The sequence below is a fragment of the Calypte anna genome, chromosome 4A (genome assembly GCF_003957555.1).
Source record: "Calypte anna isolate BGI_N300 chromosome 4A, bCalAnn1_v1.p, whole genome shotgun sequence".
Classification (NCBI taxonomy): domain Eukaryota; kingdom Metazoa; phylum Chordata; class Aves; order Apodiformes; family Trochilidae; genus Calypte; species Calypte anna.
The window spans coordinates 31,611,875-31,900,232 of NC_044248.1; the positions used below are offsets into that span (position 1 = coordinate 31,611,875).

At 38.2% G+C, this 288,358-nt stretch overlaps 7 protein-coding genes across 14 annotated transcripts; 3 read left to right on the forward strand and 4 right to left on the reverse strand.

Annotated features, from left to right (window-relative positions):
• Positions 1-3,024: 3,024 nt before the first annotated feature.
• On the reverse strand, positions 3,025-51,607 carry FNIP2 (folliculin interacting protein 2). Of its 5 annotated transcripts, none has more exons than XM_030449614.1 (18): positions 51,154-51,319; positions 29,881-30,007; positions 26,547-26,681; positions 25,948-26,048; positions 25,793-25,864; positions 25,045-25,145; positions 24,826-24,915; positions 23,700-23,771; positions 22,962-23,091; positions 19,491-19,692; positions 18,826-18,914; positions 18,124-18,270; positions 17,827-17,996; positions 13,111-14,413; positions 12,187-12,343; positions 10,837-11,037; positions 8,133-8,248; positions 3,025-6,846 (listed from the first exon to the last, which is right to left on the reverse strand). In XM_030449614.1, the coding sequence occupies exons 1-18, from the start codon at positions 51,246-51,248 to the stop codon at positions 6,768-6,770; spliced, it is 3,387 nt and encodes a 1,128-aa protein (XP_030305474.1). In that variant the 5' UTR covers positions 51,249-51,319; the 3' UTR covers positions 3,025-6,767. The 5 variants fall into 5 exon arrangements, 4 of the variants coding, with proteins under 4 accessions (XP_030305474.1, XP_030305473.1, XP_030305476.1 ...); XM_030449613.1 differs by lacking the exon at positions 51,154-51,319 and adding an exon at positions 36,211-36,746; XR_003987516.1 differs by lacking the exons at positions 3,025-6,846; positions 51,154-51,319 and adding exons at positions 9,052-9,249; positions 36,211-36,746 and having other exon boundaries at positions 8,201-8,248.
• A 7,595-nt stretch (positions 51,608-59,202) lies between these two features.
• PPID (peptidylprolyl isomerase D) lies at positions 59,203-74,394 on the forward strand. Its single transcript, XM_030450230.1, has 10 exons — positions 59,203-59,385; positions 61,300-61,440; positions 61,874-61,980; positions 66,822-67,010; positions 67,707-67,829; positions 69,390-69,496; positions 71,141-71,282; positions 73,435-73,521; positions 73,600-73,642; positions 74,161-74,394. Exons 1-10 carry the CDS (start codon positions 59,301-59,303, stop codon positions 74,247-74,249), a joined length of 1,113 nt encoding a protein of 370 aa, XP_030306090.1. The 5' UTR covers positions 59,203-59,300; the 3' UTR covers positions 74,250-74,394.
• A 234-nt stretch (positions 74,395-74,628) lies between these two features.
• ETFDH (electron transfer flavoprotein dehydrogenase) lies at positions 74,629-91,454 on the reverse strand. The gene is made up of 13 exons (XM_030450228.1): positions 91,343-91,454; positions 89,328-89,474; positions 88,310-88,539; positions 87,313-87,394; positions 86,939-87,057; positions 86,547-86,624; positions 84,547-84,693; positions 82,647-82,787; positions 80,597-80,740; positions 76,707-76,875; positions 76,124-76,306; positions 75,593-75,814; positions 74,629-75,304 (listed from the first exon to the last, which is right to left on the reverse strand). The coding sequence occupies exons 1-13, from the start codon at positions 91,374-91,376 to the stop codon at positions 75,141-75,143; spliced, it is 1,860 nt and encodes a 619-aa protein (XP_030306088.1). The 5' UTR covers positions 91,377-91,454; the 3' UTR covers positions 74,629-75,140.
• A 239-nt stretch (positions 91,455-91,693) lies between these two features.
• C4AH4orf46 (chromosome 4A C4orf46 homolog) lies at positions 91,694-93,027 on the forward strand. Its single transcript, XM_030450231.1, has 2 exons — positions 91,694-91,872; positions 91,990-93,027. Exons 1-2 carry the CDS (start codon positions 91,711-91,713, stop codon positions 92,143-92,145), a joined length of 318 nt encoding a protein of 105 aa, XP_030306091.1. The 5' UTR covers positions 91,694-91,710; the 3' UTR covers positions 92,146-93,027.
• A 1,578-nt stretch (positions 93,028-94,605) lies between these two features.
• On the reverse strand, positions 94,606-128,370 carry RXFP1 (relaxin family peptide receptor 1). The gene is made up of 17 exons (XM_030450229.1): positions 128,231-128,370; positions 111,292-111,396; positions 110,505-110,610; positions 109,179-109,250; positions 107,556-107,627; positions 106,364-106,435; positions 105,482-105,553; positions 104,687-104,761; positions 104,333-104,404; positions 103,379-103,450; positions 102,612-102,683; positions 101,322-101,393; positions 99,795-99,863; positions 98,879-99,108; positions 97,627-98,037; positions 96,856-97,074; positions 94,606-94,924 (listed from the first exon to the last, which is right to left on the reverse strand). Coding segments are annotated over exons 3-17 (1,884 nt in total). The 5' UTR covers positions 110,507-110,610; positions 111,292-111,396; positions 128,231-128,370; the 3' UTR covers positions 94,606-94,622.
• Positions 128,371-212,322: 83,952 nt separating this feature from the next.
• TMEM144 (transmembrane protein 144) lies at positions 212,323-228,865 on the reverse strand. 4 transcript variants are annotated; one of them, XM_030449791.1, is made up of 12 exons: positions 228,648-228,865; positions 224,436-224,632; positions 223,658-223,780; positions 223,098-223,197; positions 222,505-222,585; positions 220,519-220,600; positions 219,273-219,346; positions 218,311-218,429; positions 216,792-216,911; positions 216,221-216,318; positions 214,201-214,254; positions 212,323-212,948 (listed from the first exon to the last, which is right to left on the reverse strand). In XM_030449791.1, exons 1-12 carry the CDS (start codon positions 228,809-228,811, stop codon positions 212,865-212,867), a joined length of 1,296 nt encoding a protein of 431 aa, XP_030305651.1. In that variant the 5' UTR covers positions 228,812-228,865; the 3' UTR covers positions 212,323-212,864. The 4 variants fall into 4 exon arrangements, with proteins under 4 accessions (XP_030305651.1, XP_030305653.1, XP_030305654.1 ...); XM_030449793.1 differs by lacking the exon at positions 228,648-228,865 and adding an exon at positions 228,275-228,323; XM_030449794.1 differs by lacking the exon at positions 228,648-228,865 and adding an exon at positions 227,773-228,078.
• Positions 228,866-236,686: 7,821 nt separating this feature from the next.
• Positions 236,687-250,063, forward strand: GASK1B (golgi associated kinase 1B). Its single transcript, XM_030449868.1, is given in 6 exon segments — positions 236,687-237,325; positions 237,372-237,435; positions 237,438-237,789; positions 244,743-244,957; positions 248,418-248,644; positions 248,928-250,063. Coding segments are annotated over 6 exon segments (1,587 nt in total). The 5' UTR covers positions 236,687-236,804; the 3' UTR covers positions 249,136-250,063.
• The last annotated feature ends 38,295 nt before the right edge of the window (positions 250,064-288,358 follow it).

A 288,358-nucleotide genomic window follows, 5' to 3' on the forward strand; every position in this document is an offset into this window, starting at 1 on the left:
CTGAGTTTTCAACAGTAAGACAGGTTGTCCTGAGGACAGATGGCTTCTGGGCGGTGGAAATAGGAATCTGAACAGCACCCCTGTAATCCTAGAGGGAACAGTTTGTGACCTTGGTGAGCCACTTGGATTCTCACAAGTCCAGACAGGATCCATCCCAGGGTGATGAGGGAGCTGGTGAAGAGCTCACCAACCGTTCTCCATCATTTACCAACAGTCCTGGCTCACTGGGGAGGTCCCAGGTGATTGGAAGTTGGGGAATGTCACAGCAATCCACAAAAAGGGATGAAAGGAGGACCCAGGAAGCTCCAGGCCTGTCAGCCTGACCTCAGTGCCTGGCAAGGTCATGGAACAGATCATCCTGGGGGCACTCACACAGCACCTACAGGACGGACAGGGGATCAGACCCACCAGCATGGGTTTAGGAAGGGCAGGTCCTGTCTGACCAACCTGATCTCCTTTTATGATCGGGTGACCCGCCTGGTGGATGAGGGGAAGGTTGGGTATGGAGTCTGCCTAGACTTCAGCAAGGCCTTTGACACCATCTCCCACAGCATCTCCTGGAAAAGCTGTCAGCCCAGGGCTCAGACAGGAGCACTCTATGCTGGGTTAGAAACTGCTGGAGGCCCCCAGAGAGTGGTGCTGAACGGTTGCTCATCCATCGGTGCCACTCACCAGTGGTGTCCCCCAGGGATCAATGCTGGGCCCAGTTCTGTTTAGTATCTTCATTGGTGATTTAGATGAGGGATTGAGTCCATCATCAGCAAATTTGCAGGTGACCACTAACCTGGGGAGAGTGTGGATCAGCTGGAAGGCAGGAGGCTCTGCAGAGGGACCTGGACAGCCCTGAGAGTCAGGCTGATTCTAACAGGATGAGGCTTAACACAGCCAAGGGCCGGGTCCTGCTCTTTGGCCACAACCAACCGCCATGGGGAGCTCCAGGATGGGCACAGAGTGGCTGAGAGCAGCCAGGCAGAAAGGGACCCTGGGAGTCTGGATTGACAGGAAGCTGAACATGAGCCAGCAGTGTGCCCAGGCAGCCAAGAAGGCCAATGCATCCTGGCCTGGATCAGGAACAGTGTGGTAAACAGGTCCAGGGAAGGGATTCTTCCCCTGTACTCAGCCCTGGTGAGGCCACAGCTTGAGTTCTGTGTCCAGTTCTGGGCCCCTCAGTTCAGGAAGGAGATTGAGGTGCTGGAGCAGCTCCAGAGAAGAGCAAGGAGGTTGTGAAGGGATCCAGCACAAGTCCTGTGAGGAAGGGCTGAGGGAGAGAGGAGGCTCAGGGGAGACCTCATCACTCTCTACAACTCCCTGAAAGGAGGTGGGAGCCAGTGGGGGGTCGGTCTCTTCTCCCAGGCAGCCATCAGTAAGACAAGAGGGCATGGACTTAAGCTCTATCAGGGGAGGTTTAGGCTGGATACTAGGAAGAAATTCTTTCCAGAGAGAGTGATCAGACATTGGAATGGGCTGGGCCAGGGAAGTGGTGGATTCTCCATCCCTGGAGGTTTTTAAGAGGAGACTGATGTGGCACTCAGTACCATGGTCTGGGAACCACAGTGGTAGTGGATTGAGGGTTGGACTTGATGATCTCAGAGGTCCTTTCCAACCTTGATGATTCCATGATTCTATGAAAAATTCGTCACCAGTAATATTTGTATTATTTCCATGTCACGTCATTTGAGCAAATCATGGAATTTAACGGCAAAATTCATTAGTTTTTCAATCTATGGGTATTAATTTATCTTTTGTAGCTGTCAATTCTAAAAGCTCCTTGGCAGCCCCTCCCAGCCATTAGTGCAGGTCTCCACCCTTCCCCAGTGCTCGGCCATTTTATATTGGTGCACCAGCCTTGGGTCTGCCTCTTGCTCACTTGCCACAGTCACAATTATATTATTTGGCTCAGTGTTTTTTAGAAGAAAAGCTAAAGCAGTTGATATGCCCAAAAAGCTCAACTACAATTTTTTACAAGTAGTGAAGAGCAGAGGGTTTCCTGAGTCTTACAAAGCTGGGTAACGAGCCCAGGTTGCTGCCCCATACAAATCGCTGAGCCAGTGGCTCACAGCCTCAAAGACATCAGGAGTTGCCGTAATACCATTGCTTTTCTCTCTTGCTCCCAGCTGAGGAGGTCCATCTCTTCCCTTGCCCTCAGTTGCAGCCATATTCAACTTGTTAGCCCAGACCACAACCATGCTGCAACTTTTTTTCTTGCAAACATATTGTACCTGTACAATGAGCAATAGAGCAAGCCCAGAGCATAAGCAACTTGAATATGCAACTAATATGACAGATGGAAAAATTAAGGAGGGGAAGTGGGGGTTAAACCCTTGCTATAGGGGTTAGCTGCTAAATTGTCTGAAGCCTCCTCACGACAGCACAGACTTCAAAAAAAGGAAGGCAGCTACACAGTTTAGCAAGAAGACAGCTGGGAGTGGGGTTACAGGCTCCCCACAGCACCATCACTTCAGTACACTTCTCACACTGAAAAAAACCTTTTCATAGCATAAACACCAAATTTAGTTCACCTCTAGGACAGGTCACCATTAGTACAGAAGCACTAACAGGACCACAAAATAAACAGGAGCCTGTAGTAGACAACACCAGCCAGAAATTTCTTATTTCGGGCATTTAGCACCTTTGAGCCATGATAAAACAGTTCTTTCCAAATGCTCCAGATTGATAATTATCAGCACGCCAGGTCTGAGCGCTAGAAGCTCGTGATAACTATCAGAGCACTGAGAAAGACCTTAATGCCAAAGTTTCTGGGGTTTAGTTTGATTTCTAATCCTGCTGGCCTGACCAACAAGAAAACTCAAAATTTCAGTCAAGAGGCAAGAAAATATCCTCCATAGTCTAACAGTGTTCAATCAGGGTTCAAATTTCTGTGATGCCTTTACTGTTACACATTTCTTAAAAACATCTGCTTACTCCACTAGTGGGTTATCAGATGTATATGCACTGTTAGATCTCAGCTACAACAATCATTTCAGAAGGCAATTTTAAGAAGGAAGATACCAAATACCACTTAAGTTCATTTCAGAAAGTTTATTGCACCAAATGCCGCAAAGAAATAGACCAAAATTATAGCACACATAAACAACTATAAGGAAAAAAAACCCTGTAGCTTAACATTGGTATTCAGCCATTCCTAAAAAAAAGCCTATGCTCTCCAAACATGCAATAGCAACACACATCTTTTTCTATGGAAAGCCTGCAATGTATGTCAAATTAGTCCACTTGACCTCAAAAATAAAAAAAATTAAAAAAAAAGAAAAAGTGTCGAATATATTCAGCAGTTCAGACAATTTTTATTTGGATCCTTTTAATTCAAGTTATACTTGAGATAAGTGATATTTTGTGTAAACTTTATATACAAGTGTTTGGTGTGTCTAAAAAGGGTTTTTTTACTTTGACAGTAAAGATGCACATAAAGAGAGTAGGGATGATAAATATGTAACTCTGGAGGATGCCATTAGAAATGTGAATGATAGCATTACAGAATCAGTGCCTATTCATTTCTTTAGGGCAGAAGAAAGATGTATATACTAGTTCAAAGAGTACCTACTTAAATTAAAATGCTTGGATCTTTGGTATTTTGGGGGGGGTTTAAAGAGACTCATTGATATTTAAACACCAGAGCTTAGTAGTTCATTCCTCCCCTCCTGTGTATAAAGGTTTTGTCCTGCCTGAAAAAAACAAAGCATACATTCTTTAAATTGCACTGTGTAAACTGCATTATGTGGGATTTCAGAAAGACTGTGCACTCCCACTTAACCAAGAAAGTATGTATTAAGTTTACAAAAAACCTACGTAATACTGATAAACCAACTTTGGAATATTTGAAAATTAAGCTACATTATCAATTCTAGAGACATCTGTACATTCATATCACTTTTCATCCCATTAAAATAAAAACAGAAACATGCCCCAAAGATCTTCTAACAACACATCTGTAAATACTGCCCTGTCATGCCACACTGATTTACATAAACAGCAAGATGCTACCAAAAACAAGTTAAAGACCTAGAGTCAGAAAAAGCCCCTAGAAGTTGGAATCCTGCTAACTGAGGTAGTACATTTGGTGGAGGGGAAAACATGCATTTATCTTTCTTTAGTCTAAAGCCTTTTAAAGTAATAAACAACTTTTCAGGTTGGATTTTCTTTCCCAAGACTAAAACGGAGAAAAATATAGTTCATCATGTAATTTTTGAAGAGCAGCAAAATGTTAGAGAAAGCAGCAAGAACTACAAAAACTATAAAATTTTAGCTTGGGCTGAAAATTCCAAGTGCTTTTGACCACCGGCTGCCCTGCCACCCCTAGGTTAATCTGATGTCTTCCAAGAAGGCAGGTTTTTAAATTTTTTTTTTTTTTTTTTAATAGCTGAAGTAGCAAAATCAGGTGTTACTTATCACAGTATTAGTGTTGAAATCACTGCATGTTGGCTGACCTTTGACTTCCTTTGTACACTCTGTGGCAACAAAAGCACAGATTTCTATACTAGCACATATTTCTTTGAAGAATCAGTCTGTTCAGATAAAATCCCAACTAATACTTTAAGAGAACTGGATTCTAACTTTTTAATGAACTCGGCTTACTATTTAAGAGTGACATGAAGTAGAGAAAGGAACATGAGGATTGCTATACACACTCAGGGAAGTGGTTTCCTAGTCCTACACGTGAACATGCACAAATTCTCCACCATAGGGGTAGTTTAGGAAAATGAGACTTGCTTTGTATTTCTTACTTTTGTCTTGAACTTGTTGGACAGAGCAATATCTACTATATGCAGCAGTGTTTACTTTCCAGTAGATAGAAGGAGTCACAAACAGAAGATATGAAAAGTTTGCCTAAAGTGTAAGCAGTAGTAGAACCCCTAAACTACAGAAAGATTTTAGCCTTTTTAGGCAGAATACTAGGGATAAGTATGAAAAACGCAGTAAAAGAAACATCTGGAATGTTAGGTCTAAAACCCAGCATATAAAGAAACAGCTTTAGAAGTACTGTATCAGAATTTTAAGTATCCCCCTGGACATGGATACAACCCCTTTTCACAGTAGGTCAGTCTACCAATTTCCCTCAAAAAGCAACTACAAGGTTAATTAAGACCCCCATCACATTTAAACAACTCACATATGCACATTTCATTGTTTCAAATAATTGAAAGTTTACTGTAGAAAAGTCCAAACATCAAGGTAGTAGGAAATAAAAACACTTTTTAATAAAAGTGTGTCCTTTCAGTGTTAAAAAACTGTAATCATCAATGAGAAGAATTCATAACCAGTGACCAGGAGGTTCTCATTAGAATCCACTATTCCCAAGCAACTGTGCTGCTAGCACTTCACTTGCAAGCTGACAATTTCTGACACCTTATTCATGGTGGCTCACAACTGAATGGTCCAACATTGAGTTTTCCACTTCTTTAAGAAGATTTGTTTTGATCCTTTGTTCTTTCCTCAATCTGGTCCATAGTTTCATATCCAGCTTAACAGGGCTTTATGCAAAAAAGTTTTTTTTTTCATTTTTTACATTCATGTTATCAAGCACGTGAGAACAGTAAAGTACAAAATTTTATTTTGCTTTCTAGAAACACAAAAGGCCAATATCAGCTCGTGGAGGAGAAATATCTGGTCTCAGAGTAGTTAACCTATTAAGGAAAGGCACCCGGATAATAGTTTAAGATTTCTGTAAAAATCAAAAAGGGTAACTGGTAAACATTCATAGTAATATCAAATATTGATTTTTGCCCCCTACATTTCATTTTACTTCAAACAATGTTCCTCTTTTATTCCTACTTAGAGTGACAACTCAAAGCTGGAGAGAAAAAGTAATACTTTTGACTAAAGGTTTGGTGGGGGGGTTGGTTGTTGTCTTTTCTTTCCCCAGAGAGACTGTCCACTTTGTGCCAGCTGCTTTGTCAAAATCATACTCCTCAGAGACAGCAATGCTTGATGATACCAAGACCTGGGTTTAGTTCCCAGGACTACAGTCATATAGAAACTCAAGAGTTATTTAAGTTGCATCAGCAACAATGTAAACTTGTAGCAGAAATTCCATAAGGCTTTCCCACAAAGTATCTCAGAAGTCCATTCCATTTCTAGCAATGGGCTGATTTGAACACCTCCTCATTAAAACAGAAGCAGCCACAGCTTTCTTACCCACTTGTCCTTTAAAGGAAAAGTTGCACATCACCATTCCCACATAATATTTAGCTGCTGAATCCAGGTTCCTTCTTCCAAGCCCATCACTTCTACTATACAAAAACATGCTCTGCGAGAAGATCATGTCCCATCCAATATACTTGTGTATAGGAATGCTATATACATAGTTTACAGTTCTTCCTCCTCCCCAGCAAATAAACATACACCACATCACAGTCAAGAGTAGTGTTACCAAATCCATTTTAACCCACTTGTTCTTTTAACTGTTACTTCATGGTTTTGAGCAGCGTTTTGGATGGCAGCTCCTGGTCTGCCACATAGTGTTAACTTTTGTCCTTTGAATAAAAATAAAATGCAAGTATGCAGTCAGTGTCTTGATTTAAGTCAGAAGTGAGATTGTAAGAAAAACCTGAATGCCTTTTATGTGATGTAAACGGAAGTTGTCCAATAAAACATCTGGCTGAAATCAGAATTGGAAAGTGGTAGAATTGTACAGTTATCACCTGGTTTCCTCGGTGTTCCCCTTTACCAGTGTTTGGCACGTCTGTTCTTCATTCAACATTCCCATTTTCTTCACTTTACTTCACAGGAATGACTATCCTGAGATTCAAATTTTATAAGAGTATTTGAGCAACATATGGGGAATGAGTACTTGCTATAGCAGCCAACAAAGGCAAGTCATTGGATTCAATCCTAGAAATTAAAAGAGACAGACTAGAGTCACCTTCACAAAAGAAGAAAAATACAAGATATTTTCCATCCACTTTAGGCAAACTGGAAGTGTATTGTTCAATGTAATCAATGTAATGTAATCAAATGTAATGTAATCAATTACTAAGTTCATTGATTAATTATTATTTATTGCCATTACTCAAGACATACCAGAAAAGCTAGCTAATAATGTTTAAAACTAAGAAGTACACTACCATTTAAGTAAAAAAGAGCATTATTACATTTTGTGGTATATAACCTTTTGTTTGTCTCTTTGTTTAAATAAAAACTTGTACTTATCTGCTAAGCGATAAATCTTAGCTTGTAGTCTTACCAGTCAGTAGGCACTAATAACCCCAGTTTCAGAAAGTACTAAACATCAGCTTATGGAAGACTCTGCATTTCATGTTTTTGAATATAACTCAGCTCACTATACAGCAGCACTTCCTTATTAAAAAATGACCAAAATCTGTAATTATTTATTATTACACAATAACAGTAACCACGAATGCCTCTCAAATGCAGTTCAGTTGCCAACCGCTTCCAGTGTAAAGCTTCTCAGAGACCAGAATATATTCATATATATTTTTGTATACTTATATAGGTAAATATATATTTATATGCATGTACATACACTGATAAAAGTTCTTATTTCAGGGTTTTGCTACCTACAGCTACGTTTCTCAGTATGAAATCTTGAACAGTCTGGATAAAAGATAAATTTTTACCCACAGTTCTAAAACCCATGTTTTTGGGAATGTGTATTCACTTCTCCCTTGACACTCTTCTGCTGCCAGCTGCTGCATCCACAAAGGTTGTAAGCCAATCAAGTGCTATTATTAGGAGACAGCTGCAAACAGGACACCTGCCTATTTTCCTACACCTGCTTTTTGAGCACTCCTCTTCCCTCAAGACACAACTGCAGTACACCAAAGCTTCCAAATATTCTCAAGAATTTGTTAGGATAAGTTTTGCATTAGTGAGCTTGAGACATCAAGCGTACATGTGACTAAGTGGATAACCTCCTAATAACCAAAATCCAAACTTTCTTCATACTGAAGATTTAAGAATGAAAAAGAATTTGTTCTTGCTGTTGAAACTGTTTCTTCCTCATGGCTCAATGTAACCCATTTTTACACCTTTTTAGGCACGTGGAAGAGAAGAGTGCTAAATATGAAGTGAAAAGCAAGTCCTCATGGGAATAAAAACTAAGAAAATAACTGTCCCAAGTTTTGCCATTCATGGAGACCAATATCTGCCATACTCACCCCAACACAACTCCTAGTTCTTTTACATGCACCCTCGTATGTCCTCGCAGATATTCTGAAAGCATTTTGCTTTTGAGATACATTTCCTGTAGTCTGTCCTCAAGATGCATTATGCACTGTAAACACAGACCAAAAAGCTCAGAACAGCTGAAGCAATCATATGCATTTTACAGAATGTAAGTATACAATTTCAGCTTCTACCTTAGCTAGAACATCTTTCAAACTAAATCTCCACTCCAAAAACCAGGAGACAATTGGTGTTGTTACAGCAGTGCTAGCAACATAAAAAAGTTACGCTACCCCCTTAGAAGAGAACCCACTCATACATTTGGGGGTCTCCAATTTTCTTGGGCAGCAACTCTGTTGCACAAGCTGTGTATCCCACTCAAGCCAGCCAGTGTTTCTGCCCACTGAAATAGTTTTACCCAAGTCCAAAGACACTCAAGACACCTTACTCAGAATTAAATCACAGTACTTGGATCAAGTTGTTTTTGTTATCAGTTTTGTTATTTCCTAAAATTAGCCCTCTTCAGGTCTAGGTATCTGCAATTTGAGAAACTATGACTCAAGAAGTAGAAGACGCCATTATCTTATTTGTTATAAGATTACACCTCTTTTGCTCACTACTGTCCTGGAGAAGCTAGGTTACAAATCCTTTTTAGGCATTTGTTTTTAATAGCCTTAGGTACTTCTAAGTTTAAAATTGCTTTAACATTTGATGCTCTTTGCAAAAAAGTAATAGTTCAAGTTGAAATAGTAATTTAATCACTCTCCTATTTGGGCAGCAGTATGCTATAACTGCATTTTATTTTTAAATACATTCATGTGACACATGGTAATTTCTCATGCACCAACTGCAGGAGAGCAGGTTAATCTTAGCTTCAAAGAGAGAGTTTATTTGGCAAGACAAGGTCAGTACATAGGATGTCTTCACAAGGTGAGCAGGTAGGATGTTTTATCAGGTACTTCGTTCTAGGACAAAACTCAGTTTGATACATTCCTTCTTCCCACAGGGATGACCACTTCAAAAAAGTTAAATTAGTTCAGCTCTCCAAACTCCAGGAGATGAAAGCAGGAAGCACATGCAGAACCTCACATTATGAAATGTATAATCATCCTAATCATCCTGCAGGGGTAGACAGCAATTAGAAACAGTAGCAGCGAATAGCTCTGGGTCATCATCCAATGTACTTTTTAACTTGAATGAAAACCCTAAGTATTAGAAATGAAATCCTGTGAAACCAGTTTTACTAATTGAAAAATGAGAGGAAAAAAAAAAAAAAGGAAAAGAAAAAAGAGACTCACGCTTGTATGTAGTAGACCAGGTATTTTTCTGGTGGTGTGGAGCAAGATAAAGAATTTTAATGATTCTCTGAGCCTATATCAGGTCTTAACTAATAATTCCTTGAGGAACTTTAAAAAACGTGTTATATAGTAGTAGAGTAAGATAACTGCAACTGGCGGAGAAAAGGCAAAAGTTTTCTGCTACTACTTTGATCTATTTGCTTCAAAAAAGTTTTCACTCAAGTCAGCATAAACGTAATACTTTTAATACTAGCAGAAAAGGAAATTTCCTTTTCCATTATCAGTAAGACTAATAATGCAAGTCTTCTAAAAACAAAGAAGCAGCTTAAAATTAGTTTAAAGGTGCAGGAAAAATATGACATATTGCTGACATGCAGCAGCTGCAAGCATCACTTCCCTCTCACCTGGTACACTGTGGAGTTCTCTGCAGCATGGTCACCAGTCTGAAGTGCCACAACAAAGATATCACCACTTGCCTTTCATCTGGTCTCAAGTTTGGTTTCAGTTTTTTGTTGTACTACAAAAACCTAAAACCTTACTCATCTGAACAATAACTGCATGTAAAGAAATATACACTCCTAAAGTGAACTTCAAACATACCACATTATGCTCATCTCTGATCAATATTCATACATATGTTTTAGACAAATTTAAATCAGTAGAATCACTACATAAAAATCATACTTCTCCATGGAGTTTGGTGAAACACTCAACTTCCATGCACCGATGGTTCTGTTCTAAGAGAAGGTATAAAATCCACCAATGGAAGGATCAAAGTGTCTCTAACATGGCTTGTAGAAAATTTAGAACTGTCACTATACTGACAGAGTAACATCCTCTACTGCAACCCACCCGCTCACAGGTATTTTCAGGTTTCAGTCTCCTCAGCAATTCTATCAAATAGCAAAGCTACTTGAGAAAACACTTGCTGACAGGGGTGGCTAAAATATGCCTCAAATAGAAGTCACACACAGGCACTATTATTTGGAGAGGAGAGAAGAGGCATCCACTGCACAGGGTCAGACAGGAAGCCCAGGAACAGAAAATTCTATGCTAGAAGCAGTCTTGGGTAGATAGAAGCTTTAAAACATAAAGAGTAGAGAAGTGTGGAAATTATAAAATTGCCTAAAGAACTTTAGTTTTGGCATTTGTATTTTGGAATAGATAATTTTAATATGGTCCACTTGATGTAAATTATAAATAAACCAGTATCTGTTACTCAACTGAAGCACACATTCTTTTAAATATGTTTATGTTATTTAAAATACATTTTAAATAATATCTGCATTATTTCAGGTATTAGTTCATTGATACAGCAACACAGTGTACAAAACTCCGTATCTCCTATCTAAGCTAAGCTATTTTCCTTAGCTTCAGTTTTCAGCAAAGAAATACTTACAAAGTCAGCTGGGACGTTGAGTTTGTAAAGCTGTAAAATTGACTGCAACAAACTGGATACTTGACTAGAAACCAAAACATCCTTGCCTAACTTCATATTGTCCATCATCTTTCTCTGGCTTGTAGCTACTTGTACATTCCATTTATCGGTGTCTGCAATAATGCAGACAGCTTCAGCTATGGGCTCATCTAGCACTGGATGCTGCAAGAGAAAAAAAATTAACATCACACTACACTTTCACATGTATTTCCACAACTTAGTTTGACCTTCCACTTTTATTCACACTGAGACAGGGAATAAGTGAACCAATTAATGTTTTTGTCTAATAGGAAACCAAAGGTATCTCCAAAATGAGGAGTACCAACTTCAGTGACGGAGTTCACACATTCAGCAGTATGGGGTTGGTTAAGACTTTACTGTCAATTTGATCAAGACATTTAATTTTGTTTGTGTAGTGCTTCAAAATCATTACTCCAATTGTTTTTCTTCAAGTATTCCAGCTTTCCTGAAAAGGTAAGGTTCTTATAGCAATAGCTATACTGATCCAGTAAAGGTGCAAGTATATGCAGTGTTTCAGAGACATATGAAGGATTTCACTATGCACAATCAGGCAGGGTATGCATAAACATTATCATATTAGATCAACCTGATGCTGTTTAAAGAAGTTACATACACACTCATCACTTGGATAGTACAAACTCATTCCAGCATGATGATCCTCAATTGCTATAGAGAAGCTGTTGACTATTACAAGCCTAGATAAATATTTGAAATTGCATACTAAAGTCACACTTACTTTAGTGAAAGGTTATTCATAAATTATTTATGTAATTTAGGAGCACCAAAAGTAGAGTAAGAACATGGCAAAAGTTGTTACCTATAGACAATTACTTTCTGTAGTCAGTCATTGCTGCTACAGTTTAGTATACTATAGGCCTCCACAAGATTCATTTCCCTTGCAACACATGCCCCTAAGTGGCAAAATAAGATGCTTCAACCTGCACATAATTCTCATGAAATATAGGTAATTCTACCTGCTCTTGTTACTGAAAAGAGAAGCAGCTTGAGGTTTAATTTCCCTGTTTGTAACTTGAAGTTGCAAACAGTATTATTTGTGTTTATCTTTGAAGAGAAGCCTTAAGAGAGTATAAAGGAAAGCACATGTAATTTGTATGTGAACAGACTTTGTACACAATGAATTAAAGGCTTACACATTTCAGGAAGGATGATGTCTCAGGTGAGGCTGTTAAGAACAGGTAAACAGAAAGAAATCTATTCAAAGGACCTGCTTCTATGTATCTGGGTAATATCACAAATCCTACTATGATTCAGAAGAGTGCTGTAACTCACATGCATTGCATGAAATAGGTCTGCTAGTAGACACTGTTTGAGTTTTTCATCGTTATTTATTCCATGCAGCACTAGATCAGGTACATATGTATGACAATAGCCACCTAGAAGTGATCTTCCAAAATTTTTCACACATTGACTGCTGATTGTATTTGACCTGAAACACAGAAATACAAACCAGGTAAGAGTCTTGGCTTGAGAAACTGCATTCAGATTTTATATGAATGCAAAGTTTGGTTTATCACCACTGCCTCTACTGCAAATATTAATCAACAGAACACCTGTACTCAAAATACAGTAAATTAATTAATGGTGCTCTTTGAAACAAGGATTTTAGAAGATGAACTTTTAGCAATTTATTGATTCTTTCAAATTTCTGAAAGGGCAAATCTATATGTATTAGAGCTTGTGTATGTACAAGCTCCCTATTCTGCAGTTACCATTTGATAAACCTGTTTTCTCAAACTCAGCCCAAAAAGCAAAATCTTTCCAGGTACCTACCTTAAGCATGTGCACCTGTAGAGCTCAAAAGTTTTCAAATAGGATGTCCTTATTTATATCAAATATTTCTTTATCACATATCTAAGATCTAAATGGTTATCAGTTTAAACAAAGCTGAAGTTGTGCTTGTCCTCAGATGTTCTGTCTACACATCTACATTAAAGATTTCGGCAGCTTATATAAAAAGCTTCGGTGAGTTTTTATTAGACATCTGAAGAACACCATTCTCACAAAATTTCACTACCTGCTCTGTCTTGGTTTTCTTTTTGCAAAGTCTGTTCACAAGAATTCTAGCCACATCATACTTGTTTACAAGGCACTTAGTCACATCCCAGAGGATTTCAGACTTGAAACTCTGAACAACTTTAAAGGAGCAATAGCTTTTTACTCCATTTAGATGTAAATTAATTTACAATTCTTTACCTTGGTAACGGAAGTTCCACTTCTGAAAACTCTAATCTTTTGCTGACATTATCATGATGTGCTTCATCAGGGATACAACAATCCCCTTCCTCATCACTGGCTCCAAGAGCACTGTCTGAACTCTCATTTCTTGGAATGTCCCCTTCAACTCTGAAGATTTTCCTTCCAGCATCCCCACAGGGGACATCTTTAGAACCTACTTTAAGGGAATCCTGTTTGATAGCAGAAGCTACTTCTACATAGCCAGGAGAATAGTTCTCCAGACTGCCAGAGCATAAAGTTCTATTTTCTTTCAGGCTTGCCAATTTTACAGTTTCTATGCTACCTGTGGGCAAAAGAGTGTCACTAGATACTGTGTTCACTAAAGTTCCTTTACTTTCCATATGTTGGTTAAGTACACTCTCCCTCCCCTCGCAAGGTGGGATTTGAGCATAACAAACACTATGTTTACTGAAGGGTATAAAGGCAGCTTCACAACTTTCTTTTTGATTCTGGGAAGCATCCACAGTCAGATTTGTGGAACTTGAGGCACAATTTATCATCTCTGGACTTTTTCTGTATGCCTTCAGATTTTCTTCCATTTCTTTTCTTTGAGTTTCTAAATCTGACTCAGGTGATGCAGAACTTCCAATCTGAAAGGTGACCTTCTCTAAGTGGGAACTTCTGTGACCAGACCTTTCAGGACAAGGTAAGGCAGATGACCTATTAGACAGTTGCTTTTCCACTTTTCTCTCATTCTGGTTCTTGGTGTTCTTGACATCCATTAAACCCTCCAGTTTAGATGGTTCTTCAAAATGGTACGTTATGATTCCTGTATCAGTGATAGCTCTTTTCCTGCCATCAGCTGCTCCTTTACAGGAACTGCTTGTTAGAGAGCCCACAGATGCTTCTGAGTTCTGACTAGCCTTTCCTATTGCTTCTCTCTTTTCTTTTGAAGAGACCGGGACACCATGAGTGCTTTCTGGGTCATGTACCCACCCTGCAATACTATTGTTCTTACTTCCATTATTCTTTGGAGGTAGGATTGGAGGCACAAGAGCAGGTTCATTTTTAACAGTGACAACCACATAATCAGACTCCTCTACTTCTCCCTTTTCTAGTGCAGTTGTGATGTTGCTTCCATTTAGCACTTGTTCTCCTTCTACAGCCTTCTCACTCCATGTCAGCTGATTTTCCTGCAGCTCAGAGCACCGAATGAAGTAAGTCAGAACATAGAGCAAGCGCTGCACCAATTCCTTGCGTTTTCCAACAATAACAGTTCGAGTCAGTCTAACTGGAGAACCTATGGCACCATAGAGATCACCTACACAGGAAAACAAAAATTATTCAACACACTTTGAGCCAGCATTTACCATGGACACAAGTTAGGAAGTTAATTTATTTCACAGTAAGTTCATAAAGCAAAGAAAAACAAAGAAGTCCCCTAGCCTACTTACAAGATACTTTAATTTAGAAAAAGGCGGTGAGATGAAGACCAATATAGATCCAGCTGAACTCTGAAGCCAACTATACTATTTTCTACTTTTCTACTAATTTTCTTTTACATCAAAGTTTATACTGTTTTAGAATCACAGAATCTTTATGGTTGGAAAAGACCTCTAAGATTACCAAGTCCAAGAGCCAACTCAACACCATCATGCCAACTAAACCATGTCGCAAAGTGCCACATTTACACATTTTTTTAATGCTTCCAGAGATGGTAACTCCACCACTTTCCTGGGCAGCCTGTTCCAATGCTTGACAACCCTTGACAAGAAATTTTTCCTACTATCCAATCAAAACCTTCCCTGGCACAACTTGAGGCTGTTTCCTCTTACCATTATCATCAGATCCTTGAGAGAAGAAACCAACACTCATCTCCATTTAAGTAGCCACAGAGAGTGACAAGGTCTCCCCCCCTCAGCCTCCTAGTGTCCAGGCTAAACAACTCAGTTCCCTCAGTATCCTCTTAAGATTTGTGCTCTAGAAACTTCCTTAGCTTCATTGCCATTCTCTGGATACACTTCAGCAGTTCAATGTCCTTCTTTTGTAGTGAGGGGCCCAGAACTAAACACAGTACTCAAAGTGCAGCCTCACCAGTGCCAAGTATACAAGGACAATTACTGCCCTAGTCCTGCTGGCCACACTATTTCTGATACAAGCCAGGAGGGCCACTTGGGCACCTAGGTCATATTTAAACAGCTGTGAACCAGAACCCACAGGTCCTTTTATGCTTGACAGCTTTCCAGCCACTCTTCCCCAAACCTGTAGCATTGCCTGGGGTTGTTGTAACTGAAATGAAGGACCCAGCACATGGCCTTGTTGAACCTGATACACTGGCCTCAGAGCCCATCAGTCCAGCCTGTCCAGATCCCTTTGCAAAACCTTCCCACCCTCAAGCACATCAACACTACCACACAATTTGGTGGCATCTGCAAACATACTAAGGGTGCACCCAATTCCCTCATCCAAATAACTGATGAAGATATTGAACAAGACTGGCTCAAAACTGAGCCTTGGGGGACATCACTTGTGACTGGATGCTAACTGGATTTAACTCCATTGATCACAACTCCCTGGGCCCAGCCATCCAGTTAGTTTTTTAAGAGCGTATCTGTCTAAGCCATGAGCCACCAGCTTCTCTAGGTGGCTTTACTTAAGTGCAAGCAGACAACATGCACAGCCTTTCTCCAAAACACTAGGGCAGGTCACCTGGTCATAGAAGACCAGGTTGGTCAACCAGCACTTGCTTTTCCTGAATCCATGGTGGCTGGGCCTGATCCCCTTGCCTGTCCTGCACCTGCTGTGTGAGCACACTCAAGTGAACCACTCCATAACCTCCCCAGGTACCAAGGTCAGGCTGACAGCCCTGTACTTCCCTGGATCCTCCCTCTGGCCCTTCTTGTTGGTGGGTATCACACTGGGAAGCCTTCAGTCATCTGGGACTTAACTTGTAAACCAGGACTGCCCATAAATGACAAAGAGTGGCTTGGCAAGCTCCAAATTCAGCAAATTCATTCTTCAGGAATGGAAAGTGGGCTTCAGAGTACTCAGCTGGAAACAGCCTCAGTGCCTGCTGGCCACAAGGACTAGTGATCTGGAAAGGATGTGGGAATGTATCTTTTTATATCAAGTTGAGCTATGGAAATTGAGTTCCTATGGAAATCAGATTCAGGCTTCATATTCATTTGCACTTGACTTTTATATTACATTAATATATGACTGATACTAATGAGACAGTACAAAAAGTCAGAATTGTGGTCTTCAAAACATACTGTCTACTGTTAACACTGTTGGACTGCAGCTGCTGTTTAAGAGACAGTATTATGTCTTCCTGATAGAGGCACTCAGAGTTGTATTTGGAATAGTAACTGATATGTAAAATGTAATGAAAACACAGGTCTGAAGGTGGAAAGACAGGTATGTCAAAATCCTTTTTTTAACAAAAAATTGTTTCTATTTTAAAGCAACAAGACCTGTGACTTTCTTTTCCCCAACTCCCTGCCCCCAATCTTTTTAAAGAAGATGACCAGCAGAGGGCAACATCTTCCTTTCATTAGCAGTTACTGCATCCACCTGATAATGGCTTTTGGGCTTTGTAAGAATCAAACAAAACCAGAAATAATTTTGACTTTGAGCACTATGAACTTGGCTAGGCCAATGCTGGTAGCAACATACAGCCTGGGAAGGTGAGAAGAGAAACTGATTTTTGACTAGGCACCAATGGAGGCTCCTGGGACTGACAAGAGCTATTGCCAATCTTGAGCCCCCAGGCCAGCTCTTTTATTATAACCTCAGGCTTGGCTCCATCCTCAACACCCTGACCAAGCTTCTATTTTTCCTTCCAAGTCTAATCCACTACTCCTCTGCATAGCATCTTAAACCAGGAGACACTGCTACTACAACTACATGGCCATGGTAGTGATTCTTAGTTTCATCAAGACAGCTGAGAATAACAAACATAACTGAGATAACTAGCAAGTTACACAACCAATAGCATAGCACAAAAGTTGTATTATTGTTTTATGTGCATGTGTGTTATTTTACAAGGCAACATAGTATATCAGAGTTAAAGTTCAGGGTCATCTGATGCCAGACTCATAGTGGCTGCCATGAAGAGGAGGAATTTTCAGGGATTTACCACTGGCACTTATTCTCTCAGGTTTCGCTCACCTACCCATCTGCCAGCAGTTATTTAATCCTCTGTATCAAGATAGCTTATAAGCTGCAAAATATTTGTCAGAAAACAGCCTGAGGATCTGGGCACAGACAGAAAATCTTGGCCCAAGCCCACACAAGTAACTGTGAATGAATGGAAGGTACTGCGAGCTGCCAGACTGCTATTCTGTTGGTGTCCATTCTAGTCCTGTGAGAAAGAGAGAAAATGAAGTAGCCAGGGCAATTTCAATTACAAAGGGCCTTCAAGGCCCAGGGAACTCCCTTCAATCCAAACCCAAACTGCTTGGATGGTTCATAGCACTTGTACAGTCTTAATTCTTCAATACTAAGTTCCTTAACCAGGCAGTGTAACAGAGGATGACAAAAAGGGTCCAAAGGAAAAAGCAGAGCACTCAGCCTATGCAAATAGGCCTCCAAATGCTCTGTTTAATCAGATGTTGGTAGCTCTGCCCAGCTTACAGCCAGGCAAATCAGCAAATATGATCTGGATCACAAGCAGATAAGAGGAAGAGGCAGGAAAGTGCTAGTTATAAAGAAGTGTAAGGCTGTCCTACTGACCAAGCTGTGCCCAGAGAGGGTTGTATGGATGGGATTTTGCCAGCATGTTGACAGACTGTGATGTGCGCTTCTCAGAGAAGGCCTTTATGGGAGGATGGTCAACTGGCATTACTGTGGGGACCCAGGCCAGGTGGTATGTCAGCACTGCAGTTAACAAAGCAGCAAAGAACCTAGGAAAAAGAATATGACCAAAGAAACATCAGTAACAGAATACCACATTATGTGCTTCAATATATCTGCATGCACTGGGAAGAACACAAGCTTTTTTTAAAAAATCAGGGAGTGAGGGAAGCTTACTGATTTTTGTTGATCTGTTCAATAAGAAATGTAAATTCTTTAAGAAAACGCTGACATAGCTGATTCTTTTCCAGGGTGCTGGACATCATATTAAGCCACACAGGCTCTGCAATCCTTGGAACAGAATACAGGTTCCAGATGGTAACTCTGCTCAAAGAAAACGCCCAAAAAGTAAGTGTTGACATTCACATTTCAATCTTGTATATACAAGTAGCCCCTTTCCTCTTCTATTGTGCATTGATTTTTATTTATTTCTGTTTCCTAAGATCTAGGAAATCCTAACAAACTGGAAGAATTATGCAGACACACTAATTACTAGTGTCCCAGAACACTGTTCAGCATCTGTGGCAAACAATCCACCTGCCTTAATACACCCATCAATCCACACCTCTATATGGGCAATGGCAGAAAACAACTCTTGATGAGATCTTGATGAGATCTTAACTGATTTTAACTGACAGTCACAGGTACAGGTGAATGCAACAGAACTGCTGTTACTCTCATTCTGAAAACAGCTTAGCTGTTTAATGCTAAAATCTTCTAAAAATCTTTACCCAATACTCAACACAAAATTCATTCGCACTGACTTCAAGACTGGATAAATTACAAGATCCTGCATTCAGTTGCTTACTGGAAGTGACAAATATCATTACAGGGGTATGAGAAGAGCTCTCCTTGTAATTCAAGATTCCATCAACTCACCTGAATTCTCCCAGGGCATCCATGACACGGCTGATATAAATCTGCACTCTTTGGCTGGATTCTGCTATTTTTCTACATGAGATCATGGCCTTGATTAAGAGTTAAAGACACAAAACAGCTTCTTAAAGGATTCACATTCTTCACCTTTTTACTCTTCATTAACATGTAAAATAATTAAGATCTAGCCCCAGTGCTATACAGCCACTCAAGATAGCAAGAGCTGCCAGCCTCCCTCTACCTCACAAGAGACCAATCCCTGAGACTGGACATGGAAGGAGAAGAGAGTATTTTTGAGAGTAAGGGGAAAACAGCAAGAAACATTGTGTGTGTTTCTTTTAGTGACTGCATGAAAGGATACAATATCATTATTTCTACAGTTTCCAGGGACTAACGAAAACCTCACAGTGAAATACTGTGAGAAATAAAGAAAGAAAAATAAAAACCACCCATAGCATAAAACTCTCTGTTCTCATTCTGACTAGAAAGAAACAACAAATGTTTCAGTAAAAGCTAAATGCCTACACTGGCTGAGCTCAGGCTCAAAACTACAAGTGTGAGGAAGGAGGGAGGTTTGAAACCAAGCACCTTTCCCCACTCTTCATCTAAAACACTTCATTCTGCTTGACACTTGTTTTTCCACATAAGACCACACTAGTATTCTGTACCTTTTCTATTGCATATTTCAGCTTGTTCATGTGAGATTCAAGAAGAGGAAAGTGAGAAAAAAAGAAATCCTGGAAGTTTCTCTGTGCTTCTTCTTTTTCAGGCAGAGAGAAGATAATGCTGATTGCAATTTTTTTCCTCCGAACTACTGCAGGATTGGAACTGCAGCTTTCATCAGCCATACTAAACATTTCTTCAGTGGACCTGTAAAACAGATTTGTAAGGACAGTTACCTGTGGTACTGAGAGGTAATTCTTCTTCTAGTCTTCTCTCTATCTAGTAAAAGGTAATTCATTCTTACATCTCCTTTGACTATGTACGACTTTATTGCCACCTGTTTCTGACCAGAGGATGCCCAACATTTTGATGAATAAAAGATCTATCTTTGCTAGGAGGAAGGCAACTCCTAAAGAAGACCATTCCTAAAGTGGTGAAATATTTCCTCTGAAACAGAACTACAAAATCTCTCCTTCTGTATTTACATTAAAGGAAGAATATGGAATGGAGGCACAACACACTAAATCATTTGCAAAAATGGTTAAAGATAATTTCAGATCTGTGAACTGCATCTGCTCCTGCCTAGGTGCAATATGTCCAGCTCTGCAATATGTCCAGCTCTTGAATACTTAGTGCTGCTCATGAGAAAAGTCAGGAAACATGCTACCTATACTATTCCAGCATCTTGCAAAGTTAAACTTTCTATTTTAATTGAAAACAAAATGTCACCACTTCATAATTTCTTTGAAAACACAAACTTCTACAAATACATCTGTGTCTATCGCAAAGTTGGATATACTTCAGTTTAAAATGCTTTGCTTTCTGCTAAAAAATTCCAAACAGTGGCTATTTTACAACTATTATTATTTCTCCAGGTTCTGTTTACTCACTTGCTGGTTGTCACATTTTTTTCAGTCTTCAATATTACACATGGGCTGATACTGAGATCAATACTGCTCAGTATCTTCATTATCAGCCTGTAGCTCAAAATACACCTTTGGTGAATTTGCAGAAAATGCCAAATGGAGTGAAATCAGTTAATACACCTGTGGGCACTGTCCAGACCGGCTGTGGAATATCCATCCTTGGAGACTCTCAAGAGTCAGTTAGACAAATTCCACAACAACCTGATGTAAACTGCAAGCTGGTCCTTTGCACAGGCAGCAATTTGGGTGGTATCCCCAAGTCTCTGCTCAGCGTAAGTTCTTCTGCAGTTATACAAAAGGGTGGCAATACCTTCACCCTATTCCTCCTTTATGGAGGCATTGCAGTGCTAGGTATTGATGTTGCTGGATTTACAGAGCTATTATGCTTTCTTGGTTGAAGTTTCTTGACCAATTTCACTGGAAAAAACATCGTCAGAAAGCATATACACAAATGATTAAGATAGTATTGTTAAAATGTCTTTTGAAAGGAACTTGAGTTGAATAAGGGTTTTTAACCCACTGAGAAGTTATGGCAGGAAAAAGGCAAGAACAAACAAGAAAACCATTAGAGCACAAATTTAGAGCAGCACTTCATATGGAAACAGCTTGGGTTTAGAGTTTCTTTGTAAGTTTAGACTGCAATATCAGTTAGTGGTAATTAAAAGCTTGAAGGCTTTTCATATCAGCTTAATCTTGAAATGGAGCCTATGGCATTTACAGACCACTATGAAGCAATTAACAAGAGGAAAGTTTGAATGCTAAGCATTCATTCTAAGCTGATTCTAAAAATAAGTGGTTTACAGTTTAATTGGTTTGACAAAGTTAAATATACAAAAGTTTCTCATCATAGAGGTATGACTTCAGGAATACAGGAAAACACACACAATGAAACACCAACAAAAAAAAAAACAGCTTGTGGGAAACCAGAGTTCAAGACAAAACCATAACCTCATTTGAACTTCAGGAACTTGCATGCAGAGACAGAAATTCCCAAGGAAGCTGTGACAGGATGGCCAGTCAGCATCTAAGAAACATCACAAGCTTTTTTTACTGCTTCCTAGGAACAGAAATTGACAAATTTAAGCCTGTAAAAGAAGGCTTTTCAATAAACCTACTAATGTAGCTTGCCTGCCAATTCACTAGATGGAGTTCCAGCAAGACATCTCATTTTCTTTGAGGTACTAGCCTAAAACATCAGTCACAGAGACTGTAGAATCTTGGCTGTGCAAACTGAAGCACAAACTCTGCTATCATTGAAGTATTTAACCAGAAGCTTACTCTTTGTCTAGCAAGTAATAAAAAAAAGTATCTTAAGAGGTTTTTTGGCTTAGAAAGAATCCCAAATCAAGAGTAGTTCTAGAGAGTGGAACTAATAATGTCCTGTTTCCAGCATCCTTCCCCCACATAGATTCTCCAAGGTGAAAGAAGCACAGCTTTCTCTCTGCAGTGAACAATCAGCCCAAAAAGACTAGTTCCCTCTAAACAATATTATTTTTGTAACACTTGAGAGAAATTTCTATTTATGAAACTTTGGCTACTTCTTAAATGGGCTGAAATTATCTTTTTCTCCTCAAGTGTTTTAACTTTTTTGCATGCACTGCTCTCAGCCTTATTTCTTTAGGAAGCCAGACGAAAAAGCACTTCAATATACTGAAAGCAAAGCACTTACTAGCTTATTTTCAACTGATTTAGAAAGTATGACTGCTACACTGGCACTACTACATGTTTCTTCATGTTAAAAATAATTCCCTAAGAATATCCAGGAAAATGCTTCAAGAGTTGACCCAAGGGGAAAAAGTATTTTCAAAAAGGTTTTGGTTTTGTATTTTTGCTGACCACTATTTCAACTGGCAGCTTTTAAGCTTCTCCTAACTGAAAAATACTGAAGAGAGAGAGAAGTCAAACAGTAAGAACTCTAATTCTATGCTGTCTATAGGTGCAGGTAGATGAGTACATACAAGCAGATAATCAAGAACCAGTTGCTATTTTGCAACTTACAAGGGAACAATTTGCTCATTAGCTACTAAAGGTCTGCTGCATTTCATAGTTTGTTATGCCACTGAATGACAGAAGCTAATAAAATTCCAAAACAGAAGCCAAGCTTTTTGATCACAGCTCTTCTTTTTCTTCCTGTTTTGGCAGAAGTCACATCAGGAACATCCTGTACCAGCCAAGAGAGTTGTCATGGGCTATTACTCCAAAATTTCAGTAACTGCTCACTAGTCAGACTTCATCATAGCATAATGCAATTAGGGCAGCAGAGCTGTTAACACTCTTTCATCTCAACACTGTAATTTGATTTTCAGAAAGTGGCTTCAGAAATAGTCTATATACTCAATGAATATAAGTAAATTTCAAATCAGGCCTTGCAGTTCATATTCAGCCAAAACGTGATCTTCCTATTATCAATCTTACGTAACATGCACAGAAGTTAGATGAAACAGAGCATTTAATAACAAGGTTTGTCCTTTTAAAGAAAGGAGGCATAAGAATGATGTAGATTAAATTACTGCTAAACAGCTGCTGTAAGAAGAAAAGTGTTGCACTCACCACCTTGGAATAATTCCATTTTCTAAACTCGTTGTCTGACTTCGGAGCCAACGACGTTGGTAGCTGCTAGAAGATGATGATGAAGAGCTTGGAGATGGAAAAGGGGTGACCAGAAGACTGCTCAGAGACGCTACGAAGAAAGCAGAAAACGCCACATTTATAGAATTATAAAGAGTGCTGGTTAAATATTTTTCATCATAGTCAACTGGGAACAAATGCTCACAAATACCACTCTTGCTAGCTGACATTCATATAGCACACTTGTAACAGGACAAGTATTTTAAATAAATCTTGTATCCTGAGGACATGCTTTTCTTACAAAGTCAGAAATCCTCCCTACTTGAGCATACTAGAAGTCATCTTATTCTCATCATAAGCATTCTGTGCTAAGAGGTGTTGCCCTCCCATTACAGTACACAGATCTCCTGTTCTCCTGGCTTTTTTTTCTATTCAGTGAAGAAAAACATTATCTCTTTCCTTGATGTAGTAAGGGCTCTACCTAGTTCTTTCTCCAAATTATAAGTTGGCTAAAACCCCAGAAAACTATGGCTGTAAACAAATATATCACTACAAATATTCTTGCATTAAGGCTTGAAGCAAAAAACAAAGGAAAACTGCTTAGCAGATCCAAAAAACTTTGGATTAATAGGCCATAAGGTGCTTCTATTTCAGGTGAAACACTCAACCAAGGAACTGTAACAAGTACAAAAGCAGGCAAACAAGACAGACAGCAGATACCTGACCGAGCAATGCCGCTGTCTCTGTCCTCATTTTGTCCTCTGCTTGGCATGTCAACAGGTGTGCTGTGTGCTGAAACAAACACATCAGATCAGCAGAAAATATTGCATAACTCATCACACTATTTGCATGAGGAGAGGTGGCAGCAAACAGTATTCCCATACTGGGAATTATGTTACTACATGAAGCTGGTTACTTGCCCTAATCTTAAAACATTTCTAAGAAGCTGAAGAATGTGAATACAGTCTACTTCATCAGAAACCAGATATGCACTGAAAATGAGGGCTGGTGGTACTTCCTGTTTGTCAGTCTTGACATTTTTTTGTGTGCGCACAAGACTGTCATTTTATACAGGTTAACATCATACTGAAGCAGTCAAATTCGAGGTCCGTTAAGCTTCTGATTCACTCCCAAGCAGAGATTTCTTATCCACAAAGCTTCACAGTAAGAAACATTCAGCCTATCTTGTATTACACTGAACTGTTAGCAATGCAGAGTCACTTAAATTGTAGAACATGCAAGATTTGCAAAGGCCATAAAGAAACTGTATTGGTATTCCATTTCACATTTTTGCAATTAACAGAATGAGTTAGGCTTAAGATCTACCCACCTGCATAGGTCATCAGTATGCCTTCATGTAATTTAAGGTTTTGAAAATTAAATAAATTGATACTGTTAAAGAAAATCCCTTAAAGCCTCTCCCAAACTTAGCTCAATAATTAATTTTGAATGTCTGCAATCAAATTTTTTAAAAAAAGGATCAAGAGGTAAGAAAAGGCTGTATATCAGCAAGACACCCGTACATTAGCAAGAAACCAGCTATAAGCCAGGAAACATAAGTTCTCTAAGTAACATAAGGGCTCAGTTATTATTAAAAACATTGCATAAAATACCTTTAAAATTTAACATAGGAATTAGAAAGAAATCTGAAAAAAAAACCAATTAATTTAACCGTTATTTTTAAAAATATGTATTTTTAACTAGAAGCTAGATACATCTGTTTTCATTATTTGAACCCTTTCTGTTTCTAGAGAGTAATTATGTATGTCCTGCCAGAATTCACTAGGGGTTGAATTTGTGTGTGCACTATGGATGGGTCACACTGTGGCTGGCATTCCACACAAACCTGCAAAGAAAGAAGCACTGCGGATGAGCCGGAGGGGACCTCCTTCAGACACACCCTGCAGCAGTTTGCTGCTACACAGCTGTAACACACCTAGGAAACAAAAGCAATGTAGAGAAAATGCAATGGAAAAAAAAAAAAGTGATACACATGGAAAAAACCAAACAAAATGAACAGATGGCCTCATTTTGTCAGAAAGACACTGAACTTGGAAATATTTACCTAAATTATTTCCACTGCGACCAGTTCCCAAACCATTCTGATTTGAGCTCAGCTTTCCCAGGCTGGGATCTTGGTTGATGTACTCAAAGCTATCTTGTAAGCTAAAAAAAGGGAAAAAGAAAGAATAGTGCTCCTAACAACGTGATGGATAGGCACATCCATCCATTACCTTAAGAATTTTACGGGGAAAAAATGCTGAAGATTAACTTTACATGGAAACTGAAGGACCAGTAGGTTTTCTGAAACTGTAAGGAAACAGACATCTATTGTCTAAATAAGCAACCTCTTTGAATTATTGCAAGTTTCTATATGTCACATTTGGGATTCCTTATGTTCACATTTGTCTATTTTTGGAACAAGGAAAGAGTGAACAGGTGAAAAACAATGTATCTTTGTCTATTGCTGAAGGGAACAGAAGTGTAAAAATATACCCCTTCTTCATCCTTCCAGCAGTAGGTACAGAGGCTTTGATTGTCCAAAGCATCTAACCTCAGAAGTTTATTGCATGCCCTGGTCAAATGAAGAAGCACAAGGTCAAAAAGAATTTATTTTTTAAACTTGGGTGCCCTAGCTGGAAGAACCCTTCTCCACAGCTTCCATTTCTGATTTTCTACTAGACTTTTCCACTTCAGCTACATCAAGTGTAGAAACATTGTCAGAAGGACTACATAAGAAAAAAGAAGAAAAGCCAACTGCCCTGGATAAGGAAGAAAAAAGTTTTTAAATAAATAAATAAATAAATTCTTACTTATTGTTGCTTCCACTGAAGCTTCCTACCCTTGCTGAGAAGACTTTGCTTATCATCAGCTGTGGGGGAGAGCTGAAAGGATAAACCATCATTTCAGTGAGTCACCAGTTCCAGAGCACCTGACAAGAGAGTGCATCTCATAAAAACAAACTCACCGTATATAGTGAATTTTCAAGGTGGAGCCTTTGTAACTCATTGCAACTGAGCCAAACATCATTTCTCCCAGCATGTTGACATCAGACGCTGGTCTGGTGTACTACACAGACAAGAAGATGGGAAGAGCAAACTCACTAAAGAAATCACTAACTTTCTAGATAAATACCTTTTTTTCCTACTTTAATCTACATTTTTCTAGATAAAATGCTTCACTAAATGTTTATGCTTTTATTGAGAAACTGCCGGAGTACCTAAAAAATAGTTCTCTCAAAAGTCTCATGTTACTGACAGGTAGATATCTTTCAAAACAAAGAAAATCTCCAAAACAGTATGTTTCTAAGACCTTCACAAATAATAATCCTATTAAAATTTTTTTGTAACTCTTCCAAAGACAAAACACAGAGAGACCAAAAAAAATATACCCACATGTTCTTACTCTACAACATTTTAAAGATAGGGTAGATAATATCAAGGTTCAGATTAATCTGCAATATAGTAGAAGCATAACTAGTCATTCAATGCACATAAGTTAGAGTTTTTATATAAAAAACTTCTTCATAAAATGGAAAGTACAAGAAAGAAAAGCAAGGAACATTACCTGATACTTCGGTATCTGCTCTTTGATATTTTGCATATAGTTTACTGAGGGATTATGAGAAGAAATACTGTTGTTCCCATTGCTTGTTTGGCAGCTCTTGGCAGAAGTCTTTATAGAAGCATCCTCTGCCATTTTCTGTGTCAAAACAGAGCAATATGATGAAAACAATACAAGCAAGCATGAGAAGTCCCATCTGTAAAAATACCACAGCAAGGTTTTTCTTAAAATACAAGCAATAGGAATTGAAAAATGCTCTTATTTGGATGAAGAAGTATGTATCAGTTTAAGGTGGTTTTTTTAAGAGGTGAGCAACAGAGAAAGTACAGAACTACTCTCACATTTATGTTGTCAGAAAATTTTTCATAGTATCACACAATTAGTCAAAGTTGCACTGGAACATAATTCCCATTTGTTATGAATTGCTCTGTGTAACATTTGCCAAAGTTTATATGAACAAAATCTCAAATGTATAGCTTGCTTACAAAGAGATTTCTGTAATCATTTGCAGAATTAACCACTCAAACTTTTGCTCCCCAATCAACTTTAGAATTACCAGATTATAAAATCTATTTATTAAATCTATAAAGGAGATGACTATCTTATTCAAAGTTTACTCTCAAGTCACTATGTTTCAACATCTTAAAGCTGAAAGGTGTAAAGGAAGTCTCAGATACCAATTACATTAATACTGTTCACATATGCTCCTAGGAAAAGCTGCATTTATTTCACTGGAATTTGCTTAATACAGTTTTCATGAACAAAACACAATAATTTTGTTTTCTTTAACGGTCCCTTTTTTTCCCCAATTAGAATGGTCATTAGATGTCAGTTAAAAGAACCACATTACTTTGAACATACTTCTCACATGCAAGTTGCAACTGAAATGACTTATATGAAATGACTGTAACCTTGCATCAATGAAAACCATGAAGTCTTTATCTCAAACTCTTAAGCTTTTTATATACTTAAGAAATTAAAAATCTGTTAATGGAGATATATAGATAATATGTACTAATGAAAACATTCATTCATTTGGCACACGTATGAATGAAGTAATAGGTATAATTTCATACCAGTATGGTTTATTGCACTGGAAATCAGGATTGGCAGGAACCAACTAATTAATTTTTTTTAATGTCAACAAGGTATACAGATAGTTTACAGAAAAAAACCAAAAACAAGCAAGAAGGCAAAACCAAATAGCAATCACCTAGGTGAAAATAAAAAAGCAGTCACAGCTAAATTCACATCATGTATTTTTGGTTCAGCAAAGTAAGAACGGATCAATAGCAGGAAATTAAATAGAAATAAAAGTAGGTTCCAATATTCCACAAGAAAGAGACTGATTTTAAGGCAATGGCATTTCTTACTACAGTGCATTAACTGTAGTAAGTTTTATTAAACTCAAGCCATGCTGACAAGCTGATGAAATGGACAAAAGGAATGATACAGAAGAAAAAGGGGAAAAGCAAGCCAAAAAAAAAGTAGAGGATCTGCCATTTTTTAAAAAGTTGAGTTTAAACTACAGTTCCTTCACCTTTTTCAAAATAAACCTATTAGCATGTTAAAGTAAAATCGTGGACTTCAATTTTTTTTATCTTGTTTTTGCACTCCTTTTATGCAGGTTTTCCTGGAATATTATTTATGTGCTTATCTAATCTCAATGTGACTGTCATTGGGGGTTTAGAAATGCACCAGTGAGAGTAGTCACATTTAATGAGCTATTGACAAAGAAATGCTTAATAAAAGTAGACTGATATAAACCATCTGCAAAAAGAACTGGAGATCAGACTAACAGCACTGAAAAGAAATGTAGTATATTAAAGAAACTACGGTTAAACAGAATACAGTTCTGCTAGATACTGCTAGATCCCACATACTTCAAAAAACAATGTATTTGAATATTCAATGTAAATAACCTTTACTGTATTTAAGGAAAATGGATAAATGCACAGTAGACACACACACTTTTTTTTAATTTAGTTTAAATGAGACTGAGCTTGAGAGTAATTCTGCCACCACTTCGACTCAATCAAATTTTAGGCTTGCTGTTTGACAACATAGCTAAAAAAAGACCAAACACTGAAAATCACCTTTACCATCCATGTGTTTGCATGCCAAAGTCCTTTGGCTGTTTTAAAAGGATGCCTGGATTACTGTCTGGCTAGAAAAGAGATAATAGCCTGTATCATGTGTTATAAAGGCAGTTATAATCTGGTTTATGTCAGTGTTGCACAGAGTTTCTCATAGGACATTTTGCAGTTAACTTTTAGTTTGAAGTATTGAAGTAGATGTTAATATTTAAATGAATCCAGTAATATAATTCTTCCTCACACACTGTGTATTGTAAGCCAACTTCAAGATACAAAGTAATGACCACAGAGCAGGTGGGAGAGGAATAATACTAACAGGCCAGTTTGACCCATTTACTCTCTTAAGTAGATGACCAGTTATCAGCTGATGGTGCTTATCAGTATAATTGATTTAGAACAATGGCATATTTGCAGTGACTGAAATATATAATATATATAATCCTATATAGCTAGTGATTCTATGATAAACCATGTTTTTTCTGAAGCAGCTGATTGTAACAAGAGCTTCAACAGAAACAAAACATGGAAATAATTTAATAGAGGAGAGAAACACAGAACTATCAGAAAAACATACAAACAAATAAAAAGCAACCAAAACCCAGAAAGCAATATTGTTTAACTTGTTCTAAAATCACCTCGATTTCCTGGAAATATTAATCAACAATTTGTGTGCCCAGAGAGCAGCACAAAGAAATTTGCATCTTGACAGCATTAGTTCTTGCTTCTCTGTATATCACCAAAACTTATGTGGTCATATATTGCTGTGTGTCAGTCTTGCACATTACAGCCTGGTTAGCCAAAGTGGAGTTGTTTTAAATCACATGAAGCCAACAATTTTACTAATTCAAACACCAAAGGAAGACAAACACACTTAGAGACATACTAGACATCACTGGAATAATGGGACTGCACAACCAGGGCTAACAAAAAAACCAATCCCAGTCAATATTAAAAAGGTTAAGGAAATAGCCAGTTTAAAGAGGTACAGAACTCTTTGCTTGAAAGCAAATCAGGTCTGAATTGTTAAGTTTCAATATTTACATTATCAATACCAAATACCAGATATGTGTTCATAGGTTTTTTGGAATGTAACACACTCTTGTTGCAGCTATCACAGAACTGAGATCAAGTGAAAGATCACAAGTAAGATTAAGTAGCTGACACTGTCATATTAAAAATTCTTGCTTTGGGGATGAGAAACAAAAGAGCAGGAGGACAAAAGCAAAATTAGCATTTCATACCTGAACCACAGCTTCATTAATTTTGCGGACTGCTTTGGAATCAAATAAGACCTGTCTGCCTCTCCTCTCACAGTCTTGGTAAACTATCAGGCGGATTTCATTCAAGTCAAACTCTGAAGAAGACCAGCTGCAGATTATAAACAGAACATGTTAAAATAGTGTGCTTAGTTTGCGGGCTTACTTGTAGCAGTGTAGAAGTGTAGAAACTTGTACTTGGCAAATACATCTTTTACTTAGCATCTGCAAGAATCAGGTAGTGATCACAGAACTCTTGACCAAAACAGGACTCCAAGGAGCACCTAAGCCATGTCACTGGTACACAGGCAAGCAGAGCCGGACTCATTTTTATCTAACCTTTCTTAAAAATTTTCCAGAAAAGAAACATAGAAGTTTGACTCAGTTATCTTCTTCAGGGCTTAATTTACTCCCTTCTCCAAACACAGTCTGGATCATCCTTTTTGCAAGGTAGGTGTGGCATTTTGTGCAATTTTTTCAGTGGCAATGAAAAACAATGGATTAACAACATGCTCAAGGCTTACACCTTCCCTTATCTTTCCCTCCTCCAAACAACACAAACCCAACTCCTTTTGATCCAATATGTCAACAGAAGTTATAATTTTTTCCAAAAATGAATTCCTGTAACTGAAAGACAAAGTTTATGTTGTTACATTACTTTTCTCCTTACTCTACTGAGATGCTTCAGGGTTTAAAGAGCAACTACAGATTACCAAGATTCAATCTCTTAACTACAATGAAAGCAAGATAGCACTGAGATTCAACCTGAGAAAAAAAACCTCTCTCAAGACAGCACCTGACTGTTCCTCAGATGGCACATGAGTTGCCTCCTTGCACTGCCACAGGAAGCTGAGGAGCATAACTTAATATGGCTGAGTTCCTAACAGACTGCACATCCAAGCATAGTGCTTTGCTTGTCCTCAGGTTCAGCTACATGAAATGCTTTTCATGTTATGTAGCTGGTAAGCAGGAATTAATGGAAAAAACCTACTACTGCATAAAGTGCTACACAGCACACTTGCTCAGTCATATCGCCTCATCCCTGACCTGGACGGATCACATCCGGGGGGCAAGAGTACAACTGTTATTAACAGCTGTTGGTTTAAAAAACTGCATGACTGACTTCAGTCAAGGCCACTCTGATCTCCCACCCTGAATGATGTTTCATTTAGGAATTTTCCCAAATTATGCCCTATAGAGAAGGAAGGTAGAGAATTGAGGGAAGAGGACAAAAACTCTATAGAGCTGAAAGACAAGAATTTCTGAAGTGGTTTCATTTATTCCATGCTCTCTTAACAGCCACAAATCAATACTGATATAAACCCTATCAGCTTCTGCTAGTCAGTAAGGTAACCATAGGCAACTGCTTTAGGAACACTCAGAGACTTGCAAATTTAAAGTCATTCTAAGTAAAGAGAGATTAATTTCTTCTTTGTGCTTCATCTTGCATTCCAGAGATCAACTCTCCTTTCCATGTAGCTAGGAATCAAAATAAGCCTAAATACGCAGCTTTTTCAAAGCTTATAAATCTGGAAGGTTTTATTCTATTTTTAAATACATTAGAAGAGAGTAAGCCAGATACTTCATGACAAGGTATCCTGATACAAGGATACTTTATGTACACAATAAGCAAGAGTCCAGTACATATCAAAACCAGATCATGGAACAACGCTAAAGGCTGTTTTGCCATCAACAGTGAGGAAACTTGATGTGTTTATAACTTGTTGCCTCCAAAATGCAAGGAGTGCCAGGCAGTTTCTTTTCAAGTCTTCCCTTCCAAAGGGAGTCACAACACGAAGTTAACCTGCGTGAGATCAGACCTGATACCATTGTTGATGGTTGCCCAACAAAGATCCTACACATATCGTATATAGAGAGCTGCAACTACACCATCTGTTTTAAAAGCCTGTTAAGAGCTTCTCAGCCCACTGCCTGTGCAGTGGGATTACAAAATCCACTTGTATAGGATGCCAGAGGAGTCACAGTCACCAGCAGATAGCTGTAGTCTGCCACATGAACCTGATGTACCAGATACTCTGAAACCTCTTCAGTTATACAGCTACCCAATTCTTTACACTTTCTGCATGAACAACACTAGGCTGCCTCCTAAAGAAGGCTGCAGGTCTCCTGCCCTTTAACAAAGAAAATGTGTATATTTAGGCCCTTAATTTAAGTTGTATGCAAGAGCAAAATCTTATTTGTCTCCAGGACTGGCCCAGCAGGATCTATCATTCAGACCACAGGACTCACTTCAGGCACTGACTGGGCCAACCCAGCCCTACAACTGCCCATTGATGCTAAAAGCATGCTCAGTACTTATGCTGCATGAATTCAGGTTTCCTCCTGAACAAGTGAGCTCCCACATTCTGCACTAAAGCAAACCTCACATTATTTGTGCAGTGCCAACTTCCATATAAGCTGTGAACTGGGATTTATAACAAATGCTGAACTAGAAGCCAACTTAACTGCTTGCTGAAGTGACTTTTCCACACAGCACTCTAGAATTAAAAATTGCTGCAATCTTTCAGAACTTCAACGGGATTCTAGTGCCAGACAGTGACAAGATACAAGTCACAAGTTTGTGATTAATAGGGCAAATCTAGGGAAGTAATTTCAGATAATGCTTCTTAAAGTACTAACCAAATATCAAACTTACATTTCAATGAAGTCCTTGCTTTCAGTCCTTAAATGACTGGGAACACACATGCAGTTCCTGCAGCAGTCCTACCCATTACAGAAGAGAGACATCCTACTAAAACTTCACTTGATAAGATCAAGCATATCTGTAGGGAAGTTACACACACATATAAACCCATAGCCTTGATATTTCCACATGGAATGTAGCACCAAGCCCAAGACGAGTCAGCTGCCTGGGATGTATTTCCTGGTCACTAAAGCTGATGAGCAGACCGCTTACAGTACTTCCACCCTTTATTATTTAAGCCAGCTCATATAACATACAGCCCTCAAAACAGGGACAGAGGGAGTATGCAATCTTCTCCTAAAAACAGTGCTGGAGAATACAGATGGTACAGAGACTCATTAAACAGCTGTTTTCACATACATAAAAAACAATCCCCCGAACTGTTACTTGTCTCTGTATTGGCTTTTTACTTATTTAGCAATGCTGGAAGGCATGTGCTTCTTTTTGTTTCTTCACATACAGATTTTGAAAAAGATGTTATTCTCTTGCGCAAAATATAAATTCAGAAAAAAAGCCCTCAACACCAACAAACCCATTTCTGCACTGCTTATCATTTGTTTAGAAGTTAGAAAGTTAAAACTCAATGGTTTCACTAAGAAAAAAGCCTTTCAGTCTCCTACAATTTTTTTCTAAAAAATCAGTTTCAGAAAAAAAATCTAAAAAAGACCAAAATATCTGAAATAGGCATAAGAAATATTTTAGACTTTTTTCTGTAAAGGAAAAAGGATCCTATGCTAGCAGGCAACCCGTATGTATACATGTTCATCTTGCCCAATTGTTTGTTAATTCCCTAAAGCCACTTATTTTCCAGCTGTACCATATTATGATTCTAACAGTCTACTCCATGTTCAATTATAACAAATATTGGTGTTTATTCTCATCAGAAATGCCTTTTAGCTCTTTACCACCATTCCTGACAATCTTCCCCTTCATGTTTCAAGACTCAGTTGTTTTCCTTATGCTGGTTTGGTCAAATCTAAACTGGTACACTGTTGATTGTTTCCTTTTTTTGTCTGTGTCTAACTCAGCTTGCCCAACCATATGCAAGTACTGAAGGAATCTATGTGAGAATTATATAACATGAGTGGTTTTGCATATGTACCTACTGCTGAAAAGTATTACTTTTGATAACAAAAACTATTAAATCCCAGGTTATGCTTTGTATTTCTTATGATTGTTTAGCAAGAGTAAATGTGCTACAATGACTACTTTTTGGATAACAACTGTTTCTTGTCTCAGCCAGCTTAAAAAAAGCCTTAAAAAAAAGTTTGGCTAAACACTAACATGTCATTTGCCTTGGTCATGTTTATATAAAATTTTTCTCATTCCACTTATACCAGAAATATCTCATGTTCAATTCCCATTTAAGAACTCCTTAATAAATAGAATGATGTAGCAGTGCCAAAGGAACACTTATCAATTAAGTATCTCGTAAAAAAAATGCTGTAAGTAAAATTATAGCATGTTTTTTTCAGCCTGACCTGAGTGTCAAGGTACTGCAAAATGACAAGACCAACTTCTGATAACATTACACCCTAGAAAGGTAAGGAAGAGACTGACTGCTAACTGAAACGTGTCACTTTGGCTTAAAGACAATGCATTATGGAAGGTCCTGCGTATTCTTAAAAATTAGCTGAATTAAATTAACATGAGCTTGTATGGATGTTCATATTCCAGGCTAGATGTGGCTATTTTGACTAAACATGTTTTCTTATTTGACTAGAAAAATAAAAGCCCTACATACCCTTTCTCCTCTTTTTGAACCTACATGACACTTCTTATTACTCATGCTGGTTCTGGGAATAATTCTGTAAAACAACTGAATTATCTGCAGCAGCAGCAGTCTGCCTCAGCACATGAGAGATCAGAAAGGCAGCTGGAAAAAGGAAGGAAGAAGTACAAGTCAATGGAACCTCCACCTCTTGGTGGCAGCATTTGTTGTTGTACTAACTCACTTTATCGATGGTGCCATTGTACCTTTAGGAAAGCACACAAAGAAAACGTTCCCTGTGCGTTGCCAAATAAGTATTGAGGTCAGTTAGAATATCAACTGAGTTCGCTTGTTCCCGAGTCAGTTTTCCACCTATTAGTGAGCTCAACCAGCTCCCTAAGGAGAGCCAGTTCCAGAAGGACTGGAAAGGCCAAGGCCAGCACAAGGGGAGAAAGGACAAGAGCATGATGCCAGCAAGCAAAGGAAGAAGCAGCGATGTGATTCCTCCCTTCAGCATCAGCAGTCTGAACAGCTCAGCTTATCTATCCTCACCTTCAGAGTTAATCTTCCCTGCATGTGGAAGATGCTGGAACTAATAAACATCACCTTCAAGTCAAAATAAATAAATAAAACCAAACTGCCTACACTCATAGAACAGGAAAACCAGGCCTACTATAGATAATACAACACTCTGAAAAAAAACTAAAAATCACAAAGCGAGCCACAAGTTTGGAACATCTTGTAGATATCCTGGCAAGTTTAGTCCCCACATTCCATATGAATCCTAAATGTGTGCTTTATTTTTCTCTTAAATTGGCATGAGCTACTTTTCCTTGGCTTTTTCAACGTTTCTCCCATTACAGATACGAGACCTAGAGGCAAGGAGATTTCTCTGATGTAGAGGAAAACAGACTCATTTGTTTCATCTGTTTCTTGAAAAATAAGTCACAAGATTCTTAGCCCATTCTGCACCGAAACAGAATCTAGATCTCCAAACCCTGATCATTATAAAGGGGAACCAAAAGCTTTCTTTATAACAACCAGCATGCATGCAATAACTGAAAAGTGACCTACTAATTTATATTCAAAAACTACTTCAGCTGACCTTAAAATGTTTTTGAAAGTTAATAACTACCCATTACTTCAGTGCAACATCCATAGGCTAGAGAAACAAAAAGGTTGAAATATATATATATATATATATATATACATCTATCTATATTATTCTGCCCTGTAGACCAGCAATCCTGAATGTATATTATTTACTCTTTTACCCTCAAGTGTTAGAATTTGGAAAAAGCTGCCCTGAACCGTATTTTCAACACCATAATATAGCAGCAGAGACTCAGACATTGCAGACATGCTGGCACACATCTGGAAAAGGCACCATAAAGTAGTAAAGGAAACACTATTCATACTCCAGATTTCTTTGATGTCATGCTTGATCTAGAGGGTGTTTACAAGTAAAGCAGAGTGTTCCTTTCCCCCCTGCTTCACACCATTCTCTCCTGTCACCTCTGCAATGTTACTACTTGACTCACTAACACAGAAGGTTGCAAAAAAAAAAAAAAAAAAAAGGGGGGGGGGGAAACCAATTTGAAAACTAGAAAGAGTAGGTACAATTATTTAACCTTAACAGAAAAGAAAGGCAATTATCATTCATGCCTCAGTTTGCATATACATAAATGTTACACATCAGAGTCAAGTATGTAGATTCAGTTTCTAACAATAGGGAAAACTTTCTGGAATATAATTCACCATCATCAGTAAGAATAAGCTTCTCATAAACCTTATCCAGTTATTTACAAAATAGCCTTTCAGGCACATGACTATAAATTCAATATCAACTAAAAACCTCCATTCTGATAGAAGTCATATATATCAAAAAAGTTATTCATACCTGTTTTGCAGTAGTCTAGTCACTCTGCTGACACAGCTGACACTTTGGTCTCTCAATGATTTTCTAATCCTTTCATCCAATTTGGTACAAGAGAAATCATTTCCAAGTGGTACATCACTGTTGTTTCTCACCCTTTCAATTTGTCCCCCTGTGCCATTTGTAGCTTTTGGTGTACCCCCACACATTTTCCTTTTCTAAAAATCCTCCTGTAAAGCTCCCTCAAAGAAATTAAATACCTGCTGAAGAGATGCAGCCTCAAGTGGATTTCTTTATTACAGATCAACCATTAACAGTGCTAATTTACCATCAGCTTTTTCCCCTATACAGGAACACAGCTTGCTGAATTTCCTGATAGGGGGAAAAAAGCCAAAGAGATCTGATATTCTGTAAGACATTTATGCAGAAAGATAGCTGTAGCTAATGTAGCTCCAATTATTCCAGACAGAAGAGTAGACATGACTTTCCAGTTTCAGAAACCATCATAGAGCCGCTCTTGGTGCTAGGAGTTTTTCCTACCAAGCCTGGAACAAAGCTGTAGCAGAAACAACAGCTAATATTGACTTTAACTATGTTTGTTTCCTGGTATGTGATTAGGTAGCTTGCAATTATGTAGTCACAAGACTGAACCATATGGCCTCCTAAAAAAAAAAAAAAAAAAAAAAAAAAAAAAACATGGTTGCTTTTGCAGTGACTCGCCCTTAGTTGCAAGGTTGTTCTAACACTGGCTACAACACCCTGTTAATGGCTCTCATGTGAGCAAGTGTCATCTGACAACCCCTAGCAACCTCATGGAGCTTAGAAGCAAATAAGAATGGCACCGTTGCCATATGGTTATCAGTTAAAAAGAGACCAAAACCAAGAAACACACTAGATATTCTGCAATGTAAGGCTTTTAAAGAGAAATAGGAGTTTCAGATTTAAATGTAAATACTATTCTGAATTTTTTTTTAAAGTAGAAGAGAAAGCATTGTGTTTGTCACAGACAAGTTGGTTCATGAGAATTTATAGTCATGTGCCTATTAAAACAATTTAATGGCAGATATGATGACAAAAATACCTACATTAAAATTTTTCTGACTAATAAAATTTAAGCTTTTAAACAAAATGAAGGAATCTGACTTTTTATTCAGGCTCAGGTAATTCCATTGCAGAAGAAAGTCCTTTTCCTCATCCTTGCTTAAAAAAAAAAAAAGTTATCCAAACATGTCTGCTCAGAATTTTTGTCTTTCATGGCTTCTTCCCACATCAGTAACATTTTATATATTTTATAAGGTAACAGCCACAGGACTAGTTCCCTTCCAGATTAAAAAGGGAAAGTAAATTCCCTAATGGTCCCGCAGAAATACGAGTTAGAAAACACAGAAAATTTCAAAACGCAGAGCTACTTGCTATACAGCCCTTCTTAAAGGGCTTAAATCCTTAAAAGGATTTTGTAATCTCAGGAAACCCCAAGCTCTAAACACTGGGCAAAAGTCAAGCAGAAACCTAGAGCAAGGTTAGGTTGAACAAGGTGCAGAGGGAAGCCCTAGTTTTAATTCCCAGAGTAGTGACAAGTAAGAGATGACAATTACTCTCTCTTTCTCCCTAGAGAGGGAAACAAGTGAAAAGCTTTGTTCTGTTCTCAAGTTATCTGAAGTATATTTAAGAGAAGGCAAGTGCTAGCCCTTGCCCCATTGAGGAGGACTATTTCAATCATCAGTGTTCCTAGTCAAGTGCAAATAAAACACCCAGCGGATGATCAGCTTCCTACATTTGGACTAAAATCAACAACTAATAACATTCACTTCCATCTCTTCCTCAAATAGAAACCCAAACAATATTCTGAAACATTCACTTAAATGACCAAAATATTGGATTTACATCAGACTAGAACTAGGAACTAAACAGATGTGCTTCACAACACTACCCCATCTGTAGATTAAGTCTGCATGAATGCTATAAATCTCATAATACCTAGAAAGTTACCATCAAAAATCTACAAAATGGTTTCTTGGGATGGGGGGAACAAAAAAAAAAAACCCAACCCCTCCCCCCCCCCAAAAAAAACAAAACCAAAAAAACACAAAATCCAAAAAAAACCCCAACAAACAAACAAACAAACAAAACCAACACCCAACAACAACAACCCCCCCCTTCCAAAGAACCCAAAGCCTCTCCCCCCCAAAAAAGAAAAAAAAACAAACCAAAACAAACCCACCACACATGGAAACCCACCACACATGGAAAACAACCTGAGTCCAGTGAGTAGATAATACAGAAAATAGAAGAAAATGTCCTTCTCTCCAGTACAATACTCTGGGAAGAGGAATTTAATCACTCATTCTAGGCTATGTGACAGCATGTCACCTGCTGTGTTTGTATGCCATTTCCTGTCCTTCATCCCCACTGCAAGACAATTGCCTAAATGATTTCAACTCAAGGTAATACTTTAGCAAGAAAATTTGAGGGACGGGAAAGAGGAAATACATATGATGGAGTTACTGAATTAACAATTATTTTCTGTGAAACGTACAGCTGTCTACTAAAACTTCAGAATGATTTCAAATCTAACAGAATATTTGCAGAGCCCCATGTAAGGATTTTTTTTCCTAAACAGCTTTTGGAAGCAAGTGGGAGAAGTTTAGGAAACATTCAAATCATACCTGCTGTTTCAGTGAGCACTTGTTTTTGCAAAACATGTTCTTAGCAAAATTGATACACAAAAAGGCCTTCAACCTAGACATTCAGGATGAGTGCCCAAACGCATGTTTAAAGGTGAAGTGGAATCTATTCTGGATAGCTTAATGATGAATTTCCTACTTTTAGACTGTTCAATAGCTTATGTAGAAGATGTAGATTCCCTTCCTCCCTCCCATTTCGAAGTATTTACCCGGCACTGCTCCTCCACTTTTTAATACCTTGGTTATGGAAGAGTTCTGCTGATGCCAGACCACACCACATTCTTTTTCCATTGATTTAAAGCAGTCCTAATGTGGTAAAGCACTATTAACCTCATATGAACTACCTTGTTCAAACATGATACATAGTTACTAGTTCCACACAAGCTAGGCAGGATACATTGCAGATTAGTCATGCAACAAGTGAGGGAACATGTTATTTGCAGCATATTTCTCTCTCCCTCTCTGTTTAGGTCTTCTGTAGAAAGAGTTCCAGTGGACAAAAATGAAGTTCTCCATTTCAGATCTCTGTACAGAAACATTACTTTTAAAAAAAGATAATTGCATATTCAAGACAACACTGGATATAGTTACTTGCTGAAAAGTCAGAATTCCATGGACTCCCTCTTTAGGGGAGGAGAACATACTGCATTTTTGCATGGTTGGAAGCATTTTTTCATCATCTGTGTTGCTAGAAAGCAATACCATCACACACACACACAATGATCACAAAAAAACCACACCAGATAGAGACTAAGAAACAGATCTATACAACTCACCATAAATGTCACAGATCAGCTTTCCACAAACATGAAGAACAGCCTCCTAACAGCGTTTCATAGAAGCTGGCTGGGTTATAAGTTTGGATTTGCTGTTTGTTGGCTTATCTACGAGTCCAAAGTTTGGGGTTTAGGTTTCATACAGTGCCTCAGTGATAATGCAAAAAAACCCCAATCGTAACCAAACAAAAAACCAAAAAAGAACAGTGTGTTTGAAGTAGTATCATAAAGAGCACAGAGACAGTACTCTCAGTTGCTAGGCCCAGAAACGGAATTCCTCATTAGCAAAGAGAAGAGCTCAAGACTTGTAACTGCACGAAAAAGTGCAAAACTCTAATTGTTTTACCATTAGGAAAAGCGTGTTTATTTTTGTTAAGCTAGGACTTTAAACAAAGAAAGCTAAACTATGCAGCAAGTTTGGCAATGTACATTCATCACCTAGTCCTTTCCTCAGTCCTAATCAACTTTCCCCCTTCCATCCCACTTTCCCCCTTAACTCCCACAGTTTCTAAAAGCTAGGGAAGTCCAGTTGATGTAAATTAAATCAAATATTTTGCTGAAGTTACTTCACAGTAAGGACTATTGTCCTTATCATATCAAAGTACTGAACGTTTATTTGTTAATTTTCTTCAGGGTTGGTTTGGTTGGTTTGTTTGTTTTCCTCCATTTTTCTTTTTAAAGGCACCTCCAGCAACCAACTTCTATCTGTCACTGGAAACAAACAGGTTCAGCCAAACACCAGAAGCTGGATGGGAGCAAGGGGTGCCCAGCCCAGCGTCTCTGCTGAGCACCAGGGCCACCCAGCCACCAGGGCCACCCCACCTCCTCCTGCATGCAATGCCAGGTCTCAGCTGGGGCATCACTCCCATGTCACTTGTTCCAGTGGCACCATGCGACTGGGCCAGCATCCAGGAACACAGCTACTAAATACAGACACTGCCAAGGCACGTCTCAGCACTGCCTCTGCCAGAACATGAGATGAATAGAAATCTCTTATCCTACCAGCTTTACTGCCTCTGCCTCTCCCAATCTTGAACAGAAGGAAGAACAACACATGGCACATCCAAAGAAGATTTTTGAGCAATAATGCAAGACATAATCTGGTATTTATAATACTGTACTGCTGTATGAAAGTATTAATGGATCTCAGATCTTAACATCTTCTAGGTAAATGAGCAGGTCAGCACTAACATCATCACCACACCTTAGGGAAGATATCCCAAGGCACGGGTTTGGTTGCCTGCTCTTCACTGTTCCTTCTCCCTCTTCTTTAAAGCCCCATTTATTTTTATTAAATAAGTCTGTATGCACATTTCAAGCCTCTGTTCAGAGGAGAAGTTTTAGAACATGAAAGTAAAATCACAACTGTAACAGTATTATTTATAAACATAAGTAAATACATATTAATGCCAGCTGATGCAGAGATATGAACCAAGATGTTTGGTGTTCAACATCCCCCCCCTGATTTTTGCTAGTTAGCTAAAAATACTTTTGCTAGAACACAAATGCTTTCACTCAAAGTAACTAAAAACACCTATATATTCAAAGAAACAATTTCTTCACAAGTTTCTTCCACTCCTGCTATGTAAAGGCTATGTTCACAAGAGGGCTTTGTAAACTTCAGAGGACTTGACATTCTATCCCCAACTTCCCAGCCAAGTAAGTTTAGGATACTCTCTCCAGGGGTACAGAAAGCCCTCTCTAAATAGCTATATTAAACTGTGGTAAGAGCAGGATGGGATTTGCTTCTTTCAAAATAGCTATTGTAACTGAAAAGTTAGCCTACAATAATGAGGGAAGGAACGAAGCAAAACTAAGTATGCTGAATATTTATGAAAATTGATGGATTTACCCATCTGGCAAGAATATGGGAAAGAACATACACAAGAAGCCATGTTTGATCACCCAAAAGTTGCTATAGCTCGAACAGCAAAGTCCATTGCCTTTGTCTAGATGAATGCCAGGAAATCCTGACTTAGATTGAATGAAGCGATAACATAGACGGATATAACGTCAGCTCCGGCACTTTTCACTGGTTATAGCCAAAAATATATTTTGCTCCTCTTGTTGTTATGATAATTCATCTATTCTGTCCAAAACAAAACACTTTCCTTATCCCTCTCCTATAGACAGCATGAAGGTAGCTTTCCAGTACTCGCACTAGATCTTGAATGCTTACACAGATTTATTTTCAAGTTTCACTGGAAAGGGAAGGAGGAGCCATGTCTTGGGAGCTGGAAAAGAAGATCAGGATAATTAAATTACTCATTACATAATACCTTGTCAATGGAAAAGACTACACACAAAACCAACCAAACAAACCACAGTCCTGCATCTGACTGGTATGGGCAATCCTCACCTTCCTGTAACACACTATACAAGAAAGTTATGTTCTGTTTACCACCAATTGCGCAGGACGTTGGATGTATAAATAGTCATTAAGTTGTGAAACAACCTCCTCCTTAAAGCAGGCCAACCGCTCTAACTACTCACATAGGAGTCTAAACATTTTCTCAAAAACATTGGTATTATACAAGAATTAAAAGTTTATACAGCCAGGTTTACACATAATTACAGTTGACCACACCCAGTAACATAAGATTTGGCTGCCAAATAGAAGTCTATCAGTTGTTAAATATCTCGACAAAAGAATAAAAATCACAGAGTTGCAACTTTGCCATGCGATAGGAAAACACTTCACACAGGGAAGATACAGTGATAGAAAACCCCTACAATTTCAATCAGCAAGCTCATGTAGCAATTATCTCTTTCAGCAAATTAGAAATCTTTCTCCTCATGATAAGTTAAGACTTGGTCTAGCTCCTTCAGTGTTCCCTAGCAATACACTGTGTAAGAAAGTCTTTTATAAGACCTTTCTGTTATATGGACCTAACTTTCTGCCAAGTAGAAGTCTACCACAGCAGATTCACTAAGTGCCTTCCTAACAATTACAAGATAACTTCATTAAAAAACAAATACAACTTGCTCTCTTTCCCAGTCAAAATAGGGCCCAAGGACACAACTCTAATGAAGTCTTTACTGTAGCCAATTTTCAGTGCTCCAGTAACACAAATGAAGAGCCACTGCTTCAATCAGGTTTCTAGTTCACCTGCCAACGCCACATTTCAATACAAATATGCAATTATTACTTTAATAACAAAGTTTAGTTTAGAAGTTCAAGTAATCTTTTACATTCTACCCTGTCACATTTTGCTTAAAAACAAAGAAATCAGGCAGATGTATCATCAATGTGTACACAGGTTCACTGAGTTGACTGATTGTTTTGAAAAATCCAAAATTTTGTCCACTACAAAATACAATGTTCTGTTTTCATCTTCCTCTCCCTCACATACCTACCCCTGGACCCATTACCCAGCCCAGGTATACATACGTGTTTCACAGTTACCAAGAGCCACTATAAAGTGACAAGCAGAAAAATAGTTTTCAAATACGTTGTTTTCCTAGTTGACTTCAAAAGCATTACCAAACATATTTCTGTCTGAAAGACTACACACTTTGGAACACAGAAGTTTACTACTTGAGCTGTTTCTGAATCAAACTGTACTCTAATCAATCCACAGCTGAGGACTGACTCCTAACCTCAAGTCTCCCAAATACTGGTCCTCAGGTGTTACCCACCCAATTCCAGAATTTGGAATCATATGTGAAATTCTTTCAGCTCTTAGTAACCATGTTATATATCCACAGTCAGGTGTCTCAACCATCTTTAAAATCAGAGAAGGGTAATTTTTCCAACTTCTTAATTCGATGTAATTTAGAAACAGTTGACAAGGCAGAGGTTGGCACTCCTGAAACTGTTGCAGCTTGCCACCATGTGAGAGCAACCTTCCTCCAATCTAAAAGCCAAGATGAAGAGTTCAGATGCCTGTCAACTACAGTCATCAGCCAAGTGAACTCAAGTGGTTACCAACTCCCAGCTCTTTATTCCAGCCTTCTCAGCACAGCTGAGGACTAGAACATAGGAGCTCTCCATAACCACTTCTGCATGGGTCTCACAACAGTACAAACTACTGCAAGAGCTGGTTGTTTCTCTGACCTTTACACAAGCATGACTGAGGATTGCTCCAAAGCTCTCCATTCTATCAGTACTACCATGAAAGTGACAAGTGACCAAATAATTTCAGCACAGCATGGAAGAAGACAACAGCATCTTGTACCACTGTAGCCATTTGCCGAGACCAGAGTTTTAATGCAGATGGACTAACCTTGCTGCTGTACAGCTGGGCAAAGTGGTTTCTGTACGTAATTCACTTCTTCCTTGTGACACCAACCCTCCTTTTCAGCAGCTTAACAAGTCTCTGCCCAGCTTGTTTAACACCATCATGTAAAATAAGCCAGGACTTTGGAAACAAAAAGCCCATGACCTCCCCTATAGCTGGATTTCTCTTAAAAAGCATAATCCATTTTAGAGTGCAAGTTAGAAACCACACTGTTAAATGTGAAGATTTTAGAAGCTGATTTTGTAGGAACATGAAAGGAAAGGCAAGGAAATATGACGGATAGAAGCACTCAACTGATCAGCAATAGTTGGACAAGAATATGTGCCTACACAGAAAAAGAGAAGACAGACACAGAAATGTGTTTGAACATAAGCTAACTGAGGTGAGAACATGCTGCAGAGAAAGCTCTGTAGGGACTGGGTGATGACATCACACACAGCTCGAATTTCACTTCAGCACAGTCTGTGCAATGAAACTGATGAGTCAGTTTTAACACCAGCAAGTGTGATGTAAAGCCGTCATGCCCATTTATCAGCACAAGTATAAGAATCTCACCAATATTCAGGAAGTGTGCTGACTGACAAAACAGATTTTTTGCTCTTGGTCACGTAAAAGCCTCTCTATTCACTCTAATTTTAGGTGCTATTCCTGAGGCTATTCCTCTTGGTGCCTCAGAAGAATGCTTTGCCTTGCAGCCTGCACAGGAGCTTCTCATGACCTCAACCTTGCACATAAAACCAATACATCGCTATGGTATATTCGAGGGAAAAACAAGGCAATACAAAAAGTGGAAATGGAGTAAGGCAAGAAAGGCAACAAGCACTGTCCAGGTGAGGAGAAAGCAGAATGGAGAGAGAAGAACCTGCACCTGAAGATTAACAAGCAGAACACACACAAGGAGATGATTCATGACAGGCAAAGGTGAACAACCATGTTTATGCCTGTTAGTCAGATGAGCAATAATCTGACACTGTCACAGCTACTGCATGCAAAGGTGCAGGCACATTTGCCATCTTCACACAAGAAATACCCAAAGTCCTCCTTGCTTATTCTCTCTAGCAAGCCTGTTAATCACCATCCTACAGAATTGCATTTCTTCATCTTTTGTCTAACAAGTGTACCCATGGAAACCTTCACATAGCAAATACTGATAATTAGGATAGCATTAGAACATTCTTCTCGCAACACTTTAGCTAAGTGTGCTCTTAATCAAGGGTGTACTTAGCAGAAACAACTGTTGACAAACATAAAACACAACACAATGCTCTAAAACTGAGTCTTTCTTCAGAAGCCATCCCTGAACGTCAGTCACCAAGATGCAAGTAGCTTAAAGATGCAAGTACATGACTGTTGGCATCAGAAGGGGTATCTAAAGAAACAGATATATCACTTAGGTTTGTAGCACACGTAGTCAGTATTAATCCAAAGAACTCTTTGCAAAAGAAGTCCCCTTAGCAGCTTCAGTATTACTGAAATGTCAGAACAAGAAATACATGGCTTTTATGAAAGTTACTCCACTTTCTAGGTCCTTTGACTCCAGCTATTGCGTCAGATCTACTCCCTCTGGCCTTCCAGTTTGCTCTTAGTCACTGCTCAGACTAAAGCTACAAGTAAAGGCCACCACACCATGCACTAGAACACCTAGATCCAACAATGTCAAAGTGAGATGACATGGTGACTAATGATTACAACAATTTTGTCAAACCTCTTCCCATCTCCCTCTCAGCTCCAGTTCTAATAAAGCAATTCTGCTATTTCAACTCAGTTTTCATATGTAAAGTTATTAAGTTTACATGAAGCCTGATGCTACTGGCAAAAAATATTCTCTATGAGTCTAATTTTTATGAATGAATTTTGACATTTTTCAGACCCAAGCATCTCTATTTTATCACTCATATCAATTAATCTATGTCAACTGACAAGTATTCCCCTCTTGCATTAGCATCATTGCTTTACATTGTAGTGTATTCTGCTTTAAGTTGTCCTGCTAATAAGGGAAGGTAGCTCCAAGGCTTTTAGTTGCTACTTTTCTCCAAATGACTTCCTACTGAGCACAGTATGTGTCTGAGTACCCACCTAGACAGTATGGACATCCAAACAGCAAAAGTACCCTAAGAATAAGGCATTATACAGCTACTATCCAACTGTGCAACAACTGAAGAGTCAGGCAATATAGGAAATACACTACTAGCTGGTTATGCCACATTGATAAGCTGTAAATCAGAAATAAGACACCCTACTGGCAAAAGCAATTTGATTAGCCAAGTAAGAATGCATCTTTTAATGGAATTAAACTAAGTAAAGTACCTCCATCTCTCTCAGAACATCACTAGCTTAGGCATTTCCAGTTTCTTAGCCATCTAAGGCAAAGAATAAGAAAGAAAAAAGAGGGGGGTATCCTGTAGCTTCAAGAGAGAATTAGAATTAGAATTAAAATTAGAATTAGTCTCAGAGAAAAGCTAGAGGAAACCAAGAGGTTGTTCAGCGACAGAAGTGTGTAGGGGAAGTAAAATCCAAACAATTTACAAAGGAGAATGGCCTTGGTTGCTCTAAAGCTCAAGAGCTGGTGGACTTGGGATTTGTTTTCCTTCAAAAGAGCCCCAGGCTGTAAGTGTGGTTTCCATGTCAGAAGACCATACTTTCAATGACTTCCTCTCTAATCTGTTTTCTTGAGTGAGACTGTAATAAATCTCTCTCTGCAGAACTCACTCTTTAGCTCTCACGACTGAGGAAAGGTTAATGCCAGAGCAGAAGTGTAATATTGCACCTTAAGGCTCACCTTCAGCTGTCAGTGAAGAGATCTGTAATGTGGCTTACACCTATAGCTTAACTTTCCCTTCTCTCATTCTCAGATCTGACCCTGATCTGCATTGCCCTTCTTACAGCATATGAAATAATGGTTTTCCTTCACTTTTTGAAAACTTTACAGGCAGGTGTTTAATGGTATTTCCATGTATGAATATGTACATGGATGCTCAGTAGTATTATTGTTGTATGAAACTCAAAAGAAACCCAATTAGGCTACAAGAATTTACTGAGGAGTGTTTTGTTTTAACAAAGAAAAAAACTGATATGCAAGCAGACTCAGAGCACACTACTGCTTTTTCCTTCCTTTCTCAGAAGGTGGAACACTGCCAGGATGGTAATAAATGCTGTGAAACAGTGCTTGGCAAGTGGGATCTCACCAAGCATTTCAGTGCTATGACCAAAGGAATCACTAATATCAGCTGCCAAACAAACGATCTCCTATACCAAAGCTAACAAACGGTTACCAGACAGATATCCTGCAGTTACAACATGACATCAGCTCCATTATAGGCACCAGAGGAGCAGCTGATGCAAATGAGCTGTTTCTTCAGCTTTAAGCAAGTTTCAGAGACAACTGAAATAACACAAACTCTCTTTTTTTACAGAATCCACATAAAATGACATTGTTTTACAACATTCCTTCACTAAACATACTGATATCAAAGAAATTTCATCACATCTTGCAATGCAGATATAACAGTCAGCAGCAGGAGCACAGCTTTCAAAAAACTCCAAGGCTTTTCTTCTCTCACACTGCTAGATATAGGTACCTATTAAAAAAAAAAAAATCAACCTAACAAACACACACAAAAAACCCCAAGGAAAAAGCCCAACAACTATTAAAAACTGAAAGTAGTGTGAAAGCTTAGCTCACAGTTTAAGGATAGTAACGCCATTTCATGTTGAAAAGTACAGAAAAGCAATATGTGAAATCTCATTCTAGAATCATGTAAACACAATCAGAGAAACTGTTATAAATTTAAGATCAATCTATCTGCAACTGATCATTTCCAATGCTTAGTACTTGAGACATCCTAGTCGAGATACTACGTGCTTATGAAGTATGCAATCCCTAAAATGTATAATAAATGGTGAATAGAATGCTTTGGTTTTGCAGTAATAGCTACCATTCTGTTGAGCTCATGACCGTGGTAGCACTCCAAAAACTCCAGTAAGGGAAGACACATCTGATAAGGATATAAGAAACATTAGGGGAATTTAGCCACATATATACACATTTCTGACACACAAAGTAATTAGATTTCCTAAGAATGTTAGAGGCTAAAAAGAAATATACTGAACTACAGTCACTGCAATGTGTCTGCTGAAAGATATATGTGTATATACACATACCTTTTTATGTATGCATTATACACATATATACACATACATAGTCTAGCAACTGCAATGGTGGTTCAAGGGTTGGACTCGACCTCTGAGGTCCCTTCCAACCCAGCCAATTCTATGATTCTATGATTGTTCATTAAGGGAAGCAAAAAGAATAATATCAGAATCCTGAAGCTGGAGATCTGTGTACAAAACTGCTTAGAACAAATACAATACCATGTCACTACTACCCATCCGCTCTCCACCTGGTTTACAGTTTCTCTTCTTTTAAATTCTACAATTTTAACTACAACTCTTCTGCCACTTCATTCATACTTCCATTATTTAAGGGAGGTGTGGGCTAGTAGAAAGTCTTACTTTACTAATAGCTCTGTATCAATGTTTATTTTCTCCTCACCCAGATTGTGTTTACATGAACATTTAATGCAGCCCAACAGGACCTGATCCATAGAGTGAATTAACTGGTGCTAAGAACCTGACACCCACGCTATATGTGTTCTGGTGTTTTACTTTTTACCAGCTGCAGCCTGGTCCTAGGGAGAGGAATGCCAACTAGTGGCTGGAGCACTTTCTAATTTCATTCATTCCAACAGGAATCCAGTTTACACACCAAAGCCACTTGGCTACATGAGCAAAAGTGCAATAAGGGGAGACAATTGAGAGGTTTTCTTTAAAAGAGCGTTCCTGATCCAAATTAAAATGTTAATGCTCAGGCACCCAAGAAAACATTTCCTGTGGCTCCACATTCAGTGGCAGGCACCATGTCTCCATGTCTCTACCACTCTCGGAGGATGTGCCAGCTCATCCTGGTAAGCAACATGGACCTCATAGCTTGCTGCTTTCTTCAGCAACAAAGAGAGAAAGCAGCATAGATATTTGATCAAGATTTAGCAATTTAGCTCCTCTTAAAGGAGAAAAGGCAATAGAACAAGCACATACATACTTGTTACAGGCAAACCTCAAGCCTGGTTGATGGCCTTCTGCAAAGTAACTTCTGCTGTGCCTGGGAAGACTAGAAAATTCAAAGCTTCCTACAATTGTCCTTGAAAAAAATTGTCAAGTCAACTTGAGGAGGTACTATCTACTAAAGAGATTTTTGATGATTTGGCTATTGTCTTGGATAAGGAGGGTGCACGAATACACTTACATTTTGAAAGCTTTCATAATAATTCAAAGTTCAAGGATACAGATTGCTACTGGTCTTAAAGGGCTGCTTAAGAGCAACACATATTAAATTCAAAGAGACATCACTAACCAAAATATGAAGAGGGATTAAAACTAACTAATATCCTTAAAAATATAGGCTTGTTGTTAGAACGGATGATTCTGTCACTTTATTTCTAATGGTGGCCAGCAGTATGTGCTTAATACAGAAGCTACCAAAGGACTATGTCTTCCCTTTTACTTAGGACCTAACACATCTCTCCATTCAAGCAGAGGTTACTGCTCAGTAAAAGTAAATAAAAAATGTTGTAATATAGCTTCTAATACCTATTAAGTACCTATATGGGCCTGTAGGTATCCATAGGAGTATTTTAATAAAAGATTTTGTTTGAAGTGTTACATCATTTAAATGCTATTCAAAGTGAAAACTGGAATATTTTAACTAGGAAATAGAAAGCAGAAGAAAAAAGATAGTCCCTAACCTCACAAAATACTCCAGAAGGAGCAATCTTAGTAAATTTATTGGAGGACATACTGTGCAAGCCATCTGCCTTCATGAATATCCTTGAATCCAATAACCTCAGAGCTTGAACTAGGCTTTGGTCTCCAGTACAGAGTACTTGGGGTTTGAGATTTAGGCAAATAACAGAGTCAGGAATTGTCCCTCAGCTTAAATGTGGAAAATACATTTGTTTCCTTTCAGTTTAAAGGAGATATTTAATTCACATAGTGAACAGGTGCTACAACAAGTAACTAGCAAGTATATATATAAACTTTACAGACTGGAAATTCACCAGCCCTTCTCTGGTGAGAACGCAGCACCAGCAAGATGTCCTACTATTTTCAAAGGTATTGCCTTATATCTGAAATATCCTAATGCCATTTTGATCTCACTCAATTTTTCACTGTAATATTGCAACTTTGGCCACACATATGGCACGGCCCACACAAGCTGCCTTTGAAATCACAATGGCTCTGAGACTGTGACCTTTCATAGCTGGCACTATGGCACTTGCTTGATCATGATATTTTTCATCTCTCTCTTACCATTCTTAATAGTTTCAGCAGTGAAAGCCCAGTTTCCAATTCAGTTCTGTATACTATCTGATCACAAGACAGAACATAAAAAATGACACAGAGGTTACTGGACACAGGCATGTGACAGTCACTGTGCTCACCAGGACCGGTTTGGTCTTGTGAGAAGAACCGATGCTCAAAGTAGCAAAGCTCTAAACGACCATCCTGTGCTGCCCACGAGGGTTTAGAGAACAGTGATAACTCAGTATTATATAAAGATTACATATTCAAGCCCTGAGGTAGCAATAGCTACTAAATCTCACCTTTAGGGATCTGTAATACCTACCACGAGCAGAGAGCGCACGGAAAGGCACCTAATGCTGAGTGGGTCACCAGACTATGCATGTGTATTTAGGTCACAACAATTAAGCCATTTTTTTTTATTTTCCTGAGTTGATGAGACCTGAACACGAGTTCCCACACATCACGTACAAAGGCGAAGAAAGAAGCGGCTTGGCGCCTCTCCCCCGGTGCTGCCGAGAGGACGGGCGGTGTGCGCCCCACGGCTCCCCAGGCTGCCACTTCCAACTGGGATGTAAAATGGCTGAGCCATCCAACGAGATGGGAAAGGCGGAGTAAGAACCACCCGGCGCGGAGAAGTCTCCCACCGCCGCCCGGCCCTCCCGGCAGCGCCCCCCCCCCCCCGCCGCGCGCGGAAACTTGGCGCAGGGGCACCCGAGGGGAGCTGCGGAACACCTGCGCTGCGGCCCCTTAGCCCCTCCGGCAGCCGGCGGCAGCGATGTCCTCGCTCCCTCACCGCCGGCCTCTCCGCCACCTGCGCCGCCGCCTCGCCACCGCCCCCCGCAGCCCGGGCGGCCCCCTTGGAGCCATCCCCGGCGAGGCCGGTCCCGCCCTGCCGCTGCCGCTCACCTGAAGGCGGGCCCCTCCCCCGGTGCTCGGCCGTTGGGGGCCGCCGCGCCGCCGCTCCTTTTGTTGAAGAGCTTCTGGAGCAGGGTGGGAGCCATGCCGCCGCCCTGCCCCTGCCGCCGCCGCCCACGCAGCGTCTCTCACAGCTGCTCAGCGGGCGGCGAGCGGCGGCGGCCGCGGCAGCAGCATCTCCGCCGCCGCGGAGCCGCCCAGCATTGCGCAGAGGCGAAGGGAACGCCGAACCGTTCAGCCGCGCCGCTCCCGGCGACCGCGCGTCACCTGACCGAGGGGCCGAGCCCGCCCGCTCGGCGATGCTGACGCTGACACCGGCACCCCTTCTACCCTCCCCTCCCTCTCTCTCTCGCCCGCAGGACGGGGGCACGGCACGATACGGCGCGCGACAGGAACGGGGACGCTAGCGCTCCGCGCCTCCCTCCGGGGCTCCCCATTGGCTGCGCAGGGCTCCCGGCCACGCCCCCAGCACGTGGTAAAGAGGCGGCGCCGGGCGGTGGCGGTTGGGGATGCTGGCGGGGGCGGGGGCGGGGCGTTATATGACGCGTAGTAAGTCGTGTCGAGTCGTCACGTCGTGACGTGACGCAAGTGTATGTTTAAGCTTTTACAGCACCCTTTGTAACGTCTGCTTCCCAATCCACGTCTCCATATGAGTGCAAATACACATCCGTGCCCGTGCAGGGTGGAACTAGCTGATCTCCTAAGGCCCTTTTTAAACCCAAACCATCTCTGATGTCACTCGTACACACGTGTCCCCTGTATCTGCGCACGTGGGGGGCACAAGCTTGTGTTTCACGGCAAATTCTTGCCACGATGAAGGGTGCCTGAACAAACCACCACCATCCCATCCCCGCCTCCCCCCATCCCAGCTGACGGGAGCACTGTGGCCACTGCCAGCCCTGCCTGTAGGTTCCCTCCCGTCATCCCAGCTGAGCCCATGGCTCCAGGGAAGTCTGCCTGGTTTCTGAGAAGCTCATGGCCCTCAATTTACTCTGTTTGCACCATACACAAATTCCAATCACCAGTCCAAAAAGAGTTCTGATTTTAATTTTTTTTTCTAGTCCCGGACACTGTAACGGAGAGAGCCCCAGCATTAAATTGCAGCAGCACTGCAATTCCCTCCTGTGCGCTTTGCCTTCAGTCCTTGACTGGGCCAGTGAGAACACTATAGCAGGAAGGTGTCCCTGATGGGATGGTGCTGCTCATTTCTCTTTAGTTGATATGTTTCATTAACAAAATAATGCTAGAGTATTTGGGGGTCATTTGGAGCTTTGTGTTTCTTTGTTTAATTTGGTGGAAAGGGTTTGTGTGGTTCTGCCTAGCAGCAAGATGACACCACCACACGCCCGCCAAGGAAATATAACTTCAAATGATCCTTTTTAACCGGCTAGGTACAAGGGGAAAAAAACACCACCACCAAAAAGCCAAAACCCCAAAACAAACACAAAAAACCCACCCTGAAACAGCAACACAAAAAAACCCATCAAACCAACCAACCAAATAAGGGAACCCAACCAACAAAACAAAAACAAAAACAACACAGAAGAAAACCCCAAAACAAAAACAAAACCAGAATCACAGCACTGTCCTACTATTTTCAGGAAACTTGGAGATAAGATACTGAGAATGGCAATCATTAAAATACCTATTCAACATCCAGCAGTGGGCAGAAGAAGTCGTGCTGGTGCTTCAGGGCCAGCCTCTCTGTGGCTGGAGAAGTTGATTAATCTTTCCAGATTAAAATCTAGAGATGACTGTCTAGAGGCCTGACAGTCTGATCAGCTCCTCTCTCTGTAACACGAGATTGAATCTTGTAATGCTTGGCTGACTCTGCCTGGAGGTCCCTCCTCAGAAGGGTTCCCCATTTGGAAAGTTCTCAACCACTTCATCTGTGAGACTCAATACCCAACGTGAATCTTTCAGCTTGGATGTTCTTGCTGCTTTTGTTTCTTTGCTTTCATCACCACCACCAGGTGCCCCTGGTCCTTCCAGCCAACCCACTGAACCAAAGCCAAAGGCCAAGAAGTGAGAGGACACTGATGACAAGAGACTGAAAGGGAAGTGAGTAGCAGGGTGTGGCTGGCCTAGATGAAAGATGTCATGGCTGACAATCAGTGTGAATGAGAAACTAGGCATCCAGCTCCAGAAACAAGCACTGTACTGTATTTCCCACAGAACAATCCTGACAAACTTAAAAGTTGCAAACACCACAGCTGCCACTCTATGGCTATGTCTGCTTGGGCACATTAGCAAGCAGTGCTGGCCAGTGGGGGCAGAATCATAGATGAAACCAGCTGTCTGACATCTGAGCCCAACACCCTCATCACAGACATTTTACACAGTTTTGTTTTGGATGAGCTGTAATTTGGTCCTGTCAGCAGAATGGCTGGATAACACTGAATGTGTTTCTGAAAAACAGCTTGTTTAGTTTTATCTGACAATTATGCACTTTGTACACCCTGATGCCACTCCAAGATGTGAAGCAGGACTAAGTCAGTAAGGACAACTGGAAGACTGACTAGATCATTCAAATCCTGTAATAGCTGAATTCTTGGTCAAGTATTTTTGTGCTTCACAGAGCATAAATCTCTCTGAAGAGTCTCTTCTGAAAATTTAGGAACTAGCTAGGTTAGACTGGGTTAAAAACCAAGTCTCTGGAGTCACACTTAGCATCCCAGCCATTCAGACCAATGAAACTGAGTTCCAACACAGCTGCTTCCCCTCCACCCTGCACCATCCTGAATGCATAAGTCTGAAATGCATCTGAACATCTGTTCCCAGAACTAGGCTTTGAAGGTACCACCTTCAAAAAGAAGCAAAACCTCAGGTGAACTCTGAAGATTTAAGAAAAAGTTTGTTAATGCTCATTAATGACTTACTGCTCAGGGTAAGTTACACAAACACAGATAAGTCTTGCTACACTTTGCAATGCATCAGCAGCATTTTGGATTCTGTAAAATAATTTGAAAAATCCAATTTTTATTACCATTTCAAACATGCATGGTAAAATGTAATGTTAAGAAAAGTCTTAAATTGTTATCTTTCCATGTTATTACTATTACTACCTAGCACAGTATGTCTAAATTACTCTCCACAGAGAATTTTAAAACGTATTATAAAATGTTTTCCATTTTGCAAGCAGGGACAGAAACTGACACCAACAGAGAGACTGGGATTGCAGCTCCCTGCAAACCAGGTTATTTATTCTTCACTGAAGGGAGCCCTATGTCACTTGTGCTGTTGCTGCACCAGCTCCTCCTGAGCCCTGAACAGTGTCACAAAGGTGCTGCATCGATGTAGATAGGCAGATTCAGTGTCTTTTTTGCATAGAAGATACAGTCAGTTGACAACAAAATACAGTTTAGAGGGAAATATTAATTTGTTTCAAAATCACTGGGAAGTATTGATGTATGAAATGAAACATTTGGTTTTCAAGTCTTTGGTGTTTAAAATAGACAGTATGTCCAGGTAAGGAGTGTCTTCTTTTAATCACCACGATATAAATATTGAGTAATATGGTGAAAATTGGATTGTGTGAAGGTAATAGCTGTTTATACTCCACTGAAGTCACTGCTATTAGTGTATCTATCTTGTCAAATTTCCTAAAGCAAAGGCAAGCATCCTCCAGAAGAGGATGAAGTCATAATACCTGTTCAAACACTTGTTTGCAACATGGTTTTGTTCCTCTCTAAAACAGAGCTGTCAGTGTTTTTAAGTTGTATTTCTAAGCCTCCTGCCCACGTCTCCATCCAAAAAGATTCCTACATGGAAATCCTGGTATCTCAGATCTTCAATGGCAAAATCTGTTGTGGGACTTCCTATCTGCTGGTTGTGCTCTCATTTTTAAATCCATGCTGATGCAGTTCACATTGGACTTAGTCCTGTTTACAATTAGATGCAGAACAAAGAGGCCTTTGACATAACAATATATGATACAGTCTCCATAATTGATATTTTAATACCTATTGGTGAGAACTGTGATAAAGAGCATTATACATTTACATTAAAGTGTAGAAATCTACAGAACATATATGTCTATCAAAAGTGAGGGAGGAGTTGAGCAATAAAACCAGTGGTAAAAATGACCGAGACTAAATATTCGGTTAATGGTTTAATTTAATTAATAAATTGAAATTGCAGCGCTGGGTGCATGGGGAGTCTCTGCTCCACTCACATGCATGCTTCTAAAGCTCTAGAATTACCTTATATTGATTACAATTCTATGAATATTAAAAAGGGGTGGGTTTACATATATATATAGAGAGAGAGAGATTACATCATGTTATTACAATATTCATGATAGGCGGAGTCTGGGTGGAGTCTAGGGGGAGTCTGGGCGGAGTCGTCTCTTGGGGAGATATCGGGGGGTTGTTAGGGGGTCTTTGGATGAAGAAGTCTTCCTCAAACTTGAACCCTTTACCTTTCTTGTTTTTGCCGACTTCATTATCTTGTTACAGAGCAAAATTAGGCCCTAGCCATAATTTTTCCCTTATCTGCTGGTTGTGGCATTTTTATGTTGTCTCTATGCAGATGTTCTCATTCTTTTGGTGCCTAGTTAGCCTTGGCAGTGCCTTGTTTTAAAAACAAGACCCATGCTTCAATTATTGCTGAGACAGAAGTTAGTCTCGTTAAGGCCTTGTGTTGCTTACACTGTTTTTGTGAAAAATTATAGATCTCAATTGCTTTGTCTAGCCCCATATTCACTTTCTTCTTAGTTTAATTCTGAATTTACTGGTTAGGAATACAAATTCATTAACATCATATATCACACCAGCATCCCACATCTGGCAACATCAGCCAGAGGCTGGGTAACACTTGGGCCTCTCCTTCTTGCAAGCCGTGGCTTGTACTGTAATCAGAAGTCAGAGGCATTCTCTGCCATTCCTCCTGTCCCACAGTCCAAAATGCTACTCTGGGTATTTGTCTAAAACACGTTCTAAGCAGAGCTAAAATATATAGCTAAAATGTCTGCCTATTTTTGCTTGTTTCTTAGCTAATCCGTTTCTTTAGAGATCTGCGTACCTGCAACTTAGTGATGAGTAAATGCATGATTTTACTTTCAATTTCTGTCATATTATGTGTAGACAATTTTCTTTTTAAAACATTCTGAGACAAGAACATATGGTTCTTTCATTGTTTAACACCGCATTTTAAATCGGCTTAGAGGAATCAGCTCGGAGTCAGTAACTGCTCAGGATGGGTTTAATCTGGAACCTCTTTCTACATCTTTATGCAGAAAGACTGGGTGCAGATGGGGAACAATAATCCTGATTATGAGAAAACAGATTTAATTCTCTCTCTCCTGTCTCATGTCTCTCTCATGAAGGTGACATGCTTGATGTGCCAGGTCACATGGGAATAGCACATGATGCACCCTGTGTGTCACACGGCACAGAAAAGGCTGAGTGGCTGCTCTGTTTCACAGCAAGCAGTGAAAGCATCCTTACCAGAAAATTGCACATTGGAAGCTTCTTGATAGCTGTTCTGAAAATCAGGTGATGTGTTTCAGTCACTTGTCAGCTGGATCCCATCAGTATTCCACCAGACCACATTCTGAAGCTGCAATTCAGTCCAGCAAAACCCCCACAAACATAACTCTTATACAAACCAAAATGGCTTTTCATATCTTTAGCCCAGGTAGTTCAAAGCACTCATCTTCTGGTGGAATGAGCATTGTATAAATTTTTTGTTCTCTTCACAGTGCCAAATACAGATTTAGAGGTGAAAAATAAAGCAAGAAAATTAAACGAAAAGAAAAACTCCTAGCCTGAATGTGTACATATTTGCTCATGTTACACAACCAGCAACAATTTTAAATCTTTATTTTACAGTTTGTTCTTTTGTGAATGCTATTTGACAGGCTAGGATGATCATTAAATAAATTTGCTTATTGTGTCTTCCACCGGAGTACAACATTTAGAATGATATATATATATACATTTACATGCATTTATCAATGATAGCTTCTTTGGTCCAGGTGGGCTGAAAAGGTGAAAGGTAAGATTTTATAACTGGCTGCAAATATAAGATGCACATCCCTTTCTCTGACTTTGCAAGTATTTGCTAAATGAAGTACTAGAACCTTATGAAAGTCTGGCTTTAAATCTATCAATTTAGTGTATAACTTCGTAATTCAACAGAAAATCACTCAGTAAATACTTGGCAAAAGTAATGGTATAATGTTTTTACAATCTGTCAATGACTATAAATTATTATGTATGGTGATTATGCTGCTGCTATGCTTGGGAGATACTAATTATTTTCCATAATCTCCTACTGACACTGAGAAAATTGTGTAATTTCTCTCTTGTTTAGCTTACACCTCCAGATCAGCACACGGATTACTTCTCTGTATCTCTGAAGTATCTTGCACACTCCTGAGCAACTAATGTAATTACTAAATCTAGAATCTAGGCTATTCCAATTTGGCCAGGAAAAAGCTGTAGGGACTGTGTAAATCTGCTCCTGAAAGAATGAATCACTACTTCTTCCTGAGTGGAAGTTGCCAACAGCTCTTGCGGGGGACACGCTCCAACAAAACACATTTTACTCTGGTGTCTGCTAAAGAAATTTCTTCCAGACAATACTCACTTGGCTAGCAACTGCCTCACTGAGGTCACTTCTGCTGCAGCACTGCACCTCACCTATGCTAAGTGTTATGATAAAAATATCTCAGCCAGTGCTCATGGCCAGATGCCTGCTGACTTACAGATGACTCAAAGCTCTGGTGGCCTTTGACATTGCAAAGCATGTGAAATCCCTGACACAGCTGCATGACCTGGCTCAGAGAGAGAAATGCCTTAGTGTGGTTCCACTGATTCCTCACTAAGTGTTCCCAGATGGTAGCAGACAGCTTTTCCTTCTGCTAAGGGTTCCCAGATGCAATATGGGACAGCACTCAGTGCTGATCACCCCTGCTATCCAGCACGTGTACAGAAGCTGTGGGAATGATCACTATGCAGAATATGGACTGCAGTGTTATTAATATCAATGCTACTTTATATTTTCTTTTAATCTGGGAATTACAACTGCCCCCTGACATGTCTGATACTGATAATATACTGAGAAAGAGATGAAAACCAGCTTGATGAAGTTCAAGTCTAAACATATAAAGGTGACATGAATTGGAGGAGAAAGCCTTTGGAGGCATACAGTGAATCAAAGAATGATTGTAGAGGTTTCTGGGATGGATTAGAGAAGTCCAAGAACAGAGATGATAATCTTGATTAGCAGCATTCCCAGGACTGTAAATTTGCAAGTCTGAGCTCAGCACTCTTCTGTGCCTTCTCCTTTTGCCTCAACACAGTCCTTGCCTTCATGGTGTCAGTGAGCACAGAACACGGCCAAGTTTACTCTTCTGCCAGGGAACACTGGATCTTAAGGAGCTCAGACAGTTTGTTGATGGTTTTCACATCCCGCGGTCAACACAAGTGGCTGAAAGAGATGTTTACCTTGGAGCACTTACTATGATATTCTTGCTTTGGAAAGAAACATTTTGCTCTCAGACCTCAAGAAGGCTGGCATTACTCGGTGTTTCTAAACACGTGTGTTGTGATAGTCACTTTTGACATTAGTCCGTTTTTCCATGGGCCACAGCTCTTCACAAGGCCAACATTTCTCTCCCAAAACAGACCCAGGCAAAAAAAAATAATTCTCTTTACCCCGTTCCATGCCCCCTATTAGTATGTATAACCTCAAGAAAGAAACGTTTTATCCTTGCAGATTATCTCCGAGTCATTTCAGACTGCGTGGAGGCAGACCGTGCCCGCAGCCATTAGCAGGACCCTGGCTCCGCCGTGCGGTACCCCTCGCTCCGCACGCCGCCACCACCGCCGGCCCGGCCTCCCGCCCGCCGCCTGGGAGAGCGGGCAGAGACCGCGGGCGGGGGCACCGAGCGAAGCCCGCCACACGCCCGCTCCGCCGGCCACGGCGCCCCGACCGCCCGCGCTCCCGCAGCCCCTGCCCGAGCAGCCATTATCTCGGGGCAGTCGCCTTTCCCCTCGGGTTGCAGCCGCCCGCTCCGCCAGCCGCACGCCCCCGCCTGTGGGAGGAGCGGGAAACAGCCCCGACCCCGCGGCGGCCGGAATCGCTGGCGGCCCGAGCAGGCGGAGCCACCGTGGTGGTCTGGCAGCTGCAGAATGTCGCACCCGTCCCCTCTCGCCCGGCCGAGCAAGGCTTCCAACCCCCGCACCTTCTTCGATGTGGACATCGGGGGCGAGCGAGGTGGGGAGGGGGCGGGAAAGGGGCCCTGGTGGAGGGGACGCGGCCGAAACCCACGCGGTGGGGCCAGAGCAGGCCGGGAGGGCCGGGGTGCTCCTGTGTGGAAGGCGCGGAACTCGGGCCGGGCGCCGGGGAGCAGCGGGAGCGGTGCCGGTCACGCCCGGGCCCAGCCGCGGGGCGGAAAGTTCTCGACGGGGAGTGACCGCGGGGCTCCAGTGGCGCCGCGACGGGCCGAGCCGAGCCGGGCCGGGCGCTGTTCCCCCGGGCTACGAGCTTACACCCGGAGCCGGGGAGGAGAGACGGGGGCCGCCGCCAGCAGGCGTCCTGGGGGGCGGGTGGGGTGGGAAGGTGTCTCCCTGCGTGTTCCCCTTGAGGTTTCCCCGCCAGAATGAACAGGCCCGAAAAAAAAGAGAAAAAGGCAACATGGCTGCACCGGCACGGCCTTCCCCGTGCCTTCCCAGCCTCGGGAGGCATCCGTGGGTGATGCGGGAACATCCACTGCCATCAGCCAGCCCCTGCGCCGCGCTCCCAGGCGGCCTCACCCCACCAGGGGCAGCGAGCTGGCAAAATGCCCCGCACCGCACCCGTCCCCGGTGCCACCTATGGCGGCCCTGCCACCTCCAGCTGCCCTCGGTGTGCTGGGCTCGGCCTCGACCGGAGCGAACTTCGTGTCCGGCGGCACCTCCTGCCTTCAAACCGTGTCCCTCCCGCCTGTCCCGGGCACATCCCGCTGCCCGCCGGCCTGGGCCGCGCTGCCCCGGCAAAGCTGGGTGAGGCGGTCGCTGTGGTTCTCTTGGCACTGGCGGTGTTGCCAGATGTCGTTGGAAAATCTGTGCAAACGGTCAAGAAGGAAATATGAAAACAACCACGTGGGTACTACACTAAAAGCATAGGTTTTCAGCATTTTAATGGGTGAAGATAGATGCTGCCGTTTTGTGAGGAGATTGCCTCTCATATTTATTCTGTTACACAGTAAAAGCAGTAAGTCTGTTAGACGAGTTGCCTTTTACTGACTTTCAGTTGTCTAATTTGTTTTCATTCCTGTATTAGTTAGAATTAATATATTTACAGTTAGCTTCCGGTAGAGTGGAGTTCTGCTAACTAATTGCCCGTGAGGCTGATGAGAAAACTGGAGCATCGGCTGATGGTAGCTGTTAGGAGTGAGAAATAGCTCTCTGAGAATCCAGTCTGTGAAAAGAAGTGAATGTGACACATCATTTATCAGCTATTACAGTATCTGTTAGCTACTCAAGTTTCACTTCCTTTAGTTAAGATTTGCATGTTTTCAGATTTAGTGATGGCTTGTAGCATCTTCAGCTGCAAACTGCAATTATTCATATGCATGTTAAGTATTGTGCCTTAGTAAACTTGGGGTTTAAGAGAATAAGGAATAAGGTAGGTATACATGTTTGGCATAAGCTTTTTGAGCAAATAAAACCCTCCATAAAAGAATCTTTTTAAACTTTTACCTATTTTTGAATGATCAAGCTACATATATATATATATATTAACATGTATATATAACATATATAACATATATATATGTTAGCATATATATATGTTAAAATAATCATGCATGTTAAAATACATAACATGGCTTCAATATACATGTGTGTATATTAAACATTTCCCACACACAGTTTTGGCTGAAAATACCTTAGGCATTAGCTTTTGGCAGAATCTGTCTTTATTCATCTTAAATTATTCTTGATAGTTGAACTTGTTGGTAATTGTTGCTAAAAACCTAATGTAAGTGTCCCAGCAATTGCCATGGAACAACCCCAAAATGTATATTTAATGGTAATCTGGATAAAAAGAATAAATTTAGGTTTTAATTTACATTGCCTTGTAATGCTTAACACATCATGGTGCCAAGGAGAGGACTTTAAATATGTCTCATTCTGCCTGTCATTTCAGTCGGACGCATTGTCTTTGAACTGTTTGCTGACGTTGTACCGAAAACTGCTGAAAATTTCCGTGCATTATGTACAGGAGAGAAAGGAACAGGGCCTACAACTGGAAAACCTCTCCATTATAAGGGATGTCCTTTCCACAGAAGTAAGTTCCATGAAATCTCCTGTCAGTAGCAGAAATCCTCTCATCAGTATTTGAAATAATATTTTGGAGCACTTAATAAGAAATACCTTGACTGAAGTAAGTTTTTGATGTTTTGATCCTCCCAGGGACTAGATGTTCTTACCGTGTATTGACAGTACCAAATTACAGATGTACTAGCAAGTTAGTAATAGGAAAAGTAGTTTGCTATGAGTTCTGAATATTTTGAAATGGATTTCAGGTGAAGAAATAAATATCAAGTGATGTCTGCTTAACTGAAAAGGCATACTTAGGGGAGACTTGATAAATAAAAGGTGGGTTTTGGTTTTATTTAGGAACAGGTGCTGGTGACAGGGTTTGCTCTTTATTATTGAATTGTTTTTCAGCTTGCCTTTCTTGCCTTGCTGCTTTATTTTATAATTATTTTCTTTTACAGTTATAAAGCAGTTCATGGTCCAGGGTGGAGATTTCTCAAACCAAAATGGCACTGGTGGAGAAAGTATATACGGTGAAAAATTTGAAGATGAAAACTTTCATTATAAGGTACTCTATTGAAAGTAGTAACTATATAAAATTTTTGAAGTTTTGATGATTTTAATTTTTTCAAGTTCAGACTTAGCAGTCTTAATTCCAAGGTTAACATATATTTAAGCAGTGAAAAGAATGCAGGAAAAAAGCCCTTAACTAGCTTCTCCTTAAAGTCTGTTGAATACAGAAGAAATACAGGTTTGAATACATGCTATATAAGGTCTACTTCATTAGGATAAACTGTGGTTGTCTCTATCTTCTTTTTCATTGCACCATCAGAAACTAATTTGAAACAGTATTTTAGATGTCACTGAAGTAGGGGTATGATTTTAATAGAGTGAGAAATTTTGTCACTCTGAAGCATATGCAGTATTATATGTTAGTATTAAGTGGATTTTTTGCCTTTTTTTTCATACACTAATTACATTCATCAGATTAGATTTGAGAAGGGGTGTAGAAAAAATCCGCGGAGGCTTAAGGACAACAGGTAGTCACCAGTATGGTTAAAGTGAAGTCGTTTATTAACAATTCACACTCGCTTTATATAGAGCCCTTGTTTATATAACAATATCTTGCAGGTGGCTATATCTTGTCCACAAATTCTATTTTCACAGAACTTCTGCTGGCTAATCATTACTCTGCTATTCTTCTTTTCTACTGCCAGCTTCCTTATCTTTTTCCCATAGCTCATCTTTCAGTAACCTTGGAACTAGGCCTCAAGGCCCTTAGCTTACTCTAGCTAAAGCTAAATAGTCAGGATTACTCACATCTGTTTTCTTCCAGACAGTTTCCCAACAAAGGGGGAATGCGTAGTAGATTGCAGAATTAATCCAAAGAAAAATGTATTTTCCTTGCTACAGTTATTTTCAGTGATAATGAAAAATAAAAGGCTGTTTGTGAATGACTTTTTTTCATCCAAAGTAGTGGAAAAGTGTTGTGTTAATAAAGCAATTCTTTGAGTGTGCAGAAGTCTCAGTTTGAAGATGTCGTTTTAAGAGTTGCTGGCTTCAATGGTAGAAATTCTGACCCCTCTTATTACTTATTCCCACTGCTCTATCAGAGCACATACATTACTAGCAACCTTAAGTGTAGTCCCACAGGCAGTTTTGTCAGCCGAGCTGCAGAAAAAAACTCTGCTATGAGAGTTGGAAATTTTAAAACAATCTTTGTCCTCAACATGTAGTGACACCAGAACAACTGCAGGTGCATAGGCTTTATACACACAACTACTACTTTTGACCAGTAAGTCAAAAGTAGTTTTTTGCAGGATGTATCTTTTGTTTCTTTTGCAAATGCAAAATGTCTCATTACCATTCTCAAGGCTTCTCTTTGTCAAAATTTAATGTAGTGGATGCCTCCAGAATCCATATTTTGGCAGCAAGGAGGCTGTGAAGGGATCCAGCACAAGTCCTGTGAGGAAGGGCTGAGGGAGCTGGGGTGTTCAGTCTGGAGAAGAGGAGGCTCAGGGGAGACCTCATCACTCTCTACAACTCCCTGAAAGGAGGTTGGAGCCAGGGGAGGGGTTGGGCTCTGCTCCCAGGCAGCTCCCAGTAAGACAAGGGCATGGACTTAAGCTATGCCAGGGGAGGGTTAGGTTGGATATTAGGAAGAATTTCTTTCCAGAGAGGGTGATCAGACTTTGGAATGGGCTGCCCAGGGAGGTGGTGGATTCTCCATCCCTGGAGGTTTTTAAGAAGAGACTGATGTGGCACTCAGTGCCATGGTCTGGGAACCACGGTGGCAGTGGATTAAGGGTTGGACTTGGTGATCTCAGAGGCCCTTTTCAACCTGGCTGATTCTGTAATTCTGTGATTCTATGACATAAACATTGAAGCATTTTTATACTTTTGAAGAAAAAAATGTTTGCATTTTGTTTTTTTAATTTAAAAAACAAACAAAACAAACAAACAAAAAAGTCAAAACAAAAAAACCCCCAGCCTTTTAGTACTACCTTTCTCTAAAAATGGGTATTCCAGAAGGGGAAGAAGCCTACAATTTTTACAGTATGTGAAGATAACCAAATATTACCTGTACATTGTCACATACTTGTTGACTAGCGGACATAGCTGTTCATAATTATTCTGAATGCTCCTCTGAATGCTCTGTTCTGTTCTCAGCTGTACATAAAAGACTGTGTGGCAGGAAAAAATCCCCTATGCTAGCATCTTGGACCTTGGTGGGAATACTCCCTGGAGATAACAAAGATAACGTGCTCCACAAGTACCCTTTACAAGAGCCAGGCCATGCAACTGTTTCACAGCACTGCCAGTAACTGTTTTCATACTGTGTGGTTATGCAGTAGCATATGAATGACTCCCCAATAACACTTGGACTGAAAAATTTAAAGGCATCATTGTCTCATGGTTAAAGCAAAGCCCTGACTGCAGTTGTGCTTGCCTCCAAACAGTATTTTAGGGAAAGAAAGTATGGCAATTCTCAACTAATTAGGCATTGAAGTCCATGACTAAGTTGGGAGTAAGATGTAAGTGCAGCTTTGTCATAATTACAGTTGTGAGAGATGCTCTCTGAAGTCTGACACTTCCTATGGTGCTGCCCATAGAATTGCTGCTTAAAGCTACTCCCTGGCTCCCTGCAGGATATTGTGTCATTGTTACTTGTACTGTCAAGTGAGACCTGGAGGTAATAAGGAATGCAGTGCAGATGATTTTTACTCATCTGACTGCTCAGCTATAACAATCAATCTCACTAGGCTTTTTTTTGGAGTTGTTTCACCAGCTAATGGCTGAGCTATTGTGGAACACTCCACTTAGTTCTCAAGCAGTGTGATTACCATGGCAGAGTTTTGAACGTCAAAGCATCTGATTTTGTCCAGGCTTTTTTACTTGCTTGGTAAGCTTACAAAAGGACAAGCAGAAATCATCACAGGAAAGACACTCTGCTTGCAGTGTTTCTCAAAACACAGCAAGAAAATGCAGGGATGACAGAAGTTTTGTTTATAAAAAGGGACTCTCATCATGGGACTAATGTTGAGACTTGGTCTCAAATAAAATGGGGTTGCACCAGACTGCTGTCTATAACTTTTGAGCTTGTCCTTCAAATCTTTACTTATAAGAGGTCAACATGCAGTTGTGTGGCAATATCAGAACTTACTGTTACTTGTCTCTTTGTTTACCAACCTTTGCTGTCTAGCATTAGTTGTAATTGAAAAAAACCCCAAAACAAAAGTAAGAGTTAGAGGTCTGTTCTGCCTCATGGGCAGTGAATCAGTGACCAACCTCAAATGGTATTTGCAAAAATCTCCTATGGGAGAACCTCTCTGAATAACTTGTTTGTGAGCAACTATGATGCAAAATGTCAGATTTTTGTTTTGGAGATAGTTACCAGATGTCCTCTCTTGCTGTGGAATCCAGGCTTCCTCTGTGTCATTTGCCATTTCTAATTCCCAGAGTGAGTTTGAAGAGAAGAGATGAAGCCAGGATTATTCCAGTAGCTTTCTGTTGGCTGGGTGCAATTCTAGCTCTCAGCTGTACAGCCTTTTCCCAGAGTTCCCAAGCAAAATCTAGAATGAAAGATTGAGACTTATAGTGCCATTTGACTGGATGAACACCTCAGGCTGGGCGTTCTCCCTACCACCACAGAAATCCAAAAGTCAAGTGGAAAAAAGTTTTCAAAACAACAGTTTTTTTGAAGTGGTAGAGACTCTAGGAACAAACTAGATGCATAAATACAGCTGTCTCAGAGTGTTTCAAACTAATCAACCTCCCACTGAACTCTGAGATCTCTTTCACAGCAATTTCTTCTCCATCTCCTCTGTGGCATCAATTTTTTTTAAATTTTTTTTTTTTTTATCCTTTGCTCCTCCCCAAGTTTTTCACAAATACCACATGAATTAAACTGAATTCCTTGGACTTAATAACCAGATGAACGACAGTTTTACAGCAAGTTATCCACAACACTTAGGAAAAGTACATTTTTTACAGTACAAGTGAAAATTAAATAATCTGTGTGATGTAGCAAGGTAATTATTGTGTCAAAGTAGGAGAAAGTACTTACAGGACACAGGATAAGTAATATTTTCTTACATTAAGCTTTAATAAATTTGTATTAGTTTGTGGCTTGGTAGCATAAGCCAAAATAATTATATGGTTAAATACCAACAGAATAAAAACTGTGTCTCTAGGAAAGTGAAGGAGTTAAAAAAGTCCCAAACCAGTAACCTTTACAGAATAAAGACCACAGTCTCCTAAAATGCAAAGTTCTACAGCATAATTTGTCTGACTAGTCCTTATAAAATTATCAATACATATCTTCCTTGACAGCATAACATTAAAAGTGATTCAGCTGGCATTTTGCTTTGCTTCTTTAGACCACTGTCTTCAGTAACACACTGGGGAACTTCACATACATCTCGGGTGATGCACTCAAAATCAGAAACTGAGCAGGGGATTGAGTGTACAAGGAGACAGATGGCCATACATTCATAGAGTTAGTTGTGTTGAAAAAGACCTTTAAGATCAAGTCTAACCATGAACAAAGGCTCCAACTCTACCACTAAACCCTGGTCCCTGACCACCACAGCTGCATGTCTTAAATAGCTCCAGGGATGGTGACCCAACCACATTGCAGAATCAAGGGGCACATGTGGCTCTGCTTGCATGAGTGCTAGCTGGCAAGTCAAGATGCAGAGCAGGGCAATTTGCTCTCTTCAGTCATGACAGGCAGATTTAGCTGCCAGCTCTATGTTACTGTCTGATTTTCCAAGCTGTCACTATGGCTGTCCTTGCTATATAGAGCAGAATCCTTATGTATGGTTTTGTATGGTTACAGAATCTTATATATGGTTTTGTAGCAGATCTTTTATATCTTGGTTGTGATTTTTTTTGTCCCCAATGCAGCATGACAAACCAGGGCTGCTGAGCATGGCCAATGCAGGACCTGGTACTAACGGCTCTCAGTTCTTTATTACAACGGTGCCTACTTCCCACCTTGATGGGAAACATGTGGTGTTTGGCCAAGTCATCAAAGGAATGGGTGTAGTTAAAATGTTAGAAAACATTGAAGTAAAAGGAGAAAATCCTGCTAAGGTAAGCAAAATCCAAAGCACTTAAAGCGCTTATGTGATGCACGTCCATTTCTTTTAAATGTTTCATGTATTGTTTAGAGCTATTAAATGTCACCCAGTTATTTTTACAGTTAATTCCCATCTTATTATCCTTGTTAAGAGGCTTTTGTACTTTTGCTGTAAATTTCCCCTGCACAAACAATTGATTTATTCAACATGGCTGTGGGAATGGAAGCCATTATTGGGGAGAAGGCATAAATGCACAGCTAGAAGTGTAGGTTGGGTGATGAAATTAAAGGGTGGAATTCACAACCCTACCCAAGTGATACGCAACTCTTACAAATTTTATGTCAGAAACCCATGTAGTTCTGGAAAAGTAATCAGTGTGAAGGCCATGTCAGTCTGTGGCTGTTCAAAAAATTAATAACTGTGACTTAAAAAGATTTTCTTCAGTGTCTTGTGTTTTGCTGCAGCTCAGCCTCTCTGTGGAGCGTAGGTCTGGTGCTGTTGGAATGCTGCTCTGAAGGCAACACTTCCTGTGATAAACACATTTTGATGGAGATAGGCTAAAGATGTGGTGGGTTTCTGAAATCAGTGCACCCAAACAACAGATGAAAAAGCATTTTTACTGAATTTGAAAGAGCACTCAGAAGTTGTGGCTTTTTTTGGGGAAATTGTTTTAGTAAGCAAGACTGCTAATTACTCTTCACTTTTTCAGCTGTGTGTCATTGCAGATTGTGGAGAGCTAAGGGAAGGAGATGACTGGGGAATTGTTCCCCAGGATGGATCTGGAGATGCTCATCCAGATTTTCCTGAAGACTCGGATATAGATGTGAAAGATGTAAGTATTTTTCTTCTAAGGTATTTTATAGAATTTAAGACGTGGAGATGGTCTGAGCTGCATGATGTCTGTGATGATGTTCACTAAACCTCTTTCCTATTGATCAAGGTCCTGATTAAATGGTGATATCCAGTTAATCCAGGAAAGAGAAGGTTGTGGGAGGGGACTACTCTGTCTTTTTTTTCCAGGGCTAATTGCAGCTGGTATTCCCCTAGTAACTAAAACCACTGTTATTTAAAATTATTACACTTAATGTTTTTCTGGTTTTTGTTTCTTTCTACTTTTGTTTGTGCAAGAGTGACAAATGGCAATTACTAGAATTCTGGCAGATGACTAACTTAATGTTATACCTGCACCTTATTTCTGTGCAACTTTTTAAATATCTACCCTTGGAAAGATTTTGTGTCACTTACTAGAAATACTGGAACATTGATCTTTTAGAAAGATTTTTACTACATCACAGCTAATTGTTCTCATTTCCCAGTAACTTTTTAAGTTGTTAAAACTGAAGGAAGACCTGTTTTTGAGAGTTAGGGAGCAGACTGGTGGAAGCATCTTTTCTGCAGATTTTTACTTATAATGAAAGAAAAATAGACAAACTGTAAATCAAGCTGTTTTGTGAGAGGGGAAGAAAAGGTGGGGCTGCATGTGAATATTTTCAAATAGAGAATTAGAAAAGTAAAACCATTACAGCTGGAAACCAGAAACACCTTGTCTCTGGTAATTGGGAAACATTTCAACTCGTAAGCAATGTTTTAGGATAGTATTTGATGTGGTTTGGAACTAAAGCTGTCAAGTGCCTGCCACCTTTAACTTTAAACTTGATCATATAAACTTAACTACAAGAAACTATGGTATCCTTGGTCTCAATCTGGGATCAGTTTTTTTCAAGGTTATTAATTCTAGCAGGGTAGAAGTGAATTGAACTTGACTGAAGTTAAGACATCTGTGGTATAGACAGCAGTAATTATAAGCTGTTAATTGCCACTAATGTAACACTTGAAATTTGTGCCATTCTGGGAAGAGAAATGATGAATTTGACAAGTTGTTCTTTTTCTCCTTCTGCAGATGTTTTAAATGTTGTGAGAGAATTTTGTTGATGCAACTTACAGTTTGAGGGTGTGCAGAGTTCAGGTGACTTAATACCATTTTGAGAAAAAAAATTTTTTTTGGAATAAGGCAGTCTTGCTTGAATCCTTTGGTTGTTAACATATCTTATTTTCTATGAATAACAGTCAACGCCTTTATATATAGGTCTGCGTGGGTAGAAGCATTTAGGGGAAGGAGGTGAATTGCTGTGTTGTCTCTGGACTTTCTCACCCTTTGTATTGTAGAAAACCTGTTAGGAATTTAATTTTTCAGACTGTTGTGTTACATAAAATAGAGAATATTATAGCAGTGGCTTGAAGGTAGTATTTCTCTGAAGATGTATTTTTATTCTGAGATTTTATGCTAATCTTTAAAGAGGATGGACATGGAATCCTGCTGTTAATGTTTAAGTAATTCAAGACTTCCTTCATAAGTACATTCGTATTTTATATTTTCCATCTATTTTATTAGGTTGACAAGATTGTGGCCATAGCAGAAGACATAAAGAATATAGGAAATACTTTCTTCAAATCGCAGAATTGGGCAGTGGCAGCTAAAAAGTATAGTAAGAGTTTACGGTAAGGCTTTCATCCTGAATCATTTTATCATCAGGTAGTTGCTGTAACCCAAATGAATACTTCTCTCAAGCAATGATCTGTGCCTTTAAAAAATGCCTATGCTCTTCTAGGCTTGGTTTTGTTTGTTTTGTTTTTTAAATTTTGTTTGTTTGTTTTTTCCTTAAAAAAAAAAAAAAAGCCTTCATCTAGATAAAGTTCAGCAGATCATTTGCAGTTAGTCAAGAAGGTCTTCCATTCACTGCTAAGTAAGACTTACAGGAAGGAAGGATTTTTAGAATGGACTAAAAGCTTCCTTTTTAATACTCTTGCTGTGGTGGTGTGTAACTGGGAAGAATAGCTCAACAGTATACACAAGGTAGTTAATGGACTGGAAAGAAGGGAGCTATTTTCTCTGATTTCTAAAGACCAGTAGGTTTAGGAAATTGGTAAGTTCATGAGGGAGTACCCCCAGATGTGACCCTTACTAATGCATTTTTATTTTTTCTGAGGTTCCCTCATCCTGACTCCATGTATAATTTAAACGCCTCCTAAATCATGGTCTTTCTGCTTTTGTTTTCATGCTGCTCCTTCCTTCTTTCATGCTTTTCACTTTATGAATAGAAGCTTCTCCTAAAACTTTTTTTTAACAAGTGATACTGACATAAAACAGTTTATAACATAAAATGCTCCTTGGGTTTTTACCTTCTTATCTCTCCTCTGGTTTTCATCTTTTCTGTTATGTCCAGCAAGTGGAAGAATTACAGGCACTGTGTCTCACTTCTTAAGTATTGCTTATTTCTGTTATCCAAAGTCGTATACAAACTATGCACCACTCCAAAGACAAGGCATGTAAAAATTCAACCTACATAGTCAGCGTTCTGCAAAGACTGCATTAATCATGGCATGCTTAAAATGTGAATGCATCCAAACCCTCTTTTTAAAATTATTTAAATAAGAAACCACAGTTCTGTCAAGTAGGCCATAAAAAGAATTAGGACTTTTACATCCACAACAGACCTTTGCCGCTTGAAATAAAAACCTGGCAGCATTACCACATTGTAAATTAAGGAGATACAGCTTGCCTATGAAATAGAAATGCAGTAAATCATGTGGCTTAGTCCTGAACCAGTGTCAGCTTTGAAGTTCAGGAAAAAAAACAAGAAAGGAAGAGGGTGGAAAGAAGGTGGAGTTACTAATGCTCATAAAACACCCTTCTTTACAAAGTAATTTCAGCTTTTATCCATAAATGCCTAGATCAATTAAAATACTGAAGGAACCAAAGAAAAGATGAAGGTTCCCACAAATGCACAGGGGTGGCACTTTTGCCACTGATGAGCAACATGGTTGCTGAGAATAACCAATCATTGAGATAATTTGTAGTGGTTTCATGACATCTAAAATGGTCTAAGAAAAATATGCTGTTAGTACAGTGGAGGGATAGGAGTTACAGGGAAACATTAGTGAGTGAGTTGATCTTTTTTTCGTCAGGGTTGGTTTGATATATTTAGTTTAATAAATATTTCTAGCAATGGAATTGAAGATGCTTTTAAAAATACCATTTTGGAGAGGCCAGTTTGCACCTATCTGTGGAGAAACAGCTAAGGGCAGAACAAAATGGAAGTTGCAACACTGATACATGCTTTTGGTAAATCTCTTTTTCTGCAGGTATGTAGAAGCTTCTGAAGAAGTGGCAGAGGAAGCAGACAAACCAAAGTTAAAGGGTGTTGCTTTGACCTGCATTTTGAACATTGGTGCTTGTAAACTAAAACTGTTGGATTGGCAGGGAGCCATCGAAAGTTGTTCAGAGGTATCTCTAATATTCAGTATCTTGATTAACAATTGGCCTGTATAAGAAACAGAAACTGAAACTACAAAGCTTTTTAAGAGTCTTCTGGTAGGCTTATGATTTGAAAGTAAAGAAAGAAGAAGGCTGATTGCAAAGTTGATACTAATTTTCAAATATGAAGATTTTAAAAGTATTTTGAAATTTAAATGATTCATTAATTCAAAAAAAGGAGGGCTGTTGCTTACTGCCATAAAAGAACCCTGCACATTGTCATTGTCAGTTTTGTTTCCTAAGAGCTGAGCTACTGTTTATATTCTTTAATGAAAGAGAAATACTATTCTTTGGAAGACTAGTATGAGCAAAACATTTTACTTACTTTTACATTTGATCGTCTTGTATTATATAAGAGTCAGAGAGTGGTTTGGCTTGGAAGGACCTGAAAGATGTAACCCCCATGCCATAGGCAGGGACATATTAATTAAGGTGACTTTTCTAAATAAAGCCCTTTCAGGCAGGATTAGTGGTGAAACAAAACCAATGAAGAAAGAAGGAAGGAAACAATAACTATGGAAATTCTGAAAAACAATAGAAAGAAAAAAAGGAACAGCAATGTATACACTGACAAAAGTTAGTACATTTGAGGAAACTTTAAAAAATTCATCAAAACTGAAATTTTGAAGGAAACAGAGTGAAGAATCCTCTTGTCTTAGAAAATCCTGAGCAGCATCTCCTAGGACTTCATGCTGAAAGCAGGGGTCTTGGCTCATCTGTGTGTGAGGGGTCTCTGTGGAGCTAGCTTGCTTTCTAGCCTGCTGACAGTGTTACTACATGGAAAATTCTCATAAACCATCTTCAGAATGGACAAAGAGGGGATAGGAAAAGAAAAACGTAAGAAAACTTTTTAATGTGGTGTCTGTCATCAATGGTAAAAATAAAAGCCTGTCAGTGTTAGAGAGAGAACTTACTAATACTAATACTTGCCACAGAGGTGGGGGGAGAAAAAAACCTCAAAACTTCCTTTGATTTTAAGATTACAGAATAGTTAGATAAAGGCAACTCCATAGCTGTAACAGACTTCTGTAATGTATTTAGCTTCTGGCTCATCACTAGTTTTAAATAGTGCATCAGTGTTTTTAATCAGAACACCAGTTTCCTAAGAATAACTAGTAGAGTTCCAGATGATTCTTTGGAAGAAATGATACATTTTCACTTTTATGATTTCTTAAAGCCAAAAGTCTGTAATACATGCATTAGTTAGTATAAATAGGAAATTATGAGCGGCTGAACCTGTTCCAACAAACCTTGCTTTAAAATAGCTGTAAGCATTATGGTCGAGCTAAAACCAAGAAATGCTACCTCTGAGTATGCAGCATGGACACCTAAAATTCTAATTCTTGACACACAAGAGGATCTAAGCTTTAGAGCAGACAGATCAGGATGAGCACCCAGAGTAACACTTCCATTATATGAGCAGCCAATACTGATTTAAAAAAAATATGGATACATCATCTAATGTCTATAATTTTAAATCAATAAGTTAAAGGTAATAAGTGAAATTAATAAATGCAAGGCATTTCCTCTAATCACCAAGAAATTATGTTATTTCCAATAATACAGAAAGACACACTACAGACCTATCTGCTGTAAGAAAGAAGAATGCCATCTTCACAGGCAAGAAAACAAAACAACTAGCTAGCCAAATTACTGATCTAATTAGAAAAATAATTCAATAAGATAGAACAATCTCTTTTCCCAGCAGCCCTTATTGTATCTTCCTAGCCTAGAGTGAAAAAAGCTTTACATGATGCCATTTGAAGTTACTTAGTGTGAAGGAGGGAGCTGCAATACAGAGCTGTGCTGTGACACTCAAGGTTAGGGTAACATGAGCTGCAGTAACATCTTCACCTTGCAGAGACAGATGCAGACAATTTCCTGTCAAGTGTGCTCACCCTTCACAAAAGCCCAGTTCTGGTACAGTGGTATTAAACCTTGAATCAGCTACCTATTCAATGTGCTGTAACATGGCTTTCCTTTTTTACACATTTAATGTTTTGACAATTTACCCTCAAACCAACTTGGGTGATTGTCTGCTGGTGTGAACTGTGCCATTTGCAGAGATGGGAGGCTGTGAAGTATGTGGAATGTTAATGAGACAACTTTATTTAATTTACAGGCTCTTGAGATCGATCCAACAAATACTAAGGCTCTCTACAGACGGGCTCAAGGATGGCAGGGAGTAAAAGATCTTGATCAGGCATTGGTAATGATCACACCACTTAATTTTTTTTAATCTAAATGTTTAATCAGAACATTAATTTATATTTCTCTTTTACTTTAGGCTGATCTTAAAAAGGCTCATGAAATAGCCCCTGAAGACAAAGGTAAAAGCCATCCGTTTTTTTCAAGTTCTTTACTTGTTTTTAAGAATGTAAAAAAGAAACCAGGGTATTAGCAGTAAATCATACCAGGGTGATGCCCAAAATGCTGGCTTCTAACAGCTTAAATGCTAATATATTGAGCCGAGAGCTCACTGAGGTAGAAAACCTGTTTTTATCCTGCAGTGATGTTTCTGGCATTAACTTGCTTATGTAGGTCAGCAGCATGCCTCTGGATCTGTCTCCCTCTCTTGCAGAGGCCATGTTAACTTTCCTAATTCCCTGGTCTCATTGGGTAAAATTTTTAGCTCATGAATTCTGTGTTGGCACCAATACGGTGCTTGCTACACTCTCATCTACATGGTTACCTTACCAGGTGAAACAAAGTAAGGGACAGATTTTTTTTTTCCACTGACCTGGAAGATTAAATGCAATTTCCAGCAGTGTGACCTCATCTAGACACATTATGAGACATCATGTGGAGAGATTACTATAACTGTATCATAAATTTTCTTTCTAAGCAGCTATTCAGACGGAAACGCTCAAAATCAAGCAGAAGATAAAAGCCCAAAAGGAGAAAGAGAAGGCAGCTTATGCTAAGATGTTTGCTTGATAGTTTTTTTTCTAAACTTTTAAGTCTATGCACTAACTCATGGAAAAGGATAAACAAAGCTGCTTCTTTCATTTGCCCTGCACTGCAGTTTTCAGTGTTTACATCTCAAAAATCTAATAATAAAGACAAACAGTTGAAAGATGAAGTGTTTTTAAGTTGTAATAATTTGTGTCTTGCAACTCAGGTGTGTTTCTAATGTGTAAATCAGTAGTGGTTGTGGTTTCTGCATCTTAATGGTGGTAGACCAAGCTTCTTAGGAAGCACAAAGACAATTTAGGCAATTTCTTTTAGAGCTTTTATTAGAGCAGGCCTGATTTCTTTGTAAGAAATAAAAATGTTGGTAGGCATACAATGAAGGTGCAAGTATTACTCGTTTTTTCAAACCGCTTTACAAGTTGTATTGCAGATGGGGTTCCTGTTCTTATCAGGAAAAAAAAATCATAACTGTAAATTTGATGTAAAATGTGTAAAACCTAAATTTTAGATTTATATATTTTCCCTACTGCAAGGTAGGATTACATACAGTAAATCAGACAGAGAGAGAAAATACTTTTTTTAAGGGGTAGGTAGTAAATTCTTTCACCATATCCATGATCCACTGAACTTGAGCAGTACATCCAAGATCCAGAGTTCCTTTGTCAGTCCTGAGAAGAACTTTCTCCTGTGTGCCACACAAGTCCTGCACAGAAGTTCCTGTTTAAATAAGGCTAGGGTTTAACCAGAAGGCACAGATTTTCCATTTAATGCAATGGTCATACCTAAATGGACGGGCACATTAGTCTCTAACTCCTTAACAGTGAAGTCAGTGCTGAACTGCAATTACAATGCAGCATAAAATACTCCAACTTATTTCCTGCTGATCAGAAATCACTAAATAGATTTTCTGTCAGTTTACATCCCATTATAAGCTGGTCCTCCTCCACCTTCAGGCACTACCCAGTTAATGTTCTGACTTGGGTCTTTAATATCACACGTTTTGCAGTGGACGCAGTTCTGCGCATTTATCTGCAGTCTTGATCCTTCTCCCGTTTCCAGAGGAACAAACTCATAAACTCCTGCAAAGAGCAAAAGAGAGCCATCACTTCACTGAACAGTTTTCCCCTGCATGTATCCTCTCATACTTACCAGCAAGCTTAACAAGAAGTACATTACTAGAGTAATTCAACTGCCATGTTCCATGTTTATTAATTATTTTGTTTATTATTATTTTGAACTGCTAACATATTTTAAGAACTGTACCTGAACCCTCTTCTAGAAGGATGCTTGAGATAGAATGCTTCAAGGAAGCAGAAGTACTTGGTCTTTCATCATGCAAAAAGAGCTCAGACCTTTTTATTACTTACCTGCTGGACAAAATCTCTGTTCAGGTCCATCGAATACAGCCAAATTCCTGCTCACGGGTATGCTGTCATCTTTGAGAGTTAAATGAGGAGGCTGATCATGTTCATGGTTTGTACCACTTAAAGCCACGGATGACAGAAGATCAAAACTTATTTTTCCATCAGGCTTTGGGTATTCAATAGGTGTGCAGTCTTTAGCTGGCTTGAGCTGAGCAAAATCAGGTCCTACAGGTATTTTTAATAAATTTTAGTATAGAATAGTGTAATTTGCAGTTACACAACAACAAATTAGATACAGATGTTTTAACTTCCCTTGTAATCTGAATTATTTCATAGAAGAAATGAGAAACTATGGTAAGGGGAAGTGTCTTTTAATGTCTTCAATCAGATAACAGGACAAATCTGCTTCACTGTGTTACCCACTACACTTTTTGGCCACAACACTTAACCAGATGGGCTCTAGTTTCAGCTGAGACCAGAAAACACTGACATAGATATATTTAGTATTTTCTGTCAGGAGATAACTCAAATTACCTGGATGCTTTAATGTCCATGGTTCCATTCCTCTCAGTAGCCAATAAAATACCCCTGTGTAAATCATTCCTCCATAAACACCAAGTATGCTATGGCAAGATGGTCTGATGTTTCTAACTGCATACAGCTCTTTCCACACCCAGGATTTTTTCAGGTTCTCTTCATATTCTTGCACATCAAGTCCTAAGGCAGTACATGAGTTGTTAGGTACCTACATTACATAAAGACTAAACTTGAAATAAAAAATAATTTCTGAATAAAGGCAGCAAAATGACAATTTCAGAATAAGCTTGTTTACTTCTGCAGGAAGCATAAGTTTACTTTTCAGATGCTCATTAGAGGCATATTTTTGTTCTGGTAGTAGGATAAATCCTTAAGAATAACTGAGCAAAACTTTATTAATGTCTTTCTTAAGTCATTTAACAGGACAGCAAATAAACAATAGCTATCTTTTCAAACCACCACACACATTTCATGATTTATTTGCATTCCCAACTAAATCCTTCAGACACCTTTGCTGCTAAGCTGCTGGTGGTTCCAATTGAATACAAGGTAATTACAAACGAAAACAAAGTGATCTTACCTATTGTCTTTGATTGGAGGTTTTCATTGATTAATTGGTTAAAGATGGCTTCAGAAGCCAATATGCCACTTTTCATTGCTGTATGCGTCCCTTTGATCTTGGGAACATTCATGAGTCCAGGACTGCAACCAATTAATAGTCCACCTGGGAAAGTGAGTTTGGGTATTGACTGGATAGAAAACAGAAAGGTGGTTTATTGGTTTGGGTCTGTTTTTTTTTAAAGTAAAAATAACACTCTGGAAATGAAACTGGCATGAGGCTTGACTGTCCTTGAGATCTAAAAATACACCAGAGTTACTTCAGTTAATCAAGGAGTTTTGGCTTAATAAGCAAGTAAGAATGCAGACACTGTACTGGGGCTGGGTATAAAATAATCATGTGACATCTTGCTTACATCCTCTATCCAGTTGCTTTGTTTTCCTCCCTCAAAAGAATTATTAAAAACACAAACAAACCCCCCCACACACATTTGTGTTGCTGTTTTCCACATAGTTGCATGTATCTCATCTAACACTTTATTACTTGGTGCTTTTTTTCTGCAAATCTTTTTTACGAAAATGCACAAGTACCCACCCTGTACCCCATCCCAATGAGATTAACAAATTCATTTAGAAAGTGAAGAGCTTCAAAAGATGGATTTGGACTTGAAGCACTTGGAGCCTGTGATCTGAAATCACTAAAGCCAAGTTATGAACATACCATTCCTCTGAAAGTGTTTGATAGTGAGCAGCATTTGTGAATCCAGCATCCTGCTTTCATTATAGCTGCCCAAAACAACTTTTAACAGCCTAAATAATTTTACCCCAAAACAACAAGTTTTATTTAATGAAAAATGTAAAAAATTAAAAAAAAAATAAAAAATGTGGAATGCAAAATAATCTGAAACAAATATTTGTTTTTTCTGTGTGTTCAACTGTTATCTGTTTACTACTCTCTCAGGGCTGACCACATTTGAATTCTCATATATTAAGAACTAAAAAAAAGTATTACACAGCATTTCCTCTCTGTTTTGGGCAATTTGTTTTATCAGACGTAGTGATTTGATCCATAGGAAAATAATTGAGGCTGAAAACACAGCTTTAAACTTACTTTTCAGTGACCAGAAGTCCTAAATTCAGCTACATAACAGTATTTCAAAGGAATTAAATATGCAGGAGGTCTCTTTTCACAGGACCTCTGTCTGAAAACAGTTACTCTGTGGTATCTGTTAGGATGCAATGATGTGGCACTGACATAAGAAAGACTTCTTGACTGACTCTTTGTTTCACATAAAAAGATGGTTATCAGGTAATTTTCTTCTGCAACAACAGTTTCACTTAATAGGTACTAAGTGGCCAACATCCTGTCAAAGTCAAAAGTGAGATCAGTCCCAGAATATAAAAGGTTCCAGGGACTGCAGCTTTGTTACTAACTCTCAGTACTGTGGCAGTACTGGTGCTATTGGCACAGTTCTTCCAGTGGAAGGAATACAACAAGCAGCATGGCACAGCCCCCCCTGCCCTGAGATACAGGGTGAAATCCTTTCAGCTGAAGGCAGCAAATAGACAAAACAAGGCTGGTTTGGGGGAGGAAAGAAGGGGAAGGCTCCTGCTCCCTGCAGATTCCTCCACTCCAGCAGTCAGAGAATCCCACATTCTCCTCCCCTTAGCTCAGCTCAAGATTTAAAATCTGTTAAGTGAGGCTAATGTTTGACACTTGCATGGGTCATCAATATGAAGGTTTTTTCCCCCTGGTATTCATAACATACATTGCTCAATAACAGCAACAGCTTTTATCTTTTCCACAGAACTCAAATATTTTTGAAGTTTTTTTTTTTATAAAATGGAGACAAAGCAGAGGTTGCATGAGAGTGTCTTTAGGGGCTTGATTTGGCAATTTTAATAAACAAAGGAAATGACAGCATTGTAGATGTAGTCTATTAAATCCTGTTCCCTTCCTCCACATATCCCCAAAAGCTACAAAATCAGGGAAACATACAAGAGTTCTGCCTCCATCTCTCACACCAACTTAGTATCACTATATTTTAAAGAGCGTGGTCATAAGCTTATCTAGAAGATAAAAAAGATACTTAGATTGACAGTAATTTATACACCTATTTGATACAATACTGTCACCAAAATTAACACTAGAGCAGAACAGAACTACTTATATAAGAAAATATTCCTGGACTCCAGTGATTCAAATGAGTCAGACTGCTATAGTTATTAATCAAAGCAACACATGCAAAAGAAGAGCTAATCTTAAAAATCTTCCCAAGTGACTCATCAATGAAGTTCTTTTTTTTAAACCAAAAGTATGTATTAAAAAAAGCCATTTAAGAGTGTGACTTCATGATTAACAATTCTATGTACAGGAGATTAGAATAAAATTATACCAAACCCCATGACTATATATTGGGAACAGTGCAAAGTAATCAACACATTTTAAGTCCAGCAAAAAAGTGACAAGATCAGGTAGAGCTGCACAATAGCTGTAGTCCTGCCTGTGTAACTTAGCACAAATAAAACCTGTAATTGACTGAAAAAATTTTCTTTCAGCCATATGTTTTAAGCAGTATAAGGAGTCTGCAACTGAAGCCACAATCAGTAACTTCATCAAAGCCACCAACTCAGTAACACCTATTTGTGACAGAGAAACCAGTGCATGGGATGGAAAGAGAAGCCCCTCCTGGGTATAGATAAAAACATTTTGGCATTTTGTACCTTATCTGTGCTAATAATGGACCAATGATGGTTTCTGAAATAAGCTACTAACACAGTTCTGTTACAACATATGACATATTTCCAATTGAGAGTGAACAATCAATCTGCAGGCTGACTAAATGTGTATAAGTGTGTAATATAGAAGTTGCTTCATGAACCCACATGACTCAGTCCAAGGCGTTGAGCACTGGTGTCAAAGCCTAACTCCACAAGACTGTGACAAGAATTAGGTGGCTGCTCAAATTCTACTTGTATTGCAAAAGCTGCACAAAGCCACATTTATACTGGAGAGACAAAGTAGTCAAGAGAGCAGAGTGAAATAGCCCTAGGCCACATAGCAGTCTGCTGACTATGAACACTCAGGATAGTTTTAAGTTCCAAACTGAAAGGAGCATCTAGAAGATGAATCTAAATTCAGGACACACAACCATGTCCGGTGTTTAAAGATTCCCACATGAGAAGCTAACAGGCTGAAAGGACCTTAGCTGTAAACACATAAAATCCAGATAATTTATCCTGCAAGTTGCTCCAGCCCTTTCAACGACCTTACGTCTTGAAGGAATAAATTTTTAAAATGTCACCTTTTAAGACTCCTTAAAGGAACAAAATTAGTAAGGTATTCCATTCCCCAGGAAAGCAGAAATTCAGTGTTGTGCATGAAGGATACTAATGATATCTGTACTTGAGGAGGTGAAAACTTCTATCTGCCAAGTTACATGACTTAAGAGTCAAGGACTGGAAACAAGTTCCCCCTGCCAGGATAAACAAGTAATTTAGAAAAAAAAACATACACACCTCTGCTCCCCAACCCCACAAAAACCCCAGATGAATGGTGCTACCTTCTCTTCCCCAGGGTTCCAGGCACAACAAAGAAATTTCTGTAGCTTTTTTACTGCTGAACACATATGAGTGTGATATAAACTCCACTTCATAATTAATTTAGAAAGTAAATTGATCATGTCAGAAGAATTTGAGCATGCAGAGCCTAAATCTAGCAAACCTCAGCAGCCTGTATCCAGGAAGACAACAAGGCTTTTCTATCCTTTTTAATCCCTTATTAATCCTTTTTATTTACTTTATTAATCCTTTTTATAGTCCATTTGTTTCCCAACAGCATGTAACCTAAATTTGCAGCACTAAAAACATGGCTATCAGAACCCAAAATAAAGAACTGAATTAAAAAATTACCTGGAAACCACCTTCATTTAATGCTCTGGCACCATAGGCAATCCTTGTTCCACCCTCCAAAGTAGGCTGTACACTGGGATGGTGCTTCCACCTCTGAAACTCCCTAAATGGACTTAAATAGGGGTTTTGATAATCTAAACCAACCTTAAAAAAAACACAAAAGCAACATCAATGAAAATAAAGTATAACAATTCAACAAAAATTTGCAAAGAAAACAATCACATTACTACACCAACTCTTTAACTCTATTTTCTACTAAACCAGCCACAGGATCTTTCTACTTAAAGCAACTAATGCCAAAACATTCTGTTAAAAGTACAGTAAAATGCAAATTCAAGATTTTGCTGCTATAAGACTGCTCTCTGCCTTACCTGACACCTGAGGCATGGATAATATTTAATTGTATTGTAACCACCTTCCATCTGTCTTTGAAATAAAACAGTGATATTAAATTAACCGTGTTTTAATGAGCAGGATGAACAAGAACTTGTTTTGAATTTGTTTCAAAACATTTTTGCCCTAGGAAAGATGGAAGGGGGGGAAACAATTATTTCTAGGTAGTTATGTACCTGTGCTCACATATTTTAACCAGTTCTTCACATCATTTAGTGGAGACAATTATCATTTCCAATTAGGTGAGCCACTGTAATAAAGAAAAGGGGAGCAATTAAAGCAGAAAATGGGGGAAAAAAGACTGGCTGGATGCCCAGAATTCTTATGTATCTGAAAATTTGTGCAAAGATATACCCTACATTTTCCATCTCTAATACACTCTTCAAAATGACCAAATAGTCTCTTTTGAGACATGCATTATTTCTGGTTCCTGTAAAATGTAAATAACAGAATACACAATGAATCAGAAACAAATACTACCTTGGTTTCCCTGGCAGCTTCCTGCTTTTAGAACATTGCTTGCATCTACTTTCCTTGCAAGGTAATGTTAACAAAAATTTTTCAAAATAAGTGCAAGATAACCCTGCTACAAGAATCAGGTCAGACAGACATAGGTGTAAAGTTCAAAGACAAAAGTGTTCGTGTGTTCACACACAAGTTTTTCTCCTGTCTGAACTGGAGATAATATGAACATTACTAATAACCATCCTCAAAGAATCAAAGCTCTATCCCCTTTAAAGACAAACAGAATTGGAGTGTCTACTGTCTCTACTTATTAATTCCAATATTAGAAATCCGCACAGAATGAGTATGCATGTCTGCGAAAATTTTTTTTTCAGTGTTTCTTACAAAATGGTTAGACAAAGAAACAGTTTTCACTCATACACACACTCTGGAATGGCTCTGAAATCTAGGAGGCTGAAGAGTCATCTCAATTCCAGACTGCTGAAAGTCCAGATTGTGTCCTTGACTTAGAATACCTGTGTGTAGGGCACATGCACAGGCTAAATAAACAGCACGTGCTTCAGTTACCACTTCAGGTGCTAGAAAAACCTTTCCAACTGCTCCTTGCATCTGGCTGGCAGAACAACACAGTCTCTATAGTGATTTCAGTGCTTCTGTCTGATAAAGATAAGAAGGAAGAAGCTGCTTGTCCAGAAGGACAATTGCTAAAGAGTGCAAGTGAAGATCAGTGAGGGTAAGAACACGCTGAAGATCTCAGAAATGGAAGGAGTGCTGCAGAGTGCTTCCACTTTATATGACTCTCATGCCCAAGGTTGACACATGAGTGAGGAAACTGAACTGTACCAACTCTAAGGGATTCAGACATTTCCACACCTGCAAAAATTTTGCAAGCACAGTTTTGATTAATCATCTGGGTTTGGCTTTACCAAAATTTGTTTGGTTTTCAAAAAAACATATCTGTATATTTTCCATTTTGCTCTTAATAAAAGACACTGGATTGAAGACAGATTAGTACAAGAAATTAACCTTCCCTCATATGGGAATAAGCACACTTAAGACTGAGCAAGTACTAAACTTGGTCTGTTGTTGTTCTTGTGTTTTCATTGTCACATTAAAACAGAGAAAAGAAACTGCATAAAAACGAAGACCAAACAACATCAAAAAAGCATAAAAAAAACCCTACTTTGCTTACCACAAATCCAAGAGCAACTAAAGGTTCAGCCTCATTTAAGTGATAAAGAAAGGATCCTCCATAGGTATGTCTGTCTAAAGGCCAGCCAACAGTATGTTCTACTCTTCCTGGTTTCCATTTCTTTTCATCAATAGTCCATAACTGAAATGAAGATTACAAAAAAATTACTTTATATTGCAAAGTAATGGCATTTCACCAACAGAATACACAACAGAAACACAATTAAGTATAGAAGAAAAACTAAAGTATTGCTGTGACAAAAGAATAGACTCATACTACAAAATTACAGATAGTAAGTACACTTTTTTGGATTGCAATTTAAGAATTTCCTAACACTTCTTTCTTGAAATGTTGTGCAGCAGAAAATGCGACCAAGAGTTCAGCACTATACTAAAAATTTTCATTCAGCCATAAGATCCTCTATTAGCAACTTTGATGGATGCTTCTGCTAAGGACTGTAATCCTTGCATTGACTTTTTTCTTTAAAAATATTTTTTTCATATGCATCACTGCAATTTCCTCACAAGTTTTTAAAGGTCAAGCTTAAGAGTATGCCTGAGCTGATTTAAATATTTGCTGTCAAACTGGTTGCCCTCTCTCTGCTCTCTCCTACACTTCTCCAGTGCTCATCTGACCCATGATGAACTCAAAGCAGCATCTTCATGTTTCCAGTAGGAAGTCAATTTTCTGCTCATTTCACAAAACATCTCTATCATGGAGTTGTTACGTGCCAAGCACAGTCTAATGACAGAAAGCCAGCTGAGCTCCATTTGATCACCTCAAGCATGGAGGGTACACCTAGATTAATGTTCTGAGTGGGGCTCCTGAGTGTTCCCACTTACTGTGCTTTGGTTCACACACTACAGAAGCCATGCAAGGCATGAACTGGATTCCTTCCACATGAAACTAAACTGTAAATCAGGCTCCAGAAGCCCATCCAAAGCATTCCAGTCGTGAGAGGGCATTCAAGTCCATGGGACTAGACCAGAGCTACTTCAAAATAAAAATAACCCTGAAATATGCAGAGCATGATTATAAGCTAATCAGAACCAACTATTTCACTTGACAGATCCATCCCCATAGATCCATTTGCTAAAGCAGACACAGTCTCATCACCTGAAAACAAAGGAATTCTGCAACAAAACACTACTTTAGAAACAACTTAGGCATTAGGAATTGTAACTAGGACTGTATCATACCTGGGACATTTAAAGAGTTGTTGTTCTCTATAGAAATGGAAACTAATTATTTAACATATATTTTGTAGCTAGAGGCACATGCTTAAAGAAATAAAGAGTATGTTATGATGAAACTCTGAATATATTCTAAATAATACAGCTCTTTCTCATGCATGGTATTTCCCTGAGTAGAAAAGCAAACCTGATCCTTAACAAAATTTTACAATTTCAGTGAATGCACTTCTTGGGAAAAAAAAAAAAGGTCAAGCAGAAAGATGCTTCAGAAAGCACAACTCATATATAGAACACCCCTTTTCTCTTGCTTGCTAGTGAATAGACAGAAAACCCCTAGAAAGCCTTTCCTCAGGTACTAAAACCCCCCACAACTAGGTAGCATGAACACCTCTCACATTTAGTGAGGTTCTAGAAACAGATTTCACAAATTAATGAAATCTGAAATGAAACTGAGACAACAGAGTGGATTCACAGGTACCTCTAGTTGTAACACAAACATAAGAAACGAGGTAGCTGAAACAAAACAGTCAGGATATTCAAAAAGCATCTTCTCTGATCATCTTCAGGACAGCAAAGATTCTGAAGCCTGGAAGTATAACTTAAAATCTGTCATTCTAATGCCTTGCATAAATTAGCTTGAAAGCAAAAAAAAACTACCTTATAGCTTCACTGTATTTTCCTTAATGTTAAAATTATGCAGGTGATACCTCTTTCAGTCCAATGCCATAGCTCTGGGGTTGACATTTCTCCCTTAGATTGTATTTTTTGTACAGCTGTTTGGCTAGATGTCCATGACAACCTTCAGCAAAGACTGTGACTTTAGCATGGAGTTCCAAGCCTCTTTCAAAGGTAGTCTGCAAAAGTAGAGCATTTCATCAGCAGTTAGATCTGTGCTACACCAAACCTGTAACAAGAAATTGGAGGGCAATAAAGTGATTTTAACACTACTTTGTGGCACTGCCCAGAACCTACAAACCATTGCAAGTTACGGCTCTAGTCCAATTGTATTTTCCACCTAACCATGATACACCCCCATGAATCTTTTAAGGAGATTCCAGTCAAGCAGCACTACAGTGAATAGCAATTCTTTGCTGAAAAAAAGAGAATAATTTTTCATATCAGAGGGTACTTACATATAAACTATCCAATTTGAAGTAGATTTATAGAAAATAAATCAATTAACTACAACTCCAACTTTGGAAATATCAGAAATTCATGAATTTGAAACATTTCAGTCATGTGCAAAGTTTTATTTCACAATTAACATCTTTCTCCATCACCTATAAAAAAAATCAACGAGCAACTTTTTACTATGTATTTTTATCATTCAGCCTTTTTATACTTACTCATAATTCTATAATTTTTGTTCGACTGTTGCTGGCTGCAAGGTGAAATTCTATTCACTGACCACAGTCTACTTGATTGGGCTCTGTACAAACACACTGAGGATATTCTTGCCTTGAAAGTTATACAAACCAAGCTTATTTACCTGGATGTTTTTATGCTGTAGGCAGTACCACCTGACCTAACTGACAGCTAAAACAGTTGAAGATTCAAAAAGTCTGCAGAAGTGGCACGTTAATTATGTACCTTATAGAAACTAAAAGAAAGGTAATTCCAGTATAAATGAAATAAATGAATAAAATAGGCTTTGGGAATGCTTAATGAATAGGTAAATAAATAAGGTGCCTTCCAACCCAACCCATTCCATGATCCATTGTGATCACCCCAGGAAGCTGCAACCGGTGCCTCCTGGGGGTAAATGCCACTTGAAACAAGAGCATGCCTGTCCCCTGCAGGCAGACAGGGAGCATTATGCTGAGAAAACACCTTCCCTTCCCTGGCACTAACACCTTGCTTTTTCCTGGCACCACTTCCTCCTCCACTGGCTATACCCTTTTAAAACAAGAGCGAGCCTTACTTCTCACCTGCTGCCTTAAATGGGGGAAAACAGCCCACACTTCTGTGGAAAAGTGTCTCTGAAACTCTACGTAACTAGTAAGAAACCTTACAAAAGAAAGAAAATCTTGAGAAAAGAACCTGTACCCACAATTTCTGTAGCCAGATAATTCTGTATGAAAGTTGTTGTGAGATGCCAAATTCTCCCGACGTACTGCACAGCAACAAGCTTACCCTTTGTCTGGATTCCACTAAAAACCAGGCAAAGAGAGTAGGGTATCACCTGACTCCCTGGATAGAGAAATGTGACCAAAGCAAAAAGGTGTATAGACCCTGCATGCACCTTGCCCCAGCAAGGCAGATGGGCTGTTAACAAATGTAACTGAAGTTGTAAATATCAAAGAAAATAAACCAGCCAGAAGCACACACTCCTACATGTCGCTAGGTACAAGCTGGACAACAGCTTTCTATTTCACCTTTGCACCTTTTTTCTATGAGTTTCTGGAATCCTTTCCTTTATTTCCTGATTTCACACATGTCAAAGCACCCTTACAGTATTTCCTTCAAGTCACCCTCAAACAAGCTTCTTTTTTTGAAAGGCTTTTTCTACTAATCTCAAAAGAACTTTACAGTATTCCAAAATAAGAACTGTCACGGGAAATCGATCCATTTTTTAGGCAGAGGGAGAAGACAGGTACTGAATTTTATACTTTTTCCTAGGTCGCAGCAAGATCACTGGTGGCAGTAGAGGCAGATATATCACAATTTTCATACTGAGACCCTACTTATGGGGATTATAGCTACTTACTTTAGGTGCTCCATCCTTCTGAATGCCGACATCATTAGTTGCTATCCCTTTCACACTACCATCTTCGTGAAAAAGAACCTTTGGAAGTATTTAAAGAAACCAACAAAGAACATTTGAATCATCTGTCATTTTAATCTGCTTAAAAAAAGTTCTAATGCAAAACTTCTAAGTGCTATGTGTTTAATGGACAATGGAAAGATTTGAGTTCATTAACGTAGTGTTTGATCCACTTGCATTTTGCTGGATCTGGGCCAGGGAATTTAGGCACCAAAACACAGTTTTCACAATACACTCCTGTTAAGAGGAATGTTGTGAATAGGAAAGAAAAAAATAACTGCGAGTTAAGGGGGTTACAAAAATGCTTTTCATATACACACTGATGTCATTACTACCTCAGCTGCTGCATAGCCTGGATACAATTCAACACCCAAAGCTTCTGCTTGTTCACCAAGCCAGCTCACAAAGTGGCCCAGCCGCACGATGTAATTTCCATGATTGACCATAGGAAGTCCTGGGCAAAAAAGACAAAAACATCAAACATAGAACACTAAGCAAAATAACAGAAGTTGGATACACCAGATGTCATGTCTTCAGTGTCATGTCATGTGTTATTGCAGTCATCACCTACAGGGACCCTACCACTGGAAGCTATTACATTCTGCATATGCTTGCTGTGCTACACTGAATCAAATAAACTGTTTCATTCATCGAAAAGCTGAAAAAGATACAGAGAAAGATGACTCTCTGCTACCTCACTGAACTTTACCTGGAAGAATTGGCACTGGAATTCTAGAGGTCTCTGTTAAAATCCCAAATTTGTCTTCAGTTACAGGAGTCTTTAGTGGAGCCTACATTAAAAAACAAAACAAAACAAAAAAACCCAAATCAGCACTGATAATTATGTTTTTCTAACCAATCAAAAAAAAAAAATCAAGAGGAAATAAAATAATCAAAATGGCGGTCAATTAAAGGTTCAGTAAAACACTTCCACAAGGAAGTATCATAAGACAGAAGATGAAGTACCTTATGAGGCAGTCATCAGACAAGAATTAACACAACAATTTTTGAGGTACAAAGACTGGAGCAGGGCCTTATAAATATAAATTTCTTATAAATTTCTATAGACTGTACACAGGCTTGTACTACAACTAGAACTAGACCTTTCTAAAGAAGGCAGCTCAACTTGCATGTTGAGCTCAGTACAACAAAAAACACTTTTTCCAGCTCCCAGGTGACAACAGGCAGTCAGCTGCAAAACAGATGGCTGTTCTGTCAGAGATGGCAGCTCAGCTCTTCTTATCCTCCCTCCCCAAAGCATCTTAAGCCTGTGTTACAATGCTGTGTCTGCACAAAAATCACTGTACTATACATCATTTGCTGGGACTATGAGAAGTATTGTACAGAAGCCTGATGTTGCTTTGACTCCTCCATCTTGCTGCTTGTCCACAGCAGCTGATTCTGCAGTAAGTGTGTAGTGTAAGTAATTAGGATGAACCAGACAGACTGGGTATATGCTACTAAATAAAAAAGCAAAGGCCACAAAATATCTATATAGACATAAAAGATTATCATTGTCAAACTAGAAGAAACAGACCAAAAAGAAGGTAGGGTTGTTCTTATTTTTTTGCTTTGTTTGATCAACATATTTAAAAATGGTATTAGGTACCAATAGTACCAAGGTACTGAGTCATACCAGAAAGAATCAGATGTGGAGCTCACTATAAGTTAGCAATTAATTGCAGTATTTATATACTCATACATACCCCCCGCTCCTTCCAGTCTGGGAAGAGTTCTTCTAAGGACCTTGGCTCAATACAGGCACCAGAGAGTGTATGTGCTCCAATCTGAGAAGCCTTTTCCACCAGACAAACACGTATTTCTCTGCTATGCTCAGCAGCCAACTGTTTGAGTCGAATGGCTGCAGAAAGCCCTGCAGGGCCTGCCCCAACAATGACAACATCAGCTTCCTCTGCAAATCTTTCCATGTTCACACCTTTAATAGAAAAAAAAAAAAAAGATTGGTTTATGTTACCATCTCAAATTTACACCAGGGTCTCTCTCAATAACCACTGCTCTGTGATACTGGCTAACCCAGAATATCTGCATTAAAAAAAAAGGCTAAATATTCAACACAATAGACACTTTAGTACCTGAAAGAGCACAGAGGGACATCAGTATCCCAATGTAAAATTAGTTCATTTTAAACTGTAAGGAGCTAGACCATAAAAATATATACTCAATCTCTATGGACTGAACTAATAGCATCTTAGAATGCTAAACTTAAGAGCCCAGTTGGCTACCTGTATGAAAGACACTCATGAAATTCTAGGTAAGGGAGAAAGAAAAAGAAAAAAAGATCCTTATTCTGAACATGACTTTATTTCATACTAAAGAACCAGTGTTTTTTCTGAAACCAAAGCTGAATGTAGTTAATAGAATGCTGACTTATATTTAATCTTATTTACTCACAAGTTCTCATGGTAAGAGCAACTACAAAAATATCTGACAAAATTAAAACTTGTTGTAATAGGCACTAGAGCTAAAGTTGCTTATATATTTTCTTTAAATAAACAGGATTAAGTTTAATCTGATCCCATTTTATAGCACTAAAGACAGTCATAGTGAGATAGCAACCACAAAATTTCATTTGGAATATTAGTACTGTATTTAAGAGTACAGAATCTCTGTAAAAAAAAAAACAAAAAAACCCACACATTTCAGTGTCTTTTAAACTAAGGAATATTAATATAGAAGCTTTTAAAGAATGCCTTTTTTGCTTACCTTCCCATCGTTTGTCTTTGTCCCGAGGGTGAATTGTATAATGCGTGGTTATACGAGGCACAGAGGCAGCAGATGCACATCTTGTGATATGCAGTGCTGGGAGACAGTCTTTCTGGATCATTTTCAAAGCACGAAAGCATTGATGTACTGCAACAACAAAAAATAAATTTGTCAAATCAGTCACCTTCCAAAATGTTTGACTTTTCAGAGACACAAGTGGAGCAACAAATATGACAGCTCCCCCTCCAAAGGCTGTCAGGTAATGTGGAAATGAGGAACCACAAACAGATTTTGAAATTTTCAAATTAGGAACGTGCTGTATAATTTTTTATCAGAAAACAAAATTTCAAGATGTCACACATTTGAAATTCCTATTACATTTTGAAGTTTGAAAAATTTATTTCAGACACCATTAAAAGTGACTAAACAACTGTAGAGATAGGACAAGCAAGTTCATATCTTCTGATATATCAAGACAACTTGAGACACAGAGTTTGGGTACTGATATTAGACATTTAAAATAAATGTCATGGTCTACAGAAAAAATTCCAGACTCCAGTACATTCTAGCCACAGCTAGAAACAGATCATATGGTTAATCTTTATCTTTCCTGCAGGTACATTAATTTTTGCAAGAACAAGTTTGGTTTTATTTTAAGCAAATGAACCAAATGAAAGTTTAAAAATATCAAAACAAGATTCTGTTGGGAGGGGCTACTACAGGCTGCCTTCTTCTGATTTTCCTCTCCCACCCTAAAAAATATTAAGAAAACGTGTGTGATTTGTACTCACAAAACTAATATGGTTAACAACAAAGCTAGTTACAGTTTAAAGATCTGTGAACTAATGCATTTTGACAGGTATTTTTCCTTCCTCTAAGGTTTCCCTTTCTCTGATTTCAAGGGTGAAGGAGAATATTGCATTTAGAGTATTTCTGCAAAATAAGTAACATCACCACACATACATAAAATCACCAGCATCCTGTGACTGAAATGGTTAGTTGAGAACGGTGACTGGCACGGCCAGCAAACACATCTGCTGCTATAACTCTGCATGGTGACAGCCAGGGTAGTGGTGTCTTTAGGCATGGCAGTAAGCATTATCTAGTCTGATTTCTTAACAGCAATTTTTAAATTTAACATAATATAAAAGCTAGCTAATACCATCTTGTGGCTCTTAATCACCCTTTACCTTCAACCAGGCAGGATCTGAAAACAAGAAATGTATTTTCTAAGCATGAAAATAACTACACACCTGTATGTATATACTAAAACATGACGCCGTAACTTTTTTTTTAATTTGAGCAGAAGTGATGGCACTACTAATTACACAGTATACTTAAAGACGTGAGTTTATTTGGCACACACATAAAAGAAGGGAAATTCATGTTAGAGCACGTCTGATGGTCACAAAGGCGGGTGCAGACCCCGGGCGCGCAGATCCTTCCCGGGAAAGGAGCCAAGCACGTGTTGCCGCACTCCCAGAGATTAAGGATTGGGTGGCACCTGCACCAAGCGCTGCAAGAAGAAACCTCCAAGAAGAAACTTTTACTACCCTGTAGCTGGTTAATACCTGGTGTCAGCATGGTTGCAATTATTTCGCCAGGTAGGGCACGCGTGCAATCGCGCTACTTCACCCTTTAAAGCAGACAACACCTAACGCCGCTCCAGAAAAGGGGACACATCCGTGCACCGCCTCGCAGACAAATAAACCCCGTTAACAACGGGCAGCTCCAGCTCGGCCGGCACTCAGGCGCAGGCCTCCCCTCCCCTTCCCTCAGGAGACGCTTCAACCGCGACGAGGCGGCTGTGGCAGCGCAAGCCCCCTCTCCCACCTGCCCCGCTCCCCGCCGCCATCCACCGGCGCCCCAGCCGTGACCTTTGCTCTCCTTTCCGGGCCGTGCCAGCTGCCGGTCCCGCCCCACCGAACGCCGGCCGCCCCCGCCCCCGCCCCCGCTCGGTCCCGTCCTCGGCCCCGCGGGAAGGCCACCCTCCCCGCAGCCCACTGGTGCGTTACCTCGGCTGGAGGACGGGCAGCGAGACAGCAGCATGGTGACGGCCGAGACCCTCCTCGACGCCCTCCGCTCCCCGGCGTACACGCACCGCGGAAACGCCGCGCCTGCGCATTCTGCTGCCGGCCAGGAGCGCCGGCCCCGCCCCGTCCCAGCGCCAGGACTACAGTTCCCGGAGCTCTGGCGGCAAGAGCCGTCCCGCCACCCCTGGCGGTATCCGACCGCAGAGAGGGGGGAGGCGACCGGGGGACGAGGGGCGGTGGGACTCCCGGTGCGCCAGGAAAGACTACTGCTCCCGGCATGCAGCGCGTCCACCGGAGGGAGGGCGCCCTGGGGGTGGGGCGGCGGGCGGAGCGGCTGAGCCGAGCGGGACATGGCCGAGCCGCGGTCGGTGTCTCCCGCGGCGCTGCCCGAGGGTTCGCCTAGCGCGGGACTCCGCAGGAGCCGCTGCGAGAGTGAGGGGTGGCGGCAGCCAGAGCCGGCGGCTGGCGACGCGCGGGAGCTGCTGGAGGAGGTGGAGATGCAGATCGGCGATGTGAGTGCCAGCACGGCGGGGCGGGCGGGGAGGGGGGTCCTTCCCTCACGGAGGACGCCCGGGGGCGGTGGGGCCGGGCTGGGCGTCGGTGACCCCCAACCTCTTCTCTTCCTCCAGGCCGCGTTCTCGCTAGCGAAGATCCTGGAGGCGACGTCGGCGGTGTCGGCCCAGGTGGAGGAGCTGGCCACCAAGTGCTCGGAGAACGCCCGGTTTCTCAGAACATGGCGGGACCTGCTGAGGGAGGGGTACGAGTCCCTGAAGCCCAGCGGCTGAGCCTGCACCCTCCGCCGGGACGATTTGTGTTTTTTTCACCTAAGCAGCTCCCGTGAGTTCTTTCAGAAACACTCGGTGACTCGTATGGATGTTCTGTGTAAGTCACCGAGAAAAATAACTTTGTTCAGGGAATTGGTTGTGACTTTTTAGACTCTCAGTCTCAGATGTGTCCTGCGAGGAGGCATTGTCAGCCCTCCTGTTTAAGAGCTGCCATCACTGGAAACCCTGCCGACTCCGGAGAAACTTGATGAACTCACTTCAGATTATCTCTGCACACTTTTTATTCACTTTGAGGTTGGGATAATGTGGCCAGTCGTGGCTTATTTGCAATCTTTCAGATAAGGCCCGAGTCCCAAACCTTACAATTTTTAGCAGTATTGCATTATAAACCTGCCGTTTCTTGCCAAGACTTTTGGTTACTGCAAACATTTTTACACTATCTTTTTTTGTAATAAAGTGCCTTGTGATGGACCATGTATCTCTGCACAGTGGAAGTTTAACAGCGTTGCTTACTGATAGGATGCATTATTCTGAACTGTAAGCAAAGCTTCCATAAGTTAGAAAAGAATGTGAAATATGTTCTCGTGTCTCTTGGGAGGGATGTTAGTGCTTTTTCAGTATTTGGTTCTATTTATATCTTTGCCTTAAGTAGCTACTAGTTAGTTCGTCTAGTTTACTGGTAACAGAACCTTTTGGTCTGAAAGGCTACTAGATCTGTAATAAGTAGATGTACTGAAACTTCTGTACCTTTAGAAGAGTAATGTGGAAAAATGCAATGGGATGCTGCAGGAGACATGATTTGTTAGTCAGCCTTATTTTTAACAGTAGAAGGGCTTTTTAAAAGACAAGCTGTTTCTTATCAAAACAATAAAGATGTTACCAAAAATTCTGAAATAATATCCTCGTGTTACTTGTAGAAACAAAGGTGACATCAAATACATCCATAATCTTCATGTGAAAAGCAGAAGTAATGGTAAGGACTGACATTCTGGTGTAGCTTTTCACAATCATTTACAGACATTGAGAAGGTGTGGCCCCTCAGGGTGCACAAGTTCTATTACATTGAGTTCTATTTGCCACGGATAAAGGAAATCCACATGGCAGGAATTCATGTAAATGTTACAGAGCAACTTGGAAAAAAGTATTTTTTTCAGACTATTATATTTTATTTCAGTAAAACATATAGTAGTGGAAACAAGATGCTTAGCAATTTTTATTTCAAGATAATCCAAAGTTCTGTAAACAGTTTTAAGTGTGAGTTACACTTCACTGAATTCTACTTCTTAGGCTGCTAAGAAGTTAAGTGCAAACATTGGAAGTCTCATTTAACTTCTTTTTAAAAAGCTTCAAATCCTTAACAGAAAAGAAGCATTAATTTTACCTTTGTGGGCTTTAGGTCATCAGACCGTGAGTATGGTACTGAAAGAACGAGGCAAGTTGTAGTAATTTATTGTGGAAAAGCTTTTCTTCTGTGAGTACACATGAAGGAACTGCCTCTAGAGAATTTTTTCAGATGGGATAAGGTCTTTATCTACCTTTTTAATTAGAAAGTAAAATAATGCCCCCAAAAGTGACGAGTGGCTGTACTGCTTAATTTATTTTAACACATCCAATCAGATGCACAACATGATTAAAAAGTAGGTGCCATGACACCTACTAAGACAGATAGTCTTCTGCTTGCCTGTCTCCTATTCCATATACAAAGACAGACATCTTGAGACTGAAATTTGTTTGCAAACTGTGGGGACACTCAGTTGAGGAAAACTCAACTTTTTTTCCTTCCCCACAATTCTGGCTCTGCCTGAATTAGAATGATCATTACAATTTCAGGAGGCTGAAATTCTCTACATGAGTGAACTACCACATTGTTAAAAGAAACTAAAGTTTTCACTTTTTTGTCTTGGACAAATATACTAGACTGGTCCAATTATGAAATTTAAATATTTTTCTTTTCGCTAATGCTTCCTAAAGCTTTTAGGAGCTCATGCAGCCTATATAGAACCAGTCAGAAATTCAGAGGACAAAAAAATTCTCAATGAGGAAGCCTATCAAGCCAATTAAAAAAAATGCTTGAACTGGGGAATTAGAAAAACCAAAACAAGCAAAACAAAGTTTAATGAAAATAACCTTCCCCCTCCCCAAGTTTTTTCAAACATTCTGCTTTCAGGGTAAGATGTTTTACATGACAATTCTTTTTCTCCCACACTGCTGGCTTCTGGGAGGTCAAAACCAAATACCTAGTACTCATTCTGATCTAGGATGGGGTGTCAAAATGTCAGGTACTGTTGGGAGATGGTAAAATGGCTGTTGTGACAGTTCTACGTGCAAACAACCACACTGTTCCCTCTTCTTCCTGCTGTGGTTCCTGTGAGCCCAGGACAGGGCACCTCCTGTGTTTTTCCTTGTTGCTGTAGAGTGGTAACCCCACGGATGTGAAGCTAAGAGTGCAGATGTCACCATGAAGGTTCAAAATGTATTTATGTGAATGAATTCAGCCTTGTTGACTGTGTAGTCACTGAAGCATCAGAGGAGTCTGTGCAGAGCACAGGCTTCTTATGCTTTGGTGTGATTTCATGGATTGGCCACATCTCTACCCAAATGAATGATGGGCCATATGTTTTCTGACTGCTTCTATCTCTCTTGGATCTTCTTTGCCTGTAATTGTACCAAATCTGATGAATCATTTCTTTGAATGGTCGTGTAGTCAAAGTGTAGAGAAGAGGATTCAAAGCACTATTTATCGGCAGTATAAAAATCACCACCCAAGAAGTTATGGTACCTTAGGGAGGGAAAAACAAAGGAAATTATAACCCATTCCAACATTTGGACCTGTTAATTAATACAAACACTTGATGCCTATGCAGCACAGCTTCCTGGCAAGAGGGGTGGTCATGCACTCCTAGGCTAAGTCCATGTCATGACAGACTTTTCTTCTCCTTGTTAACACTTGCACAGCCCTCTTCACTAGCTCTGTTTCCAGGACTCCCTGCAAAACCTGACATTTTTAACTCCCCACATTTATCCCTCTTATTTTTCTCTGTCACAGCTCTCTATTTGCCCTGGTGCATTTATTCCAACCAAGCCCCATTTTCTTGTCCCTTTCCTCCTCCTTTCCACCTGAACTCTTCCTGTGATTTCTGTTCTCTATCCTCATCCCATTACAAGTGACATCCAATCCTAATGATGTCCATGATGTGCTGTCCTCCTGCAAAGTGAATTCCTGCAGTCCTTGCAGGCCCTTCTCCATTCTTCCCTGTGCAATGGGTATTACCTACACCCTCCTTATTTCTTTCTTTCCCAGTTGGTGACAGTTTCTGTATTCACTCCATCATCCTTTCTGAAAGTAGCCTGCTCCCCTGCCATATATCAAGAATCTCTGTGTGTTTTTCTAGCACCCACCCCCTTCTCATCCTTAGTGTTTAGGAGATAAGTCAGCTTGCTACCTGAAGGGAGATGGAGAAGGGACAGGATTCAAGTGCTGGAAGATGCTAGTGGGTTCCCTCAGCTGCAGTGTTTGATTTATAAGACAATTACAGAACTGTTTAATAAATTCAGAAGCTTAATTCACTCCCTCCCTGCCTTCCCTCTGGCTTCATGACTTTATTACAACATCAATACATTCCTCTTGATGCACATCACACTGGCTATAGTTTCTGAAACAAGCAGATGCTTAGTTCAAAAGCTGTCACAGTGTATCCTCAAAGAAAAAGAGATGCTATCTTAGGGAGTTTAAAACTGTAAACTGAGACAGCTATACATAATGTCTTAAGTTTTATGAAAGAAGTAATTACTGTTTAATCCAGAATATTCAGTTGCTGAACCCAAGATCACCCTGTGGTTCAGCAAGATTTGTTCAAATTTTCTTGCCTGAGAATACATCTGCTTCTACTTTTCACAATATTGTCTTTCAAATTTCTCGGGTAGCTTGATAGCTTCATAAAGAAGCATTTTAGAAGCTTTAAAATAACTGAAAATGTTTGGTATAATCAACATGACTTTCAGAGATTTCAAACTAAGTCAAAACTTCAAAAAGGTGACTCCCAGCACTCCTGGGCTAGCATGTAGGACAAAACTCTGAGCTAAAATGCTGTCCTGGCTATGTGGTATTGCAGCATTTATCTTCTGTGTTGAGTCTGAATCTGCTAATGCTGAGGGTATTGCAAAAGTGCAATTATTAAACCTTCTAGGTTATGCTATATTTACATGGGAATATATTCATAGCATAAAGAAGGTAAGCACAACTTTACCCAACATAATGTTTTGTACTGTAAGTACCAGTTCATAAAAGATTTTTCATTATAAGAATTATGTTGTTAAAATAAGATAGGAAACACTATGTTGTCCTGAGCTATCAACAGCCCAAGGAAGTGGAGAAAAAGTGGAGAATAAGTGAAGAAAAACCAGTGCTATTCAAGCCTTGGTTTTCAAATAGTTTTTGTACATTTTATAGATATCCTATGGAAACAAAATTGAATTATTTGAATCGTAGGTGCTTTTTTTTTTTCTGACTCAAAGATGACTAATCACTGATAATGGTAGTAGTATAGTTCAATGCAGTATTAAAATTACATAGTTCATTATCTCTTGTGTTCATTTACATAGACATATAATAAAGTTCATTAAAGTCTAATATGTCTTTTTCTTCTGAAGTAAAAGCAACACTTTTTATACAGACACAATTGAAAGAGGCTCACAAAAGAAAGGACATACCTGGTATTTCTACCTGAAGTAAAGAAAGGAGCTTCAAAATAAAAATGGGTATCCAACATAGTGCATCAGTAAATACAATGAAGAAAAACCGTTTAGCAAGAATCATCTCTTTTTTAATGTGATTCCGGATTTCAGTAGCAGTAATAGCTGTTTTGTGAACACTGTAGAACATACTCCCATAGGAAAATACAATGATGAGAAAAGCTGCCAAGTTTACACCTGTTTAAAAGTTAAAATGTTATAATTTAACAGCACGATGGCAATCTCATGTCACCTGTTTGCAGGCTGGATAGTAAGCAAAAATGTTTGATCTAAACTGTTAGTCCCATAGGATTAGTGGCCAGAAGATCTGAGTCTGTAGTTTCATGAGTACTGAAATACTCTGGTATTTTGTCTCATTAATAATAGTCACCCAAATAAATGGCTGCCATTATTTCACCTAAATATTTATTTAAATAATAAATGGCTGCCATCTGATTCAAACTATGTAGTTCTCCTTTAGTCTAATTGCTGCTCTACTTTCCTGAGAAATTTTATTCACTACGGTATTAATGGCCAATAATTTCTTTGTACTTTTTCAGCCTGCCATGCATTTTAAGATACACAAGTATCTATCTTGTATAGTAAAATATTCAGGCTGTAAAATGTCTTTAAGTACTTATTGGAGCATATAAATATGAGGTGTGAACATCACAACAAAGCCACCTTATTTGTTTGAAATTAAAGTTCATTTGAAGCTCTAACAACACATAAAGAAGAAATGCAACTTACCTAAAAAAATGACAACAGAATAAATCTGACTTCCTGAACTTTCTGATTGTTCTGAGTGAAGAGGGAAACAGACTCCATTGGTACCATAGTAGTTCCTGAAAAAATCCTTATTGCTCAGTGGGATAAAAGCAACAGCAAACCCAATTATCCAGATAAGAATCAAAATGGAAATTGTCCTGCATTTTCTGGGCCTCAAACACCTAAAAGGATAAACTATGCAGATGTATTTTTCCAAAGTCAGGTAAGTCAACAGTAAGACTGACACCTCTGTAGACAGAATAGCCAGGGATCCCACCAATTGACAATGAATACTGTCCATCCACAACTGAGCGTGCTTGTTGTATTCTCCACGATATTTAAGATCAAAAGCTCCAATCACGAATAAATATATTCCCATGAGACAGTCAGCACCTGTGGGCACAGTGCTTAACATCATTATTCACACATCTGAATTTTGCGTTCTCTGTGTATAAGTATATTGGAAAACAGGCATCTATGAGTACATAGTTATCTCAGTCAATACACAGATATAAAATCAATATTATAATTGGAATATTTTGTGCTTTATGATTAAGGCAGTATAATTCAGTTCCATTCCTCTTATTTTATTTTTCTAAATTTTCATTTGGACTATCAGTTTATGTTTCATACTTGTTTCCAACCTGATTTTTCGAAGCTGTAGGTTCTCCTGTACTGAGACAGGGTACTCAGGATCATGTTGAGTGCTACCAATTTGTCTATAAACCTGTCTTGCTTTCAGGATAAAAATAAGAAAAAACAAATTCTGAATATTAGGTTGCAAGGAGTGGTTGATTTTCTGTATTTTTATAAATAAACTTGTGCTCATGCAAAAACCAGAATGACTATCCTGAGCACATGTTCACACTCACATATTGTTTTTTACTAAAAAATGCACAAAACAACAAAATCTTAGGTTTATCTGCCTTCAAAAAATATGGATTTTTTTTTCTCCTTACTGAAAAAAGTTTGAATTTAACACAATTCCCGCATCATTAAAATCAAAGGCAAAACCTTTGTAATTTATCATCTGCCTATTACTACAGAAAAAGAAAGGCAGCATCTAATAAGAATTTCTGATGCATAAGGTACACAGCTTTTTGTATCATCATTCACAACAGCATGAAAATGTAGTTAATCCAGTGCTGGAAATATGTCACTGTATCATCACAACAAATGCCACAGACTTGAGGAGCAGACTAACACAACACTCTGTCACATGTGGAGTACTTACAGCAGAGAGACATTATGGAGATGGCGTGGAGCTTATTCTCTGACCTGATATAAGGCCTCATGCAGATAACAAAAATATTTCCAAAGCAGGTGATGGTAGATACAACCCAGACAAACACTCTCTGGATGATGCTAGCTAAAAGATTCTCAAGGGATGAAATCCCATCAGTATTGGGTTTACAGCTGCGCACATGAGGAGCATATCCGCAGTACTGGAATTTTTTGAAATATCTGGTTGTGAGAAAGAAAAGCAGTTAAGAGATGGTTCTAGCTTGGTTACTAGGACACCAAAACTATAGCAATTACTCAGAAAATATAGTCCGAAAGAAGAAATATTAAAAACTGTCAAAATTAATGACTGTAGTGTAACAAGGCAACCAGGTGCCACTAATTGCCAGGGAGTGGGCATGAGCTTGCGTTAAGCCCACCTGTGCCTAATTAGGGTGGGACCCCACTGCGCATGAGCAGGACCAGGGGGCCAATAAAAGGTGAGGCTTGAGTGGTGCAGCCGGCTAAGACACAGCACTGCAATGCCGAGGCCCTGGGTTTGAGACTCCTCAGAGCCTCACCCTGAGGGTGATGAGCACTAGTGGCGCAATGAAGGTAATACAGTGCTCCGAGAGCAACTGACCTCCCTGCAGACGTGCTCAGGACTGAGCTGAGCCTCTGCTTCAGGACTCACCTTTTATTGGCCCCCTGGTCCTGCTCATGCGCAGTGGGGGCCCACCCTAATTAGGCACAGGTGGGCTTAACACAAGCTCATGCCCACTCCCTGGCAATTAGGGGCACCTGGTTGCCTTGTTACACTACAGATGACAGCTTACAGGCTGCTTTCATATACTTTTGTTTTAAATTATTTGGTATTCTGTAAATTGTAAAATTCAGACCAGAGAAAAAAAACTGGACTAATTACTTACATGTGGGAAAGGTTTTTCAGGGGTCTGAACATCCTTCTCTGGATGTTTGCAATTTCAATGCCCTCCAAGCTGCTGTGAACAATGTAGTCTCAATAAAAAGCAATCAAAACATGGTAATAAAAGGACAAACTTTATGAGCATTTAGTTGTGTTTCTATGAATATACGGAACAAGACATGGCCTTTAATTACATCTAATCTGTCACGCCTTTGAAACTTGAACAGAAAGTCTGCATAAAAGCTAAAGTGGAATTAAATGAATTGCAGTTAATTCTAATAAACATGTGGTTCTTCCAGAGACATGAACGTGGATATTTTAGTGCTCTAAGCAGTGCCATCCCCAACTATTATATTGCCCTTCCAAAATATTGTTCTACTGATGTTCTTCCCCCATCTCTGTGAAAATTATAATAACTTGTTCCAATATTAATATTTTACATGTCTCTTCTGGTTTTTGTCCTAGGGAGTGCTTTACTAGTCAAACCACTACAGGCATTCAGTCTGCATTGTGTCAAGAGCTGCAGGAAGCAGCAGGACACAGAACATGGCATGTGTGGGAAAGCACTGGGATTTCTTTTGACACATAGATGGTTTACTTTAATTTTTAAATTATACTGAAAATGGCAGTATTACTTCCCCTTCAGTGCTAGATCAGTAAAGTGTAGCTGTCAAAATTGTTTTAGAACTTTCTGCATTCTTCTAGTCCAGCCCATCTGGTTAGATGTCCAATGTATCTTCTAAATTGCAACTGGTCAGAGGTCTGAGGTTATTGTGGAAAGCCTTATTTGAATTCACTGTTCAGTGCTTTGAGTGCAACCTTCCTGGGAGTTCTGACCCAAGTGGAGAATGGTACCAGCCTTCCTGGTTAGTTGTTTTGGGATGGTGAGCAGTTTTGCTGGGAGACAAGAGTAAAGCTCAAAATATGGAAATTTCTTAATTTTATTTAAGCACTGCAATGAATCCTGGGATGTGCTTTCTCTTCTAAGTCTTTTAAACAAGGAAAGAATTAGCTGGTGATTTACAAAGTGCCTCCTGAAACATACAGTATACTATACATCTATCTCAAGATTTAAAAACCTTCTCAACTCAAAAATATGGAAGGTCATGGTCAGTCAAATGCTCAGATTCTTTGGTGTTAAGTAACAGATACAATATATGTTGTAGTCTGTCTGTTTGGGAGGCAATTAATCATTCTTTTCTGTGCTTAGCTCTTTATTTTCATGAAACTTGCACATATTTAGTATTTTCAGATAGTTGGCCATTTACCCCATTTTAGTTTAATTTGGTAATTTTAGTGGAATCCAGGCCACTGGATTCCAAATCACTGCAAGGAAGCTGGATGGATCAACAAAGGCATGTGCACAGCTGGCTTCAGCTCTGGGAACAATTGGTAAACTCCTCTTACTTTCTGTCTAAGAAGGTGTCTGCCTTTGGATGTCCACAGCCATTTTAAATATATGACCTTTTGAAGGAGTTCTGCATAATTACAAAGACAATATAGGTAAAACAAAAAAAAATTTAATACTTACAGGGATTTCAGTTTAATTAGAAAATCAAACTGGTCTATTTGTATTTTCTTGATTGGGTTATGAGAGAGGTTCCTGTAAATACAACACAGACGTAAGTAACTTTATAATTTTTCCTTACAGTTTGTCCTAAAAATAAAGTCAAACTACATCATCCATTTACTTTTTCAGTCCTACAGAAAAGATTTGTACAACTGGCAGTTCCAGGTGCAAATGGCTGCAGTTGTTCAGTGTTATTCAGCTTGCTAAGCCCATGGAAACTCAGATGCTTCACAGGCCTGTTACTGCCACATACACATCCACACAGCTGCCTCCTCAGCCTGATGCCTAAGGGGCTTGATTTTAAAAATATTTAGGTAATAAAGTTTCCAGACTTGTCATTTAAGTAAAAGAACTTTGCTGAACTGTGTGTATTTAGAAATAAATTACAATTGATTTTACTGGTTGCTAAGATCTATTTTTTCATAATAATTTATGTGAGTTCCAGAAGAGACAGAGGCAGTGAAGAGTATAAATAGACCTTAGCATTAGATGCTGTCACTCAGTGCACGAGTGTTTCTAAACACATCATAATTTTGTTCTCTGCGTAACTTTCCCTTCTGTTCCATTTTGATATTGTAACAAAAGCACAAACACAATAAACGCAGCTGTAGACACGTGGTTGCCTCAACATATTGTGACAGCCTCTGAGGATGCTGGAAAAGCACAAAAATAAGTTATTTCACATACTACCTCCTCACTTCCAGAGAGGTCTTGAATTTTGTAACTAGTGCCTGTTAGGATTATGTAAGAAAGATGGGGACAAATGAGAATTTGCCTATATCTGTGCACAGGAAAAAGAGAATTTTTTTCCTAGTTTTATACTACCTTGTGCATTTTTGGAACTCTTTCACATGAAAAATAAAGCAGTTGCAAACAAGGCATATGTGTGATGCTCTTATGTGTTTGTGATAATTTTTCAAAGCCACATCCTGATGTCACATTAAAAATTACCAACAAATTATTAATTTCTAATGATAGAGCTAGCAGACCTTATTTTGTATCTACTGACAAGATCTTGAAAAAAGTAAAGTTGAACTGGGTATCTTTTGTGGCATGAAAATACACATCTTTTACAAGACTATTACAGACAAAATCTTATATAGAATTACTTCTGGGAGAAGTATTTTTTAGGCAGAGCTTCAATGATCCATAAAACAAAGGTGCTCTTTTTTTCCCCAGCATTCATGACTGAAAACATCACATCAAATGGGTAATAAAGAATTATATATAATAATAATCAAGAATCCTTACAGTTGTGAAAGCTCCTTTAGATCCTTAAATATATATGGAGGAAGAGATTCAATCTTGTTGCTAGCCAGATCTCTGTAGGAACAGCCACAGGTAGGATATAGTAAGTTCTCACTAGGCTCAGTAATTTACTGTGTTGTTTTGTAATTTCAAGATACACATAATCTATTTGCCAAATATTATTTATTATATAGTTTACTAGAAACTTTGCCTATAGAAGAATGCTGTTAAGGCAAGGTAGAAAGCTGGATCCACCAGGTTGCTCCTTGCCTGGTTAGTTTGGATAGACTAGTAGATATAAAATTTATTATTACTGTATTTACACTGAAAAGAAAGTAAAATACCCTTGATTTATAGGGGCTTGGAAATAAATTAAATTCATCTTTCAATAATGGGAATCTTCTCACATGGCCTACTCAGCTCTACATCTTTCTCTTCATTTTTCTCTCAACCTGTCTGCTCACTTGCACTAAACACAGCTCTTAACTGGACAGAGGAGTGATGGTCTCTCTCAGTCCGACTGAAACTGTCAAACCAATGTAAAACACATAAGAATAATTAGTATGATTCTATTCAGGGAGAAAACCCACCAATAATACTGATACTCTCAGAGCATGTATTTTATTTGCTATTTCTTCCCTGTTAAATATACAGGAAAAAACCCTCGAGGCTGGGTGCTATCTTTAGGACATGTTAAATGAAATAGAATTTATGATAAAATTGTAAAACTTGGTGATGTGTTATACAAGTAAAAGAAGAAATCAACTCACAGTTCATCTAATATCTGGAGAGAAGAAAAGCTATTTTCATTCAAAGTGCTGATTTTATTTCTTCTCATCACCCTAGAAGAATAAAACAAACTTACGTTGCTGCTTCTTGACATCTATTTGGTTTTGGAGGAAAGTTTTAATAAACTTTTAAAGTAATCTCTTCTCTGCATCTTCAGATATTTCTGTAATTCAGTTAACAAGCTGATCCAATGTAGAAGCTTACCAATTGATGGATAACTTTTCCTATCTATGGATGTGTGCACATGTGTGTGTATAGGAGGGGATGTGAACACACCCCTGGGAGGCTGTTATCAATTACTGGAAGGCAGGAGAAAGCAAAAGGGCTGGAAGGCCCTGACCACATCTTGGGCATAGGCACAGATCCCTGCATCTCTCCATTCACCTGCATTTCATTTGCCACTGACTTTGCTCCTTCAATGAGCAGCCTGCATTTTAAAAGCGAAAAGAAAGCCAAGAATATGAGTACTGCAGAGGAGTACTCATTTGAAAGTGACAGGCAGCATGGAGCATACTAATCTAGCAAAAGGTCAAAGGGATTTTCTGAAGATGAAACATCACTGAAGAAACTTTGGAGGAAGTTCTAAAATTTCTGAGCCAGCCAGCCAACCAATCAGCAAATTAAAATCTTTAAAATGAAGAAATATTTCTACATATTAATATCACTTAAAATCACTTCATATAGTTGGATATATCAATGCTAAAGTTTGCTATAAATGGAAATACTGGTTATTTTATATGAGGCTTATTTAAATCCAAGCATTTTAATATAATCTCTTTGAGATCTAGATAACCATGATACCCAGGAAACTTTTGTATTATTTGCAATGAATTTGAAATGTTTCTTCATTTTAAAGATTTTAATTTGCTGATTGGTTGGCTGGCTGTTCAGCACAAACATATCTGACTGGCTGGCTAACAGATCCCATTACTTACAGTACAGTTAAAGAGCTGCAGGAGCTGAAAGTGATGTTTCTTACATGATGGATATGGTTGCCTTCAAGGTCCCTGGGATATAAAAATGAAACATCAATCACTGAAAATAAATCCATGCAGTTATTATAAGGCAGTTGAAGAAAAACAGTACCAGAACTTCCTGACTGCACAAAAGAGAGAGGAAAGCAAACATCTGATATTTCTGCACATCTTGTTGACAAGTTCAGGTCATCAGCCTTGCAGTGACCCAGGAGGTACTCTGTAAGATCCAGCACCCTACTAGAAAACGTGGCATGGGAGTGACATACAAAGACAGCAAAATTATATTTTTCTAGTGAAATAAGATAGACTTACAGCCAGTTCAGTCTTGGCATATATTGGCACAGAGGTTTATCTGGCAAACGAGCAAGAGAATTATTCATCATCTCTCTGAAAGAAAGAGTAATTGTATAGCTAGCAATACTTGCCCAAATTACATTTTAGAAAAGAAATAACATCTCTCATATTTGTACTTTTGAAAAAAAGGCAAAGTTTGATGCTTTTCTTTTAGTCTTGGAGGTATTATTATTTTCTTAAACTTCTACTTATTTTCCCTATGGCACTCTGCAGAGTAGTATTTTATCCTTAACTGTTAATTACCAGATAAAGGAAATATATTGTTTTTAAATAGAACATACCAAGTCAGTAGCAATATTGTGGCTATAACAAGTAACTTCTATTTGTGATGCAGGAAGGGGAAGATGATGGAAGGTTTCCCTTTGAGCTGCAGGGGCAGAGGGTCCCTTCCACTTGGGTCTGGAGAGGGCAGCTGCAGGTTACAGGCAGGGTCTCAGGATGCTGGGAGCTCTGGGACCCCTCTGCCTCCCCCATCTCTGCCTCCTCTGTTGCTTCAGTTGCCAAATTCTTGCCCCATCAGTGAAGTTATCTTCCAACCATTTTCCCCACCCATCTTCCCATACTTTTGCAGACACTGCATGTCTGCTGCTGCTAGAATCCTCCAATTCCAGCAAATCTTGCCTGGGGATAAGAAAAAGCCAAAGGTGTACTGTAGGCACCCTGTGGTGACCAAACATGGTCATGGTTTATATATCTCTGTCCTCTCTATTCTGTTCTTCTAAATAACACTTCTGGTTCTTATTCAGTACTTACAGGAGAATAAGTGATTTGAGTCCATAAAAAGTTAATGGAGAGATCCGATTTATCCTATTATTTTCAATTATCCTATAATTACAGAAAAAAAAATTAATATGTATCAGTTTTATAACTTCCTGCAGTCTTAAATTGAAGAGATGATAGAAAGTAGCACTTTGAAGTGGATTTCTTCAAATGTCCATTCTAACTACTTAAAAAATGAACACGCTACTCCTTAGTAGGTCAAAGTATTAATCAAAATAATTTCCTTTTGGAAGAATTTAATTAAAACCAAATCGACACAGAGAAAGTAACGTCAACTTAGAAAAAGTATTTTCTTGCAAGTTTTTAAAATTCTTTGACCAAGACTCTTCAAGTGGATTCCCTGTGAAAATAAAGAATTGACGCACAAGAATGTTCCACAAAAATCCAGCAGTTTCAAACACACAGAAAGATGTTTGCTGTGTTATTATTTGCTTATTTTAATTTTAATCTTTCTGGAAAGTAGTAATAAATCACTATTTCACATTGTGACAGTCATTTTGTCTGGGATATTTCAAGATATGTACAGGGAAAGACCTGCCCAAAAGATTGTATTTCTACTGTTTGATATTATCTGTACTATAGTACATGTATTTCATATATCAATTTTTAAAAAGCAGCTATATAGAGGTTATTTACTATTGTAAAATTAATCAGTCATTGTAACTATAAAGGCCCAACAATTAATTTCTTCTCTCAAAGTTGATTGTATTTTTACCTAACACAATGTAAAAGGAGTTCCTTAATTATTATTTATTATTACTACTATGCACAAATATTAAAGCAACCCAAGTAGTTCTTTCTTTTGTTCTAATAATTTGTTGAGAAAATAAACATGCAAATAAGAAAACAACATACAGCCATTCAAGTTTGTGGAGGTCTTCAAATACCCTGGGCTTCAAACTGATTATCTTGTTGTTATTCAGGTATCTGATACAAGAACAAAAAAAGATTAATAAATGGAATGATTAATTAGCATCAGATGCATGAAAATTAGTTTTAAGATTTTTCCTTCATAGTTTATCAGAATACTGCTAAATTTTTTTCACCATTACAATTTTTAATCATGGTAATTTTCAACCCCTTCTTTGAGAGCAATGTGGGACTCTGCAGTGAGGACTTTTGGAACAATTACAGAAAACTTTTTGTCTTATAGATAAGAAAATACAGCAGGCTAAATATTTTCCTTGTGTTGTGTTTTAGGCCCTTTCCAGTTTCCTTCTGTGGAGTGATTCATTCCATTAATGTTCCCAGGATCCTATTCAGTCTCTGCTAAGGACATTAATCAAATGTAGATATCAGAATAATGGAAAAAGAAATCCTCAGAAATGAAGGGTGTGTGCATGTGTTTGTGTGTGCACTATAAATGGCCTGGGAAGGTTAATAACAGCAGCTGTAATAACAGATAATCAACTACAGTCATGATGGAAAAAGTAGAGGTACAACATTTAAAAAATTTCCTTTTGAAAACATTGCAGAAACAAAAAGCTGAACTGAACTGCACATTTTATGTATCATCTGTTTCACTGAGTGGTTTCCTTAGGAGTTACTAACACGTTTCAAAAACCTAATGTAAAATAAAGAAAATAGTGTTTTTTTTCTGAGTGATGCTGCTTACTTTGGCTGGCTGCTGTAATCCAAAGTACAATATTAAAGAGTTTCGCTCCATCACAAGCTCTTACTTTTGTTTTGTTCCTTTTTAATGTTTTCTGACTGCATGCAGGTAACTCCCACAATGTCTCCTTCTTCCATTCTGCACATTTGGGGAAGAGGAGTGAAGCACAGAGCCCCACCTGTACTGACCTGACCTGTCAGGTCCTGACCTGTCAGATAAACTTGCACAGATACCTCTTAACCTCTTTGCTTTTCTGCTTGATGGTCCTGTCGGGGCCCTTCCAACTTCGTATTCTATGAATCCAATTGCTGAGTTAAAGATTTGGGTCATTTTGCAACTTCCTAACATTGAATCAATGAAGAGTGAGCCATTTGTAATGACTCCCAGAGCTCTTCCCTTTGCTCTTTACTTCAGTATTCAAAAAGCAATACTTACAGTTTTGTCAGGTTGTATAAACCTTTGAAAGCACGTCCAGATACAGCTCTGATTTTATTATTCTGAAGATACCTAAGATGACCAAACAACAATTAATTCTCTAAGCACACAAAGTCACAGCAAGCATAAATAACCTGCTAAAATCTATCAACCAAACTGAATGCATGTGAGGTACTTGAAAAGCAGCTCTCAGACTTCTAATAAATTTGACAAGTTCCATTTCACAGCTATGATTGCAAAGACTGCAAAGGTGCTTAAAAAAAATACCCTCTGCAGCAGTATTCCAAAGCTAATTCAAACGGGTACTTGGTTTGCCCAGGGTAAACCAGACCTTGTATTTGACCTTGCATTCAGGTTGTATTTGAGCTGCTGGATGAAGTCCTAACCTTGCAGTTCTCACCTGTGTGACCTGATCTGGATATTTCACTAGTGCCCTGCTACAAGCAAAATATCAAATTAACATGTGCTTTTGAATTTTCTTTTTATGGTATCACTGAATTTTCAGATTGTGAATTTTCAAAATGGTACAATAAAAATATAAAATAAATGTTGCTAATTTAGCAAAACTAAAGAATACTATTTTTTCTTTCTATTTTTAACTACTTTGATTAAATAAGTTAAAAATATTATCAGCTGCAGATGTTAAATCCTTCTAAACTAATTTCAAAGCATTAGAGTTCTATTGTCTGAGAAATCTTAAGATACAAATCCTTTAAATTCAGTTCCAGTCATTAAAGCATCCAGATCCTTCCCTGTTAAAAATATGACGTTGGCTTTTACAAAACGGGTTTGTGTCAAACACTGCTGAAAAGTTTTCTGAAAATGAACAGCTATCAATCAGCAATGTGTTACATTAATATTAAGCAATCATAAGTAATCACCATTAATTAATACTAATATATTAACAATTATTTATTTTAATGAAAATATATCTTTCACTTTAATAAACTTTGTGAACACAAGATGGTGCTGCAGGACAGCACAGTTTCTATAAAAGTTACACCAGTAAATTTTCTAGGAACAAACTGGTGACATAAAAGCCTGACCCTAGACTTCTGTGTTTAATTCTTGGTTTCACTACTCCTAGATAAAGCAGAATTGTTAAAAGCTACAATTTTGAACAACATATATCGTAGACATGATAAAGCATAGCATAGTTTTGTGTCACTGTAAAAATGTGACCGGTTGAGGCATTATCAAATTGGTACCAGACATAATTAGAAAGAAACCCCAAGTGCACAAGAGTAAGCTCTCCAGGACAATGGGATGTTTAATTTTTTAAACTTCCGTTTGTGGAGTAAATGGATTAAACTACCTGAATTTTTTTTAGCATATTTCTTTTTGTTAGAAATGTACCTTCCTTCAGACATGATGAAAGTTTAGCAATTTTCTGGGATAAAAATAGTAAATATAAAATTTAAATATGCAGAAATCAATGCCAAATCAAGTTATGTGAGCCAAACAGGTTATAAAATTAGATGATGTACTGAAGGATAAAATGAAACAGAATTTTGAGGATAAACTCAGACTTATCATTTAGATATCAAATTCTGTGTGTTTATATGAGAGGGAAAGCATGAATATTTAAAGCATTGTATATTTTCTGTTGAAATACTCCCTTACAGATTTTTAAGGTCTTGGTATTTCTTGAAAATGTCAGCAGAAATTTTTCTCAGCAGATTCCTCTGAAGAGACCTGTAGGAATGAACACACACAATAAAACTACTCTCCTGACTTTCTCCGATGCTGCCATTTTTGTTATTCAATAAGGGCATGTTGCACACTGCTAAATAGTTAAAACAGCATGAAAACATCTGAACAGGATTTCTCTGTTTGTCTGAATATTTCTATCTATTTAAGCAGTAAGCAGAACACTTCATCTTAAACAAATACGTCCCCAGAGCAACTGTCAAAATAACGGTTAAGTCTAAAAGTCAAAAAGATTTGAGTATAAGTTAAACCATAAATTTATTTCAAACCTCGAACACATATAGAGCTTATTTCCCAGGGCATGTGTCCATTTCTCCCCATCTCCATAGGGCACCAAATCTAGTGTCCTGACAAGAACAAAAATTGTTCAGGGAATGCTTGGATTAGAAGAGATTGCATCCCAAACTGAACCATCTGAACCAACTTACTGCTTTTTTTTTTTTTTTTTTCTAAAGGTAGAACTGAAGCATTACTTTTTAGTCTTTGTCAACACTGAGCTAACAGACAGTTTAAATGTATAGTTGACATTTCCCATCAAAATTCATTGGGAAGTATTGAGGTATTTGACCCAACAATGAGAATCTCAGCCACAAACTAGAACCAAACAGTGAGATCTGCATCCCTGCCCCACAGGGAAGATCCTCAGGTAGGGTATGTGGTGCTGCCCTGTGCTCACCACACAGAGCATGGCCTCTCAGACAGTGATGTGCAAAGATCAGTACCAATCACTCTCTGATCTCTTGGAAAGGTCTGGCCAACATATACATAACTGTTGATGACCCAGCCCAGTTTAAATCCTTTTAAATAATGGCATTTTCAGAGATTTCAAGGAGGTAGTTCCACTGAGTTCAAGGTTATGGGCTTCATTGGCAGGAACAGAGACCAGCAATATTGGCAGGATCATAGACTAATAAAAAAGTCCTAAGCATTGTGTCTTAAACGGAAACATTTCTTTTGAAGATCACTTTAGATTTTTCTGAAATTGTTGCTGGATTGAGCCACTGTTGCAGACCTGAAACACTCACTTCACACTGAGTTTTTTAGTTCCTTTTCTCTCCTTTGATGCAGGGAATATCTGTACTTAAAACATGAAAGGACTTGTCAACAGAGACACACTATGCCTTTGCAAGCACCAGCCGAGCCAACCGGTCATAATTATAAAGCTGTAGCTGTGAAAAGGTTGTAGGATTGATAGTCAAGCCTGAACAGAGCAAGAGACCACTTTTCTGCTCTACTTACATGAGGGTTATGTTTGCAGAGACTGATGGGACAGCACTTAATTTGGCAGCATCACAGAAGATCTCCAGCCCTTGGCAGGTACACTCTGCTGGCACAGCCCCAGCCACTGCGGGAGAACAGGGTCAGGGTTGTGGCAAAAGGTGGGATGGGTGGTGGGATGGGGTGGGGAGAAAAGAATATGGTGTGAAAGTACAGTGAACACAAAGACAAGCATACAGGAATCTAACATGGATTTTTTTGTGGCTCCTTTTTTATATAATTCATTGCTCTTGTATCTACCAGAATAAGCAACATTTTGTGTGGTGCAAATAGGATAAAAATGGGCCAGGAAATCTTTGTTTCCTTTCCTCTATCTCTGTGTTTTAACTTTGCACTCACAGCAGACAGCAGAGTCAGAATATCTGTACAAAGGGACCAATGCCTGCAGAAGTGGAGGGTTTGCAAGAATCATTTGATATATGAAGAAGTGAATCTGGAAGAATATTGCCTTCATTTCAGTCTGAAAGATGAGCATTTCATTGCCTTTCCAGCCGCACTAATTATTTTCAGATAAACAATTGCATTGCTCTCCTATTTGGTATATGTCTGATACTTCTCTTACAGAAAATGGATCACTCTTAATGGAACTGAAATTAGCTTCAATGCTTTTGTTTGTCTGAGACACTAGTACTGTTTCACTATAAATGAAACTGGACTACATTTCTCTTTCTGATGAGCATATTTAGTATGTATTTCTTTCTGGAGATCATCAGTAATAATCACACAAATAGTATCTGTAGTTACTTACAGCACTCAGGTGTCTTTGTCTGAAATGCATACAGAGTTTTCAATTTGTTGTATCTGTCCTTTGTATAGTGTTTATCAAATTGTAGTGACCATCCATTGTTGTCTTCTAATAAAAAAAAAATAAAATCACAAAGAGAAGACACATTAGAATGGAAACAGAAGGTAGAAATACCTTCACAGCTGCAGTTTCTTTGCCTCAGTTTTTATCTCAATATTGTGATTTTTCCAGAGCATTTCCTAGACTATTAGATGACTTGACCTTTGTATGCTTTTCTAATCACCAGCAGGTAATGAGATCATGAGCCACATTACTGGAACAGCTTATTGTACCCTCAACAACCACATTTTCTGTGACAGTTCCTTCAAAAAAGCATAATCTTCCACTTCAGAAATTTTTGTCTACATAGGAGTATAAAAAGAAGAGGCAACCATATTTTTCTACCTCTTCAAACCTGTGGGTTTGTAACTTCTTTGTACAGGAAAGTTCAAATGATTACTATCATTTGAATGACTTCTTTCAGAGGGCTGCCTCACAATATCACAGTTTCCAATTTCTTTCTTGAAAATCTAAATGAAGGCCAAATGAACACCAGTTATCAGAGCATGGGTGGTGTGGTGTAACAGGTGAAAGTCTGCACATTTCAGTTAAGCTCAGTATGCACCTTCTTAAATAAAACATTACTCCATATTACCGGTTTGGTCACTGTGCATTGTCATAGAAAACCTGGAGTTGAAAGGGATCCAGAAGGATTATCAAGTCCAACTCCCTGCTCCTCATAGAACTACCTAAAATTGAACCTTACAACTAAGAACATCCTCCAGCACTCCTTGAACTCTGACAGGGTTGGTGCCATCACCATTTCCCCTGCTCCAGTGACTGGTCACACTCTCAGTGAAGAACCTGTTCCTAATGCCAAATCTGATCTTCCTCTGACACAGTTTCATTCAATTTCCTTGTGTTCTAGAGTAGATGACAAAGGTCGAAAAAAAAAAAAAAGAGCAGATCTTTCAGTTCCTTCCCACAAATGGGGATTTCCAGATACAGTGGGGATGGAAATAACTACAGACCTGCTTCTTGGAAGTCTATTGTACATCTGACAACTGTAAATTAACTGGTTAACCACTTCTAATACAGGGCAGAAAGACACACCATCAAAAACCCCAAACAGCTAGCCAAACAAACAAACCAATCCCCCCCAGAAAAACCCAAAACAAAAAAACACAAAGTTGCCTTTGAAATCTGTGGCCAGATTTTAGTTTCATTACTTGGGGTCTGACCTCTCTTCAGCTTTGAGAATGCCCATTACCTCCTAGTTTAAAGCCTGTTGTGCAATGAGTGTGCATGCAGCAGTAGCAGAAATGCCCCTTAGGATGGCACTCACTACCTGGGGAGTTAAAGCATAGGGATAAATGAAAGCATTTCTTTTAGGCACAGCTACTGTCAAACAACATTCATAGGAGAATTTTGAGAGGGGCTCTGCCTTGCCAGTCATCACAGTCTTAGTTTAACTCTAACCACATTCTATGAAAAGATTTCCCCCTCCTCTTTCACACAGTGAAAATTTAGTTACACTTAAATAACACTCCTCACAAGCATTTCCCTATGCATCTTCAAGTAAACATTACTCCTAGATCAGTTGGCTTTAAGGGAAGGGGAAAGATAATGTAGTTATCTCTTTACAGTTTTTCCCATTCTGAAACTGGATCTCATTTTTTATCTCACAGTACAACTCAGTTGCTCTCTCAGCCAGGCAGGGAAATTAACTTGAAAGCATCTCCTCTGCTGCCTACAGAGTGGCAGCAGAGAGAGCTGATGTGAGGAATGTTTACTTCTTCACTGCCTCAGCTGAAAAGATTCTGATTGATAGCAATTATGAAAGATTAAGTAACCTCAGGCAGCCTTTTATCTAGTTATTCACTTTTAGACATAATTTGAAAAGATGGACAAGATTCAAAGCAACCACAAATCTCTGTCTTCAGGAGTTTCTCCATAGTGACAAGAGTTGGAAAGTGCCTTTGCTTGAGAATGAATGGCAACTGAATCTTGCCCTGCAAGATTTTACTGACTTCCTCCAGAGCACCTGGTATCCTCTGCTCCATTTGCAATTTTGTCAGGTTAGGTCATTAAGCTGATACTCAGAAGCACACTAATGCATTTTGGACGAGACAAACAGAGTTTACAAACCTGCAGATATATTGCTCTGCCTCTTTTCAATGTTCAGCAGAAGTTTGGTTTCAGGATTACCTGCAAACTGGAACTGAAGTGATGGGAACATATCCTTTGCCAAGCAGTGAGTGCCTTATAATCCTCGTGCCCTGCAGTTAGGGTTGTAATGAGGTTTCCCTGTCACTACTTCTCAATATTTAACTGGAGCACATCCACAGACTTTCACTTGGACTCAGCAACTGCAACCTGAAGAAACCAGTAGGAATGCAATGTTTGTAGAGGAGGTAAGATTTAAGAAGAAAGGAATCTTTAATTGAGGGCTTTTAAACAGAAATGTGTAAAGATGTATTAAAAATGACTTTATTCTTGGAGTATAATCGTACCAGATAAGTATTTTGGAGTGAGAAGTTCCCCTTTAAAGTATTTTTGGACTAACTCATAATTACAATCATAGAAAATTTTTCACAACAAAAAACTTATCTACAGATTCTGAATATGTGGTTAAAAGCCATAAATTCTAATTCTCCTGTAAGCCTATGAAAACATATTGCACCGTTTTTCTGTATTTTCCTGCTTGTGACACTAAGGTAAATGAAATTTTACTCCTCCTTTTTGTATTTATAAAATGCTTTGAAACATGATAAATCATGTACAAGAGGTGGCCATCACTGCAGTTCACATCTGCAGAGAAAAGGATGAGCACACTAATGGGGATGTGGGAGCAGTTCACTAGGAGGGAGAAGTCCACCAGAATTTTCAAGGAAGTTAGGAGGCAGCTGTGTATTTTTGGGTGGACATAAAAGAGAAGGGGAATAAAGCACAGAGAACAGGGAAGATGGATTGTTTCGTACTGGAAGCATTCCAGCTGTCTGGAGTTTCTGGTCAGTTCATTTTAAATAATGGGCTTTTCTCATGGCATTGATTTTCCTACCTTCTACTAGAAATATAAAGGCATACTTGAATATAACAAAACAAGTTACTTGAAGTTTTCTGCCCTTCGAAAATGCTTGCTTTGGGCCAAGCTTTGCCTAGTCCTAGGTAAGTCATTATGTTTACAAACTTCTTTGTCCAATCTCAGAAGAATGTGTTGTGCAAATAACTATATTTAGTACAACCAGCCAATGAAACACTCAGCACCAGAACTGTAAATCACTTTGCGATTCTTTAGAATTTACATGGCAGGTTTGTGACCTGTTTACCTCTGTCATGACGAGGTTTTCCAAACACTTTGTATTACCAGAAGACTGGTAATAGTACTGGTCTTGGAACACCAAATATATCATTTGGGGGAGTACAGCTTAGATGAGAAATTGCTTTTTTGCTTCAATGTCTTTTTCTCAAGCCAGTTCTAAAACAGATTATGTTGGCTGCACTTCTGTAAAAAATGAGATCTGAGAAAATGAGGCATCAGCAATCTTCCCCTACATGGGGTAAGTCAAATAAGTAATTGTGAACTGGACTTACCTGACTACAACTTGATATACTCTCCCTTACTAAACGCTGTCTGTTACCACTTCTGATAGGAAAGGAATGAGAAAGAGAAATTAACTCATCTGCTAATACAGAGAAAGTGCAGATTTAAATAATCCTTTCAGTGACATCCTAGAAAATATCAGCTTTGCTCAATTAAAGACACATCCCTTATTTAGTATGGATTTTATGAACAGGACATTATCCATCTTTACCCTTCTTTTGGCCATGTCTTCATAGGTTGCTATGCAGAGAAATGCTATCAGTGAAAAGTGTAAGCACTCTAAAGAGACACCAGGTCACACTTAAATTTTGTCTTTGCTGTTGGTGGTCACGACCTGCAGACATATTTCCTTCTGCAGTACAAATACACTTTCTCTTGCTGCAAGAAATTACTTCAGGCTTTATAAAAGCACCTTTTAGTAAAACAAGGAAAACCTATGTCGTCCAGAAAAGAAGCAATGAAGTTTACAAATGAAGGAAGGGAACTGCCCTTTCCCACAGAGTTGGGGCATACTGATACAGTCCAGCAACTTACCATGGAACTAAAACCACAAGGAGATTTTCCCTTTGACTCTGGGAGTTAATTTCCCAGCCTGTTTACATACCCAAGTGGAAAAACCCAAAGGGCCTATAACTGGACCCCTTCCAGTCAAGGCAAAGGCGATTTGCCCCATACCAAACTGTGTCACTGCATATTGACCATGTTCTCTGCCTGCTGACTCAGATGTAGCTTGCCTGCTTGTCTGTGACAGTGCAATCACAGAAAAATAGGCAGGAATTAAATCAATTCAAATAAAGTTTACACTTCTCTGCATGAGCTAAAACATGTGCTTACACAAATTTAATCTTGATTTTTACAACTTAATTAATCCAGTGCAACTTCTAAGAAAATAGGCTGGCTCAAATTTCCAAATAATAAGTATCTTGGCCACACTGTATCTTTACTTCCATGAATCACTTGCATAGGAGAGTTTACCAGTTTATACAACATTACTTTTAGTCTATATAGATTAACCTGACATTCTATTCTGTTTTTCTCAAAATATTTAAAATTGTTTAAATAAATGTGACAGAATAAATTAAAATAAGGTAATCACATAAATACAACTAGAAAACCTGGAGTTGCTTGGAAGTTCCCTAATCTGTAAGCCACTTCAGTGGAGACCAGAAGAGACCAGTGAAAAAAGTTCCTCTTAGTTACCAATTATATTTAAAGATCTCAGTAACAAAATTGATTAAAAAGCCTGGAGAACTCCAGCAAAGCTCTTCCCTTGGTGACATATGCCCAGCAGAGTAAATCTGATTATTTCAGTGCTGTATGCTGCGGTTGAGTGGCAATGACAATAAGAATAAAATTTGGCCATATAGAAAAAATTCCGCATGAAACTTGAAAATCTGAGTTTTTGCCAAGTATTTGCTACATTTTGAGCAGGGTGTTGACCTCTTTTATTTTTTTTTTTTTTTTTTTTTTTTTTTTGCGAACAGAACAGAATTTACTATCTAGTGCTCAAAACTGAATGGTGTCTCATACATTTAAACCCCATAGTTGAAATACGATGGAAAAAATACCATACCAAGAAAAGATGAGACTAACTATAACATTACTCATTATAAGTATTAATTTAAAATATTAAGTTGTCAAGCTCTTGTGCAATGCTGAGGCAAAAACGTGGAACTCACACCCTCTGGAATTTCTTATCCATTATGAGCAGTCCTGCAACGCTAAAACATATCTTTTGTACAGATGTTTTGAAATATCCTATAGAAGTTTAGATTTCTGCTATGGAGATCTAGAAGACTATTAAATGAATCTGCAATAACTCTCTGTAAGCTTGTAGACCTTCAGAGAAACACATACAAAACCAGCACAGCAATTGTAATTACTTTCATTCTATTGAACTTTATAAGCCCTTTTTAAAAAGAGCTGTAATGTACCAAAGAAGTACATCACCTGCTGGCTGCATGGCCATGGTAACAGATGAGGTCTATGCTTTTAGAGTACCAGACTTCTAACAACTGCTCCTTGCTGTGGTGTTTTCAGAGCACCCTGTCTGTGGTTTCCAGCCTATGAGCTGGATAGAGCTTAATAAACATCTATAAGTGAACTTTAAACTGGGGAGCTGGATGCTGCCTTTTGTTCAGACCTTTTAGGCTTGGAGCAACACAATGTAAATACATTTAGGTGGCAAAGAACTCCTCCAGCCAGTCAGAAACAAATTAAATCTGCTTTCCTGTTCTTGCTTCCCTTGACTGGAAAAACGTGGCTATGGCACTATGATTAAAAACCAAATCCAGACACACTGTGATTGTTGCCTGACTGACAAAAAATTCACTTTGCAGAACTATCAGCAAAATTGTCCAGAAGCCAAATTTTTAAACCCTGAGGAACCCTGCACTCTCAAAATAGCTCAGGCTACTTTTTTCCATTAACTACTTTATATAATTAAAGACCCTGATTGTGAAAAAAAGATAACAAGAGACACTGTATTGTAGTGTTCCTTCCATCTCCCTTTTATTATTGGTAATAAGTGTAGTCAAATATGCAACAGTAGATGCTGATTTTTTAATGCTCCATTCACAAGCAACAATAAGGTCTAGAGAGATGCAAGGGATTAGGCCCAATGCAAACTAAGAATTCTGGTGCTTGCATTTTTAACAATTATTATGTTAAAATACTTTTCCTTTTTTTATTACATAGGATTTATACCTCTGTATTTGCCCAGAACCACTTCCTCTAGAGATCTGATATTAAATGAGAAACCTATTTCAGCAACTAGCTCTGAGGCAGAGCATAAGAGCTATTCAGTAGTGTGGAATGACAGGAACCTTAATTTTAAAGCACAAACCATACCTACTCAATTCCACATTAAGATTAAGAAAAGAGAACTAAGGAAATTATTTATGAGAGTTATGTATATCACAGAGTGCATGGGAACATAGGATCTTTTACATCTTTCTGTGACAAGTTGCAGAAGATCACAACCTAGATTTATTAATCTGATCTACAGAAGAAAAAAAATCTGAAAATTCTCTGCTTCCTCCCTTCCTTCCCACACAACCCACAACCCCCCAAATAGAAAAAAAAACAACCCCACAACTCAAATTCTCTTTCAAATTGGCCAGGTAGAATGTAATGTCCAGAGTTTCCCCTGAAAGCAGAAAAGTGCACTATCTTTTGAGATCTGTGTATGTTTCTATATTTCTCCATTGTCGCAGTGAGAGTTTGATGCAAACAGATGCGAGACGGAGACTCAGTTTGATGCAAACAAATGTCCAACTTTATTGAATCAGAAGGCAATATTTATACACTAATCTAAGAGCTAATGCCACGTATACATATTGCTGATTGGTGATTTCTACATCTCATTACACATGTTTTAACTTGATTGGCTACAAAACCTTTAGCAACAATTAACTAACAAAGCTTATCTTTCACACATTCGAGCTTCTTCGTGGATGTTGCTATCTTGCCGAGTCCCTTAATCTAATCGTCTTGCTTACTCCTTAACCTTCGAGTGTTCTAACGTGCTGTTCCTTGTGGTTACAAAATATGCTTTAAGCAGCACTGTCCTTGCACACAGCCCAAAGCTTATGTTGAAATTATCAGCAATTGTTCGGTGCTGACAGTCTGAGGCTGTACTGCCTCAATTCCCCCTTCTGACTGAACAAGATAAACTCTTTTCATGACAGGATTGAGCATCCGTTGAAAACATTGGAAGATACAAGGTAGCAATGTTAGCAAAAGCAAGAAAGCAAATGTGATTGCAAATGTGCAACCCCTTCTTTAAGTGATTGTATTGCAGCATGTATAGATTGAGAGTGATCAGAAAGATTCATACAACACATTCCATTAAAATCTTCACAAATATGACCTAAAAGCTAACAATAAAAAGAGCAGTACAACAGAATAGCACAATCAACAACCAACATATAGACGAGGGATCCCTAAGTCGACATATAAACGATCACATGAATTACAACATTAACAAAACATGTTATCAGTACAACACAATACTAAAAGGACATTTCACACTGCAGTGGAAGGACTTTAACAACTTTTTAGTATGAGGAAGTTCAGATGTCCACTGGCGCATAGAACCAAGGGGGTAGAGGAGGCTTATCCGACAAAAATTGGTCGGGGGGCCCCAAAAGCGTCCCCAGACCCCTCCCGGATCACAGCACGGTGGAGTCCTAGTTTCCTCCATGGCTGCCAAATTAAAACCTAAAAAGCCAAATAAAATTATTTACAGACAAAATTCCAAGCCTTTAAATAGCAAAGGCACACACACTCTTTTTTTTTTTTTCTTCTTCTTTTTTTTTTCTTTTTTTTTTTTTTTTTACTCTGTGTTCTCTGTACGAGGAGCAGTTCTCATTCTCCTCAGCAACTTTCAGGCCATGGTCTATAAAAAAAAACCAAACCCGGGGAAAGCAATAAAAGTTTGTTGGTGGATTTAGATACATTTTTAGAGGTATGGTGGGCTCGTTTTCTGAGCAGCAGCAGTGTGTGCGGGGGGGGGGCGAGAAGCGGCTGCGGAGGCAGGAGTGGGAGTGCTCTCCGTACCAGGAGCAACTCTTGCTCTCCACAGCAACTTCCAGCCTCCAAAAAGGAATACTCATTCTCATAACTGTGTTTTTTGTCTTACTTCTCACCAATATATAAGAAAAACTAACAACCACCACTAGAAGATTAAAAAATGAAATGATATTGCTACTAAAATCTGGTAAAGTCACCCTGAAACAAAATGAAATGGTACAATTTCCTAAATCAAAACTGCAAGTATAATTACCAACCAAGTTTTTTATCTCTGTATGAAACACCAGTGTACCATGCACCACAATATGCATCAATATTGAGAACTATATTGCAATTATTGAGAAGGAATTAACAGAGTATTAATGAGCATTTTTGTGTCGTATGGCATCAACAATTGAGCAGTAAAAAGAATGTTGCAAATGAGATGACTCAAGCCGATTTCAAACTGTACTGCGCAATGACAACTTTGGCTTCTTTTACCATTTTCCAATCTAATGCAACCCATTGACCTTCTCCTCCTGGTCCCACAATCACTGGAAAACCATCAGACTCATATTGGGAACCATTTCTCCTTCAACTATAGCATTTTGAATAATTCCCTTCCATCTAGTTACTGGATACACATTACCACCTCCCCCACTACCCTCCCCTCCCCATGCTGGATCTGGAAGAGGTGGAGCAGTGGGTGTTAAAGGGTTAAGGGAAATAGGAGCAGGAATAGGGAACGGATCAGGGGGTAAAAATGGATTAGTGCTCCCTTGTTCGGGATGTTCCCTGGAGCAAAAACTAGAGTTTTTTCAGGGGTATACTCATCCTTGGTTTCCAGTTCTGTCAGCTTCTTCAGCAGTTTCCTTAGTTGCTTGTCTCCGAGTCCCAGTTCCTTCCTTGGCTGTTGCTCTATAGCAGGCACTGATGGTGTTGACAGGTGAAGCAGAGGATTAATTGATGGCAACTGTGGTTAAGAAGATAAATCAGGCTTTTGAGGTGGAAAGGTGGCAGAGCAGTCGGGAGCCGCGGTAGGCAGGCACGAGGGAGGGAGTCTGCATTCCAAGATTCCTCGCCTGTGTTCTCCGGCTTCTCTCCCTCTGGGAACTCCGATGATTCTGGTGGTGTTTTCGGTCGCTTTTGGTTTTGCTTCTCAGTCCCATTTTAGTTTTCATCCAGCCCCCAGGGTCAAAGGGTTCTGGGTCCAAATCCGCATTCACCATAGAGGCAGTGGTTGGCAGCGGGGGGGCAGAAGGGGGAGCAGATGAAGTAGTAGACTCTTTTCCTTTTAAAGTTTCAAAAAGTGTTCGCCAAGGTACTAAGAGTTTGGCGGTTTCATTATTGCCCCGTGTAGTGGCATCCCATAATTTAACTCCGACCTCCCAAAATGTAAGGTCATAAATAGAGACCGAATTGATGTCAGAAAAATGCTCACGAGTCCATTTTAAAAGCAGTTTTAGATCATGGCCGGATATAACTTTTTTATCCTTATTAAGTAAAGTCTTTAAAGTATAATAAACATCTCGTTCTTCTTTTAAATCCATAACAAAAAGTTTCTCCAAGCTCACCTGCCAATCGCGAGGAGGTGATGAAGGTGCGCACCACAATTACCGGCTTCCTTTCAGCCTTTTTCTTCACTCCCGAGTTCTTGGAGACCTGCGACCGGATAATCTTCAATCTTCAATCTTCTTTTTTCTTTAATATTTCTTTGGCAATTTTTAAGTTTTTATTTACAGTCTCTAGCCCGTTCTACGTCGGGGTCCACCATTTGTCGCAGTGAGAGTTTGATGCAAACAGATGCGAGACGGAGACTCAGTTTGATGCAAACAAATGTCCAACTTTATTGAATCAGAAGGCAATATTTATACACTAATCTAAGAGCTAATGCCACGTATACATATTGCTGATTGGTGATTTCTACATCTCATTACACATGTTTTAACTTGATTGGCTACAAAACCTTTAGCAACAATTAACTAACAAAGCTTATCTTTCACACATTCGAGCTTCTTCGTGGATGTTGCTATCTTGCCGAGTCCCTTAATCTAATCGTCTTGCTTACTCCTTAACCTTCGAGTGTTCTAACGTGCTGTTCCTTGTGGTTACAAAATATGCTTTAAGCAGCACTGTCCTTGCACACAGCCCAAAGCTTATGTTGAAATTATCAGCAATTGTTCGGTGCTGACAGTCTGAGGCTGTACTGCCTCACTCCATTAGAAATTGAATTAAAGAGCTGGAAGGCTTGTCCTCAAGAACTGGCATAGTATTGGCATCATAGCTAAATTAAAGATTAACATGCTGACTATCCAGCAGAATGGCTATGACATTAGGGTCAATTGCATCAAGGATCTTAGAAGATCACAAAGGAAAAACAAAATATTTGGTACCTTTGAGATGTCAAATTTAACCGCATTGAGAATTTTTGCAGCAGTTTGTAATTATCATGATATAACTACAAAATTATAACTGACCCAGTGATGTATGTAGAAGAGATAATAACACAAAAGTTGTTAGACTGGGAATATTAAACTTTTATCACTGTATGTACTAGTAGGAAAATTTCATTCAGAGAATGCTGACCCTTATCTACTATAGAAGCTTGCTCATTCAGCAAATTACCTAAGTAAATGATATATCAGAGAACTTAAAAAAAAAGAAAATAGAAAGAAAAAGTACATTTTTTTATCTGCAAGTTTTAAAAATTAAATAAATAATTTGGAAGTTGATTAAGGGTTTTTTTTGTGTTTTTGTTTGTTTCTTTTTTTTAATCTAAAGCTACTTAGGGAGTTGGTATTTTGAAAAAAAAATTCATAGCTGAGGGCACCAGTACTTGTCTTCTGTCCAAATTTTTAAGAATATTTATGTTTTGATTTAACTTCTCATGTTTTCTCTGCAGTTTGTTACATGTGCCAGAACTTGGTAATCTAAACCAATATGCGGTTTGCTAAAACACATGTGGACTCTGTGTCACGGTTTAACGCTGGCCCGACAATTAAACCAAGTAACAGAGGCTCTCTATTAATCTCTCTCTCCTCCTTGATAAAGAAAGGAGAGAAAATAAGGGAGAGAGACCTATGGGTTGGAAACTAAACTACACAACTTTAATGAAACAGTAATGATAAATAGGAAAAGTTACCAAATACATACAAATATACAGGAAAGTGGAATGCAGTACTGAAAGAAGCAGGTAAAGCCAAGCATGCTGATATTGGGAGTTCCAGTGTGAGCTGAGTTTGTGTATCAGGCCTTACCTTTTATTGGCCCCCTAATCCTGCTCATGCGCAGTGGGGGCCCACCCCAATTAGGCACAGATGGGCTTAACACAAGCTCATGCCACTCCCTGGCAATTAGTGGCACCTGGTTGCCTCATTTCACTACAGTGGAAACCAGGTTCCTCCCCCCTTTTCCCCCAATAACTCTCACGTCACCAGTGAGGCTGCAGGGCAGCCCTGGGAAAGTCCAGGCTGGACTCCTGGAGTCGGCAGCAGTCGGGAACTGGAGGCAGGAACACACAGATATGGGCTGGCATGGATCAGGAACACAGGCAGGCGAACGAACAGAATCCTTCCAGGATGCCGGGTGAAGGAGGGGAAGCAGGAAAGGCAGGAAGGGCAGGGAGCCAGAAGCTGGAAGCAGGAAATCAGACTTTGCCCTTGTGATGCCTCAGATTTATACTGAGTATGACGTATATGGGATGGAATACTCTGTTTGGTCAATTCTGGCATCTATCTTGTCTGTTCCTCCCCAAAGGAGGGCTGCAGGTGGGACCTCTTTACTCCTTCTGGAGGGTAAAAGTTTTCCTCAGGGCTGAGCAGTGTCCTTGGCTCTGCATACCAGTCTCTAGCAGTAACTATAAACATCAAGTGTTATCAGTCCTAGAAGCACACACTGTCTGAGAAACTTGCTGTTAATTTCAGCAAGTGCAACTACTTACAAGAGACTTAGCTAAAAGCGTAAGTACAAGACAGAAAATCACCTTTATCCTGGCCCAAACCAGGACACTCAGTAAAAAGCTAACAGAACAAATTCTGTTCTGTTATTTTTGTTTTGCATTAATCAACTCTCAGATTTATCTGCTATTGTTAGTTTTAATTTTGTTTTGTTTATCATTAAGCATCACTGTCAAGGCAAAGATTCCAAAGTCCTTCTTTCCATGAATATGTGCCTGGAAATAGGTACTTGGTGCTTTTACTATGGCCTTGGGCTTCAAAGAGCTTTGCCTATAGATTCCTGAGTACATTAACACTAACACTGCAGCAGTGATGTCTTCAGTGCAAGAAATAATTTATACTTGTTTTCCAAACTATTCCCTTGTCAACACTGCCAGGGCATTAGGTGTGCAGGATGTCCAGTATTTATTCTTCCTGCTCACATTTAAAAAAGCAGTGAAATAGACAAATGTTCTAACCCCCAAGCTGATGAACTTCAAGGAGCTGCAGAATCAAAGCTTTCACCTGTAAATAAAGAGGAAAAGCTCTCCCCTGGAAAGTTAGGCTGAGGGCATTAGGTGTGAAATCCAAGTAGTCTCAGTAGGACAAAACATTCTCCAATTTGCTCTACTTTGCCAACTTTAATCAAGCTTGGGCACAGGAGGAGTCTGGAATTGCTTCATTTTTTCCACACATTTTGTATTTTGCTTACAAAGACAAAAATAACCCCAAGTGAGACATGATATAGGCTAAACTGTTTAGCATTGCCCCTGGTCTTATTCAGAACTTGGTGCTCCAGAAAAGGTGATCACAAGGAAGAATAGCAGAGAACAATTTCCTGCAATAATCAAGCCTAAAAAAGGAAGCCCTTAAACCTATAACCTTTAATAACAAAATATGAAACATTAAATATCTATATTTTAAAATATAATTATGACAAAATTTTGGAGATATCCACTTCTACTTGGTGGCTTTTCACTTGATGATTTCCTACTTGGTGATATTTTCAAGTTGAAAAAGTCAGATTGCATTTTCCATGCACATTTAAGGTTCTCTAGTGATAGTTGAAAATGAGCCTTTCATCATTTTGGTCATGACAATGTGCTAGCCTCCTCCTCCTCCTCTTATTGAAGTTTGCCACATTGTCTCAAGCTCTTCCCCAACAGGATGCCACACAAAGTATTTTACTGGTTTTGGGAACCCAACTGTGTAGCAAAGGCATATGAATTTTCAAAGACAAGTGGGTCCACTCTAATGTGACAGATCAACTATAATTCACCCCTTTCCAGAAGTAGAAGAAATGTTAAAGCTGAACTGACCAGCAGGATGTCTGTGAGGCTGAGGACCAGCATGGAAATCAGAGTCCTAAAGCATCTTCCAGACACTGCAGATGATCCTAGTTTCAGATCATCTCACTTCTCTGGTGCTTAGTTTTATACTTGTTAGTCAGACATGGAGAGCATAGTGGAAGCAAAGAACCAGATTTGAAGAAGATTATAGCACATCTCAAACTAGATCTCTCAGTGAGGATTTGGTTTAGTTTCAGATCTTTATAATCAAGTTTTCATCTTTCTGGGGCCTTTAGTGCATGAAACAGAATTAATATTGCACATCTTCTCAAAGATTAACACAATAAATACCTTTATAAGAATAATGAAGTGGGAAATAAGAATTTTACTCATTAGAAGAGAAAAGGGACAGAATTGGTAGGTGACACTCAGAATCAGTATTTTCAGAGGCTCCTATCATGTTGGTCTCTTTTGCACTAATGCCCTTTACTTTTTGTTTCAAGGGCATTTAAAGAATTTTAGAGAGTAAATCTGCCTTGAAAGATCTATGTGTGCTTTTTATACTAGTTACTTCTCTGATTGTTCCATTTACTGGCATTTCTCAAACCTGCAGTTTCCATAATTTTGTCACACTTGGGGGTTTGTATTGAACATCTGGCCTTTGGATTTTGTTATGTTTGCAGTACCTTTTTTATTTCCCCCCTCCCCCCCCCCCAAACAACAGTATTATGGCTTTCAAAAGAAGTTTCATTGTTGGATTTTTGGTTTTGCTCTGTTTTGTTTTGGACTTTTTTTTTTTTTTTTTTTTTTCTTTTCTGTTTCCTCTTCACTAGGATTGTTCTTCCCAACACAGAAAGAACTACTGTTCATGACAGGTTTTTGCTTTGTGTTTTTTATTGTTATAATACTGGTATGTACATAAGATATGTACAGGCCCCCACTTTAATATTTTCTGTAGGCTCAAGGTAGTTTTTTAATCATCGCTGAAGAAACTACTAGTGAAGTAGGGGCTTTAGCCAGGTGTGCTTGAGATACATGCACTGAAAAAAAGAAAAAGTGTTTCTGAACTCCTTGGAAACTCTAAACTGATTTTTTCCCTTCCCACACTTGTCAGTTTGAACGTTTTAGATTAACCACCTGAAAGCTCTTATTTAAATTCATGCTAGAGAAAAATGTGCAAGCATTTAAAAATGGAGCTACTTAATTAGACTACCCTGTGGATAAGATTAAAATGTCCAGTGAAACAATTACTACCCTGGAATTATTTAATTTTTAATTGCTTTTTTGAAACTAGGAGCAATGACTTCAACTGAAAACTACTTGTAAATTTAAAAAAATGCATGGAGAGAGCCATAAGTAACTGCTAGCTTAGGCATAGCAGTTATGCTGCTTTGGTATGAACCTGGAAAACTACAGCAAAACATAACCAGATAGTTTCTTTGTCTTGGAAGATCATCAATGAGGCTTCATTTCTTGTATTTCAAGCAAGATAAATGGCCACAAAATAGAGAATCCAAGCAAGATCTCCACATTTACTACACTGTAGGCACATTGCAGAAAAACTCATCATGACATGAAAGTGACTCTTCCTTTATTCAAATAGCAAAGTTTGACTGCAACACCAGTTTTTGAAAAAAAAGACCAAAACACAACAAAAAGCCATGACTGCTGAACATGACCTTAATGTGTTATACAAGGCATGCATATCTAAATGAGAATATAGGCTCAAAATATGGGAACACTAATAGCACAGTTTTTCCAATTAATCAGTACAATGACTCCTCATCTTTTAAATTTTGGCCTTCTGAAATTGAGGCTAACTCATTCTTGTATTTCTATATCCAAAAGAGGATTCAATATCACAACTGAATTGTTGCAGGTTATACTGCCTTGTATATACCATTACAAAACTCTGTGCATCCTGACTGCCATCTGACCAAGCTGTAAACTTCCAGCAAGTCTTTGCACAACAGACTTTGTGGTAATATACAGAAATTAATCATGAATAAACCAACTGTTTATGGTGCTTGGAATTATTAAACATAAGAGGGCACAACCATCAGCAACTTCTGCCACTGTAGTTTAAGAAAATTATAGAAGTAAAACAGAACGAGAGCCAATTTTGTTCAGAATTTTGAATGCTAGCAATAAAAGGTATGTTTATGGCATCAGCAAATGATATAAAACCAGAAGAATCTGCAGATCCATTAGATTGGATTAGAATTGAAAGTAACTTTCATATGGACTAAAACACTGAAATTTGATGAGCATAAGAATAAAAACCAGCTCCCCAGATCTACAGTGAGAACAACTGTTTTCAAAACCTCTTTGACTTTGTTGAAAACATTTGCAAAGAAACCTTTTACCATGTTTTCTTTGACGTTTTTTTACAGAAAGTTTCTTTTGGCAAGTATGGCTATGAAGTTTTACTTCATAGTTTCCCTCCCACACACAGAGATCCCTGCTGGCAGGGTGCCTGGCTGGGCAGGGGGCTGCTCACCTGCTTGGCTCTGGGGAGCAGGAGGCAGAGAGTGGGGCAGGATGCTATGCATCTGGCTGCCCTCCATAGTTGCAGGCAAGCTTCTCAGGAACAGGAAGCCTGGTTTCCCCATCTGCCATGGAACAGCAGCTCTGGAGAGCAGTTCTGAAACTATCCAGGCTCTTAAGCTGACAATACTGGTAAATAAAAATATGCTAGAGCTGATTTTCTCTCCCTGAGGTCATAGCTCACAAGCAAATGGCTAAACTCTCTTCTCAAAAAACATGGAGAGGCCTTTCCCAGGCTATCTCAGGTCTGTGCTATCCTCTGAGCTGTGTCCAGGCACCGTGTGAGAGATGCTGTGCAGCACAGACTAAAGTTGTGCCAGATCTATGCTCACAAACAAGAAGCATGGACAGATAATTGTGAAGCCCATACGATTGCCCTACTTGGTCTGCAGCCAGAGTAAATTCTATGAACCAGGTCAAACTGATGGCCACTGTCCAGAGGGGACAGGATGACAGTGATCACAATGGCAGGCAGCAGTGTCTGGTTATGTGTATTCTCTCAGATTTTGGCATTTCCAACCTGAAAGGCTGGTGGCCATGCAGACTGCACAGCCTTCCCACACAGTCACGGTTTTGGTTTTCCTCCTAAGTAAAGGGCATAAAAGATTTCTATAAAAAAAATTATTCTGCAAATTTTTATAGACTGCATTTCCCACCCAGTTTTAAAAGCCACATTAAGCATAATATAAACTCTAATAGCACCTACGTTCCTTAGCAGAGATCTTCACTAGATTCCATAGATATATTTGTGCACATCAGAATGACACAGGCAAACAAATACAAAGCAGGGATAAAATTGTATAAACTCCTACCAAACACAAAGAAAAAAAGCAGTCCTTCCTTCCTAGGAAATGGCTTAGTGGGTGGCAGTGACAGCTAAATGAATACCTGCTGCATCCTCTGCAAAACACTCCTCTTTCCCATTCCTAACACTCTGCAGCTCTTTGCTTGCTGTGAGCAGTGAGGGTTTCAGTGACTGCAGGAGGCAGATGCAAAGGAAATTCTCAGCTACTCACCACAGTTTTCTTCATCAGCCTGATTGCCACAGTCATCCTCACCATTACAGTGGAGTTGCTGAGGCAAACACTTTGTGATATTCCCACAGGGAAAGTAGCCCAGGGGGCACCTGACCCCACTTCCAGAAACATCATCTTCTAAAGAGTCATGGATGACTAAAGACAAAGAGAAAGAAGATGCTTGCTTTAAGATGTGATCTCAATTTCAAAAATCTTTGAAATTATGTTTTTATAAATACTCATTTACATTTTAATATGAAGTGAAAAACATTTTATTTCACTGGACAGGCAATTACAATAATACATTAAATACTTATTAACTATTTAAGAAACATTTATAATGTCAGCTAAGTAATTTATTTTTTTTAAATATATATCAGGCAACCAGGTAATTGTTTGTGCATCCTAGGAACAAAAGGCAAATGGTAATCATACAAGACAAATGACCTAAGGTCACTATTAAAAAAGATTATTTCACTTTGCCCTAGAAACTAACTTGCTATAGTAATATACCAGATAAGCTATGCAGATACGGCTGATATAAATTTGACATAAATTTGGGAGGAAATTTTAGACTCAGATGCATAAGTCCCTTTTATAAAAAGTCAGAATTGTATATTTTTAAATACATTTTAATTTTGAAGCAATAACTAGACATTAACTGATCAAGGACCAAAGAACAAGGAATGCAAGATCAAAAACATCACAAGGTTTTTCTGAAGAGCACCTAAGAAGACAAAGATGCCATTATGAATCCTTTAGAAAAGTTGCCAGCCTGGTCCAGGAAAAGTGGAGATACCATTCAGAATCTCAGCCTGAAGTGCAGATACACAAATGTTCTGTTGAACCCATTGCCTATAGGAAGTAATTGCACAGAATATGGAGACTTCATTCAAGCCACATTGAGGGAGAAGGTATGCTGGGAAAAGGTATGAGGGAAAACGATGCTGCTGAGGGAGAGCTGAGGCAGCTGGAGGACACTACCTGCAGCATTCAGTACTACAGCAGCTTCCATTATCCACATCTGCAGATGGGTAATGCCTTACCAGTCCCTCCAGTGCACCTGTGGGATAAATTCTGCCACCACCATTTCTTCCAGGGTAAGCACAGCTCACCTACTGCTATTGAAAGGATTGCAGACTGCCAGCTCAGATTTGCTGTCATACAAGATCAACTTCTTACCAGGAGAATGGAGAGGGTTTAAATAACTTCAGAATGCAATTTGTTCCATCTTCAATATATTGAAAATGGAGAAAGCATCATCAGTACAGAATGTTATCTAGTGCTCTTCACACTCTCAAGGTTTCAGTAAGCCTGCCTAGCAAAGTACCATTCTGTAAAGGCCTTCTAATTTAGTTTTTCAAATACTTTCAGAAAGGAGTATCACTTTCTCACTAAAAACTGAAATGTAAGTGCAGTATCTGGAGACATTCATAGAATGGTTCTGGTTCAAAGATCATCTATTTGCAATCCCCCTGCATGGGAAGGGATATCTCCCACTATATCACATTGCTCCAAGCCCCATCCAACCTGTCTTTGGACACTTCCAGGGATGAGACATCCACAACTTTCCCTGGCAACCCTGTGCTCTGCACTCATAATTCAGAATTTCTTCTAACCTAAATCTGCCCTCATCCATCTTAAAGCCATTTCCCCTTGTCCTATCCCTACAAGCCCTTGTAAATCGTCCCTTCCCAGCTTTCCTGTAGCCCTGCAGGTACTGGAAGGCTGCTTTAAGGTCTCCCCAGAGCCTTCTCTTCTCCAGGCTGAACAACCCCCCCTCTCTCAGCCTGTCTCCAGCCCATCTCCATGAGCTTCCTCTGGACTCTGAGTAAGATAATATTCTGTTATGCTCTTATGCACAGAATCTTCATTGCTATCAGAAACATCCTGCATAGGAAGTTATATATTTCAGCTAAACATCACCATATAAATTTGAAAAGTTGATTTATTTTCATCCAGAGCTGTATAATCAATCTATGCAATCCTCAGACTTCTCCTTTAGGTCCCTATCTAGCCTATGTATAGGTACCAAAAAAACAAGGCCACAGTCCAAACCCAGAGTGAATTCACTCTCTCATGCTATTCCTAAACCTCTTTGCTGATCTTTTTGTATTCAGCACCTTAAGTTTAATCTGTTCCATGCCAGAAAAAAAAGTTAAAAAAAAAAAATCTTACACAGGCTCCTGGTAAAATGTTAAGCAAATAGAATACATGTAGTACTTCTAATCTAAACTGTCTTACTGTGAAACAAAGTCACACACAAATAAAGCTCCCTTCAGTGCATTTATCTAACAATCTAAGCAACTACTGAGACACCTGGTAGAAGGCAATAATATGGAAGAATCAAACAAATGGGAAAACTCCAAACAGTCCCTGATATTTTGTCAAGCCTTTACCCCTACACACTGCAGACATATTCAGACTGAGCTGAACTTTGTTCCTAAAAGTAGTTAAAATTCCAAATTATATCACCATACCATTCAATGGATTCTCATAGCATTTTTCCAGAAATCATAATTAGTCAAATAATATTAAACACTGAACCAATGATTTTGCTTTCTGTCACCATTTACACCATTTCCAAAACATTCTTTGTGAAAGAATACACAATCCCTCACTGTGTTTAATGTTTTGAATTCTCTCTTGATTTATAGCCTTGGCGATATCTATTCTGAATCTCTGAATTACTCATTTTGTGTTATGTTTGATAACCCTGGCATGTAAATATCTCTCTGGGAAAGAAGATAACAAGACATCAACACTTAAAAACTTCATCCTAGCAAAATCACTGAAAACACTGGTCTTTGTCCACTGACTTGTTAACATAACTTTGTTTCTCAAAAATAAGACAGAAGTTTGGACCCTGAATATCTTAGGAGATTTATGAATGGAAAATGCCACAACCCTCTCTGGAAATATTTGGCCAAGCTGACAAAGGTAGATAGGAGATAAGACAATAAATTCCACTGTAAAATGCTGTATAAAGAAATCTCTTTTGGATGAGGAAATTAAAATGTTGTCTTTTATTTGAGGAAAATGGATAAATATGGCACGTTAGCACCAGCAAAAAAACCCTATGCTTCTTATTTTGCACACATGAACTGTACTGACACTGGAGTTTATCATATCAAGATAATGATTTATGATGCTATCTTTGTCATGCAGTATAAAAGGTGACAACTTTTCTACCTTTCATTCATTTTCCACTGTGAAAAAACTGAACCACTCTTCTAGCATCTTGTTTCATTGTCCATTTTTTAACAGCTAAACCTCCTGCCAGAATAACTCTAAAAATATTGATTGAAGATTATTTTATCACATCATGTCACTGGCTCTTTCACATTGGTCATAAATCAACAAAAAGAAAAATGTTATTTTTGTATTTCTTCTATTAATCCATAGGTCATGTCTCTGTATATCAAGTGTCAAAGGAACATCTATTTGTTTTATAGGTTCTCACTGATAGCTCATCCAGGGTAGAACATCTCAGTTTTGCATCTTATGGCTAAATGAGCATTACAAAACCATGAGATTTCCTACAACACAAAGGTACCACCATCACCAAAGCATATTAGAAACCAACTTGAACCCTAATATGGTTTGATTAACATAAATTATTTGTGTTTATAATGAGTAAGTTTGGGCCAATATGGCTATCCTTTACAGTCAACAGAAAAATACTGATGTCCTTCAGAGATATGGCAAACAGTGGGATAGACTGATAAAGGAAGACAAAAAGTTATTAAACTAATTATAAAGGATTTGGCTGCAAAGGTAAAGATGAGAGAAAAGGTAGAACTCAGGACAGATTTGTTCAGGCCTCAGTTGTGACTGTGAAAATTGTAAATCTGTGACAGACTGACTTACTCCATGTAAAAAAATCTCATTTCTACATCTCACATAGAAAACAACCTTCTGCCCTTCCAGTAATTTCACTTATTTCAGTCATAGCACACCAGAAACCTTCTTTCTTGTAATGATTGAAGTAAATGTTAAAATATTTGCAATGTTTCCAGAATAAGAAGAAAAGAAATAGGGGAACTGATTTCAGTACAAAAGGTAAAAATACAAGCAAGTATCTTTCTGATAAAATGTTTGCCATCTCATTACAGAATAATGTTTGACCCAATAGCACATGTTCATAATCCTACAAATTAAATATTTCTGACTCAAGGTGCTTAAGATACCTCTCCATCCCCCAGTTCTTCTCAAACAAGAATTCATGTCATAGACCTTTTAAGCTTTTACAGACTTGATGCTCTGAGAAACTTAATACTTAGGCAGTCCTCTGTGAACTTTTTCTAGCCTGCAGGAAGTGGTTAATACTTTTCCTGCTAGTCTTTTAAATGAGCTACCACTTTTCCTTTTTAAAAGAGCTACCACTTTTCCTTTTTAAAAGAATAAGCAAGTGTTGGGTTGTCATGGAGCATAAGATAGTAAGACTCTTTCCTCTGTTGCATGGATGCAGAATCACTGGGGAAAGAATGCAGCAATCTCTCTTTAAGCTCTCATAGAAGGAAATCAGAAGAGGGGATGTAGCTGGAAAGCCAGAAACAAGATATTTTTATCATTTTTGTACATTCTTTGAAAAATGATAAAATCTTTTGAAATCAGATGTTGGATCATGAATGCTCTTTTAGAAACCAAGTAAGAGACATGTGAACTAGAAGGACACAAACTGAACACACTTGTAGCTTTCATAAGATGAGTGATTACAGTTCCATAATGGGAACAATGCTGGGCTGATTGGCCAGAATCATAAGCAATTAAACTTATCAAATCAGCATGACTGGCTGCTTGGTACTTGCCAGTGATGTTAGTCTCTGTATTGCATCCAGCTTCAAATAAGGGTTTATCATCATAGGTGGAAAGTATTTTTGTACTTTCAAGAATCTGAGTCCCAGGAAAACCTATCATAATGGGTACAAAATGATGCTCAAATTGCAAAGAAGCTAACACATTTTTCTTCTCTTTGAATAAGTTATCAATTTGAAAGTACTGAGGCTGAGGACATCCAACTGGTTTTATGAAGTCTTTAGATAACAAGGTTGGAGGAATGATCATGATCCTAAAAAATGTAACCTATGCTTACTTACTATGGTTGAAAGCTATTTTACCTACAAAAGCACATTTTTTTCAGAGACTAATGCAAATTTATCAAATGGTGGGTTTTTTTTCCCACCTCCCACCCATACACTATTCTAGCTGCTGGACTTCTAGACACAGTGGGATATAGGCTAGAGCAAGTAGTCTGAAAGATTTCTTTTGAAATAGTTGTTTTGAAGCAAATATTTAAGTATTTTCTTCAACTAAACCAGAAAGACTCAACAAATAAAATATTAAAGTTGAAATAGATTTTGCCTGTCATTTTTGTGCTGGCCTAAATGCTTCAAGACAACAGAAAATTTAAAAATTCCTCTTCTCCTGAAAGCTATTTGAAGGACATGTGAAGTGACTTTAAAAAACATCTAGTGTAAAGGAGGCCAGGTAATAGGCCTGTAACCTTTAGTTTCAAAGACCATCAGAACAAAGGTGTAAAAAACTATTACAGCTATGAACTCATTTAACTTAAAAGAAAGTTAATTAATGATTGAGAAAGAATAGCAGTGACAAGTGGTTGACCAACTCTGATAAGAAGCATTTGAATAGCCAAAGAGCAGAAAAAAAAATCTTACAAAGATGTTATTTAAAAAAAAAAATAGTTGTCTGTATTTGTCCATAACAATAATATCCAAAAGTTAATAATATTTAGTTTTGCCTTACACTAAATTTTCTGTCTTTTTAAAATTTTTTTTTCTGAATTTTTTAGCTACTTCCCACTGAACAAGGGAATTTTTGAGCAATGTAGAGTAGAAACCAGCATGAAATCAGCCAAGTGTATTTCAGGATAGAAATATGAACTTTTTTATGCTTTTCTTTAACTTATTAGAGCTTTACCAGTGGAAATGGATATTTTTTTTTACCATGTAATTTTATGAAGACTCATAAACCTGACATTTTTTTCAGGAAAATCTTTCTACTGATTTCTATGAGCATCTAATAGGAATCCCATACTATTAAAATTATTTTGGTCAACATTAAAAACTGTCCATATATAGACTAAAACTAGATTCTAATTTTGTACAAGAAGAAAAGCCAGTTTATGCACTTGAACTTTTAATGTACACATTTGGAGTAACTAAATGGACAAAACTTGTAGGTCACTATAGACCTTGCTCTAGATAATTTAGTATCTACTTCACCCTGAGGCATAGCAATAGTTAGTGGCTTAAAAGATTTAAGCATCTCCACAGGAGTATAGCTAAACTGTTATCAATAAATTGCTTTTTCTGTAATTTGTTCCTCTCTTCCTTTGCTAATTGTGCAGACCTGATGTCAATAGCAATTTCTAAATATCTATATAGCATATGCATAGTGTTTGTAATTTTAGATCTTATTTGGTGTGACATAGTGCCATTTATTCAGAATCCCAAATGTTTTCAACAGCTTTACTTCTAAAACTAGCAATTTTTAATATTTTGGTTGTTGCTCTTGAAACCAGAATTACCTTTTCAGTCTTATTGCATTACATTTATCTTTTCTTCACCCTATCAGTTGTCATTCTAGGAATCTGTAGTACCTGAGCTCCACATATAGGTTTATGACTGACAACATAAAATATTTTATTTCATTAAACATAACATAGTGCAAAGGGTTTTAGTACAAAAGATGCATATATTATGACTGCCTATATTGCATGCCAACCTGGTTATTACCTTGGATTTTAATTTAATTCAGTACCTTTATGTCTTGCTTACTGTCTTCAATACTTTCATTGCAGAAGCATTTCCCAAAGCAGAGAATTTGTGCTATTGTTCAGAAAATATAAAGTCCAATCTCATAACAACATTACTGAAGTTAGTTATCAGTTAATGCCACAGATAATTCAGTCTAATTAATCTTACTAGAGTGTTGAAAGAGTCTCTTTGTATATCTGCCAGATAGATCTGCTCCAGGGCCAGAAACTACCAGTGGAGAAATTCAGATTGGTCATGTGGCACCTTGCCAGAGGATTTGGCTCTTACACCTTTTATTAATTTGTCTTTTTGTTCTGTTTAAACAGACCCTAGAATAAAAATATTCTGATACACAAAGTGAGCTGAAAGAATTTTGAGAAAGCCCCAATATGTAGTGTGACAAATTTTATCCATAAACTCCAATGTTGTGGGGCATTCCCAGAGGATGAGTTCACTACAATTTATAACAAAGACGAAAATTAATGAACAGAGCCAAACCTTACTGTCATTCCACTTCCTTTCTTCTTTCCTCAAATAGTCAGAATTCAAATTATGTCTGGCTATCATTTTTGTTTAGATATAAGTTTTATCTCAATTTTCTGGCATTGTTCCTGAGGTAGACTTTCCTTTGCCCTAGTGCTGTTCTGCTTTTGGTGTTACTACTTCAATTTCATAAATTTATTTTCCACACTGGTGCATTTTAATTCTAAAGCTGGATACACAAAACACTAGGGTTTTGTTTGAGTGGTGTGTTGAATGCACCAGTCAGTACCATCCCACCTGAAAGGCCCAGAAAGGCAATGGCTGGGCATGAAAATCAAGGAAAACTCACCTCACAGGAGCTGATTCTTCCTCACAGACACCAAGGAATATGCTTGGGCAGGCTCTTTGAGCACCAAAGATGAAAGAAGTCTGTTTCAAATAGTTATTTTTTTTCTTCCTTTGAAACACCATATTTGTAAGAGGTAATGATTTGAAGACACATATAAAAGAAAAAATAAAATGTCTGAAGCCTCATACCAGGAATGGTAATTTTGATGTTTTGCAATCCCAGAGAAAAAGTTTCTTATTTAGTGGTATTTACCACGTATCTTACTTTTTTTTTTTTCCTATCTGATAATGTGCTTATTAGTAAGCTGATGAAATTTTCCCCCCTAAATCCGTGCTATCAAATAATTTAAAATGTACTTTAGCCAAGAGGATCAAGGATAACTGGTTATAAATAAATCAGTGTCCCTCAAGCACAAACTGTAGAGAAGTTTGCTTCAGATTTGTTGATTTGCAACTAAACCAGTCAGCCATATGGAAAGCAGCTAAAAATGAAACATTGACCAGTGAAAGCTGAACTGTTTAAAATTAACAAACAGCAGATATTTGTAATATGACTCCTGTTTCCATAAAGATAAAACAGATTTAAGTGACTTCCTTGCCACAGTACCATGTACAGGAGAGGGGTTTGTGTATTTGTGCATTCATACAGGAATGTAAAAAGAAATCCAGGAGATGAGACAAAAAGTACATGCAGCAAAGATGGAGTTAAAAGGGGAATGGAATGAGAAAAGTAATAAACAAGGAAATTACTTGCTGAAGTACCAATGGGATAAAGTTCTTAGAATGTGTTATTTGTAAAAGAGCAGAATATCAAATAATTTTGTAACTATTGTTCACTTATTCTTATAACAGAAAACAATCTAAAAGATCATAAGAATTTGCCTAACTTCTCAGGTCAAAAAGGGCAAAACTGGTTTTTTTTTCCTTATTTTTTTCCATTCCCCCCACTCCCTAAAAATTGCATGACTTTTTTCATATGAACTTTGGTATGCTCTTGTGATGGGAAAAAAAAAATTAAAAAAAAAATTGGTAGAACTAGCATCTTGCAATGCTGATGATAGCAACGGAGATTTAAGAAAGTCAGCCCAGCCACAGGCTGAGGAAAGCAACTTGAAGGGAGGCAGTGGAAAATCTTATTTTCCCCTATCTTCTTTTGCTCTTTAGTCTTATTTTACTGCAGGGTTGCTTGAACTAAGCAAGCTGCACATCAGCCACAATTTCAGAACCCATGATATTTTTCCTTTTCTCCCAGGTAATACAGTCTCATACAAATCTTTGTAAAATCCTCTCAGGTAAACATTTCTGTCTAGGACTCCAGAGAGAGACTCCAGAGAAAAAGATGTTTTGGGAGCCTTACTCAAAAGTATTTGAAATATGAAGCATAATCTGATTTTTTCCCCCATTCATTGTGCATTTAATGCTAGAAGGATTTTAATCACAGTTTTTAAGTGGAAACAAGCCAGAGTAACTTAAAATGAAGCACCAGAGCTTACTTAAGATGAATTTTGTAACAATAAAAATCTATCATTTCTTGGTGAGGAGAGAAAGTATTATCTGATACATTTTATTTATTCACATACTTTTGTTACTAAGAACATTTATAACTATTAAGAATTTAAATTTAATACAGAACCATAAATTTATATTTAGGAGGTTGCTGTGCTGTATTAATCCATGGGATTCCACTCCCCTGAAGTATTATAAAAATAATTTTGAAGTAAACTAATTTGAAATTATTTTAGATAATTTGTCCTCTGAGAGCTCATAGGACTGTTTTGGGAATAATCAATTTGCAGATACTACGCACTGTGTTTCTGGATTTTGAGTCATGAATTTTTGGTTCAATTAAAAAATTCTAAGTTTTACAATCTCTACAATATTTTACTATGGGTAAACATAACTCACTGCTATAAACTGTGACACTGCAGTTCAAGTGTCACAGAACAGAAATTATTTCCAGTTAATGTAATTGCTGACTTTCTTAAAGTGAATAATGTCATCTGGTTAACTGGGATCAGAGACATCTGTCTTATTTCTTCTGCTGCACATTACATAAAAATGTGCATGCAGTTTAAGATTGATAAATTATAACTTTTAAATTTTATATAATAAATAATGTACATAAATGCTGCATTAGCAACATGTAGACATAAGTTATCTGGATAATAATTTTCCCCAAGAAAGTTAGAAAATATAACAAGAAACTCCAATCAGAAGTTTGTCTCAATTTGAGATGCAGTTTGGCTAAACAATACATTGTCATGGATTAGTGATGGATTTCACCTTCACAGAGCCCATAGCTCCTCATCCTCTCCCTTTCAGCACCAGTTCAGCTGAGTCAACACAGGATGATGCCCACTCCTGACACTGTTTTCTCATTGTCAACACAAAGTAGAGCATGCCCTGTGAAACATGGTTTAAATTAAAGCACTGCTATCACCTGTAAAAAATACCTGTAAATTATCCATAATGCACATCCACAAATGCATATTTCTCTAGGCAAGAAACCAATCTGGTGAAAAGATGTGAAAGCAGTGAATATGTAAATGAACAATTAAAAAAATAAAAGGTGACAATAAATTAAAAAAAATCATATAAACTAAAAACGTATAGGTAGACATGCTAGAGAAATCATGGTTAGTTGCTCAAAAAGAATTGTTTTTCTGAAACATTAGGAAAAAGAAAAACATATGTGTCAACTATGTCTTAAGAATGTAGAAAAACCTAACAATTTAATAGTAATTTCTGGTGCATATTTAGGAAGAAGAAAGTAGTTGTATGCTTTCTGCATGATGCTGAAAATCTGTAACAGAGATAAAGCAGCATTTCAAAGTGATAAGATTTTCAAACCAGCTTTAGGAGGAATATGAAAGGAATAAGTTGAGAAATGCTTTGCAACTACTGTTATACAACACATCTTGAAATAAGAAGAAAATATTAAAAAATCCTAGAGGCTTGCAGTGTTATTTAAATGCTAGAAAAGAACAAAGTTTTCTGAAAACCAGTGTCTATAGTTCTTAGGTAAGACAATGTCATGGTTAATTCACATGTTTTAAGATGGAACTGAAGACCAGAAAATGACAACAGGCTAGATGGGCCTTCTTGAATAAAATCTAAAAGTGCAGATCATTTTTGTTGACTGTTGACTAACCAAGGGATTTGAGCTACAATCACCTGGTTTTTAAATTCATAAATGCTGTTCTTTTTTTCATATAGTGCAAATTTTGACTTAACTATGTTGTGGCCAGAACTTGAGTTTCACGACAGGATGCTGAGCTTAGTAACTGATTCCAAATAAGAGCTGGTCTATTGCTCCCTCACCCACCTTTAGACATCCTTGTTTCTCAGTTGCAATTAAAAAAGTAAAAGAGAAATCCCTCTATTTATTTCTAAGTCAAGTACCACCACTACTGTGTCTCTTTCCCTATGTTATGCACAGGTCCCATAAGACCAGCACAGCTACTGGTGAGGTCTCTCTCCCTGCTTCCAGGCCACCCTCTTCCCTGCCATCAGGTACACAAGGACAATTGGGCTTCTCAGAGTCAGCTGCCGTCAACAGGCCAGAGCTGATGGTTCCAGAGACTCTTTCAAACCCATGTTTTCCATCAGCTGTTCTTCCAGGTATCTGATCTTGCCCATGTCTCACAAGTACAAATGCATGCTAGATGTTTCATGAGCACTGAGGACAACGCAGTGAGCATAATTTTGTGTATTACTTCCTCTCATGGAGAAAATAACTTCTTTGTATTATACACAGTCTTCTTTTCTTGGCTATCACAATTTCTTAACAGTTTCTTGTTTTTTTGTCTCCAATAGGAAGCACATACAAATATCAGTTATTGGCAGTGTATATTCAAATTCTCTCATCTATATTTAACTGTCATACATTTCTGCAAATGTACTTCCCTATAATAATACAGGCATTTACTTACACTTTGATTAGTCTTCTAATCATTCTAATATTCTAACATTTTTCTGCTTAGCCTATGGTCTAACCACTTAATAAGCTGCAATATTAAATCCCTCATTACTTTGGTCATATAGCTACCGTAATTAGATTTCCCATTTTAAAGTCTTCACAAATTGCTTAGATTACAGTTTAGAGTATGGCATTATTGCTCAGATGGGAAGCTGAGCCATTAACATATGTATGGCAAGTGTTTCTGCTAATTCTATGTTTCTACTTTCAGAATCAGCTTCAGGGATGACTTAAAACACAGCTCTAGAGATTTCAGTACCAGCTGTGAAATGAACACTGCCCCACCAGGATTGTCAAACCAAAAAAGCTAGAAAAACTTACCATATAATTACTATCCACTTAGGAAGCATTTTGAGCATTACTGTCTTGGGTGAGAAAGAAGAACAGAAATCAGTTTTCCACAGCAGAGCTCAGTTGCTTTCATCACATGGCTGTCATTTTGTAATCCCCTACCTCATTCAAAATTTATCTTTATATCTACAGCAAATAAGCAGTCACACAGACAACATAATTCACTATATATTTCTAATTCATTCTTCAAATGCAGTACATGAAGCATAAGTTCTTGTGCAGCTATAGCAGGAAGAAAATGTGGAACATGCACAAAGGACAAATTAGGGTTGCGTCCTAAGCCCTGAGTTTGCAAAATCAGTTATGGTTTTTTTATATAGGCAGCATCCTAGAATATTAAAAAGGTAAAATCAATTTTTCTTTGCTATTTCGTAATGGACATGATACCCAGTGGCATCACTATTTCTGAACCTTGAGCCCTCCAGGCCTGCAGTGTTTGAGAGGAATGGATGATCCAACAGCATTAATTCCCAGCCTCTGAGCAGCAGTAAGAAACATTCTGGAAGGAGACAGTAAGCAATAGAACAACCTTGAGCTTCCTTCCAGCTCTGTAGCACAGTTGTCACCCCACCAAGCACAGATTCATTCTCTGCTCATCTTCTCCTTGACCTGACTGCTTCATCCTTTCTTGCTTAATCACTACCTGCTTCTTGTTCTCTCCTCCTATCTGCACAGGGTCCTACTTCTGCTTTCACTATCTTCTGACTTTATTCTTCTGACACTCATGTCTCCCAGAGTTCCTTGTTCTCCTATAATTAATTTTCTGTTCTCTGCTGATTCCCCCTTACACTTCCCTGTCCCCAGACTAATAGCTTTTCTGATTTGCATTTTCCCTTTCTAAGTAGCACTACCTTCCCCCCACTCTCCTTACCCTTCTGCTCCCCTGTGCCACCTTCCTCTCTCTTTCAGTTTTCTCTCTCAGTCCTTCCCAATACATTCGCACATTCTCTTTCTTATAGACACAACAAATACAACTTCCTCATCCTTTCAGCATCCTATACCTCCCTACCTTGAACCAACCATTTCAAAGTCTTATTTGATGGCTTAAAAGTATAGGACATATGGCACCATCAGGAGGACTGCTGCAGAGATCCTTGATGAAAGTTCCTCTGATGAATTACAAACGGGCCTCTAGAATCCAGAAACATCCTTTAGAGAAGGTTAATTTCCAACTTCCATTAGAGAAGGTTAATTTTCACACAACTGCAGCCTGGTTTGAACTGGTTCATAAGCTCTAGTACTTTCAGAGGACATAGTGATTTTGTAGAGGAATACTGCAGAAGTTCTTATTGGTTTGAAAAAAGGCATTTGTTGCTCAATACAAGATTCCCAGAACTGTTCAACATAGTCAGAGTGTCAATACCTCGTTCTCTGAAAAACTGAAATTAATTTGGTAAAATTTTTCTCGTCTTTTTGCTCAAGGAAAAAATAAGAAGTCCACATTGCACATTAAAATGCAGAACAATGTTTGAAGTCTGTTAGAGTTGCTAAGACAGTCAAGAAGTGTTTGCAAGCTGGGTAGCCCCAAGTGTTATTAATGAAGAGGTGCAATCTGTCCTGCCCATGCAGCAGCTGCAGATAGCTCAGTCTGCAGCTGTGCAATTTATCATTGCACAGACTTTTCCCTACCCACTAACTGACCTTAGAGGAAATTCTCAGGAAATCATCTTTATCCTTGATTTTTCATAAAGATATGAATTTTTACTGTACACACAGTTGTGTAAGATGTATATTATTCTTTCAGCCACAAGGAAGCCAGTCAGAATAACGTTGAAATGAAATGGAAGTAAAGAGAAATTAACCAAAAATTCTTATTACACAATGATTATTAGAGCTTGTGGAAAAGCTGAAGAAATGACTTTCCTATTTCCAAATCTGGAACGGAAATTAAAATTTGCTACAAATTATGTAAACCAGAGCACTATCCTGCGCAATCATAAACTTGCACTTCTCCAAGTGATTTGGGATGTTCTTTTTCCCATATTTGACAAAAACCATTTGGGTAAGATATCTTAGCCTTGAAAACAGCTGTCACATGTGTGAAGCACCAGAAGGATAAACAAGTTTCAGATGGTTTTAAGAAAGTTTCCCTTTGCATTTTGAATTGAGAGTAAGGGAAGGAAAAAAATACAAGGAGAAGAAAAGAAAGAGAAGAATGAAGGGAATGGCAGTCACAAGCAGAAACAAGATTGGAAAGCTTCAAGAAAAGGCACAGAGAATACAGGATTAAAGTAGTAATTACTGTAGCTGTTTTACATGAGAAGCCTGCCAAATTCCTTTTGTAAATAATTTGGAGTAGTTTTAGATATTAATGTTGCTCTGTTTTTCATAATGATTGATAAATGAATTGTTTAGGGTTTGTCACTTAGGCAGTGTCTAGGAGGACAAAATGGTCTTTGTCCCCAGAAGGTTAATAAAAGTGACTCTAAACAGGCAAACAAGCACTACGGTTGCTGCAGGGATTTTAGCTGATTATTTTCCTAAAAGAGAAGGTGTGACATAGCCAGTGGAATGCCAGCCACATGCCCACCCAATGTGCTGGGTTTGGGAGGGGGGTGAGCCACCCAGGCACAGGTTTGTCCTGGCTACACATTCAGTACTACCAACTCCACAACCAGAGTCTGAAATTTACTTTTCTCCACACTACAACTGATGCTATTTCACTGGAAAAAAATCATGGCATATATGCTTTGCTTTTAAAGAAACCCTATGCCTGGTGTAGTATGTTTCACATAGGAAAGTAGTCAGACAGCTGCCAAGAGCTGCTGAGGCATAAAGAGTTATGTAGACTGATTATTCAGAAATGGTTCTCTTTATGAGGAGGGAAAGGTTTTAATTAAAAAAAAAAGAAAAAAGATTTAATGAAGAATCTGAAGGAATAGAATAAAATAAAAGAGCTAATGGAGTTATTTGTGTGCACCTTTAGTTGTTGAATGGAAAACAAAAGTGGTGTAGATTTAATTGATATGCATGGGTCAGGCAAGAGTAGTTTTTGTATGACAGATATTTCTCATTTTATTTTTTAAATAATGAGGAGCATCTGTGACTTAGAACTTAAAATAAAAAAACCCAACCCCCCTATATTTGAACTTCTAGCAGTATATAAATAACACATCTGATCTTTAAGCAGAACTACACTCAGTTCAGGAGTGATTGTTTTAAGTATCAGTCAGCTTAAAGACTCGTGGAAAGCTTAAATCTTTTGCATGGATGTAATCAGCCAACTTGCAGATGTGGTTACAATTCAGATTGCTCGCTAAAACTCTGAAAGGTAATGAAGCTATAAACTGTGCACTGAGTGAGGTTAAGAAGTGGGACTGAACAGGAACACATTTTGGTGTGACATAGAGCACTGCCAGGTGACAGACTCCAGGCATGCACATGATTTAGTCTGTAACTGCACTGCTTCTCTCTTCAACAAATCTGGACAAACCCTGTGGTTTTCTTTAGGTGTTATAATAAGCTATACATGATGAGCCACTAAACACCTAAAAATGTAATAGCCATTGTAAGTGTAATACTAAAAGGCTGTAGTAATTCATGTTCCTCACCTGCTATCCTATTTTGCAATATGCTTTAATATATTTTGATATCTTTTATAAATTCTAGAGCTGAAATTAATTTCAACCAGCATAGAGTATGCCAATAATAATTTGAACATCTTGCATGAATGCTGCAGCATTTTACTCTTTTGATATAGAAAGCAGTAATGTTAAAAGCTTATTTTGTTTGAAATCCTTTAGCTTTTATTCTGTATACCTTGAAGTACCATCTTTAAATACTGGATTATTCCTCATGGATAACATGAATTCATATGAAGCTCACAGTCTTGATAAGATCCGATTATCATAGTCTGCTTAATTCCAAATGCACCAATATAACTTTTTTTCATGCTTGCAGCTCACATATTATTTATTTCTCCAAAATATAACAGAACTTCTTAGAGTTTTTCCACAGCTTTAACTAAGCTTTGCAACTTTATAAATAATTGTAAGTGGAGCTCTATTTCCCAGACTTCTAACGTGGGAAATATTCCTTACAAATCTTTGGTTAAGCAGCATAATACACACATGTAAACCACAAAAGGTTTAATTTAAAAGCAGGAAAGAGAGCAAGTTACTGTTCAATAGAGAAGAAGGTGGAAGAATTCAACCTTATGTTCCTGCTAGTTTAATAAAACAGTTGGGAAACATTAAAACTATCCTAGTCTTTTAGTGCAGCAAAAAGCAATTTTTTCATATTAAAATTGCAGTTAAAGAAAACTATAATAATTAGGAAAACTCAATATATAGATCAGTATCAGCAGCTTTGCAGGGACAGCTTTAGCCAAGTCGAAAGTGACATTTACAAATAGAGAATTCGAATGGAATCATGAAAATTTTCCTAAAGTAAGCAGAAGGTCAAGTCCCACACTGAATGGATTTGCATCTAAAGGAAAACTTAAATTCAGTCAGTCTCCACTCCCAATCATACTGAACCAGAGGGTAAAATTTTATGCTACCTGAACACAATCTACTTTTTGAGAACCACTAATTCTGGTAGGACTACAAACTACTGAACTGAGTCTAAAAGATGGATTCTGAGGCATTTGAAATGAATCATTTCTATATGTACCTTCATTAAATATTTACAACAAGCAATATTTAAATTGTTCCATATTTTAAAATTTAATCTCTAAGCATTAATAATAGACATATTTGATCCTTACATGTAGGCAGTAACCTTGAGAGACTGCATTACACTTTAATACTATCGAAGAGTGAATGCCATGAAGAACTGTAAAATAACACTGAGATATCAGAGATTTTTTAAGAAATCTACTACTGAAGTTTATCAGTTATATGCTTTCCGATGTTCAAACCAAGAAAAAAGCACCAGATACACTTACCCTTGGTACCAATAAGCAAGAACATATAGAACCAGCAGTCGGATGTCATGTCTGTCCTTCAGCAATTCAATGAATAAAGTCAATGAACGTTGTCCCTTACACTGCTAGCCAGCCAGCGTGCTGCTCCTACAATCTGCTTCTGACAGCTTTCAGCAGAGCATGAAGCACACTCCCTGTTCTCCCTGCCTTCCTCCCTTACTCTCCTTTGTGATAGGTCTCCCTCTCTCCCTCTCTGGCACGTACACCCGTGAAAGTCTCCAGGAACAGATTGGCTCCTCAGGCTCTCCCTTCCAGGATGGGGTCTGCTCGGCAGCAGGCAAAGGCTGGGATGTGCATGAATGCTGCTCTGCCCCTATGAAAGCTGCTTCTGCTTTACAAAACACACCCAGGGCCAGAGAATTATCACCAATTGTCCAGGGTTTTCTTCCTTTTTTTTTTTCTTAAGTCACAAGACTGCAAGAGGCCTGAAAAGTAGTTTTATTTAAGCAAATCTGTTTGAAACTAAACATTTGCTACAGTTTAGACTGGTGGTTTCTCAAGTAAGGGGAAGTGAAATTTATAAACACAGTCCCCTTTTAGCAATCCTGTCACTTACTGAAATACAGAAAAATGCACAATGTAACTTATTTCCAATAACAGCATGTCACTATTTTTACACATTAACCACTCTCCAAGAGTAATGCTAAAGAAAACAACCTGAAAGAGCAGAGAGGGATGTTCAGAAATATCCATTGGCTTGCTTTGCACACAGTGCAAATGAGAATATGAAAACTATATTTTACAGGGCAACCTCTGGGGGACACATTTCTTGTTTAACACCTACTCCCATGTTCCCTGAGTTTACAACAAAGCAAATGAAAGGACCTCTTAAAAAAAGTACAGGAATAGCTAAGCAGCCTAAGCACAGAACTGTAAGAAAAGACCTCATATACAGCAGCTCTTTCCAAACAGTAATCTGTACTGTGGTATCTTTATCTATCTCAGACACTAGTGACTCGACCAGGATTGTGAAAATGTGTTATCTCTTCACAGAGATTACTCTTCCACTTTGCAAAAATGCAGAGTTTTGTAGCAGGAAGAGCCGTTCTTGCTCCTGAGGCTTGACAAGCTGCTGACCTCTCCATTGCCTCGCACAAGAGTGGGTGTGTGTCCCACCTTTGTTGGCCCCCTGGTAATAGGGGGCCTGCCCTAACCAGGCACAGGTGGACTCACACCCACTCTTTGGCAACTCGAGGCACCTGGTTTATCTTGTTTCTCTACAGAGTTTTAATAGAATTTACCTCCCCAGATCTGAAGAGCCTGGGACAGCTGGCCTAGCAGAGCAGACTAAGTGTCTGGGGACCTTTGCTGTAGGGCTCTCTGACTTCTCACTCCCCTTCCCAGTCCCTCAGCCTCACACCACAGGCACAGTGGAGCCAGGATTACTGGCATTTGCTTCTGAAAAAAAGGGGAGAGACTTTCTTCTGCTGGAGAAACCACCTGAGTTAGATATTCTCTCCTGAGGTGCTTTCTTAGAGGGACATTACAGAATATTTTTTTAGTACCAATGTATATCCACCAAGTGTCTAAAACCAGAACCCAGACCTATCAAGAATATTTTAAGCTAAAGTAGTTCCACAAAGTTTGGCTCTAGGTCCCAGCAGCAGAGGGATCCTAATGCCCTCACTAGATCCATGGGTGTAGCTATGGAGGGGAACATGAATAATGAGTTTTGCTTTGCCATAGGAAAAAGGTAGAAAGAAGAGGAGGGAGAATTCAGGGACAACTATTCGTCCCCTGCACTTATTTTATTGTTTGTAAGTGGGGCACTAGTTTGGCTGTAGACAACAGTACACAAGTATGTAGCTAGCTCTGACCTCACTGAAATGTTTTCCTCTCTTCTACAAAAAGCCCTCTCTGCTTCTGGGTGGTTTGATGACCCTGTCCAGCTGTTCTTCCATAGCTGGTGTGGAAGCAGCCATGCAATAAGGGCAAATTTTCTTGCTGCTTTCCTCAGTTTCCCCAGTTTACTCTAGATGTCTCTTCCAGCTGGATGTTTTGACTAAACCAAATAAAACATCTCACCAGTGTGCATGACTCAGAGCTGTTGCTGGAATGTAGAAAGTACATTTTTTTCAAGATAACTAAACATGTAAGCTTTGCCAATGGTATCTTTTGCTAATCAGCCATTTTCAGTCTTTTGACAGATCAAAGATTGTAACAGTAGCTCTATGATTGCATATCATTGTAGGTGTGATGTTAATGGCTTTGATAAGATACTGAACCATTAGGAAATGTCATAGGAATTGTATAAGACATCCTATTTTTTTCAGTGTGACTCATTTTCCATTGCTGTAATTTGGGGATTTTTTAATATTTTTTTCTTTTCTTTTTACAGCACTTAATCTTCTAGATGAAAAAGCAAACTTTCCAAATATGAATAGTGAAATACACAATATTGGAAGATATGAAGTTAGTAAAATGTTCACCAGTAATATATTTACATATCTTAATAAGAAATGGTGCCAGCAATCATTGTCAATTGAGTCATACTTTGATAGAATAATCCCTAAACCCACGCAGTTTATAAAGATTTGAGGAGGCGAGGTGTTTAAATAACTCATCTGTGACAACCTTTGTGTTAGAGAATTATCAAAGCCAACTTCAAAATTGGAGAGAAATAGATGAGTCGTACCAAATTAGTCATGCAGTTGGGATATCTGTCACCTGGATTAAGAATTTACCCCCGGTGTAGTCCAAGAGCCTCCTGGACTACTTTCAGCTTTCTTATTCATCCATGTGAGCCCACAACATTCCTTGCGTTGTATAAACTGAATTGTGGAAATTGAGATTCTGAGGTATTAGGAAACTGAGATTCAAAGAAAGGAACAACCAATTAGACCTGTAGGATAAACACATGCTAAACTGAAAGTAAGAAAAAAAAAGAATGAAACCAACAACCTAAAACTCCCATAGAGAGAAAATGAAGTGAGAAGGAAAAGAGGAAAGATACAGTATGAGAAAGCAGGTGTTATTAAAGGGCATATTTATAATATGAGAAGACACTATCAAAAGTAGCAATCACTGAAGAATGCATATGAGAGATTACATGTAGGACTATCCATACCTTCAGTTTGCCACTGCACTGTTGTGAAGTAAATAGTCTGTAAAATGAAACTGCCTTTGTTTTCCAGTCCAGTGGGTTTTACATAACAACTCAATTTACAATTCTAATTTTGTATTTCTGCAACAGCAGACAGAAAGAAGAACAGAAAGAGCAGAAGGGAGCTGTGAAATTCAGCAATCTCCAGGTCATCCCTATATAATTACAAATGACCAGTAAAAAAACTTCCAATGTTAGTAAATATTCAGGACCCAAATTTGCCTGGGCTTCAAGTTCATTGTTTGAGGTGCTATTTAAATTTGTTCATTTACAGAGATACACATTTCATACAGTCATCAAAGAAGGCATAGCATTTATCTGCACCTAGTATTGCAGCTTTTCAGAAGCATAAAATTAAAATTGCTTGACAGAGCTAGGAAAGAAGTTAAGTTTGGGAACAGCTGATAGCCTGTGATAAAGGAGCTTATATTAACAGAAAGTTTACTTTTATTTAGGTGAGCTTTTCTTCTTTTCCTCCAACTAATTTGTGCATGAAAAGATCAATATTTCTATGAGCAGCCTGAGCCAACATGAGAAATTGATTTCAGTATATATCACACAGTTCTAAAGCACTGGGTGGGGTACAAGTGAAGCAAACATTTTCAAAGTAGCCATGCAGAACGCATGGCTAAACCATAGGAAATTATGGCTTCAAGATTTTTCTTGCTTGTTTTCCAATTTTATTTTGCAATACAGCTGAAACTGCGAGGTTTGAAAGACTGACTGATAGTTTTACAAAAATAATATTTCAGATAAAAATATTTGGCATTTTCCCCAATTATTTGTGTGAAAAACACTGTAAAACCCTTTTTGCCACCTGATGATATTTTTTTTCTAATTATCTTGAGTATTCTAATACCATTATAAATATAAAGTATGACAGATAGTGAGATAACTTTAAACAATTAATGTAAGTTGTTTCTGTATTTTATCCCAGGAAAATTTCTATGTTAAACATAGAAAATATCCTTGTGGTAGGAATAATAAGACAAAAATCCTAGACGAGTGCTTGAACCCCTAGAATTGTAGTGCCATGCTGTATCTTGTGCTCTCTTTCAGTGTGAAATTATTTTTCATCTGGGGAAGCAGTTTCAGTAAAATAAATAGTTCATTCTCTTCCCCTTAGTCCCTTCTGCTCTCCTCTAAGATACGACAGAATTGAATGAAATCTTCTGCATCCTGCTCAGAAGCTTTAGACATTGGTTTCTGACATGAAAGGCAGGAGTAGGATCAGTTCTGGTTGGCGCTGACACACTCCTACATCAACAAAGCAGCAGGAGCCGTCATTATGCTTCGCATGGAGGCTGACTGTTTTGATGTATATGTGTGCTCTGACATTAAGTCTTCAGAGGACTCAGACACATGAATACCTACTTTCTGGATCCTGTTTATATAAAGTGAAATAGAATTTGCAGGTGTTTTAACTTGAAGACGACAAACTGTGTCTGCAGTGGCCTGGAGGTAGCAATTTAGCCATGAATTTTACTTGTATAGATGCTGTGTGATTTCAACAGCCTGATACCATTTTTAACTTCAGCCTTTAGTGCTTCCTTAAAAGATGTGGTACATTTCCATAGGTTTTAATCTCACACTATTTAACGTACAGCTTTTGATTACATACCTGGCTACCCATGAGTTTTGATCTTCAGGCCTGTGAAGATATACAGATTTTCAGCTATTATTCCTTTTTTGACTTTGAAATTCTTCAAAATCTTAAAACAAATAAATAGTAACTAATGAATAGAACTCAAAGAAACAATGATTATTGTATTTCCAATCTATCTATGCTGTATTCAGGCATCATTTAAATGCCTTAGTAGTAATGTTGACTTCCTCCAGATCTGTTTATCAATATATAAAGCCTTAAAATTCTGTATTATGAAAGATGAATTAATAACTGTGTGCTGAAATAGTTTTAGCATAAATAAATGAATTCCTAAGCAAAAGGCATTCAGTGTAAGCAGCATTCAGATTCAGCAAAGTGTAAAACTACTCAAATGCTTGGGATGTCTTCCCAAGGCCAGAGTACAACATTACTTATCCTGGCTAATCCAAAACTGGCTTAAGTGAGTCTGTGCAGTTTATAGCAGCAGATTCAGCTGTCATGTAGGCTGCTGTTTGCATTTACCAACCCCTTCAACACATCTTGCCATAGATGATGCTACCTCCCTGCAACCACTGAAGAATTATAGTGCCCAGACTTTTCCCACTGAAACATTTTGGGATTCACAGAGCTGTGAAACAAGGCAGGAGACAAAGGCAGGCAAAAATGCCACTCCCTGAGGTAGGGACTCCATTAGGAAATGCTGAGGAGAATGCAGCACCTTATGGGCTGTCCTGCCCTGAGACTGGAGTCAGCATCACTTTCTACTATCAACCTCTCTTGAAATAGATTTACCTCACATCAAATTATTTGCTTCCTCAGGAAACACCACTGGACAAAAAGCTGTTATGTTTTCAACACCTTTCTCTAACCACTTGCTAATTAGGGTGTCACCCTAGGGCATGATGGAGTAAAATTTCTATCCCACTGCTTGCAAATCCTGGAGTACTGGAGATACTGAGCCCAACCTCTCTGCAGCAGGGAGAGGAAGGTTCTTCTCTGCATCAGGAGTGGTTAGGAATGTGGCATCAAGCCTGGGACCAGCATTGACATGGGGAAGTCAGGATTCCCAATTGTTCCATCCAGTGAAATCCAGCCATCTCTCAGAGGGATGCAGCTTCTTACAGTGTAATTAATGTCTCACAGCCAGCAGTTTCTCATATTGAGTCCATAAGTTCTTGTTCTTGTCCATTAGCATGGCCCAGTCAAGGGGCCTGGACATTTTCTTTCAGCCCAAACACTTTATGCAGCAGAAACTCAACTTGCTGTGGAACCTGATGGTGCCAGCAGTTCAGAGGGGATAAGGTAAAGTCAAAGGCAACAAGGCCATAAGTGGTCTCCAGAAGGTCTTGGCAGGTTTGTACCCCTGACACACCTTGTCCAGGAGTTCTGGATGCTGGGAAAACCAAGGACAATACACTGTGCTCCTGGGTACTGCCCAAATACTATGCCTCTGCTTGATGTCTGCAGTACAGATGATGGTACCAGATCAGTGGTTAATTGGGTGAGATATGCAGCACAGTAAGTTTGCACTGACTTTACTAATTTTTATTTTACCTGCATCAGCAAACTGCAAATCAGTTTCCTTTTAGTAACTGCTGAGCCAGATTAATGTATTTAAATATGGTCATTACAGCATGTTTAAGAAGCACAAACAGTGCTCCTGAATACCAACAGTTTCTTCTTCCGTGCTAAGAGTGCGGCAGAACACATTTTATACTGTCCTCTAATTGCAAATACAGCTGTCTCAAGAACAGTCATAATTCAGTACAACATAGAAACAACAAGAAGACAATAACAGGTTTTCACTTTCCTAAAGACAGATTTCTGAAGGAAGGGTTTTAAGCAGTTCTTTTTGTGTAATTACTACTTTATGTCTGCCTGACTTTTACTATAAAGTTATTCCATAATTTTTCTTTTTAGAAGAGAAATGGTTGGAAAGCAAGTAAGAAATGGTTAAACAGTGAATTTAATTTTCAGAGTAATATGAAATATATATGATTTTTTCAAGCTCTGTCCAAAAGTTAACATTTTTCCCCATATTTTAGGCTGTATTTAGTTTAATCCTTTATTCTCTTTTTCCAACAGTAATAATGACCGATTAAAAGATATTCTTGCATCCATTGGGATACAAAAAAACATCTGAAAGTAGTAAAAATTTGAATGACACTTCAGTGAATTTCTTCTACCCATCTGACCAGTAGGAATTAATGATTCTATTTTCCAGCACAAATAGAGCAGTCCTTTTATGAGATATCTGCAAGCGTTATACTGATAATCTCATCTACTATCTGATTCTAGAAAGGTAATCAGCATTTTGAAATGACCCTCTAAGAATTATAAATTGTTATAGCATGTTCTTTGATATTAATAGGAATATTTGCATTCTGTAGCTGAGGATGTTACTTTATTTAAGTTTACTCTTCCTGCAGTCTTATGAAGCTTATTACTTTGAAAGAAAGCAGCCTAAGACACAGTTTTATGGTGACAGAAATGCACAGAAGACAGAAAGACCAGTCAGTCCCATGTTACTCTCACACTTATAATTTCTTTTTGTGTTTCATTTTGTAAATAGATTCCTATCCCCTAACTATATAACTTCACAAAGACATGGTTTTTACTGAAGCATGTTAAACTCAAATACACTTGGATTGGAAAATTGGAATATTTTTGTCAATGTCAGCCCTAGAAAAGACAAGCAAAATTCTTATAAATAATTGAGGACAAGATTGTAAAACATTGAATATATTTTTGAAGGTTCTCCTTAGTGAATGTTGAATTAGGGAAGAGAAATTCAGTAGCTTTTTAGCAGTTATTCTCAAGCTTTCAAAATCTGCTCATATGAAGGAGAGCTTCTAGATATTTCATGAGGTATCTACCCTTTCTCTTTGTGTGGATTCCCTTTGTTTGCCAAGTGCTACAGGTCAAACCTATTCTAGTACATTTCAGCACCAAGCAAGATACAAGTTTGAGTAATTCATACTAAAAAACCTCAAGATATTTTTTAGAGGTTTTCTTCAGAAATGGATCATGAAAAGTCATTAGATGAGACATACTAACCTTTAATTTTTTTTTCAAATATTTTGTTATTTTGCTGTAAATTAATTTCATGTTTCTTCTGGCATAAGTTCCATTTAGTTCAATTCAGGTGGGTTTAGCCATCTATACTACTGCATGTGCTTTTTTAATAGTGCAAATCTTCTGCAATGACACAGAGTTTTCCCTTTGGGGCAAGTTTTCCTTTCCTGTTTATTTCTTCTTGAGTTGTAATAAAAAATTAAATCACAAAATACTCTGAGAAATAAGTTACTACTTTTACACAGTCATTGTTTCCTGCAGTTTTATTACATGTACTCAAATGTTATTGCTTCTTTAGAGCATCCACATGTAATTTAAGGATAACAAAAATAGTCTGAAACTTTTGACATGTTTGGAGAAAAAACAGCTGCAGGGAAGCTTTGGCTTGAAAAGCTGCTGCAGTATGAAATAAAAATAGCAGGCTTCAAAAAGCAGACTTCATAAATCAGAGGTTTTGTAGGTGAAGTCTTCTGGGATACTAATCTGAAAAAAAAACCCCAAGCCATCCATTTGCAGCTCCTAGTGATGCAGTATTTAGAATAGAAGTGTAAATGATACTATTCTGGGGGAGGAAAGGCAGAGTAATAAAAAATCATCTGGGTTTAATCAGTAACTCTTTTATGCCCTCTAATAGGATAAGAGACTGTACTGGAAATGGAAATTAAATGAGATTGCTAAAGATGAATATAAAGGTATAAATCAGGCGTGGGGGCCAAAGTCAGATGACCAAGAGAATGAAACAAGATGTAGCTAGCAAGGGAAATCAAGAAGAACAAGAAATTTTTCAACATATAATTTAAAAAAGAAAGGGCCTGTGCTTATTGACAAATGTATTGTGAAAGCTATTGAGTGTAACTGCATTTTAAATGGTTTCATGGTCTTTATCGGGATGATTTAACTGAAAAGTTCAGGGTGATCAGGTGGTCAACATAAGAAAAACAAAAAGGAGCAAGAAGGTAAAGAGGTAAGGGATGTTTTGGGGTATAAGAAAAGAAGCCAAATATCTGCCTTCTGTCCTGGCCCAATGATCTCCATGCTAGAGTGCCTTGACCATCTGGCTAAGTCAATTAGAGAGGTTAATGGTTATCTTTGCAAACTGGCACGTGCATGAATACTTGACCTCCTTTCCTGACAGTCTGTATAAATTAAAATTTGTGGAAAGGGCAAGTAAAAACTAGGTAAATATGCTGAGAATATATTAAGCTATAACAGAAGACCTTTAGTGACCAATTCTCTGTAGTTTACCAAAACAGAGTTTGAAAGATAAATTGATTATGGTATATAAACACTTTACTGCAGAGTTACTTTTGTTGAGCTACATAATGTAACAAAGAAAAATGTGATATGAAGCACAGCTAAAAGCTGAAAACTGCAAACTGGAGATAATGCTTGGCTTTCTAATAATGAGGATAATTAATAAGTGGAATAAATGAGCACAGGAAGTGCTATAATATACCATGCTTTAGTCAACACACACACGATTTGGGCTCATTTAGGGGAAATTTCTGTAGAATTGTGTCTGCTATATTCCCTTGTCCCTACAGATATTGATGTGGACATGAAATCTGTGAAATTTTTCTCTTTTATCTACATGGCCAACAACAGCATAAGAACACTTTTTCATTTGGGGCTGTGTCATGCAAGAGCCTTTGATTACATCTCAGAACAGGGAATATACAGTTATTAATTAGTACGCGATAAGACTTTGACTGTATTCCAGCTAAGACATTGGCATTTTATTTGGATTGTAAGTGGTTTATAAATGCCTGAAATGCTATTTGTCATATAATACAGAACCACATTAATTCATGCATACAGTATAGATGCCACTGAGAATCTGGAAAAACTCTGCTCTTTTATTCAAAGAATAAAACCGCTATAATGACACCAGGAAGATCTCAAAGTCCTGTTCAGCAAAAGTCTGATCCAGCATATGAAACTGCAAGCTTCATCATACAACAAGCTAAAGTTTAGTACAGCCCACATGACATCTTAGTGGGCATTGTTACTCAATAGTTCAAAAGCGTTGTCAATTAAAAGTGTGAAAAGATGATGAAAAGATAGGGACATCTTCAGGTGTAAATATGTAATTTATTTGAAGCCAGCAGGCAAGACTACTTTAAAAATAGAACAAACAACCTTAACCGAGTCAATAACAGTATCGAAAGTTTGCTTTGAAGCAGAATTTACCATAAGAGCTCTTACAGTCCTTATTAACCAGACCTCTGAAGTAGTAAGAAGTCTATTTTCCCTTGTTTATACCTCAATGACTTAAGTATAAAGGTTGTGCTATGCCTCCATGCTGGAGTTACTGAGTATTAGTACAGACAGAGCTTATGACTTCAAGAGAATGGTTTCTTCCCTTAGAAACAGACAACAGACCCTGGTTTTTCAGCAGAGCTCTCGAACATTGCATCTTTTCAAAGATGAACTATTAGTAATGTTCAGAGAAATCAGATTTTGCCTTTCTTCTTCTGCAAAGGTTCTTGAGATTAAGACCTAAGAAACTCCAAACCTTTAAGTGTTACTAATTTTTTTTCTCTCCACATTGGCAGATAATATTTGCAGAATGTTTAGCTGCTTAGTAAGTTGGCAAGACAATATTTACTTCAACATTGCACTACTAATGGTCAGCAGGGTTGGAAAATTCTTATATAGGCAGAGGAACTAATTTATTTGTCTTCATTTTTGTACATGACCCTTTGCAACTGCTTAATTGAGTGAAAGTGATGTCAAAGACTCCATTCTCTCAATTTTTAGTGCACTACTCTTATCTCTGTTTAAAAAAAAATCAGCATTTCCTTGGGACACAGACTGATCAAGCACTACATAAAAAAGAAACAAGTAATGCTTCTGTCAGCCTCCACATTTTCATGTTTTACAGATTCCACTTTTGGGTATGGTTTAAAAATAAGGGCAGTGATTATAAATGCACATTTTGTACATCAATGTATTGAGAAATGTAAACGGTGAATAGAATTCAATGTTAGTAGTAACCTCTCTTTCCATTTATTTGAAAGGGAGAAGAAAGTTACAGTTTTGTCAAAACACTGTATTAAACCAATAAGCAGTTTCAAACAATCAATGTAAGCCATTAACTGTGACTCTATGTTTCTAGACTAACAAGCACAGAGTAACATTTAAATTGAAATTTTATTCAGCAAGGGCTTAAACCTCTTTTCAATGTGGTCTATAAAATTAACTAGGTACAAAATGTCCCATACATATTAGCATTTCCCTCTCTGTACAGGGCAGGAAAAATACACTCAGTGGGCACTTTAAAGCTCTGAGGCATGTTAGTACCATGTGGTTTGTTGTATTTGAAAATCAGCAAAATTCCATGTTGCAAAGTAGCTGATCATTCAAATTCTCCCTCTGTGGCTTGGACAGTGATTATGTGCTGCATTTCTCATTGCTGCCCTAAGACATGAAAATTATTTTTACTGTATTGGACAATGGTTTCCTAGGCTCACTTATGATGAGAACACAGACACTATAAAGATGTAGCATGCCAAAGGCACATGGAAAGCATTTGCCAGGTTTCCTCAGACTTCTACTGGTTTTCAGGAGAGCAGTGAACTCCCCACAGGCATCTGCATGAAGCTCCTCTTGCAGTCACTACATGTGTTGTTCCCATTAGAGGGGACATCTAGTGAGTTAATATATGGCATCTTAAACAGAGTCAGGTCTTTGCCCTCAAAAGTAGGAGCCTAAAAATAATTGCAGAGCAAGCAGTGCAAGATGCCTGGCCATAGTTCCGAGGTTGCTAAACTCATGCAGTTTTCTAACCACATATATGTTCTGGGCCACAGATGGTGACTTATGTCTTCCTGATTTGTGACATGATAGGACAGCCATCAGGCTTGTCCTGAAGAAATGCCAGTTTTTCTACAGGATGTTAAAGTAGAAATCACTACATTCAGTGTTCCTCCATATGTTTTGTGGCGGTACCCTTACTGTCTACCGTTGGTTGGAAAATTCTTCAAGCAAGTCACAGAAAACTGAGCTGCTCTTGTGAGCCACTTCTAGAGAGACCTAAAAGTCTGACCTGGCATAACAATAACATAAAAGACTCACACACAATGCCTATGAAACACATATGTGGCTCTATTCCCACTGATGGCCTTAATTTTCCCTGTCATCATTCAGAGAGCAATACCTAGAAGGGTTCCTAACACTAATGCTGAGAACAGAGATGAAATTGATTCATATAAGACTGACTGGGCTCTAAATCTAGATTTCTCCAAAGTAAAATTATTGGACCAATTTAAATGTTTCATCCAGAGAATTTGGTTAGTTAACAAATACTACTTAGCCAAAAAAATGTAGATAGCAGACTTCTTGCCTCCAATAGCTTCTACGTGCTCCTACCACTAAATGAAACTGAGAGAAGTAATTCACATATTCCATCTTATGGCACCTAGTCTGGATGTCTGTAATAGAAACCTCATGTACTTTTGTATCCAGTGGAATTTACAAGGATTAATCAAAGTTTCTTGGTTTCTTTTGGGAAGCTCAACTGACTACAGGCAGCTCTGATTAAGTACTTGGAGTGTCCTCTAGATGGCCAGTATGAAATGCAGGAGACTGTTGAAATGTGTAAAGTAAAACTGAAGTGTGTTTACTTTTTTACTCATACTCGCAAAACACTGTTGCTAACATCACACTTTAAGTCTGCCAGATTGCTTTCCATTTGGCTTGAGTTAATCTATTTGATGAAAACAAACATCTTGGAATTTCTATGATGTTTCTCTTTTTTCTCCTCTCTGCCTACAGCCTCCTTTCTTACATGCCAGATCTATTTTCCTGAAGAGAGAATTAGCTTAGCAATTATGATACGTTACAGTCTCCTGCTGCTGGAAACCACATGAGCTCTTGCACAGGCATATTGGTTGAAAAAAAATTGAGTTATCTTTAAAGTTCTTTTCTAAATGTACATTCAGTACAGGTTTGGATTTAAAAAATATGGGTGTGCAGATTTAAAGAAAGTAAAAGGAGGTTAGAATAACAATGTTCTGTTTTATGTTTTCTTTTTAAGAATATCTGTCTGATACGGGCATATAACTTCACCTTCTTCCAATTCAATCTTTTTCTAATTGCACTTGTGTGCTTTCATCCCCTCAGTGATTCTGTAGTCAATGCACTTAGAAAAAGCCAATGTAATACATAATATTCAAGTTTATATGGTTCACTTAGGTTTACACACATTGATAAAAATATGTGATTTTTATTTAGTGTTGTTCCTCAAAATTATTTGTATTTCAATACTACTTTGATTCTTATTTAGTCTTGGAGAGAAGGTAGCAGCAAAGGGTAAGAGAAACAGATGCTTGGTTACTCTGAAATCTGCAGTGTTACTTGATATATGGGATTGTATATAATTATATTTTCATGTTGTGTATATACTTTCCTTGTTTCGTTGCTAGCTGTTAGTCATATTAGCTACACTGCAAGTGAAAAATGATGGTTAAAATAGCAGAGATGTAATACAACTCACAGAGGAAAAATTGTATCCTAAGGGTGCATGAGGATATAAACATCTAGTTCAACATCAAGATAAAACTTGCCAGTGAATGTGTCAGGCTGTTGGAGTTGTACTAATCCTAGAGGATGTCAAGATGGATTTTTAAAGAGTGATTGCATTGTACTCTTATTTCTTATACAGGTATATGTGCACAAAACATTCTTGGAGGGTTCATGGGTGATTATGCACATAAAAAATGTGCATAATGATGAAAGTTTAAAAACCCCCACCACAAAGAAAAAAGGAAAGACAAAGGGAAAACTGCCTAGTGGCTACCTGTGATGAGAAGCAGCACAGTCGCCCAGGCAGATGTTGCCCTTTTGTGATACTTTTCTTACAATAACTGCAATCTCTGCCAGGACCCTTCAATGCCACTTTGAGCAGGTAAAAGTATTTTATGCTGGTTTGCTGTCCAGTTTCTTGTTGGGTTCACGTGTTTAAATTAAGTGTAGGAAAATTTAGAGGAAGTGTGGAATGATGCACACTAGTGACAATTGCTTCCCATGAGAACCCATCATAGAAAAAGTATTAGGATTTGCTTGAGGGAATTTTAGCTTAAAGAGATGCTGTGAGTTCTCTCAAGATTCTGGAGGGTTGGATTTTTTTGTTTGTTGTTGAGGTTTGTTTTGTTTTGTTTTTTCTTTTTTCTTTTTTTGGTAGAACACACAATTTAAGTGGAAGGGATAGACAAATGAAGAAGATTACATCTTGTGCAATGCTTTTCCTGTGAGTGAAGTGAAGCAATTATGACTGTGATCCTGTAATCAGATTTGGCAGCATGAAATTCTGGCTAGATATAGATGGCAATAATACAAAACTGCAGACAGGAAAATAGATTTACTCTGGACTCCTCTTTAAAAAGCCCAGCACTCTCCTGGACAGTCAGTTTCCTCAGCCAATTCATTTTAAGACTAAAAAAAAGCCATCAATAAAAATCACTATGTTGTCTCTCTTCAGCTATGTTGTACATTCAGCACTGATAAATATGTAAAATCAGTGTTTATTGATTCATTCATCATTTTTCAATAGTTAATGAAAAACTTTACTAGCTAAACAGCCCCTGATTTTGGTAGAGATGTGAAATAAACTTTGATTTTTTTTTTTTTTTGCTGTCTTTCTAAAATTATAGCCTGCCAATACTATAAGAATGAATTTCCCTTGAATTTTTAGTTTCTTTTAAAAAGTCCTAGTAACAATTATCCTAAGGATGAAATAAAAAACTCCTTGGTACAGAAACTTTGGAAACCAGTTTTATCAACTTGGGAAACATTATTTTTTATTTTATTATTGCAACAGAGGATATCAAGTCAGACCCAGGGAACTACAAGCCAGTCAGTCTCACCTCTGTAGCCAGGAAGATCATGGAGCAGATCCTCCTGAAAGATCTGCTAAGGCACATGGAAAATGATGAGATGCTGGTGGCAACCAACAAGGCTTCACCAAGGGCAAATCATGCCTGACAAGTATGGTGGCTTTTTATAATAGAGTCACAGCATCAGCAGACCAGGGAGGTGCAACTGATGTCACTCACCTGACTTATGGAAAGTGTCTGACACTGTCTCACATCACATCCTCGTGTCTAAATTAGAAAGATATGGGGTCTATAGATCTAAAATATAGATGGCATTCTGCTTTGTTAAAAGTGTCTGTTAAGTAGCAAAAATCCTTGCCTTGACAAGCAAGTGATTAAATTCCCTCAGATCACAGAGGAAGAACAAATCAGAGGATGCAAAATCTTAAAATCCATCTAAGACTTGAATGCAAAGTTACAGCACTAAAAGACAAGGTCTTTTTAAATGACTTTTTTCACATCTTTTGGATGGATTGATATGTAAAGCAAAGCCATTGGGGAAGAATAGTTATATTGGCTAATCAGACAGGGAAAGGATTGAAGGGAGCTGTTTTCTTAGCAGCATTTGCTTCAGTGTGGCCTCAGTGTTCCATGCAATAAGCTTTCTTTTATATTGCCTGGACAATGGCTGTACTAAGTCATTAAGAGGGTCTATTCATATAATTTAGTGACTATCTCCCAGATGTAGATCTTTAGTGACTATTTAATGGACAATGTCTGACATCAGAATGTACTTTAAACAGAGTAACTTCTGGTAATAGAGATGAAATGAAATGAAAGATTATGACCCAGGAATGCCAAGCATTTGATAATTGCACTGCTTGTCTTTGCCTGATTATTGTTAAATCCAAAGTAATTATATTAATTTTGATTAATTTCACCACATTTTCTTTGGCTGATATCTGAATAATGGTGGTTGCTTTGAAAAGTGTTTGATTTTGCCTCTAATAGATAGCTACTGTTATCATCTAACAACTCAAGTAGCAGTATAAATGCAGGGAGAAGTCTTTGTTGCTATGACATTACTCAGTTACAATAGGCTGAATAAGAAGGAATGATGTGGGTCCTTAATAAAACTGAGTTCATTGAGCACATGATGGCGAGTAGCATCTCTTTCAGATGGAGTTTAAGAAAGTCAGACTCACCCTCTACTCTTGAAAACCTTTTATGACCTACAGAGAGAGGACAAGATGTAATATGCATTTTGCAGAACATCCCCTGGGGTCAGTGGAGAAACAGATCAACATCAAAGCCTTGTGGTTACTATGTGGTTGATGGCTTCATTCTTTCTACCATCTTCTTAGGGTAATAGAAATTCAGGTTCTGTTTCAGAATCCTATTCAAAGATAATCAGTTTTAAATTTTGCTAGAAAAATTTATATGGTGAGGAATATAGATGCTCTTGGATACATGAAGCAGGGTAATAATATACATGGTTTCTTTGTAAGTGATTAGAATAAAAGCATACTTCTTCCAAAGGAGTATTTTTTCACAAACACCTAAACAATGGCACAGACAGATGTTTGTGATAGACCCAGGTGTAGCTATCAAACCCATATTTGTTACTTTATTTAGCTGAGGTGCTGCTGTTTCCTCCCCATACTTCACTGGTGAACAGCAATGATGTTTTCCAGAAGATAGCATCTTGGCCTATTGGAAGAGTGGTCTCAATTATCCCAAAGTGGTGATTTGTATGGCAACCATTTGTATGTTCAGTTCTTTTGTTTGCAGTCAACATTACTTAGTAGTGTATAAAACACTGGTAGTGAGAAAGAGCTAATAACCCAGTGCCTAAAAATGGCTTCAAAAGGAAAGAAGGAAAGACTGATATCCTACATCCCAACTCAGGTACAGGCAAATTTGCATAAAGACATTCTATGATCAAAACCTTTTATCATGAGATGGTTTAAAGTTGTCAACTACCCATCTGTAAGTTAGTCTTGTCCCTGGTTTCACCAGATTTCAAAGGATATACTCTTTGTACAATAGTTTCACATATAGAAAGGCAAAGAAGGTGCAGCTCATTGATTTACACAGGAATTTTCACTTCAGATATTCTCTTAAACCACTTCACTGAAGTGACATATGAAAAATATACATATCCCACAGTACCATAGAATGTACTAATAAAACAGTAGAAGCAAAGAAAACAAAACCACAATGATTTGAGCAGTCAGATCTGCAAAATTCTTGTTCAGTGGGTACTTTTTTCTTTCCATCATAAGCTTTCCACTAAATCATTCATAGATTTTCAGACTCAAAAGTTTTTTCTCATAATTAGCATGAAGATATGCCAGGAACAAGATGATTTGCAGAAGATAATTAGCAGAAGATTTACCTTCAGCTTGCTTCTCCAAGAAATTCTGTTTAATGCCTATGAACTTTTTCTGGTAACCCAAGAGGCTAATATCAGAGAAGATAAAACCCCCCTGCCCTTTCCATTTCCACCTGAATTTCTTTCTGCTTTCTAGAAGTTTCTTGCTTTCATAAGCCTCCTTTATCTTTAAAGTCCTCTTTTTTTTTTCCCCTACTTTTGGGGACACGCCATCATTGTCAGTGCATACTGAGTGTCTTAAATAGTGCAAACTTCCCTTAAAACAGTGAAATCCTTTCTCAACTAGTAACAACATACTTAACAGGATTAGCTTACGCAGATACCTTTTTCTTATTTTTTGCAGCTTGTCCATAGTTTTCTTCCTTTAGTATTTCCTGTGTTGCTGACAGACTTGCTTCCTATTTTCCTTGTCACCTACACAAATGCAGTAGCATCCTGCCAGCCTTCAGCTGAATAGGACTCATCTTTGTTTTCAGTGATGTCTCTCTCTACCACACATATTATGCAGAATGTGTCTTTTAGGCAAGGACCTTTTTCAATCTACACTAAGCCTTCAAGAAAGCTTTAAATTTTCAGACCCAGTTTCCTCTTCTCGTTCGTTCTTACACCCAGAGGAAAAATCAAAATGATTTTTCACCAAGTTCTTGCATAGCACACAAGCATTTGCAATATTATAAGGCTGGTACCATGCGGTTTGTGATCCTGTAATGGAGAAAAAAAGGTGAAAAATGTTTCACCTTTTAACCAACATAGGGTTTGCTTATGCACAAAAATGACAGAGTCTCAGTTCTGCTGATATACTACAACAGTCAGAGATCTATAGGAGTCTGTGAGGTGAACCATCAAATCTTAGTGTGACATTCATGCTACTGTCTGTCAGGTGTGCTGGTAATAATGGGAATTTCATTTAACACTTTCTTCTGTTTCATTTTTAATAGAATAAAGACAGTAGTAGTAGGTGATGAGGATGTCTGATGTATGCAGGTTGTTATGATTTACCTTGGTGCAAGAGTAAACAGACTAACAATGACCTCAGCCAAATATTTTCAGGCACATTAAAGGCATCCTTGGAAAGAAAGCTTTGTCTGAATGAACTTAGCTGATTCCAGAGAAAAGATAGAATCATAGTTTGAAGACTTACATTATAACCTCACTGATTTTTATATTATTGTTGGGACATAAAAAACATAACATTTTTCTCTCTCATTATTCACTTTCAGGCTCTGAATCCAGTCTGTTTGCACTTAAAAGTCTCTGTGCTAACAAAGACAGAGTTGCAATATTTTGCACAGTAGATATGCTAATGTTTATTTGACTCCTCAGGTCCTGAAATTTTCAAATATTATAGAGCTGTTCACACACTTCTCGTTAGGCATAAATGCCAATATATGGGGCTGTGCATAACAGTATGATTTCAGATCATAAAAGAATGTTATGAATACAAACATATTGCACCATATTTCTACATACCAAATGCTAGTATTATATTATTTATTTGCACATTTTTCCTTATATAATTCAATAGGTTTTAACATTAGAAATATATACTAAGCAACTGATGTTATTTTTATTCATCAGCTTCTCTAGGTAAGTTTCAGATCACATGTTGGCTCTATGAAAATGTCTTTGAAGATAACCATTTAATTTTCTCTTCCTTTTCTTTCCTTTTCCTCACTGAAAACATGGGAGACCTAAGCATTAAAAAAGATGTGTACCTCAGCAGCAAGATTTTAGCACAAGGTTTTGAAACATGAGGCAGTGTCAGTACAGTAAGAATAACTAGATTTAATATCTATATTTTTTGTCTGCTCCCTAGCCCTCCCAAAATAAAATTTTATGTCAGATTTTTGCACATAAAAAAACCAATATTCACTCCAAAATTCACTCAAGTTCCCCAGGTAAAATAAAAAGCACTCCCTAACAAACCATCTTGCTGTTCCTTGGATGGCTGAGGGTATAGAACAATCAGCAGAGGATCCAGAATGGCATTGAACTACTCTTAGAAGATATTGACCTCCTGCAGCACCTGGTGAACATTCTCAGGAGTGGAAAGTAATGAGGTGGTATGAAGTGTAACCTCTGTAAACAAATCCTTTTGCTGCATTTATTTGACATGTGATTACTAACTTTAAAAAGGATGGGGAAGAGGGTAGAGAGAAAACAGAAAGACCAGGCATCGCTACCATTTGGCCAGCTTGCATTTATAACATCAGCAACTAAGCTTTAAAAAGAGCATTGGCACTGACATGGTAGATAAAACTTGCCTCCTATTAACTTTATAGTATCACCTCTCAGAATCTAACAGTTCACAAGTCAATAACTCAGAGTCACAAGTGAATAACTTTTTAAAAATGCTTTACAGATAAGGAAGACTTAAGCATGTCTTGCATGCACAAGATATCCTGTAAGCAATACTTAAAATATTTATTATAATTCTATGCTTTGGTAAAACTTTTTTAACAAGTGAATAACTTTCCCTTTATTCAGGTCCATCTCACTCCCACATACAAGAGCACAGAGTGTTCTTCTCACCTCTCTCATTGTTCTCAGAGTATTTACAAAAATAGTACACTTTAGCCCTGAAACCTTTTGTTTTGTCCTATTCCTCCTCTTTTCCTTATTCTACTCCCTTACTTTTACTACATTTTTCTCCTTCCTGTGATCTTCCTCCATATTTTTACCAGTGCCCACATATTCTCATCCACTTTTCCCTTTCCCGTATCTTCTGCCTTTCCCCCTTAGTTTCCTTTTACCTTCTCTAGAGGGGCTTACTAATTATACAGAGAAGAAAGCTGGCACTGCCTTTGCCCATGGCTGCATGACAGGAGACTCCAGACTACCTGTCCCAGAAAGCTGAAACTGCTGTTTGCTCCCTTTCTGAGATGCGTATCCCTAGACTTGGTTTGAGACTCACCCAGGCTGTCTTCCTGAGCATGTTCCTGAGCTTTGCTCCTTCCCTTTTTGGCCCTATACTTATATATACACCTTGAAACTGTTTACACCTAGCACTATCTGTTTCTTTAAATTAATGTTTTAGGAGTTTTTTCATCTCGCCAGAATGATTATTATTTCTCATGCATAATTAATCTTTATTGTCTTCCTCTCCAGTAAGGCTTCTATCTCTATCACTCCACCTGTTCTTACCAAGAAAAATCACTATATTCCTCCTGTGAAGTAAAAAACCAGATACCATTTCTCTTCAACTGTTTGCTGAGCTTACAACTTATATTGAAAAATATTTTATTACTGTCTTCGCCTACCAGCTTCTCTTTCAAAATGGCACCATCTTATATAATCTCTGTTGGCATTAAATCAATATTTTAAATCTTTTGCTAAATTTCTCCTTATTTGAACCTTCTATTTCATCTAAACCTTGAATTGCCTAAGTGACATGGCTTCATTTTGTTTCAATTTCATTTACTTCTTGATGACTGCTTATTAATTACTCCTCTATCTCCCTGGGCCCTAGACTTTACACCTTTATTCCCAGCTTTGAAAACTTCTCCACTTTCTGTTAAGCTCTACTTCTCTCTTACAGACTCTCCTCCACATTTTCTGCCAAAACCAATCCCTTGGCTGTGCCTTAAGGAACAAAAATGGCATGGCCTCTTTCCACCACCATGATCTGGGTGTCTGGTTTGACCTGTCATCAGACTGGAGACCTATTGTCACCTTGCTAAGTGACAATAATTTCATTGCAAATGCCACTTACAACAGAAAATGATGATGATATATCTATTCATGGTCAGTAATTAGACAGTAACAGAGAAAATGCCCACTTAAGGGAGTAATACTTTTTAGATAATTTTGTAGAGACATTGTGTTTTGTTACACTGTGTTACATCTGGTATGGAAAACAGAATAACTGTATCCCCAGAGTGACATGAATTAAAAAATCAATTTATAGGTGAGTAAAAAGTGCATATTAAAGTGTAACGTGACTTCAGGGTGAAGATGATAACAAATAAAATTAACAATACCTGGAAGTTCCTAAAAGCAACTCTAGCTCAGAGTTTTAAAAGAAAATCTACTGCATATTTAACACTGAACAAATTAGTAGCTGCCCTGTCCTCTGCTGTGGAAAGTTCCAGCTTCTATATTCTTCTTATGAAAACCTTTTCTGGCAGAAAATAGCATCACATAACTTCAGTAAATATTTTTTGTTTTAATACCAGTGGTATTTTGTACTGAGGTTTTTAACTAAAAAAGTCACAGAAGAGAGCCAACATCAGAACTCTGCTATCTTTTCAGAATTTCAGAACATATAAAACAAGTTACTTTACCCATTTGTTCACAGACACACAAAAAAACCCTATGGCAAATTTCAGGCAGGCTATAAGCTACTAAAATACTGTTGAATTTGGCTGAAATGAAGGTTATTCTATCAAAACCCAATACAATGAAGGTCCTTGGTCAGTAGATTTGAATGCAGAATAATTTGGATTTGGGTGAATGAAAAAAGTACACATTTTTCATGTATAGCCTGAATATTCAGATATAACCATGCCCTTAAATAATTTATTGCATAAAATTCCAAGAAAGATTTACTAAATATGCACTCTTGGATTAACATATGGAAGCTAAGGACATTTTCTCTTTTTGATGTCCAGTGCTCACCTATATGTTCCGAAGTAACCCAAGCCAGAAAATAAAAACAAAGCCTTCCACACCCACTAAACCATGTTGCTAACACTGCTAAATGTTGTGTTAAAGTTGAATTAGTCAAAGGAGATTCCTGAGGACTGATCTGTCTCAAATTATCAGAATTAATAAGAGAAATGATGTGGGGAATATGTACAGATATTTTATATTTATTTAGGCTTCTTTTCTTGTGAGTAAAGATTATTTTTCAGTCCCTCAAAACTTAATTATATAACTTTCATAAATAAATAAAATAATTAAGCTACCCTAAATGCCTATCACCATATCATTTATTTTACATGTCCATGTACAACTGATTTAAGAACCCTGAGTGGCTCTAAGGTGGTAACAGTGGGAAATGCAGTGATCCTGATACAACCAGCAGAGATCTTTAGGATGGACAGCAGAAGGGTTACAAAACCATAAATCTGTGAAGCAGTAATGTGCAGGAATAAAAGAAAATCTATGTTCAGGATGCATGTCTAAATAAAGAAATGATCTGGTGAGGGAGCTCAGTTTGGACTTTATAGCTGTGGTGTTAATTTTTTCTTTTTTTTAAAGGACCACCACCTTGGTGCAATGGTAGTTATACAAGAAAACCAGCACCAGTTATAATTTTAGGATAAGAAATCCATGGCAATGGATTTATTATCCTTATTTTAGGATAAGAAATCCACTCTCTAACCTTTAAAATTGTTCTTTTGAGACAATTTCTAATCAGTGAGATCAGAGTCTCACAGTCTCATAAGCACATGGAAGCTTGGCTTTATTTTGAGATAATTGCCTACACACCACAATGTTTTTGGGGTTTTTTCCTATCAAGACATTTGTTTGGGAACTCTTCCTGCACAATATGGAAGAAATTGTCTAACATGAAAAAATCCAGCATGCTTTTATTCAAATTTACAGTCTTCAAAATAATCTGAGATCTGCATAAAAGTCTTTACAGCCTTTATAAGATACTGACAAGTGTAGCAACCATTTATATCCAGCATATAGCAGTGTAGTATTTTTTTCTAAGGAGAAAACATGGCATGAGAAACACAGAATGCATTTCTCATAAGATAGAGAATTGCTTTATACATTTTCCAATGGAATAGAAGTGGAAACTGAATAGTGGAGAAAGAAATTGGGATTATTTCCTACTGAGGACAAAAGGAACCTAAATAATAATCAGGGAAAAAAACCAAAAAAACCAACCAAAAAATAGAAGGAAGAAGAAAGGAAGACAAACATGTCAAATCCCAGAGTGTGTATATTGTTGTAAAAGGAAAAGAAGCTGAAGATATTTGAACAAAACATCTCAAGACTACTTATTCTGTAATATCTCTTCCATTGCTTGTACTTTGTCAGTAACAAGATTATCTGCAGCAACAAATAAAAAAATGATGCCCTCAAAGACACCTAAGATATATCTCCACTAAATCTGCACCTTTACCTGGCACTAGTACTAGTCTTTGGGTATTAAATTGGGGTTATCACATTTGAAATAGAACAGACATCCCAGGCAAATGGCTAAAATACATAGATTAATCTGTGCATGCAAAGAGATTATAAAACCAGTGTGGTATACACGTGGAATTGAAAATATAAAATATGTCTCTTGAATCAGCTTTTTTTTTTCTCTTTCCTTCATCCTGCTTGCAATTACCAAATGTTTACATCAATGTATGCCTGACAGGCACCTAGAAGATAAGATTATTTATCACATCGCCTCCTGGTAGGGGGTAGAGACCCAAACTAGCAGGACACCAAAAGACAAAAGATAAGAATGACTCATCCCAGGAAGCCTGGAGATTTGTATGTATCAGGGACATGTTCAATGAAGGGACCCCTCTTTCTTTTGGGGTATAAAAAACCCTAGGAGAAAAAGAAAATGCAGCTTCTTCGTCCAGACGCCCCCTCCTCTCGGCACCTCGGCTTCCAGCTATGGAAGAACACAGCAGAGGCTCGAACTGCAGAGAACCAGAAGCAACTCCAGCCTGAGGTCAGGTCGCGTGGATAGTGATAACTTCTCTTTGTTGTTAAGGTGATTAATTTATGCAAAGGCTTTTTGCCAGTAAACCTGCTTTCCCTGTTTTTAAAATAAACCCTTTTAACTAATTTTAAATCCAACAATCTTGTTATTTTTGTAAATTCAAGCGTCGTCTATAGGTAGTGGCTGATTTATCCTCATAATCAATATATAAAATAATAAGCGGATCACAACAACCAGTTAGCAAGCCCATCACAAACCGGTGAGCCATTTAGCTCTGAGTCAAGTGAGCAGGATGGCTTTGCTGGATTGGTGGGAGGTGACCCTCCTCATCACTGTAAAAATTGCTTGATCACTTTTAACTTTTAGCATGGGTCTGCCTGACTCTGACTTTGTAAGGTACCCATCACTAGAGTCTCTAGTGATTATTTGCTATTTTTATAAGTTCTGCTGAAGAGAACAGGGCTCTCCTGTACAGCTAGGGAACAAACTGCCTTGAGACATGGTATTTGCTGAGCAATTGCTTCAGATTTTCATCTTCACACAACACACCTTTTTGGCTGTTTAACCAATTGTATGTCACAACATGCTGGGCAGAGTGGGGTTTGCTAGGAATAGCAAATCCTTGGGTTTTTTCAGTGAACTTGTTCAGATCCCTGCATAATTTCAGAAGTAAACAAAACCAGGATCATATGTCCTTCATTTCAAGCATGAGAGAAATATGCAAATAAAATTATGCAGCATGCACGCGTCTTTTGGAGAAACAGTGCCAATATCCCTAATCAAGCCACTATTATTTAGCAAGGCATAATATTATGTAGCAGCTCTATTGCCACCAATTACAAGTGATATTTATTTTCTAATTGAAGGAAATTCCTTGTTTTATTTCATGACAATAGATACAAGAACTAAATTTTCTGTCTTAAACAAGAGACCTGTGTAGTATGTAGAGGTTCAATAAACTGAATTCACAGAAGCAGTACATCAACAGCACACACACATGTGTATATATATAATATATTCATAACTTTTCTCTCTGGGGGAAGGAAAAAATAGGTGTGGCACAATGAGATCAAATCCCTGTCAAGGGTAATAGAAAACTGTCACCATTAACCATAATGTCATTCAAGTTAGACATTAGCATTCACAGGCTAAAGCAGGTTAAAGTGAATTGTAGTGTAACGAGGCAACCAGGTGCCACTAATTGCCAGGGAGTGAGCATGATCTTGTGTCAAGCCCACCTGTGCCTAATTAGGGTGGGCCCCCACTGCACATGAGCAGGACCAGGGGCCCAATTAAAGGTGAGGCCTAAGACAAAGGCAGAGCTCAGTCCCGAGCTAGCCAGCAGAGAGGTCAGTCGCTCTTGGAGCAAATTCGGGCTAGCCAACTCTGAGAGCCATAGGCTTAGAGCATTGCTCGTGAGTCTCCACTGGAATACCTGGTTGGACCTTGAAGTGCTGTTCCCTAAAAGAGGTTCGTCTTGCTACACTGAATGTTCATTTTTCCAGAAAAATATCTGCTGTGCTAAACCCCATTAAATAGTTTTAAAAAAAAAGCAGATGACAATGATCTTTCAGGATTTAAGATTCTTGAAAATGTAGTGGTATTGGTCTGAGATGCTTGACAAGGTACAGGAAAACACACTGCCCTTTTAATCCATTAAAGAATGGAAATTTTTTAAGCTGGGACATTAAATGCAAGAATTATGATGGTGTTATTCTAGTCTTTAAATCACCAGCCACACAAAAAACTTATGAGAACAATGCATTGCCTAAATTTACTTCATTATCAGATTCAGCATATTGAGTGTGCAACTTGGAACTAAGTAGCTTGAGAGAAGATTACTCCCTAATGATTGATGATCAGCAAACAAGATATCTTTTGTTAGTTTCACTGAAGAAAATCTCATTAAACTTTCAATTAAAGCAGAAATGGAGGCAAAGTTTGAAGTATTTGAGCTATTGTGTTTTTTTCTTTTCAAAAAATCTAGATTAGGTAAAAGTTACATTTTGTATTTGAAGGACTTTTGAGAAGTTGGGAATGCGTGGTTTTAATTAATCAAGTTACTGTATTTTTGTAATTCAATGAAATTAAGCATGTTCCTCCATGCAAGTCTGAACTTTTTTAATTTCAGTAACAATCACCCTAGAAAGATAGAATGCACAAAGCAGTAACATTTTTCCTTTAAATATGATCTCAAAAATTACAGCTGATTTGTTATAAATTGCTATTGAAAAATAATAAAGATTTTACATAAAGCGGATCATTACAGGAGGTCAACCTAATCCCATTCACCACTGCAGTGAATATTGGTTTTATTTATTATTGAGGGACCAGAACAAAGCAGACTTCAAAGATCAGATGATGAACTCCAATATCAACTCAGTAAGGCCTGTTCAAGTACTAATATCCCCAAAGCAGTAGGAGTCTCTGCAGGCAAGGGATCTCAGGAAAGCACTGTGGAATTGATTTTTTTACTGTTAATTACAAACAAGGTGAACTGTCAAAAAAAAACCCCCAAAAAACTAAACAAAAAAACCTCCTGGGCAAGTGATTCCTTTACAGGGAACAAAAAGACATTTCTTGTTGCAATTTCTCTGCCACAAGCATGTCCTTCTGTGCTATCATTTGTCACAAAATTTCTGGGCAAATCTAGAATCAAACAGTAAATATTTAATGATGAACTAGTACCAGGTTTGCATAACAAGTAAGATATACACAATAATCTGATTTTTGTCAATGAATTCTTAATTACTTGAAGTATTACATATCCTAACTCTTTAAAAAAAACCTCAAAAAAACCACAACAAAATACCCCAGCTGCTGACAGGAAGCTTATTTTAATATTACCCTGTTCGGGAAACAGTTCAGAAATATACAGATTGTGAACAATCCTGACTTACTTCAGCTTAGGCTACAGTGGGTTAATGGTTATTGAGACCTAATTGGCAGCGGAAGAGAAAAATAATTATGTGAGAAGAGTGGTTCCGTGAGAATGGAATGTGTAATTGGAATACAAAGCCACCTGCATGATATGATTGTGTAAACAAGGCTTCTCTATATAAGTGAGTGCAAATTATTAATAAACGATTTCATATGATCATATTGATGTGTACATGGAATCCTTAAGCCTCCGCAGACTTTTTTCTCACATTACCCCCCTTTATTCTTCTGGTTAACTGTTACCAGGATTTATTTCTATTTTTTTCTTTCATGATTTAATGAAGTCTCATGCCTCCTCTTTCTTGCCATGGCAGGGGGACCAAGTAGAAAGATCTATCACAAAATCATTGTGATCAGTGCAACTGTAGCTATTCCATGTTTATGGAAAGACTTAATAAGAATGTCACGGAGAACTGGACAAGCCAGTAGAAAGATTTGGAAGAAGTTACAACATATGTCTCATCCTAAAGGAGAACAAAAATTATTTGCCCTTAGATGTCCCATGGGAGGGAGTAGTTCCTATTTCTACCATTATATAGTACTTGAATACCAAAAGAGGTGAGAGGTGCACACTTAGAGAGTGAAAAGGCGAGGATTTTGTAGTAGCTTCAAAGAAGACTATTAATATGTTACCAGTAGCTCAGACAGATAGTTCAGAAATAAAAGGTGGAAGCCAACAGAGACTGAAGTTACACTACAGAAGGATACCAGCACAGATGAAGGGGGGATCACAGATTAGGTGTCACAGAGCAGAGAATAAATTTGGTGTTATAGCGAATAAAAAATCCAAAGTAGGTAAGTTGTTGTGAAAAGGCAAGTCACAATCTGACACTCTGGGTTTTACTCATAAGCATGTGAGAAAGCAATTATTTCCTTACTGTAGCTGGTACTGGTGAGACCTCACTGGGCCAAGATCATATCCCGTTTGACGTGTTCTTAAAGAAAGGGACAAATAGAGAGTCCAGAAAAATTGTCAGAATGATGAGAGGTTAATAAATAAGAAGACAGTTTATTTTCTTTGGAAAAAAAGAGGACAGATTCTTGGAAAAGAACTATTTAGAAGAGAAGAAATATTTGTTTTTAGCTCTTCAGAAATGAAAAGCAGAAAAGGTCAAAGTGTTGGAAGACTTTTAGTGCTTTTACATCACAAACAGCCATGTGAGTAAAAAGAAATCAGCAGCCTACACTATCCTAAAAGATAAGCATCAGAAAATAATCCTGGTGCCTATGACAGAGAGACAGTCAACATGGACAGACTTGAACAGATTTTTTTGGTTGTGGGTTTTATAAAAATTATTTATTCATTTGTTTATTTTACCTCTACATCAGGAGCTTCAGGAAACAAAAGATTGTCAGGAACAGGGATGTTTAAACACCTCGCATATGTTCTGCATCCATTACTTTCAGAAGGGAAGAGGCACACAGATGCCTGCACAGCTCATGGACAGGTCGAACAGCTGACAGAAATCAGTCAACACAACTTCTGAGCCCCGCTTTCATTAATTTTGTTTCTTTTCTGACATACAGAGGCATTAGCACTGTTAGAATATGTGCTTATGCTTCCATCTGTTAGTAACTAATACCATCTCTACCTAGAATACATTTGCAGAAATCCAAGCTGCACCTTCAGTTGTGGTGCTAGGAAAATGGAGTCTGGAAACCTCCTTGCAGGGATGGGGAGAAAAGGATGAAGGATTAACCACTGATAAGCTTGTCTCCTGCTATTTTCACCAATTTCTATCTGTATATTATCTTCCTGTGAAGACTGAGAATTTGTCTAAACAATTCTCCTAAAGCTCACAATTCTTTTTATTCCATGAAGCAAAACTCCCACAGAATAAAGTAGAAGAGCTAAGCCAAGATGCAGGCCCAGCCATAACAGCTTGCAAGGCCAGCCATAATTCAGTATCATTTTTATAAATGGAAAATAATTAATCATTATTTTAGGTCAGTAAAATCAACCACTTTACATTCAGGTTTTGCTATTCAGATGCTGGTTTTAATTTAAAGAGTTACATAAGTCCTGTCTCCTGTCAGGGCTATCCTGAATAAAAATACAAGGCCACAGAACCGGGCTTCATGTCTGTTGCAACTCTGGATCTTACTTGAAGCAGCCAAAACACTCAGCTTACAAGCAGCTGTTGTGACAATGAAGGAAACTAGGTACTTCTATTAAAATATCTCTGTGACATTTTTGTACTAGAAATACGAATCAAAACAGATGACACAAATACAAACGGCCACTCAACAGTCTAAATCTAGAACACTATCAAATTTATCACATATCAATATTTGAAAGGTAGATTTCTCAATGGTCAGAATAGACATAATGCTTAAAGAGTTTTTTTTAACGTTAGGAAGAGGCAATACCAATTTAAGCAACACTTCTGCTTCAAAAGATCTCTTCCCCTTTACAAAGCAACACGGACTAACTACTTCAACCATTCCTAAGCATCATGTCTGTGGCATATCATGTGGGAGAGTTCAACAGGGCTCCCATATTTTGAGAATATCCAAATTTCAAATTTCCATTTTATCCAAAACGAAGAATATTCCATATCCAGGAAACTTGTTGCTTCTAATGCAAGCTACAGGAAAACTAATAGCCCAAGTTACAATTTGGCTGTGACACTAAAGTCTAAGTCTAGGTCTTGATTTTTAATTTTTTTTTCTTAGTTATGCTTAAGGAAAATTATTTAGAGCACATTTTGACTTATTAAAGACTAACTATTTACATTCAGTTTCAGTACTCTTCCCAAACAGGCGTCCTCCAAGATGTTTTCTTTTGAATGTGCTTAAATTTTAAAAAGCATTTTAAACATTAAAAAGAGGTATTTTTCTTAGCCACATTGTCCTTTTACATATGTTTACTGTGTCCCATTAACCCTTACAGAGTCACTGCTTCACTTCAGACACCGTATGAGGTTCATCTTTCCTGGGGCCAAAGCTCTGCTCTGGAAAAACCTCAAACTAAAAAGTGACCTTTTTTCAACTTCCTGGCTTTGCTTCAGGTCACTTGACTATCTTCCTTATTGGACTGACACCTCTCTTCTCCTGGGCAGCTTCTTTCCATGTTATGGTTTAGCAGAAGCTCTACTGCCTTTGTTGAGTTAAAGCCTGAGCAAAGCAAAGTACCTGAAGCATTTCTTGTTTTTCCCCTGTTCAGCTTCAAGAGAGCTGCTCTGTCCTGTCCTCAGCTTCTTTCAGATCTGACACCTTGTTCAGATGAATGAATCCAGTTTAGGACTGCTAATCCTTTTCTGTCCACATTTCAGATTGCACACTCCACCAAAAGCTGACTTACACTGTAAACATAAAATTAAAAAATACTAACCTGAAACTTCATCTGCCTTTCTGGGCAATAATTTTAAAAGTAATGTCAGTGAACAACAGGGAAGAGCTGTAAGGACATGTAGTAGAAGGCATACAGGGGCTATTCCTACAATATAACAAACTAAACTAGGATAATTTTGTAGAGAAAATGAAAGTCAAAGAGAAATGAACTTAATTCCTCTAGATATGACTGCTAGATAAATCAGTAAGGACAGAAAACAACTACAGAACAGTACTGATGTATTCATAGGTGAGCACATTGTGGTCATATGCAAGTTTGGGACAAACATAGAATGAAGTTTTTTACCGTGATGGAAAAAAATGGTGTGGAACTCTCTGCTAGATAGATATGGCAAAGGTAAAAAAACTAATTATATTTAAAAAGTGGGTACAGTACATAGCTGTCCGTTTTAACTATTATTTATCTGCAATTGTAAAAGAGACAATGAACAATCATGTAGCTATTTTTGGCTTTGAAAAAGAAAAATATGATATCTAATCATAAGGGCTGTGTATTATATTCACTTTAACATGAAACTTGGTCTCTTGACAACGTGGGTTCAATTTCCGTCAGCAGTTGTAAACCTCTTCACCACATTAGAGTTCTGCCACCAGAAGTATTATGTCCTTTGACCTAAATAAATGAGTAATTTCTTTCTGATTGTACGTGGAGATTTGTAACAGCATCCTCACAACAACAATAAAAACATATGTCTAGAAATGTTATGCAAATGTCCAAAGCAATAAGTAGTATTTGTTGGTTTTAAATTGAAGACTCTTTTGATGTTCTTCATAAAGATGGCTTTAAAATTGAGGGGTGGGGCTTTTTCAATTAGATCTGACCCTGCTCTTGTCTCTGAATTAATCCTAGGTATGGACTCTATTCATACTGCTCCCAAAAACCTGTTTGTCCTGGTTGTAGAACCATTATCTCCCAGAAGAGTATCAAATTTCTTTACCAAGTTGTTGGAGATTAGTTCCCTGGCATTCACTCCAACATGCTTGCCCACAGGAGAATGAAAGGCATCATCCTACAGGATTAGTTCCTTAATTGTAGGAAACTTAAGCTGTTTGATAAACTTTAATAGCCATAACAGTTATAAGGATATGTCATAAAAATGATGGTAAGAGAGGAGAACACCAGTCAAGATGCTGGAGAAGGAGGATGCAATAAGGTCCTGGTCATGTAAATGATGAATTACCATCTCAAATAACAGGTGCTGGTAAAGGGCAATAAAGAAAAGCTGACAGTGCTCAGTTTGTGCTGTTTCTGCCCTGCAGTTAAAGTGCACACAGGACTATCCTTTCAGGTCTGACAATTTGATCCCTCTTAAAGGCACTTTATTTAGAACAGGAATAAATTACTAAGCAGTGTCAGTATTTGCCCTGAAAGAAGAACATATTCCTTAAGAGGATGAATAACATCTGATGGAAACATCAGCCAAAAAGCTGATGCTTCAGCCAAAAGCTGAAGCAGAACTTCAAAGCTTAAAATGGCTTTAGTAAGTTTAATAAAAGATGTAGGTACACAGTGTAGAGGGAAAATAGCTTTTGGTTAATGTGGATCATTTCCTTGGGAGCCAGTCCTCAGTTTTGTTATTACATTGGAAAAAATATATTCATTTTAATTAAATGTTGCTCTGATCAGTCTAAAATGTAGGACAGATCACTTACTGTATCAACAGGACATGCTGCCCTAGGATGTACAATCCTTCCTAAAATTAACCCAACTGGGCCCAACTGTGAAAAGGGTCAGGTCATTTAAGCAGTAAATCTGGTTTCCGTCACAAAGTGTACTATGTGAAAAAAATCTCTTTTTAAACAGCTTCATTGTCAGCCACATAGTGGCATGCAGCCAAAAACCCTGTTCTCTTTCTGCCTCTCTTGAGATTGGCTTGGATTGCAGGAGCATTAATTGGTCTGTAGGAATCAAGTGGATGAAAGCAGACTATAATGTGTACCAGGAACATGACTTACAAAGCATATGGGAGTGTGCAACCAGGACATGATTTAGGTCTTTAATAAGATTTGTATTTACCACTAAGGCAGTCTCTTCTAATAATTTAATTGAGGATTAAAAGGTGATAACAACTAGCAGGTCAGCACTGAGGTTGAATTTGGATTCTGCAAACAAGCTTCTCTGAGGTTATGAAGACAGAGCAGCACAAAACAAATTAGCAGAAAGAAAGAAGGTAAAAAGCAAACCTAAAAAGAAAAGCAAATAAAAAACAATCCAGACTTCTCAATATGAACAGCAAATTTGAAAGTCAACTTTCTGAAATAATCAGCCAAGGTTTTTATATATTGTTTCATTCTTGGGCCCTACATTCAGTACAAGGCTGCAGTGGAGTTTTCCTAGGCCAGTGAGATGGTTCAGAATGGGGTGGTATGGTAACCTCTGCATACACTCTACCAGCAACCTGCTGAGGGTCCTCTCCTGCAAAACTTCCACTTGCAGCTTGGCAGCTCTGAAAAGAATTCAGCTGGTGCTTGCCTCTTGCTGGGCATGCACAGACGTGTGCTTCCTGACAGCAAAGAGCTCACGGTGTTGTACTGTAGTGGCTCACTAAAAAGCTGAATTCTAGTCATAGTCTTCCACCATGTTCGGATTGATTTTTTTTTTTTTTTTTTGCATCCAGTGACAATTACCCTTAAGCAGAAGGTAATGTATTATTTAAACTCACATGCTTACTTGTTTGCACAAACACATTACACAGTAACAGGAAAACCCAGAAGTATTTGTTTAGCTATTTTTCTTTATCCCAAGGCTTTTCCCATTTTAGCTCCTTTTGCTTAAGTATTCTTCAAATACTTATTTTTTTGCAAGAGACTAACTTTTCAGAGCTCTAGAATAAATTATTTGCTTCTGCTTAGGACAAAAGGAATAATTAAAAATCTAACAGAACTACATTGCTCATTGCTTTATTCATTTTTGTTGTTGTTTCCATATTTTTCTAGAGATGAATATCTGCAATATTCTCAGACTTTTTGGGCTAATTTTTTTCAAACTGTTCTGCCATAGTTGTTTAAAATAGAACATCTTTTTGGGTACCTTCAGCCCAAATCACCTGTCAGCAGCAGCAATGTGCTGCAGGGTCATGCCTGTTTTGCTCTTGGACAAAGACATTTGCTGCAGATTGCTCCTTCCTTGCACCACAAAATTTCTCTATGGAAGCTTCCAACAGTGTTTTATTTGTGGAGTGCTAACTAGTAAAGCTGTACATTTTTTTTCACAGCAAATTTAAGCCTACTAGTAGGCAGCTACCCTTCACAGATGCCTTTGGAAAGGTTCATAGTCTGAAAAAGCATTCCTCCACAATATATATTTCAGGTCACAAACGGTTTTGTTTTTTCTCCCACAAATAACTATTTATCTGTATATTGGCTGCTGGAAAACAGGTTGTGTATTCTGTGTATTGGTTTTTCCTCACAGCTTAAAAGACTGCAAAGGAAGCAGGCAGGCAGTGCTATGCCATGATCTCCCAGCCCTGGTATGTGGAGACCTTTGATGTGACACTGTCACTGAACTGTATCTGTCCTCAGCTTCAGAACAGCCTTGCTGAAACCAGTCTTCAAATGAGCTGAACTACAATGGGTTCAGAACAGCCTTGAGCCAGCCCTCAGATTCAAGAAAGGAAAAAAAAAAAAATTTAAATTTTCTCCCATGCGAAACTGGTGGACAGTTATTTATCTACTAAATATGAAAATTCACTTGCAAAAAACAAAATTATATAGTCCCAGAAAAAATAAACATCAGTATATTTTTTACTGGTTTCTATATATTGCAAGGCCTCCCTCACAAGAGGCCCCACAACTTTACTGTTGTGTTTGCAAAAATTAATTTATCATCTGCAAATGCTTGAGACCAATAATGCTGCATAATTTTTTGTTGACACGCACAAAACTTGGGAATGAAGGTCCAGCATAATATATTTGACATTTCTCATTACATTAACAAGCAGTTACAAAACCTTGCTGAAGAAATTATTTCCTATAATGTGGATGCATAGCCCTTCCCCCCCCCCTATTCCTCCCTCCCTTTAGTTATTTAAGCATAATACCTCATAGAAATTCCAGTCTAAAACAGTATTATATTTTCCTTTCATTAAAGGGCACATGTTAACAGCTGTTTAAAGCAGTCTTACTTTCTTACATTAGAACACAAATTCTAGATAACTCTAACAGGGGCCAAAATTAACTATCAACCCATATTTTAGAGTTTACTTCAGAGTAGGAAAAAGGCATCCCTAAAAGAAACCCACAAAACCACCAGCCAGATGGTAAAGATTCACAAGGCAACATCAGCACTACTTTTTGTGAAAGACTGAATTCCTCACTACCTTCATGTTTATTTAAAATAGGGAAAATTTTTTATGCTGAACTCTTGTAATTACTTTTCATATTTATCACTTGACACCATGTTGGAGTATATTATTTTGAAACTATATTCTGCTTCATTTTTTAAGCACTCAGGTTTCTATCTCAGCAATGCCAGAAGAAGTTAAAAAAATAGAGACAGCAGACAGGTAAAACCCAGATATTCCAAGAAAAATATATGACAACCAAGGCTTCCAGAAAATGAAAGAAAGAGAAGCTTCATGCAAAGCACTGAAGAAAGCAGAGGTAGGAGAATGAGGAATACAACTTCAGGAATTGCAAAGAAGGAATTGTCCCCTCTGGGAATGACAGGTATGTCAATTTAGCAATTTCTGTTCCAAGGAAAGCCTCATTTATTTGATGTACTTCTTCTAACATATGCTACTATAGAGCAGGACTGATCAAGGAGAAGGTGGCTAACAGTGTTTCAGCTTTTCTGTGGTCCCTGCTTTCCACACCTGTTCCCTTTAACCACTAGGGAAAACTTTCCTGACTTCTAAAAGCCATTCACGAGGAGGAAAGCTGTTGTATGATTACACAAAAGATGTCACCAAAAAACCCAACAAAACAACAAATCCCAGCAAACCAAATACCCATAACCAGAACTCTTAAACAAAAAAACCACTAGAACATGTTATTCTTCCCTCAGAGGAGAAGGTGTATAAGTAATCACGTGGCACATGTTATGGAAAATTTTAAATGCACTTTCTGAAATGCTAAAATGACCCACTTGGCAGAGCAACGATGTGGATTAGAGAACACCCTAAGACATACACAACCTTGGGTTTTCTTTTATTTTTAGTCCTCTACTGCAGTGGTGCTTTCTTTCTCTCCTTGTGATGACAAACATATTCTCTTGAAGTAGAAGGGGCGTTCTCTAATGTGTCAGGAGAAGGATTTAAAATACTACGTTTGTTAGCCAAGAAACTCTCAACATACTTTTGCTAGGTGAACACCAGGTTTGGGTTTGGGGTTTTTTCTTTCATGTATTCACATCTTCTGATTTTTCTCAGAGAGTTCCTAAATAACAGCCTGCTCTGATTCTGAGAAAAGGGAAGCAACCAATAATCTAGCTCTGAACTAAGAGTGACATGTGCATTAAGTTTCTCATCTCTTGAAAGAGATGCCTCTCTTGGTGTCACACAAAGGACAAAGAGAAGACCAAAACATTCAGAACTGTTCCAAAGCCTAACACATTTTTATTCTACTTTTGAGGCATGCTTTTAGCATCAAGGTACATAGCTTTCTGTGGAAATAATCTTTCAAAACACTTATTACCTTATGGCATCATCTGTAATACAGAAGTGGTGCAGATGCAGTGTTACAGGCTGCCCAGTGAGGTGGTGGATTCTCCATCCCTGGAGGTTTTTAAGGAGACTGATGTGGCACTCAGTGCCATGGTCTGGGAACCACAGTGGCAGTGGATTAAGGGTTGGACTTGATGATCTCAGAGGCCCTTTCCGACTTGGATGATTCTGTGATTTTGTGTGATTGTGTGATGTAAACATTGGCTATAAGGGTAACCACAGGCTTCCTCCTGCATTGTTTAGTTTTGGCACTCAGGTCTGTTTCTGAACAGCATCAGTGCCAGCTGATCAACCATTTCCTTTGCAAAAGCATTTTCATTGTTCCTCCTCCTCTTATCAAATGACTAAATCTTGTTTGTATTGAGCAAAGATGTATGCTGTTCTGGTGGTTACTAAGACAAATACAATACAGAAGAACCATTCAAAGCATTCTCTTTTTGGATGAAAGCCCAAGAATATGAAAACTGATCCTCAAGAACACTGGTCAGTGCCCTGATTACTTAAAAGTCAAGTTACTGTTCCAGCTCAAAGACTCAGCTACTCAAAGACCATGGATTGAATGAGTAAGGAATAAACAACCCCCAATTTAATCCCTGCATAATGGCTGGAATATTGCCTTGGTCTAGACTGTTGCTATGGTATGAGGAAACTGTAAGTTAACATTAGATATTAATTCTGGCACCCACATATTTAAGGCAATATTTTAACCTATGTATTTATACATGCATATGGAATCTGACATCAAGAAGTTCTTTTTATGCTTTCTAAATCCTTGATAACACTTCAGACAGACAACTACAGTTTTACTAGCCAAATAAGTGCACCAAACTTTTTAATTTTTGCATAGTTTTTGCACAAACAGACCACCACCAATATTAATATGAATCTAAGACTTCTTGGCTGAAAGCAATCTCATAATGTCCTTTATCTCACAAAGCTTTTTATATACCTTCTCTTTCAGATACCGAAGTATTTTACTATAGACTTTCATTAAGATAAGCAAACACTAAGTGTTCAGGCTCATTCCCCCCCACCAAATCCTGACATAAGAGTTTGGTTCCAAAGGCAACATAAGTGATTCATACTTGCTCTAGGATTTTCTACAGATAAAGGAAGTGTGAAAAGTACATTATTTCTATTAGTGTCTTCCATTGCAAAGCTGTATATAAAAGTATCATTATTTAAGGATTCTGCACTGCTCAGGGCATATTAAATAAAAGAACTTTTTTTTAAGCACTGATCACAGCCTTTCTAATCACTCTCAAGTGATTCTAATTGCTCCTACTAGAAGTATACAAAAAAGAGTGCTTCATACTTGAAAAGCTGTACTCCAGAACAGAGGCTTCATACAAGTGATAAAAGGCCATCTCACCCTTTTTCAAGATAAATGTAATAAATATTCAAATTCTAACAAAGTATTACATTACAAAATTTTCTTTTGCTAAAAAAGGCAGTTTGCTCATTTTCATCTTTCTGTTTTTGAGGAAACTATGCAATAGTAGAACCTTTTCCAACTTAAGTATCTTTACTGTTAAAAGTATTCTTTGTTTTTTACCCTGAAAAGATCTGACTTTTTTCTTCAAGCAATGATAGGAAGTGAATCATGGCAGTCAGTATTTTTCTGTTTTTTGTAGGTGTGCATCAGTTTTCGGGTTTTTTTGAAACATGCCCATAGAATGTAGGAGGCTCCTAGCAAAACTTTAGATATAATATCACAACTGAAATGTCTCAGTCTTCCGAATAAGCAAAAAGAATATTAGAATACAGTCTAAATTACTCATATTATCCTCTAAATAATACATACCAATCATCAGATGGCTTGTGAAATCTCCAGGAGCTGCAACAAAACAGTCTCTTTTAATGAGTATTTGTGAATAAACAACCTTAAGTACAGCATTAGCCTTAGAAAAAAGCATTGAGAGGAAAGAAGCCTTGTTTGTCAGGTGCCTTATTTATAAAGAACAGCTCAGCTGTCTACAGGTGGATGAGAATCTAGCGAATTGCAGCTGGCAATGGAGAAAATAAATGTCTCTCATTTGTTAAAGAAACAGCTATATTAAGAAAAGGTCTATTTAAATAATTTCATGTCTCTCAGAATAAGCACATCTTTCACCACGGATGTCATACACTTGTACAATGTTTGTTAAAGGAAAATTTTCATGTAGTGGCATTTTAAAACAGACTAAATTTGCATGGAGAAAATGTTGGTCGTTGCTTTACTTTGCTTGCAAGGCTTTTCTTATTCATAGTCTGCTGCAGAGATCATAATTCAAAAGCAACTACATCATAGTATACATCTCTGTGGAAAATATTTTGAGGTCACTAAAGTATGGAGTAGCTGAAAGCTGACTTCTTATCAAGAAATTCTATAAGAAAAACCCAAACTAATTCCTCTAATTCAGTTAAAATGGTGAGAAAATGGTTACAAGTAAAAAAAATGGTAAAGTAAAAAAAGTACTTTGTAACTGACTTTTAGAAGCAGACATATTTCAGTTGTTAGAAACAGACATTTAACAGTTCTAGCTAAACAGAGTTTAGAAAATGTTTCTTCTAAAAATAATAATATGATAGTGTCTCTTTGAAATAGTTAAAAGGATTGTAAGAGACAGCAAAAGAGCAAGCATCAGCAGAAATGTCCCTGTTTACAGAAAATTAATTAAGTAGATATATTTGTAATGGACATCAAATTGAATGTACTTTGCTACGGTGAATTGAGTAGAGATAGCTAACTTAGGAATTTTTAAGGTTCTCTGAAAATTCTTCTGAGAGAATTTTCAAAAAAATTCTAAGTTATTAGCTCTGAAAGAGAAAATGTACCACAGGGTAAGACAGAACCCACTGTTCTGCCTCTGTTTTGCCTCTCTGCTGCTTTTTTTTTGGCCTTTGGCTTGTGGTCTGAATTGCCAAAGTAAACTGAGGATTTGAGGCACTCAGTGGTAATTACTGAGTAGAGACTTGGCAAGTTGATGTTTACTGTGACCATCAGTAACTCATTCCTGTCAGACACTGAACAGCTGTCAGGCAATAATAATGTTCAGACGTGTGACAAAGTCAGACATCTGAAGGCTCAGCCTTTCAGATTCCCACCCATATACTTGTTCTCTTGATTAAAATTAATGTTTCTCAAATATTATATGTTAATTTCACCTTTTACTGAAAAGTAATGACTAATGCACTTAATGCTTGAGCTGTAGTGAAATGCATAGAATGTATGATTAAATATGCATTTGAAGATTAATTAAATTGCTTTGAATAATCAGATTGTGACTTAGGCTGCAACATTATCTTTAGTGGAGTGATCAAACTTAAAAGCCAACTTTAACCCAACTTCATCAAAGGATGAAGGAAAAGGAACTAATCCTTCTATTGATAAAATCTCTGACAGATTTCCTTTAGAGAAACAAATTTTCCTTTAAAATACTATCATGAATATAAGTTCCAACAATAACAATAATAACAACAATGTTAGTAGGGAACTACCATAATTTAAAAATCTGTAAAATAAGCCAAGGATAACATATAGAATAAAGAAATGGGGAAATATACCTCTTGCTTATATTGCTCATGATGGAGCATATCCTTCTCTCTGCATAGGGTTTCCTAAGGTTGAGAGAGAGTCTGCATTCAGATTCCTGATTGTTGTCAATTTTATTGGTGCTTTACAAAGCAGAGCAGATTAAACCACTCTTTGTATAAATGAAAGTGTATTAAAGATGTCACACTGTCCCAATGTGGTAAATGTGTTATATGAGCTCTGCGGAGAGAAATCTAGTTTTTTGGGTTGAACTTGTCGGTTTTGAGGGCTTCTGCTGGCATCATTCAGTTGAGCAAGGAGCACAGTGTTTTGCACCCCAGAGCAGTCCAGGGCTTCACTTGTCAGTGAAGAATGAGTTAATTGTAGGGTGCAATGATAGGGAAAAATACCTGTGCCAGCATTTGCTTCTTTACTGTAAAACAGCAAGCAAAAGAAAGAAGGAAAAAGTACAACAAAATATCACAAACCTCAGTATGCTATGGAAATAATACGGTTCAGAGATTTTTGCTAAACAAGTATGAAGATTTCATTCAGAAGTCTTTTCTCCTTTCTCCCTTTCTCCCATTTGTTTTTTCAGATCAGAAAATTTTAATCTATTGCACAGTAAGCAACACTAACTACGAAAGGAAGGAGAGATGTTATATACTCTTTTGTGACCATTGCTTTGCTTGCTGATAAATTCAATTTAAAATGAGATTGTTTTGCTGTTTAGAGGTTTATACCTGCATAGTGCCACACATAAATTGTCTCAATAAGAACTTAACATATGGTTCCTCTGAGTTCCTCTTATTTCAGCATACAACCAGCAAGTTGTAGGTATAATCTCTTGAACTTCTACGTGAGAAAGATTGGAAACATCTAGAGCTTTTTTAATGACAGCTCTGAACTTCAGAGGCTGAAAAATTAAGCTGATACTGCAGAAAACAAAGGCCTGGTAAAAAATATTCAAAAAGAGAGGAGGAAATATGCAGTGGAGAATGGAGTAAGAGTTCACCTTTGAGATATAATATTACATCTTTGAGATCTACAGAAAGAAGACAAACCTCCACTTTGCATGATAAACAAAAAATCCCACAACTGTTGCAAAGGACTCTCCATAATAACTGAGTTGTAAATGTCCCTCATGCTCTCCAAAAATAACCCAACAATTTAGTCAGAAATGCATTTTTTCTTTCTGTATTCCTCTGCACAATTAAATTCAAATGCTCGTGAAATATTATTTCTTCAATTTAATTTCAAACTACTTCCAAATAATAAAAAAGAGATGATGTTGACACATAAAAGAATAAAAAGGGATAATTGGAATTTACTGAGAACAAGTAAATTATTTCCCTACTGAACTACAACAAAACAGTTATAGCACTGTGGTAACCACTAGACTCAAGAAATATTGCAACCAACCATCAGGAAACACAGGGCCCACTGAGGCCTGACCTTTTCTAAATGAAAGCTGTGAGAAGTGTTCATAAACTGCCCATTCCCAGGCCAGTGTTCCTTTCTGTCTCCATCCACAGAAATACTCTTGTTCTAACTAAGTGGAAGAACTGCAGATAGGCTTCCAGTAAGTCTCTTTCATATTTTTCTGTTTTTTCCCCCTTCTCCAAATTGCTTCAGTGAGTGAACACAAATGATTAAGAGGCCACTATTCATATATGCTGGAAATCTCTGGTAGCCCTAGGTGGTGAAAGGGTTGGCCAGGGTTAATCTGGGTCTTCTGGAACTTGAATCTAGACCTCTACATATGATTTCCCATATACTTTGGTTCTCCCTCTCATTTTGAAAGCCTCTAAAATATTTAAGCAGATCTATGGTACAAATTATGGTGAGTATTTTATCTGTGCAGTCAAACACTGAGGCACATGTACAGTTTTGCACTGTGCTAAAACCACCCATGTTAGTGCTTCTAAATTGTCCTGCCTGGTAGCTGCCTGGCAGTTGTCCTTATCTTTCCTTTTCTAGTCCTCCTCTTTTTTCTTCTTTATAATATTTGTTCCTCTCTGTAGCCTGACATAATTTGCTTCCTTTTCATCTCTGATGTTGTTCTTTGTATCACTTACTGTCTCTTTGTCCTAGTTGTGCTTGGGTCCCACCTCCTACCCTTACACTTTCATCCATGATTTTTGTTCTTTCTGTTCTTACTTCCTCTCTTACTCTTACATCTGTTGTTTCTCATTTCTAAAGACTGTCCCTCTTTCTCTTTAGCATTTAAAATTTCTTTTTGTCTGGCAATCTCTTTTCTCCTGTTTTGTACAAATTGCTCCATCTTTTTCTTCTGGATTTAGGCTATATTTAAATTTCATCTGTTTTTCATGATAGTTGAGACCTAGCCTAGATCCAGACCACATTCTTAAAATGAAAGAGTATCTTACAAGCTTTCTAAATTCATAATTTGCAAACATTGCTATAAAAATTTAGAATGGGTAAAACACCAGAGTTCAGTTGGTTCAAGTTGAAAAATGTAATTTTATTCATAAAAAAGAATTTGAGTGTATAGTAATCTGTAGCAAATGGGTGGTATGAGCCAAAGTCAGCATTTTTTGTAGATATCCTTAGCACAAAGAACTCAAGTAAGTATTTGACTTAGTGAAAATGCATCTTGACACACAGAGAAATCTGACGGGTCAGCCTAAAATGTTACAGGTACCAGTAACATTTTCCTTCTTTGGAATGTGTGTGGAATAAAAGAAAATAACAATAAAAAACAGGTTTTAAGGGATAGAAAAGTTCCAACATGATTTCTTACCCTTAGATCTATTATATATTATTAATTTTATTGAGAACTGTCTCATGATATCTGCCTTATGAAACAAAACTGTCCTGCATTCATGACAGCTTCATATTCTTGGCTTCCTGGTGACTGTAGCAGAAACTTAGAAGCTCCTTACTGAAAAGGATTCAGGGTAAACAAGGTAGAAAGTAGAGGGTTAAAAAAACAAGATAACAAAATAAAACTGGATAATGAACTTTTTTACAAGAGGAAAATCAGTGAAATGGTTTGAGATTAATGCAGGATTTTTTATGACAACTGGAAACAAGGGTGTTTAAATTGCCAAAATAGTTTTATTCTAATCTGAGAAGAAAAATTTATCCATTAACATTCAGCTTTGCTTTACCCCAGCCCAATGCAGAAGCAGTGTGCTAATGTAAATTCTCTTTTCTGAAATTAGCTTAAGCATAGGTTTTTTGTTGTTATTGTTTTGTTTTGTCTGTTTAAATCACAGGTTTTAACTGAAGAGAATGGATCATTAATAAACTAATCATAAAGTTGCATAAAGATTAATGGTTATATTCATCTTTTTCTCAGAGAAGGTCTTAGTTTCCAAGATCAGCAATCTCATGTTTGCAAAATGTTGCAGTGCAAATTCAAGGAAAAGCATCAATTTGTTCAGGACCTTCTTGTCAGTCTTCATGCATGTTTAGATTTATTCTGCACGAGGCTGGCCATGTTTAGCCCTTTATGTGTGTATTAAAGGAGGATCTCTTTTTTTGGTTTTGTTCCTTTTCCCTTCTATGGTGCCAGCATGCCTGTTAGGTAACAAGATAGAAGCATGGCTTCTGATAATATTCTGTTTTTCCAGAGTGCATTATCTTATAGAAATAAATGAGTAATCTGTTAATGAATAGAATGTCATATTGACATAGAGACTGTAGATTTTTCACAGAAAACTTTTCATAAGTTCTCTATCTGTAGACTCAAGCATTACATTTTTGCACTAATACAGGAAAGACTATAAAATTTACCTTCCCAGTATACTACTGGGAAGTTCCTTGTGCAATGATTAAATAAGTTATTTTCCCTTATCACAAACTGAGTTAAATTAAATACCATGTTCTTCATTCTACAAAGGTGCAGAAGATTAAACTGCTAATTCTAGTTGCAGCATTTGAAGCTAAATCATATATACTTCCTAACTAAAGATAAATTACAAAAATTGAGAGAGATATGTTTTGTTTGGTGACATTTGAAATGCTAGCATGTGTCTAGTTACTCTCTGGAAAACAGTCATGTACCACATGTCTACATAATGGAAGAAAAGATCCCAAGGACTGGAATTTAGAAATTTGAGCCAAATCTGGGGTCAGTTCCATATCATTCCTGTATGCCACTAGAAAGAATGAAGTCATCAATCTGCTTGAGAAAGAAACTCCCCCACAAAGAGCCAAATAACCAACTAGAAATTTTTCCACTGCTGGCTCTTGACTGTTGTACCACAGGTCCCACTTACAAACCCTCTGCTCCAGAGGTGGGAGAATTTCAGGACATTTCACTGTTCTTTGCTGCTGCTTTTGAAGCATTATAAATAACATTGGCTGCAAACCATTTTGTGTGACACAGTATGGAATTCAAACAGAATAAGACTCTTAGATATACACTTGAAGTTCTAGGCTTGAGATATTTTCCATATTAGCTTTGTGGGGAGGGTTTTTTTTTTTCCAGTTATTATGTGATAGCAGCTGTCCTATTATTTCATTAGAAATGTTTTTTAGACAGCTGAAAAACACATATTTCTACAACTCCAATTTATGAGCTTCTTAATATAACTTCAGCTCAGCATCTGACAATTTTGTTTTCAGAGTACCTTGAAACTGAAGACTAAAGTCTAAGAAATCCCATCTGTTAACAAGGAAGCCTTCTAAAACTCTCAAAACTAATTGTGAAAATTTTGCTGTACTTATGATGCAAACATAGGAAAGAAACATTGTTTAACAGATGATTCTTTTTTAATACTGAACTAAAATCTCTCATAACAGTTTAGGAACTCTATTTTTCTTCCTCGTGATCCACAATACCACCAGACATGCTATTTCTGAAACAGGTACAACCATGTTTTGAGAGAGAAATGTACAGTGATTTACTGCATGTTTCACTTTAACATCACGGAGACTTCACAGACAAAACTGGGATTCTGTAGCGAGAAATTAATCACTCTGTAGATCAACAACTGAATATTGTTCAGAGGGTAATTTCCCTGAGAACCATGTGTCCCATGAATCTCAGTTACTGAGCTGCATTCAAGCCCTCACAATCAGCAGGGGTGGAATAGCATTGTTTAAACTCAAAAAAAGTCAAACTCTTGCTTGTTTGATGGAACATTCATGTTCTTATGGAATCCCACTATGTATAATAATACCAATTTACTGACCTAATAGAGAAGAAATTCTGTAAGAGTTCAGACAAGTTATTATTTCTACAAGGAATAACATTATTACCCTTTGCTTTTCTGATGATGCCATGTGTTGTGCCTATAAATGTACTCTGCTGCCTGGTGTTTTTGAGGCAGAATATTTGTCATCCAAATGAAGTAATATTTCTTGTTTAGGATTAGAATTGATAATATACATGGTATCAGGACAAAGAAACCTTTTTAGCATATATATATATATATTGTGTATATATATATATATATATATATATACAGTCCAAAATTTAAGAGGTAATTGAAGGGAAGATGGTAGTTTCTAAATTCAGGTGAAAAATCCTTCCTGAGAACTTGTAATTGCTAAAACAAGACTAATTGTTGGACAAACAACACCTAATGTGGTACCTCTTCTTAATCTGTGCTTTAATCTTGTGAACTCCTCTCTGCCTGCAACCCCAACAATTGTGCCTCATCAGGTTCCTGACCTGTAACACCATCACTTCTGCCTAGTGCCCTGGGAAATGGAAACTTCAAATTAGGTGGCTTCACAGGCAGGGAACTTTCTGCCAGTTGTGACAGTTTTTACTATACATTTCTCAGGAAAATCAGAGGCTTAAGCCTTTTTTGAAGACCACTGCTTTAGCTGTCAGCAGCAAAAGTTATTAGCTGTATCTCTTAAAGAAGGGAGAATTTTCACAGTCCTTCAAAGGCAGATTTCTCACATCCTCTCAGTAAACTGTGATTAAGCCTGTCGATTGAAAGATAAAAGAAAGAGGGCTCCCCTCAACTCACACACTTAGAAATTCCTCTTTAGAGAGGCATAAAAGATTTGAGCTACAGATTACAACTTCCATTGCAGATCTCTCTGCGTCCCTTCATCTTTTGCTCTGCCTGCAGGGGCAATAAACATCTGACAACTCTGCAAAATCTCCTTGCACTTCTCATTGCTTTTCTAGCCTGAGGAATCTGTCTGCTTGAGGCTTTTTGTTCTGCATATATCATCCCATAAATTGTAAACTTCTTTTTTTATTTTTCTAGATAACATATCATCCCCTATAACAAACCAGAACAGTGCCTTTTTGAGATAGGCTTAGTTTTAATTAGGAATAGCAATTTTTGCCTGAGTTAGTTTTGCCAGGAATAAAAACCTCTTTTGTCTTACCTAGAGTCTACAAAAATTCTGACCACACTATGTTAAAAAAAAAAACAACCAACAAACACAACAACAACAACAACAAAACCAGGGAAAACAATAATCAGTGCTAAAAGCTGTTCCAAATACTACATAAAAATGGTATTGAACTATGACACATAATGAGCTTCTGATTTCCAGCACTTGTTTTGTTTTGTTTCTGTTTAGCAGTTTCTGCTTGTTTTATGACCCTCAGGTTGTTGTTTGCATTTCAAAATTTGTTCATAAGACTAGTTTTACTTCCAGTACACTAGAAAAAAATAATATAAATTGACTTTATATTTTACCAGTAGATATGCATATCATTTGTTTGGAACTGAAAGCTGAAAGGAAGATTCTGCCAGAAAATTCAATTTACTGCCTCAGAAATTCCTGGAATACATTTCTTTCTGAGATAAATGCCTCAATGAAGTGTAGTTGTGAGAGACTGACTCCTTGTGATATATGGAAAGGTAGAATGCTTAAAGCCTGTGCAGCTGAAAGACTTCAGAATATATTCATCAAAAGGCTATATGGTGATGATATCAGTGAATTAATATTTAAATTCAAAGCCAAAGACAATAATAATAGCTAGCTAAATAAATAACTTTGGCAAAGTAAGCCTTCTATGCAATTTAAGCTGTTGCAATCAAGCATTTTTTTAATGTCACATTTGAAAAGAATGTAATGTGCCAGGAATTTCTCCTTTGTGTTAGGTTTAAGTAGTACTCCCCCTGACATTCCATCTTAATAAAAAAGGTGTACAGACTATACCAGAAATGTCCAACCCTTCAATATAAACATTTTAAAGTACAAAATTACATAAAGGCTATAAACCACTTAAATTTCTGTGTAACTTTTTTTCTTTCTAGCCTACAGGTGAGGGATGTGGTATTTTGATGGTCAGGGTACACAGATTGAAGGAGTACAACCCTTTCTTTCCAGACCAGAGATTACAAGTTATGTGTTACTTACCTGTTTATGATTTTCACAACAGTCAGAAAGCATCCTGCACCATTTTTCCACACAGAACCTGATGAGCCCTGCAAAGGATGGATGCAAAAGTTACTTCACACAGTTCCCTTGATAAACTCATCAGTTCATAAAATAATGCCTCATTGTCACAGCTTTAAGCCTAGTCAAAGTCTGATAAGAATTACAAATAAAATCATTCCTAAATCATTCCTAAAACTGAAGGCATATAAAGTGCCCCTAAGCCAAACCAACATTTTGCACCTTTCATGAAAACAATGACATTGCTGCTGCCTTCAGTGAGTACAGGATCTTCATGGCAAGAGTCTCTGGTTACAGCAAAGGAAGGAAGCCTTCATCAGGAATTCTGAAGTCATTACTTACAACTCAGATTACTGATCTTTAAAACTGACTACTAATCACTGAGTACTTCAGACTCATATTACTACTGACTTGGATTACTCAGTTTTAAATCACTGTATTAGACTCAAAGAATCATTAAGGTTGGAAAAGGCCTCTAAGATCCTCAAGCCCAACCACAAGCTCAATCACATGCCAGATGCCAACTAACCCATGTCCTCAAGTGCTACATCCACAAGTTCTTTGAATGCCTCCAGGGATGGTGACTCTACAGCCCTTCCCTGGGCAGCCTATTCCAAAGCCTGACCAATCTTTCTGTAAAGAAACTTTTTCTATTATCTAATCTGAACCTTCCCTGGTATAACTTGAGGCCATTTCCTCTCGTCCTATCACCAGTTACATGGGAGAAGAGAGCAGCCCCCATCTCACTACAGCCTCCTTTCAGGTACTTGTAGGGAGCAATGAGGTCTCCTCTCAGCCTCCTCTTCCCCAGACTGAACAATCCCAAATCCCTCAGCCTCTCCTTGTAAGACTTGTGCTCCAGACCCTTCACCAGCTTTGTTGCCCTTCTCTGGACATGGTCCAGAAACTGAGTGTCCTTCTTGTAGTGTGGGGTCCAAAACTGAACAAAATATTCAAGGTACATCCTCACCAGTGCCCAGTACAGAGGAAAAATCACCTACCCAGTCCTGGTGGCCACACTATTTCTGATATAAGCCAGGATATTCTTGGCCTTCTTGGCCACCTGAGCACACTGCTGGCTTATGTTAATGTTATGTTGTCTGGACAGGGCTCTGGGTGACCTGATCTAGTGGGAGGTGTTCCTGCCCGTGACAGGAGAGTTGGAATGGGATGATCTTAAAGGCCCCTTCCAACCCTGAAAATTCCATGAATCTATGTTTAGCTAGCTGTCAATCAGAACCCCTCAGGTCCTTTTCTGCCTGACAACTTTCCAGCCACCCCTCCCCAAACCTGTAGCATTGCCTGGGATTGTTGTGACTGAAATGAAGGACCCAGCACCTGGCCTTCTTGAACCTCACACAGTTGATCTTGGCCCATCAAACCAACCTGTCCAGGAGCCAGTGCAGAACCTTCCTATCCTCAGGAAGATAAACATTCCCGCCCAATTTAATGTAATATGCAAATTTACTGAGGGTGCACTCAATCCCTTCATCCAGATCATTCATCCAGATGATGTTTAACAAGACTGGTCCCAAAACTGAGCCCTAGGGAACACCTCTTGAGAAAGGGTCCAGTTGGACTTAACTCCATTCATCACATCCATTCATCACAGCTCTCTGGGGCTGGTTGTCCAGACAGTTTTTTACCCAGGGAAGAGTAAACCCTTCCAAGCCATGACCTGCCAGCTTCCCTAGGAAAATGCTGTAGGAGACAGTGTCAAAGGCTTTACTAAGTCCAGGAAGAAAACATTCACAGCTTTTCCTTTATCCACGGGGTCAGTCACCTGGGCAAAGATGCATATCTGGTTGATCAAGAAGAACCTGCCTTTTAAAAATCCATTCTGTCTGGGCTCAGTCTCCTGGCTGTCCTGTACCTGCAGGGTGAACTCCCTCAGGAGGAACTAATCCATAATTTTTCCCGGTACTAAGGTCAGGCTGACAGGCCTGCAGTTCCCCAGATCCTCCTTCTGGCCCTTCCTGGAGATGAGTGTCCCACTGGCAAGCCTCCTGTCATCCAGGACCTTCCCGGTGAACCACAACTATTGACACATGATGGGGAGCAGCTTAGCAATCTCTTCCACCAGCTCTATCAGTACTCTCAGGTGGATCCCATCCTGACCCTTAGACTTGTGAATGTCCAGGTGGCATGGAAGGTCAAGAACATGCTTCCTCCTGGATTATGGTAGTTTTATTCTGCTCTGCATCCCTGCCTTTCAGCTCAGGGGGTGGGAATATGCAGAGGATATTCTGGCCTGACTAATAAAGATGGAGGCAAAGAAGGCATCAAGTACCTCAGCTTTTTCCTCATCCTTAGTTGAAATGTTCTCCTCTAAATCCAATAAGGGATAGAAATATTTTTTGCTCTCTTTTTTGTTGTTAGTGTATTTGCAAAAACATTTTTTATTATCTCTTATGATAGTGGCCAGGTTGCATTCTAGTTGGGCTTTTGTCTTTCTAATTTTTCTCTCTGCATGACCTAATGAGACCCCTGTAGCTGTCCTAAGATGCCTGCCCTTTCTTACAAAAGTGGTGAGCTCTGTTTTTTTAATTGAGTCTCAATAAAAGCTCCCTGTTCAGCCAGGCCAGCCACCTTCCTTCATGTCTTGTCTGGCACCACATGGGGACAGGCTGCTCCTGTGCCTGTTAAGACTTTTTGAAGAACATCCATCTTTCCTGTGGCCCTTCAGGAACCCAAGTCCCAACCAGTGTCCTGAACAAGCCAAAGTCTGCCCTCTGGAAGTCCATGGCAGTGGTTTTGCTCTGGCCCCTTCTTTACTTCACCAGAGTCAAGAATTCTACCACTTTTTGATCACTTTTACATTTCTTTCTGCAACCTCATGTCTGCCAACCTGCACTGCCAGCAGTGGGGAGGAATCAGAGGGCTGAAAGACCAGGGGCTTCCTGGTACCGTCACCAACCTGGGCCCCAGGGAAACAGAAGCCTTCCCTCTGGGAAGGGCCTGGTGGGCATATCGGGCCCTCTGCACCCCTCAGAGGGGAATTGCCCACAACAATTACCCTGGTTTTTTGTTTTTCTTTATAGGCAGCCATGACGTGTGGGGCTGACTGACTCGCCTTGGGCACCATCCTCATCTGCTTGTCCCTTGAGTCCAAGAGTCCCATATTCATTGTGTAGGGAAGGTGGGGGAGGCCAAATGGGATTCATCTGTCTCCCCAAGCAGGGCCAGGTTTCCATTCCCCCTCACCTCTTCGGTCTCCTTCTTCTGTAAGGTGAGAGGAGGCCAGGGAGTTCCCTGCTTCTTGTGGAGCCTCCACCTGCCAGCTTTGCCCTGGGGATGGCAGGGTCTGGCTCCACCAACATGTCTCCTGCTCACACTCCCTGATGATAACTCCTGAGCCTTTCCACTCCCTCTTTCTCCTGCTCACACTCCCTGATAACTCCTGAACCTTTCCACTCCCTCTTTCAGCTCTGCCACCATGCTGAGCAGATCACACCTCTGGTCACAGCAGGCAGAGGTGCTGTCTCAGGTGGCCTTGGGTACAGCTGACCAGCTTGGGCATTTCCTGCAGCAGGGACCTGGGGACAGCTGTGGGTTTGTGGCAGCTCTGTCTGGGTCACCACATCCCTTCTGGTGATGTTTTCAGATGAGTGCATAGGTTCTCCTCTGGTGGGCTACTGGTTGGGTTCTTCTCTTGATCCAGAGAGGAGGACTCTGCGCTCCCCACACCAACTGCAGCCCAAACTGTCCTGTTCCAATCCACCAGGCTCTGCGTGCCCACTCTGGTCACTTGTTGAAACAGCTTCTTCCCATTGGAACATGGGATATTTTTGGAAAAGAACTTACAGTGTTTAAAATAAAGTTCCTAATTTGGTAACTATGTATTACTGAACTCTGATCTCGCTGTTTCAGTGTAATAAAAACAGAAATGAAAAATGTCATAGAAAATAATTTGGTTCACTTTCTTCCCCAAATGCTAACTTTCATCCTAAGGATTTAAGTCAGCAATAATAATTAATTTCTGCATAAATAACAATATCCATCTTTGAGGTAGATTTGTATTACTGTAAAATATTAGAGTTCTTTTCAGAGTTCTTGACGTCAAATGGCTGTAATAATTCAGTTTGGAAGGGTGGCAGGTGATAACCTTACAGACATTACATTACATTAGAGATTATATGAAGTATACAGAGATTATATAAATCAGACTAAGAACTGCACATAGAGCATTTTTTGATGTTGTTATATTGTGGATGACCACTTACTTGCTTTTTATTGGTAGTTTTGGCAACAACGACGAGCGATTATTCCTCATTGTGCCTTTGTTATCATGCTTAAGAACACGATGCTTAGCCATCAGAAAAAAGAAGATACTTGTAAAAGTCTGTTCAACATCAGTAAGTTGTATTCACTTTTCTTTTGCTTGGAATTTTAACTTTTACTATAATTTGCTAATGCATTTGAGTAAAAAGTTTAATAACATTTTCTATGCTGTTTTGTGTGCAACAACTTGGGAGTACAGGAGTATAAACCTTTTTTTTTTTTTTCTCTCTTAATACCCTGTCATTTGGGACTATCTGTATCATTCCCTATGGATAAGGATGAGTTCAGTCAGCAGCATGTGAAACATTTGTAACTGATATTCATCAATCCCAAGTGAAATTATTTCACTTTTTGTAGTATCACCTGTGCTGTCATGAAGCACTCTAGAAAGGTCCTGGTTATATACTTTGAGAGAGAAAGCTGACTTTTGAAGCAGTTGTTCAGATTTAGTGGTTTGATTTTAATAATTACATGAAAGAGGGATCAGTTAAGAAGTGTGATTCTAAACCCATAAGATGGGCTTGTCCCAGGTTTTCAAAAAGTCAGAAGAAGTTTGAATCCATCTTCACAATAATATAAATCTTTAAAAAATAGTAATAGATACTCTATACCAAAGTAGACAAATAAAATATTCCTTTAAGAAGAAAAAATCAGACATACTGTAGCTCCCTTTGTAATAATAGATAAACTATTCAAAGGAAATAATATTGGGGATAACTATCTGTATTTCTTTATCATAAATGCAAAAATATTTGCATATTTTTTCAATAAAATGATTTTCCATGTGAAAAGTACAGAGCAATAAACAATGTTCTAGTTTTGAATGTGTATACAATGAATCTTCCATTGTATTCTAAAAAAAAAATTAAAAATTAAAAAGATAAATAGAGTTTCATGTACTGTGTACATAAGAAAATAAGATATTGTCTCAAGTAAAATAAAAACCTAAGGAGTGTCATCTAAAAGGCAAATACTTTGAAAGGCTGTGAGGGAAAAGTTTCTGAAATATAGCTACTTCATTTTATATCCTTTCCATCAGCTGATTTAAACTATGAGAGTAGAGGGAAGTCACCTCTTCTCAAAGGCTGAATCCTCAGTTCCCTCTGCCTCTGAAGCTGCAATAATTTAAATTTCTCCAGGAAACTTCTTTTCCCTAAATCATATGAGAACACATTTCACACACTTTTCCTTTGCCAAGGCTTGCCTTGTGAAATTTCAGCTTTCAGATACTATGTTAACTCATCAAATGATTCTGAAATGCTTCAACACTGTACTTTACAGGCCTTATTTGCATCTAACTTATATAAACCTCACACACTTTAATAGTGTGTTTTTAGGTTGTCCTAAACTCCCTCGTGTGCTCTTAAATTAGCTTAAATCAAATTCCATACTCACAAAAAAACCAACCAGACAAAAAGATTAGCTCGCCTTATACCTGAAGTTAGAGTGAAGATGAATGAAGATCAGGTACACAGATGTTTGAAACAAACTCTCAACAGGAATTCAGTTGTTCTTCTGATAATTGTCCAGGTTCCATTCATGAGAATCTGCTGAAATTAATATTTTTCACTGTAAGAGCACTTGTAGTTTACAAGTACTTGACAATTCATGTTTTGTATGGAACTCAGTAATTTGAAAGCTACTGAACTGGAAAACCTTGCAGATGAATATATGTGGGAATCTATGACTTTAAAAAGTTTAGAATCAAGAGCTTGAAGCTTAACATAGTCTCTTCTTGATATGATGTTTTGAATGAGAAAAGACATACGAAAGTGTAGTATTTAGACACCCTTCTACTGATGACATTTTGATTTTTGAATCATACTTTACATAGAAATGTATTTTCTTTCAATGATTTGTTCTTCAAGTGATGTCTGTAAGTCAGTCAAAGGAAAGGAAGCACTTATATTGACAGGCAATTTACGCCTAAGATTTCAGCCTTCTAGCACGTATTTACTGGCTTTATCATGAGAGGTCTTATTTAAATGATGTAAATATTGGATTTGTCAATTGCTTAAGATAAAAGTGACATTTGGATAATAGCACTGTCCAAAATTCAGTCCTCATTCCTTTACAATAGGTATGCTCCAATTATCTACCCCAGCTGGCTTGGAAACTAAGCAACAGTGTGTAATGGGACTGCATCTATGCACATCCTACCTGGAAAATCAGCAGATGAGGATGTGAGCCTCCAGACAGGATGTCAGATTTCAACTTGCTCCAGAGAGCATATGTCAAAATTTCAGCAATATAACTCAAGGCCCATTTCCAAAACTGATGATTGGATAGATTTAATTTCCAACATTGACAGTATTTTCACTTGCCTTTCTCCTTTCCATCTAGTAAGATGAAAAGGTTGAACTTAAATTAATTCTACTTGCAACATAAAGGTTTACTTCTGAGCAGTGTCCACATATTAATTTATTTTGGAATAGAAATGCGTTTCTGCCTCCTTTTTAACTAACCTCATAGAGAGAGCAATAATATCTGTGAAGAAACTCTGTAACCACAGACCTTTTCTTTTGTATTTGGGTCCTTTTTTTTTTTAATAATTTATAAGAGCACAACTAGCCACAGGAGTCTCTGTTCTTGTTGTTTCTTACTCTTGAACATTTATGTGAGCAGGAAAATTCAAGCAGAACTGACCTGACTGCCAATAGTTATTGGCCATTCCTCCGGAGAAGCAGGCAAGATTTAAAAGATATATTGTTTTTTCGATTTTGAAGTGTTGAATGCAAAATAGGCATAGCAATTAGTATTTTTAACTGTACTGTTTTTTCTCTACATGATCATTTATTTCTTTGGATTTAAAAATCAAGAACATTTATCACAGTAAGGAAAAAAAAAATCAATATTAAAGATTACTCCAACTCAGGTTTTACGTAGCACCCTGAGCACAGGAAAATATTAAAAAAAATAATTGGAAAATAAAAAATTTAGTCTGAGACATTAATCACAAAATATTACTCATTAGTATCACGAATTGTATCTCCAAATGCAAAAGAAAATTTAGTCTGAAAGAGCTTTCTGTTACTTTTCTATTTTTTTCTTGAGTAGTATCAGATGCTATATCACAGCTATTACATTACATAATATTGCTATTTATATAGTGATGATATATTAAAATAAAATCTACTTTTTTAAGATTTTCAAACTCCTAAAAATTACTAACTCATTTGGCAACAATTAATGAATAGATAAAAATGAGAAGTGGCTTTTAAGGGGGTATTTTATCATGAGATTTGTCAACAGCCTCCCAGCTCTCTGAGAATCAAGATTAGTTCAAAGCAAAATTGATGGTTTAAAAATAAGTTTTATCAAAACAGAAATGTTATTCTGGAACTGGTCTGGAGTATTTCATCTTCAATGGAGAAGAATATACTGTTATATGTAAACAATCACAGACTCATAGAATCATTCAGGTTGGAAAGGGCCTCTGAGATCATCAAGTCCCACCCTTGATCCACAGCCACCGTGGTTCCCAGCCCATGGCACTGAGTGCCACATCAGTCTCTTAAAAATCTCCAGGGATGGAGAATCCACCACCTCACTGGGCAGCCCATTCCAATGTCTGATCACCCTCTCTGGAAAGAATTTTTTCCTAATATCCAACCTAAACCTCCCCTGGCAGAGCTTAAGTCCATGCCCTCTTGTCTTACTGAGAGCTGCCTGGGAGAAGAGACCGACCCCCCCCTGGCTCCAACCTCCTTTCAGGGAGTTGTAGAGAGTGATGAGGTCTCCCCTGAGCCTCCTCCAGACTGAACACCCCCAGCTCCCTCAGCCCTTCCTCACAGGACTTGTGCTGGATCCCTTCACAGCCTCCTTGCTCTTCTCTGGACCCACTCCAGCACCTCAATCTCCTTCCTGAACTGAGGGGCCCAGAACTGAACACAGGACTCGAGGTGTGGCCTCACCAGCACTGAGTACAGGGGAAGAATCCCTTCCCTGGGCCTGCTGGCCATGCTGTTCCTGATACAGGCCAGGATGCCATTGGCCTTCTCGGCTACCTGGTCACACTGCTGGCTCATGTTCAGCTTCCTGTCAATCCAGACTCCCAGGTCCCTTTCTGCCTGGCTGCTCTCAGCCACTCTTTGCCCAATGAAACCATAAATACTTAAAAATTAAGCTAAAATATTTTAAAACACATTCCCTTACATATTGCCTTGGGACAGGATCTGAAGTTTTCCTGTTTCCAACACTGCACAGTCTGAGCTAAGGAGATTGGTTTTCCACCCTTCTATGAAAGTCAGAATAATTTTTCCTCCTAGTGTGATAAGGCAACCCAGAATGCAAATCTGGAAAGGTTATTTGCCATAAGAGGCCTTTGATTTTACTTCTATTATTGAGAAATCTGCATCAGGAGAAATCTGGGCTCATGCTCACTGGCAGTCCTGAACTTGTAATGCTGTTGCAATTTTTCACTACTTTCATCCTTAATTTAGCAGAATAAATTCATCTTCTTTATATATACATTTTTTATGCTTCTTTATATACATCTATATTTTTTTCCTCACATCGTAGGCCATGGGTTTCAAAAGGAAGATAAATACAAATGGGAAACATAAATAATATGTAAAAGTATGTGTTTCTGTTTTGGATCACTCATATTAAGCCATTTGACTACTGTCAAAACAGTTAAAATATGATCAGATAATTTCTCTGAACCTTCATGGCATATTTAATTAAAATAAAATATGGAGTAAGAGTTGCTGTAGATAACCACACTTACTTTCTCCTGCATAACAACGAAAGTAAAAGCCTACCTGAGAGGTAATCTGAATTGCAAACTATACCATTAACAGCTGACTCAAATCTCAATTATAACAGATTTTTTTTTTTTTTGTCTTTTTACTGTAGCCAGAGTTTTCATTACTTCCCTAAAATTACAGAGCTGGAAATTTGTTAAACTTCTTAATCCTGATAGGCAGACCTGTGGCTGTAAGAAATAATTATTTAGGTTATGACCAGATTTTTTTTTTTGTAGCTAGTGTTATTTGGAAATCGTTTCAAAGAAAATGTTAGCTTATATTAAGCTTATATTAAGCTTATATTAAACCAGAGCTATTATAGATTGTTTCTTAATCCAATATCACTGAGGTTTTACCTAACAGGGCAAAGGAAGCTTTCCTAGGCTTCCCCCTAGGCAGGGAAAGGGGGAGCTCTTCTCCACACAACCTGAGGAATAACTTCCCTTCGGTTAAGATCTTTACCGCTGAACTATTTTGAAGCTAAGAAGTATGAGAAGGGAGCAGCAAGGTCAGCACAGAAAAACATACAAGAGGGTAGAGAAAGCTGCAGGCAACAGAGAAGTTGCAAAGTTACAGAGATAACATCAAGATGCTCCTATGAGCACATTACATATATACATATGGTTTTTTTCCCTCTCTCAGACTGATTAAAAAACATTGTGTTTTTTTTTTAAGATACCACATCTATAATAGTAACCTTCTGACTAAATTGTACAATTTCATGTATATTGGGCAAAACAATGATGGTTATAATGACATGTAATCAGTTTTCATTTTTCCCTATTTTACCTTCTACATTTAGAAGGTAAATACTGAAGCAGGTGTCTCAAATCCAGCTCATAAACCAAAGTGATCCTATGAGCTGTGCAGGTATTCTTTACAACAGCAGTGCTTTGTATAAGCAGTGAGGAGAGGGCAGTGAGGAGCACAGGCAGCATAAGAATATTTTACTGAATAGTTCAAAGCAACCCTACTACTGGGAGAGATATTTTATCATTTCATATCTCCAACTAAATATATTTAAAATTATCTTGCTCTTGCTGCTTGTCAGTCAAGTTGCTATCAGAGCATCCTCAAAGCCCTTTCTTAGGAAATTATTTTTCCTCTTCCCACACTCCAGTTCATCATGCAGAAACTGTTTAGGCACATCCATTTGGTCTACCTGGCTCACTCTCCTGTCAAGATTGCCCCATCTTAGCCTCCCTTATTAATGTCTCTGCAGGCACACCCTGGGAAGGCTGCAGTTTCAGCCACCGCTGTGCCTGTCACACAGAGCATGGAGATGAGGCCTCCTCTTGTAGAACTCTTCCAGCTGAACAACATGCTTTTAAATCTCATTTCAAAATGGAAGACAAGATTCTGGAAAACGAGATATCCCTTCATACTGGCATCAATATGGTATACAGACACATCCTTGTTTTTTCCAGGAGCTGACTCTGGGTCTGGATTTAAAATATTTTAAAATCTGACAGACAGCTTCAGCAGGATACACAAGTATTGAATTTATATGAAAGCAGTAGAGCCTAAATTAAAAGATATGGAAAGCTGGCAAATAGACCTGTTCTTTAACATTCTGCATGCAGAGCCTTCTCTATTTTTTTAAAAAAAGCAGCAGTTTATATCACTGCACCAGCAGAAGTGTTTTCTCCCCTTTAATTATTATTTTTTTCTGTTAAAATTAGGGGAACTACATGAGATAATGCCTTATCAATAAACTGAAAGTATAGGGTTCAGTTCAACACTATTTGGTAAGAAGTGTACTTTATTTAAGTGGAAAGATTCTTTTGCTGTTGAAGTGAGCAGAGCATTATGCAACTGACAATTATATAACTAAACTATGAAAGAATATTTTCAGTTTCATAAGAGAACATTATTTTAAACAAACTTCTGCATTTGCTTCTGATGATCATTCAAATAGTCATACGAGGACTAAAACACTATTTTACTTTTCTATTATGTCCTTCCTATAATAGGTTCAAGCACTATGGAGCCAGCCTTGGTGGCTACAGATTTCTAAATGAAGTCTCTAAAGCACAATGGGAATTAGTGCCAAGACCTCTTTTTTTGGGAAAAGACAATGACAAACAATGGAATCATTGAGTAACCAGGAAAATAAGTTATGGTGGTGACATCCCTCAGCAGTTGGCTAGAAATACCAAAAGCATTCTCAGGCGGCGGAAACATACAGACTCTGCTTAAATCAGTATCCTGTTCTTTGCTGTTCAAGAATAGAAGAGACAGATTCTGAGCTGTTACCTGAGCCCAATTATGCTAAAACCTGACACAGTCCATAAATTTGAAGATGAATCAATTTAATTTGCAAGATTCAGACTGATTTTCTGGAAGTCCTTTCAACTCAGATAATCAGAAACTGTTACTTTAGCTCCATTGCTTTATAATTTGATCACTAAAGTGCACTGAGAAAACAATTATCTTATTCTTGGCTGGATCTATCATCCTTAGTTCTTGAGTTTCTCTCTGTCTCATATTGTAATTAAAAGCTGGTTGTCCTTCTACTGGAAGTCCTATACATTATGCTTACTTTTCTCATCATATTATTTCTACTAACTAGGTCTTTCTGCTTTTCTCAAATATTGTTTTTATAATGTTTTCTGGTTCATTGCCTTTCAGGAATTTTCTTTTGACTTGTACTCTCCCTTATATCTGCCATTAAAAGATACCACAAATCATGGTGACAAATCTGCAGACACTGCAGAAGCAATTACCCCATCTCTAAACTGCTCCCCTCCCTGTACTAGGATATCACATATGGATCCCATGGAGAAACTTCTTTACTGTGTGGTAAGAAGCAGGACAGAAGCCACAGCAGATATAATCTGCAGTGTAACCTTTAACAGACACATTACAGGATGAATTATTACACACCTGTTAGAAACAGCCCCTGGTTTGGTGAGTTTCTGTGTCAGAAGTAATATTTCAGAGGCTTTAATAATATTATGGCTTTCAATTTAATGCTCTTGATCAATGCAGACATTTAAATGATAAAGTTTAAGTTCTAGTTTAAGCACTGCATGTCAGCACTACCCAATGGTTGGAAACATTCCAATAATGCAAGTTGTTAAAAAATTACAAGGAAAAGGGGCTTATATACTTACTCTAGCCATGAAATTTATATGACCTACTTAATGAAGTATCAGGTATGTTGTATATGTAGTAGAATAGCTGAAGCCTGCAAATATTAGTCTTAGAGTGATTATGGCTGGGACCAAGAAGTTTCTATCAGGAAATACCTCCACCTGGAAATCAGGTGTCAGAAAGGCTTGAGCCAGAGGTTCCACTCAGATCAACTGCAGTAACTGATAACCAGAAACATCCTTATCTTCCATTAATTGCTTTAGGACATTTTATAATAGTAATGTATACTACTCCTTCTGAGAGTAAGTTTCAAAATGCAAACTATGCTTTGCAAACTATGCAAAATGCTTCTCTTGACAAAGTAACTCTATTTTGTCTTTTAAATGTCATCTCTAATAACATTGTTGAGTGTTCAATTGTTCTTGCATTATAACCTACAGAGATTAATCATTCTTAATTCATGTGGTTCATATTGGTAATTAATGTATTGGCATGTTATTTTAATATTTCTGTTCTATAAATCAGGCTGAGTAGTCCTATTGTATGTAAAAAAGAATTATTCTGTACAAGGGAAGATTATGCAGTTTCTTTATGAATTTTAAAAAAATCCATTATCCATGTACTTTGGAGATCAGTGAACTGAAACTGTACACTGACATATTCATATTTCTCCATTTACTGTTTAATAATTTCTAATGTGTTAGTCTTGTTTCAACTACTGCTAATCACTGAGTTGACATTTATAGAGATAGCTATTTCTGACAATTTCCAGATCTTTCTTAATTATAAGAACCTAATTTTGAGTGTATCCATATATGTTTATTACACACATATTGATATATACACCTCTAGGGTCACTGTATTTTGAATATATGCACCTCAGTCACTTGGATCTGTGACACTATTTGCAATGCTTTGATGGCAGCACTAAAATTTGATATTCTGAATAATCTTCCATCTGCAAATTGTCACTAACGTAAAAGCTGATGCTTCTAGCAGCAGACACAAAGACATAAAAAAATTAATGTAAGGCAGTGGGGAACAGTATTGCTGAAGTTCTCTCTTTCTGTTTAATTTTTAGAAGCAATTTAATGGCATACTGGCTCTTTATGCATTCTAGTTACACAGAAATCCACTTGCTGCTATCCAACCGTGTTTTGGTTCTCCCTCAAGAAAGAAATGTAAGAGATCTCCAAATCCTGATCAGAGCGTATTTCATGAAGACCCAGCAAACATCTGTTTTCTTGTGCTGTCAGCTCCAGTTATCACACTGACATTTTATGAAGACTTAACACTGAAAGAGATCACCATACTTTGCACATCACATCCCTAGCCCTGGCCATGAAAAGTAGAAAATACTGCATAGGTGATGTCTATGGCATAGAAGATAAAGAACAAATAATTTCTTAAACTGTGTTTACAGCAGCCAAGCTTTTGAATTTCTAGTAAAATCAAGATATTGTCTACAAAAGCAAGGAGATTAGGCCAAATAGGACTGGTGGCAAATAAAGTTCTGAGCTTAGCAAGGCATAATGAATTTATAGGTGCTTGTGAAGTATTTATCTTCATGTGAAAATTAAGGTAAATCTTCTCTCCAAAGAGAATCAAAAAGAAATAAAAGCTTTAGGAAACAGCAGTTCTGTCACAACAATCAGATAAAAAGTAACAACTGCATATTCTTCTTAATGTGCTAGGCTGAAATGCCATTCTCTGCTCCCAGAATTTCCTCCAGTGACCTTTTCACAGCAAAGCAAGTTAACATAGCTGATTTTTTGCCCGTAAGTACAACCTCCTCTCCCCTCCCCCTCCCAATTCTTTCCACTGGTTTTGCTACGAGGTGTTTGTTAGTAGCAAACAGTTGGGTAGTGGCAGCATCTTAAATTGACACAAACCACATAGTAAGAACAATGAGTGACATTTGGATTTGATGGCACAAGTCTGTAAATTAGATCATGTCCACCTTGATCCCTTATTTCCCTTAAAGAAACAAGAGGATTATGGCAAGGTTGGTAATTGCCAAATTAAAGTAATTTATTGCAAAAGATGTGATCTGTTAAAGAATGCCATGGCTTGTCATCACCAAAACCATGGGATTGTACATGGAACAGCTTATCCTCCTGTTTGTGAAATTCACTATTGCTTCATTTAATGGATTGTTGCCAAGTAAAGAAAAGAATCTATCTATACTGTAGAAAGTGTAACCAGGGGAGAGGAAAGAAAGCATGAATTTTATATCTGCAAAGTTAGAAGGGTACATGAAGAAAGCTTTGTGGTGACCAGCCTCTCCAATACCAAGAAAATACAATGCATGTTTAGCTAGACTCACAAGTTGCAAATGCTTAATTCATTTTTAAAAAGCATTTTGTTGTTCATATCACAAACATCACATAATTTGAAATGCTGCCAACCTTTAAAAATATTCAAATGGGAAATTAAAAAAAAAAAATCTCATGCAGCTTTAGTTAGCTAGAAATATTAGCTTTTTTGGAAACTAAATTTCAACTACTTCACTTAGAAATGCTAGACACAAACACTTGCTGGTGATGAGGTTATACATCCTCCCTGCAAGTACATCTGGAGGAGTCACTACAAGCCAACAGTCTGAACTATTTCCTTTGAACTTGATGAGCACAGTATGCTCCAAGCAACACAAGCTATGATATGGATCTACATAACAAGTTCCAAAGTTCCAATTGTGCACAAAACCAATTGGAAAATGGACTGCAGAGTCAAGGCATCACTTGATGTGAAATATTAATGTTCAGTTAGGTATTACATCAGTTCCTCTCCTAAGCTGGGTCTGTGAAGAGCCTGTGACCTTTGCACTCCCGTGGCTCTTCCTCAAGGGGCTGGATCAAAGCAGAGATGTGTAAATCCAGGTGGTCAGCATCTATCATTCCAGAACTCCTGAACATTTCTGATCATCTCCCCAGCCTCCATCCACAAACAATAAAAGGTAAAAAATGACTCATCTGGTAAAGGCAATGATTTTTTTCTCTGGTCCATGAAGAGTAACAATAAATCCTTTGATGCTTGCTTGGGGGCTCAGTGGGAGTGATTCAGAGTACAGGGACTGTCACCTCCCTCACTGAAGCAAAGCAAAAGCCACAGAAACTCTCCTGCCACCAGTTCTCCCATGTCACTAACCAGTGAGGTTGAGACCCTCTCCCTCCTCTCTTTTTCCCTGCTTTGGCCTGGAAACACTGCTGTTTGCCTCCCAGTTCTACAGGAAATGTTTTTAGAAGATTCACAGCATGAAAAATTATAGGACATGTGAAATAACTAATGTGTTTCTATGTGTAATTTATTTTATAACTAGTGTATTAGTTCCTGTATAAATACCAGACCCTAAGATCATGAGGAATTATTATACAATCTGGAAGTGCAGATTGCCAGAATCACTGCAGGACTAATGCAGCTCCCATCCCTTTGAGTCTCATTTCCTCTCTCAGGTTAGACTCTCAGACAGGCTCTTGGATGCAATAACAGGTGCCAGAATTGCAGTGTTTGTTTTAAAGAGAAAATGCAATCCTATTTTTTAAAAGTGTTCTGTGATAAGCACGAAAAACATAAGAACGATCACTCCAGCTGTACTAGCTAAAATACACTTCATAGTGACTATCAGCATTATATATAGCTAAAGAAAAGTGGAATTCATCAGTCTTTCAGTAATTATGGAATATGCTATCAGACTTTGGACTTCTATTTGAAAGCCGGGTCAAAATTAAAAAAAAAAAAGAAGACACTAATTGCTAGTATGCATCATTTTAGATGTCATTTTATTTTTATGCCTGATGCCATACCAACAGTCTGACCTGATCCTTGAGCTTCCTTGCATTTAATGAGCCTTGAATACTGCTTGAAAAATGGAATGATGATATATATAATGTAAAAATATATATCGGAGTAAAACATTTGCTGTTTTCACTGTTTACATTTGAAGAGATATGAATTAATGTATTTAAATTATATTTCCAGATAACAATCACTTTTACTAAGAACATGGAATAAAATCCTGGATGAAGGACATTGAGTCTTAGAAAACTAACTGATAATAAACATAGGGAAAGGAATAAAAAGGTAAGAAAAATTTAAAAAATCTGACAATGAGTTTTCTGGTTAACTACATCACACAAAAACCTTACTTGGAAACACCCAGTCTACCTATATTTAAAAGACTAGTTTGCCTATAAATATTATGAGAGAAAAAAAATCTTCTAAAATATATTTTTAGAAGTATTAAACCAGCACAAACAAATATTTAGAAGTTTACTGTTATGAGAAATTTAATTCTTCCACCTTGGTCCTGCTTTTTTTTTTTTTTCCTTCAGTTATATATATAAAAAATTAACATCTCCTCTTAAAAAAAAAAAGGAAAAAAAAAAGAAAAAAAATTAGAAATATTCTGGGTGAGTTCTCACACTAATATAAAACCATGCTGATATAAACAGAGCCATGATAATTTATAGTAGCTGTAGAATTTTCCATAGTAAACTCAGTTGCTGCCAGACTGTTTTGTATAAACAGCTCTATAAACACATATCTGTTAATCCATCATTCTAACATGAAAGAAGTAGCAGTGTTACTTCAAAATACAATGCTTCAAGAGGATCTCAGAAATGAGTGGAGTATTTATCCAATACATTCCAAGTCAACATCACAAGGAAATGTTTTGGAATAAAATTTAAATAATAAATCCTGATGAATTACCAAAAAGGATTTTTCACAGAAAAGAGCTGCAAGAGATGGGGTTGTTTTTTTTGTGGTTGGCAAGACAAATCCAACAGGAAAACTGCTAAGAAAGCATTGTACAAAGGTCATTCTTGGGCCTTCACAAACAAGAATTTTAACTAATGCTCTTAGCAATCAGCAATTAAGTTTGCAGATCAGACAGCTTTACATTATAGACTGAAGAGCTGCAGGGAACTATTTACATGGTTCTATCATGCTATGGTCAAGACTTTAGTTTTTTGGTTTGTTTCAGAAAGCCAATGACTTTGTACAGAAACCAGGAAATACAAAGGCGGTCCTGCCCAGGGAGATTCAACTCTTCCCTGCAATTTTATCCAGTGGATAAAAGACATGAATTTAAAAGGATCCAGCAAGAGAGATAGTAGAAACCTAATATTATAAAAGACTTTTCAGTCAAAGCAAATTGAAGCATATGATAACAAGTTAAACCTAAAACCTAAACCTAAATATGCCTCAGGTAGCAAGGTATAAGCCCATTTCATTTTTCTGCACAACCTTCACAAGAGAGAGTCAGTCCTCTAATAAGGGATGGATGTAGCAGATTCTGTCTTGTTGTCCATTTTCAGATTTATCTTAAATCACAACAAATAAACGCAGTAAGCAATACAGAATCAGAGCTGAGGCCACTAAAAACAGGCACTGCCAGGACAAATGTTTCTACTACTACCTAGCCTGTCATAACATTTCTTCTACAGCATTAGTAGCCAGTTTGTCCTGTCACTAACATTTATAGGCTAAAAATGTGGAAACCCACAGAATCATACATTCAGGATACTCACAGCACCAAACAAAAGAAAGCTTTAGTACACTGGAGTAGAAGACAAGGCAAACAAGTGCTCCAGGTTTGGGATAAACTAGGTCCCCCAGTAATTCGGTTTAATCAATCCTGATTTTCATCCTCCCACAGCTGGGGATGCAGATTACCAAGCACAGCTGGTGCAGACTGACAGCAATGGCATGACAGCCCCTCTGCATCGAGTCTCCAGGAGTTCTGTGGCTTGTCCAGCCTTGGAAGAGGACCAGCAAACCCAGCATACTGTTTCTCCTATGTAGTATACTTAAACTTGTAACATCTTCACACAGCCCAATCTCCTCCTGAGTTCCTCTTCCAGAAGAGCAAAGCTCTGCTAGAAAAGGCATCTCCAGTTTCCTGGTGCATAGCTCACCTTTTAATCATGCCATGCATTCTTGCACCTCTTGATTCTCTGACTCCTGATTCTGCTTGCTCCCATTCTCCCCTGAAGGTGCTCTATGGATCTCTGGGGCCTGAGAGACCTGTTGTGCAATTCAGGTCTTACATGTTCCTTAAAATCTAATCCTGCCCTGGAACAGCAGTGTGAAGGTGCCCGTTCACTGACCAAGACCACGCAGAAACAGTTCTCCTCCACAAGAGTTCTAGCTGAACACTTTCCAACCATTTTTCCAGACTGAGGCATTAGTAATTTACTTAACATAAATTACTGAAGTGTATATCTCAATGAATATGTAGATTGTACTTGCAGACTTTAACCAAATGCAGAAGGTGACCTACACGTAGTATTAAGACTACACAGATGATTCTTCCTGAGCAGTAGCATTGATACATCAAAGAGGACTGATGCTGCCATCACAGTATGTTTAATAATTCTGTGTTGCTTTGTAAATATTTTACCAAAACAGTGAGTTACAGGACCAGTATTTTTTGCCATTGACTCTGTGGAAGAGTTTGCTACTATTCAGCAAATTACATTCTGAAGTGCACTGCACTCTTGTTCCTTCAGTCTTAAACAGCTGAGAGTTGGCATTTACACAGCTGTGAACACTGACTCCATCCTGAGAGCCTCAGTTCAGGAGACAGGGAAGTACTAGAGAAATCCAGTGGAGGACAACAAAGATGACTGGGGGGACTGAAGCATTTGTCTTATGAGGAAAGATTGAGAGCTGGGACTGTTTGGCCTGGAGAAGGCTAAGAGGAGACCTTGTCAATGCTTATAAATACCGAGGGGGTGGGTGTAAGGAGGATGGAGCCAGACTTTTCAGGATCACCCAGAGACAGAATAAAGGGCAGTGGGCCAAAACTGGAACACAGGCAGTACAATTTAAACGTGAGGAAAACCTTCTTTACTGTGAGGGTGAAAAAGCACTGGAACAGGCTGCCCAGGAAGGTTGTGGAGTCTCCTTCTCTGAAGTCAGTAAAAACCTGCTTGGATGCCAATAGTAACTGAGGAAGAACTGGCACATTAAAGCTTATCTCTAAGTAGATGACACTGAAAACACTGTATTTGGTTTTGCCAATTCTTTGTTTCAGCAGTTTTCTGGCATAGGGTATATTCTAGGAAAACAGAAGCTCTTGTTGTCTTTAAGAAGAAAGAAAACAGGTCCAGGGAAATAATAAATGGAATAAATTTAATTTTTAGTTTAATTAATTTCAAAACCATGGGAACAAATTACTCTTCCTTCTCTCAGTCAACCAAATAACATCTAGGTAAGTAAGAGTCAAGGATCTGTCAAGAAGAAATTGTGTCTTGCCTGGACATTAGAAAGAAAACTGACCTGTTTTCTTTCCAAGATCAGGTATTAAGGTGGTACACAACATGCATCTTAACTTGAGAAACTGTAGCAGATGTTACATAAAAGCAGGGAGAATGCAGTCTAAATAAAACTACTGTAATCAGAGAGAAACTGTACTCAAAAGAGCAATCAATTGTTCCCTATCAGAGTGAAAAGATGTTTTGCATTAGATTCTAAAAAGTGAGTAAAGGCCAGTATCATGCAGCTTTTCCATAAATTATCACAGTAATTAGAGACCATGTTTATTAAATTTGCAGACAAAATCTGACTGTAAATGTTGCCAGCCTGTTGGAAGACAGGGTTAGCATACAGAGAAAAACTAGATAAATACCTTAAGGGGAAAAAATCCTGCAAGACACCAAGTTCTGACGCTTGGGTAAGAATAAACAATAGGAGATGAGAAAAAGTGGGCTGAGTAACAGTTCTAAGACCAAATCTTATAAACAGTAGACTGTATGATTGCAATCTCAACATGTTAACAATATCAAGCCGTGATGACAAAGTGCGATGTGTAACCATGATCAGAGCTTGCAAATTGGGTGAAAAAAAAAAATCTTACTGCTGGTCTTCCTGTTTTTTGTAAAACTGTGGTCTGACTGCCATGTCTACATTCTGTAGACAGATCAAGACAGATCACTTAGCCAGAGTTCAAGAAAGGGAGATAAAAATTCTGAGCACAGAGCAAACAAGGGAAGACTGCAGAAGCTGGGGTTGTCTGAAGGAAAGACTAAGGAGAGGTGCAGACAGCAGCTTTGCACATACAAAGTTTAGATACCATGAATAAGAAAACAAATAGCTCTCCACATTAGTGGTGTTCATGGAACAGTGGATGCAACATTCCATACAGGGACTTTCCTTTGGCTGTCAAGGTTTTCTAGCAGGACATGTAGTTAGAAGCTGGTAAGTTTGCCTAAAAGTGTTGCAAAACCTACTTCTTTAATTTACTTCTTTTTTAAAAGAAACAAGTTAGTCAGCAACTGTCAGAAATTATTTACATATGGAAGACACTGCTTTGGGTAGAACAATGATAAGGTAGTTTTAGCATGACACTTCAGTTAATAAACATTGACAAATGTAACTTTAAAAATTTGAAGATTCTACACAGAAAAAAGTAAGTATTCAAAAATGCTCTCAAAATGCAATATGGAAACAAACTTTGAACTACATAGTTAGCTCATACTGCAACACCACAAATCAGATAAATGTAATGTTTACTTACAAAGTTCCACAGAACAAACAACCCCAACTTTCCCCAACCATTAATATCCTGGTCAAGACTTCTACACAATATTCTTGCAAATAAACAGTTTATCAGAAAACACAAGTTATTTTACATCAGCTTTTATTCAATTATTTCCGTTAAAATTCTGAATTGTTTGGAAGCTAATATTTTTATGTAAACAGATGACTTTGAAGTATAATGCTTCTAAATAAAAAATGCTTCACGTATTTATATGTATCAGTTCCATATAGAATATTCCAAGAGACATTTAATGTTCAAGTCAGTAAAACAATGTTAATAAAACAAATCAGCTTGCAAACGCATACAGCATTACAGAATAAGAATTAAAATCCCTTTATCCACCGTCAGAACAGTGAATTCCAATTTATGATGACATGAAGTTTAGTATCAGAAAGAAATAATGAGTAACTATAAAATTATTCAGCTTTATTTAATAAAATCCTTTTACATTCCTATTGTTCCAATAAAGGCAGAAACAAAAATTTCCAGATTTTTTTCCATGACAAATGGGAACATTTAGCAAAGGTTTTCATTTTCACCTGCCTGAAGCAAGTTGGGGTAAATGTTGGACATATGTTTTCAAAATTATTACATACTGTGATATACCTATACTGTATTTCTGACTGTATTGAACCGTAGCACCATCTACTGGTCGAGAAGATCCTTTCAAACTTTAGAAAAAGCCGTGGAGAGTGATCCAGCAATAATGACGCAAAACGCTAGTGAGAGTAGTAAGTAGTTTTTCAGTCCCTGGATAGCCAAAAGAAGAGAAAAAGAAAAATATCATACTGTCATACAGACCCACTGAAAAAAAAATAAATCAAGAAGTAGGGTTCTTTTTCACTGAAAAAAAAAAAAATTCCATTACCTGAAACAGGTAAATTTGATACTATTTAACTTCATATGCTAGTAACATATTTTCTGCTCAAAAGACACAAAATAGACACAATCTATGATGCCATACATTTATTAAAATGCTCACAAAATTGATTTAGCATATTTTAAAGTATATTTAAATGTCATTGTCTATTTTCAGGTAATTTTTAAGTAGTAAGCACTTAGGTAGAGACTATTCTAGAAATATGTTAAAAGGACGAAAGATTTGGTGAATCAGGATTTTGGATAATCATAGAATCATAGAATAGGCTGGGTTGGAAGGGACCTCAGAGATCATCGAGTCCAACCCTTGATCAACTACCGCCACAGTCACTAGACTATGGCACTGAGTGCCATATCGAGTCGCTTTTTAAATGTCTCCAGGGACGAAGAGCAACATTAAACTGCAGTAGGAGAGAGAGAACTTCTGTCTTCTGATGCTAACATATTTTACATAGTCATCAAAAATATTGGGAAAGATGATCTCTAATGGCAAATTCAGTACCTATTGATCTTGGAGAGATTAGCTAAGGGAACTTGAGGTTTACGCTTCAAACGTTTAGTGTGTCAAATGCCACTAGAAAAAGAATTTCTGCCACATATGTTAACATCCAGTAGACTAAATTAGCCTGTTCAAGGCAATCATTACCATACCAGTTTGGGACCTCTCCATTACACTATAATTAAGAAGGTCAATTAACCCCCATCTCATTTTTTGGTTCTTGGGTAAATCTTACATTAGAAGTCTAATCTGCTTGACTATGTCACTACTCAGACAACTCCTCATTCTGCGGCCCCCACTGACAGAACTGGCTGAAATGAAGATGTTTTCAGGTTGTGCTTGGTATCCTCCTCCCTCCTGGCCCTGGTACAGTCTTAGTTTCCTACCCCTGCTGCTCATACAGTTAGATACTCTTCCAGAACTCAAACCTTCATTCCTGTTAAAATTGCTCACAATTCTTCATTTTGCTTGGAAAACTTAGTATTGCATTATATGACTTTCATCTTCATAATATAATACTTGTAAGGAGGACAAATCTAAGAGGTACAGCTGTATACCAAGTTCTGCTGTTCCTCAAGCTAGAGACAAGTGAGAGTGACTAGGTAAGAAACCTAATAAGATTACCTTTATTTCTTTAAATACAAGGACTCCCCACAATGCAGCAATCAGGCCAGGACCCTAAAGAGTAAGATTCATTTGTACATTACACCATTTCATTAAAATGTACCACCTTGTCATTATTGTTCTCAGGGCAGCCAAGTTTTGTCTGGATAACTTATTTAGGCCTTTCCATTCTGTATAATTACAGCACTCATAGGCAAAAGTAAAAACATCACTGAAATCTTTACCAAGTAAAACACAATAAAAGCTTAAAGAAGGGCTAAAGAGAAAAGAGAGTCTTTTTTTTTCAGACAAGGGACATTTTTTCTAATTTACACTGTGGAGTCTGCACTGGCAGTTATGTATTCTTCTGGTAAGCTTCACAAAATACGCCACACTTTAGTCCAAACTACAGTCTACAATGTTGCCACATTTCAAAGAACTATTCACATTTATTGACAGCTACTGTGGATATTCCTAACATTTCCTTTAATAACATGACTAACTAGTTGGACAAAATTTAATTTTATCACTCATATCAAGAGACTAGAACATAAATATATTTCTTCTACAGCAAGCATCTGGACAAAGTACAAAGCCAGCAAGACAAACAGGCTAGGAAGACTGATAATCTGGGATGTTGTACAAATTTCCTATCTAACAGTAAACAGTGATTCACAACGGTAATTTCCAGGCACTCCCTGTAATTCAGTTTTCCCCCAGGGAAGCAGTGATCTGCATTTTCATGACTGATGAGAAAATATTATCTGAATATGAAGTGAAAACAGTCTCTGTTAATGCTTTCCACTAGCACTGCTCTCTGAAACTTGACAGCTGTTTGGACAGTGATCTTCCTCCCTCCATCCTCAGTACAGCTGATAGGACACAGATTCAGGACAGCAGGAAAGAGTTACTCATACTGAATGTATTTGTGGGTGCTGCTTCCTAGGGAAATTACCAACTGTAACCCAAATAATAGCTAAGGTGTTGCTTTACTTTCTTGATGATGTATTCATTGAAAAGAATGCATTTAAAAATGAAATAAATTGTTACAGGGATGGGATGAATCCTCTCTAGGATCAAGTACAGCAGTAGTTTCAAAACTGTGGTCCAGTTTCTCATAAATGCTCTCCTTACATTTTTCATTTTGTGATTTTATATCCTTCCCTTTAGCCATGCTGATAACTAAGTTACTAAAGCTGCTTTCCATTAATCCTTCAACTTTTAATTAGAATGATCCCAAGTCTTTACTCTCATTGCATACTGCAGAGTATATTCTGATTTACTGCATCTTGAGGAAAATCTTAATCCCTATAATGTTGTTCCATTAGTTTGCTTCAAAAAAAATACAGCTGTTCAGCAAAACTTTGGTTTTGGTATTTACAAACTCCCATTTATCAGAAGTTATCCACCTCTGCAGCACCATCTAATAGACTGGCAAGAGACTAAAGGCAAAGTTTATTTTTACCTAGTGATGGAATTTATGCAGCTTCTGGTAATTAAGAGTGCTTTAAAGGTACAGTATCATAAATGGGAATAAGCCACATAAAACAGGCCAACACTATTTTCCATCATTTGCATAAGAACATTTCTTTCAGCAATACATAATCTGTTCTGTGTATTCAGGAACTGTGAAAGAAAAAAATACCCGACTTAATTAAGAAAAATGTCTGCTAGAGATTAAAAGTCACAAATAAAAGCATGCAAAACGAAATGTACTTGTGGGGATGAAAGCGTAACAAGCTCCTTCTTTTAATCACTTTAATTTACTATTTCATATTGAGACAGAGCTCTGGCTTTCATATAACCGGAAGACTCACTTTCAATTCTGGTGTTTTTATGCTTGGCATTGACAAAGATTGTGCTTGTCACAGTCATGTATGTTCCTAAAAAATCAAAGGCTAGCACAAACAAGCCTAAAAGGGAATGTATAGTCTTATTTAAAATGCTCTAGACACATCATTTCAACTTAATTCTAAAAATGAGGAGGGAAAAAAGGCTTCCCTTTTAATTCTAGTCACAAAAATTATTTTTATATACTTACTGTAGTAATTATTGGAAAGCTGACCACAGCACTGAGATAATGATTGGCCATGAACCAGCAGCAATTGGCTATTGCCCAAAGCACACCAGAAACAAATCCTAGAAAAATAAATCCACAGAAAAAACATGTACAGCAAGGTAAAGACAGCAATTTGTGGAACATTTATAGACAAAGTGTATATATGCATTTTAGTACATTAACTACTTTAACAAGATGGCTCTGATAATTTAAACTAAAGCTCAAGGGATAAATCAGCTACTCCAGCTAAAGCAGAAAATGAACTGAAGCTCACTATTTTCTGTGCAATGTACTCTCCGCTCTGTCAGTGAGTTTTTGAAAACTCATCAAATGCAATGTCGTCTAATCTGAAATTAGAACAAAATTTATCAATGTTTCTTAACCTCAGTTAATTACCCTAATAGGAACAATCTTTCAAAAAAGCCAAAAAGTCAAATGAAGAGATTTGAAAGGCAAACTACAATTTCAACACACAACAGTTCAACTAGAACTAACCACTGCAAAATGCTCAGAAGTAACTGAAATTAACTGCTAATTTAGAAAATATTCATACCTGGCAATATGGCTTGGGGATAAACACTAGGTTTATTTTTCCGGACTGCACAGTAGATCAAAAAGTAGATAGTACTTGTAAGAAATATTCCACTGAAGTGTGCAAAAACATAATCTAAATCTGAAAGAGAAATTAAAAATATTCTATTAGTCTCAAACATCAGTTACTGATTTTAACTAAGCACTGGTTGTATTGACATAGAAAAAAAATACATAAGGTACTCCTGCCAGCAACTCAAATTCAACTGTGATTGTGACAAACACAGCTGTCAGTCTGACTGGGGATAGATTTGGTCTATCACACATCTATTAAAAATTAACTAAGTCCTAGCATTTATCACAAGCTGTTTTACATTTCCATGAATTGCTCTGTTTGGAACCCTGTTTGTCAAACTACTGAATTACTTTATTAAAAATTTAAGAAAATCCTCAGGTGAGGCTAAAAAACCAGCATAGAGATCTTAAAGAGTGTATTGCAATTCTGGTCACTATAATAATTAAAAATAATAAATCCTTTATGGACTTGGTATGTGCTGATATGAGCATTTCCAACATGGTAAAGCAGAAGTATGTAGCAAGGTGATCTCTATCTCTGTCTGTTGAGTTGTGTATCCTCAACAGGAAAGGCAGCTGTAGTAATTATACTATCTGTTTTGTCTAGCTGAGGAATATATAAGTTGCAGTACTGAAGATAAATTGCATGGGACATAATTTCTTAATGGCAACACCATGCAGTTTCACCAATACTTTGCTCTTAAACTGCTGCTGTTATTACCTGATATAACTGTACACTAAATCTTAAGGAAAATGTTTCTGGGAAATGTTTAAAATTGGTGATTAGGCTTATGTTAAAAGATCTCCAATTCAGAAACTGAATTAATTTAATTTAATTACTTATGTTGTTATGTATCTTTTGTGTTCATCAAATATGAATCTTCTCCTCTTTTCTTTAGTGATGTATTAATTTGCCAATTAATTTGGCTTGCGCCCTTCATAGAATCACAGTGTGCCAGGTGGGAAGAGACAGCAGGGATCATCAGCTCCAACCCTTATATTATTGCTTATGTGAGGAGCCTCAGCACCCTGTTATGCTGAGACTTAAAACTTTCCAAGGTGCAGGAATCCACCACTTCTCCCCAATTGTCTGACTGTCCTCATGGTGAAAAAATTCTCTCTTGTGTTCAAATGGAGTCTCCTTTGTTTACTTCATGTGCCAGGTATATGAACTCTGTATTTTTAGAGTGCTATCTGCTTCCCAAAACATGAAATACAATGAGTTAAGCGTAGCATCCTGAGGTGTTTCTCATTGAGCTTTTAGTGGTGTAATTCACCTATGGGACAAAGAGAGTGGTGGTACTGTATGATTATGACAATATATAACATGGTGCAGAACTGACAAGCTGTCATGGTATAATCCCAGGCATACCAATATTTTCTCTTTCTTTTAAAAAAATTTTTACAAAAGCAGGAGACCACAATATACTGATGAAATAAAGTAAAAGTGACTTATTAGCCTTTACCAAATTGACTTGCTCCTGCATATATAGTTTCATTTCTTCTTCCATGGTCCTTGATATAGAGTACTGGTACAAAACTGGAACCATATAGTATTCCAGCTACTACAGCCAGGCTACATCCTCTAAAAAGAAAGGAAAAGCAGGGAAAACAACCTAGGATTAATTAGGGAAGTAGACAAGATACTTAAGACAAGTCCAGTATCACAGTTCAAGACTGTATATCATAGGAAAATTACTTGCAACACTACAAAAGCAACACATTTTAGCACGTTTTTATTTTTAGTATAGAAATGCTTCAACTCAGTAACTTAGTTTTCCTATACTTTGTGGCCAAGTAACACAGACAATTCTTGCCCCAAGAGCCTGCAGTCTAGATTAATGACATAAGTTAACTACAATTTCCCAAAAGCAGAGCTAGTTAAAATGCTCTCACTCTCAGCTTCACTGCTGCAGTCTGCATATTCTTTAACTATTCATGTGTTCATTGCCTCCTTGGTCCCCTTCTCTGCCTCCAAATCACTGTGTTCTTGACTGCATCCAATCTGTTTTCTTACCATACTGCTATGCCTTCTCCAGATGTATTCACTTGGAATCCACCCCTGGAAACACACTATTAACACAGGCTCCTGCTATGCCAGACTGCTAAGCAACCAGGTAACAATAAACCAGCTCTGTAATTACTTGTTATTGCTATTTACTTTCCAAATATTGTTCTTTAGCAGCAGTAGCCAATATCTAATTGGTAAGGTAAAGCACATTGAATGCTGTAAGGAAATAATCTAATTAGTTGAGCAGTTATTCATATACAGATATGCATACTATACCACTACCTTAACAACTGCTATTTATAAATGCATGACTGTCCTAGGAAAACCATAGGACATGAAATTCTATTCCTATATTATGTTCAACTACTTTCTCTGGCTGCTTGGCCCATACCTGTAAAAAAACTGTTAATAACTTACATGAGTCTCTTTTTTCCTGGAGAAAGTCTGTTCACCCATAAGTCATCAGCAATATCTTCAGAAACATTAATAGACTAAAAAACAAACAGTTTTCACTCAAGTTTACCAGTTATTTTAGTTTTTTGTTTAAAAATCACAAATACTGTATTAAACAGGATAGTTTTGTTCTAAGAAAATAAAACTAAAATGGAAGGAGAAACAAAAGGAATTTACAGAAATACTGAAAAGAAAGGAGAAATATTTATTTTTAAAATAAAACTAGCAATTGGATCTACCTACCACAAAATTCACAGATACGCATTTGGATGCAGATTTTAAGTGCACTACACTAACAGTTTATTCACTACTATGTTTTTTTTTAATCTGCTTGCAAGCAGACCAGACTTTCAAAACTCATCCTTCCTTAAATTTGATGAATATAACATTTGATGAATTTAACATAAAGGTTTTATTTATAATGTTTTGCCTTTTGTTGGTAGGTCTGGTATTCCTATCAGAATATTAAGATTATTTACAAACAGGGAAATTAAACCCTCTGTCTGCAGCATAGAAGTTGTAGTGTGCTTTTATTCTAATCCTGCAATCAGACTGCCTTCTGCAATTTGCTCTGGTAGACTGGAATCTCTTGGGAGCATTGAGCACAGCTAGGAAATTCTGCAGGGCTCTCTGTTCAGGTAGAACCTGAATTCTGATGCATCACTGACCTACAAGTGTAAGGTACACTGGTAGTAGGATCCTATTGCTCTTCAGCTGTTGCCTACTTTGAAATCCCAAAGGAGCAGCAGTCAGATCTGCAGACCTCCTTGGCTTCCATCTTGTGCCACAGCTGATGCTGAGACTCTTGCCAGTCTCCTGGCTTTATGGCAAAAATCTGGTGGATAGGAATTATACACTGCTGCCTTTCACCTAAGCACCATTGCAGTTTTATAGTCAGGTTTTAATAAAAATTGCTTTCTCTTATCAGAACAGGAAGATAACAAATTCTGTCTTTTAAATAACCTCTGTCATAATGAAAAAGGACTTCTAAGCCATTTAAAGCTAACAATAGAGGAAGAATACTTGGAAAAACTTGTTGTTCACATTTGACTGTATATACAAGATTCACAAAACAACTGATGTATATTTACATAGTTTTACATAGTCTACCATATATCGTAGCAGCTCTGTTAACATGAAGCAATTTTTTTTTGTTTATAAATGGATATATACTTTTACTGCTTTAATAAAACAACTGTATATTACTTACAGTTTCTCTTAGTAAAGGTGTGCTTTCTAATGAAGCTGGAGAACTCTGAACTTCGGTTTTTATAAAAAGAAATATGACAGCACTCAGAAGAGAAAAGAAACACCAACAAATATCATTTCAGCTCATAAGGACATAACAGTCTTCAGAGAGAAAAGTTATATTTGGAGGCATATTACATCATTTTCATTATTACTCTAGTGTCACTTCAATATATTTTAAGCATGCAATTGCTTTTAACAGTTTTAAGAAACTACTTAAGTAAGTAAGTTAGCACTTGTTTCACTTTACAGATATCTCTTCCACACACTGGAACTGAGATATCTCCTTTCTACAATGAGTAGTTACAACCATGTATCAATGACAACTGTGTAAGTTAACAGTGCCCTTTTGTACTAAACCATACATACATGAATGAATGAAAATGCATGAAAATTCTAAATTAACAGCTGAAACCTGTGCAGAATTGGCTCTGTGCTCAATGAAAAAGTTAGGTTTTGGTCTTCTATCTTATGTGAATGAGGCAATACTGATCCTTCGGGACCTCATGCATATCTGGAAGGAGAAGGGGTGTTGATCAGTTGCACTCCAGTGCATTAGGTGAAAAAAATGAAGAAACAGTAACATTATTACTTGTATCCCCAGCTCCAGGAGACCAGGTAAATACATGTAATCAGAATTGACAGGATTTGCTTCTTATTTTTAGAAAAGATATTTTAATGATTTAGGAATTCCTTCTCATAACTCTTTCTGTAAACACAAGGTCCCAGTGTGAAGATTGATTCATCTCCTAATGAAGGAATAAAGACAGATAAAAAGGTTGTCAGTTTCCTCCAGGGGGACCAGACAAACCTATACAGGTTCCACACAGGAAGCTAAAATGAAATACAGGCTTCTGAGCCCTTCAGTGCAACATACACTGGCTTTGTTCAGCTTGCCAGGAAAACATGTTTGGTCAGGATCTTTTCCCCTGCTAATGACTTCTGCATGGTCTCTCAGAAACAGGCAGGAAGCAGGTGGTGAGCTGAACAAATTCATCAGGCAGGAATAGCAGTACTGCTACCATTTTGTGACTACCTCATAAAATCACATGCTACAAAGCTATGGACTCTTAGACGAGTGGAAACCCATTAATTTAAGGCAGCAGGTCTCTCCTGATAGTCTCTCCTGGAACCAAGAATAAAGCCATCATTTCCATGTTCTTAACACCCTTCTTTCATCTCAGAGGCATTCCATGCATCTGCTGCTTAACACACTTAGAGCAAGCCTACTGCCCCTGTGATTTAAGGCCATTGTTATTTTCCTAGAAAAACACTCCTAGGCACCAAGTTGAACAAGAACATTGCTATATAATAAACCCCTCTTTTCCTCTGTATTTGGGCCAAAAGGTGCACACGTACAAACATTAACACAAAAAACAAGAGTAGAATTACTTCTGAAGATCCCCAGGGGAGCCACTGTTTGCAAGTCTTAAGTGTGGCTTAAAATTTACAAGACAGGGAGCTATTAAGGACACGGGGTAATGGAAGCCTCTGGCTTTTCATGGCCTGCAAAGGATGCAGGACAGAGTCCTGCAGTGTATTGTACACTTGAGAGGAAGCTCCTGACTTAAGTCAGATCAGAAATCTCACAGAGGTTTTTTCACCAGTTTTTGGTCAATTTTTCCTCCCTCACACAATTTAAGGAAAGTGACCCATTATAATAACCTAGCTAGAGAGACAATCAGAGCACCACTGCTTTGCCTGGAACATGCACAATTAACATGTATTTCTGTGTTGATGGATAACCATTTCACCACAGTACTGGATGTCACATGTTTCTATTCTGAAATACAACACTGACCAAACAGGTATAGCTGGCTCACGAATTCTGCAGTAAATCAATTTGCAAAAACCCCTACAATAAATATGCCTACTAATTCAATTGTCCCAGTGGTTATTAAACACATACTTTACATTACAGAAAACTATTATAAGAATAATTTTTTACCTTAGTACTGAAAGTCCAGCTCCAACTGAATTTAAGGTTGGTCTTGATACCTCTTCTGGGTCAAGTCCAAACCAACCAAACCTGGAATATTTAACCAGCTTCACTTAGTTGCACTGACTACATTCAAACAGTTAAATTATAACCCAGTCCTGGAAATTTTTACCATTGAAAATAATTCTGCTGAAGTTTGTATTCGCCATATTGGAACAGCTTCAGTTGGCTTGCTACGTCTGTTTAGTCTTTAAACTGATTTAATGTGCACAGTATTTTTAATCTGGGTATTCAAAAAAGGAAGTTTAATTATTTTATTAGCCCATGCTGTAGAAGAAAAAATACAAACAGCATACTAGTTTTACATTAACAAATACATTATTTATTCACTCAGTTATGTTAAGGAGCATTACTGGGGATTCTTCCTATTGAAGTGAATTCCAAAAGATAAAATAATTAACCTGAGGACTTTTCATTAAGAGAGAAAAAAGATCTTATATATATTACAAGTCCTGTTTATTGGTGACAGTGATTTCCTTGCAGTTATGAATGAAGACCTGGGAACATTAATTCTGTATGACTTAATATTTAAAAGCACTCACCTTGAACTTGCCCACCCCATTAGCAAATTAAAAGAAGCCCATATCAAAAGACCAAGAGCCAAGCCAATAGTTTTAACAATAGGGACAACTGTAATATTGCCTGAAATACAAAAAACACCAAAGTTAGAATCAGTTTAAAAACAGACTGTGATCTTGCATATATTTAATTTAAATGCTGTAATTCTTCAGAAAGCAAAGACATTTATGGTCACTACATTGTGGTAGGAGATAGGGTTTTTTGTGGTTTGGTGGTTTTTTTCTGTTTTTGTGGTTTTTTAAAATAAATATATTGAATACAGATTTTTCCTAAACACTACTACGAAATTTATTTTTGTTATGAATTTGCTGCTTATAAAATAAATAAATAAAATAAATAAATAAATAAAAACCAAAATAAAGTTTTCTATATATTTGCTTATAAGCAATTGCTCCATTAATGCCAAGATTTTAAAAAGTGAAGTAGCTACCACCTTCTCTTTAGGAAACTTTTACTCAGTATTTATTTCATGAAGAGTTAGAATTACTCTGTGTTTCAAGAAACAAAACCTCTTTATCCTTACCTGTTGCCCACACGAAACCCCCAACCATGGCCAGAGGCCAAAACCGGGGACAATTCTGGATTAAATTGACCACCAAAGAAACTATCCATACAGAGGCACAGAGGACCCACTGGAAGAACATGCCTGTGGAAGAATCCAAGTGCACACACTAAAGAACTTGTAGAATACTGCACGTGTAACTTACTATGTTTTAGATAAAATAGTACAGAAAAAAGTTAAAGGTGGCAACCTCCTTTGTGAATTTCAGGGAACCACGATGCAATATATTAAAAAATGCACTTTAGATACCTCTTAGATCTAAGAATTTAGTCAACCTCTTCCTTATCATGCACTTTTTGTATAGACACAGCTGTAAAAGAACCTTTGCTGGGCAAAGTTAACACAAGCCCTATGTTAGATTCATAACTGAAAGGATAATAATACTCCAAAGTCCCAGAACTTCTACAGTGGGCGTTTACTGTATGCATTTGAGAATCCCCAAAAGGGTGTAAAAAAAGGGCATTTCACTTCCCACTGTGAAATGCTCATGAAATGCACATGACTACTTCTAAAAGTTCACAAAAACACACAAAAAGGCTCTTCTTGAGTTTTGCCACATCCTGAACCAACACATTACTTTTTACCCTAACAATAGAAAAGAAAATTAAAAACATGCCCTATGTATGAAGGCTGTGATGATATTTATAACTCTGGCCATAGAAATTCTCATGTTTGCTGGTAAATACTATTCCTATTAGCAAAAATACCAAAACCAACAAAAGAATGAAAGTAAGTTTACCATCGCCAGTATCAAATTTCTTAACGGGCACCAAGTTTGTCCCGAATAAAAGAACAGCTACTGTGGAAGAGGTAAAGCCAATAGCTAGATCTGTTCCATTGCTGCTGTTAAAGGTACTGTAAGCTTTCCCAGTGTTCATGTTTGTTCTGATGGTGTCTCTTCTTGTGGAGTTGTTTTGATACTGGTCCTGACAGATTCTGAAAACAGAGAATTAAACATGTGGAGTATTAAATAATACAAGCCTAGTTCAGCAATCTGAAACTTAAAGAAACCTATCAATCTCCTCAATGCTGTGAAGAGCCACAAATGATACTGTGGAATCCCATGAAAAGCAGCTATACAATGTAAATGTAACTTAGGAACAGATGCTCAAAAAAAATTAATCAGTATTGTGTGCTTCATAATAAGCTTCACAGCAAAGCATTTCTGAAAGCATACAATATGAATGTAAATTTTAACTCAGAGGATTTGAATCTGTGTGGCTATAGCGAGATCTGATGCTTTAGGAAGACACTCTACTAGAATGTTCCTTATTCTTGCAGTCAAAGTGGGGTGAAACTGGGATATATAAAGCAGGGTTAGGTAAAGCCTTAATTGGCAGAAGAAGCTATAGAAATTTGTAGCCCCACAGCCTAGAAGTTAGGAATGGTACAAAGATTCTGTAGATGCCACAGTGGGATATATACATTATCATAAAGTAACCACAGGGATTGCACTAGCTGATATGAAATCTGAATAAGGATTCATTTATTCTGACAAGTTTCATTTATTCTCAAGTTTCTTTTATTTCACATAACTAAAGTATAAAAGCAAAGGTTTGAGGTTTTTTCCATCCCATAATACCCTGTTTTTTGGTTGGTTGGTTGTTTTTTTTTTTTGTACTGGGACATCATTTTGAGGCAGAAGCAGCACATACACACTTTTGATATGGATTAAGAATTTGACAGAAAATATGGCTCTGAGGAAACATGACCTTTGCATACATAATCTTAACACCACCTGTAAAAGACTATATAGAAGAAAAGGAAGAAAAGTGCTTGGAATTTAACTTCAAATGGCAACAGGACATTTAATGAGTATTAAGGGGCATATTTAAAGAGATGTGCATGCAATCCTGTTGTCAAAGGAATGCTATTCATACTGAATCAAATGACAGCCTAATGCAGTTTGACATTCCCCAGTGAAGGTTGTACTACCTACTGTATGGAAAAAAGCAGCTGAAATGGAATGGTGGAAATCTTGCCAAGGCTTGTAAGAGGTGCTGTGACTACACACTACACACAAAAGGAAGAACTGAGCTCCTGCACATTCTTTCATCTGATTTTATCTTTTACCTCTACTTTTTCTAGAATCCTTAGGAGAACAAGAACTACATCTGCTGAGGCTGTGCTTTTATCTACAGTTTCAGTAACGCCATCAGGGTCAGCTGTAATTAATTATTTGCATTAGCAGTTGAAAAGTTCAATCCCATTAGTAATAAAAACATTCTGTTTCTATATTTTTTTCCACTTGAAAATTGACAATATATTTTTGAGTACGCTGGCGGAAAGAACCCAACAAAACAAAATAGAAAAAAAGGGCCTGTATTTAGAAGACAAACCATGGGGGTACTGTGGGACAAGTATTTCCATTTGTCTTACTATCTATTTTTTCCATTACTCTTCACCTTTCTTGCCTACTTAGAGGATAAGCTCGTCCAGAAGTTTTTACCTTATTTAAGACTCTTCTCAGTATGATTTTGCTGAGACCTGTAGACACTGAGAAGTGCAAATAAAAATGCTGGGATTTCTTCAAAGAATGACGCCAAGGGCTAAGAAACACTGACACAAGAACACATTAGGATGATAAAGGCTATTCTCAGCTATCTTCACTCCATCAAACGTGATTCACTGAGTGTATTTAATTCATTTAGTGGACAGAGCACAAGAGCTGGGTTTTACATGAAACTTTATGCTCTTAAGAACATAGAAATAAAGCTGATTACAACTGCATCTCTATCAATGACTCAATACCTTAGCCTTTAAAAAAATAAAGTCATTATGCAGGTTCATACTAAGAACTTTTCAAATTTAAAGTAGTTAGCAGCCTTTTATTTCAATCTACTAAGAGAACCTCTGTGTGCTATGGGGCGATATACTTTTCTGCTTGCTTTTTATCTTCCAAAAATCTCTATATTGTGCACATGGAAGCCTTTTGCACAACTGGAAAACCAGAACCAGGACACCAAGAATAGAAATGAAACGTAACTCCGATTAACCAAGGAAGTGTATGCTTCACTCTGATTGTTTAAAACTCTGTACCCTTCCACAGCTTGGGCCACGTAGCCCCAAATCTGGCTAAATTTCAGACCAAACTTTCAACTCCATACTAATGCCTTCAAGAGAAAGCTCAACTGGACAAGGCCTGGGGCAACCTGCTCTTTGGTGACAGCACTGCTTTAAATAGGTATTTGAACTAGATGACCTCCAGTGGTACCTTCCAAGATAATCTATGATTCTATGATTCAATGTCAAGAGCAAATGATGATCAGGCACACAATTGAGTTGATTTTTTCCATATGCTTGCACATACTGTGCATATCAGATTGTTTTAGCAAGTCCACTAAAAGCTGCTTCTCCATAATCTTAGGTGTTGCCAGACTGACTTCCAGCATACATGGCTTAAAGGTTTAAAAATACCAAATGCCAAACCAGAAGGACTCACTGAAGCTGCTAAGGTATAAGAAGATACTGGTTGCATCTGAAACTCAAGCAGAAACAACTGTAATTCCATTGTTATTAAAGTCTTCTTGTTTGTGTTTTTTGTTTTGTTGGGGGTTATTTTTTCTTTTTTACCTACTAAGTAGCCCTTACTGAAGGGTACTTTGGATCTTCCATGCTACAGAGGAAATATAATGGAATTTTCCTGGCACATATTGCCCTTATCCTACTAACTTCACTGGTTTACCTCACTGGAAAGTTGTGCTCTGTACTTTCCCAGTTTCCTAAAAAACATGACACGATTTTCCTCCTTTGCACAGAGGCACAAAAAACGGCAATGCTCAATGCTCAATGCAAGAGGAGCACATTGCTTCAGTCACCGCAGGCACCAAATCCAGAAGCCTGTCTCCAGATCTTCCAACTCAAGAAAAATCCTACCCTGTCAAGATCAGAATAAAGCTGTTTATCTAACTAAACTGGTATTTTTACAGGCTGCATGTCACAATCAGTTTATTTGCATGCATCTCCCCTCATCTAGCTGTCATAACCGGTGGATACTTTCACCCTCATTTTAGGAGACTTGTTAGTCCCCAGGTGGCTCATCAGAGCTGTTCTCACTCAACACCGCAACCCCTCACCCGCTGCCACACAACCGTTTCTTCGCTTGCTTGAGATGAAAAAGCCGTGCCCGGGGCAGTATTCTCAGCAAGTGCTCCCTCGCACCAAGGACAGAGGGACACGGACCGATGTTCCTTCCGCTGTCGCCGCCCGGACACGCCCGGGCTTCCGCAAGGGAGGCCCCAGAGCAGGGAGGAGGCGGCGGGTAGACGGGGCAGGCCCGGCCCTGGGCCAGGGCCGCCGCTGCAGACAGCGAGCGGTGTCCGGGCGGGCAGCCCGGCTGCTCGCCCTGAGAGGTAATGACAGAGCCGCGCTTCCGCTGGACACCTTCCCCTCCTCAGCGCCCCGTCCCTGCCTGGCCCCCGCGGCAGTTTTTACAGCGCTCCCGTCCCGCCGCCGACGGGGCGGGAAGCGGCCGGCGATGAGCCCGCACCGACTGATCCCTCGCCCGGACCCTCCGCCACAGCCTCAGCCCTCGCCTCCCGCTCTTCTCCGCCCCAGCCCCGCCGCCGCCGCGCTCACGCTCAGGCCTCCCCCGCCGCTCTGGCCTGGCGCCCGGGCCTGCACCGCCCCTCGCTGCGTCCCGCCTCCTCTCCCTTCGCTGCCCGGGCCAAGAGAGGAGCGGAGCCGAGCCGGCGGGGGACGATGCGGACCCACGCCCCCTTCTCCAGCCGAGGCCCCGCGGGCGGCAGACGGCGCGGCGGCGGGGCCGGGCTGCGTGGAGAAGTCATGCGGCAGGGCGGTGGTGGCTCCTCCGGGGCGCCGCGGTGGAAACGCGAGGAGAGGTTTTAAATTTAAGCACACACAGCGTAATGAAAGCCTTCTTGCCCTACTCCGGTGTTAACAGGCAGCTGAAGAGACAGCGTTTCCCAGCCTTCAGCCTTGGCCGTACTACCCTGGAAGGCGAGGTGCCCCGGGCCCCGGTGCTCCGTAGGCAGCATGTGCCCAGCACCTTGGGCACGGTTTGAAGACAGGAATGCTATCAGAGGGGGAAGGAGGGGGACATCGCAGATCCCCTCGCTCCTGAGGTGTCCCTTTCGGCTGAGGGGCGGTGGGCATCCCGAAGCCGTGTCCTGGCCGTGCCTCGGGCAGGGGCTCTCCCACCAGGTCAAGGCATCCTGGCTGGGCATCCAGCACACAGTAGGTGTTTTTTTCCAAAGAACAGAGCCTTTTCCTCTGGAAAGCCCCTCGGCTTGTGTGACAATCAAAACCAAATGAGTAAAAAAGTCTTGCACATGACATCGAGAAGAGAGTTTTACAGACTTCCCTGTAAGACTTTGACCTGGGCCAGTCAAAGCACAGACTGTTAGTCAGCATGCTTAGTCACGAAGCAAACAGTTCTCTCTGTGCTCTTGGAGTACAGTTTCCAGATGGCAGCCGAAATTCATCTCCTTACATACCCAGCACAAGCTTTCTAAAGTAATGCTTCATATTTTGCAAATTAGATTTGCAGTATCCGTAAGAAGGACATACAGTTCTCCAGAGAATAAGCTCTCAGTCCCACAGACCTGGTAGAGCTAGGAGTGCACCATTTAGCAATGATTTTAACATAAATGTCTGTCTGTGTGACATTTAGAGAGATAAACTGCAGAATGTTTCTATGGAAACAATTCAGCTGTAGAGCCTTCAAGAGAAACAGTATCCCATACAATAACCATAAGTGTGGCCTGGAAAAAAAAAAAAAATGTTTTTTATTTTAAAGACACTGCGAGCTTACATTATTTTATTAAGAAAAAAAGAAAATGTTAAGAAAAATGTTAATCTTTTACATTTACCTACCTACACACAATAAGCAAGAGCACACACAATAAGAAGCCAGTCTTGAAACTGCCTGCTGTCAAGCATCCAGGGATAAGGAAGGCTATTGAGTTTTGACTTCAGAAGACTTGATGCTGAGCAAAACTTTTTGACCAAAATTCCTGCTCCTGGTTTAATTTGGAGAAGTGTATGGAACTCAGAGGAGTCATCAGAAATCGCTTTTAATTACTGTCTCTGACCTCCTTGAACTGACACTCCCCCATTCTTCACTGTGTCATCTTTTCCTCTCTATTTCTTCTAACTCTGCAGATTTTTAAGCATTCTTTCTCTCATTAATGCAGTAATTGCAATAATACTGGTGGTATAAATAGAACATGTCAAATGGGCAGTTTCTGCTATATTGATTTGTGCTGTTTAGCTTCACTGGAATCATAGGCTGGAGGTAAAAGGTATATGGGAAAGGCAGCCTATAGAGTGCACAGGGTTTACTAAAATGGAAAATCAGCCTCATTCATATTTCAGAATATAGTAAATGCCCACTTAAAGAGCATCTTTTGTTGCAAAATGCTTTATAACCCAGCCCCCAAAAGCACGTTTGTTGAATCTTTGTTCAATTCCAGCAGCTTTTGCAGTCATAATCGCAGGGGGAAGAATCAAACTGAGACATCTAGAAAAACTAAAAAAATAAGCCCCTTTAAATCTCATGTCTCTTAGAAGGAAAATGACTGAGCAGAGCAGAGCAAGAAGTAAGGGTTAAATGAAGAAACAAAAGTTGTATTTCTTAAAAATAGAAGACACTTGTAAAAATTGACACCCAGTCACATTTTGGAGAGAAACATACCCAGCTGCTAGATAGCTTTTTGTATTAATAATAATAATGTATTGCCATGTTATTAGAAGGTGTTCTTTGATTTTCTTAGTTCTCCAGGTGCAATATTCATTGTCCTAGAAGGCTATATTTAGTCTATATTAAAAAAGAAAGATTACCTATGGAAGAAGTTGGAGAAAAGGAGGAAGCTGCACTTTATAGGATTAAGAAGGAAGTGACTTCAGTACTCTTGTAATGAAGAATTTCCTAATATCCAGACTAAACCTATTTTCATTTAGTTTTAAACCATTTCCCCTTGCCCTATTGCTGCCCATTCTTATGAAAAGTCCCTCTCCAGCCTTCCCGTAGATTCCCTCCACGTGTTGGAAGACAGCTACAAGGTCCCTCCAGTGTCATCTCCAGGCTGAACAATCCCAGCTCCTTCATCCTCTCCTTGTAGCAGAGTTGCTCCAGCCCCTGGATCATATTTGTGGCCCTCCTCTGGACTCATTCCATCAGATCTCTGTCCTTGTTGTGGTGGGGAGACCAGAACTGGATGCAATATTCAAGGTGGGGTCTTGCAAGAGCAGAGCAGAGAGGGAGAATCACCCCTCTGGATCTGCTGGCTGGGCTCCTCTTGATGCTTCCTAGGACAGGTTTGGCCTTCTGAGCTGCATGAGTGCACTGCCAGCTCGTGTTGAAGTTCTGATCAATCAACACCTCTCTGCAGGGCTACTCTCAACCCTGGGTACAGAGTACCCAGCTTGTAGTTGTGCCTGGGATTGGTCCGACCCCGGTGCAGGACCTTGCACATGGACTTGATATTGCTCTGGCCCATTGCTCAAGCCTGTTAAGGTCCCTCTGGATGGCATCCCTTCCATCAAGTGAATCCACTGCACCACACAGCTTGGTGTCATCAGCAAGCCTGCGGAGGGTGCACTCACAATTGAGTCATTGTCAATGTCACTGGCAAAGATGTTAAACAGCACTGGACCCAGAACAGACCCCTAAGGAACTCCACTTGTCACTCATGTCCAGGTGTACATGTAGCCATTGATCACAACTCTGTTCTACCCTCATCTCCCCTGCCTGTCCTTCATGAAGAGCTTATACCCCTATAATCCAACACACCAGTCACCATGCTTCTGTGATGTCAATCAGGTCATAGCACTGCAGGCACCTGAGCATCCCCAGCTCCTCCTGTTTCTTTGCTATGCTGCAGGTGTTTGCAGAAAGGCCTTTGAACTGTGCCCCTGATGAAGTGCCTGGAGCCCCTGATGAAGGACAGTTGCATGATCCCAACACCTTTTTGTGGGCATGGGCTCTAAGTCCTACTCTTCTCAGGATTTCTCAGGATTCCTTCTGCTTTCTTCTCAGGATTTTCTCTGCTTTCTAAACCATTAATAATCCTTGCCTCTTCGTCTCCCATTGTTTCTGTCAGCCATCACAGTTGAGATGGCAGAGCAAGGCTCTGTGCTAGCATGACATCCCACAAACCCTGGCGTGCTAGCCCCGGACTTACTCCTAGCAGGTCTAATTTTATCCCCATCCTCCTTCAAATTTAGTTTAAAACTCTATCCCTGAGCCCTGCTAATTCCTTCCCCATGATCCTTTCGTCCCTCTGGGACAGGTACATTCCATTTGATGCCAGCGGACTTATAGAGCAATCCATGATCAAAACCCTCAGAACCCTACTGATGACACCAGCCCTGGAGCCATGAACTGATCTGTTGTCTCTTCCTGTTGGTTTCCTCATTTTTTTTTGCTGCCGATGGAGGAGAATACAACTTTACACTCCTTAAACCAGTCGCCCCAAGGCCCTGAAATCTCTATCAGTCCCGGGCTTCTTGTTGTCACCTCATCACTACCCACCTGAAAGACCAAGAATGGGTAACAATCTGAAGGCCTCACCAGGATGGGAAGTTTACCTGTAACATCCTTTATCCGCCCCCCAGGGAGGCAGCAGACTTCCCTATGAAGTGGGTCCAGTCTGCATTTTGGGCCCTCTGCACCCCTCAGGAGGGAGTCTCCCACAGCAACAACCCATCTAGTTTTCTTTCTGGGGTTAGTTTTGATAGTTTGCCTTGGACAAGTTGGCCTTTGTGGCACTTCAGGCCTTTGAGAGTGATCTTCCTTGTTAACTGCTGGTACCTCCTGCAGGGCTCCGTTCCTCTTCTGCCAGGACACTGAAGGTGGTGGCTACCTAAGGGAACAGGCCTGATGTTTTTTTCATTGGGCAGGGACCTGTTCCCATCGTCCTTGCTCCTGTAAATTGGTGTGGGAAGGCTGGGAAGCTTGCTGAGTGGATATGGAATGCTCTGCTCCACCAGTAAGGCTTCCGTCTCATGCCATTTTTGTGAAGAGCAGGTTGTGGTAACTATGGTCCCTCTCTCTCTCTCTGATACTCCCTAATCTGCTCACCTTCTCCCTGAGCTCCATCACTTCATCTTGCAGCTGTGACACGTGGTGGAGCAGGTCATGAACCTGCTCAGACCAGACACAGCCAATGGTATCAGTGAAAGGATGTGGCATTCCCAACCTGGGGATTCCTGACCTATCCGTATCACCTGGATAGCTGTTTTTTTTCCGTGGGAGCACCCTCTGGGTATCCACATCCAATTTGGTGGGATGCTGGGAGCATGGTCTTTCTCTGCTGGATAGACACCATTGTACCTGGACCAAGCTGGCAGTTCTCAGCACCCTGGGAACTCAGCACCCACATGCTGCCCATGCTAAGTGCCCTGGCCACTCCTTGCCTGCTCAACCCCTTCTCTGGCCACCAGCTGCTCCAGAGTCTGCACCTTAGCCAGCATGATCAGTGTCAGCCCTTCCCACAAATAGAAGTTTGCAGTCTGGTTTCTTCTACAAATGCAGGTACAGGTACAGGCGGAGGCAAATTTCAGAAATCAAACAAACAAAAAAAAGAAAATAATTGCGCGTCTGTAATTCAGCTATGCATTGATGTTTTCAAAGCTGTATCTAGGAGTGACAAGGACTAGAAAACAAAATTCCCCCCTTCCATGCATTGCTATTCTACAATATTAATTTTTATATTCACCTATTCCTAAACTAAAAAACAGATGACACTGACTATGGAATAAGGGTGTATAAAGAAATAACACGAGAAGTTGACTTTAATTTATGCAGGTGATAAACCACAAATACAGTCTGGAGTAAGAATTAAATACTGAATCTAATTGACAATACAGGCTAAATATAGATAGGTAGAATGCAATAACTTAGGGCAGAATTTAGAGATTAAACTAGCACTGTTCAGTGTATTCTTTCAGAAAATTAGTCTTGAATATTTTATGATTATGGAAGAGGAACTCTTTCAGCTCACTTGGGCCTTTTAGTGCTCTGCTGCAGCTTTGAGTTAGTGATGATTCTAGAAAGAAGAATACTACCCATCTGAGCATCAAACATTTTCTTTGTCTTCGCTGCAACACAAAGAAATTTTCTTTTGCAAACGAGTCTGTATCTCCTCCAGCCTTAATTGTGAAATCTAGTAGGGCACTGGAGCTGTACATGACAATAGATAAAAAAAGGAATGTGTCTTGATAAGTTAACAGTTAAAGATCTAAAACCAGAGGCAAATCTCTGCTGAATTAGGAGGATATTAAATCCCGTTTAGTTGAATTCCTGCTGTCATCTATTCCAAAGGAAGCAACAGTGCAACATTTAAAGAATTAGTTCTTTCTGAACATGAAAAAATAAAGGAAATATTATTGCTCTCATTACATTTGGAAACCCTCAAAAAAACTCATCAGTCAACACTGTTACATCAGTGGGTACACCACATTTTGACTTTAAGCATATAATTGAAATGAGGAGTGAATAACAATTCTGCACATCTGTTTATCATTTCCTCCAGACAATCTTTAAAGAGTTGCAGTAGGAAGATTATATAGGTTCCAAAGCTTACAAGGAATGTCATAGCAAAGGAAAGCTGTTAGCGATTGGAATGGACTGATTTTTGGCACTGACTGATTGTAAAGAACAGGTAATGTTGTCTGCATCCAAGAACTGGGCATTTGAAAACAGCTGTTGCAGCATGGTACGTTTCCAACTCAAGCAACACTGTGCCATTTGCAATATATGGTGTAAAAAACCCCAAATAATTCTAAGACATTTGGAAGAAATATAGCGGAATAAAACCTTCATGCTGAATTATTTGCTGTCAAAATCAGCAGTAAGTCAAAACAGAATCCAGAAATGTAATTGAAAAAACTGTTTACTTTGCATTTTTTATCCATAAAAGGGTGAGCCTACCATAGACATTACGATTTCTTTCTCATGTGTATGTGTAAATCTGTGACATGAGTGAAATTCTGCTCTCAGGCTGCAATACCCAGTTACCATTATTTACCCTGTTTAACCATATAACTTTGCTGTTATTTTGCTCTTACTTTGTACCATTATTTAATAAAATATAGGAGTCTGTTCTCACTGTGAGACATATATAGTGTCTTAATCAAATGAGCTGAAAAGCTGGTACCTCTTTCTAACAACCATTCATCTTAAGCATCTAAAGCTGATAATAATGTCTATCTTTGACAACTTCTTTAAAGTCTAAAAAATGTTAAGCACCAGTAGCCACATCTTTACTCATTTATTGGTATACTTGTTTGGAACTTTTTGAATCAATCTTCTTTGGGATATGTCCCTTCAGTCAAATTCCTACTAAAAAAGAAAAGAAAAGTAGCAACTTAAGTGGCCAGAAAGATATTTTACAATCCCCACTCCTCCAAGAACTCGTATTTGGAAAATGCAGGTGATATGAAAGCTCTTTTCCTGGTAATGGATATTGATGCTGAAATCATTAACTTGGTAGCACACAATGAGACAAAAAGCAAAGTAATAGGCTTGAAAAAATCCAGTCAAAGTTTTGTAAATTCAGATTGGACCCATCTGAAACAAAACAATTACTTAACTGTCTTTTCTCCTTAGTATAAATTACAGAGAAGAGACTATCTCCATTAAGATTGTTACATTAAAGAAACATACAGATTTTATTATTTTGTACTTAGTCAAGGTAAGAAGTCAGAGCTTTGCCAGACCCTCTCTTTTAGTGCCACGCAAGCTCTTAACTTCTGTTTGCCTGAACTTTTCCATCTGTACAGTGACTATGCTATGCCTCAGTTTGGAAAGCACAAAGAGAAAACACTACTGACCTATTTAATAGCATATTAATCCCATTTTAAAAGCAACTGTTTTTCATTTCTCACCACAAGAACATGTGAATCCCATATGTTCTAGAACTCAGAGGGGCCTTTTTATTTCAGATTTTTTAAAAGTGGAAAATGGGACTTTCCTTAGTACTTCTGCATGCAATGCACTAGAGGGCCCTCAGGAGTTAGAAATGGATGGAATGCACTTTTGGAAGGCACATACTGCACAGGACTTTTCATTACAGATTTTAAAATAGAAGTTGCTGGGGATTTTTTTTGCTGTTGGTTTTTTTTTTTAATAATAATGTGAAGTTCATGTAAGTTTATAGCAGTTCATATGCAAACCACCTCTCAGTACAGTTAGCTTCCAAACAGTATTTTGCTTTCTATGAAATACATAAATCTGAACCAAACTTTAGAAATATATGCTAGAATACTTCGAGAACTCCAGCTTTTATAAATCACTTTTATTAACCTAAGGAGTTTGCCAGAACAAAGGATGTGTCAATCTGAGTAGGTAAGAGATTTTATATTTTTATAGCAATATGTATACAACCTGCACTTATTCTATCTTTATGTCTTTGAAAAGATATATAAGCCACTGTAATTTTAGTTGGAAAAGTATAGTTTGATTCTATTTGTGGTTTCATGAGATTGAAGAGAATTAACTTATCTTTCATCTTTAGTTTGTGTTTTTGAATGTGAACTGTATCGTATTTAATGTTTACTATTGTACAATTTACAGCACTTCCATAACATGATATTATGACTTTGTCTCATAAGGAAAAGATAAGAATCTGGGTTTGACAAGCTTTTCTTCTAATCATGGAATACAGCTGAGACTGCAAATTGAGCCTGGATTTCATTACTTTGGTGTGTAATTTATACTGTAATGAGAAAGCCAACTATGTATCCTGACAAGTTGCTAGATGCATACTGTTTCTTCTAGAGCTTCTCTTTTAAATAATAGAAGCACAGATGACATATGAGGAATAAAATGAAATTCTGCTACTACTCTTCTTTTTTGCAGTTTGCAAAGGAGATACTTCAGATATTTTAGACTACAAGTCAGTAAACTGTGCTTACGTAGCTGGCTCCATTCATTCGCTGAAGCCAATCACTGTCCCTGTGGTGGCTGATAAGAATTTAACAGCTTGAGAAGGTGGAGTGTCAGCATCCTTAGTATTAAACACATTCCCAGGCATATCAGTAGCCTCTGTCCATCACTCATGCTGGAAGCTATTTGGGAAAAGAGAAGCGGGGCAAGGGAAATCATGCATCATCATCATCCTGGTTGGAAAATACGGAAGACTTTATGCTGTTTTCATCATGTGGATTCACTAGAGAAATGACCACCTTTGGTCAGCCAAGTAAAATCAAAAACTTATTGATTTGCTGCCTGGGTCCTCCACGGGTGCTGAGGCTCTGGACTTGCAGGCGCCCAAGGACAAGGAGGAATCTGCTATTGGGCACTGCTTGCGTGATCTACCTGGGATTCCTCGTCAGTCAAGTGGGACACGTTTTACCCCAGCACAAAGGAGGACATAAAAATATTGGTTCCAGAAGTCTCCAAGATGCGGCCCAAACTCCTTTTCTGGGCATCCCACTGGATGGCACCCTGTCACCACCCAAGTTCCTTGGTAGCAATGGGACCTTGCTGCCACCCAATGTAGTTTATATCACCCTGCGGTCGAAGCGCAGCAAGCCTGCCAATATCAGAGGCACAGTGAAGCCAAAGCGCAGGAAGAAACATGCAATTCCTTTGTCCTATGGGCAGCACTTCCCAAAAGGTGTTTTTTTGGGCTGGGCAGAGGCCTTTGCCCAGCAGCCAGGGTTGTCCACGCTTGCCATGGGAGCGATGGGAGCAGCGATAGCTCCGGAGGCGAGAAAGCACCAACCGGATGGGAAAAGGCATAAAGGAATGGCAGTCAGAGAGAGGGGGCATCCGAGAATTGGAGGGATTTCTGGACTGATAAAGTCCCAGCCCCAACCTGAGGAAAGCAGTATCAGGATCTACAGTGAGAGCTCACCCTCCTGGCTCAGCAAAGAAGACATCCTGAACATGCGTATGTTGGCGGATTCTCAGATAGAGAGCATCCAAGAATTACCTTCTGACAAAGCAGTCCTGGTAGTATTTGCAGGGGGTTTCAGCAGCCCAGGAACTGCTTGCAACCAGGGGCACTGTGGCATCATCAAAAGACCTCTTGACTTGAGCGAGGTGTTTGCCTTTCATTTGGATAGGATCTTGGGGCTGAACAGGAGCTTACCTTCTGTAAGCAGGAGATCAGAGTTCTTCAAAGGTAACATATTCCTATGGCTTTCAGCTTGCAGGCAGTGTGCTGAGGTTTCCTGCCCCCCTCCCGTGTTACTGCAGAGCAGCAGCTACCTTTAACTCCTGCAAGACTGAGAACAATCCCCATCGTTACAGGGAGATAAAGCTGGTATCTGTGTGTAATTTCTGCAGTGTAGTTACCCTGTTTGAAGGTGCCCAAAAATTTAGATCAGATACCACTGAGCTGCTGAGAGCAGTAACAATTTCTCTTCCATGAGAGTCTGGAATGAGCAAAAGAGGGACACAGTGTAGGCTGCATGACATAGTAGAGGCTGCCTGAAGTGAAACTGGTGAGAGAAATTCCAGAATACCCTGTGATGTGATGGTTATTTCTGACAGGTTTTTTACAAGTTTTTTCACTTTTTAAATTTGACTTTAATAAAATGTTGTTGAATGTGAGCACAAAAATTCAGCTCTCAATGAGATGCTAGGAAAGGTGTTTTTTTTATTTAGTCAGAGAACCTACTAAGAGAAGCAGAGGAACTTCCTGCAGAAACTAGGTGCCATTTTCATGATACTAATACCTCTAGGAATGGAGAATTTTTTAAAAAGTGCTTTAAACCCCCACTACATTTCACTGGACCCTGCTGTACATTTTGGGGTTAATAACACACATCTATATATTATGTAGGTAAATTTACAGAGTAAGAATATAATTATGTCTATTACATGACTGATATAAAATTTTCAGTAAAAAATTAATTCCTTATTGAAATTTAAGATATGTTTCAGAAATCTGTGTTAGAAATTACTCAACTGCTAACGTTGTCTTTTTAACTATGTTGTCAGACTAACTGCTATTTTTGTATAGTCCCAGATCACAATCCAAAAGGCTATGTTGCATTTTAATGAATCATTGCTAAGTGGCTATCTGCTTTTTTGCTCTTCTTTCTTGCTGCTGAAATTAGCTTAAACAGAATATTTTTATATCAGTCTGTGTTTCTTAAAACAACAGAAGTAATGCAAGAACAACTTTCTAAAGTTTGACAGAAGGAAGGAGATCCAGTGATTTCAGATTTCTTCCTGCTTTGTAAACCTTCTTTTTGGCACCCTGTACAACAATCTGAATGAATCTTGAGGACCAATAGTTTGGAGGCTTCTGAATATTATTCATACTTGCAGACGATGGAAGATACATTGTGCTTACTTTATTTATAGGAACCAGATTTATTGTTGTAGAGCTGTCATGAGGCATTAAGGTAGTTTGCTTGGAAGAACCTTCTCAGTGTGGCTGTGGAGATGACAGACTGCAAGCCTCTGAAAACTGCTATTAGGCTAATTGTGCATTGTGTTGCTCAGTGCCTGTCACCATAAAGTATGTTTTGGACTGGGACATAGAGTGTCATTCTGCCTTCTTTTTCTTTTCCTCATAACTGGCTATGTTCCTATAGCAAGAGGAGTGTTGCTAGGTGATGAGAAGAGAAATAACATTATTTTGGTCTCACCTGATTTTTTCCAGCTAAATGGAAATGCTCCAGTGAACAGAGCATTTGGAACAGTTACTGTACCTACCTTGTCACTCCATTTCTTTAGCTGAGAAACATGCTGGAGCTTAGATGCCTAACATCTACATGAGCTCATTATTATTTACATGTTTGTGTTTGGCATAATCTGGAAAATACCTGTTGAATATGACCAAAAATATAATAGTCTTAAGAATAATTTCAATGATTAGTGAGCTGACATCTATAACATACATGCATTAAAATTAATATTTGGTGGCCACTGTACAGATTTTTTACAGGTAAGCTTATGTGAGTCAGGGTTACTCATATGGGAAAGAAAGCAATGCAGAATTAGGGCCTGTGCAAGTACGTATAAATGTACACAGTTTCTAGGCTGACATATCGCTCTCCATGACACATCCCTTTAGCTTGCCTCAGTTGTGATCTGATGTAACAGGACATGTCTGATGTAGCATTAAAATCTTAAAAAATGGGCTTTTCAAAACTGTCATTCATGTTGTCAAAAGCAGTTTCAAAGAAGTGCTTAGTAAATCCCTGCACAATTTCTGTTTCCTCTGCTCCAACAAATCCCCACTGATATATTTTTTTTTTGCAGTCTACAAAAATACTGTATGCAAGTCCTCTGTCTGCTGCCCTTACCATCTCTAGTTTATTGTAAACCCTTTTAAGTGGTAACCATGACTTTTGTTATGGTTTAGATTATTTTTCCATTCTGTGTGGAAGAATCAGTTACAATAACTATCTCATTTTTTCAATTAATTGGCTGGATGTGAAAAGCTAAGGGAGTACAGGTGAGCAAAGCCCACGAGCGAGCACTCATTCATTACTCCAATTGCTACCTAAAAGGCATGAGAAATGTTGAGAGCTCCAAAACACCTATAAACACAGAAGGAAAAGCCTATAAAACGGCAGTGACTAATCCTAAAACTGTGTCTATGGTGGAGAAAGTAGAGGCTGACCCTTTGGGATAGTTGCATTAATATCACAGGACTGAGAATCTCCATTGTTTGATCACCTTGCTGAACAGGAGAGACATAAGTGACCTTGCCAAGTGTTAAAGCCCCACCTTAATTTACTTGCTGAGAAGCTAAGTAAAATGACTACACCTATTGTTTCCAGCTCAGCAGCAGTATTTGCAGGGTAGGCAGAAGCCAGTGCTTGTTAGGGCTTGAGCTACCTCTGGAGCAGCATGGGCTGGAGGAGGCTTGGTCCTGTGTTGCAGCTGACAGCTGCAGGAATAGGATTCTGGCCCCTTGGGTTGTAGCAGCATGGCTGAACTCTTTCTCTCTCTTCTCTTTCTCTCTTTTGGTACAAAATAGACAGCTGTTGCTATGGAGTTTAGTTGTACCGCTGGCTGAGGGCCTGAACTACTGCATGCTGACAACCCCCCATCTTCATCTCCTGCTTTTCTGGTATCTTAAATTTGGCTAAATATGTTTTATCCTGTGCTGAGAAGGATAAACACAAGTGTACTTGGTCCAATTGGGCTTTTTTTTTAGATACAGATTGAATCTACTATTTGCCCCAAACCATTTTTTTTAAATCTCTGAAACTTTTCCTTTAAATAGCACCTTCCATGGTTGGTTTAGTGCAAATAAATGAATGACGTGATAGATGACTTCACTGGTTGTACTTATCTGGCCTCTACATGATGGCACAAGGAGACACAAGTTTTTCCATGTTATATCCAACAATATCAGTCTGCCCTTGCCATCCTTATGCAACAGCAGGCAAAGGTGTTATGAATCACCAATGTCAGGGCAAAGAATAAGGAAAACCTGATTCTGCCTTATGCATTTAGGATGCTTTAAGAGGCTTCAGTTGATCTGCCCTGTGTTCTGGCCATCAACCCATACAACTAACACCATAGTGTTTTATCTCTCATAGTGGTACCAGAGGGCATGTTCCCAATATTTTGTTGGATAGAGAAGCATGTGTCCAAGCAATAATGCAGACTGTAATTTAGAGAGAAATTGATGCATATTTCATGCATTCCTTAATTCTGACATCCATATGAGTGCAGGGCAGAAACATTGCAACTAAGGTGTAGAGGGAGGAAAGAAAAATGGCCTAACATCTCTCTGCTTCTGTCCCTTATATTTTCCCTCAGAACTTAAACTCTTAAATTCAAGCAATGTGTATGCCAGTTCTTCTCAACTTTCCATACTAAATTACCCTTTCTTGCTAATATATAGGCAACTTAATGTTTTCTTTCATATGTGACAGTGTTAAACTACTTGGCTTTACATTGAACAATGAGGAGTCTGAGAAAGGGCTTTAAAAGTATCTCATGAAAGACTGGATTTTTTTAGTGATGCTTTCAAGGGCATGTTTAAAAATATTTTCTTTAGAGAAATTTCAAAAAATTACTATAGCTACAAATTAGATCACAAGATGGAAGAATAACATTTGCAAGAGTATTTTTGTGGTTAAGAAGCATACAGAATATTTTCAAAATGATTTGGTGTGTGGATATCTAAGATGATTCCTGTGCTAAAGAAGCCATGTGGTGATAAGTTATCTCACTGCACATGAAGCAGTTTGAATGTCTTGAGGTAATCCAGTGTTAGTTTATTCAAATTAGGATATCTTTAGTCTCCTAAGAGCCTAAGAAAAATTTTAGAAATATTTTTATGTTTAAAAATCTATGTTAATTACTAGGAAGCTGATTCCAACATGAGTACTGAGAAATTTTGCGGATAATCCTTAGATAGTCAAGTAGATATATCTATTAAATATGGCAGATGAAAAGAAAATTCAGTCACTCATCTCTGGACAATATTCAGTGCAGTACTGGGGTAATAAAAGAGAAGTAGTATTAGAGTGTCTATATATAAATCTGGTTAGGAAAGAAGTGCATGTAGGAGACACTGGATTTATTCTGAAGTATGCTCAATCTCCTCAGTTTTGGCTGGAAACAATGATATTTAGCCAAGACTTACTTTACACCATTCATTTACCTTCAGACCCATCCTCACGAGGTTTGAATCAGAAGATCTCCACTGACTTCACTGGGGTTGTGCCAATTCATGCATCTTTCAATCAGAACCCTTATCTGCTTTAGTTCAGCATCTTCACATTTTTCCTGCAAGTATTACAGTCACTGCTTCTTACTGAATCTGCTGTTCCATATCCCTATAATTCAATTTAAACTACAGGGTTGAAAGATTTTATTTTGGTTCATTTTTTCTGCTCCCATTTCCTCTAATGCAAACATTTCCTGTATTTAGTCTTGGTCTTTTAAAGATGTTTTTGTATCTTAATGGAAACTGGCAACATATTATTCATATTTTTTAAGTATTTATATTACTATTGTTTATCATGTCTCTTTTGGGAAGACAGGAGATGTTTGTTTTATTGGAAGACCATTTATGTAATTTGGTTTGTGGAAGAATTCATGAGTAGTTACGTAAGCTGTTACTGGAGACACAAAAATAAAATATCAGACTTGGTCTTGAAGAAAGCTGCCTTTTTTTGTGATAATTCCCGATGCTGATACAGACTTTCTCCAACTGGCCTGGAAAAGAAAGATGATTGTTGAGCTAACTGAGTTAAGTCATCTACAGTGCAGGTGGTGGGGCCAGAGAAAGAAAGATGGGGAAATGTTGGGATTTCCATAATTAAATTCCTAAGTACTTATTCAGGCATCTCAATAGAAGAGAAGCCTGATTCTAAGGAGTGCTCAGCACATTTTTTTTTCAGCATAGGAAAGTGTGGAGCATGGTGCTGGTAAAGGCAGTGCTGATCCTAGTGGAAGTGAGACACTGGTGTTCCTAATGGAAGGACACTTCCCATATCCCTAAGGATACACTGAACAACTGGGAGGGAAGTTAAAGAGGTGGTGGAACTGCTCATGGAGTTGTCTTGAGCACTACTTTGTGTGTGTGAAGCATGGCAGAGAGAAGGTGAACTACATTCTGGTTTTGGAGAAGATTTTTTTCTTTCTTTGGCTTGAATGCATTTGGGACCTATCATGCTTTGTTGGCAAATACAAGAAGGATCTTCACATGTGATTCACTGCTTCACTGCTTAGTCTGAGCAAAGATAATTTCTTGCCTGGTGTTTCAGATGAATCTGCATCATTTGGACAAGTTGCTTTTTGATTCAGCTGTTTGGAGATCTATTTTCATCAATTCTTGCTTCTTATAGATAGAGGAGTCCCATCACCTTGCTGGTGGCACTGATACCTCTTTTCTATTTGCTATTCTGTCTGCCTTGTCCCTGGAGTAGGTGCTGTGAATCTAATTACCTTCATCTATTTTTCTGGGAACTTATTTTTGGATGCATCTCTGACTCCGGGGGCATGTGGAAGAAAAAGAGACAGTTTAGTCTGCATTTAATTGCATAAGAAATGGTGTAGTAGTGTGGACTTTACGTTCATTGTGTGTCAAGATGATAATAAATAAATTTTAAAGCTTTCTGCATGTTCCAATGCTTGCTATTTAGCACACAGCTGCTTTGCAGTTTAATGGCTCCTCCTCTCTGTAGCAAGACATCACCCTTAGGACACTTAGGTCTTCTGTATACACCCCAAAATATGAAGGATTTCTGTTTTAATATGTGTGAAGCCACATCAGTCCTGAGTTCTTGACAGGTTAAGGCAGCAGCAGCATTGCATCAACAATGAAGAGTTCCACTTTCCTAAGAAAATAGGTATGCTTGTTACTTGATATTGAGTTAAATATATTTATCAGTTCTTATACTGGGAAAGCTACTTTTAAATGGTTTATTGAGGTTTCTTCCCAGTGAAAACCCTGAGCACTTTAATTCTCCAAAGCGAAGCCCCTTGGACTTTGTTTTAGGGAAGAGCAGGATATTCTTTACACAGAAGAATTAGGCCAAAATATACCTATGCAAAACAGATGTCACATTATATCTGGGTGAAAACCCCCCCAACTTGTCAAGGTGTTTATTCATTCTAAGCTCACTCTAGTGTTCTCATAGTGTTTCAGAGATGTGAAAGAATACATCACAGGCCTAAAATACTAAAGTTAGCAAAGTAAAACCACTTTGTGTATAGGATTTATTGTATTTCTATGCCCAAAAAGTACATTGGTATGTTTTCAGCTCCTCTAGATCACTATCTATTCACTGGACTCAGAGGGAAATTACATATTGCTTCACAGTGACTCTCTAGGCTCTTAATCTACCTATAAACTTTTTAATAGTCTGGTTTAATATATGATTTTGTACATTAATGTCTTACTTCAAACAGAGAAAGCCTTCTGTACACCAAAGACATTTATAATGTCTGTGCTTCTTCCATTCCTGCAGTGGCTGGTTTGATATGTGGAATAAGACCTCATTAAGCAAAGGATGTCAAGTTATTAGTCTCTGGCCATTTTTCCTGCCACATCTGCAAAGTGGTGTAATTATAACTGCTTAGGCAATATGTAAAGAAAGATCAAGTCTGACAGTATTGCAGTATATCAGTGTTCTGGTTTTCCTTTTTCAGGTGGCCAAGCCTGTCCTGTTGTTCTCTGGGATTCTTCACTGAGCCCAACAGATAATTATACCCATTCTTCAGTGAGATTAACCTGGGGGCAGTATCAGCAGCTGTTGAAGCAGAAATGCTGGCAGAATGGTAAAGTTCCCAAAGCTGAGTGGGGCTGTACTGAAATCCATCATCATGAGTGGTCCAAGATGGCACTTTTTGATTTTCTTCTGCAGGTAAAACATTTACTGAATGCAACTACCTGCCTCAAAAGTCATGTGAGCGAAAGGATTAGAAAAAAAATTAGTTGCTTTTTCTTTTCATGAGGAAGAATTGTGTTTGCACAGTTTGAAATTGTTTCTGGTTTTCTCTTGTGATTAAAATATCCAAAATGGAACCTCTAATCAGGAAGAGATCAGGAACTGAACTGAATCATTGTCTAAAATATGAAGCCAAGGCTTTTGTCTTAACTTGCCTCGAGGCAGGCATAGTGTTTCTCCTTGACTCTTGTTTCTGAAAACATAGTTTGTGACTGTTCACAACTGTAAATCACTGTTTTACTGTGTGGTTCTTCCTGCACCTCCCAACCCCCCCAGGGGCAATTTAAGTAGTTTTGGTCAGTTGAAATCTGGATTAAGATAGCAGTTGTGGTGCCTAATTTTCCTTCTTTATGAGAAGCTGGCCCTTGACATAGTAAGGAAAGAGTAGAGCATCAACTGAGCATCCTGCAACACTTACCAATTTATTTAGAAGTGCAGCAAGCTCTAGTTTTATGCATTGTGTTTAGCTATTCACATAATTTAGCCTTTTTCTAGAGTTACATTTCTTGAAATATAAAAATCATGAATTGGCTTAGGTATAGCCTATCCCTGTCCTTCTCAGGCCTATTCTAGGATTAACAGATGCTTCCAATTTTTGAGCTACATTTTTCGCACACTTGTAATGTTAAAGAAAGCACTCAATTCTTCTCTAAAAATACATTGTCACTTGTCTTATGACTCTATCTGTAGTTTTATTATGAGCAAGTAATTCTTGGAAATTGATATAAAATCATATGTGGATTGTATTGATGCTAAACACAGGAATGCCCTTAAAGGAATAGTACAGATTTGGTCATAGAGTTAATGGTTTCATCGTGCTCTTCTTCCTGTTGAACAGTTTAAAAATTCTTATTAGTTTTAATTTCTAATTTTAAGGTCTTATAAAAGTTTTTAATCTTCATAATAGAACTACTATTATCCAGAGAGGGAGGTCAGTTAAAGGAAGATACAAGAGGATTGAACTGTACATGGAATAAAGAAACAAATTGCTCTTATAATAGTACTGGTATCAGAGTGATTTATACTTCCAGTTGTCTACCAAACAAGAATGGATGTATCAGAAAGTGAGTGAAGGTGGGATTCATAAAAATTAAAATTTTGTCTGGGTACTCTCAGACATAACTTTTAGTTAAGCAGCAGTAGAACATGAAGACTTTATAATCAAAAGTGCCAAGAAGGAAATCAATGCTTCATGAGTCATTCAGAATAAGGAACGATGGTGAAAAGTATTTTCTATTACAAATATTTCCCTAGGAAAAATGGTTTTGGTACCCAGAATAGATGTTGCTAATCACTGTTTTCAAATTCTATAAAGCATTAGAGCAGGCTGAAAAATGCTTTTATCTGGCCTTCTCTTGCCTTCTGCAAGAACTCAGGTAAAATAAGGACAGTAAATGTTAAACAGCTTCTTTGATTTTAGGAGTTCAGACCTCTCATGTATATAAATATATGACAAAGAAACAATGCTAAACTATTAAGGTTGCAGCATCAGTTCCAAAATGTCCCATCACTCTGTCTTATCACTGAAATGATGCAAGATATTGTGCAGAGGCCATCTATGAGAACATGATCTTCTCATCTATTTAATCCATGTAGTGAACTGTGGTGCAGATGAACAGGGGTTATACATGAATGGAGTCTGTCTGGAAGGCACCTGCTTCATTTTTTAGCAAAGCCTTTGAGTGATTAGAGAGATACCACAAACCAAAACTGCAAGCAAGAGGGGCTCTACTGCCTGCAGATGCTGAATGCTGCTCATGAGAGGAGAAAGAAGAGAAATATCTTCCTTTCCTCAGATTTTTTGCAGTTAAAACAAACACTGCCACCAAGACCACTGTCAACAGTACTGCATACCTAAGAAAAAACAAAATAAACCAACTCCCAGACTAGCAATTGATGAAAAAATTTAGAAGGCCTTTTGAACATGCAGCATAGTTCTACATCAGGAAAAGAGACTGAACAATTAATTTCACTGGAGTGTTACAAAAATAAAATTGTCATTTTAGAGGGCTTATGTGTACATTAATGCTTTTAAGCTTGGGTCACTTCAAAGAGTTAGCAGCATACAACAAACAAGGACAGAAAAAAATATTGCCTTTGCTGAGCTACTCAGGAAGCCTTAGATGCACCAGGGCAGACTTCCATCTGTAAGCATCTGTCAGTGGGAGCTGAGCTGCTCCTCGGGGAGAGGAGCTGGAGCTAGGGGAAGCCCCATGGCAGGCAGGACAGGCAGAGCCAGCAGGAGAGGCAGCCCAGGGAGGATGGGTAAAAAACCATGCTTCCCATTGGCAGCCCATTGAGCATCAGGCACAGACAAGGCAGCACAAAGCCAACAAACAGGAACCCCAAGGAGCAGTCCAGGGGCATCAGGCAGCAGGAAAAGCAGCAAATATATCCCCCACCCCCAGAACGGCTCAAAGAAGGGTGAGATGCCCAGTCTGAGTTTAAGTAGGGCTCCTGGGCTCAGAAGAGAGAGGGTGTGTGTGGAGGTCCCAGATGAGGGCGTTTAGGGCAGTTCAGACCTTTGAGTACTCAGGGGCTTGGAAATGTTGTGTTCTTACTCTCATCTATTTAATGGGGATAGAAACATGTTCACTGAATGATTTATCCTTCCCATAATACATGGTTATCCTAAAATGGCATCCTTTGCTCTGGGGGTGCCTACATCTTGTCATTGTTTATAGAAGGGAACATAAGTGACGAAGTCAGAAGAAATGCTTAATATTTACACCACTAAAGTTAGGCCAGATGTACTGAGCTAAGTGCTGTGTGATGAATAAGCAAGGGTTCACATGGGAAAATGACCTAGACCATCATAACATGAAAGCATATGCCACAGTGAAGCTCAGGGAGGCTGCTCTGTGATTATAAATGCACCATTCGTGCTTGCATTTTGTAGCTTCTGATGGTTTGCAGTGCCCCTAACAAATCTTTTAAATGATTTTGCACACTGTTAATCTAATATGTCCCACAAAATGGAGACCCTCTGTGTGCGTGTGTCAGGCTGTGCTATTTCTATTGTTACATCAAAAATCTACAGCCTTCTGAAAAAAATGGATTTGTATTCAGCATCTTGTTATTCCAGTCACATAGTGGTATTGTTTCCTCATTTTCAAAGAATTTCTACTGACATAATAAATCATGGCTGTAAAATGGATAAAATACGCAGTCTGGGAAATTGCTTGTAACAATATGTGAAGTCTGGGGACCAGGTCTTCATTCCCATTTCATCACTGACTTTAATTGTACTTGTCCCAGGCTTGCTGTCCTGTCGTCTCTCTTGGTGAATGACAGGGGAGACGTGTCTTGCAGTGACACTTTGCCCCAGATGCTTTGGTATTGTTTTTACTTGGCATTCTGCTGTACTTTGTTTTAGATCTATAATCGATTAGACAGAAACTGTTGTGGATTCAAGCCTCTCAAGGAGGATTCCTGCATGCAGCAAGGACTGAAGCTAAACTGCAGTGACCAGGATGCTATTGACCTGACACACATAGTTCAGAGGAGGCATGACCGAAGACATTTGGCCTTTATAGACAATAAAGGTTTCTTTGACAGAAACGAGGACAATCTTGATTTCAAAATACTACAGGGAATCAATGAGTAAGTACTAAGTTATTAATTTTGTAAAAACTAAGATTTCTTATGAGTTTGATCATGAGACACTGAATTACTGGAGTAGATATCAATTTGCAGGATGTGTCTAAAAATGCATGAGTAATCCCACTTCTGTAAAAGCTACAATTAACATCTATATGATTAGGCATGCATGGACTTCCTTTGCTGAGTTGCAGTCTGTATTCATAGAATGGGATGTTAAACCACAACATAAATATTTCAATTCGGAATGATGGCAAAGCTGATGAATTTCTTTGTGCTTTTTCAGATTCCCTGAATCTGCAGTTTCAGTGCTGAGGAGCCAGCGTTTACGTGAGAAGTTGCTTCAGTCTTTGTTCCTTGACAAGATATACTGGGAGAGCCAAGGAGGCAGAAAAGGAATTGAAAAGCTTATTGATGTAATAGAAAGGAGGTCCAAAATTCTTCTTACTTATATAAATGCACATGGAGCCAAAGTATTGCCCATGAATGAATGAAGCATTCTTTTTTCTAACTGGGATATAGTCTTCAAAAAATCTTGTATGAGGCAAAAACTGACAGTATAATTAGTTTAATTTGTAGGCTTACCTAACTTTTATTTTTTCCAAACTTTTAAGTTTCTTTATAAATAAGAATGCTTACATAGTTTAAAACCATCATTTAAATGTCATCCACAGCTCAACACAGTGCAGTCACTTTTCCATCACTAGTGAACTGAAAAATAAACAAATGGTACAATAAACAATGCAGTAATATGTAGGTACCATGAATATTCCCTGTGTTAATCTGTTTGAAAATTAGTGACAGGATTTTGAGTACATTAGGCTGGATTACTCTTACTTCCCTCAGTTAAGTCAGTAGAAGTTTCACTGCAAATTTAAATGGGAACAGCATTTAGTACATTGTTGCAAACTGCCACTGGATCTGTCTGCTGGAGAGTACTTAGTACAGAAAAGTGTAATTTTAATTATGAATACCAACATTCCCCGAATTGTATGTTGTTTTATTTTATTTTGATCTTTGACTCTTAAATACTGGCCTATTTGCACTGAACATGAGGGAAATTAAAAAAAAACAGAGTTAGGAGAACATGGCTTTAACAATAATAATTCATTTCACAAATACAGTTTCTACCTGTCCAGTATGGAATACAATGAGTCCCTTGTTACAGTGTAGTACTTTCAGTACAAGATAATGTGATGTGTGGGTGGATGATCTTATATTTTCTATCTTTTGACTGTTCCTCAGAATTGTCCTTTTTTTACCACTAGTTTTAATAACACAATTCAGCTTCAGTTCATTGTGAATCTGCTGCTAAATATTTTGGTTTTGCAACATTCTTGAGTAAATCTAAGAATCTTATCAAAAAGCAGACATACTAAGGAACTGAGTGTTGGTAACCTCAGTACAGAAAACATTTGTGCTTCCTACTCAGTGCTAGTCAGAAATTCCTGACAAGCCCTGGTCAAAGGAAACCCTGGTTTTCCATTGAGAGTGACCAAGGCAGGGTGATAATTCTAGCTGACAAGAAGTATTACAGATAAGGTTGTTAGAGGAGTTTGGTGCATTTCATCTGTTCCAGTAATAAAATATCAGCTGGTAGCTATCATGACATAGACCTTCTACCTATTTGTTTAGAAAACACTCATACCATCTCTCTATAGAAATATCTATAATCTTCTTGCCATCAGATACTTTCATAGCTACTCTTGTCTTTATGTGTAGTAAAAAAAATATAGGGTACATAAGATTTAAACTTTTTTTTCTTTTTTCTTTTTTTTTTTAAAGTGCTTGTGTAATGATTTTGTTTCTCATTACTAGAAACCTAAAAGTTTCATGTTCATTAATGTGGATGGGTGAATTTAATGTTTTAAATAACTGCAATTTCACTGCAGCTAAACCAGATTTTCTTTCTTAGTATCAGAATAGCTATTAATAATAGTTGCTTTACTAGAGGAAATAAATCTCATTAGAGGCAGAGTTAAAGACAGCAAAATTTTAAGAGCTTGGCCATCTCAATTACATTTTATATTATTCTGTCAGCAAAGGGCATGTAAGTTTGTAAAAACTTCCTAAAACTTCACTTGTTCTTCAAGAGGACATGTTCCTGGGACTTAAGTAGAAATTTAAAGTGGAATATTAAGAAGAATTTTATAGGGTTTTCATGCTATCCCTTTCTTAAAATGCTGACACTTGTTAGCCAGGTAACTTCTAACACAGAATCAAAACCATGCCTTTAGCTTGCTCTGTGAACAGAGCATAGAGAAAGAAATAATCCTCTGTGTTCCATCTCACATGGAATTCCTGCTGCAGTGAATTCCACTCTTAGGTGACTGTCATGATCTATTTGTCTCATTTTCTAGCCTATCCCACAGTTTTCTATCTGCTAGATACCTGTCAAAAAGTGATTATTTCACACTGCTGGGAGCCAGAGAAAGGCACAGAGAAAGGCACAGAGAAAGGCTGTGCTGAACTTAGATGATGTACAGGTGGAGATATGGTTGTATACCTGATCATACGAAATAGTCCCATGAGAGTTCTCTCTTCTGGTTTCTCCTCTTCTATCTTTAGACTTCATATCCTGATGCCAAGTCCTTTCGTCACATTGCCCAGTTGTTGTTTTTTCCAGAATTGGCTCATTGTCCAGGAAGAGAGAGAAATGAGAAGCCAGGATTTTTTAATCTTTTCAGGTTAGTTCATTTATTTGTATGGTGATAACTTTATGTATTCTTCTCCATTGCTTCTTGGACATGGACTAGTGCTTCCTTGAGCATGATACAGGCTTTTTTATTTGCCTGGCAGATCAGTGCCATCTCTAAAAGCAGAAATGTAATTGCCCTGAAGCTGACCTGGAGCAATGCTTTTCAGGACCCTTGAGTTTAAGAGGTCCAAACAGCCGTGATGCTGTAAAATATTTAAAAATTTGACCAAGAATGAAAATACATCTGTAAAAAGCAGCTCCTTTGGAAACAAATCCTGCAAGTTAATGACCTTAGGAAATTATTTATTTATTTATTTACTGGATGTTTTGGTGGCAGAGGCATACAGATCACATTTTCATTAGAGCTAATCTACAGGACAAAACAATATTTACACTGATGGAGAAAGTACAAAGGGAAGGATATGTGCATCTCCCTGTGCTATCAGTCCAGTATGGGCCAGAGAGGCCCAGAAAGGCACTGCAGAGACTACTGAGTCCAGAGTGAATGGCCAAGGAAGACTGAGCTGTGCCTTTACTGCACATATGACTCTTTCCAAGGGCAAATTCATAATTATTTCTCTGAATCTCAACATTTGGGTCTAGAGCAGGACATTCTGCATCTCACCTTAAAACAGTGCCTTCGTGTTGTACTACACAAAGCTTGATGCCTTGCTTTCTATGCTGTGGTAACATGCTGCATTTTTTCTGCATAGAAGCATTCCTAAGTCTTGAGGAAAACCAGAGGAGGCTTTGTGAGATTGGCTGGTGGGACTGGACTGTAAATTGTTGATTCTGTGATGTTGATAAAATTTTAAAAATGCCATTTCTCCGTAGTGTTTATCGTGTTATTCTAGAGCTTGATACTTGAATCCAGTATTATTAATAATATAAAGTATGATTGTGGTAGTGCTTAAACATACCTCCTAGTCAGGGTCTAGTTTTTTTAAAAAAAAGTGAAGAATTATGTACTTTTTGAATACATTTCCATAAATGCTCCAGTAAAAAACACAAAAGAAGGGTTTGCAGAGTTTGTTAGCTCTCTGCTACTATGTGCAAGTGTTACTGGATTACCATTTATTGGGAAATCAGTCCCCTTTTAAAGCAGCATGATGCTGGGCTGACATTCCTGTACTGTAGCCTAAGTAGTATTAACCAGTAGGGAAAATCCCAGAGAAGCCTTACAGTACCTATGGTGGTGACCAACAGAAAGCCAAGAAACTGTGTTTTAGCCATCTTTGCTGGGCTGTCTTCCATTTATGGGCATATGGGATCAGCCAAAGCTTCCTCTTGCACATTACTGGGAAGGGTGTAACCAAGGGCAGCAGTCCAAAGGACAATTATGTCATTCTCCAGTCTGCCTGAAAGCCAGAACAACATGAAATAGAATTGCTAAGAAAGTCAAGAGAGTCTGCTGATTTCATAACATTGGAAGACAGAGCTTAAAATAAGCAGTAGAGGCACAGATGCTTTACAGTTCCTCAGGAGCCTGCCAGAAGCTAATAAGCTGGAGTGTTTCAGAAGCTGAGGACATGAAATCTTTTGTGCAGCCCTGTGAGAGCAGTCTCCTTCTATTTTTAATATGTGTATTCTGTAATACAGTATATTAAAAAAAAGAATAAAAAAAAGAAGAAGAAAAAGATAAATTCCACATTAAATACAGATCTAGGACACATTAAGGCTTCTGTAGCAATTCTGGGAACTCTTCTGTGTATGTATGTGTGTGTCTGCAAACATGAACATACATGTATAATTTGGCTTGTTTCTATAAAAGGGTCAGTTTGGCTAATAAAGAGTTGTTTATACAATTTTCTGTTTGCATCTAAAATTGTGAGCTTAATTCCAGTTTTGAGTATACACAAGTTGAAGTTTAAACAGAACGTTACTATGGATTAAACTTTTGTTCTGAAAAGATTAACTCCCCTTGTTAACCTATTTCTGTAGCCTTAAAAGATTTCTACTGAGAAATGTATAGAAAAAGAGCAATATGTTTGTATCTGAGGTTAACTGCCAGTGATATCAAAACAGTTGTTTTTATTCAGTTTCATATTAGATATTGACTTTCCATGTTCTTTTGGAATTTGTGCATTTTTAAAGTAAATGTATTTGTCCTTTTATTAATAACAGTAAAAGTATTACCACAAGTAATGAATTGTTTGAATCTCTGCTGCTATTGTGATATAATATCTAGGAATATACTAAATAAAATCATATCTTAATCAGATTTTTTCTGTTCAGATCTCTAAGTTGCAATAATGAAACCATAATACATGGTAATGTAATAAGTGGATTATTAGATACTGCTTAGAAAGAACCATGGCCCTGAAATGGCTTCTTCAGATAAACAATCCAAACCAGATGATGAAGCTCCTCCTGTGGAAATAATTTGTAGCTGTTTACTCATGAGACTTGTAACTCTATTTCAAAGCTGCTCCTCTGTAACTGTGGAGCTTTTAATTACTGCAGCATTAGCATTTCCTGCCTTCTTTAGCCATTCTGGTAATCACTACTTACACAACATTGTGTACACTACTTACACAAACATGAAGCAGAAAAGGCCATTTATGATTCAAGAACAGACATATTGGTCAGTGAGTGGTAAACTTTATAATAGACCATGAGCAAGTAGAATAGAGCAAGTATAGGAGAAAGGCTCTGAACTATGTGTGGAATAGAGGCTCATACAGAGTTAAAGGAGCCTAAGATCTTTTTGTCTCTGAAGTTTACATTTTTTCCATGATCCAAATAGACTAGTGGGAAACACAATGATGTTGAAACATTTTTAAACAGTCTCTTACCCACAGAAAATAATTTAGTTTGTTTTATTAAAAACATTATTTATTTTTGCACAGTATTGCATACTTCATGCTGAATTATCTCAAGTATATTTGTGTAAATTCATTACAATTCCACCAAATTATCCCATTTCCCAATGCAACATTTTAAGTTAGGTTAATATCTGTGCTCAGAGATTGGAGAACTGAACCCTAAGGTCAGAAGGAAGTCTTAGGAGAATAACAAACAATTAAGGAGAGTTGCCTGAGATGGAGCACGCGTATGGAACTTGGAATGCAAGTTATCAAAACTAATATCTGTGAGCTCCAAACAGGTTCTACAAGTTTTCTTTGAAGACTATCAGTCTGTTTCACCTGTATTTCTGCACGAAGCTCTCACCTAGCCAGATACAAGCTTTTGAAATAAAAACCAAATTTAGCAATGCAGCAGTATCTCAACAGTATCTTCTTTTCTGTCTCATGAAATATACAAAATGCATTCCAAAATTATGTTATTAAAATAATTTTTCATGGAATATGAAGAATACTTTATCTGTGGCTTGAAATCTGATTGAAAGATGGCAAGCAAAAGGTAGAGCTTCTCAGAATGGAAGAGAGTCCAGCAGTGGAGTCCTAGAAGGGTCAGTGTTGGGTCTGATTTTATTTATCATCTTCACTGTCAGAGAGAAGGTTGTAAACAATGAAATTTCCAAGGGTGCAAATGATACTAAGCTCTTCTGTGCATTCATATGACAGACTTAATAGTGAAGAACTCCAGAAGAACCTCATGAAACTTGAGGTAGGTCCAACCTGGCACATGAGCTTCAGTATGGATCAGTGTGAATGCTTTACTTTGTTGCTATTTAAAACCTTGGAGAGGCTTTTTATCTTGGACTGTGTGTGCAGCCTGGTGTCTATGTCTCAAGAAATAAGAATTAAAGTGAAGGGCTGATAGAGAGAAGAGCAACTGGAATGATCAAGGTGCTGAAACAGCTCTGTTGAGAGGAGAGAGATCCATGAGCTTGACCATGAGAAAGCTGAAGGGGATGGCAGTTTTGGTACAAAAACCATGAGGGTAATGGATTAAGAGAAAACAGAAAGTTTTTTTCATCAAATCTTGCAATACCAGAGGTGTGGAGCACCCAGAGAAACTGGTACTTCTTTTAAGCAGATAAAAGAAAGCACTTCACACGGCAGACATTGAGTTTCTGGAGCTTGCTGCCGTGAGGGACTGTGGAAGCTGATAGTATCAGGAGATCAAAGGAGATAAATTAAATTAAATGACAGCAATTTTATATAAAGAATTTATAAGAATTAGGCAAGTTTCATCCTCAACATTCCTAATACAACTATTTTGGAAACATGGGAAAGGGGCCACAGGTACTGCTTCAAGGTCATGTGCTAACTTCATATTGCCCCCGTCTAAGATGTGCTGTCCACCAGTGGGACCCAGAAGGGAATTTCATTTATTCTTGTATTGGAAAGCTATTCAGTCAGCTGCAGTGTTGTAAGCTGCTCAGGCCTTTTACATTTATAATAATCTACAGTATATTTATTTTCAAGCATGCAGATGTTTGAGTGTTGAAAGTTTGCTTTGTTTTCAATGAAAGAAAAGAGAGAAAACACATAGTAGCCTTCTCATGGCTAAGGTTGATTTTCCATCAGCACTTCCATACATTTTGTTTTTTCAAAGCAGATGAAATATGTACAAAATGCAGAAACATTTGCCTCCACTGTGATGTACTGTCCTATCTGTATTTGGCATTGCCTATACCAATACCATTATTTAACTGAATCAGATCTTGAATTAAACGGCTTTCTCTTTCTCTAAAAACTTACTTCTGTTCCAGTAGTTATTTCCTTCTTAGCCTTCTGCAGCACATTTACTTCTTCTTTAATCATGTATGTAATCGTTTGCATTCACTGTTCAGGACCATTATCTATTATTTCCTTCAGTGGAAAGGCTGGCAGGGTGTTCCATCGAGGTCTGTTGAACTGCACAAGCACCCCTTATCAGAGGTATTCTGCAGCCAGCTATGTGAAACACTGAGATTTGGATGGAGTTTATTAACTGTTAAGGGCAATGGCACCAGTGTGAAAGCCAGCCTAAGGAAGTTTGTGAAAACTCTGTCTGACAGATGGCAAAAGCTGGCAGTGCTGTTTGCTGCTCTGCTCTGGGAAATCTGAAGCAACCTAGGTCATACATCTTAATTTTCAGATAAATGTGGATACATCGCATATCTAAGACAGGGTCTTTTCTGGTCATCTGTTGTTTTTCTTCTGCAGTCAAAGGCGTGAGAACTGAGTGACACATCCTCTGAAGGCAGCGGTGGCACAGTTGCAGGAAACTGGTGACACCTAAACAAAAGTTAGGAAAGCATTTTCTTCATTCTGAAGAAAAGGGATTTTTCCTCTTAAATATGACAAGATCTAGCTTTAAAAAACCTTAGTGTAAGGGAAGCATCTGAGAATCTTTAACTTAAGTAGGCTGCTAAGGCTCACATGGCTGCAGCAGATCTCTCCCCGGGCTCCCATTCACCCATCCTGCTTTGCTTTTCATGATCCCATGGACAATTCTTTCATCACAGCTGTCACTGGCCTATAACATGAAGGTTACTGAGCATAGACAGCTCTTTAAATTTGAATACCCAGGATGCTCCTAAATTTTTCTCTTTTTTAACATGTAATAGGCTTAATATTTCCTTTCTGTGTGGCTGAACCACTTCAATGAAAAAATCCCAAGTTTTTATTTTGCACCTGAGCCCTACAAGATGCAAGTCTCTCTTGCAGCTGATAAATATCCATTTGTGTTTATCTTGGGGAACTCCAGTGATGTGAAGCACCATATACCACTCTGGCCTCAGATTTCAAATACAAAAATAACACCTTTTTTTCTTATCCAAATTTTCCCTGGCATATTAATAATTCTGCTTTGGCATGTTTTCATGGTTATTATTACTAGAGTCTATCCAGCAGAAGATTTGAGAGGAGGGCAGATAGATTGTGATGACAAATCTCAGGAGCCCAGGTTGTTTTCTTTTTTTTTAGAGTCTTGTGTGAGAGAATGTGGGACCTGTTATCACATATGTAAACCACAAATTACTGCCTGGCTCCATTTTCACTGATCATTGTGGAGGGCCTCAGCTTGCTCATTCCTCATGCTTCAGGTTTCTTTTTTCTTTTTTTTGCTCTGGGTTCCTTTTGTAGTCATTCAATTCCTGTAGCACTTTTAACTAGGAGACTTCCACTACAGGGTTGTAAGTTGAGGAGGTTTTGTAGCATGAAACAGAAGGGAAAAAAAAAAAAGGCCTACTATGTACAATAAAAATGCAGCGTGCTATCTTAAAATTCAGACTTGAAAAAGATGTATCATGAAATTTTACAGTTCTGCTCAGGTGATGTTCTGCCTTTTTCTAGCCTTATGCTGAGGAGGTGCTCAGCAGACTTGGTGGTTACCCTGGACTCAGTGGCACTGCCAGCTACCTCAGCAGCTGATTTCCAAAGCTGCTTTATAACTGAGGTATGGAGCTATAGGAGTCAGGGCTTGGGCTGATTCAGAGGATTTATACTCCATTGGGCAGTGTTTGCAGTACTTGCTGCTAGAAGGAGTGCAAAATACCATCAAAACCTACATTTCTGGTTGCACTTGACTGCTTGCTTGGCTGTATCAGCATGAACTAAGCAAAATAAGGCAACTCACACGACAGAAGTGTTGATGTACTCTGAGAGCCACAAAAGGTCAGAGAACAAAAGAAATCAAATCCCCATTAAAATCACAGGTTTCCACTTCATTTTACATTGCATGCTTGTATGTCTAAATTTGAACTTGAAATGCTAGTTTGCAAGTAGCTATACTGTGCATACACAGCTTTTGTCAACTTGTTAATGTTTGTGTTCCGAAGCAAGAGATCTGAAAAGCAAAGAACAACAGATTAAAGCTTATGCAGTGTCAACACTATACTGGGAAAGAATTCTTACCCTCTATCATAGTCTTATCTCAGTGATAATCTGCATGGCCATAGAGAGCTGACAAGGATTTTTTTGTTACACTGTTGCCTTAGCGCTAAGATTTCTTTGATTTTCTGCTGTCAGCTTTACCTCCCGGTGTAGATATCCTCGAGCTTTCACAATTGCTGCCTTTCCTGCTAAGAAAACAGAATTTACACGTGTTTCAGTATTTCTTGGCACCCTGCCTCCCACATATAGTTTAGGGTCAAATTTTCTGCCTATTGGCTTTCCCTGATTTTAAGTATAGTAATAGTGTAATTAGCAAGGAAAAATAAACCTTTTTTTTCCTTTGTTGGGGTATAACCGCCAGACTCTGTAAATGTGCCTTTTAAAGACAGACTGCAAATCATCAGAGAAAAGTTTACTTCAGAAGTGTTGATCCCAAAGTGTGATTTGATATTCATTCAGTTTTGCAAAAACAACTTGTGGAGATCAGTATCATGGCAATTCTGTCTTTTAAGGACAGGATGAATGTTTAAGAAAAAGAAGAGAACTTTCTCAAACAAAAGGTTTTGTAAGCTGCCACCCTCCCAGCCTATGTGATGACAAAAGCCTGGAAATGTCCTGCACTTTGGGTGATTTTCACTCTGGGATCCAGATAAAGGGAGGCCCCACTTCCTCACGTAGCTGGTTCTAATCTCTTCTCCCACAGACTCCATCCCACGGGGCCACTCATGCTTAAGCAGCCTTAAGTCTTGGAGCTGTGATAGGATTGTGTTGCAACCTGACTCTGTTAGATTTTGCCCCACTCTTGCATATGTTATGAGTCTATAGGAAAGTCCTTATTGGCAGGAAGGGAAGCAAAGGTTGAGTCCTGTAAGGTGCAAACCTGAACTTGCTGTTCTGGAGACATTTCTGCAATTACACACCATAGTGCTAAGATTTGTTTCCCATTTTTCACTTGGCATGAAGGTGTTACGAAATCCATTCAAGCATTCTGGATTGAAATGAAGCATGCATTGTGTGACTTTTATATTTCTCAGTGGAGAAAAACATTTTCCTGCTTACAGAAATTTTCATAAACCTAAGCCTTTGCTCTTCATCTTGAGTTGTGTTTAAAGCCCAGTGGAACTACTATGTCTTTTTTCCTAGTGATTATGAACATAGTAGAGACCAAAACCTGATTCTTCTGCATTTTAGAGATCTGATCTGACCTGAGAAGTTTTTCAGTGAATTTTCTGTGTGTCTGTTGGAAGAGATTCCACAGAAGAAATACAGAGATATGCACTGCAAGAAACCTCTTGTAATGGTTCCTTCACAACTGTAATTTTCCCTTCCCCTGTAGAGATGTGGGTTATCTACATTAAAACACTATTAAAATGTGGAGGTTTTCAGTCCAGGTACCTTTCAGTTCACAAGTGTGCTCCAATCATTTCCTTTGGAAAAGGATCACTTTGGCCCAGTTTGCAGCTCTTAATTTTCAATGGAAATAGGTGATTGCCTCCAGCTTGCATGTACAAATCCAGCTTTCATTATTTCCTTCTGGCTATGTTAGGAGATTGCCCAGTCAGTGCGCTGTGTTTTGTGGCAAGTCTCTCACATGATAAATCATGGGCAAAGAAGGGAGTAGCAATATAATTTGTAAAGAATCACAGAATCTCAGAATGTTAGGGGTTGGAAGATAGCTAATGGAAGATTAGGTAATGTGAGTTTGTTTCTATGTTCTCTCTCAGTTTTCCCAGCTCCTCCCTAAGTACTAACACTGTTTAAATACACCCCTGGGAATGATTCCATAAAAATAGAAACTTTGAATTATCCACAGTTTTCTTTATTTGTTCCTAATGGGCTTCTTGTTCTCATTTATACTGATTTTTTTTTAGTAGGGAATTCTTTACAATAATCAGAGCAAGGCTCTTCAGCATGCTTAATGATCCCAATATATATTCTATACTTGTTAAAATAGGTAATAACTTTTCAGAAGCACAGTAGATAGTAGTGAATTGCAAGATTGTACTTGGTCTGACATGTCTTTCCATTAATTCCAGATATAAAATCTACCCCTCAGAGACATCTTGCAAATAATCTCCGAGGGTTTTTCAAGAACACATATAAATGAACACCATATACTCTTAGCTATTTATAAAGTCCTCACCTGTGGTTCATGTTATATTAACAATCATTTTCATTTAACAGTCAAGCCAAGTGTTAGTCCTCACTTTTTGCTAATGCAAGTTGTTTTTCACAGAAACCAATTAACAGCCACAGTGTGGAAGGATATGATATATTAGAAATTATGAAAAAGGTTCATGAGGAAGGATATTAGTACTTTCTGGCAAATCATGCAATTTTGACCTAATACAAATCTGTAAAATAATGATTTTTTTGTCTGAGCAAAGCTCTCTACCTGTTTCAGTTTGAAAGCTGTACCTGCCACATTTTACATAAGTTGTGGGGCAAAGTGGTATTAATCAAGTAAAGTGGGATATTCAGGTCAGAAAAAAAAAATAATTCTAAAATCATTTCAGCTCAGAATAGTTTCCAACTAAAACAGGATGTCTATACTGTTTGGATGCCTCCATTTTATCTAAAAGTCATTCCTCATTTAATATTTTGTAGAACATTCCCTGATGACCTAATGGCAGGAGTCCCAGAGAATATGGTAACGTTGGCTCAGGCTTGTGATGATCCATGCTCACTTGAGATTTAGCCTAATCTGTGCTTCCCAGCATGGTGTGTTAGATCTCTGATTTCCGAAGAGGAGTAAATCCATTAAGAAATTTACTCCAAATAGGCAATCAAAGCCAAAAAGCAAAGAAGTTTAAAATAATGCAGCAAACTTAGTGTAAATGTAATAATGAAAAAAAATGAATTAATGAAAAAAACTGGTTAAGATACTAGGAAGCTTTCTTTGAGAAATCTCAGTTTTCTGGGGATGAGTTTTCTCACAGCACACAGATGTTGGGAAACATTTAACATTGTTCAGACCAGTTAAAATAGATCTGAAAATTAAAGCTATCTTCTTGTTTGCTATGAAATCTACATCAGCAATGTGTGTGTGAGGATCACAACGAATCTGGAAAGCAGAACTTCTAATCAGAAAATAGGAGTTATTCCTGCCTGGCACAACACAGAACAATGTAGCGAAGGGCAGAAGTAAGCCCTGACTCTGGCAGTCCCTCTCATAATACCATTTTCTGTGTTCAGTCACTGCTTAATTTGTCTTTTGTTGAAGACAAAGTCTCAGATACCACATCAAATTAATAAATTAGTTATAAAATTATGCAGTCACACAATTCTTAAAACAGACACTCGTTACCATTTTAGATGTTTTGGTTTCAGTGTGGCACACTGAAACCGCTGGATTCCTTTTGACTTCTCACTTTGTGAGTGTGGTACATTTTTTAAAACACTAATTAGAAAAGTTTATAGAAACTTAGTGTTACCATTGAAAAATATTTCCTAAAATTCTGAGTTAGGGCTGACTTACGGTCTGATAAGAGCTTTGAAGGCTAATCAACTGAGTGATGACAATAGCTCCACATGTGACAATACAACTTCAAATCAGCTTTAAAGCTATCATCACAGGATCTCCAGGTGAACACCTGAGCAGTTCCTGAAACTGCAATCCAATTAGATAGATTTAACACACTTGTAAAATATGAAAAGTTTTGATTCATTCTCTGAGATATGTGAAGCAGTTACTAATTTTTGGCAGAGAGCATGAATCTTTAATAAGGTCATTCTGATTAGGAGTGGAAGTCTGGAGGGGGTGACATTTAGCAGCTCCTTGTCTCTGGAAGGGGATGCTGGGCTGCAAAGCAAAGCCTCGAAGGGACCAGAAGCCTGTTAATGATGCCCTGTGTGCTGATGCTCTTGTCAACACACATTTCCCTTTCATCCCATTTTCTGTGGGTTTCTTCTCTGTATTTCTACTGGCAGCTGCTTTCTTCTACTGATTATTTTTTGTTGTAGCTCTGAGAGCAGACGAAAGGGTGTTTCAGGAGTTAGCAATAGCAGTGTTAAGGCACAACATGAGAGCTGTAGGCATTTTGTCTGTCAGGTGATTTATCTCCACAGAATTATCTCCTTTACAATGGGCCTGTTCCCTGTAGCTTTGATACAACTCAGAACTTCAAATGTGTAAAATTTCTCATTCATCCAAGACATTCAGCTACATAAAAGAGTATTTATGAAATATATTTGGTTGACAAAACTCTAAAAGTTACATGGAATCAGATGTTTTTAACTCGAGTTTTGGAAACACTCCTTAACTTTGAAGCATATTCAAATTAGGATTCAGTTTGCACACAGCTTGTCTGAGGTCTAGCTTCAGTTTTTTTATACAATTATTGTTCCATGAAATTTTCTTTCTCCCTAAAAGTAGGGTACAAGTACTTAAAATGATAATTGCTTGTTTGTACAAAACATTGTCAGAAGGATTGGATTACATTGTAGGATTGTGGGAATGGATGCTCAGTTCTTGTGCAAGTGTTCAGGTCTCCCACTTCAGGTGCCCTATACAGATTTGTAAGCTTAGTTAATGTCTAATTGAATATCATTTGTATATACCTTTTCTTTTTTGCATATGTCCTTTGATTCACAGCTGGTAAAATGGTAACTCTTGCCCAAGGTACTTATCTGTGATAACTACATTAAAAATGGTAACAGAAACACTGTTGAATTATGATTAATAAGTGTTCAGTGCCTGAAAACTTGTCTGTTTTTTCCAAGTGTATCAAATAATTTCTCAAAAGCTATTACCTGTTTTTTTTTTTTTGCTTTGCTCAATAATCAAGCTGCTGAATACTATAAAGGGAGCCACATATAAGACATACAGACTTCCTTCAACATTGTGAATGCATGTTTCCTTCTGATTTGGTCATAGGTTCAACAAATAGAGAGTTAATGTGAGTTTGAAAAACATAATTTTGAGGATATTAGTGATGTTCTTAAAAATCAGATATTTGAGAGACATATTTTAAATTCAATTGTTCAAAAGACAGAGGTAGAATCCCAGGTAAAGCAATAATTCAAAGATTGGCTTTGAAAAATAAAAGAAAACCCAAAGCAGCAAAATGCCCTAGAAAACAAAAAATCCAAAATGACAGATAGGATAACTATAGGAGTAGTATTAATTTTGTTTATTTTCTGTAGTTCAGACATTCATAATCCACTGTTTGAGCTTTCCAAGCTTGCTTTACAAAAACTTTCAAGTTGACCTCAGTGAAAACAAAAATCAGAATGAAAACTAAATAAATCCTTAAATGTCTTTTGACTACTCAACACAGGTGATTGAGTCTAAAGATAATCCTTGGTGTAGAATAAAACTGCCATGCAAAATGAGCATCTCTATTTAGGGCACACTGCAATCTTGCTTGTGTTGTAGCATTTGCTGAAGCAGACTGATGATGCTACAAACCCAGCCTTGCATCCCAGAAAGCCATGGAATTAGTCTTTTTCAGTAGTTCTTCATCCTGAAACTGGAGAATGTTAGGAAATCCTGTCTCTGGTTTGGATACTTTTGTGCAGCTGTTGAACATAGAAAACTTCCAGAGTACTCCCTGGGAATCAGAGTGGGTGCCATGCAATATTTGAGGTCTCTTTTGCTTTCCCAAATAATTTTCAACAAAGTTTATTTGTGATGAACTCTGAGAGCATAAATTAATTAAGTCTTGGAACAGAAATGGATCTTGTTCTATTTTCTCCAGATCTGGTCACGGAAAGCTCAATTGCTTCTATTTTCAAGATAATGCAGGCAATTTTTTCTAGACAGTAACAAAACTTCACGGGAACATATTAAACTAAAAAAGGCTGCTTTGTGCAAGCCCAGCTGCTTGGAGCCATGCCAGCATATATCCTATAGGATTAAATCTTGGGATTTTTTTCAGGGTAGTGGTATCTAAACTACCATAAGACACGATTTTCTATTTCTGAGGCTTGCTTAGTACACAGACTGTCTTCATGGAGCCTGGTGAGTCAGGTCAGCCACTGGAAAATGAGTACCATAAAGCATCTCCTTGAAAACTTTTGCTCACTTAGGCAGAAGTGATCAGTAGAGCTTCTCCTGAGCCTCTTGCTCTTCTGGAAAGCGAAGGCAACACTGACTAAAAGACTTTGTAAATCTGATGAATGATTTAGTGTAAATAAAGGAGACATCATGGGCCAGTGAGCTTTCAGCTGTGAGACAAACAACACCAGAACAAAAATCTTCACACAGAGAGATGTACATACCATCTGTGTAACCATCCAGCCACACAGGAACTGGGAAATAATTCTTTTTTAGGATGAAGGTGATATATAGGATTGTTTATCTGGGCTGGGCTGCTTGTCCCAAAGTTAGCTTAAAAATGGAACCTAGCAGAAAAGATAAGAGCAAGATTAAAAGCATCTTGACACAACTCAGATGAATACATTGTGTTGAAAGGCAGGGCCCCAGTACTTGCTATAGAGAAAGAATTTCTTCCCTAAGAGTAAAAAAGACAATGAGGAGGAACACTGGAAGATGAGATTATCCTGAGCCATTTATTTCAGGGACCTGTTTGAATGGGCACAAGCTGTTAGCTGACGTTGGCCCCAGGGGCAAGGCTGCTGCCAGCCCATCCCTACCCAGGAGGGACAGGGCAGGTCCAGTGAAACCAAGTTGTGGTGACACAACTTGAAACCACATTGTGCAACAACTTGTGCACAACCTGAAACCAAGCCAGCAGTGTGGTGACCACCAGGCAAGTCCATGCAGTCACAAGGCAGGTGCTAGCCCAGGCATACAATACATACAATATAGCATAGGCATGGTATTGCCCAGACAAAGTCAGATTTTCTCCAATGAAAGGTAGTTTAGGGATGGAGAACATGAAAATACTTAAGCTGATTTTTGGAGATGATAGTGTAATAAAAATTAAGGGGTTCTCACTGAGGAGGGAGGGAAGAGACAAGGGTGTGTGCATTCAGGGCAAGGTGGAGCACAGCATCTTGTGTTTGGCAGGCATGGCTGTCTATAGAAGGTGTATTTCCTTTAAGGAAAGTTGGAGGTGCAATTATTTTTAAGGCAAATGAGTTTAGGACACAAAGATTTGTTTTCCCTCCTAAGCGTTTCAGTTGATCCTTATCTGCACTTCCTCTCCAGCCATCCTGTATAAAGTGGTTTTCCTCCCATGCTCTGGCCCTGCAGGGCTGGGATGTGGGACTGAGATGAAGCTAAACTGGGGAAATCCAGGAAAAAACAGAAAAAAAAACAGAGGAAGACCTAATTAAAAGGCTTCTAAAGTGAAGTTATGCTCTTACTGTGGAAGGATTTTCAGTCATGAGAGTTACTGAAAAGCATAATGATTTAAATACACTAAGTATCTGGAGAAACCAAACAGAAGGATAAGGAAAATACTAAATATTTAATAACCATAGTATATGTTTAGTAGAATCTTTCTAAGGATGGGCCATTCTTGATTAGAATTTTGCACCAAATATATATTAATTCAGTATTCTTTCATATTGTTTGGAAATGCAGAACTGTTTGAATTTTTCAGGCTTGCATGCTACTTTTCACACCAAGATAGTGTTCTTCTGGGAAAAATTCAAGATACACTAGAAAAATAGTTTGAAAGTTCACCATTGTTTCAAACAGTCCCTCATTGTCTGTGTTTTTCAAACTGGAAAGCCTCCAGTTTGTTTTGACTGGCCTCTGCCTGATACCATCTCATGGATTTCTTTCTAGCAGTTTAAGTTTAATGAAGATTTTAATCTTTTTCCTCAAAAACTTTGCGGATACCTCTTCTGTCACTGTGGACAGCAGCAATAGCCAGCTTGTCATTCAGGCCTACAGCTTGTTTGTCAAACTCAGCTTTGCAGTTCTGTGCAGCTTCTTTAGGCTGCAGCCTGCTCTCTGCCACTCTCAGATGAGCACAAAATCTTATGTGATGCCTGGAGTCCTGAGACACCCTTGTCCCTGGGGTGTGCTTCCTAATGGCAATGTCACCATCTATGCAGTTATTTATAGTACTGCTAGCAAAGGTTGTGACCATAGAAGCTCTCTTTTTGGATCCTACTAGAAGCCTTCAATACCCTAATACACCAAATGCAAACATTGTCTCCCCTTTCAAGAACCTTTATGGCATATTCCTAGGAAAAGTTCCATCGTGTTCATGCCAAATTCAACAGGCTGTGACCAGCATGTGCTGCTAGGCTGATTGCCAGAGTAGAAATGGTGTCACAAGCATTTTCCTATTGTTTTCACTGAGGGTTGCCTCTTATACAGGTCCATAGATAGCCCTAATTTTGTACTGTACAAAAAGCTAAAATATATTTGACACTTAGTGGGAGGCATGGAAAGAACAGGACCCAGAACTGGGAATCAAAAAAAAAGAAAAATCAATCTATTTTTGTGATTAATGAATAATAATTATAACTTGCTAGAATATTTCCACAGTTTATCATAAATGCATAGCTAAATTTCTAAGATATAGTTATTTTGCTCTGTATTCAGTGTGAGACAACTACTGACAAAAGTTGGTCCTTATGTTTTATAAAGCAGCCACCAGACACCAGATTTATGATATGAAAAACGTTTTGAGAAATTATGAGTTTGCAAGCTTAATTGCTTAATTTTGCAAACAAACTGTTAAAGTTAAGATTTCTGGGGTGGTACAGTGATATGTTGGAATGCAAGATCATTTTATTCCAAGAGGAATTTTGCAAATAAGACAATAGCAGGATTGTTTCAGGCAAAGGGAAAAGGTGATTGAGATTTATATAGTTAACTTGTTCTTGTGATGCCTTGGTATTTCACTGCATGTGTAGGAGGGTTTGCAAATTCAGTCAACAACAGCCCATATGGCAGAGACTTGAACAGGGCTGAAGGAACTGTTGAGAACATTCCTTTGAATAATAGCCTTCTAATACATCAAGAAATTCAGTAAACATATTATTTGCTGAACACATTTGACAGACTATCTAGTTCTAGAGGGAGTGAAATATGAAATGCAGCTTCAATGCAACCAGTAATTGAAAAGGAATGTGTTAGAAAGGTTATCTTACACATATTAATCAACAAGCTCTCAGCCTGATGTCAGATGGTGTCTAAGTGCTTTAACAAGCACTAATGGTGCATTATTTTCTGTGGAAAAAATGAACACAATCTTTGCATGCTGCAGGTACTGCTTCATACCCTCCTGCTCACCAGGTCAATTTCTCCTCAGCTTCTTTGTGTCCTTGTGCATGTCAGCATTTGAATTCACCCATAAGCTCTACTCTTTTTCTTAGAATCACAGAATCATCATGGTTAGAAAGGACCTGCAGGGTCACCAAGTCCGACTGTCAGTCCCACACCATGGTAACCACTAAATCGTCTTTTCTCAAGGGCCATATCTACCCATTTTTTTAATACTCCCAGAGACAGCAACTCCACCACCTCCCTGGGCAATCTGCTCCAATGCCTCACCACTCTTTTGGTGATGAACTTCTTTCTAACATCCAATCTAAGTCTCCCATGGTGCAACTCGCATCCATTTCCTCTTGCCCTGTCACTAGGGAGAAGATGCCAACACATACCTCACTACAGCCTCCTTTCAGGTTGTTGTAGAGAGCAATGAGGTCTCCCCTTGGCTTCCTCTCCTTCAGGCTGAACAGCACCTGCTCCTTCAGCCTCTCCTCGCCAGACCTGTTCTCGAGACCCCTGAGCAGCTTGGTTCCCCTCCTCTGCACTCTCTCCAGCACCTTGATGTCCATCCTATACTATGCTGCCCAAAACTGCACAGTCCTCAAGGTGCATACACAGTGCTTCTGTAGCATCTAATGGCAATGAGTTTTGTGGACTACCAGTTCAAAGCAGTCTTTAAATCTGCAGCCTTTTAAGGACCTCACTCTCCTCTGATCTCCAAGTAGTAATTTGTACCTGACAGGCACCTCTCACTGCATTTTCCTTTGCTGTGCCTTTCTCCCTTTAGAATAAGCAATTCTGTTTTACTTGCTGTCCTTTCTTAGTGGCTTGGTTTTGGGCATGGTAAGGTCAGAGTAGCTATGCTGTCTCTGTCAGGTGAGCACGAAGGTGATGGAAACATGAGAGCACTCAGAGATACTGCAAGAAGCATTTTCTGTTTCAGTAATAATGGACTCAGGTGTCTAAAAAAGAATTACTGCATCCATGGAAATGAGTCCAGATGAAAAACAGTGAACTCAAAAATACGACAAAGAACCATTAGCGTCTTTCCAGCGTCCTCCTGCTTTCTGTGCCCTCAGTGTATACTTCGTTTTTTTCCCAAGATTTTTATTTTCTTCCTGGCCAAAAGATCTGGAATTACGCTTTAAAAAGAGCAAAAAAAGTCTCCTTTCCCTGAGATTCTGCTGTTGATCAGCAGGTTGGGAAACACCACCCAAAAGGCCAAAACTAATGCTAAAAGTCTAAGCTCTGACAAATTCTTTGCTATTTATGACTGGTAAAATTGCATTTTCTTCTACATTGTTATGCATTGAGGATGTCAGTGTTCTCATGGCACTTGTGGGGCCAGAGAGGCTGCACCGACTCAGGGATTTTAATGGCAGTATTGAGGTGGTGAGTACAGCTGTTGTACAGCACAGAGAGGAGAAAATTTTCCATCAAATTTCTGCTGTGTGGGGTGCGAGTGGGAACATTTAAACCTTGTGTTCCTCTCCCAGATGCACAAACCACATGTCTGAGCTGACACACAGGGAAGTATTGTTCCTCAGTTAAAAATTGGCATCATTAGTTCCTCCCTTTGGGCCAAGCTGGGAACCATATTGTGACTCCTTAGCTGCTGTGGCAACAAAATTACATACTGCCCCACACCGAAGAATTAATTATTAGTCCAAAGGGAAGAATTATCCCATACAACAGAAATCTGGAGTATGAAATGCAACAGGATGAGACAGGGGACTGCTGGTGTACAGACACGTAGGACCTCAAACTGTGTCAGGATTAGGGAATCGGTGTACTTCATCTGCTGGTGCTAAATACATCTCTTTTTTTTTGTTTGTTTGTTTGTTTCCCCTCCATCCTTGACAAATATAAAAAAAATACAGACTAAAATTAAAATCTCCAACCAGAGAAGAGAAGTGTTGATGTTTACAAGACTTCTGCTGGACTGTGGTCAGAGCAGCCACTTGATCTTGGCTTATGTTATTTCCCAGGCTACCTCCCGCATGTGAAGTGCAGCTGTGAGCAGGTGGCAGTGCATGTCCATGTGTGCTCCATGTAGGGAAATGGCCTCTCTTTGTATCATCTGGTGCAGTTTTGCATGTACAGCTGAAGCCATAATTTACAATGACAGGCAGATGTAAACAAGAATTTCACAAGATGAAAGTAAAATGCTTAGTCCAAACCTCCTAGTGTTTTGGTTTCATTTAATTGTTATATTTGATATTTAAATATGCTTTGCAATTAATTACATCTTTAGAGAAGGGGTCATATTGGGTGAATACATAAGCTGATTTCTTCTTCAGGTGATGAAAAATGGATTAAATATATTTTTTTTTAATTGGAAAAAGGTCAAGCCTCTCCCCTGTTGATACATTTTTTTTCCATGGAGAATTAACTTGATTGTTCTCCAACATTGTTTCCTGTTCTTCACAGAGGGGAAATGTTTGTTCCTTTTTCCTAATAATCAGACATACTGTAAGGGCTTGCTCACAGGGAAGAAAAAAATACAGGAAAGTTAAGACTGATGATTAACTTCTTCTTTACTCTGAAATTTTAGAAGCAATAGAGCAGTGGCTGGTCTGGTGAAATATGTATAATACATTGGAAAGCCTGGATAAGCTGAAGGATCTATTTCAAACATACAGCAAGAGTACACAGAAGCATTTATCTACTGGGGAAAATGAGGAGGTTTTTTTTTTTTCTTTGTCATTGCTTGTCCAAGCAGGCACAAAAGCCTGTGTGAAGGGTACAACTGCAAAACTGGAAAGCCATCACACCAAAGCTTATTCACTTAATTACTTTGTTTTGGTTTGGTTGGAATGATCACAATGTGCCATTCAAATGATAATTTAATATGTCCCACTAGGAACTCTAAAATGCTGTTTAGGCAAGATTTGTTGGGGTTGCTGTTTGAGGATGTTCCTGAAGCCATAGCTATATTCTCATGCATCAGATAGAGAAAAACCAAGGTTTTGCTTGCAAGAGCAAATTTGTCAGTTATATTGGCATCATTACCCCTGGAGCCAAGGTGCACAGCTGTGTATACTAAAACTCCTCTTAAAGGGACATAGGGTAAGCCAAAATAAAATATGAGACTTAAAGCCACAAGCCACATGGTTTTCCTCCTTTTTTTTTTTTTTTTTTTTTTTTTTTTACCTAAAGTCATATAATAATTTAAACTGAAAAAAACTTCCCACAAAGACAGAACCAAATGTTATATCTTAATTTTTCTACCTCCATGGATAGATTCAAGAAATGAAAAATTCTGCTGGGATAACAAGGTTATCTGTTCAACAAATGTGTTCAACTATTATGAATACCTTCATAACAACCTATGTTTTTTCCCAATATGCTCACTTCAGCATAGATTAATTTTTGTAGTGTAATTTGAGGGGTGTTGAGTTGGTGGGATGTCTGAGCATTAGTACTCTTTCTGTGAGTATCCTTCTGAACCATGAGAAACAATAAATATATATATGAATCTCTATCATTCTCATTCTACTCAGCTCCTTATTTCCTGCTGCTGATCCATGGAACAGTGTTACTCCCAGGGAGAAATCCCCTTTTTTTCTGACTCTCATTTTCCTTCTAGCTACTCATCTGAAATACCCACTTCCATCTGCTGCTATGGGGCCAGAGTAAGAATTGTTACTATTCCCCCAAACCAACTCATTGGTTGATATTAGGGCAAAGGAAAAGATGGAGAGTTGCAGTATTTAATATTTTGGGATTTTTTTTTCACAAATCCTAAATGTCTCAAGAACAAATCCAGACATAATACACTTAGAGTGAAGTGTAATTGTATTCTTAAAAGCCCTTGTTTTGAAAATTCTTACCTCCGTTTTTCCTTTGTAAAAACTGTACTGCAAATGAGATAATTTACATGTTATAATTTTTCCAGATGTTTCTGCTCGGAAGAGCCTTAATTCTCAAATGTAATGGATTTTGTAATGTATCTAAACAAAGTTCTAAAATAAAACTAATTAATTATAAAATGAAAAGAATTAATTAAAATGCAAATGACTATTGTAAGCAACAAAACAACAATGTGGAGAAGGAAAAGCCACAAAGAATCTAAGGCTAACAAGCATCAACAAAAAATAATAATATAAATTTGTGGAAAATGAGCAGGCCAATATATTTATAAATGTTATGATTTTTGAAGTGAAATCTCTGGAGGAAATAAGAGTTCTGCACGGATAGTATCTATTGATACAGCAAGAAAAGAATTATGCTAATGAAAATTGAAGAAAAAAGGGAGAACATCAAAGTCAAACTGAGTTTGCAGAACAATACGGGTGCTATAAAAGATAGTTGCAAATCTTTTCCGAATTGCTTATATCAGAATTACAGCAAATAAACCAAGAAGGGTTCTGTGTTTCTCCATGTTAATCTTATTCCATGAAATCTAAACAATTATTCAGTGTTCAGTGCATGACATCGATAAGCTGGAGAGGTTTGAGGAAAAAGCAGCACAATGAAGTGGAGGGTTGGAATGTGAAGTAAGAGACAGGATAAAAAAAATATCCCAAAGCAGCATTCCTTAGTAAAGCATAGTAAGGATATAAGGACAGGGTAAGTGGTCACAGCTAATGAACTCTGGGGTTCATATCTCATAAGAATGTAACTAGGATGGCACCAGTGAAAGTCAGTGCCTCTGATGTCATGGCACACCCTCCACGTTGTCTCAGTATATGACAGAGAGCAGTCCCAGGTCCCAGTTTCTGCATTGCCTAAACAGAGCAGCACTGACCTCAGGCAAGGCTGTGACTGGGGATAATTCACAACATTTCCAGGCCCCAAGAGAGCCAGGAGCTGGGATCTGGCTTTTGGGTCTTAAGCCATGCATGTCCAGGTGTAGGCAGGAGGCACTCCAGTGGCACATGCCCCATTCCCTGCCTTCTCCCAGCACAGGATTCCTCTGTGTTTAGAGCAAGATTTTCATCAGAGAAGGACATGGAGCAGCAGTTCCATTCAGTGGCTATCAGTGGATGTTAATTACATATTGCAGTATTGGATCTTATCTCTAAACTGTACAGTAGAGGGGAAAAAGAGGCACCATTTTTCTTCTGGCAGAAGATGGTGGTCACACACAGGGCTGGGAGGAGCTATGGATGCTGGTGAAGCTGTGGGCACCATTTCTGCAACTGCTGCAGAATATGTGAGCAAACAGTAAACCCTGAATTCTTATCAAACAGATTTAAATATGTCGCAGAGACAATGAATGAATTATGTATATATTTCATCTCTTAACAGCCATGATTCTGTAATGAAACAAGAGGATTTTACACACCAATTTTTGCTATTAGTTCATGTTTCTGGATTAATTCAATTGACATAGTAAGATAAAGCTGATTGTAATCAGAGAAGATATCACATACATGTCCTGACCATAGAGCTGGATGTGTTTTGAGCCTTAGGAAGAGCAGCAACATAAATTACAAAAGCAGTGATTAGGATGAGGAGGGCAGAAACACAGAGGTAGGTGATTTGTAAATATGTGACCAGTCTTAAAAGACCAACATTTCAGCCTGATCTGTTTAGCACTTGTATTTTCTTGTGCTAAAAAGGTGATGCCGTGTGTAAGCAGAAGTGAATGTCTGAAATCCCCACTAAGCCATACGGAATGATCAGATCAGTTGACTTAGATAGAACAGTGCTATTATTCACTGACTGGGCTTACTTGTGACACTGGAAAGATCTAAATTTTTTACAGGTTTATGGGGCTGAAAATGAGACTGTCTTACAAGATGGCATGGCCCTAAAAATGACAATTAATGGGCCATAATCTGGTATTAAATGTAACATGAGGATTTGGTGATTCATTAGCAGTTTCATCCTATTCCTTTAGGGTTTTTGCTTCCTCTGTGCTTCTATCTGGCTTGTGTGCACCTCAGCAGGGAGCTCTAAATCCTTCTGGGTTTGTGTTTATAGCACCATAACCCTTGATTCAGTGGCCTTTGATAGCTTCTCTCTGACATGCCTGTACAGGAGATACACAAGCTGTGAAGTCAAGCTGACAGAAAGAAAAGAATAAAGGCTGAGAAGACTTTGTGCAGCTCCACTTCTAACATCAATGAAGTGCTCCTGTGTTTCTCCAGTATCTCCTGCCAGCTTCAGCTCCAGAATTCCCTGCCTTATATTGAATGAACAGGCTTAAAGGAAACAGAACAATTTCACATTTTTTTTCCCCTAAAAGCTCCTTCATTTATTTGTTGAACACATCTCTTGGACAAAAAGAAAATATAATTGTAGCTACTTTAAATTCATCTAATGAAATAATTTTACTGTGATTCGTTGAAAGGTGCTCTGAGAAGGCAGAATATAGACTTTTCCTTGGCAAATAAGAATGGCCAAAGGAATACTCTTTTGACCCTAAATAATTTATATAGAAGTATATATTTCAACTTGTAGGTCTAGCTGGTTGCTGATGACACCTGCTTGTCTGCTGATAACTTGTTTTATATCCACTTAATGCAAATGAAAGCTTTTACCAGAGTCTACTGGGGACTAAAGAACAGAAAATAATGAAGTGCCTGCAGAGTATGCCAAAGAAAACTATGGAAATACTTGTAGCTGTGGGAAGAGGTGAAGGGGGCAGAAGTGACACACAAGAGCTAAGTGGTCTCATTGTTATAATTTGCTGCTGATTAAAGAGCTACTTGTCATGACTGATCATTTACCAGAGATTCTAACAAGGGGCCATCAGGGAATGCTTCACTAGAACTGCAGTGTTGAGGTTTTGAAGACAAATGTGCACTTTACCTATCCTACCACGGTTGTTGGAAAATTGATGTCAGTGCTAAAGAAAAAAAGCCTCTTGGGATATTAGGAAGTTGCAAAGTTAGAAATGTGGGTTTTGTTTACTCTCTATAGAGGAAAGATATCAGTGCTTTTTCTGTTACTATGGTTTTTAAGGTATTTGGATTTATAAGTCCCTAGGTTCTGAATAACACATACCTAAAATAACTCCTACTCATTTAGAGGAAAATTACCATGTATAACAGAGATGGAATATATTTGCTCATGGTTTATTTTACTTCATGCACAAGTACTTCAGTTTACTTTATTCCTCTTGCCAGGCAGGTTTTCATAATATCCTGAGATGGTTCTCTAAACAGTTTAAAATCCATTGCCTTAGAAGTGCAATGGATGGTGGAAGTCTGTCACAAAAAAACCCAACATATAAAGCAACAACAATAAGCTTAAAAAAGCAGTAAATATACCTCCACACTGAGTGCAGGTTGAGAAAAAGGAAAATTAAAAAATATAAAGGCTTAATGAAATACATTCTATCCGAAAGACTGGATCTTTGGGAAATATTTTGCATGACTGGGTTTTTGTCATGATTGTGGATACAATTTTTAGAAAAAAAGTAGTGGACTAAAATAAACTTTAAAAAATAGGGGGTCCTAAGTTAGCCTCTTAAGTTCTTTTCAACCACCTAGCTACATGGCTTCTCTCTTCTTTCTCAAAGCACCCTGCAGCTCCCACTGACCCTCCTTAAAGTTGTTCCCTTGAATTTCATTTTGTCTATTTTTTCAGTGTTTCAGAAATCTGATCTTGTGAATTAGAGTACCAAATATAGGTTATGAGTTCAGTCATAACTGGGCATTAAATACTAACAAAAGAGGAAAGCTGGCTCAGCTTCAGATCCACACACAGAAGGAAATGTCTCATACTAATTATTAAAGAGAAGAATTTGAGACTGTACTAAGAGGGATTTATGGTTTTATGAGAGCAAGTATTTAAATACTTTTTACAGCTATGAAGACACAATTTCTTACTAAATTGTGGAAATGTGCAGAAATCATAAGGAATCTTTAGAACAGTTTTGAAAATCCTGATACCAAGCAATCTTTTCTAGAACTGAAATGTCTTCAGCTCAAACTATGAACGGGGTGGTTGCATAGGAAACACAAAAGCTTTGTTAGTTGCTACAATTAAAATAGCTGGAGTATTACAATAGAAGCATTTGTGCTTAGCACTGTTTTTTTTCAAAGCTGGTAGCTAAGAGCTTACTGCAGTCTTCTGGTATACATAGAAATGAGAGCCTATAAGTTCATTCTGTCTGCTTCCTTTCTAATTCTACATTCCTTCATGGAAAACAGTGGTATTTGCTGAAGTCATCAGCTCACTGCAAATAAGAATTTCATTTTTTAAGTAGTTCTTTTAAAATATACTGCTGTAGACACTGGACAAATTATAATCTTTTCAAGTAAACCAAGCGTTATCATGTGTTATGAAAGACATTTTGAAATTTAATTGCACTGAACTATGGAACGCTGCACATGATTGAGGAAGATTATAAAGTGAAATGAACTGAAGGGTCCAGTGTGGGGATGGATGGGAGATGCTGGAGATGGGGCTCTGCATGCCAGATGGTGGGAACAGCCCCAGGCAGAGAAGTCCCAGGAGCAAGTAAGGAGAATGACCTGAAAGTCCATACCCACCTGTAAAGAAAGACTGGAGGGATGGGGGAAAAGAGAGCTAACAGGGTTATCCAAAATGTTAGGGGATTTAGTATCTCTTGACTGTTTTGTGAGAAGTAATTTCTTCCCCATTCACTTCTGCATGTAACTGAACGAAGTAGCTACTTCCCTGGCTCTGCTCCTATGAATAGCAAGTTATTTTTGTTACCCTGAGCTGTCCCTTTACAGAAGTGGAAATAGCTTTTAATGTTAGATATTATTTTTAGAGTAGGTCAAGTGAGGATCCAGTGACTTTATAGGCACTTAATAGTAGTTTCTTATCTAGATCCATTCTTGCTGTATGTTTCCTATTTTTTTTACTTGCTTTTTAAAAATTGGTTGGCCATTTCAGTTATCATCCCCATGTAACCACCTGATAACCTACAGGAAGACAAAATTATGCTGGTTTTGACGAATGGCTAGGAAGTGCCAATTTCAAATTGAGATTAACCTTTTGTCTTCTCAATTTTGATCAAAGGACACAGAATGAGTATACAAGATAAAAATTTATGATACTTTCAGAGAGACTGGTTGCCACGCTTCATTGACCTTTATCAGGCTAAAACACAAAACTAATATTTATACAAGGATTGAACTGGTTGCAGTATGTCAAAGGAATGATCTGTGCACAAAGCACACTTTAAAGTATCATTTCTAACTACAAGAAAATGAATATGGAGAGAGGAATAGGAACTTGACCAACAACTAAGTAAGGCAGTTTTAGAGTTTCCTCTGCTTAAGTGAGACTGGGAGATAGCATGAGCTCACTCTTTCTCATACTTCTCTCTCCATTTTGCAAATTACAGTACCCAGCTGCAGATAACTTGCTATTTGAAGTTTTATGTCCTTATTTGTGAATTTAATTTGCTACATATGCTACACTGCTTGATTTACTATATCATTACTGTTTTTAAGATCACTTTCACCTGGACAAGGAGCATGACTTCTGTGACAAGCAGGACAAATATTGAAGTAGGGTTACTTTCATTTTGCTTGGGTTTCACAGGCAACATAAATGAATAGACACCTGAAATATATTGTGCAATTTAGTAATACTAAATACTAATATCATATTCCAGCCTGTGTTGGGTGAAAATGGAAGTTTTCGAACTGTCAGAGGTTTGCCTTGAAAATACAGATCAAAGACAAACATCATTAGGCTACTCTGATCTCACATCAGTGCTATTTTTCCTGTGAATGTGCCCATAAGATTGTCTCGTGTTTTTTTGATTTTTTTATTAGTTTAATGTTTGTCTGAATAGGTGTTAAAGTCTCTGGTCTATTTTTATTGGACTCACATAAAAACTTCAGAACATCTGTTAAGGAGAAACAGAAAGAAACAATCTGTTTCTGATTTCACTTTGGTTGCCTTCCTTTGGTTATCAGGGACCATGTGTCTAGAGAATAAATGATATAGGGTAGTATAATGCCATATAAAATAAAAAGTGATGGCAAATATTCACATTCACTCTTAGAATGAATAAAAAACCATTTTGTTACATATTGAAAAATACTCCATCTATGACTTTAACCATACCAGTAAAGTCCACAATGCATCTTTCTCTTAAAACTGGTTTAGTGACTGTGATAAAAATTTCTCAGTAGAAACCCTTTTGCACTTTTGCCTTCTTTCTTGTTGCTTCTAGCATATCTTTATTTCTAAAACAATTCTCTGGCCAGGATTCTTTGATATTCACCCGCTACCCCTGCGACTTGTTTGTGCTTCATAATGCCATTTCTCCTTTACTTATTTCTTAATGATAGTTAACTGATATTAAATGAAAGCCTGATATTGTTGTGATATTCTCTTCCCTTCTTTTGTCATGGAGCAATACATCAAGCTGCAAAAAACATAATAAATTAAGGTGTAAGAGCTTCTGCAATGGTTGTGCCTAATGTCACACACAGCACTGTATTCATGCTCATGATACACTGGCACATTTTCAGTTAATTCTTTATGACTTGCTCCTAAGAGCAGTCTAAAATAGTCTCTTAGTCTGTATTTTATTTGTATACAGCATATGCAAATTTGCCTCTACCTCTTGAGGGTATCCAGTAAACCTGTGCAGTTGGGGCCCTGCTCTTGAGTGAAATATCCTGGAGCAATAGATATAACTCTGAATGGGATTTGGATGGCAACAAAATGCTGATGCACATTTCCTCTCTTACTTCATTGGTAGATTTTCAGTTAACACTTGCCTGACAAAGCCAGTGCTGCTCTGTGGCTTGGAACTGAATTTATAGCACTGTCACGGTTTAACACTGGCCCGGCAATTAAACCGAATAACAGACGCTCTCTATTAATCTCTCTCTCCTTGATAGAGAAAGGAGAGAGAATAAGGGAGAGAGACTTATGGGTTGGAAACTAAACTACACAACTTTAATGAAACAGTAATGATAAATAGGTAAAATTACTAAATATATACAAATATACAGGAAAATGGAAACCACATTCCTCCCCCCTCTCCCCCAATAACTCTCACGTCACCACCGAGGCTGTAGGGCAGCCCTGGGAAAGTCCAGGCTGGACTCCTGGAGTCGGCAGCAGTCGGGAACTGGAGGCAGGAACACACAGATATGGGCTGGCATGGATCAGGAGCACAGGCAGATGAACAGACAGGATCCTTCCAGGATGCCGGGTGAAGGAAGGGAAGCAGGAAATCAGGAAAAGATCTGGAAAAGATCAGGCTCGGCCCTTGTGATGCCTCAAATTTATACTGAGTGTGACGTATATGGGATGGAATACTCTGTTTGGTCAATTCTGGTATCTATCTTGTCTGTTCCTCCCTAAAGGAGGGCTCAGGTGGGGCCTCTGTGTCCTCCTGGACAGTAAAATGTTTTCCTCAGAGCTGAGCAGTGTCCTTGGCTCTGCATACCAGTCTCTAGCAGTAACTATAAACATCAAGTGTTATCAATCCTAGAAGCACACACTATCTGAGAAACTTAGCTAAAAGCAAAAGTACAAGACAGAAAATCACCTTTATCCTGGTCCAAACCAGGACAAGCACATTAGGAAATGTAACCTTAGAAGAATGAGGTTTAAAAATACTTTTCTGTGAAGATTGGAGGCACAGGCCTCTGCTAAAATTTCTTATGGACTTGGAAGCATTCTTGGGACAAAAGCAGTAGAGCTTGATGGCACTCAGTAATTCTAGCACAGGTAGTGACTGCTACTGTTGCTGAAGTAGTCTTTTCTTTTCCATGGCTTTTTCCATGTTGCTGAAGAAGTCTTGGAAGTTTATGTGATTACTTTGCACAGAAACAGTATCTCAGAAGCAAGCAGCCAAAGGCTGAGAAAGACTGTTTAAAAAAGAAATCTAGAGCTATTCTTAAATCTGAAAAATAACATGTGCAGGGAACACTGCCTTTAGCTGTCAGCTGATCTTCTGGAAAAATCCTGGAGGTCTCACATGTTTTTGACTTCCCAGGTTGTCTGAGGAAACCTTGCACAAACTCTGGGGTCTAGAATTTATTTTGCCATTCATAGAAATGGAGATACCACATCAGTAAGTGAAGGCCTCACTTTGGAATATATGAAAAAGAATTAATCAGTGTTCTTCTCCCAAAATGAACAGTAATCTGGGGTCTTGTATGTTCTGGGGGTAATGTCTGTGGCTTGTCAACTGTTCCTTTCTGTCCCTGCTTTCAAATGTAGATCTATAGATCTGCTTATAGACATCCTGTTCTCCTCACCCAGGAAAGCTGCTGAGCATGGGAGATCTTTTTCTGATGATCTCTACATCTACATACAATTACAAGGACTCTATGACAGCTGGAAAGATTTCTGCCTGGTTTAAGTGCCCTGGGGTTCAGGTCTGGTGCAGGAGTCTGGTCTAGTCCCTGCTGTGTGCTGCCAGCCTTCCCATAAGATGAAGGGATTTGTGACTTCACCTTTAAGATTTACTTATGTTTCAACAAGTTGTTAAAATCTAGTATACATTTTTTGCTCTTTGTATAGCTATCTTCAAAAGCTGATTTGAAAAAAGCCATGGAAAAAAAAAAATTGACAGCATTTGAAAATAGCTGCCAGCTCTGAGTATTGCTAGCTATTCTTGCTGAAGTCAGATCTGGGATATAAGTACTCAACAGAAGGAGACAAATAAGCTCTGCAAATATTGAATAGTTCTGAAAAGATGACATTGCAGAAAACATTTCTCTGACCCTCACACCTCTAGTGCAGGTTATGTTTTGGGACTTGAAAGTAATTCCTTGATAGAGGAGCAGCCTTAGATCAGTTCCATCATAATACTTTCAAACGTGAAAATTCAGAGCTTTTATTTCTTATACTGTCATGCCTTTTTTGTAAGGCTTATGCAGGTACAAAGCTACAGTTACAAACCTAGCTAATTCCTTAATTTATGTGTTGAATTAAGCGTGAAACACAAGGCTCTTCATCTGAGCAAATACAACACAGACATCAGAAAAATTTTATTATTTCCCCATCTGAGATTTTTGAAGTTCCTTTGGGTGAGTAAGTTCAACTTTGAGTGATGTTCCCCAAGTTCATCTTTATAAATTATATCATTGATGGTCTTCTGAAGATGTCCCATTGGAAGCCTTTTAGATATCTGGCTAATTTAGTCACCATTTGGCAAACATCAAAGGGTTAAAAATGCAACCAGGTCAGGAGGGAAGAAAGCCAACAGGGCAGAACAGAAAGCAATGTAAAACTTATAAATTCACTCCTGAGTATCCTCTCTAGACATTTTTTTCTTTGAAACATCTTCATCATATCCAGTAGTTCCTTTGCTGTTTTATGTTCTACCAAGACATATAATGGTTTGTGGTGTTGACAGCTCCAGTCAAAACTGCATTTAAAAGGAAAATACTACCTCATACCCTGGTCACATTCTATATGCAAAGGTATGGAGCATTTAAAGACGTTCAAAATACAAATGTACTTCACAAGTCAAACTTTCCCTGTGTGTGGCTGGACACATCTGTTACGAATAAGAAGTTTCATTCATAAATCATTTAAAGACTGGAAAAAGGGTATTCTCAGTTCTCTCAAAAATGCATATAATTTCATTCAGTGAAAAGTGTAGATTTTCAGAATTCATAAGCTCCCTCTGAATGGATCTGTACAAAGATTTACAGTGGTGCTTTATGTTTGTGGCTTTCAAATCTCTGTTCCTATTAAGGAACTCAATTGACAAAACATTGGGAACAAGAGGAAGGCATAAGAATGAAACCAAATACTGCAAAACTGACAGAGAGAAATATTCCTGGCCTTGTTGATGCTCTGTCATCTGCTTCTACCTTTTGTATTTACAAAGTGGAAAACAAACTTACCAACGTGAGATGTATACTTGAATTTATAGAAATTAAACAGATTGAAAACTTGGTTATTACAGTGATTAGCTTCTGTGCTACCACCAGAAGAGTTTTTGTAACCATCTTCATGTGAAACACCTAAAAGTATCCATGCAAAACAGCCCTATATATTCCAGTTCATGTGGCACTTACTGTCCCTTTTTAACTTACCACAGTTTATGTGGCTCTCCTTCCCAGAAGTTAGTGGCATGTACTGAAGAAAAGGAGAAACTAGTAAGAGAGGAGAAAAATTTTAAAGGCAAACCGTAGTTCTTCCTCAAATTCAAGTCAGTCTCACTAGAGCATATAAGCAGTGTTGCAAATTATATGGGTGACATAGGAAACTTTGCTATAGCAGCATTCTGTCACACTGAACAGCAGCAATTTCTAAGGTACCAATAACCAGTGTGATCAGACAGCAAGGAATTAAATCAGTTCTCTGTAATAAATCCTAGGTGCAAACACAAGTTGTTCCATGAAGATCCACTTAAAAGTCTGTGCAGTCTGACAGAGTTGGACATTCAACAATCTTTAATGGGAGCCACTGAGGGGCCACAATTATCCCCTCTTGATTTTCCTTTGAACCATTCTGGAGAGTGTATCCCAGCCTGTGAAAAATGCCTACTCTTCCTGCAAGGCATCAGGCAATAGATCTAGTCAGAAACTCTCAGCTCTTCAGGGGCTCCATAAATGTTGTCCATGAACAGCACTACTTAGGTTTTACAAAGGGATTTTAGAACATAACTGGTCTAAAAGTGAGATTTTTTTTCTTCTCCCTGCTTTTTTTATCAATCCATTCAAAAAGCATTAGAGAAATCATCCATCTCTTACTAAAAGAAATATATTGCACTCATTCGTCCCATGACAGAGAAGAAGAATGAGGCCATTAAATTTTTGCTTAAACCATGACCTGCTATAGTATTAAGAAACAATAACTCTACCTTGTAAGAGTCTGTTTATCCTGAGATAGTTCTTACTTACTGAAATAAAAAACCTGGATATGATTCCTTGGTTGAAACTGGCTTCTAAAAACCATGTTGACCTCTTGCTTTTGATCTATAGCCCTTTTAAGGAAATTATCACAAATTCTGGCCTAATAGCAATATCAATATGTTTTATTATAACAATTCTGGGATCATGTTCTATGGAATAGGCTTCCAAGGTTGCTAGCAATGCAGTTATGCAGTTTTTTTCAGGCATGGAAAGTTCAAGCTGGAGTTATTACCTGGATGCTTTTATCCAGCCCCACCAGTTTATGTGCTGTGCAGAACTCCAGCCCCACAGGACCTTAAAGTAACATATGTTTGGTGCAATCAGTCCTGACAGATTTGTAGAAGGAAAGCCTCAGAGCCTGGTGACAGAACAGGTGCTTAGGGGAAGGCTGTTATAAGAAGGGCAGAGAAGAAATTAGGAGGAATTTAATATATTTAGCATATTTAAGTCTCCTTCCTCCTCATTCTTCCACTGAAAAACCCCAAACCAGTTAACCAGCAATAGAGATTGCCCCCTATACAATGCTGACACTGTATTTAAAGGCTGAAGAAAGTAGGCACAGAGCATGTGGAAAGACCAAGCAAGGCACCAGCTCACCCAACCATACAGCTGAGTGAATCTGAGATACTTACTGTATCTCTTTCATTTCCCTAAACTATCCTCTTGTTCCAACACTAGAACTACATTCTTGACTTCTGTAGTTTACTTGGCTGTTGAAACTTTAGAAGCAAATAGTACTCTGCTTTGTCAGACACGATTCAAAAATGTCATCAGTCATTGCTGAAACACTGATTTCTTGAATACCTTCAGTCTGTCTATAAATAATGCAGTGAACTTTACTCTCAATATTTCCTATCTTTTGATATTTAAAGGTAACTTTAAAAATTGTATTTTGTTTCTGAACTAAATATTTTTAGAAGACATACTGTCTCAGAATAAGCCAGGGCTATGAAAATCCCATTAACTAGTGCAACCTTTGAGTGGAGGGCAGAGATGTGTTCCAGAAAAAAAATGAACTCACTTTTCACTGATGCTCCTGATATTTCTTCTATAGATGTGGAAGTTCTCTACTTACAGACAGAAAACTGTCAACACAAAACACCATTCAAAAGATGTAGGTATTGAAAATTATAACTGCTTTAAAAATAAATTAATTTTTAGGCATTCTTTTTAGAGATGTGAAAATACAGAAAATGACATGGTGACCTCTGAAGTAAAGCATTCCAGTGCAATGCAGGTAATTTACTTCAATTTGGCCATAAAGTACACATTTTATTTCACAAGATACCAGAAGTTAATTGGCACATCTTGGTTGAGACTAAGATTCATTTAATGCCAATACTATACTATCTTACCTTTCAGCAGAAAAAACAAAAATTAGTAGATAAAGATGTTTTGCTCTGTGGCTACTGGTGTCTTTAATCAAAGTTTCATTAAAAAGTTTTCCAGCTTTCTGACTGCACAACAGAGATGGGAATCATCTACTCTGAAATCATCAGTGGAGCCACAGTAGTAATATTTGACAAATTTAGGAAAAGTGCTACATCACATTGTTTGAAGTCGAGTATGTTAGGTCTTGAACATCTATTTGTTTATAAATTAATGAGTGGAAAGTGAAAATGACTATCTGCCCATGATAATAATGTGCTCTATTTCGAATTGCTTGTGTTGAATAATGCACCAAAAAGATATCACAGGATATGAAAGAAAATTTTCCAACCAGGGGAGTTTCAGAACTGTGATTATTTAGATTTTTAATACAGAAACTGAGGATTTGTAGACTTCTTTAAATTACACCTTTTTACAATAGGAATCAGTCCAGCAAAAACTGTTCATGCTTAGTGAGGTCCAACTTATTTTTAACATTTTGATTATAGAAGCAATGATTTATGGATCTGGATTGTAAGAACACATACATGACCAATAATGTTAATTAAAAAAGAAGTCACTTGGTTTCCATTATTAGAGTGAAAGAGCAATTAATCTTACATTTATGTTCTGAGATGTTTGCAAAATAGATAAGAAAGAAGCTTTATCATATATCTTCATATGAAGCTGGTGAGGTTACATTCCTCAGCAATATGTCAGGGAAGCTGCTAGAAATTAAGCAAGTGGCCAGTGTCAGGTCTGTGTTTAGTCAGGAATTTGATCCAAGTGGTGTTACTGCAGAACAGTATTATATCAGTTCTAGATAGGTATGAGGCTTACCAAGTCAGTGAGCAAATTAATTGTGACCATTGACAGTACATAAACTGCTGCCCCAATTCTGAACACTGTTGTAGCATTTCTTACTCTGAAACCCCGAGGAGCATCCTCTGATACTTACATCCGTGTGAAAGTCAGGATTGTGCACATGAGCAGTCTTCTATTTCACTAGTTTCATCACCACTGTTCATTTGATAGACACAGGGAAAATATTCTGAAAGCAGTCCAGACTAGAGACACCTGTAAAAGAAAAGGTAGAAATATAATCTTCACTTGTAAGAAATATAATTTTCACTTGTTCCTCCCCAGCCACTGCCAGAACAGAGCTGTTGATTTTACTGATTTTGGGGAAAAAAAATAAAATATCATCTTCTGTTTAGAACTTTCATTGTTATTTTTAGACACTTGTGATAGGATTATTTAAAATAATGTAACCTCGATTTTCCCTTTCAGCTAGCAGAAAAGAGCTTCAAGAATTTTCCTCCCTGTATCATTGTCAGGCTCAGCAGGGGTCTGAGTTGCTGAGCAACCATCTCCCTTGTTGGCTTTAATTCATCTTTTAACGACTAGAAAGAACTCCTAGTGGATTAACCACAGAACTAAAAAAGAAGAGGAAGAATTGACTAAAACACTGAATTGAGCTCCTATAATTTTAGTCAATTTTGACAGATAAGTAATGAAAATTCATAAGCAAAAATAACCTTTTCTTCTGAATTATATCTTAAAAGCTCACTGGCTCTTGAAAACAATGTTTTGCTTCACCAGTGAGCTTAAAAAGCTTTCCTAATACTGCCTTGTTTGGTTCAAAGACTACCTGAGAAACAAAGGACAACGTGATAAATTATTTAGGCATTTAAATATGTTGAACTTGCATATAACCTCTTAGTGAATGCAGGGTAATGCTGATGCTTATTAATTGTATTGCTTTTAATGGCCTTCTCAGAATGTACTAAAGCATCTATGAGGAAAGGAATGGAGAACCTGTGGTGCTGTGTCTGGTTATGGCAATTATTTTTTGTGGTCCTTCTCACTGCTCTCCTTTCCTGAAGCTACAGCAAATCATGAGGCTGGAGAACCCTGGATTTTGGAGTGTTTGTAATTTGATGGATAAGCTTCTTGTTCAAGGAATTCACAAAAGCAATAACCTTGCCACAAGAGAAAACTATCTGGATAGAGTCCTGCTCTGGGAAAAACCCTAACAAAAATGTAAAGGAGATAAAGAGAACAGAGAAAGAACAAAAATATTTTATGTCAGTGTGAGAGCTGGCACGAGTTTCTCTTCAAATATTACCTGAAGGTATCATTTCCTAGATTTGCCAGTGAATAAAAATAATAGTCTCATTGTCTATAACCATGTAGTTAATACAGCAACAGTATTGGTACAGGGTGAAATGCTGAAAATTAATGGATGAAGAATTTTTCTTTTAATTCAGCATGAGCCTCATTGCGCTGAATCTGTGTCCCTGCCTCCTGTAGACAAATTAATTTAGATGGCTGCCAGCAGCTTGCTGTGTTTCTGTCTGCCAGTTCCCAGAGTGTGACACATCCTTAATATAGAACACAGCTTTTGGATCTCAGCTCCATGGGCTGATGTAGCCCCTTCAGGCATGCATAAGGAAGAGAAACTTTAGTTTTGCAAAACCCCAAGATAATCTAAGTTTAGTCTCTGATTGATGGCTCCAGTGACACAACTTACTCATTGGCTGTGGGTGATGACCAGGAAGGCAAAGCTGGAAATAATTTACTCATGGAAACACAGAATGACCTTCTAAAAAAGGTAACTTGGTGTGGTGGTGCCAGTTTAAGCCCTCATTGTACTCATCAGTGGCCACAATGAGAATTGTCACAGACCCTCACTTTCTGAAGGCAATTTGCAAAGTAAAGGTGTTAATTCATAGACTGGTTTAGTGATTTGAAAAATGCTTCTGTTCTTTGTTTTTCATAAGTCTAGGGACAGTACAGAAATTGTTAATAGCCACTGAAGAGCCACTGGAAGAGATGTTACGGATCTGTAATAAGGTTATTATTTTATTAATGTTAATTTAATTGGTATTTCTGGTGGTAATTCATCAATTTACATTAACTCCCTTTAAACTGAGAGCAAAGGAATTTGCAGTTGCGTTTTTTTTTCTATTTGCTGCTTGCCAGCAGATAAGAACTTCAGATGATTTTTTCAACAACAACAAAAAGATTTGTTCTTATATTTGTCTATATTTAATATTTATCAATAATATTTCTGTTATAAAAACTTAGTAAGACTGTTCCATGAGCTCTCCTATCCAGTGGTTTCACTAGGAACAGAAGCTGAAAGAGACTCAAAAAACCATAACATTTTTTATCTGAAAAAATGGTTTAACATCCTTGATCATTTTATATATTTATATTTAGCAGCTGACTTTGGTTATTAGAAGCCAGGTTTCAGAACTAACACGAACATTGCTGAAAAGAATGAAAATATTTTTCTTATGACTGCTGCAAGTTATTTTTAGTAATTTAAGGTGGATAACTTGTGCAAAGTCATAACCGTTTTACATATTATCACTGAGGATTTAATCTTGAATCTACTGTATGGAATTAGGGCAGTGTGAATTGAATTACATTTTTATTTGCCAAGCAGGAATGATAATCAACTTGTCATATACGAAATGCAGTTGTGGGTAAAAGTGTTTATCCAACAAACAATAATTATTAAAAAAGCAAATGTCACAGAGCCATTTCTTTCATGGAATTGAAGCCCGTGGGCTGAACAAAGAAAAAATGCCAAACTTCTCTAATAGTTAAAAATATCATGTCTAACATACAGAAAAAATACCATAATATGGAAAAGGAAAGCTTAAGGAAAAGGAAACATGTTCATCATTCACATCCCTCCTAAGGAAGCTCTGCTATAATTGCAGTGTGTATGAGAGTTGAGCCCAAAATAGTTCTAACAATTGAAGTGTCCACCAGTGCCTGCTTTTCCTTTGAGCATGCAAAGGCTCTGAATGCCACATAAAGCAGGGCACTGAAAATCTAAACTTTAACCATGGGATTTGGTGAGCTTTCATCTATTCTTGTTTTGTTCTTGGCAAACCTTTAAAGAACAGGTTAGCTTGTATCTACATTTAAATATGAGTTAATAGGAAAAATGTGCAGGGATGTTGATAGCATAATTTCAAAATATAGTAAAGAAGTACATCTTAACAGTAAAATACTCTGTGCATATTATGCAGTGGAGAAGATGCAGGGATTCCTGCTGGTGCTTTAATCTTTTCCAGGAGCCACTATAAAGTTCTGTTTCAAAAGGGTCAAATACTTGGTAAAACTTTGTGTATGCATATTTATATTGTCATGCATTGCATTATTGATTAACCACACAGTGCACAGACAAGAAAGTTCAGCTTTAAGGCAATATATGATGTAATCTGTGGGGATTCAATGGTCAAAACCACATCACAGATCATCCTTTCTTGGGGTAGCAAAATTATAGATGGCTTCAGAGTTTTCCAATATATTGTTGGAAGCTCCTTCATAGGGTGTGTTCTTACAGCTTCCCCAGGGAGGAAACTGGAGTGTACAGTTCACCAAACCATCCTCTTCATTCTTCAAACAAGTTTTACTGTCATATGAGAAAATGATACCTCATTGGTACAAACGAATGGACCTGAAGCTTCAGGGGCACTTGAGAGCATAATTTCTTCCTAATATAACCTTTTAGGTCTCAGAAAACAGGGGCGATACTGAAGGTGTCAGGAGTAACTGAGTGTTACAGAAGTTTTCTATAAGCCAATACAGGTTTTCATGCATCCCTCAGCCTTATCTCAAATACATCTTTTCAGCAAGATGGCAGAAAGATGATATTGGAGCTAGAAATATCCTACTTAAGTGAAAATCTGTTTTCAAAAAAGCAAACAGCAGCTAGCTAGAGAAAGCACAGGAACCAGCTAATTGCTAAGAAGTAATCTGAATTAGGTCAGAAAAAAAATAATTTTTAAGATCTAAACTTAAAAACATGTTTTCCGATACTTGCTGAAAATCAGGGAACTATAAAGGAGGCCGTGTTTTAATAAAAACAAGATAACAATAGATTTTCACAAGGCTTGATGAGATTTAAACCATGCTTTTATGGGACAGTTTCAAGCAATAAAAAAAGGTCTTCAAACTGAAATATTACTTTTTATAATACAAGTAATT

What these genes read in the sequence shown, in the direction of transcription:
- FNIP2 (XM_030449613.1), bottom strand. Translation starts at nt 36,395, where the DNA reads ATGTGTGGGGGTACACCAAAAGCTACAAATGGCACAGGGGGACAAATT. An exon ending in TTAATGAAGCTGTGGTTCAG is followed by an intron (nt 26,682 to 29,880) that starts GTATGAAATGCT and finishes GTTTTGACACAG; the next exon opens with AAAATGGCAGAGGATGCTTC. An exon ending in TTCAGTGGAAGCAACAATAA is followed by an intron (nt 25,146 to 25,792) that starts GTAAGAATTTAT and finishes CCCTTTTTTTAG; the next exon opens with CTTACAAGATAGCTTTGAGT.
- PPID (XM_030450230.1), top strand. Translation starts at nt 59,301, where the DNA reads ATGTCGCACCCGTCCCCTCTCGCCCGGCCGAGCAAGGCTTCCAACCCC. An exon ending in ATGAAAACTTTCATTATAAG is followed by an intron (nt 61,981 to 66,821) that starts GTACTCTATTGA and finishes TCCCCAATGCAG; the next exon opens with CATGACAAACCAGGGCTGCT. An exon ending in CCATCGAAAGTTGTTCAGAG is followed by an intron (nt 71,283 to 73,434) that starts GTATCTCTAATA and finishes TTTAATTTACAG; the next exon opens with GCTCTTGAGATCGATCCAAC.
- ETFDH (XM_030450228.1), bottom strand. Translation starts at nt 91,376, where the DNA reads ATGCTGCTGTCTCGCTGCCCGTCCTCCAGCCGAG. An exon ending in TAGTTGCTCTTGGATTTGTG is followed by an intron (nt 80,741 to 82,646) that starts GTAAGCAAAGTA and finishes GTTTTTTTTAAG; the next exon opens with GTTGGTTTAGATTATCAAAA. An exon ending in TAAATGAAGGTGGTTTCCAG is followed by an intron (nt 76,876 to 80,596) that starts GTAATTTTTTAA and finishes TTTTCTATCCAG; the next exon opens with TCAATACCCAAACTCACTTT.
- C4AH4orf46 (XM_030450231.1), top strand. Translation starts at nt 91,711, where the DNA reads ATGGCCGAGCCGCGGTCGGTGTCTCCCGCGGCGCTGCCCGAGGGTTCG. An exon ending in TGGAGATGCAGATCGGCGAT is followed by an intron (nt 91,873 to 91,989) that starts GTGAGTGCCAGC and finishes CTCTTCCTCCAG; the next exon opens with GCCGCGTTCTCGCTAGCGAA.
- RXFP1 (XM_030450229.1), bottom strand. An exon ending in ATGCCAAGACTGAACTGGCT is followed by an intron (nt 104,405 to 104,686) that starts GTAAGTCTATCT and finishes TTTATATCCCAG; the next exon opens with GGACCTTGAAGGCAACCATA. An exon ending in TGCAGCTCTTTAACTGTACT is followed by an intron (nt 103,451 to 104,332) that starts GTAAGTAATGGG and finishes TTATTCTTCTAG; the next exon opens with GGTGATGAGAAGAAATAAAA.
- TMEM144 (XM_030449791.1), bottom strand. Translation starts at nt 228,811, where the DNA reads ATGCCCACCGCCCCTCAGCCGAAAGGGACACCTCAGGAGCGAGGGGAT. An exon ending in GCTGGACTTTCAGTACTAAG is followed by an intron (nt 220,601 to 222,504) that starts GTAAAAAATTAT and finishes TTCTCTTCTGAG; the next exon opens with TGCTGTCATATTTCTTTTTA. An exon ending in TCCCCAAGCCATATTGCCAG is followed by an intron (nt 216,319 to 216,791) that starts GTATGAATATTT and finishes TTATTTTTCTAG; the next exon opens with GATTTGTTTCTGGTGTGCTT.